The sequence below is a fragment of the Lycorma delicatula genome, chromosome 1 (genome assembly GCF_047948215.1).
Source record: "Lycorma delicatula isolate Av1 chromosome 1, ASM4794821v1, whole genome shotgun sequence".
NCBI classification, from domain to species: Eukaryota; Metazoa; Arthropoda; class Insecta; order Hemiptera; family Fulgoridae; genus Lycorma; species Lycorma delicatula.
In genome coordinates this window covers 294,321,647-294,574,512 of record NC_134455.1, presented here as the reverse complement: position 1 = coordinate 294,574,512, position 252,866 = coordinate 294,321,647, and the positions used below count along the sequence as shown (strand labels likewise).

The following is a 252,866-nucleotide window of genomic DNA, read 5'->3' as shown; positions in this document are numbered from 1 at the left end:
TTACTATAAAAGTTTCATATATACTTTCAATATTTTTTTAAAGTTAATATTTCTCCTTGTATAAGTTTTTTTTTATAGCTTGACAAACTTTAAATACTAATTTTATTATGTACATTTGATGTTTATTTTTAGAACTGAGGTAGAGTAAGTAAAAATAGATATAATATAAAAAAGAATTATTATAATGATCATTCATGTTTCTACACATATTTTAATGAGGATAATGTGATGAAGGGAAAGATAGATGAAAATACCAGATCCTTATTGGGAATCAAGCCTGAGACTAGCTGATCTAGAAGGCAGCATGTTATTAGGAAAGTTTTGTTATAAAAGAATAATGATTTAGGTTAGCTGAAAGGAGAAGAATTGAATGACAATATAACCAACACAAATACATTCTGAAGGCCAAACTTCTAAAAGAATATCTGATCAAGCAAATGTTGAAATATACAAGTAATACTTCACAATTCACATTATACTTCACGCTAAAAAAAATAATCAGTTAATGATAAACCTTCTTTAAAAAATAATTAAATATTTTATTGTGATTAGAACATCATAATATTGCATATATATAATACATATATATGATCATGTTAAAAATGGGTAGGTTCAGTATTCCACAGATAAATGAAACTGCCCCATCATTTACTTGGATGAATCAAGGGAAACCAAGATCAGAGGGATATCACAACATACATACTTAATTATAAAAAAGATCTAATGCGGACACCTCATGACTTCCTTGTATGCCTATTAAATTGCATATACACATTTTTTGCTGCACTTCATTTAAACTTATTTCATTTGAAACTGAGATACGATCCTCCAATTTTTTAATAAAGTGGAGTTACACAACTACTGAAATATTAGTTTTTATTAATATCAATTATTTATACTGTTATTAATTCAATAATCTTACATAAAATATTAGGATACAGTAAAATCCCTTTATTAGTCGTATTACTAGATCAGTATTATTCGTATCTTTGTGAGCTGCTGATTAACAAAAATTTCAGATTTCTGGTGTGTTGTATAAATAAAAGACAATAATAATTAAACTATTCTGCTTAGTGAACTCTTGTATACTGGTTACAAATGTTAATTTCGACCTCAAGGTGTAAAATATTCAGTTTTTATTATTGGATTATTTGGTGAATAATCAAAAATGAAAAAAAAATGACAAGAAGATGAATATGAAGAGAAAGAAAATGTTAAGAACAAGGAAAGAATTAAAAAAATTAAGAGGTAATAGATATAAAGAGAAAGAAAATTTTAAAACCAAAGAAAGAATAAATTAATAAATCAATATTTTTAAATTAAAAAAGAGATTAAAAAAAAATTTTTAAAAAAGGAGATGAATTCGGATTCAAACCGATGTGCCTTCCCTTGTAAGATTAAAATATTTTATTAATTAAAATTTTGTTTGGTATAACTCTGGAACCAATGAAAATAAGTACCATGTATGATATATCTTTCAATGAAAAGCTCTCAATGAGACCTTATTACTGCATTTAAGAAAAAGTCCAAAATAAAAATGTTTTGGGATTTTAGGCTTTTTTGGTTCATTCAATTGAAATCAAAGGGGATGGTGCACAACTAGATGTTACAACAGTCCTAAATCCATAAATTCAACATCCTATGACTAATTGTTTTTGAGTTATACGAGACATATACATACAGACATCACATCGAAATTAATCAAAATGGAATCGAGAATGGTCAAAACAGATATTTCTGCTGAAATCAGAAAACTGAATTTTTTCACGATTACAATACTTCCTTTAATTTGTACAAGGAAGTAAAAATAGGTGTGATTAAGGTCCATATTCATCATTTGAAATATAAACAAATGAAATAGTATCAAAGTAAATTCATCAAGATAATAAATATATAAAACAACTACAAAATAAATCACAATTCAGAAAACATTAAAGAAAATTAGTTGAACTATATTTAAAATAATTTACTGCAAAATTATTTGCAACATTATTTGTCTACATATTACTTACACACTGAATAAAGATGTAAAAAATTCAAGGTTTTTTATTTATTCTTTTTTCATATTTTTTTAAATATATGATAGTCTAAATAAATTTAAATTTAAGTATCAGTGTATCTTTCAATTATTTTATCAGTATCAAGGTGAGGAATCAGATTTAAAAAAAAAAGTTATATTTCATTTAATGATTTTAATACATTTAAGATAAGAATATTTATTAACAAAAATTGTCCTTTAAAAAAACTAAGCAATAACTTTTTATTTAGTCTAAAAAGTATTTACACATAGGAAATAGTAGTTGGTTAAATGTGTTTAATGATACTGGTTAGTTAATGACAAAAAACCATTAATTGAGTATGATTGTAAAAGCTACTGAAAGTATGACAAGTTCTAAAATATTGTCATTAAAACTTAATAATTTAAATTATCTTTATATGAAAAAAAAATAGAATATTGTCATGGTCTGATGAGTGTTTAAATTTTAACAACCCAAAAATTTTTGTAAATGAGTTCATTACTGCTTGATTATATACTTACACATCTTTTATATTCAGAAACTTTAGTATATAAATACAAATAGATCACTAGAAATAAGTTGATTTTCATTACATGTAGAAATAGAAAACAATATCAATTAATAATAAATAGAAGAAACTTATCAAAAATACCTGACATTTTAAAAATGGATAATTAAAGTAAACAAACATAATTTATCATGAAAAATACCTTAAAACTACAGGAGTAATTTGGAATATAACATTAACGTTTAAATGCTTGCTGACACTTGAAAAATAACTAAAATAATGAACCTATTTTATATGCAGTATACACAGAACAGATAAACATGACTAAATGGTTGTTGATGGTAGATCAATAGCACAAGTCTATACTTATAATAAATGGATTCAGTAGTCACATCTGGCCCTTACAATTTTAGTATTAACATTTGTATTTGAAATGAAAGAACTTATTTATTCAGTTCTTTCACTGTGCAAAGTATTAAGAAAACAATTAGAAATATTAATGTACATGTCATAAAGAAGAATTTACATACTTTAGAATTAATTTTATTTTTACATTACCACCGACATAAGCTTTGTTGAAATACAAATTAGTTATTTTCTTATTCTATATAACACAAACATTTCATTACGATTTAGACACTATCCAATGCTGCAAAATAAATTGATATTTGGATATTATGTACCCAATATTTACAGTTAATATATCTATAATATATAAGAATATCAATATTCATTATTTAAATATCTGATATTCAATAGAATATCAAAAAGAATTTTATAGATTAAATGAATTTAATCCTCATTAATTAAGGATTGATTAAAACAGATTATACTGCATTCAATCTATGTTAACTTAATGTAATTTATAGAATCAGACAGTTTCTTCAGATAATATTAAAAATAAAATATTTTTATGTTCACATAAATTGTAAAATAAATATTTCACTTGATTTTGTTTATTCTAATTTTTAATGTTGCCTATTTGGCTATACATGTTCAAAGACCTAAAGTATATTTATAATATGCCAGTTTTAACATTCTCCTACTGAGTGGAGACAGCAGAAAACGTCCTATTTTTAACAAAAAAGGATGTATTAATTTTTTTTATGTACTATCTTTCTCAATTCTTTTTATGTCTATGAGACATGTAAACAAGAAGTACATCTAAAAATTAGGTTTTCGTTTCATGGAATTAGACTAAGAAGTTCTTATATTAAATTCAAGAAAACAAGAACAAAGTGATGAGTCAAAAAAGTAAATTCCTCTTAGTACTGAAATATCATGACTGTATAAATTAATATAAATATACAAAGAAAATGTTTAAAATCTCAACATTTCATATAGTTAATTATTAAAAAAAAGACCACTTATTCACACCACTTGGGATACAAAATTTGTACAATAAGGTATGAACACAATAAAAAAATCAAAGTAAAATAACAGTAATTATAAAGCACAGTATAAAAAAATTCACCTAGGCTTAATGAATGACCCACCAAGCTAGTCTAGTGGTGAATGCGTCTTCCCAAATCAGGTGATTTGGAAGTCAAGAGTTCCAGTGTTCAGGTCCTAGTAAAGGCAGTTACTTTTATACGGATTTGAATACTAGATCGTGGATACTGGTGTTCTTTGGTGATCGGGTTTCAATTAAACACACATCTCAGAAATGGTCAAACTGAGACAAGACTAAACACACTTCATTTACACTCATACATATCATCCTCATTCATCCTCTGAAGTAATAGCTGAACAGTAATTCCTGGAGGCTGAACAGGAAAAAGAAAGAAAACACTTAATGAATGAGTTTGCAATAAGATACTGCAAAGCAATAGTCAGTTTATTTTTTATAGATTAATTATGGCTGTAATTGAACTGCCATTAGCAGATAAGTTCACTAAAGGTACTAATTTTCTGCTGAGTACTTGTAAACAAAACTATCTGATAGTTTAATTTTCCTTCAGGAATTAGAAGAATAATCACCATAACATTTTAAAGACATTCACTCATAATAAAAAACTTTACTCACATTAACTGAGTCCTTGGCAAACTACTATTAACAACAAACATGAACAGAAAAATGTAATGAAAGTATTTCTTCTGGTAAATTTATATTTAATTTTAAAAACTACATCTTCACATTAAACAAAAGTGTATACTCATGTAAGGTATAAATTATAATTATATTGTATGCACACATACATGATATTAAGAGCACACAAAAACTATGTGTTTGTATGTTAAAGATACAGATGAGATGTAACTAAAAACAATATATTATTCTAGACACAATCCTATTCTGTATCATTATTTATTTATAGTCGTATAGCTTGCACTAACTCATTTATAATCTAAATTGTTATTTATTTGTCTATTGCAGTAACACACACACACACACACAAATTAAATCTAAATTATTAACACAAAGAAACAATTTAATTAGCCTAAATAATTAATACTTGTATTTAAACACGTTACAGAAAACTGGATGTATTAACATTTAAAAAAAAAAAAAAATATTTATACAAAGATTATAATTTATTACCATGATACAGATATCAAGGAAAAAAATAAAATAATTAATGAGCAATAAAGTACATTGATTAACAACAATAGGCTCCACATACACACACGCACGCGCACATATATACACTCACATGTAGAGTGTGGGTGTATATAGTATAGAATACTTCTCTTGAGACTTAATATTGGAATAAAATTCTCTACCTTATAATTTATTTAATATCTGCTAGGGTTAAATTAACCTAAGGTCAAGGGTTTTAGGTCTAAGGTCCTGCTACAATAAAACAAACCTAACTTTCAAAGGTAATGAAAATAAAATATTTAATCCAATATTTTAAATAATTTTCTTTGAAAAGTTAAAATTTAATTTACAGACTACATAGTTCACATGTACCAAAATGGACCTTACCAACCCTCTTAATTCAGATAATTTTAATAAGCAATCTAATTCAAATAATTATAAGTACTCTTACTGATTTCCTTAACTCAAATAATTTCAATAAGTAACCACAGGATATCTACTGAAATAATTTAAGAAACTATTTTTAATGAATGAGAACTCAATAAAAACTAAATGCCTAAAGCATAATACTGATGTTTAAATCTTCTGTAGAATTTTGGGTTAATAGTATCAATATTTTTAAATAACTCAGTCCATCAATCAATATCTAAAGCAGTTTTATCGTCACCAGTTTTCAAAACAATTTTAATACTGCTCTTAACAGCTAGAACTAGTACCATGAAGTTATTTGTAACATTAGTATTTTTAATTAAATCAATTCTTTATTAATTGTAAAAAAATTAATTATCACAAATAACAAATGTAACTTACTTTTTCTTATGCTTATGACAAAAATCACATTTTTTTATTGTAATAGAACATGATAAACCTTTACACATTTCTTTAGTGAACACATAAGAACATTTTTTAATATTTATTTTAACTTGATATTCATTTTTGTAAATGCATCACTAAATTTTTTTTTAATATCAATATGGTTGTTTTGTCTTTTAAAGTTATTAATTTTACTAATTCTTCCCTCATATTTTTAGATTTATATCTGGCAAAAACAACAAGTTGTGCATAACCATTATGTCCATGCTTACACCTAAAGTAATAGAATATATACCAGCACATTTTAAATCACTATTAACTTCATAAGTGGTACTTTTTTCTAATCCTAATATTCTCTCTTTTACAGTGTTAAGACTATTTGGTATCTCATTTATACATCATTGTCAAAACTTTATCATTAAAATCAGCAAATAATGTTGCACTAGATTACAAAAGTGCTTCTTTTAAAAATTCATTCTCTGAAAGATGTTTTCCATGTAGAGAAATACAGTAAAACAGCTACATTAAAACTAGCAGATGTAATATTGTTCTTAGGTATAAGAAATTACTTAAATACACTAGCTTGCATATTATATTATTTGAGTTTTTGAGAATAATTCTTTTCTGTCTTCTTCTGTTAAAGAAACGAGATTCTTGTGTACTGCTTCAAAATATCTCTTTACATTGTAAAAGTGAGGTGTAACATTTTATTACAAAGTACGCAAAGTGTTTTATTTTTTACCTCAATTACTCCAAATTTGTCAAACCCATCTGAATGATAAGAATCTATTTTCTATTATGACTTGAATCTATTTTGTTCAGTTTATGTTTCTTAGCCACTGGTTCTGGCGAGCCTTTAAAAAAATGTTCAATTACAAGAAAAAAAAATTATTTAATAACAATTATAAAAAGAACTATGGAGTTGTGCCCCCTGGCTGCATTGTGGCCAGATCAAGTAGGTCTTGAGTTATTGCAATTTTTGTGTATTCAGCATTTTTCTTACCATTTTATAATATAGGGAGGATTTATTAAAAGGTATCAACTTAACATTCAACATAAAAACTAAATATTCAATTCTAAATTTTTCTGAAAATTCTTTAAAGATAACATGTGGGTAATTCATAATTGTTGTGTGGGTCACATAGGTTTGCCATCACTGCCTTATATCAACAGTTGCTCAATACAAAGTTAAGGCTTATGATTTTAAAAAACATGTAACTAACATTATCATTTCAAATGAATAAGTGAATATTAGTCAGACAACATCCACAATAAAGATTATAAACATGTCTCGTGGCAATAAAGGATCTAAAATGATCAATCTGAAAGACAATACTAGATCACAGTTCTAGACAATACTAAATAACACAGCTCTGTGTGATACATTTCAGATATACATACATTACAGGTATAACAATGATAACTGGGTTGTCTGCAAGCAATAGTAACTGCACTTGCTGATCATATGACTAACATACTGGACAGACAAATTTCAGCAATGAATCAAAAACAATTAAATATTGGAAGAAATATACAAGGTGAGTTAGCAAGAAAGTTGTGTAACAGATTTGGAGAATATAATGAAAAAGATTTTCACTCAAAATTATTGGAAAAGTTGAAAAATTGTTGGGTAAAGTTAACAAAAAACACAGCTCGTATTTGCCAAAAGAAATTGGACTTTAATGAGAAAGAACAAATGAACTTATGTTAAAAATCATAACCTTAAAACTAAAAAGAAAATTATTAAAATAACGTAATTTGATGATACATAAGAATATCAACTGAAATCAACATCTGAACAATGATGTTAAATGAAAAAAAAAAATACATGAATATACACTTTTAAATACAGATTTTGACAATATACATTTTTGACAAAGCCTGAAAAACAAGAGAACATGAAACACCTCAATTTTAATTGTAAATTTAGAAAAACATAATATCAATAGAAAAATGTAACTGGCAAAACAGTTGTACTACTGACATATACTATAATGTGACAAATAGCAATGAACGGATGTCGTTAACTTAGATAAACGAATTACAACAAATCTTAATTAGCACTGGCCTTTTTTTAATTAAGAACATCAACAAACTTAACGTTAAATACGTTAGGTAATTAATACATGTAATTCTAGTTTAGTGTAGAAAAAAGCCCACAATGATATTCTAGTACAAAAAGAGTTAATAACAATAATCAAATTGTGATAAGTAAACATAAAAATAAAGAGTTAATTACAATATAATCGCATTGAATATTGCGATTACAATATAATCGCTCTTAATTATCATTAAGAGCATTAATAAGCATTAAGAGTTAATTATCATAACTACAGAATTGAAATTAATAAAGCACGTGAAATGGTTGCAGCTGAACAATGACAACCTTATGTAAGTAACCTGTCGTGGCTGTACTTAAGTGAAATTGAAACTTGAAAGACATAGGTATGATGAACTGAATGTTCCACAAATTTTAATGATAACATAACGGTTTAACGTAATAAGTAATGAAAAAACTGAACTTGCCTGTAGCACACAAATATTTGTAAGAGAGGAACTCATGAATGAAGGTAAAACGAATACATACAGTAAATTCCTGGGCGTAGTCCGCCGTGATGTATCAGGAATACAGTGGTGAGAATGTGGCTTCGAGGTTGAGCAAGACGTGCTTCTGAAATGTGTAGCAACGAGTTTGAAGAAATTCTGCTTCGCTGAAATTGTAATAAGAAGCCGGAGAAAATTCGGCGTCGACAGAATTGAAAGCTTGAAGCACTTTCCAGAGAGAAGTAATGTAGAATTTGAAGAATAACTTAACGAAGAAACGAGGCTGGACGAACATAGAAAACTGTGAAATCACGAAAAACTGACGAGTAGAATTAGAAAATATTTTAACAGAGAGATACCGCAACGTTTATAAGTGCGAAGACGACGAAGGTATTAACATTAAGTGAAAGAAAGAAAGAAAACATCGAAGCCTGGCCCTCCAAGAGTACCAGGATCCGCAGAACGTGAAAGTCCGAACTAGAAAGAAGAAAGCTGGCGTGGTGAGAAGTAGGAGAAGCGAACAAAGCAATAGACAGAAGAGTGTGTGTGTTGACAACAAGAGTAGTGTCTTAGTGTTAGTATGAGAACGATTAGAGAAACGGTGTGGAATTCGGGAACGAAGACAACAAAAATAATTTAAGCGAGCAGTCCACTAAAGAATTACGTAAGATTGATAAAAATAATTTCTGAATACGCAAGTTGAAGAAATGACATCAGGGCAGACAAAGAGAAATAGACTTCTAGGAAATGGGAAAATTGGGAAAGGCTTTTGTGAAGGTTGTAAAAATGAAGATGAATTTGAAAAGCAGTTGGATAAAAAAATTATATTATTTTCTCATGCAATAGATTGTATGTATACTGAGAAATACTTGTTTTTTTCGATTATGAAGTCATTCAAGGTGCTAGTGTTCATGAGGCTAATCTCACAAAAGTATATGATTTTGTAGGAAACAAGTGGACCACTGAAAATGAAAGTTTCTGGAAATAGTTAATCCCAAAATAATACAAATATTACACTTATATAACAGCTGTGCTAAAGGACATGATTCACATTTATCTTGAGATATTGTGTAGAGAATACAACCAAACTATTTACCACATACAGGAACCAAACTAATGAATGGTGTTACAGATATCAAACATATTCATTAGAATCATAGACTATGGATTTTGCATCTTCTCCTCTATCTGCTTTGTCAAAGATGTTTGGTTTGAAAGAATTGAAGAAAGGCTATTTTCCTCATTTTTTTTTAACACATGTGAAATCAAAATTACGGCAGACCAATTCCAGATGTTAAATATTATGGTCCAGGTATTATGAAGCCTTATGCTCATAAAGCTTTTTTGAAATGGCATGCAGGAAGAGTGAAAGAAAATTATGTATTTGAGTTAAAAAAGGAGATGGAAGAATATTGTGATTCTTATGTGGATATATTGAGAAGGGAATGTTTAGAATAAAAAAAAACAGTTCTTGAAACTTGCTGATGTTGATTTGTTTTGTTATTTAACTATAAAAAGTGTTTGCATGACAAACATTTTCAAGAATAGAATAGTTGTACAAACAGTTCGCAAAGAAAAATACAGCAAACAGTCAATAATAGCTTGAAACATTGGTTTGAAGTTCATCATGCACTTAATGAGGAATAGCTATAATTTGCATTTCAAAAGCATATGGATGTTGTAAGAAAACTAATATAATACACCAATATTACGGATGCTTTTGACACGTTTGTTTTAAGTGTTATAACCATGATGCTGTTAATGTAATTACAATTATTATTTATATTTTCAATTACATTCTAAATACTTGACTTCCTTACACAAAATAACCACCAACAGTAACATTGCCTGATTCCTAGGTGAAAACATGAGTAAGTCACTGAAGATGGCTACAAAAGCAGGTGAAAGTATTTTTATGCGAGTTTTGAAAACACTATATTTAATAAAATTTGATTCTTTGTTGTTAAATACATGTATGGTTTTACATTATTTTCATTGACATCTCTCATGGACAAAAACAACAAAGGTTGCAACTAATTCAGCAGAAATTTAATAATAGTAGCCAATTTCACAAGACCACACTTACTACAACAGTTGCAACAAATACAAAATTTCCTTGTAGAATTCAAAAATCCAGTCACAAGGAACAAAGTTACATAGAGGAATTTATATAAATACTTTTTTTCTGTTTAGCCTCTGGGAATCACCATCAGGTATTATTTCAAAGGATAAATGAGGATAATATGTGTAAGTGAAGTGTAGTCTTGTACAGTCTCAGGTCGACCGTTCCAGAGATGTGTGGTTAATTGAAACCCAACCATCAAGGAACACCATTATCCATGATCTAGTATTCAAATCCATATGAAATTAACTGCCTGTACTAGGATTTGAACATTAGAACTCTCAACTTCAAAATCAGCTGATTTGCGAAGATGTGTTCACCACTAGACCAAGGTAGACTTGGTGGGTAATATATACCTAACATATACATTGCAGTTAATTAATTAATGTACATTACACCACATTTACTTGTAAATGAGGTGTAAATAAACCTCATAAATGAGGTGTAGTCTTGTACAGAATTAGGCTGACATTCCTGAGATGTGTGGTTAATTGAACCCCAACCACCAAAGTACTCTGGTATCCAATGTCTAATACTGAAATCCATACGAAAACAAATAACTTTTACTAGGATAACCTTTGACTTCAAAAATCAGCTGTTAAACAAGTGATGTATGACAACTTGTTTACCACTAGACCAGCCCAGTGGAATTAGAGGAATTTGAAGGTGAAAAAATTATTAACTTACTCCTTGACAGAAGTAACTTTTTTATTTTGCAATTCATTAAGTAAAAATGTTAAGTAAAAAAAAAAAATAATAGACACAAAGTAAAGGTTATTGGATTAATATAGAATCAGTAGCTAAAAGGTAGAAAGTTAGAGATAAGTATGAGATTATAAAAATTTTCAGTGCAGACAGGTAAATTCAGTGCAAACAGTATAAATTCCAAGAGGAAGTATAATTTACATGTCAGTGCTGCAATAAAGGTTATTGTCTGCAACATGAAGAATTCGATTATCAAAAATAGTTCAATCTGGATTATCATTACCACTAAAAGACTTTTAATCTTAGGCTTACCATACATCCGGGATGTAAAACAAAGGTGTAAAACAGTATAAATTCCAAGAGGAAGTATAATATACATGTCAGTACTGCAATAAAGGTTATTGTCTGCAACATGAAGAATTCGATTATCAAAAATAGTTCAATCTGGATTATCATTACCACTAAAAGACTTTTAATCTTAGGCTTACCATACATCCGGGATTAGCCTGGACAGTCCTGGTGTTTTAGTGCTGTCCAGAGTTGCAAAAATGTTCAGGGTTTGAGAATTTTATGACTGGCGCGGTTTTTTTTTTAATTTTAGACCTATATTATGTTCAACATCGCAATTTTAAACATTCTTTTACAGCCATGCATCACTCAGCCGACCTTGTAGCAAGCGCTGATGTCGATTTTGACGGAGACATGGCTACTGGTCTTTCCAAACTTTTTACTTAGTAATTTGGCATCACAACAAGGACAATGTGTTTGACCCACCGGGTTGGTCTAGTGGTGAATGCCTCTTCCCAAATCAGCTGATTGGAAGTCGAGAGTTCTAGCAATCAAGTCCTAGTAAAGTCAGTTATTTTTACACAGATTTGAATAGTAGATCATGGATACTGGTGTTCTTTGGTGGTTGGGTTACAATTAACCACACATTTCAGGAATGGTTGAAGTGAGACTGCACAAGACTACACTCCATCTACATTCATACATATCATCCTCATTCATCCTCTGAAGTATTATCTGAACAGTAATTACCAGATGCTAAACAGGAAAAAGAAAGAAAGGGCCAATATGTTTATGTTGTTTATGTGTGTGAAGTAACTCATCTACACATGTTTGATCATTTTATCTCTATTAGTTTTTTGTCCATCGTTTAGCAATGGGCAAAAGAAAATGTGTGTTTAATGTTAATCTGCAACAGGAATAAAAATTTTTGAAATTGTGTAAAATGACAGTAACAATGAACGTGTTTATTGCACACTATGTACTGGAGAATTTCTGTTGCACATAAAGGAAAGTGGGATATTGCTATTGCTTCAGCAATTTTTTTAAAGCCAAAGATGGGAATAACAATAACAGTGATCTGGAGTGTGCTGCTAAAGAAGCTACATTTTGATACCACACCGCTAGACACAAACTCAGTTTCGAAACATCAGACTGCTGCATCTAAACTGGTTAAAAATTTATATGACCCAAAATTTTCATCTGCTAGAACCAAAACTGAGGCAATTATTGTTAACATTATTTCACCATTTATTTTTTTTAAATAATGTATTGCGTTCTTTGGAAAATATTAATTATGTAACAGTAACAATGGATAGCTCAAACAGAAGTGGAATAAAACTTGTTCCGATTGTTGTAAGATATTTCAGTCTGGAGGAGGGAATTCAAATTAAACTTTTAAATTTTGATGAAGTGTCAGGTGAAACTGCTCAAATTTTGACTCTGTATGTTTGCAGTGTATGAAAAAAAATTGAAGAAAAGTTGGTTTGTTATACTGCTGATAACTCAAACATTTGGTGGTGTGAAGAGAAAGGCGAATGAAAACGTGTTCAGAAAGTGGTTGTTTTCACACATTTTAGAAACTGGTTGTTCAGCCCACATTGTACACAATTCAGTACAAACAGCATTTGATTATCCCTGGATATAGAAGTTATTGTTATAAAAATTTATAAATATTTTCACATATATACAGTAACAGTAATGCAACTTAAAGAGTTCTGTGAATTTTTGGAAACAGATTACAAAAAAGTAATATCTTATTGCAGACTTGGTCTGCAATAAGATAATACTAAAGAACCTTAGGTTCTTTAGTTTCTTACCTGCAATAGAAAGAATTCTTTCCATTTTTGATGGCCTAAAATCATACTTCTTATCTTGTGACAAATGACCAAAATTATTATTTGATTTTTTTTTAAATCTCGAAAATGAACTGTTTTTAAAATTTTTGTATGGTACTCTACAGTTATTTAATAATGTAGTTATGAAATTGGAAGCTAATTCCATCAAGGCAATAGAGGCATTTCAGACATATTCTGAAATAATTTGTCAACTTCAGGAAAGAAAAACCCAAAAATTTATACCATCTTCTGCCAAAGAGTTGCTATGCAGATATGCACTCCAAAAAAGAAAAAAATTATGTTCAGGAACAAAAATTCTTCTCAGGCATAGACAATTTTTATAATTCTAGTATCCAGTATTTAGAGTTGTGGAGAACCAGTTTTGATAAAGTTAGTAAGTTTCAGTGGATAAATTTATGAACTGAAATTGCCTGATCTGATTTAGAAGAGAGAGTGCACAAGTTGTTAATGAAGTTATAAAATATTCAATAAATATTGATGAACATACATACATTGTCGAATCAGGTAATTCAAAACCAAAGGGTAGGTTGTTGTTCAAGTTCTGAAGAAGTACCAGATACTATTGAAGAGAAGTGGAAAGCAATTTTTAAAGTGTTTCAAAAGATTGATATTTCATGTTGCAATATTTCTAAAATGGTTGAGTTTGCTATGTCGGCCTGGATATCTGCTCCAGTTGAGAGAGTTTTTTCAATTACGGGGAACATTTGGTCTGCAAAAAGGGGTAGACTTTCAGTATCTACTGTTAAACATCTGCTAAATGTTAAAATTAATTCAGTACTTTCTTGTTGTGAATTTGCTGATGTAATTAAAACAAACCATTTCTGAAAAAAGTCATGTCTAGTGAAAATGTAACTGAATAAATAATGTTTAATATTTCAGTAAACTGTTATAACTTTCAAATATATAGTCATTTTCAAAATATGTCCTGGGTTGGACCCAAAAAAAATATGGTAAGCCTATTTAATTTCAGTTCAAAAAAAATAAATAAAAATTTTACAATTTGAAATGAACAGTATGTATATATAAATGTAATATATTTATAATTTAAAATATTTTTATATTTATTTATATATAAAACAACTTCACGGAATGACTCAAAAAATATTTATGCAGAACTATTAATTTTTTATAAAAAGAAAACCAAATTTATTTTAAATCACTATAATTTATTTTTAAAATTCATGTATAATAATTTGGTCATTTTGTGGTTAAAAGTATAATAAAATGCTGAAAACTGCTGTAAAAGCAACTGAAAATGTAATAAGATGAGTTTTTAATAAGGTTTTAATTTCTATATCCAAGAAATACAGAAACAGTATGTTTTAAAAAACTGAAAACATTTTAAAAATAAACTACAGAACACTTTTTAAACAACAAAGTTAAAATTTTTTTTTAATATCTCCATAAGGCACAAAACTTAAAAAAAGACCAATTTTTATGCTTTTTTTAAAATCTACTTTGCCATTATTGCTGTAGCAGCATATATCACTATAGCTGGAAGAGTAAAATTATAGTTTTATCTGAGTTACTTTTTGCTGTATGTTTAGCTCCTTCAGAGGCTACCACTAGGGGGTTCCCCGTACATGTAGGGATCACCTGGGTGCGATGAAGTCATGGGGGACTCCGCTCCTGCATTCAATGGTGATTGAGGTACATATGCTATAGTGTTCAATTGTCTGTGAGGTGTTTGTTTATATGACTGGATGTGGCTGGCTTTGATGTGATGTATGGAATGTGCGGCTTGAGGTATGTTTTCTGAGTGTTGTTTGGATGTTGTGGAGTGTGTTGTGAGATTTAGTCTAATGTTTGGTATCTTGTGGGTGTGAGGTGTTCTGTTTTGTCTATTTTCATTGGTGATCATATTAATTAAAAATTTAAATCTTAGAAATGACAAACCACCCTAATTATATAATAAAATTTCTTATTAAACTTACTTGAAAATGGTTGGCCATCTTTGTAAACATTCTCAGTGTCAGGAACTATTATTTTCTTATTGGCAAAGTTAATTAGGCAGACATGTATTAAGAATGTGGTTGAAAAGTATATCTGATTTGAATTCTGCCTGTTCAATTAGTACATCACTTTCATGTATTAATATTTTGATATATTTCATAACATTCATTTGTCTTAAGATGTGTTCCTTTTTTGTGTATTTGTAGAATACTAAGTTATTGTTAATATTTTGTGATTTTTTGGATATTCATTTGTGCCCATAAGAAGGTTCTTTTTTCTTTTTCCTGTTTAGCCTCCGGTAACTACCGTTTAGATAATACTTCAGAGGATGAATGAGGATGATATGTATGAGTGTAAATGAAATGTAGTCTTGTACATTCTCAGTTCGACCATTCCTGAGATGTGTGGTTAATTGAAACCCAACCACCAAAGAACACCGGTATCCACGATCTAGTATTCAAATCCATGTAAAAATAACTGGCTTTACTAGGACTTGAACGCTGGAACTCTCGGCTTCCAAATCAGCTGATTTGGGAAGACGCGTTCACCACTAGACCAACCCGGTGGGTTGCCCATAAGAAGGTTAGCAAATATTAACTATTGTAGAGAGCTTTTAAGTGTTTATTGTGTCATTGTTTGAATCTACATCCTGTTACCAAAGACCAATGTATGATCAGTCGATTATACGTTGGTCTTTTTGAACATATTTTTATAACATGACTACCTTAAAACAAATATTAGCAGTAACATTAGCTAACAGTGTGAAAAGACCTTTTATTTTCCTGTTTAGCCTCCAGGAATCACCATCAGGTATTACTTCAAAGAATGAAAGAGGATGATATGTATGAGTGTAAGTGAAGTGTAGTTTGTACAGTCTCAGGTCAACCATTTCTGAGATGTGTGGTTAATTGAAACCCAACCACCAAAGAACACCAGTATCCACAATCTAGTATTCAAATCCGTATAAAACTGCCTTTACTAGGATTTGAAGAAACTCTCGACTTCAAAATCAGCTGATTTGTGAAGATGCGTTCATCTCTAGACTAACCCCTGGGTTAAAGTGTGAAAAGACCTGGGAACAGCAACAGTCACTGAAAATAGTTGCAAAAACAATTGAAAATGTTTTTAAGTTTTTTTTAAAAGCAATTTATTATTAATATCTTTTATGACAGCATAGGATCACTTTAGTCAGTCCATTATCCAAGTCTCTTCGATGGAACTGCTTGGGCCTTGTGATCCTTCCAGTACTTTCTCATACATTCAGATGTTTGTCCTCTTTCTAATGTTGAAAATGTTCATGTTGTGAGTTTTTTCTGGTGAATGTGAAGCGAGTGCTTTTATTCTTCATTTTCTTGTTTAATTTTATCTTATCTGTTGTGTCTTCCGGTGTAAGGCCAAATTCCTTCAGATCCTCTCTTATTTCTCTAATCTATCTGCATCCTGTCTTGGTGTTTTTCAAGTCACGATTGTACTGAACTAGCTGTTTCAGAAGTCTTGAATCTAGCGTCTCATGATATGTCCAAATAATCCTAGTGTCCTCTTACACATGGTATCAGTGATGAGTTCAAACATTTTGTACACAACTTTGTTGGGCACAATCCAACACTGCCTGTCTTTCTATTGCATTTTATTGATGCAGGTTCTTTCAATTTTCTGGAGTCTGTCTGTCTTTGATTGTTCATTCATGTGGAAGAGTGTTTCTGCTGCATAAGTGGTTTCTATTTTATAACTGTGTTCTAATATCTTATTTTTCCATTTATTGATAGGCATTTCTTATTGTAAGTGTACCAGGTTAATTTTTGAGCTTTAGCTAGTTTGTTTCTTCTTATTAGGATCAAGGTTTTTTTTTAGGTTGTTTGTTATTATTTCTTTGGGGTATTTAAACTGGGTTACTATTTTTATTTTTTTACAGTTTATGTTTACTTCTTTTAATCATGTTGGTTTTTGGGGCATAATTTCTGTCTTTTTGAATGAAAAATCAAAACTCTTCTTTATTTAATAGTTTGATGTTTTTTTGTTTCAAAGGGTTTTAACACTCAAATTGGTTTTAATTTTTTTGGATATTTGAGTAACATGTGTAATATGTAAAAATTGATTTTTCTGTATTTGTTAGTGAACATATATGTTTTTGTGAATTTTCTTTGCTTAAACCGTTTAGTATTTCCATTGTAAAGAAGCATTAAAATGAGAAGGAACCCAGTACTGCTCTGTGATGAGACCTAACATACAGCAAAAGCTAGCTCAGAAAAGAGTTAGAATTTTTCTCTTTGGAAAGTAACTCATCAGATTCTAAGCAGAATGGTTCTTTAAGAAGTTGATAGATTTCTTTAAAGTGTACCAATGTTTCCTTCCATTAATCAAACAAATCAGTTTACCTAATGTAAGAGACCCAATAATAAATTAATACATAAAAATGCTAATAAATTAATAAAATGCTTTAACTAAAGAAAATCGTTTTTAAATTGTATTGGTTAATGGTGAAAAAAAAATAAAATTGTTAACCTTTAAAAAATATCATTTATTTTTTCTAGTTAATAAACTAGGATCACAGTTAATATCACAATCTATTTTCAATCATTAACATACGAAATAATACTAATATACAACTAATAGGAATATTTATAAGGAACTTCTGATTGCTCCTAAAAATTCTAAAATGTAAATCAATGTAATTCAAGTTATACATTTTTAAAACAATAGAATATAAAATATAAAAAACTAAAAAAAAAAAAAAAAAACACATTATAACACTAATAAACAATAACAAATTTTTTGGGAACAATCAATACAAATTTTTTTGAGCAAATTGGATTTTTGCATTGAATGCAGCAATAATTGTCTTTCTGTTTTTAAAACTCTGGCAGACAAGTTTTTCTTTTCTCCAGCCAGTCATTTTGATGGATAGAGTTGGTTTAGGTAGGGAGTAGGTTTCTTCAATAATCACACGTACTTCGTGATGTAAATTGCGAACCTGTAACCGTTGTATTGCATGAGATTTAGCAAATTCTATCGCTAATAAATCAATGAATTGAAATCATTTGATCAATTGGTTTTTGCTAAAGCATAAATACATGATATGCATATTGATTGCACTTCATATATTTAGTAACATAAAAAAGATTGACACTGGCCACTTTGGAGTTCTATTAGCAAAGTAACATGCACATTTGAGTGATCTAATGCATCTACTCCACCTTTGTTTTTGTTATAAAAATTAATCATTACAGGCTTACCATTTTCTTCAGGAGTTGGGTGCATTATCGATACCAGTATGACTGCCTTTTTCTTCTTTGGAACATAGTTAAGAAGAGTTTTATTTCCAGCAAGTCCATAAAGAGAACTCCTAGCTTTCTTTCTTTATCTGCTTTAAATTCTTCTGGAATTTCTTGCTTATTTTTCCTCAGGGTACAAATGTATGTTAGCCCTCTTTTTTCAAGTTCAGTAAATAAAGGAATAGAGGAAAACCAATTCATGATGTTTTTATTTGATTTTTCAATGCATTTAGACAGTTTCAGAACAGCTTGTTCAGAAACATAGTTTTTTTCAATACTTGATAGTCCTTTTCCATCTGATCCTTTCCCTGAATATACAAGTATATAGCCATCATAGAAATACGAATTCCAGGCATCCATCAATGCCATGATTTTTATGCCATATTTTTCTGGCTTATTTGACATATAAACCTTGAATGGGCATTTGCCCCTAAACGGTATAAGGATCTTGTCGATGCAGCAGAATTCTCTGACAGTGAAAGGGAGTTTACAATTTCCAACAAACTTATTAAAAAATGTAAGTATTTATACCACTTTGTCTTGAGCTTTCCTTGAACCTTTGTCATTCATGACATCAAATCGTAAGCAGTACATTAAAATCTCGAATCCCTTCTGTAACATTATACTTCGAAAAATTCTTCTTCCTTTCACTCCAGTTGCAAACATCGACCTTCTTCATTTGAACTTCTGTAAATGCTTGCTTACAGATAACAGGTATGAATTTCTTTTATATTGGTACATCAGTAATTGTAATGGTGGTGTTCATCAACCTTTTCACGAACTGTGTTCAATTTTCTACTTGTGAAAATGACTGTTTCATTCTCCATATTGTTCGCAACAAGAAGCTTCCATATTCTTATTGGAGAAGATGGACCTAAAGATTTAGCAGGAGCTCTTAAACCTGGAAGTCCTATGACAGTATTACGTGTTGGAGTTTTTACTTAAGTATTATGTGTGTGGTTTGACCACTGAAATCCACTCTTAGCTATATATATATATATATATATATATATATATACTTATATATATCCTTATATAATTATTTTTACTGTCCCCTTGACTTGTAATGAGCAGAGGCTGTGATGGCATTTGAGGTAAACTCTCAAGGGCTTCAACATCATCATCGTTGTTATTATCATCGCTCTCAACCTCGCTAGAGTCCGAAAACGCGTGAGACTGTTCAATAATGAAATCTGCTTCTGCGTCTGAGCCGTCATCGAACTGAAAAAGTGAAGTAGAATCGTTAATACAGAGTGAGTTTTTAGTTCTGTTACCCAATTGTTAATGTCTGGTAATTTTTTTCTAAGAAAGGGAAATTTTGTTTGGTGACACCAAGTTAGTAACACTACTCAGCCGTATAGATACGGTAGTGTGAGTTGATTCTCTTTGAGCTGTGTAAATTTTTGTACCGTTTCCGGTCGTGTTACGAATAGAATGTCTTTTACCATAGAACAACGAGTTTTCATTCTTGAACAATATTTTGCTACGAAATCGTACGCGAGTGTAAATAATCATTTCAAATTAAATTTATTGGTGTTCCTCCGCCAGAAAAAATGACAATTTCTAGGCTAGCAAACCGATTTCAAGAGACAGGTAGTTTGCGACAGAAAACGTAGTGGTCAACCAACCCGCTTGACAGATGCGTTTTTAGAGAATGTGAAAACAAGATTGCTCAATTCTCCACGGAAAGGTTTACGAAAACTTTCCACGTAAGTTGGTTTGTCATATTCGAGTGATCAGAAACCTGCTAAAAAATTGAAGATGTATACGTATCGCTTACGATTAGTCCAAGAGCTTCAGCCTCCAGATTTAAACAAGCGATTGCAATATTGCCGTTGGTTTAGGTCTCTCGTAAATGATAACGGAATCGAATTTTTAAACACAGTGTTCTTTAGTGATGAAGCTTGGATCCATCTCGATGGTTATGTGAACAGTCAAAACTGTCGAATTTGGGCGGTTGAAAATCCTAACGCTTTACAAGACAAATCTTTGCATCCAAAAAAATTGCTGTGCGATATCTCGTCATCGTATAGTCGGACCCATATTCTTCGAACAGACAGTAAGTGGTGAAGTATTCAGGATATTATGCACCAATTTGTGTCCCTCCTGGAACCTCAAGAACGGTATTGTTGGTTTAAGCAAGACGGCGCCACATGCCACACGTCTCGAGAAATCATGGATTTTCTGTAAGAGTTCTTTGATGATCGAATAATAAGCAAGGACTTATGGCCTCCAAGGTCCCCAGACCTCACATCTCCTTACTACTTTTTGTGGGGCTATATTAAGTCCGAGGCCTTCAAAAACAATCCTCACACATTGATGTACTTAAAGTCAATATTACAGACTTAATCACGAATATTTCCAATGCAACTCTTAAAAAGGTTTCTGCTAATATGCTGAAAAGAGTCTGGTGCGTGTATAACCGCAAGGGGTGGGCATTTTGAGCATATTCTTTAACAATTATGTAAGTAATAGCTTTTTATTAAATCTCTTTTGTAACAAACACATTTTTTTATTTCCCTTTCTTAAATTACATTTAAAATTGGGTAACATGACTAAAAAATCACTCTGTACTATCTCGTCCCCCTCACGTAGAACATCACCAATAATTTCAGAGAAATTTGGATCATCTGTCCTGTATAATGGCATTATGGAGGGCCAAATAACTGGAAAAAATAAAATAAATAAGATTTAGCAGTTGGTTAAGGGTAGTATGGGTACTAGAGACAGCTACCTAATAACGCATTACGGGTAGTACCGGTCTCTCATAACAGTATACTTTTGAAAACCATCATCCCGGAAAGAAAGTATAAAAACAGTACGTTGCCAGTATTCACCTGAAGAAGAGCCAGGAGATACTGAGAGCCTTGCTCATCGACGCCACTCCACTATCGGGAAGGAACGGAATGAAAGGGTGAGGAATGGAATGCAAAGTTGGCAGGAGTCTATTACTCCCTACTCCATCGCAGAACCTGGACAGAGTCCCTTGCTGCTGGATCATTCTAATCGGACTTGTTTTTTTTTTTAAAGGGTTAATTTTAAATAGCGGGTCTAATTTTACAAGTTTTGTTTATTATTATTTAGTGTTTTAAGGACGGATTTAATTGCATTCCAATTCCGTTGTTAAACCAGCGTTATCGAACCCATTTTACGGGCCGACCGCGGAAGGCTAGGCTTATAAAGCCTGTCCTCCCGACGTAATTCCGTCCACTGAAGTCCTTTTGGTGCTAACTCTTTAATAGGCTAGCAGGAATACGCCACAACGGGGCACTACCTGTAAGGAGGGAGCAATGCGTCCCCTTTTCCGGAGGAGTCGCAATTGCTGGGTTATTTTATCTTATTGTAAGTTTTGAAAAGGAGAGGATGTTTAGAAGCTCTTCATCCGCTTCTGGTATGGCTGCCCTTCAGGACGCATCTTTGCTGGGCTCTGTTCCGGACTCCAGTCCGTGATGTTGAGACGAGTGGCTGGTCTTCCTTCTTCTTCATCTTCATCTTCTCCCTCTTCTTCTTCCGAAGACCTCTTCGTTCTTCTTTGGCCTGCACTTTCTAAGAATTGGTAGTAACCGAAGTTACATACCATTAACCTTGAAATTCCCGAGGCCCCGAAGGGCTGAACGGGGGAAAGTGCAGGTTTCTTCGTTCTTCTGTGCTGTCAGTGGCTGCTGGGCAGGTCGCTGCTGGGCAGGTGTCTGCTGGGCAGGTGGCTGCTGGGCTTGCGACTGCTGGGCTGATGGCTGCTGGGCTCGTTCCCTCTTTCTTCTTTCTTGAAAGGAAAGGAAGGTAATAGGGAACTTACAATGGTGACACCTATTTGCGATCGCGGTTTTGGGGCGGCGATTTTCTGGAAAGACGTAAACAGTAATAATTCACTCCACGTAATTAATAACCTTCAGACACACGTGTGTCTGAGAAGGGGTTGGGGGGACCGCGTGGCCGCAGTGAAGAAACCATTTGTTTTTGTGGTGGCTGTTGGTATCTGCAACAAAAGAAGCAGAACACACACACGAAAAAAAAAAAAAAAAAAAATTTAATTTTTACTTTTCTTTCGGCTGGCAGGATGAGACGGCACGACGAGTCGTTCCACATCCACGTTTCTCCCGTTTCTGAAACAAGAGAAACAGAACAAAACACACGCGGAAAAAAAAAAAAAACACCGCGTTTTTGTTTTATGCGCGACTTACCGTGTTTGGCGTCTTCAAACTATATAACTCGCGAAAACTATTCACTCGCGACCCCGGAAACGCGTCTGACGCACTATTCCGTTTATGGCTCATGCGATATGGAGGCCCCTAAGCCTGGTTTGTCGATTTTCGGTTACCGCACCGCACCATCACGGTGGCTCGTCCAGTACGGCGTGAGGCCGCTTCCTTACAACTGTCGGAGTTGGGTCCTCTCGGCAGATGTCCCGAAGATGACTGTGTTCGGACACAGCCGCTCTCCCGAACAGTCTGCGCGCCTGCGCCACCCCCACCACGGACACGGATTGAAATCTCGCATCAGATCGGAGAGTGGCGTTCCTGACGAACCACGGAGCTCCAAAGATCGTCCGCAACGCGATGTTTTGGACGGCCTCGATCTTCTTTTGAAGCGAGGACATTGCCCCCCATGCCGGGTAAGCATATGTTAGAATCGGCAGTACGTACAGCCGAAAAATGAGAAGCTTAGTTGCCAGTGGGTACGGGCTGGCACTGTTCAGCACTGGGTATAGCGAGGCTCTGGCGGCCTTAGCCCTCCGGGTCACATAATTTATATGTTCGCCGAAGGTAAGCCGCCTATCCAACACCACCCCCAGGTACTTAACCGTTTTCTCAAAAGGGATTTTCTCCCCTGAGATTTCCAGCTCTCTGGTCGGTTTTCGTGTCTTGCATGTGAAAATCACGGCCACCGATTTTTCACCGTTGACCCTGATTCTCCACATGTCGAGCCACGGTTCCACTAAGTCCAGCTGCCTTTGGAGCCTCCGGACCGCGTAATCCACATTTGCGGATTCGTAGAAATATGCCGTGTCGTCTGCGTAAAGGGCCGTTTTGACCCCTTCCGACAGCGGCATATCGTTCACGTACAAAGTGTACAAGAACGGGGAAAGTACTGCTCCTTGGGGAACCCCAGCGGCTATTTCTCTGGTGGAGGAAATCGTTTCCCCTACGCGCACGATAAAATGTCGGTCCAGCAGATATGACCGCATCAGTCTGACATAGCGGTAGGGGATCGCCGATCGCGCTAGCTTATAAAGCAGCCCGCTATGCCAAACTTTGTCAAAGGCCTTGGCCACATCCAGAAAAACGGCTGCAGTCACCCGTTTCCTGTTCAGGCCTCCGACAAGGTCGTCTATTATTTTTACCAGTTGGAGGGTAGTTGAGTGACCCTCCCTGAACCCAAATTGCTCGGGCCGCACTTCTCCCTCCATGTATCGCCTCAGTTTTTCGAGAAAAATCCTCTCGAACAACTTAGACAATACCGGTAACAGGGAGATTGGCCTATAATTCCGTGGGAAAAGGGTGAGAAGGTCTGAGAGACCTATATATAGTCCGTGTTACAGGTTAACCATTTTAACATACACTTCATTTTGATTAAGAACAACTTTATTTTAGGTTACTTTCATTTCTACCACACACTTTGGTCATGAATCAACTATTATGTCTAATACAGTAAAATAAAACTGATTTTTTCACCAAATCCTAGGGTTTGATGAACAACAATTATAGTCAGAGTGGTAAAATCTCAGCCACAAACAAGCATTACCTACAAGGAAAATATAATTTTGTAGTGATAGTGATACTGTTTCCAATTCTACATTTTTCAGAGGAGATGCTCTATATTCTATGCAGTAAAACTGTGAGAAAATCTAGATCACAATAAACTATCAGCAATAAGTAAAATACACTACAGTTCATATAAATAAATAAATAAAAATAATAATTTTATATAACAGTAACATAAAAATGAAAAAGTAATAAAATCAATTAATAAAATTTTTTAAATAAAATAATTGTGTAAAATATTTGAAGGCATGTTTAATGAAAATGCGGAAAATCAACTTTATTTTATTATTATTTTAAAAAACCCATCGACAGAATGATATTGGCCTATTTCTGTTACGTGTTAATAATAATGAATTTGTAAAACGAAATCGTATCATTTAATTTTTAAGTTATTTTATTAATGTAAAATTTTCCGAACAATGAAATGGTGATAACTTCAATTAGCGTAATTTATTTAATGTTTCTGTGCCTTATAAAAATCTTCATTTCTAAAAGGGCAGAGTTATTTTTAACGCATAGTTATTTCCTCACGTCCATTTGGGAAGCGAGGGTCTTTTTCCTGATTTATCATCCTCGGACTTACTGTGGCTTGGTCATGAAATATTTACGATGTATATACGTCTTGCTGTTACCTAACCTGTTAGTTACAATAACCTAATCATAGGGAAAAGAAAAGTAGTGTTGTGGGGTATTCGTACTTTGTTGTAGAATTTCGTGAAGCTCTGATTATTAAAATGTCCTGTAGTTATGCGGATGGCTTATCACCGTATGAAAATAAAGGAAAGCTAGGCTTGCAGGAGGTAATTCAGTCAATTTTCATAAAATAGTTTCTGGTATTCATTGTTTTTCTTAACAGTATTACATGATGTCTTAAGAATAACGTTAACTGCATAGCTTCTACTTTTTAAGATTGCAAAGAAAAAGTAATTCGTTGAAATAAATAACAATTTTGAAAAAAAAAAAGTAACGTTAATTATCACGATTTAATAAAATTAAACTATAAAGCATCATTTAAACTATTGGCATTAGGTTGTAAACAAAATTTAATTACTCGTGTAAGTTAGTAAATTATTAATTAAATTTGTAAATAGTTTTCCAATTCTCAGAAGAAAAAACAGTTATTAGTATTTATGTAATACTTGCATATCTGATATCCATATAAATTTGTGGAAACAAATATAATAGTTTTAAATGAATTTTCGACAAACCTCTTACAAAATACACTTGATAGTATATTTTGTAAAAACAGGGGCTTAGATCGTCAGTACTTAGATTCGTATCTGGCTGAATGCATTTACGATCTGTAGACAGTGGCAATATATTCAATGAGCTCCTCGGCAACATCAAGTTTTGGTATTGTTCAAGCACAAAAGTAGTCATTAAAATTTTGTGTGAAATAAAGGCCTGTACTGTGTGTACATGTTTTGAGTTTTTTTAAGAACATTCTTTCTTCTGAAAACAGGTGGCTTCCGTTTAATTAGAAAGTACCAAAGTTAAAACTATTCACAATCACAAAACAGTATTAATTACTGATTTAAAGGACCAACATCTGGAGAGGGATTGGGAAGTAAACTATAATCTTAATTTCAGTCTGATGAAACCCATGAGTTACTTAAAAATATTGCGTAGTTACATAATAATTATGAATGCATTCCATTCCAGTGTTATTAGATATAATCAATTAATGCCTACAAATTGATATATTTTACAAAATTTATCATTTGGATGAAAAACAAAATCACAAATTCATGCATATGCCTTTTTGGCCATACGTAATGCAATATTATGTTTAGTTATTATATTGTTTTCTTATGATTTTTATTTAACTTGAATTGTTTTAATTCAGAATTTTCTGAATCTGAGACCAACATTAATTTTGGTACTTATGTATTAATGCTACCGCAGCTACGGCTTTATTTAAAAACAAAGTAGTCAATCGGATTTCGGTGCAAAATGGGCCGATAGAGTTTAACATAGATTCAAAACAGTTTCTTTATTAATTTTAATAAATGGTTATTTATATTTATTTATTTTATAAATATAATTTTAACCTACGCTCGCTTTGCTCGCTAACCTTGACTAATTAACAGGAGTGTTTTGATTATTTAAATAATAAATAATTACTGAATTTATTAAATAAGTACTCAAAAAATTATGGTGTTAATTAGTCAAGGTAAGCGAGCGTAGGTTAAGTTTGGTTAAATTATATTTATAAAATAAATAAATATAAATAACCATTTATTAAAATTAATAAAGAGACTGTTCATTTTCCACCGAAATTCGATTGACTATTATGTTTTTAAATAAAGCTGTAGCTGCGGTGGTGTTAATATGTAAGTTCTATTATTATTAGATCTTCTTTTGAGTAACCTTAACTCATAAACTGTGAAAATAAATAATTGTATTTTTAACTAAACCACCTAGTTTAACAGTCATTATCTTCTATGCTCTTGACTGATTTTTATCAATTTCACCATTAATAAATTTTTAAAAGAAGTCTAGATTTTCCTCTTGGTACATAATAAAAATATTCAAGTTTCTGCATCTTAATGTATTGATCACATTTAGATACATATGTTTTGAATAAGGTTTATTTAACATTCTTCTTAATCATTTCTCAGAAGCCTCCAGTTTTGCGACCTTAACCCATTATTCCTAACCCACTGGGTTGGTCTAGTGGTGAACGCATCTTCCCAAATCAGCTGATTTGGAAGTCGAGAGTTTCAGCGTTCAAGTCCTAGTAAAGTCAGTTATTTTTACACGGATTTGAATACTAGATTGAGGATACCGGTGTTCTTTAGTGGTTGGGTTTCAGTTAACCACACATCTCAGAAATGGTCAAACTGAGACTGTACAAGACAGACTACATCTCATTTACACTCATACATATCATCCTCATTCATCCTCTGAAGTATTATCTGAATGGTAATTACCAGAGGCTAAACAGGAAAAAAAAGAACCCATTATTCCTAACCCACTAAACTAATGATACCTCAGCATACTAAATTGTAGTTAGATAATTTAATTTTTACACCAAAAGAAGGTTTTTATTTTAAAGAAAGCATTGCATACAATTTCAATTTTTGCTTTGATTTTTCCACAGCTTCTGGAAAAATGTTTCATATTGTTCTCATATTTCAACCTTCTCTATTACCTTATTTACAATAAGTTGTATACTTGACAGTTATGTTGTGATATCCTTAATTATTGTTGACTAATAAAACCATTTATTTAAACTTCCTCATCACCAGATTATAATGGTTCTGAGTGTGTCTTCAAGCAAGAAAAAATTCTCTTATCAAAATTTATTGTATTTTCCTAGAACTTCATTTATCCTTAATGATTAATTTTTCTTCCAAATTTACACTGGTTTATGTTTATAATATACATTGATAACACTGTTAAATGCTTGACAGTTTTCTGAATCTCATGTCTATCTAATAATAATAACAATTATGCACCAGGGTACAGCTTCCATGTTATAGACGATCTGCATGGAAGCGATCATTTCCCAGTGCAAATTGTAACTGATGTTACAAGAAAAACATACCCCATCTCTAAAAGATGGTTATTTGATAAGGCAGACTGGACGAGCTTCACAGCTAGAACGATACTCCCAGAAACAACTGGAGTTATCGGAGACGATGTCGACGCCATAACAAATGCAATAATTGAGTCGGCATCGAGATATATTCCCAAAACATCTGGGAAACTTACAAAGAAACCCGTTCCATGGTGGAACGATGAAATAAGAGAAGCTATAAAAAGAAAGAAAAGGGCGTATAACGCCTTTAAGAAGCGTCCTAGTATAGAAAATCTTGTTGCCTTTAAGAAATACAGGGCGTATGCAAAACGTCTTATGATAGATTCCAAAAAACGATCCTGGCAGCAATACGTGTCATCCATCGACAAAACTACTACTGCATCAGATGTTTGGAGGAAAGTGAAGGCGATTTGTGGGCGTAATGATTTTGCTTCCATAACTAGCCTTCAAGATGAAGATGAAATAAAAGATACTCCATATGAAATTGCAGAGCTGTTATCCAATCATTTCGAAAAGGCCAGCAAAACGGCCAACTACGAGGAAGGTTTTCGAACCAAAAAAGAACACGAAGGTCTACTAAATTTTAAAACTGAGTATAATTACTCATATAATGTACCATTTAAAATGGAAGAATTCGCGAAAGCGTTGGAAAAAGCAGGTAACACAGCTGCTGGTCCGGATGAAATCCACTATAATATGATCAGGCAGCTGAGTACCACTGCAAAGTGTAGATTATTAGAACTTTATAATAAAATATGGCGGGATGGAACGTACCCGCAGCAGTGGAAAAAAGCTCATGTTGTTCCAGTACCAAAGAAAAATAAAAATTTAACAGACCCCAATAGCTACCGTCCTATTTCTTTGACGTGTGCTATGGGGAAAATATTGGAAAAAATGATTAATAATCGACTCGTCTGGGTTTTGGAGAAAGAAAACCTGATATCACTGTATCAAGCAGGTTTTCGACAATACCATTCTACCACTGATCAAATGATCAGCTTAGAGGACATTATATATAACAGTTTTATTACAAGGAAACATTGTGTCGGAGTCTTCTTTGATCTTCAGAAGGCTTTCGATATGACCTGGCGTCATGGTATAATGCTCCAGTTACATGAATGGGGCATTCGTGGCAATCTGCCTATACTGCTCAGCAACTACATGAATGAGCAGGTACGCGTCATTGTTGACGCGTACCTTCCAAGTACGCGTCAACAATGAATATTCATGTGAAAGAATCTTGGAAAATGGCATACCGCAAGGTTCGCTGTTGAGCGGTACCTTGTTTACTATTGCCATTAATAAATTGATATTAGCCATTCCAGTAGAAATCAGCAAAAGCATCTATGTTGATGATCTGGCAATCGTATATGCCAGCAACAAGACTGCTATAGTGAGGTACAAATTGCAACGAGCTATCAATGCTCTAAATGAAGTTGCAAGGAATAACGGATTCCAATTCTCACCAGAAAAAACGTGCTGTGTACACTTTTGTAGGAAGAGAATTCCTCATCAAAGTCCAGCGTTGACAATTGATGATAATCCAATACAATATAAAGACAGCGTAAAGTATTTAGGACTAGTATTGGATAAATCCCTTACATGGGGATTACATATACAGGACTTGAGTGATAGATGCAAAAGAGCCCTAAACATTATAAAATGTTTATCGAACTTAAATTGGGGCTCAGAAAAAGAGACATTATTGAGATTGTATAAAGCATTGGTTCAATCTAAACTAGACTACGGATGTATCGTATATTCATCCGCTAGAAAGTCGCACTTAAGAAAGTTAGACGTAGTTCATAATAGCGGAATAAGATATGCAACAGGTGCTTTCCGCACAAGTCAGGCGGCTAGTCTGATGTCTGAAGCCGGAATAATGCCACTACATTATAGAAGACAGATCCTCTTGTTAAGATATGCAGCAAATATATGGGCTTTCCCTGCTCATATAAATAATAAATTGTTTACGATTCATCCCATGGCTGCATTAAACGAACGTCGTGCTACCTATTCCAGACCAGCCGGAATTAGGTACCACGAATTAAGAAGAAAATATGAAATTGCTATACCAGAGACTCTAGCAATTTCTACTAGAGAAATACCGCCATGGCTCTTGCCAGTGGTAAATACAAGTTTGGATCTCTCTCAAGGAGAAATAAAAAAGAAACCAGCAGTGATCATCCAGCGGGCATTTTTGGCAACCGTCAGTAATTACGAAGAACATATTAGAATTTATACTGACGGTTCTAAAACCGAACATGGTGTTGGATGCTCGATATATGTAACTGAAGAAGCCCACTTTTGGAGACTGCCAGATTTGGCCAGTGTCTACACGGCAGAACTTACTGCAATTCAGCAAGCTCTTTGCTACACTGAACACTGCGAAGAGAGAGTGCTAATATGTTGCGATTCATTAAGTGCAGTCGGTGCAATTCGGAACAAGAACATTAAGGATGTCCTAATTGCAAACATCCTGTCCATTTTATACGTACTAAAACAACGAGGACAGCGATGCGTATTTGTATGGACTCCGGGGCATGCTGGTATTACAGGTAATGAAATCGCAGACAAAGCTGCCAGAAAGGCAACAGTCTGTGATGATGTGGATGCATTTCCTGTAAGGTGGCAGATGTTAAAAACCGTCTAACAAACATAGTAAGAAACAAGTGGAACGCTGAATGGAGGAGTTTAAATACAAAATTAAACTCAGTTAAAACTTCTCCTTATAAATGGAAAAGCGACTTTAAGTTGACTCGCCGTGAACAAGTAGCGGTGACCAGACTTAGAATCGGTCACATGCGATTAACAAATTTATATTTGTTAACCGGCGAAGTGAGACCAATGTGCGGTGTTTGTAATAAAACACTGACAATCAAGCATCTAATAGAAGAGTGTACCATATATGAGGACCTCAGAAAGAGGTTCCGTCTTACAAATAATATTAGTGCTGATCTGGATAATGGAAATGAAGAAAATATAGTTGCATTTTTACACGCCAGTGGACTTCTTAAAAGTCTATAAAATGGAAGTTTAAAGCTGTGGTAAAAGATACTCTAAGTGGTAGTTTTATATATACATATAAGGGAGTCTCGAAGCGTGGCACGTATAGTGACGGGAGGTAGCCCTCTTGCCTAGGCCATTTTGGCTCACCTGCATTCAAGAGCAGTGAGTCGGGGTGTGTCCGATGATGGCATGGGGGACCCTCAAGGGTGGATTGAGGGCGCGAGGCTATGGGTGTACGCCGTGCATGCCTTTGGCCTGATATAAGAAGGATCCAACTGCCACGGCACCCTGGCACGACTGATATACTGCTCAACGGCGGTTCTGGTCGCCCCGAGGGTGCTTAAACAAACTATAAATGAGACTTCGTAGAAGAAAGAAAGAAAGATATGGTATTGATTAATTTAATTTTAAGTTCATGGTCTTTTGAGAACCTATCTCAAATTTTAATATTGGGGCCCTTTACACCCCGTAAGTGTTTGTGATTGTCCCTGTCTTTTATGTTTTAATGTTTATTGTGAAGTTTGTGTTTTTAAATAAAATGTAAGGGCCCTTTACACCCTTACATATGACGATCCTGATGGAGATAATAATTTATTTTAAAGAATGTGACGAGGGCTAATGACCTTAGCAGTCGATGCCCGTAAAAATTCAGTTAAAAAAAAAATAATAATAATAATACTACCACATAGACGCATGGTCATGAAATACTCACTGTCAACCTTTCATATAGGCTTGCCCTATTTTAGCTTTTGTTCATATTATAGTTTTTCACCTTCTGTTGTAGTAATAACATGGAATAATTAATAGATCTTGTAAAAAAGAAGTGAATTTTTGTATGATTCTACTCAGGACTACTAGCAGTTCTGATTGTATGAAAACTAACTGAATTACTTACTAGTTTGTGATATAGTCAAACATTGAGATTTTTTATCTTTAGGGAATCTCTTTTTAACCGCTTAAAAAATGGTAATAAAAATAATTTTTTTAAAGACCTGTTTAGTAGTAGTTTTGTTGAATTTCAGTCTTTTAGCCAATACCATGATAAAATAATTGGATAATATGACACTGACAAGTTAAATATGTTTCTACCACTTAAGGATTTTTTAAAGAGAGATCATACTTTATTACAGAATTTCATTGTTACTATATATGCCAAATGTTTTCTGTATTTTATGTTAGAAATATTCATATTGCATTTTATGTTAGAAGGAATCTGTGTTATTCTTTTTTACCCTTATGAATGATTAAAAGAGATGTCTTTATGAATCATGAGACATTGCCGATGGTGAGAGGGCTTGAGTGCTCAGTGATAAAGAGCAGCTGGACCAAAGGTGCAACCATATCAGAGAGATAACTGTTGACAGCCAGACTAAAGAATGAATCCTGAAAGAGGGCTTGCTGCCCTTTCAGTAGTTGTTAAGGGTGTAGGTCAAGAGGACTTAAACGACCACATCAACATCACTCAATCTTTTGAGTACTGCACAGCTAAAAGCAATGGAACACTACCGCTGTTTTTTTTTCCAAGAAAATGAACTCTGCATTTTCATGTAACAAAGATGGAGGCACCTTCCTTGGTGAAATATTCCAGAGGTAAACTAGTCCCCAGTTTGGATCTCCGGGTGGGGACTACTAAGGAATTGGTCACCAGAAAATTAAAAAATAATATTCTGCAAGTTGGAGCATGGAATGTTAGAAATCTAAGAGATGGTTGGTAGGTAAGAAAATTTAAAAAGGGAAATGGATAGGTTAAATTTAGATGTAGTAGGAATTAAATGTTGGGTAGTAGGAATTAGCAAGGTTCAGTGGGAAGAAGAAAACAGACTTTTGGTCAGATGTGTATAGAAAAATTAACTCAGCGTCAAATAAAGGGTAGGCAGGAGTAGGTTTCGTAATGAACAAGAATATAGGGAAGAGAGTAAAGTATTTCAAAAAGCATAGTGATAGAATCATTGTTATAAGGATAAAACCAAACCTACGCCGATAACGATTGTTAACGTCTATATGCCTTCAGGTGTTCATGATGATCAGATAGTGTGTACAAAGAAGAAATTGACAAAGCAATTAAACGCATAAAAGGGGATGAAAATTTAATAATTTTTGGAGATTGGAATGTAAGTAATGGAAAAGGCAAGGAAGGAAATATTTTGGGTGAATACGGGCTGGGCATAAGGAATGAAAGAGGCACTTATTGAGTTTTGAACGAAGTATAATTTAGTAATTGCCAACACCCAGTTTAAAAATTATAATCTACGTATCACGTAGATGATATCATAGTTAAACAAAGATTTAGAAATCAACTTGTCGACTGCAAAGCTTCCAGGAGCAGACATTGATAGCGACCATAATTTAGTGATAATGAAATGTAGATTGGGGTTTAAAAACCTGAAGAAAAGGTATCAAATGAATCGGTGGAATTTAGAGAAGCTTGAGGAAGAGGAGGTAAAGAAGATTTTTGAGGACATTGCAAGAATAAAAAAGGTAAGGTAGAAAATATAGAAACGAAATCAGAAAGAAATTAGAAACGAACTTAGGCAGAACAAAGAGAACCGATGGAAAAGCTTGGATATCAATGGGTATATTGGATATGATGGATGATCGTAGAAAGTATAAAAATGCTAGTAATGAAGAAGGTAAAAGGAACTATCGACAATTAAGAAATAAACAGGAAGTGCAAATTAGCGAAAGAAAAGTGTTCAGAAGTGGAAAGAAAAATGATCATTAGTAAAACAGACAGAGCATACAGGAAAGTTAAGGGGAATTTTGTGGTACATAAATTAAAATCTAATAATGTGTTAAACAAAGATGGTACACTGATGTATAACAGGAAAGTAAAGGTCAATAGGTGGGTGGGATATATTGAAGTGTTATACAGAGGAAATGAATTAGAAACTGGTGTTACAGAGGATGAAAAGGGGGTTACAATACTGAGACCTGAATTTAATAGAGCATTAAAAGATTTGAATAGCATGGCGTCTGGAATAGACGGGATACCTACAGAATTTTTTTTTTCTGTTTGGGGGTGAAAAACGCCTGTGCGTTATCATCGTCCAGAATTTTCTCTAATAAAAGGGTAGATTAATAAAACTAAATAAGGTTTAAAATTAATATAAATTATATAATAAAAAATTGATTAAAACAAAAGTTAAAAAAGTGAAATAAAACTGCAGAATTACTGCGCAGTGCAGGTGAGGAAGCGATAGATTATACAAACTGGTGTGCAATATTTACAAAAAGGGGAAGTTCTGTTATACTTCAAAAAGATTGTAATTAAGAGTGTACAAAGAAAGCAGGCAGATAAATGTGAAGAATTCAGAACAATTAGCTTAACTACTCGTGCATCAAAAATCCTAACTAGAATTTTGTACAGAAGAATTGAGATGAGAGTGGAAGAAGTGGTAGGAGCAGAGTAATTTGATTTCAGGAAAAGTATAGGGACAAGGGAAGCAATTTCAGCACTCAGATTGATAGTAGAAGGAAGATTAAAGAAAAGTAAACCAATATACATGGCATTTATAGACTTAGAAAATGCATTTGATGACATAGACTGGAATAAAATGTTCAGAATTTAAAAAATTAAGGTTCAAGTATAGATATCTCTATAAGTGGAAAGAACAATTTGTAACATTTACATGAACCAAACTGCAACAGTAATAATTGAATAATAAAAAAAGGAGTCCATCAAGGATGTTTGCTATCCCCGTTAATTTTTAACCTTTACATAGTAGAACTCATAGTTAATGATGTTAAAGAACAATTTAGATCCGGAGTAACAGTGCAAGATGAAAAGATAAAGATGCTAGGATTAGCCGATGATATAGTAATTCTAGCTGAGAATAAAAATCTGATGTAGACACCATATGACTTCCTTGTACGCCTATTAAATTACATATATACATTTTTTTTAAAAATTAAAAGTACATAAAATTTTATTTCATTATCAATTTCTGATATTTTTTTCATACTTTTTATTAATATTGAATTACTATTTATTGTAAAAGATTTTTTACAATCAGAGATTAATAATTATTAATAAATCAATGTATTTAAATTTAAAAAAAAAAAAGAAGGTGAAGTCTGATTGGAATCAGTGAGCCTTCTCCCTTTTAATATCTAAATATTTCATTAATTAGAATTTTGTTTGGCTATAACTCTGGAACCAATGAAAATAATTATCACTTATATATTGTTGAAAAGCTCTCAATGAGGGCTTTATTACTGCAGTTAAGAAAAGTACAAAATCTAGATTTTTTTTGGATTTTGGGCTTTTTTTTTGGACACTTATGATCCAGTCAATTGCAGTCAAAAGAGGAGGTGCACAACTAGACATTGCAGTCCTAAATCCAAAATTTCAACGGCTTACGACTAATCATTTTTTAATTATGCGAGATACATACGTATGTACAGACATCACATCAAAACTAGTCAAAATGAATATTTCTGTTGAAATCTGAAAACTGAAATTTTTTGCAATCACAATACTTCCTTTACTTCATACAAGGAAGTAAAAAAATTTAGAAGAAAGAATGAATGGCATGGATGAATAATGTAGATGGACCGCTGAATATAAAAATAGGAAGAGAAAGGTTTATAGAGGTAGAAGAATTTTGTTATTTGGGAAGTAGAATTACTAAAGATAGACGAAGCAGGAGTGATATAAAATGTCAAATAGCACAGGTGAAACATGCTTTCAGTCAGAAATATAATTTGCTTATATCAAAAATTAATTTGAACTTCAGGTAAATATTTTTGAAAGTATATGTTTGGAGCATAGCTTTATATGGAAGGGAAACTTGGACAATCAAAAGTACCTCAGAAGAAAAGATTAGAAACTTTTGAAATGTGAGCTATAGGAGAATGTTAAAAAGTGGATGAAGTGACAAATGAAGAGGTGTTGCAGTAAATTGATGAAGAAAGAAGCATTTGGAAAAATATAGTTAAAAGAAGAGAGACTTATAGGACACATCTTAAGGCACCCAGGATTAGTCGCTTTGATATTACAGGGAAATTTGTGCAGGCAGGCAATATTTGGAATATGTAAAACAATTTATTAGGGTTGTAGTATGTACAGGGGTAAACTGACATGAAACTACTGACATTAGATAAGGAATCCTGGCGATATAACCATTATATTACCATTTTTATAACCATTTATATTTATATATTTTATAAATATAATTTAACAAGACTTATGTTTTACTTAATTAGTCAAGCGAAGCGAGCGTAGGTTAAGTTTGGTTTGATTATATTAAATTTATATTATATTAATAATAATATATTAATATTAATATTATTACTGCAGTTAAGTAAAGTACAAAATCTAGATTTTTTTGGATTTTGGGCTCTTTTTTATAAATTAATATTGATATTATAATATGTTACTGATCCAATAACTTTGAAGTATTTTCAAAGTTGTTGGATCACTATGGTTATGTTTAACAGGTTGATATGTAAGTACTTAAAAAGTGGATGTTCTTGGCACCTACCTTTAATTTTACTGCTTAGAAGTTTAATAATTTTTGCTTACTTTTTCCAAAAAAACCCCTTAGGAGTAACTGTACCAAATTTCAGCTTTCTAACTATTTATCCCATTTGTAAATTTTGTAAAGTTTTTCATCCTTATAGAAAAAAGCTAATTCTTATTTAAGTGGTGGTAAGAAAGGGTTAGGGTCAACACTCACTATGCTACTCCTTAGTAAAAAATGTTATGTAATATGTTGTTATTTTGGTAGTTAATTATGTGGTAATCAGTATTCACAGACTCACTCCAACAAAACATCAATATGTTTAAATATATCCTGCTTCTCACAGGTTTTTCTGTCTTTGGTTAAATTATAGCTTTTTCTGTGTTATTTATTAATAATTTGTAACAGTAAGAAAATATTTCCTGAAAACAGTGTGAATATTTTTTTTACCTTTTTCATATACGTATTGTCAAGCTTCAACAAAATAATTCTCTAAAATACAGTTAATGTATGTTGAGTTATGGAATTTTTGTTTTACCTCATCAAAATTTAAGCCATTTGATTATTATCTGGGGATAGTAATTTTTTTTTAAATGTTACATCCTCCTTCATTTATCACAGAAATAATATTCTGATACTAGTTAAGTAGTTTAATAATAGAATTTAAAAATCTTATGTTGTAAAAATGTACAGGTAGTTGAAAAAAAATTAATCAGACATCAATTTTAAAGTTTTCAGTTTATGTTTTTATTTATTTAGCCTTCTCATAAAGACAACAGTCCTTCCCAATTTCGAAAATATGTATCGGTCTTTTTTTAAAGAGCATAATTCTACATAGCAAACATAAGAGTTATAATGTGTACGTTTGCATTACCATTTCAAAAAAATTATAGTTATACTTCTTTGTTATACCAAATAATTCTATAGGAAACTGTTGTATTTACTAAGTAAATTAACTTTTTTAAAAATACATTTAGTTAAAAAATCTGTTTTAGTTCTTGGTGTTGCACACCATACATATATTCATAGCTAAAAACAGTCTTAAATATTTCTATGAGCTATTTGATAAAATATTAATCTATTACATTTTTAAAATAAAAGTATTTATTGTTCATAATCAGATGGTTACGGGTTATTGCTTTAAGACTTAATATTTATATTATTAAGATGCAGCTTATGCAAACACTGCATGTGCTTTACTCATTTCCCTATTTAAGAAGTCTTTCAAACTTGAACAGAAATTTTAACTAATACCTTTTCAAGTATTTTCATTTATGTGATTCTAATTTAATTTTTCCCAATAGATGCTGAAAGTTGAAACAGGCTGATATACACATCTGCGCCTGCATCAGTATGTGCTCCAGTAGCTGATCCATCTGTTATATTTGAATCCATTCTGACTCAGGATAGCATTCAGTTATAGTGACCAATGCCACCGCCCTTTGTTCTTCCACAGAGTCAAGGATTTGTTCATTGGCATTATTAAGTCTAAAGCAGTTGTAAATGGACACATCCAAAAGTCATGTTTAGATAGATCTGGCAGAAGATCTCTAAATTCAAAGTTCAGGCCTAGGCTTGAGGTGATAGATTTTGTACATGACTAAATGTCACTTGTGTTTTTAGCCTCTGGGTTATATCCTTGTTGGCCCAGTAATCACTGCTGCTTCTAAGAATGCACTCATAAAGGAGGATGGCATTCCTTTCTGATCTGTCTTATAGGAACTCAAGTTTTGCCTGTAAGTGCATGGTTAATACTGAGTTGATTTTGCTGCACCGTAGTGATCCATAGTGCCTTATTTTGAACCAAATCAAGACACCTCAAGGCTGAGTCAGTAGCTGTCACCATAACTCCAGATTCATACTCCAGAACTGGTCTTACATATGACATATAAGCAGTTCTTAAAACCTCTGCGGTAGCTCCCCATTTTATGACTGTTATTTGTTTCATGTGTTGCAGCCTAGATTCACATTTCACTGCAGCATGTTCACTTTATTTAGTCCAGGTCAGTTTATTAACCAGCAGTAGTCCCAGATATTTCACTTTGTTAGTCCTACTTATGGGCTGATCGTTAAACTTTATTTGCTTCGTGGATAGCGTAAATAATTGAAAGACTCTCTTCTGTTGGTTGATTATCATTTCATTTTCTTCTGACCAGTTCTTTAGCACCTTTAACGTATCGTTACCCCACTTTTATCCCCCAGATTATCATGTCGTCAATATAAAGTAAGGTTTCTGTACCAGGCGATTTTTCCATCAGAGTAACAATAACATCATTAAGTGTAAAGTCCCTGAGTAGTGACCCATGGGGGAGTCCCTGTTAAACCTGTTTGAATCGTGAGGTGCTTATCCTATATTTCATAATTATATGATGTTGGGATAGGAATGATTTGATCTATCCCATTAATTTACCATCGATTTCCAGGGTAAATAGTTCATGCAATAGTTTATCGTTCCAAACTCTATCAAATGCTGATTTAAAATCAATGGACTTAGCTAGTGTACTGGAATCCTTTTATCGCCTAGGAAAGGCTTGATACCTGCTCTATCGTATCTCTGTGCTTCATAAATCCTGCTTGGTACTGCGATATGCCATTCTTGATATTATTTAAGGCAGTTTGTAGTCTTCTCATAACCATTTATTCGCAACTTTGCAGAAAGTATACTCGTCAGTGATATTGGTCAAAAGCGTTGTTGTTCAGCTTATCTTTCTTTTAAATTGGTATGACCTGAGTTTTTCTCCAAAGATCTTGGATATATCCATTTTCCCAGGTTAGGTTAATAAACTTCAAAATAACCATTTTTGCCTTCTCCCTGATGTGCTTGATGAATTCTGGGTATATGCCGCCTATGCCAGGTGCTTTTCCACCTTTAGTGTTCTCTAGTGCCAGTGTTAACTCCCCCATAGAGGATGTCTCATTTATCTGACTAGTAGCTTCCTTATTCCAGGGTACATGGAGTTTCTTTTTTTTTTGAGTTTAAAATTGCTAGTTTGAGCAAATATCTTGAAGAATTTATTGGCAATATCTGCTTGCCTTGTTAGTACCTTTGACCCTTCTATCATAGGTTTGTTGGCCTCGACATGGCTGTTGTTATTCTTGGATATGGACTTGTATGCTCTAATTCCATCTTTTCTAAAGTCCATGTTTGCAAGGAATCTTCTATAAGAACCTCTCTGAGGTTATAATGTGCCTTTTAAGGACATCGTTTTTTTGTCTCAGGGCTACACAATCCTTATGGGAGGCGCTTATTTGAGCTGTCCTCCGAGCTGCATCTCTTTCCACCTTAAGTTTTACAAGTTCTGCCCAGAAAGGGGTTTACCTTTTGATCTGACCTCTGTATGAATTTCACAGCACATTTGATAATAGTTTGGTCTTTTATTTCCTTATATACGAGGGCTATTCACAAAGTAAGGAACGTTTCCATCTGACGCCTCCAGGCGCACGCCAATCGCGTATATATTGGTGTGCTCGTGCTCGGCACCTCAGTCAGCGTCCAGCCGTGACAACGGGAATATCTCCGCACTGCCCGTTTTTTTATATACAAATTTGAAATGTGTGCTGCAATCGAAAATCCCGCCAGTTGTGAGGTGTGGTCTGTGATTCGTTTTTTGTTGGCAAAAAACTTAAAACCAATAGAAATTCATCGGGAACTGTGTGAAGTGTACGGTAACAACGTAATGAGTGAAAGTTCTGTCAGGAAGTGGTGCATTCAGTTTAAAAATGGCCGAACAAACGTTCACGATAAAGAGAAGAGTGGACATCCAAGCATTGTGACTGACGATCTGGTCTCCAAAATTGACGAAAAGATTCGTGAAAACTGCCGTTTCACAATAACTGAGCCTTCTCTATGTTTCCCACAAGTTTCACGGACTTTATTGTTTGAAATTGTTTCACAGAAGCTAGGCTACCACAAATTTTGTGCAAGATGGGTGCGTCACTGAGTGGTTGAGATCACAGGCTGCAGAATTCTATGACAGGAATTTCAAAGCTTGTCCACTGCTATGATAAGTGCCTGAATTTGTATGGTGATTATGTTGAAAAGTAGTATTTTAGTCCCTCTTTCACATGTATATAATAAAAAGTTTTTCTTGTACTTGTTTTTTTAAAATTCCAAAACGTTCCTTACTTTCTGAATAGCCCTCGTATGTGGTCTATACCACCTTTGAGTAATTTTTCAGTTATGCCCAAATCAGATTGTCATTCTTATTCCTCCATTTAGCTTATTTAAAATTTCATCTAGGGAGCTTGTCTCTTAACTTTTTATACTATTTCATTGTTTTAATCTCAAGTAAGAGTATGCTATGCCCAGTAGATACAGAAGCTTGGTGTAACGTAAGGCTTAATTTTCTTTCTAAGCTTGGATGACTAAGAATAAGATCCGGGTGCATTTGCTGCCCATTGTAAGCCAAAAATGTGGGTGCGCTATCATCATTCTCGATATATACCGCTGGTCCACTACCTATGAAATCATCCACAGTGCTACCTATTGGATCAGTGGTTTGGTATCTCCAACTAGGCAAGTGGGCATTGAAATTTCCTATCACCATTGTTTGATTGTCCCAGATATTTTCAGCCATACTAGATCACACTTGTTTGTTGGTGGGTTATAGATAAAATAAAATTTTAACTTTCTATTGTTGATTGTTACCTGTACTTGCATAGCTTCATGTTTATTGTTTACATTCATTTCATGCATTATACCTACTTTAGTTGTAAACTTAGCCTTTACTCCTATCACAATTCCAGATGATGCGATTTGTTGTGACCGCTTAATTGATGTAACTCTGTGTCCTGGTAGCTGGTAATGTTGTATGTCATCAGTTGATTTTCCTGCTTCCACTATGGCGAATATGTCAATGTCATTGTTGGTACTTTTAGATTTGTATATTTATTGTAGGTCTATCCTCCAACATTCCAAAACTGAGACTTGATTTTAATACCAAATTTGTCAGAGCCTTTAAAAAGGACATTTGTTGGCCTATTTGGCATTGGCTGTTGCATTGTGTCACCTTGTAAGTTTATGAGATGTTTGGCAACAACTGTTGATCTTTTGGATTATGCAGGCACCATGACCAGGCGATCCCCTCCTACTTCACCTCCCCTGTAATTTCCGATAATTCTGTAGTAATATTATCCATGTTCCTATTTATGCTTACATAATGAGAGTAATTCTTTGTAATATAATAAATAATTAAAAGACTCTCTTGTGTGGTCTTTGTTTTCTTCCAACCAGCTCTTTAACACCTTTAACGTATCATTAGCCCACTTTTCAAGAGCTGCGATCTTGCTGCTGGTCCCCCCAGATTATCATGTTGTCAACATAAAGTAAGGTATCTATATCAATTGATTTTTCCATCAGAGTATCAATAACATCATTAACCTTAACAATAAAGAGCATTGGACTGAGTACTAACCCATGTGGGGGAGTCCCTGTTTGAATCCTGAGGTGCTTGTCCTATATTTCACATTATATGATGTTGGGATAGGAATTAGTTGATCCATCCCATTAATTTACCATCAATTTCCAGGGAAAATAGTTTGTGCAATAGTTTATCCCTCCAAACTCTATTAAATGCTGATATAAAATCAATGAAGGTAGCTCGTGTACTTTGCTTTTTATGGAATCCTTCTTTCATCACCTGGTAAAGGCTTGCTACCTGCTTGATGGTATCTCTGTGCTTCATAAATCCTGCTTGATGCTGCAATATGCTATTCTTGTTATTATTTAAGGCAGATTGTAGTATTCTCATAACCATTTTTTCGCAACCGTGTAGAAAGTATTCATCAATGATATTGGTCAATAGCTGTCAAAAACGTTGTTCGGCTTGTCTTTTTTTAAAACTGGTAAGACCTGGGTTTTTCTCCAATGATCTTGGATATATCCATTTTTCCAGGTTAGGATAATACACTTCAAAATAACCATTTTTGCCCTCTCCCTGATGTGCTTGAGGAATTCTGGGTATATGCTGCCTATGCCAGGTGCTTTTCCACCTTTTGTGTTCTCTAGTGCTAGTCTTAAACTCTCCCATAGAGAATGACTCATTTATCTGACTAGTCGCTTCCTTATTCCAGGTTATGCTGGGTTTCTTTTGTTTGGGTTTAAAATTGCTAGTTTATAAAAATATATTTTTTTAATATACTTGAAGCTGGGTGAATCCCGCCGAAAATTGTTGACTACATATGAAATTATAATATTCATTCTTGAGTTGGACAAATATTTTTGGAAGCGAAAAAATTGTGATGTTTGGTTTTTCATAGTAATTAGTATGTTCTGGCTTCTAGAAAAAATACTGAAAACTGAACATTTTTTCCTGTTGAAAAGTAGTTCCATTAGGAATTTTAGTATTAAGTGGTAGTAGTAATTAGTTTTCAACAAATAATACTTAATGTAATTATGAAAACTTCTTGAAAAAATTGCAAAATTGCATTTTGCTTAATACTGTCTGGTATTTATTGATTAATGGTTCTTATGTTCTTCCTAAGTAGATAGGTAAGTACCTATATAGGCAAGTTAATGTGTTTGTAGAATTTTTACTATAATGTATGTAATATGTGACTACATTTCATTAATGTGCTGTATATAGCATTCATTGATCATTTTTATGGAAGTAACATTTCAACAGGGTAACTGTAAACTTCACAAGATTTTGAGCAATAATTATAGCTTACATAAGTTACTAGGTTGTTTATCAGTAACCAAGGTTTGATACTTTTGTATTTTAACTTCTCGTTGTTGTGTTTACCACTAGCATATATATATATTATACAGGTTGATATTTAAATATGGAAAAAGCTTTATACTGCATATCTGAGAGATATTTGAAGGCATAAAGAAATGGGGTTCTACATAGTTAAAAAAAATCTGCTTATGTCTTTTTAAGTTTTGTCTGCCTGATTGAATGAAACTTAATTTTTTTAAATAGGAAAGATGGACGTAGGATACATGATAACAATATATCATTTTATAAGAAAAACTATGGTGAAACTGTTTTTCTGTTAATACCTTCCTTATCGAGTTACTCGTATAAGCATTCAAAGTTGCAATGACGGAAAAAATAAAATGAGGTAAAACGCGCTGCAGGAACAATTTTATTGCATTTTACATTCATAATGCATACAATAAACTTTAAACAGTTTTGTAATATTGATAATAATAAACAATAACTAATAATTAACACAACAATAAATTAAATGGTTACATCAACTGATGTTATCTTCTAAATAAAAATTAACTTTTTGTTTATATCAGCTGTGATTTGTTACTTATCGTTAATGAAACAAATCAGCTGCTAATTTACAACAATGCAATTTGTATTGCATTGAAACAATGCAACTTATCAACTCCTCATTTCACCTTTTTACTTCAACATACTTGTAATGGTAAAATTTGATGGTAAAATTTGTTTTTTGGTGAAAGTTTTATTATTAGTTTCCTCATTCATTTATTTAGTTTTATTAAGATGTATATTATTTATTAGATGTATTGCAGACCTTTGTTGAAAACCCTCATTCATCGATTCGGAAAGCTCTTGTCCAACATGACATATCAGTTATTTTCCAGTTCAAAAAATTTATTAAACAAATAGATTTCACCCTTCTAAGCTACACTTGGTACAAGAACTTTCTAAAGATGATTTTGACTGGCGTGTTGAGTATTGTGATATTATAATGCAAAAATTAGACATAGATGCAAATTTTCCTAATTCAATAATATTTACTGATCAAGCGACTTTTATGTTAAATGGCCATGCGAATAAGCAAAACTGTTTATATTGGAGTGATGATTCCAGATGGATGTTGGAAGCTCATACACAGTACCCTCAAAGTGGATGTTAGTGTAGAAATTGTTGGTCATTGTATAGTGGGCCTTTTATTTTAAATGATAATCTTACAGGAGCTGCTTACTGCAACTTGTTAGCCAAAGGAATTTTACCAAATATCTGGGAAAATGTTGGACAAGAATTAAATAATTATGTGTGGTTTCAGCTAATCGGGGGGCACCACCTCATTATTTTCTAAGAGCACAGCAAACTTTAAATAAACAATTTCCAGATTGCTGGATAGATCATAGAGGAGCCACAGAATGACCTGTCAGGGTCCCCAGACCTGTCTCTTCTGGAATACTTTTTTGGAGTTACCCGAAACATAATGTTTATAAAACAAAATCTGCAGGCATTGATGAATTCAAAAGAAGAATAATTGACAAATCTGCTTGTTTACTATCAAACTATACAAATTATAAACTGATATTATTTGAGGTTAACATCCTGCAAAGCTGTAGAGGGGAAGCATTTTGAACATTTATTCAAATGTTCCTTTTTCAAGGAACATTTTTTTCACTAAATTATGCATTTTAAAAACACTGTGATATGTTTATGATTTTTATTTAAATAGCTTGTGGTAATTGTTAAGAAAGGGTACAGTCACTTCACAATGCCAGATGCTGTGGCATTGTGCTTGTCTGAATACCTGTTTCATTGTAAACAATAATAGTCTGAGTTGACTGTATTCTACTCTGATAGGAAGCCAAATTTGCCAATAGTTTTAATAGAAATTCTTGCATTCATAATTGTCTTTATATCTTGTCATTAATTAGAATATAGTATTTCTGTGAAGTAAACTTTTACTCTCATTCCTTTTTTGACATTGCTTTGAAGAGAATTGTGTAATAAATTTGTGTCTGTATGCACATGTGAATATTGTGTAAACCTTTACCAGTAGATTAAATAATTTATAGAACATGATTTGTTTCTAAAAATAAAAACTGTAATTGTTGTTATAAAGATGTATTACCAGGTAATTAATATGAATTCACTTGAAATAACTATTGGTGTTGAATTTTTATGTAAATTTTTGCATGAAATTAAAGATGCATCTACTTCAAAATTCAAATTCAATTTCATGTACTTTACTATATTATTTTCCCTATTTTGCAAAATTTAATTTCTAAATATCTTATTGTTTATAAATTCATTAAGTAAAAACAAGGTGATGCCTAATTTGCATTTGCAACTTTTTTTTTGAGCATGTGAAATTGTCATGCCGCAAAATAAATAAGTGAAAGGAGATTGTGCTATAGAATTAATTTATGTGAAGAAACAGATACCGTTTAAACTCTGGAACTTTTGTAAAAATTAAAGAAAGTACAGTCCAACTTTTTTCTTTCTTTTTCCTGTTTAGCCTCCGTTAACTACCGTTCAAATAATACTTCAGAGGATGAATGAGGATGATATGTATGAGTGTAAATGAAGTATAGGTCAGTTCGACCATTCCTGAGATGTGTGGTTAATTGAAACCCAACCACCAAAGAACACTGGTATCCACGATCTAGTATTCAAATCCGTGTAAAAATAACTGGCTTTGAACGCTGGAACTCTTGACTTCCAAAGTACATTCCAACTGGTTGGAAACTATCCAACTCATTTTTTTTTTACTCTGCTGAAAATGAAAGAAAGAAGTATTTGTTATATGTTATATTTGTTTTTAGAATTAAGGTTTACTCTCATAAATTTATATACTTTTTACAGCAACAGGCTGATGGTTTATAACATTTGCCGATGGATGATAATTTGTAATGTTGAAAAAATGCCTGGCTGATGACAGGACATGAACTCGGAATCTCTTAATGAAAAGCCAAGATGTTACCTCCCATCATGGAGATTGATGGAATTTTATATTATAAGAATATTTATCTGTTTTATTTTTGTTTGACTTAATTATAAGATTAATTTTTCAATGAGTAATTTGCCCCCTTTTTTTACCCCCTCCATGTGAATATATAGCATTTTTAGATACTATATATGCACATATATATATGTATAGTGCATATAAAATGTGGTCTTATGTAGTTATGTTATGTTTTTGTTTTTCAGAAATTTGATTCTTCACAAGAAATAACAGAAAAAGCAAAAATATTAGCAGAATGGATATCACATTCAAAACATGTTGTTATTCACACTGGAGCTGGCATAAGTACTTCAGCTGGGATTCCTGATTTCAGGTATTTTATTATTTTTGCAAATAAATTTTGTTCAAGAAATATTTTATTACAAAAATTCCTTCAAATTTATTGAGAAGTTTTTTTTTTTAGATATATTGGATAGTAACATTGTAGCACTCATCACAAAAAATAAGGTTGCCTTTAAGAGTTAAATTTTATTAAATTACAAGATTTAATTTTATGTCACATTAAATCTTGTTCTTTCTAATTTACATAAAAAATCCTGTCGGAATTTAGCAGATTATGCATGAAAAATATTCTGTACTTTTCATTTAATTTTTCTCTTATTTTTGGAGTAATGCAATTTTTAGATTAATAAATTATTTAACTGTTAGTGTGTAATATATTTACATACACCTTTTTATCTGCCATTTAAGATTTAAACAATTTTTTTCAGTGTCACTTTCATATGGTAGCCATTTTCTTTTTAATGCAATTTTAGTTCTTAGAATGGAAAGGAACATTTTTTTCACTAAATTATGCATTTTAAAAACACTGTGATATGTTTATGATTTCTATTAAAGCAGCTTATGGTAATTGTTAAGAAAGAGTACAGTCGCTTCACAATGCCAGATGCTGTGGCATTGTGCTTGTCTGAATACCTGTTTCATTGTAAACAATAGTAGTCTGAGGTGACTGTATTCTTCTCTGACAGGAAGCCAAATTTGCCAATAGTTTTAATAGAAATTCTTGCATTCATAATTGTCTTTATATCTTGTCATTAATTAGAATATTGAAATTGCTATAATAATAGTTAATCTAAAGAATTCATTACACCATTGGACTAATAAATCAAGGGTGATAATTTGAATCAAATATTATGAAACATATTTCATTTATTTAATTTCAGATAGAAGCTATTACAAATAAATTTTTATTTTGTTTTCACCTATTTTATAACATGCTATTGTAATATGACAGTATCCAGTACATTTTTAATACAGACAACATTTCGGGTGAATTTAGCTATAGAGGTAGAACTTTTACAGTTTTAAATTATTTTACGTACAATTTTTGCAATTATATTTCTCATGAAATATGTTGTAGACAACATGTCATTTGACGACCATTTATTGATGCATAAAGACATTTTAGGTAGTTGAGAAATCCTCTTTAGATCCCTTTACGGTTATTTAATCTGTACTGTTATCTTTTTTCTTAGATCTTGGGTATGTTAAACATGTTCTTTAACAAAGAAGGTGTAGTGGAACATTTTTTATAGAATTGTTTTTAATAAAATATATTATTTGTCAGAATGTAAAATTAATATGATTATACAATAGTTGTAAAAAGCTACCACTGTAGACTATCATAAATAAAAATAAATGTATGAGTTCATAGGTATGATTATACAAAGGCTATCCAGAAAGTATCCTACAAGTTGTATGTGATGTTTATGAGAAAGACATGTGAAGGTGCACTGAGTTATCTATCATGTTTAAAAATGTTCACAATGAAAAACAATGTGGCCAGACTAGTGTTCTGTCTGACCAACTGGTAGTGAAAGTTGATGAAAAGATTTGTGCTAATTAATGCTTTACCATTACAGAGCTTTCATTTCAATTTCTGGAAATTTCACGTGGGCTTTTGCAAGAAGTTGTGATGAAATCGTTGGGGTACCATAAGTTTTGTGCTCTGTCGGTTCCAAAATTCCTTTCAGAACAACAGTTTTTTGGAACAGAAAAGGAGTAATTTTTGTTGAATTTATGGAGCATGACGATACAATAAATGCAGAAGTGTATATGAAACCTTAGAAAAGCTACCCTAAAAATAAGCTATGTGGCACATTTACTAATGGGATTTTCTTCATTCATGACAATGAATGTCTGTATATGGCTTACCATACTCAAAAACCTTCGGAAAAGTCTGGATGGATTATCTTCCCTGTGTACAGCCCAGATCTGGTACCAAGTGATTACCAGTTTTTCTCGCATGAAAAATTGGCTAGCAACTGAGAGCGTTAATAATGATGACAAGAGGGTCCAGGAAGGTGTTAACCTTGAATGGCTGAAAAAACTAGAAAGCAGAAATTTTTGATGAAAGGATATAAAAATTCATCCACAGATGTGACGAGTGTCTTAATTTTATTTGAAATCTACTTAGAAAAATAATTTAAGGGTTTATTTTCAGACTGTTTTATATTAAACTTTTTTCCCAACAGCTGTGTTATTTTTTTTTATACCAAAATATAAGTTATTTTCTTGAGCCCTCAAATATAATTTGACTTTATTCTAACAATCTTGGTTAGCTAACAGCATTTATCCTATCAGTTAACAATTACTATAACAAGTAAACATGCTTTGTACAGTAATTAGTACTAATATTATCAGTAAATATCATTACTATTAATATTTTTTAACGTAATTTGTTTTTGCTTGGTGATTTCAAAATATTATTTTAAATATCAAAAATTCAGAGTACATTTATAAAATTAAAAAAAGGGTATTGAAGCATGATAGAATGTATAATTTAAATTGCACATTTAAATTGTTGTATTCAAAAAGTAAATTTATTTTGTAATTTTAGTTAATAAATAGTTGTGTTGTATTACAGGGGCCCAAATGGAGTTTGGACACTAGAAGCACGAGGAATGAAACCTGAAATGAATGTTTCATTTGATGATGCTATACCTACAAAGACGCATATGGCTTTAGTGAAATTAATACAAGAAGGTGTGCTTTTGTTTTAAAACTAATAATGTTTAAATAATATGTTTCTTCAGAAGATTTCAGCAGTCATGTTTGAAATGCTGCATCTACTATTGTATATTAAGAGTTGTATTCTTTGGATTAAATTGATAGATTTTTATGTTTGTGCTGCTATTTATACCCAGAGATCCTTAATTGTTGATCATTTTTGTTTTTAACTTAATTAGATGAAGTGTTTCTGGGATCTCTTAAGTCACATTTTAATCTTTGTTTTGAAAATATTATTCTGGCCTTGTAGTAAATAAAATTAAAACTTTGTAATAAATTTTTTTAACCTTAAAATCTCGACTAGTCAACTTTTTTATTTCATAAAGTAAAATCTTTCATAGAAGAATAATAAATACGTAATTAGGAATGTTTTAGTCATTATTTACATTTAATTATTTTTGAATGTTATTAGGATAGGAAAACTTTGACTATATTTAGGCTAAATAATTAACAAGGAAACCTTTCTTAACTTCTGAAATAGTTGTCTGTCTGTTTTGTAAGTTATGATTTATGTGTGAAGAGGGTCCAAGTTTTCAAAGATGCTAGTAGAGTAGAGACTGTAGCTTGATTCATTTCATGTTAAAGTTTATTAATGAGTATTCCTAATATTCCATACAATCTAAATTTTTGTTTTCAATAAATAACCATGATATCCACTAAGGTCTCATTTTAGTTCTTACTATATATACATGTAGTAATGTAGTAAGGTCTATTTTTAAATAAATACGGAATTGAAAAATATGAACAAACTTAATTACATTCACATATAAATTACAGGTTTACTGCTTTTCTGCATAGTGCCTTCAATTTCAACACATTTTTCATACTTTCACTTCAGAATCTTCATTCCCTTTCAAGAAATTCCGCCATCAGTGACATGAATCATTCAGTAATACTGTTTTTCAATTCATTGTCATTGTCAAACCTTTGTGATGCAAGCCACTGTTTAAGGTGAAGAAAAAGAAAGTAATTGCAGAGAGCTAATCAGAGCTATAATTGGATATCTGAAGATTTTCCAACAAAATTTTTTCCAGTTTACCTTACAATCTTATTTACCATGTGTGGCCGGACATTTCCTTGCAAAATCAAAATCTCTCAGGATAGCATCCCACGTCATTTGTTTTTTTATAGCCCTTCTAACACATATCAACATTCACTGTAGTTCCACAATCACTAAATTTGACAAGCAAGATATCATTTTTTTCTCAAAAAACAGTAGTCAACCTTTTTTACCAAATGTTCTTGTTTGAACTTCTTCAGCCTAGGAAATGTTGAATGCCATCATCACATTGACTGCTACTCTGTCTCGATGTTTGAATAAGATATGCATGTTTCATCTACGATTATAATGTGATCAAACAATTCATCACCTTTATTTTCGCCAAAATTCAAGTTCTGCAACAAGATGTTTTTACTCATGTGTGTCTGTTAATATCTTCAGCATCCTTTGGCACACAGTTTTTTATAGCCCAGTTTTTCAGTTAATACTCCATTAATCAGAGATTGTGAAACATCAGTTACAATTGTGATAAGGTGAAGAACTTGTTTTCTCAAATTTTTTTATCAGCTTATTCAATCAAATCATCCATTATCACAGATAGCCAGTCACCACATTCTTCATCATGAATATTTGTTTGGCCTTCTTGAAATGAACAACACCACCACCATCTTACTTTAGCATTACTCGTAATATTTGATCCATAAACTCAAATTTGCCTGTGAATTTCAGCTTCAGAACTGTTTTTTGCCCTCAAAAATTGGATTATTCTGCATTACACTTGCAGGATCACAATTTGTAGCATTCATTATAATGTTATCATAGTTGATAACACATAGTTGATTGATTGAAATAACTGAGTTATGCAAGAACCATCTGCTTACATTGCATAAATAAACAACAAATTAAAAAAACCTTATTTTAAAAATACGCTTGGCATGTTTTGTAAAATTACTGTACTTTAAATAGTTAATTTAAATTCTTTGTCTCTTGTTTGTTTTTATTGATTATTGTAATTGTAGCGTAATACATAAAATTATTTGCTAATATAAGATTTTTATTTAGAAACTCTGTTATAAGAGGGTTATTTTTTTTCAAGGTCTGATCGGTCACGAAATTAAAACCACAGTGAAAATAAAAATCTTTTTATTTGTAACAAGTACTTACATAGTTACGCTATTTCTCTACGTAGTCGCCACTCCGATTTAGACATTTGTTGTAGCGTGGTACCAATTTTCCAATACTCTCATCATAGAACGGAGCGGCCTGTGTTTTCAGCCATGTTTCTATACTGGTCTGCAGCTTGATGTCTGTACCAAAATGTTGTCCTTCTAGCCAGTGTTTCATGTGAGCAAAAAGGTGAAAATTGGATAGAGCCAAGTCCAGGCTGTATGGTGGGTGATGAAACACTTCCCAACGAAAATGCTGCAGCAGCTTCTTTGTTACAGCTGCAGTGTGCGACCGAGCATTGTCATGGAGAAAGACAATGCCTGATGACAACATTCCTCTCCGCTTATTCTGAACTGCCCTTCGTAGACGTTGAAGAGTCATGCAGTATGAGGCTGCAGTGATGGTCATGCCACGTTCCATGATTTCCACCAAGAGAACTCCATTCTGGTCCCAGAACACAGTAGCCATACACTTTCTGTTGGAGAAGGTTCGCTTGAACTTCTTTGGTTTACTGGGAGAATGAGAATGCATCCGCTCTTTGGATTGTTCTTTTGTTTCTTCAGTTTCAAAATGGACCCATGTCTCATCTCCTGTGACAATTTTGTTCAAAAAATCTTCTCCTTTATTGTGGTAGCGCTGGAAAAACATTAGGGAGGCGTCCATTCTCATTGTTTTGTGATGGTTGGACAGCATCTTGGGAACCCATCTCGCACACAGTTTGCGGTACTGAAGTCTCTCACTCATAATGGTGTAGAGAGCTGACCTTGAAATTTCAGGGAACGAATCGCTCAATACAGAAATTGTGAACCAACAATTTTCTCAAATTGCCTCATCCACTCGCTCAACGAGATCATCGGTTGACACTCACTTCCTTCTCTGACCGCCTGCATCATGAACATCTGTACGTCCTGCTTTAAAATTCCTGCACCATTGTCGCACTTTGCTGTCACTCATCGAAGTTTCACCGTACACATTACTTATTCGTCTATGAATTTCAGCTGCATTCCATCCCTCAGCCTGAAGAAATCAAATTACCACACACGGGTTTTTATTTCGCGACCGATCGGACCTTGAAAAAAATAACCTTCGTACATAGCATCTTGTATTGCTGATGTGGTTGCTCTTTCTCAGTACATATACTACTGGAATATAATTATAAATAGATTTTAATTTTATTTATTATTTTATTACTGTTTTCTTTTATACCATACTGTTGTATTCATAATAATAATAATACTTTATCTTACTAATTATTATGTTTTTCATGTATAGTGATTTAAAAGTATAAATATGTGCAAAAAGTAGAACGAACATCTGGGTAGAGGCAACAATTATCAAAGAGTGTCCTTTCAAGTTCTCCTTCAGTACTTCCCGCTTTAAGTAGAGGATTGAGGATTTTATGTAATCTTATGTTGCTGGCCACACTGAAGTAACTGTTAATTATTAAATCATAACAACACTTCTTTTGTCTCCTTGAATAAACATATAAACCATGACCATATAAAGCATGACCATCAGTGTGGTTAAAATGATTTATAAGATTTTTTCTGATGTTTCTTTTTTAAGTATGTTAGAATGAATAAGATGTTACTGTGATTTAGAATGATGAATATAAGAAGATTAAATTTATAAATCTGCTATTTCCTCCTCTTTACAGGTGAGAAGAAAGTGTTTTCAGAGCTTCTGTTTCTTCTTCCATTCTAATGAATTATGTAAGTTGGCATTCAATAAAAACTTGTGTTACTAAGTGTGATAATTGAAAACCAGTTTTATTTTTCATAATCATATCACCAACATTGATGTACTTAGCCCAGTGCTTTATCAGTGCTCCAAATCCTGTTGCATAAAGGTCTTTGGGTTGTTATCTCAGCTATATTTGCACCTAACTTCAACATTATGATTTACTCAAAAGATTTTCTGTTCAGGTTACTGGATCAAACTGGTAAGAACCAAATGGGGCTAAGTTGACAGTAAGACAAAAATTAAAGAATTTTCAGCGTAATTGAAAAGTTATCTACTGATTAATTGAACTGAATGTTGATTGAGGTCAGGCATTGTCATCATATCCTCTTTCAATAAACTTGGATGTTTACTTCAAATTGCAGCCTAAAGCATACTGAACTTTACAGTATAGTACAGCATTTACATTATTGCCTTGCTTCTGGAATCTGGTTTCGGCTGTCAGTACTCTTTGAGTCATAAAATATTTATTACCTTACTATTGAGGATATAAATTTGAATATCTTGTACAAAGATGAAGAAAAAGGTGTTTCCATTGCATTGAATTATACTGCGATTCTGATTAATTTGATATACTCGAGCTTTACCACCAATAACAATCCATTTAAGTACATCTTCATCTGCATATCAAGAAGTATGTTGCAAAAATAGGTGTATTCAATTGAATTTGTATTTGTTTGAGCATCCACCTTGAGCACTTTTTTGGAAATGATTATGCGTTGTGTTCTAGATTAAACACTAAGAACAGAGCTAGTTGAAGTTACACTCCCCTGTTCTGTTAACTCAAACTCTCTCCTCCACATACCACAGTATTAGTTCTGGCACAGTCTGAACAAGTTGACCAGGCTTTATTAATAACTTTTGAACTTCCCTGAAAGTTACATGCTATGCTTCTGCAAAAATATTTCTCTCTGTGAAAAAACATTTCATTATGGATATTTTTTGTGAAAAATGTTTCTGGTCACAGAAACACAAAACAGTAAGTTGCTACTTTTATTTGAGTACATGTGTTTTAATTATTAATTACAAGAGCGTGGGCTGTTTTTCTGTATACTTCTCAAGGACATCACCATTTTTAAACTGAGTTAGGCATGCATGTGCCTGCTACCTAGTGACTTATTAACCCATTTACTGCTGGACATAAAGATATGCAACATTTTTTTTTTAAACCCTGTATTTCATATATTATTATGTATGTGAAGCTAGAAACATTATCAGTCAATAAAAAAATGTGTGCACCTTTGGCAAAAAACAAGCAAAAAATGTCATTTTCTGAAAAATATAATAAACATGAACAATTACATGGGGAACAAAAAAAAAATTTTTGTCTGGAAGAAAAATATGTGATTCTGGTAGTATTTTTTCTCCTGAATTCAAATATGATATCGGTTTTTCCCCATCACACAAGATTTCTGAGAGACAGGCATTTATAATTTCAAACATTTTAATACTTTCTGCATTTAACTACACAGTATTCAAACATTTGACTCATCTAGAAAGAAAGAAATGATGATTTTCTGCTATATTTCACCTGTGGAGCATCCCTCTTGATGGTCCAGCAATAATCGACCAGCATATTAGGATTCCATTTGCCTTGATATCTCTTTTCCGTAGCTGAAATCTCCTGATGAAAGTTCCTTGTGCTTATCGCTCACTGCGCCAACCTTTTCCAGGAAGATATCTAGGTTAGAGTACAGGAAGTTGTACTTTTAAAGACATACTACAACCCAAGTTTTTATAAGATCATTGTCACAGTGATCACAGATTACTGTGATCAGTATCACAGTAATTTTCCGCCTTTTTATTTTCCCAAAAAACTCTGAGTAAAATTTTTGAATGCTTGCCAAGCTGCTTTATTCAGTGAATTCAATAGTTCCTCAAATTTTCATCGTGCATTGGTGATTGATCGTATTTGTGGACCCACAAATATTCCTTCTTTAATTTTTGCATCACTAATTATAGGAAACTTCAGTTTTAAGTACATGATACAAGGAGTATTGTCCATGGCCTTGACAAAATTCTTCATTAATCCTTAGTTTTATAGGTAACAGAGTTTTATAGTTAACAGTAGTTTTATAGGTAATACACATTTTTAGAATTACACAATGAGTCATCTTTCACAATTTTGTGTTCAGGAATGAGCAATTCGTGTTTAAGTCATTCTTTACTAATGAAATGGGGTTTTCTGTCCCCACTATCCCATTCACAGAAAAAACAACAGTACATTGTGTAACAAAGCTGCAGACCAAAAATAAGTCCAATAACCTTCAAATCACCACACATATTCCATTCATACACTGTATATTGAAGCTTTCCCAACAAAAATTTAAAGATATGTTTCTTTCATACTGGCAGAGTGAGCCACAGGTGCTGAAGGGAATTTATTGTCATTATGCAGAAGCACAGCTTTTAAACAAGCTTTAAAAGAATCTACAAGCGCCAGTCTGATGGGTTATGTTATTACAAAGTGCTTCCATAGTGAAGAAAGTCACTACAAAACAGTAAGCCATTTTCTTCAGAAAAATAGTCTTTAAATTCAGAATGATGATTACGATAAGTACATATCTGTATATTCTTTTAAACAAGATTCCATCCTTTTAGCCAGGAAGCAAGCATTCAGACTGTTTTTTGGATAACTGTAAATCTCGTATGAGATTAAGATTTTCTTGTCGGTAAATGAGGCTCGGATGAACTGCTTTGTTCAAAAGTTGTATCACCAGAATCTGTTTCTTTTTCTTCCTTACTTCCATCGGACTCTGGCTCTCTTCATCTAATATCACATGTTCTGGTGGCTTTGGTATGAGCAATTCTTTGCAGTGTGGAACTGGTCTCATTGTAGATTGAATGTTAGGGTACACCATTGTATGTTCTTATTTTGATGTAATCCCATTAATGTTTGTTAAGCAGAAATAACAGTCAAAAGAGTGATCTTTGGTTCCCTCCAAATCTTAGGGATAGCAGATGGCATGTGGCGTGTGCCACATCTGGGGCTCAGGCCCTTGTTTGGTTCCTGATTTTACACCCAAAATAAAGTTCATAACACGTTTTTACTAATGGAATAATTTCTCACCTCTGGGACTTGAGCGTCACTTCACCACATACATAAAAAAAATTGTTGGGATGATTTAAACAAATTCTTTGTAACTAATGTCTAATTTAAAGAAATCAAGTTGTAAATATGTAATACACAATAATTTAGATAAACAAAGCACTCACAGTGACGTGTTTACTGGTTCACTAATAATCTTACAATTGGATTGTTCTGAATGTGTGCTACACTAGATTATGTTTGTACATGTCAACTTGCACAACAGTAGCAATGCTACCCTTTGAGTTAGCTGATTTGGTTCCATCATATTTACAATGCTCTAGGAGCTTTTACTTGACAATAAACAAATGGACAAAAAAACATTTTAAAATATTTAAAAAAGTTAAAGTAACAAAAAAACTGTGGATTAAGGAGAAATTCTGAATACATATTTGAAAACAGGAAAAAACTGCATTAAGTACAGCTATTGGTACTCATAAGAAAAAAACCATGTTGATCAGTGTTATTAAAGTGAAAGTAACACATAAAATGTAACATTGAAAGTTAAAAATAAACTATTTTAATTTTATTTTTTTTGTAAAAAAATTTTTTAGTTTCCTTGCTGTGAATGAAATTCTTTAAAATATTTTGAATGTAGGTGCACTTTACATTTTATACAAAAAAAAATTGTATGGTTTTTGTACAACTTACATCTTCATCTAGCTTGTTTCACATGCTCTGAAATAACGTGTGCCCTATTTGATCTTGATGAACATCTGATGGCAAACTGATTTTGACAGACGACCCTTGGTTGCATTTGTGGTGAAGGAAAATTATCTTTACTTTCTTCATTATCTGCAATGCTTCTGGTATTATTACTTATTTACACTTTATCAGTGATAATACAAGAGAAGACCTACAATCAATTTTGACTGATTTTACTGTTATTTGCAAGTTTGTGTATTTCCGATGAATTTACAATAATAGAATCTACAGCATTTATAAACAATGACCACCACAATTTTTTTTCCACAAACTCAAATTCTATAATTTTCAAATACCATTGTCATAGGAATCAACACCATCCAAACGTTTAGTATATTCTGGTACCATTAATGGATGAGCAATCACGATGTCTTTTCTTACTTTTCAGCTTTATCTTTTCATATTTGATAATGGATATATGCCATTGTGGCTACTGGCAACTGTCATCACTGCACTATCATTCCATCTAGCAATTGCGAAGTTTATTTTTTCAGCGAGCAATTAGGAAACTTATTTTCTCTGACAGTTCTAGTAGCAAATTATAATTTTTTGTTTAGATCATATATAAAAAATAAATGTCAAAAAAAGTGTATGCTCATTGGGTTAGTACAACATTTAACAAATCTAGTACTGCTTGTGTCCAAAGACCATATTCAGATTTCCTTTATTTGCATCTTCACATGGAATAAATTGGCAAGTACCCATCTGAACTACACTAACACCAAAGCTTAAATCCAAATCTAAGTAATTGGTTTTCCCTTGATAAACATTTTTACTGAATGTCTCCTAAAATATGGTATCATTTCTTCATCAGTTTATAAAGTATGAGAAAAACACTAAATTGTAAATTTCATTGACAGATGTAGAAACAGAACATTTTATAAAATAACGACATCTGTAAAAATAATAAAATGATACACAAAACAAAAATCTAACAACTGAAACATAAAAATAGTACAACATGGGATTGTGAAGTTATGATTTGAAATGTAAGAATAACATGTTTCACAACTAGCGTGTGATTCATCACTCCATAAGCCAAAGGTGCGTAATTGCACTATTATTTTTAACAACCAATGTTCATTATAATTTTTCAAAATTAATAATTTTCATGAACTGATGAATAGAAGCAACACAAAAAACAAATAAAATAGAAATATTTTTAACAAGCATATTGCAATCATTATATTACCTTATATAGAAGGGGTTACACGATCTCGTAAACAGTAAGTTAATATGCAAATAAACTCTGTGATCAAAAACCTATTACCATATAATTTTTTTTTGTGATTGCAACAGCTAAGAAAATAAAGGCAAATTGTACAAAGTGCAAAAGATTTTGTAGAAATGAAAAAAAAATTTATGATAAGGTTTGTTACACACCATTGGCTGTTAATTGGTTAATATCATAAAGCTGGGCTATGTTGACATCTAATTTACCTTTAGAAACTGCTCATACTGTATTCAGCTAACCCACATCAGTTTGACCTTAAAATTGATTTCCCATATCTTTTTTAAAATATATATTAATCCATAATATACAAATGTAATAACATTGACAAAGGTCAGAAAACACATACACACACACACACACACACACACACACACATATATATATATTATAGCTAATTATATAATGTAAACTTATTGATTCAGCCACTCCACAAAGTACAGAATTAAAGAACACTCTTACCTTACTTTTTTTTTTTTCATTTTCAGAGCGCTTTTGGAACTAAGCCCATCTTCAGTAATTAAATTTTTTTTTTTTTTAAGTTTACATATTAAAACATATGATACATTAAATATTTTTACAAATTTTAATAACAAATATTTGTTTAGTCAATAAAAAAGTTTTTAAAAATGTTAAACATTTTTTTTTATTTTTTAAAAATATTAAAATATTAAAATATTTTAAATTTAAAAAAAAATGTATTGACTCAACAGATATTTGTTTTAAAACTTTTAATGTATCATGTATTTTAATATGTAAATGCCAAAAAAAAAATTAAAAATTACTGAAGGTGGGCTTAGACTCAAAAGCACTTTGAAAATGAAAAAAAATAAGATAGAGTATTCTTTAATTCTGTACTTTGTGGAGTGGCTGAATAAGTTATATTATTTAATTGACTAGAATTTACGTATAGAGGAAATATGGACTACAAAAAATTTAATTTAAATAAATTAATATGCATATATATATATATATATATATATATATATATATATATATATAAAATTCTTAAAAAGTTAACAGAGCTTTTGTAGAATGCTTACATAATTCTGAACATATGTATGTATAAAATTAGAAGATTCAGAATTTGTGAGACTTAAATTTATAGAATTGAAGATAAAGTAAAGACCTTTGAATGTGCATTCTTCTTGTAAAAAGTAAGATATTTGCATATTTTTAATGTACTCTTAAATTCATCATTTTAACATCAGTTACTTGTACATGTTTGTTTTCTCTTTTTTGCATTTTTCTACTTTATAAAATATTTATGTCATTTATAGGTGCTATAAACCTCTCCTCACACAGCTGTAGCCCAAAGATAACTTCAAACATTTATATTTGTAATGTGTCAGATCAAATTATTGCTCAGTGACATTTTAATATTTATTTTATTAACTGCAGCCTGAAACAACTCATTCAATGTTCCCATACTATTGCTGCAAATTCTTCAGCTGTGAAGGTCTCCGGCCCAGTATATTTGTGTATTAGTTATTAATTTATTTTTGTTAGTTATTGATTTTTTTTCTATTTTAGTGTATTATATAAAAAACAATACTTAAAACAATAATATTTTACGTTCCTTTTCATTTGAATAATTTGACTGTTAATAAACTTCTGTGGTCATTACATCTGATGTGTAAAGATTGCTATTATATTTTTCAGCAGCATTTAATATTATGACTTTTTCATTACCTGTTGATTAAAAGGTATTCTGTTAACCATAAATCTCTGTAAAATGAAATATATTTTTTTGTTAGGTAAGGTGCAGTATATTGTTAGTCAAAATATTGATGGACTTCATCTACGATCAGGTGTTCCAAGGACTCACCTTGCTGAATTGCATGGAAATATGTTCATTGAACAGTGTAGCCTGTGCTCAAGGTTTTAACCCATTTTTATTCATTATTAGTTTTTTAAATTGTTTCTTTTTTTTTATCATAAAGTAACTTTAGCAATAGGTTGCCCTTTTAATCTGCAGTGTTTTTTTTTTTTATACAGACTCCATTTAATAAGTTGGTTTATATAATAAATAATCTGTTTAAAAAAAAATATTTGATTGTAAGGCATTAAAGCAAAAATGTTCTGTTTCAGTTCCTACCTCATTTAAACTATGATCCTCATGACTAATTCAGTATTTTTCTATTCAAAATACTGTGTTCCAAAATGAATATTGTGGTTTTAAAGCTATGTAATATTTCAAAGTTTCACTACATTGATTAATTATACATGAAATGAAAGAGCAACTCAAAACAGTTTTAGCTATGTGCAAGTTGTAAAGAATACAGATTATGGTATGTGGCTAGCTTTGCAAATGAAGTGATGCACCATGGCAAAGAAGACTTTCTTTATCGTTTCGTATTCAATGACGAATCAACATTTCATGTTAATGGAAAAGTAAACACTAGTAATGTGCTTATCTGGGGATCAGAAAATCCTTATGAAATATTGCAGTTTGAATGATACTCTCCAAAACTGGATGGTTTTGTGCAGTAAACCAATAGCAAGTTTACAGGCCGATCTTTTTCGCAGAAGCAAGTCTGTCTGGAATGAACTATCTTGATATCCTACAACTATGGCTCTTTCCTCAACTACAATATAAACCACAGAACTTTATTTGCCCACAAGATGGTGTGCCCTCTCACTAGTATAATGATGTGTATGTGATTGGTTGAATGAAATTCTCCGACTGCTGGATTGATTGCCAGGGACCAGATGATAGGGCTTGTTTGCCGTGACCTCCACATTCACCTGATCTTAACCCACGCAATTTTTTCTTTGGGGTTTTATAAAGGATCAAGTGTACGTGCCATCACCAACTGACCTATCCAACTTGAGACAGGACTGAAGCAGCTGTCACATCAATTACTCCAGACTTGATTAAAGTGTAAGATGAACTCTCCTATTCGCTGGATGTGTGCCATGTGATGAATGGTGCTCTCGTTAAACACTTACAGGAAAAACTGTTTTGAGTTTTTCTTTCATTTCATGTATAATTTATCAATGTAAATAAAACTTAATAAATATTACATAACTTTGAAACCCCAATATTCATTTTGAAACTCCATGGTATTTCTTGAATTCTTGTTTTGTTATAATTTTCAATTAAGTTGTTGCATTTCTAATAATGTCCTCTTGTTTTTCACTTTACAACCCCTTAATTTTTAGCCTTTAGCTTATCAGTTATAAAAATTCATAGGGAAGCAAATTTGGAAATGAAATGCTATAAAATCTCTGAAATTGTGTGTTCAGTTAAAAGGTTGTGGATTGGATATAAGAAATATATGAGGGTAATGACATGATGGAATTTTCAATTTCCAGGCCTTCCACAGAAGGATTTTTGTTATAACATTTCTATAGTAGTAAAAGTAAAAAGAAAAAAGTGTCTCATCTCATTGACTTTGCTGTTCACTTGTCATGCTTTCTGTGGTTTAAGAGTTTGAGCTTTCCAATTCAATATCTGAGCCTGAACTTTGGTTGGTTTCTTGATAGTGCTCATGTAATCCAGCTTTAATTATCAATTACTATGATCATAAGAAATTCGGAAATGATTGAACATTAAAAGTTAAACACAATGGAATAACATTAGAAGCAAAGGAAAAAATAAAATATTTTTTAATATTAATGGAATAGTAAAATAATAGAAATTTTTTTAAGGAATTTATTGACCGGCATGACAAAACATGACAATATTTTGAAATGATTAAAAATGAAGTAACTTTCTTTCAAAATTCTTGAAATTTTTCTTGTTTGTAGGATTTTTGGGGATAATTACTAGGACCTTCTTTAATAAAATTAGCGATAGTGCTTTTGTTAATAGCACTCATTTGAAAAGGTTTAGGGCCCTTAAGTGTGGAAGTGAATAAATGTATTCAATCTATGTTTGTTTGTTTAATATGTTGTTTTGTCAAATTCTGCATTTATAAAATTTGAATTGTTCAAATATGTTAAGATGTTTGTTTTTATTTGCTATTTTATTCTAGTAAGTTAAGTGATTAGCAGTTACAAGCATTTTGAGATTTATTGCCTGTCTCCCTGTAATGGATTTTTTTTATATAATATAAATACAACCGCTTCAATGTGCTTTGTGTATATTTTAATGTTGAAGATGAGATGTTGACTGAATGAAATGATAGGTGAAAAAATTCTAGATCCTTCTAGTAATTGAGCCCAAGACCATGATCCAAAAGCTAGCATATTAATAACCATTTGGCCAGCCATTTATATGTAGATGACATGTACTCCAGAGATCGTATTGTCTGTAATATACAATCTGTTCCCTCTGAAATGACTCCACATAACACACTGTGAGCTTCTGCTGGATCCTTAGTCATATTGGAATTTCAGGCAAAGAGCGCACTGATCATGTGGTAAAAGAGGCCTGTTTGCAGCCCCTTTTCATTAATTATGTTGTTTTGAATGATCTTGTCTTTTTTCTGAAGAGGATGATTCATGATGAGTGACAAAGTGAATGGATTGCTACCGTCAACAATAAACTTCATCCAGTTAAGAACACTGTCACCGTAGGACTCTTAATGCAAGAATAACTGTTGTGAAGAGGTTATTATTTGCCATTCACGAATAAGGCACACAAGACTCGCTTATGGATATCTGATGACTAAGACTGATGCACGCGTTTGTGTTCACTGTAACTGCCAACTAATGTTGCACCACATCCTTCTGGACTGTGTCTGTTAAGCGGCATTGTGTCTAAAATTGAAAATAAGGCCTAACATACGAAATATCTTTGGTAACAACTTATAGATGTTATTTCATGTATTATAATTTCTAAAGGCTGTGCACCTGGATTCAAACATTTGTTTAAACTTTCATGTTTTTGCCTTTTGATGTTGGCAATTTTATTATTTCTTCCTAGATTTTTGATATTGTTTTTATTTTGAACTAGCAATCCACACAGGCATTCTCAATTGTTTTATTTTTAAATTAAATTTTAATTTTTAATAATTTACTTTGGTAATTTTGTGTCTGAGCACTGATGGCTCTTTGTTGTGTGCTCAAAGAAAAAAAAAATGTGGATGAATCCACATTTTTGCTCCAGTCTGTCCAATAGAGTATTTAGTGCACAAAATATCAGTATTATCAGTGGAGTGTAACTAATATATTCTTGGATAGCTGTGTTTATCTATTATGTTTTTTTTTAAATGATAGTAATTTTGCTTGACTGTTGGTCGATATATGGTATTATATTTTCTATCATTAGATGTGTTTTTTGATTTTGTTCAATGTTTTAAGTAACATGTTGTTTACAAGTGGGTGAATAGCTGTTTGGTTTATTGTGTCAAGTTCTTCAGTTTAGTTTTTAGGTAATCAGAGATGTTGGTATTAAATAATCTAACATGTGTTAGAAAGCTCTACATGTTTGAGCTGAGTGGATTAGTGAGATGTGTAGCACCTAAGTTTGTTACTTTTCTATGACCAAACATATGAGCAAAATTTTTGTGAATTTTTAAATGTGTCTTTAAATGGTTTTTTGTTTTCATATCTTGCAGTAAAACTTAAATCGAAGTGTATTTTTTAATGGTGAATACCCGACATTATTTTATGCTAACTTTATGTAATAGTATGTTGTCAGCAATATAGCAATGCCAATTTCCATAAAAAAAAACATTAATATAACATAATATAAAAAGCCCATTTCCATCAAGATAATGCTTCAGCTCACACTTCAATCATTGCAGTGGCAAAAATCAATGAATTATGGTTCAAATTCCTCCAACACCCTCCATATTCATCTGATCTAGCGCCCAGGGACTACACTTGTTTCCTAACATAAAAAAATGGCTTGACAGTAACAGATTTTCAACTAGTAATGAAGTTATTGCTATCATAGATGGTTATTTTAAAAAATTGGGTAAAGATTGATGAATCGAACTGGCATAAGCACTCTTGTGAAACACTGGGTTAAGTGTGTAGACCTTAATGGTGACTGTTAAAAAATAAATCAAATGTATCCAGAAAAATGTTTTCTTATCCAGGCCTGGAATGTTTCATCCTACTCTTATATTATGTAGAACTTTTTATTTTTTTATTTAACCGAAAGATACACAATAAATGGAAACAACTCATCTCAGCAGCATCCCTAGAAAATTGAAGAATTAAAAATTTGGATAAAATACCTGCAGCTAAAGCCAAGTTTAATAAATTTGTTCCCATTGATCACTTTACAAAATTTGGTATATTTCCTTTATATTAAATTTATCAAGAATTACTGTAGTAGTTGTTGCCTTTTTATAAAGCAGCTTTTTCTGAACTGTACATTAGTATTATTATTGTATATCTACTATGAGAAACACTTCTTTTTGACTCTACAGTAATTTGTTAATTTAGATTTAATCAATTTTTATGCTCCCTCAGATTTGGTCATGGTATGAATTAATTAAAATATTGAAGTGAAAAAATCTTATTTAACTTAATATTTTTTTTTTTTTTGTTACAGACAATTTATTAGAAATAGTGCTACTTCTTCGGTTGGACAGAAGTCTTTAAAAAAGTCGTGTCCTACATCAAAACATAATGGACGACCATGTCGTGGACAAATGCATGATGTAATTCTTGATTGGGAACATAATTTACCAGAACGTGATCTTGGGATGGCAGATTTTCATTCTTGGTTTGTGACTTTTCTTTTAATAGTAAAATAGTATACATAGAAAGTGAGATTTGAAATCTGTTAAATATAAATTGGTTATTTTTGGGGACAAAAATCCCTATTGTAAGACGTGAAAGTTTCTTTTAAAAAAAATCTATCTAGTGGATATATTTTAATTGAAAGATTTTAAAATAGATCAGTAAGATCGTTAACATAGGCAAAAATTCGCAGTAAAGCAGAAACTAGTAGTTCCAAAATTAATCATAAATGGTTAGCCACTTTAATCTCATAAACCCTAATTTATTTTTTTTTACTATAACTGAAACAATTTACAATTATTTTTAAAAAGAGAATAGATTTGTTGCTATTTTTTTTATAAACGAAAGAATAAATAGTCGCTACATTGAAATCAACATTATCCCCTATTTAAATTTTACTGATATTTTTACATGCAGGGAATTGGAAGCAAATTGTTGACAAAAGTTTTCAATACTACTAGTATAAAAAAAAATAATAATTTTCCATGTGTCAAGGAAACAAAAGTCAAATTCTTTATTAAAATTTTATATTCCTTATAAATTTTATTTGTAGACTCCATACTGCTATTACTTACAGAATTTGATTTCATCAGTGACTTTAGGTCCACTTATATAGAAATATAATTTGTGCAATATACAGAGTAATATTAAAGAAGGGATATTCCATTTTAATTCAACAAATGATCAGTGAATTGCTATTTTTGATTTTGATGATATTTGGTATATGATAACTACTCACCTTTTAGTGGCCAAAAAATATTTTTTTTATTTTTAAAAAATTTTTCTTGACTATTTTCTAACTCGCCAACAGGTAAAAACAATCATTTTTGTCACTTTTTCCGTGAGCTGTAGCATTCTTATTTTACATCGTACAGAGAGTCAGTAAGGTCTTTTTGGAAAGAGTAAAGATGGAACTTCATCTTAGTGTACTCAAAATTCATTTTGTTACATTACCAAATCTTGTAACGTTTACTGAAGTTACGTTTACAAATTGTTTTTTTTCCTTCAAATTTTGCGCCCAAAATATATAATGAAGGGCTTAGAGTAACTAGATACCTATAAAAAAAAAAAAATGGATTGTTGCAGAGTGCCCTTCACTAAGAAAAATGGCTGCCAGATCATACGATTTTGAAAATGTCCCATTTTTGGAGCCCAAAAACCACATGTGGGACAGGTGGCAAAAATCTTTAATCTTTACAGCAGCAAGTACTTTTTATGACCTTTAAAATCATATAAAATTTATTTTGTTACTCAAGGGGTTTGATGAGTATTGAAGCCAACAAAACTGCTAAAAACACTGTTCCTTCTAACTATAAACAAAGTTTCCAAAAATACTGATGTTATGTATTTTTTCAGATTATAAAAATTACAACTAAACTCATTAGAATGAGTAGATTGATAATTAATAAATATTCAGTTACAGAATGATAAATAATAATTACAAAATTATAAACAATTAAAGTACATTAACAAGTTGTTCAATTCACTTTTACCTTATTTTACGTTATTTACGCCAATGAAAGTTATGAATAAATGTTGCACATTTTGATAACAGACTTAACTAACATAACTAAGTGTTCCTGCCATTTTTATGGAGTAGAATTGATAAGTTCTTATTCATCTTTGGTGTAATGTTATGTCCTCTTACACTAGTTGATAGAAAAAGCTCTGAAGGCATGAGAATCTTTAAAATATTTTCCACATTAACCCATGTTTGATTATCCCTCTTGTATTTCTTGAATGAAGTACCAGGACCCTGTGAATGGAAAAAGTGTATTTGATATTCCTCTTTTTCATGTATTTTGACTTCAATGACGTCACCTAACCACCCCCTTGCCATCGTATACACAGCAGACATAATTTTTACATTTTGGCTGTGGTAAACATATAAAGCAATCAGAAACACTAATGTCCTTGTGTACCGATACGATTGGAAATGTTTCTGATTCAGAAGTCACCCAGACTTTCAGATTACATTTTTAATTTGTTGGAACACAACAGTGAAAGGTTCTTGTTTCTGGGAATGTTGTGATTACCTGATAATGAGAACTGAGGTATTCTTCAGTCTCTTGAACATCTTTATTAGAGCAGAAAATAAATGTTATATTTTTAATATTGTCTTTGAAATAATTGTTCATTTCAGAAGGTGTAACAATTTGAATGTTAACTGTCCTTTGAAGGCTTAATTTAGTTACAGTCCTTTTTGCAATTGAGTAAAATACCAATACTATCACATGTTCCTTTTCCATGGTGCAAGGCAAAGATATGCCATTCAGCTGCAATTTCAAAAACTTTTGATGGTAACACAAACTTATGAAATTTTTTTTGTTTTTATACTGGGCTGAGGAACCATCACAAAAATGAAAAAATTGTTTAACTTGTGGTAACAGTGTTTCTACTTTATTTATAACTTTCTATTGTGCTTCAAGTACTCACTAATCACACAGTAGCTTTGGCTTTGTAACTGTCCTTCTTTTTTTAAATATATGAGAAACAGATGTACTGTGGCATAAGATTTTGACCTGTGGGATGACTGAACTTCTGTATCACAAAAGGAAAATTTTGAGAGAAGTCTCTCATTACAATACATTTACCCTCCAACAAATTTTCCTTTTTAATGTTGAGGAAATTAGCTTGTTTCTTTGTAACAAAATGATGGCTTTTTAGACTATTTAAATTTTCAGTAAGTTTATCTAAGTACTCTTGAAATGGAAGAATTTGAGTAGTTAGTTCACAATGGTCAACAGAAATCCACTGTTTGAAGATAATTTCAGAATCAAAATCATCCCAGCTCTCTTGCAGTAATCTGAGCACTTTTCGCACTGTGACAGCATGCATGTTTCATTTTCTATATCATATTCCATGGTTGAAAGGAGAATTTTAAAATCAAATTTCATTTTTAGAGCAGATAACATGAGTTTTACATTTTGGTGGGTAACACACACACATACACAGAGTGAATACCTGACCCACCAGCCAGAACACAATATTTAGGTCTTAAATCAGCACATTCTGAAAAACCAATTTTTAAATTATGTTTTTCTTTGAAGGTTGTGTACAGACAAAGTTCTTTTAAGTTACATAAGCTAAGCCTTTTTGTGAATATAAATTTTCTTCAGTCAGCTTGTCTTACAGTGACACAATCCTTCTTGCCTGGCATCATTTGGTTCTGCTCATCATTCTGGTAAAAATCTTGGACACATTTAATTACATTTTCATCAATTACATGACTGGATTCCTTTTTGCCTGTTTGTGGCAAAATTCCACTTGTTTTAATTAATTGTTTGGATTGACAGGCTAAATACTGAATAACACTAAACTCATTTTGTATTTTTTGAATATCCAGCTGCTTGGTAATAAACTTGAAATATTAATTTTTTCCTGGGTTGATGTAACTGTTTTCATTTTATCCTTATTTTAATGATTAACTCTTCATATTCTGTATCTAAATCAGCATAATTTTGTGGTACTAAACTGGTTTCTTCTGTAGAAATATTTAAATCAAATTTTATTTGTAACTGACTCAGCTATTTTTATAACTTTATTTTTTTTAAATTGGTTCCTTTGTGCTGCTTGATAATTTTTGAACCTTAACAAGGGAAATGCCAAGTGCTGAACAAGCACTTATTCACCAGCTTGACTATAACACATTGAGGCTCAAATATATCTTGACATTCTGGTTCGCTTTCTGTATCATCTTTTGGTTTTTGTATTTTGTTTAAGCATTTTGTACATGGTGTTCTGCCTGGAATTAATTTTAAATTTGGATTGCTTGTTGAAAGTGTCAAAGATATTTCTCAAAGAGATTTGTTAACCAGTTAAATGGGTCAGAGCAACTTTTCCCATTAATATGAAAATATTTATCTAAAGATTTGGTTTTATGAAAAGTACAGATATTTTTTGTTTCAGTGCATCCACTTAAAGATATCAATGTTATTTGCTGGTCAGTAAACTCTAAAATATAGTACAATACTGAAGAAGATCTATTGTAAGTCAATTTGTGACATACTGTTTCAGTGTCAATGCCAATTGAACACTCCATAATCTGTTTTTATAAAATGCAAATTTCTTACAATAACAATACAGTTATTATAAGTTATAAAACTACCAATTGCACCTCATTTTGTCTTATCCCAGTTTCTCTACAGCTAAAATAAAAATGTCTCCAATTAATAAAATTAAAAATAAAAGATATCACATAAAAGATATATTCACTACTAATAAAACTATTTTATAAACAAGTGTAAATTACCTAACCACCGTATTAGCACTAGCAACAATACAACATATCACATTGAAATCAAAACAGTAACTGTACCTTCTACAATGTTTACATTCAGGATTACACGAACATGCATGTCTATTCATTTTCGTGTTTAAACATGAGTTTGTGTATGAGTGATACTTTAAGTAACAAACTGTCTAGAATATTTTGTATAGTAGACCTACATTATTTTCTGAAAAAATACATGCTGTGAACTTTTTAAATACATTGTTTGCAGTTAGAAGGAAAACAATGTTTTTAGCAGTTTGATGGCTTCATTACTCATCATCAACCCCTTTGAATAATAAAATACATTTTATGTGGTTTTAAAGTACATAAAAAGTACTTACTGCTGTAAACATTTCAGATTTTTGCCACCTGTCCCACATGTGTTTTCAGACCCCAAAAATGAAATATTTTCAAATCATAAGATTTGGTGGCCATTTTATTTTAATGAAGGACACTTGGTAACAGTCCAATTTTTTTTTATTAGTATTATTATTACTTACAAAGGTTAAAAGGTAAAAAACAGGCCTGTTACTCTAAGCCCTTCATTATATATTTTGGGCCCAAAATTAAAAAACAAATTTGTAAACGTAACTTCAGTAAATATTACAAGATTTGGTTATGTAATAAAATGAATTTTGAGTACACTAAGATGAAGTTTCATCTTTACTTTTTCCAAAAAGCCCTCTTTGACCCTCTGTATGATGTAAAATAAGAATGCTACAGCTCATGGAAAAAGTGACAAAAATGGCTGTTTTTACCTGTTGGCAAGTTACAAAATAGTGTATTACTCATGAAAAAAAAATTTTTAAATATAAAAAAACATTTTTGGGCACTATAAGATGGGTAGTTATCATATACCAAATATCATGAAAATTAAAAATGGTGATGCAATAAAACTTTTGTAATTTTGTTGAATTAAAATGGAATACCCCAGAAGTATTTTCATCTCCATATAAGTGTATGGAATGTAATGCACTGAAGGATTAAAGGATTTTCAGTGAGTGACTTTAAAGGATAAAATGGAAACAAAAAGTAAAAAGTAATTGAAAAAAGAAACAAACTTTTGAGGAATTGTGGACATTCCCCTGATTGCAAGCCCCTTAGACCTGTAAAGTGAGCCATGGCAACAGCCATCTGCTACCATTTACCTATTTTATTGTTATGATGTTCCACTGCTTTTTCTAAAAATTACAATTTTTGTAATTTTTTTAAACATATGTGTAACATAAATTTAATATTCTTTAATTCTCAATTTTAACTGTGGATTTTAGATTCTTGTTAAAATTATTTTGTATTATAGTATGCTTTTTTTTATTATGGGATTATAAATAATGATTTCATCATTAGCATATAGTGAAATATGCCCCATAGTAAAATGTGAAAAGTAAGACTTTTATTTATAAAATGATGCAGGTATATTTCTGACATTATAAAAGAAAGAAATGATCTAATAGATAGATCTGAGTTCTGATGTTATGTTAAAGAAGTGTTACAGGTAAAAAACATCATGACGCTGCACTTTTTAGGAAAAAATATTGGGTAAAAACTAGCAGTTTTCAATCAGCTATACTTTAAGCATGTGAATGCATTCTAAACAAAACAGAAAATTAAAAAAAGGAACTAAATTGTTACAAATTAAATACTACTAATTATTTCTGTAATAAATAATACAGATAACAAGAATGAAGAAACTAATAAAATAATAACAATTGTATATAAATAAACAGTACTTAAAAATTATTAGCCCATTCACAGAACATATAAAAACTAAAGTACCAACATCTGCACTATATTTAATACATGCTAATACTGAAAGAACAATTAATCCCTTTAAACAAAAGAGCATTGTAGTGCATCCTTCAGATCCCTTACATTCATGGCTAAAAAACAAAACCAAGAATTAGAATAATAAAATAAAAAAAATAAAAACATTTGATAAATATAGCATATATAAAATGTCATGCAATTACTGCAATCATATTTACATAAGTAGATAGAGCCAATAGGTTCTTTATTACCATATTTAAAGAGCGCTATAAAGCGATCATTATTTACAAAACTAAATTTTTGCAGCATAGCTAATTATTTGATATACACTTATATAGTATCAATAAAAACTTCAGTATTTTACGAGGGACATCTTTAAAATAAAGATCGCTGGGAAATCTCTCTCCTTAAGGTTCTTGAACCTGTGCCATTCATGGCCACGCTAGTAATTTACACACTGCATTATTGTTTATAACTTGTCACATTCTAGTATCTTTGATTACATGTGAATTATTATGTTATAAAAACTTAAAATGGAAAATCATTGTTGCTGCCGGCTATTAAATATGTGGAGTCGTATGTTTTTTAAACCATCAAAACATTAAGCTTGCTGAAATTTATAGGCAGTCAGTTGCTGTGTAAGGTGATAATGTAATGAATGAAAGAAACATCTGAAAATTGTGTGACTGGTTTTGAAATAACAGAATTAATGTGTATGATGAAGAACGTTCAGGGAGGCCTTTGATAATCACCAAGGACTTGTTGAAACACATCAATGATGAAATCAGAAAAGATTGTAGCTCAACGATTTCTGGCCTGGCCCTTCTTATTCCTGATGTTTCATGAACTGTTATTGGTCGCATTGTTCATGACCTTTTTGGCTTCAGTAAGGTTTGTTCACATTTTTAACAGAAATAGTTAAGATGTGTGGTTTCCACACATCTTAACAGAATGTCACAAAAAAATCTGAATGGGATTTGCTTTGGAATTTTTGATGCGCTACACAGAAAAAGATGTAAAGGTTCTTTAATTCAATTGTTACCGGTGATAAAACATGGATGCCAGAGAGAAAACAGCAGTCAAGTAAATGGCATCACCCTCAATCATCAACCAGATCTACAAAGGTCAAGCCACAGCCATTTGGATGCAAACTGATGGCCATAGTTATCTGGGATCGGTTTGGCACACTGCTGATTGATTTCATGCCATGTGGAACGATTATAAATGCAGAAGCCTACTGCAAAACTCTACATAAATTACAGTGTGCCATTCAAAAGTGGCAACATGGGTGGTTGACCAACAGTGTCATCCTGCTGCACAAATGCACATCCACATGTTTCTGGTCCGACACGTGATTTATGCGTGAGAAAATTTGAAACATTTGGATGGGAAATTTGCTCACCATATTCTCTGGACTTAGCACCTTCTGATTACCATTTGTTTGAGAAATGAAAGAATTTTTGAGCAGTAAGTATTCGCGGATGACGATGAACTTAAAAATGTTGTTAATCAATGGCTAAATAGACTGGCGGCAGAAGAAGAGGGTATATTGAAGCTGGTGTATCACTACGATAAATGTCTTAATTCATATGGCAATTATATAGAGAAGTATGTAGTTTAAGAGAAATAAAAAATATGTATAAAGTTTTCTGAATAAATTTTTTTATAATAAAATGGTCTTTACTTCAGAGATAACCTTTTGTAGAATTACAGAAATTAAAATCTGGAAACAATTCAATTATAAAAATATTATATTTCCTTATATTTAAAAAAACCACATTCTTAAGAACTTCCAAGAAGTATTTGAACATTATTATTTGAAACTGAAGCCAAAATTAATAACAAGACAACTGTACTATCTACCCTTTTTGTATTTACTTTTTCTACATTAGTTAATAATACAAAACAAAAAAAAATATTTCAGTCAGTTCAGTGTTACCTGTTAGAATGACATATTATTTTAATAATGTTCTCCTTGCAGTATTAATTTTATATTAATTTATCTATAATTTTTTTACATTCATCTAAAGGTATAATGAAAAGAGTTAAAAGTGCTTCTAGAGAAGATTCAAAGTTTTTTTTTAAACCAACTGGTGGTTATTTTAATTATCTTACAATTTATACCAATAGTGCATTGTATTAATAAAATTATAAAAAAAATTAAATTTAAAAATTACAATCAGTGCAGTCACAAATTCAAGGACTAGTTTGAAAGTAATAGTAAATTTTTGCAATGCAATGCAGAAGAATTTGTCTGATGAACTGATAATCACCGCAAGCATTAAGTAATAAAAATTGTATAAGCATTACTGTAAAATAAAGTTTAATTTGTTTGTAATTATTAATTAATTAAATCCTAATTAGAATCCATCCCTTGGTACATTGTCATCAGGTAAAATATGTATGGGTAATATTAATACTTTTAGTAAAAAAAATTACACTGATAGTAAAAATGATAACGTTATTTTATTGTTATAAAAAAACAGTCTGAATAGTTCCCATATTAGATTATGCGCATACACTGGAACAATTGAATTCATTTTGAAGGCTAGTACAAAATTGAAACATTTTAAAACAACTAATATTCTATTTTCACCAAGAAATTTAGTAGAAAATGAATTAAAACAATAAAGATAAAAATATATTCTCTGTTCCTTTGCTATTTCAGAGTCGCCTACACTGATTTTGCTGGTGTTACTAGGCAGTGTTGCATGCTTGTGCAATGTAAGATGGTCAAATGTGTCTGTAATTTTAGTCAGTTTTATATGTATTGAAGGGGTTCCGTGTGTTTACACAGATGTTGTGAGTTTTATGAACGTGTGTGATTTTTTTTATAGCATTTAACAAGAAAATAATTTTCTTTGACTGTGGGACATCTATTGCAATCTAATGGCTTCGATTATCCAAAAGGAAAATTGATTGTGACACACAATCAATAAATTGATTTGGAAGAAAAAGACTTGACATTATAGTGCAATCAACAGTGTTAAACTTACCAGATTTGATACTGACATTGACCTCTAGGAAACAGTGTTTCAATTCCATCACTGATCCTGCTGACTACTGTCCATGATTATACTGTGTTGGATGTCAAAATGTTTAAGTTTATCTATTTTCTAAAGATAAAATATTAATTTGAAAACTTCCAAAAAGTTTTAAAAATATATTACAAAAAATACGTAATTAGGTTTAACGTGAAAAATATGCTTAATTTTTTTTTGTTGTCTTTATTAATTTCTGATATTTGAAAATTTATGTTAATATCAGAACTAGAATATTTATTATTTATTAGATGGTCTGCCATTTTAGATAAACCTAATTTAATTTTTGTTATTTCTATAATGTTAAAGAAATCTACGTTTTATAAATAACACCACAATCATTACGTTTAATTTTATAAATTCCACACAGATTGTTTATTTTATTATAATTATTTTTTGTATTTTAAATATTTTATTATGTGATTATTAGGTTTGTATGTTTGTTTAAAGATTTCTTTATTGTAATGTTTTTACTTATTATTATGTTTAAATATATAAATACATTATGTATATTTTATATTGCCTTATTATATATTGATTGTAAGATAGTTATTTTGTTATTGTGTTTTATAAATATTATTAATTAAAGTAGTATCATACCCATTTTCAACTGCTATATGTTTTGTGATTTATTATTTCGTTATTTGACTTTTCTTTATTGTGTGTGTACTTGATTGCTCTATTAATCATATTTGTATAAATGATTGTTTTATGAGACCAAGGGCGATTTGTTTTTTTATAAATTATATTATTATTATTATTATTAGATGTAGGTTTTCTTTATACTAATGTTTCAGTTTTGCTGTCCATGTTTATTTCAATATTGACATCTAAATAATGTAACATTATATTATCTATTTCAAATGTAAATTTTAAATTTTCATTATGGAATTTAATTTGTTTAATATTATTAGATGTTCATGTTTATTACTGGGTTATGTATAATGAGAATATCATCATCAGCATACCACGGACCACATTAAAATTATGTTTGGGTAATGCCAATTTACTCTCAAAATACTGTAAATATATTTCTGACATAATTGCTGATAATGGAAATTCAAAATAGTTATGTTTACATTTATTTCTTATAATAGTAAAGATAACTAATAAATTTTGGATCTTCTTGATTACATTGTAATTTATTTTTTATTATCTTTATGGTATGGTCTGTAAGTATGCTGGGATACATATTAGTTATGTCATAACTAACCATTCTAGTGTCTATTTAAATTTAAACTTAGTAATTCATTTATTAATTTGTAACCACTTTTTACACATTAAATGTATAAATTCCTCTTTTCCCTGATTTTATCTATTATTTTGGATATACTATAACTGGGAACAGATTTAAAACTGATAAAAGGTCACATTGGGATATTTAATTTATGAATTTTTGGTAGTCCAGTTAACTTATGGGTAATTTGTTCAAAAGAATATAATCTAGAATAGAATGGTATTTTAAATTATTGTCGTTGTCGCCGTTGTCAATCTTTTTATTAACTTAATTAAATTTTTTGTCACTTTTAGAAATTTGTTAGTTGAGTCATTGATTTCCTCAGATTTATCGTCACAACATATTGTTTCATAAAGTTATTATATTTTTCAATAATCAATATAACTGATGTATTTTTTCATCTGAATCTACTATTAAAAGATTTTTCTATTTAATTTTTCTTTTAATTGGTAATTAATTTGTTTATTGATAAATGATTTATTAGTAAATTTTGTATGTTAATATGTTACATTATGATAATTATTAATTAAATATTTCAATCTTGATTAAAGATGCGGGACCCCCCAAAAATATTTTCATGATAAAATTAAGGTAAAATATTCTGTGTTCAATATTCTGTGTTCTGAGTGGTTTATATTAATAGAATTTTATATATAATTATAAAATTATACCTCCTTGTAAATCATTATCTCTTACCATCCATCTAAACGTTATCTGAAAATCTTTTCCACACAGAAGAGTATTTAAATTTTTTTAATCTATTTATTTTGTCAAAATTCTCTAAGCAGTTTATAGCAATTATAACATTTAGTCAGTGATTTGATGCAAATGATTTTGTATTGAATTTTCTTTTATTCTGTTGTGCCTGATTTACAGTGTTGCAGATTTAAGTATTTGCCTTGGAACAACTCTACAAATTGTACCAAGTGCTAATCTTCCTCTGCATACTAAAAAATATGGTAAAGAAGGGAAACTTGTTATTTGCAATCTTCAGCCAACGAAACATGTAAGATGAAACATTTTATTAGAATTATTGTTTGTAGAATTGTGTGCACTTGTATGTAGTAACATTAACATTTTCCTTGATCAAACTTAAAAATTCGATACAAAACAGGAAGAGATTTTCATTTTTTTATCAGCGTCTAGTTTTTCTAGACTATGGTGTTGGTATCAGACACTGGTATCTTTTGGTCTCATTATCAGAACTTAAATTGCATTTGTATCCATTTTTTCACAATTTGTTTAAAAGTTAGTAGTTTTAACAAATATATAGTTTTATTTTAGAAAACATAATTTTAATTTTTTCTACATTTCAGTAAATTTACAAGTAGCTTTTATTTATTATACTGTTATTAATAGGTTCAGTTCATTATAAATTGAATGTTGTCATAACAAGTAAATATATTTATATTACATATACACATTGTTTCATAAAAAAATAATAAGAATTTCAGGACATAATTTATAAGTGAAAATAGAGAAAAAGTTGATATAAATGAGGATTTGAAAGCACTTTGTTTTTGAGTTGTAGTATCAAAGCATTTCACCCTGATTTCTGCTCAAGTATAGAAAGAAGCCAACTGAAATTCTTGAAGCATAAATTTACAGGTAAATTTAATGGTTTCATATGGTTTTCTGACTGAAAAATTGAATAAAACAGGTCTCAAAATTGTATCTGTAGTCATTTTGGAATCATAAAGTATGATTTTTTAGGTGTAATGTACAATAACTTTGTTAAATTGCCACTAAATAAAAATAAATTTTTGTAAAACAAAACTAGAGAATTTAATTCAGGGCAAATCTTGACAAATAATGTCAACTGAATATGACAAAGAAATTAAGAAACTTGATTTTTATTAAAAATAAAGCATTGATATTTAGAATAAAATAACATTCATGAATATTTTTAGTAATGGCTTTAATACACAATATTTGAGTTGTTAAAAGTTCAAAGTTTGTCTCTTTCAATCACGTCAGAATTGGTGCACAGCAATTCTTTTACTTTTGTTCTCATGACTAAGAATACAAGACAAATCAAATGTAGAACTGGCAATTTATAGTTGCTTTTAGAATTCTAAACTGCTATGCATACAGTTTTTAATTTTTCAAATCTTGATGCAAAATCACTTTTTTTCAGTGTTGAGTGGTTTTGGATGTCATTTAAGATATCATCCATTAATTCTCTTTGATCAGTTTTGTATGTAGTTATGTATATGACCAGTATGTAGATATTTTTTCTGCTGTTATTAAATATAAGAGCATATATATATATATATGTATATATATACACATTATTATTGTTATTATTCTTTTACGGCCAACATGGGACCACTTAAGTCAATTTTAGTTGGATTTTTTCTGAGAAAAGCGTGTTATTTTACTCTTCTGAGCTGCCCAGTATTTCTTCATCCGTTCAGATCTTGGTTTCTTTTCTTCATCCGTAAACACCCTGTTTGTTGTATTTTGTCATTTGTCTGTCTTTTGTTTAAATCTAATACTTTTATCTTTTAACTTTGTAATTTTTCCAGTTTTATTCTGTAGGTCAGTCAGGGAAATTCCCAATTCTTTCATATCTTCTAATTTCTTTGATCCATCCTACTTCTAGCTTTTGGAACCAGAGCTTTTCAATGATATTTCTTGACAGTCTTGTTTCCGGTGTCCTTATGAGATGACTAAAGAAAGAGATTCTTTTTTCCGCATGGTATCAGTAACAGGCTCTATTTCTCGATACACCACCTCATTTGGCACAATCCACCATTGGCCTTCTTTTTGGTGTTTTTTATTGATGCACGTTCTGACAATTCTCCTCTCTATTTTCAGAATTTTATCAATTGGGTTTTTCTGAGTGATTTTGAAAAGAGTCGCTTCCGTAGGTGACTTCTGGCTGAACTACAGTTTTATAATGTTTAAGTTTTGTTTTAGCAGAAAGGCATTTTTTGTTATATGTTGACCAAGTTAATTTTTGGGATTTAATCATTTTATTTGTCCTGTTTTGCCATGTCTTTTTCATTTAAATTATAAGTTATTATTTCCCCTAGATATTTAAATTGTTTTACTATTTTAATTTTCTGTTTGTTTACCGTAATTTGCTCTATTACCAGAGGATCTATGGCCATTAGTTCAGTTTTTTCGAAAGAGATATGAAGCCCTATCTTTTGTGCTAGATTTTGAAGGCTCATGATTTGTGTTTTGGCTTCTTGAATATTATTTGCTAAAAGAGCGAGGTCATCTGCAAATCCTAGGCAATTTGGTGTGATGGAGTTTTTCTTAGTACCCATTTTTATATTTTTGGGATTTATTTCATACCATTTTCTCATGACAAATTCAAGGGTGCAGTTAAAAAGGAGTGGTGAGAGGCCGTCTCCTTGCCTCAATCTTAGTTTTTATGTAGAAGGGTTGAGAGAGTTCACCTCTGAATTTCACTCTGGACTGGGTATTGGTTAAAGTTAATTTTTTCATGTTTACGAGTTTAGGTAGAATGCCCAGGTTTCTCAGAATATTCAGCATGGATGGTCAGTGTATACAATCATAGGCCCTTTTAAAGTCGACAAAGGTGATTATTAGTTGTTTTTTCCGTCTTTTATGTAAGTCCATCATAAGTTTTAGGGATATTATTTGCTCCGGGCAACCTCTTCATGGCCTAAATCCCCCTTGGTATTCCCCAAGTTCCAGTTCAAGTTGGTCTTTGCATCGGTTGTATATGATTCTCGACAGGATTTTGTATGTGCAATCCAGGAGAGATATGCCTCTGTAGTTTTCCAGATTAGTTTTATCCCCTTTTTTATGTAATGGATGAATGAGGGCTGTGGTCCAGTCTTCTGGAAGTTTTTCTTTGTTCCATATTTTCATGAGGCATAGATGTAGGGAAGTTTTGACTGAATAAACTGTGTTTCCAGAGTTCTGCGAAAAGCTTGTCTTCTCCGCTTGCTTTGTAGTTTTTTATTTCATTTAAGGCTGCGAGAACTTCTTGAATTGTTGGCGGGTTGATGTTAACTGGTGAAGTTTTAATTGGAGTTTCAGTGTTAATCTCAAAAAGGTCTGGGGGTTGTCACAGTTGAGGAGTCTATTGAAAGTTTCTGCCAAAATTTCAGCATTTTCTTTATTGGTGTGGGCCATATTTCCTTTTTTTCCTGTCGGCATAAGGGTGCGTGGTTGATATCTTTGAAGAGCCTGACCAAAAATTTTATAATATTCTCGGGAGTTAGTTTTCTTGGAACTTTCTTCTATTTGCTGAATCAAGTTTTTTTGGGCTTGTCGTTTGGTTCCTCTTATAATTTTCTGAGTTATTTTCCTTTGTTTGGTGAATTCATGGTTAGATTCTTCAGTTTTCTGGGTTTGGTGGTTGATCCAAGCGTGGTGTCGGTCTTTGAATGCTTTGTCACATTCTTCATTCCACCATTGGTGTTTTTTTCTTGGGTTTATAGGGGCTAGTTCTTCAGCTAATTCTTTCAGTTGGGATGTCAGTTCTTTTAAATTATTAGTTAATTTGATTCTTTTTTTGTTTCTTCAAAGATGGCATTGTTTATTAATTTATGTGGATCATAAGCTCTTTTTTTTAGGTTGGGATTTTTTCTTTTTATGCGGGGTGAATTTTATTTTAACTTTAATTAAGTAATGGTCCGATCCAGTATCTGCTCCTCTCAAGACTTTTACATTATAAATCTCCTTGTGATAATTCCGGTCCATACAAACATGATCGAGTTGCCATTCCCTTTTTTCCAATCTGGGTGTTTCCAAGTCTTCAATTTGTTTGGTTTTCTCATAAAATAGGTGGATTTTGTGATCATATTATGGTTTCTGCAAAATTTGACAAGTCTTTGGCCGTTCTTGTTAGTTTTCTTCTGAGCAGGCCATTTTCCGATAATATCACGATATCTTCGTTCTTTACCAAGTTGGGCATTAAAGTCCCCTATTAAAATCTTGGTGTGGGTCTTATTTATGTTGTTTGCAGTTTGGTCAAGAAGTTCCCAGAATTTGTCCATCTCTTCTCTATCTTTTTTAAGATTGTTTTTGTCATTGGTGGGAGCATGGACATTTATTATGGTGTAGAATTTATTGGCTGATTTTAGGGTTAAGGTTGAAATCCTGGGGGAGTAAGACTTAAATTCTACGACTGAGTCAATTATTTTAAGATTGATTGCAAATCCTCTTCCGAACTGTGGGCATTTCTTCATCACACGTTTCCCGGGGATTCCTTTGTAAATTCTGTAACCCTGAGATTCAAACAGCTCTTGATCGGTGTTTCTCATTTCTTGAAGTCCTGCGATTAGGATTTTTTGTTTGTCCATTATGTCTGTTTTTAGTTTGCCGGGTTGAGTTAGAGAATTAATGTTGTGAGTGGCAATGTAGTTTATTTGCTTGTGTTTTATCCTCAATTTTGAAGTTGTGTTGTTTTTGGGTATTTCCAAACACTCCGATTCGTTGTTATCTTTTAAGCAGCTGCCCACCGGATCCGAGTGCAGCCTTCTCTGGTATTTACCAGACGGTGGATTTTTTCTTAAAAGACCTTCCATATTTGACTTTCAAAGGCAAGTCAGCCTTGGGGGGGAATAAATTCCCGAGTTACAACTCTGGATGTGATCCAGAGAGGTGATTCCGATTTAGTTCACCAGTAGAAATCTCCATGTTTCTAACTGGTTATCCAGATGAACCAACGTGGAGGCATGAACCGATTTTCTTAATTGAGACTTTTAAGTATGGAGAAAAATTTTAATTGGTTCCGGAATCATTTCGTCCATATATATATATATATATATATATATATATATATATATATATACTGTCTGATATTTCAGCCTTTATATAAATCACCTTTCACAAGTTGATTTTCCTTGTGAAAATTCACATACCTCTAAATAATGTTTGAGCAAGTCAAGACTGTATCCTTCTAAAACTTTTTTACTATTTCCAACATCTTCCAGCCAACAAATTACCTTTACAACAAAAGTTTCATTGTGTAATGTTAAACCTCAATAAGGTTTATTATTGCAAACTAGAAAAAGGTTTCTACTACTTAGTGAACATTTTCTCTAGTTGATTGCGTAAGCAGTACTGTCATTAAAAATTCAGTTCTAAAATTTTGGATCACATTATTTATTTCATATGATATGATATGTTAGTATCACCTGAATTTGCCACCATTATCTAAATTTTCAGAAATGAGATATAATAAATATGGTTTTACTATATCCCTACCAGTGTACACTAGAATCCATCCTTCAGATCTGATGTGATATTTATGCATGAAATGAAGGTTTCCTATACTTATGAATGTTCTACTCAAGATCTTGTATAAACTCACAAATTTTACCTGTTTGGATTTGCATAGTAATAAAAATAACATTTAAACTTATTTTACTATACTTACCTATTTCTGCCATTAAGTAAGTTAATGTCTGTAATTTGAGTTTTTTCAGTTAAATGTTGAAAGTGATAATCAAAATTATTGTAATACTTTATACGCTAGTAGGAGTGATAAGCAACTGAAATTTTCAAAATAAGTATTATTCTTTCCTAAGATGAATTGTAAATCTACAGAAACTTATTGTTTTGTCTATATAATCTTTATTCACAATAAATTTATTTGTGTAAAGTCTTTAAGATAACTTATAACAAAATCACCACTTGCATTAAATTGAATTTTCAGAATGTCAGTGTGCAAGCTATGTTGTGAAATGAATACCCATAAAGCCAACCTTAAATTTGTGAAGTGAAAATCACAGTACCCAGATTTGTTGAGTATAGAGAGTGTAGAATGGGTTTGAATTTAGGCCTTAAAAGAGCCTCCTTATCAGTAGCACAGAATGTGTGATTGATTCAGTCAATGATTCGACTACCTAATCCACTTTCTTCTTCACTTTCTATGTATTAGATAAGTTATATTTTTTGTTGCTAAATGTAAAAAAAAAATTGTTAATACATTATTTTCATTTTTTTTCTAAATTATCTTGTGATTCACCTCCTACCCCTGTTTATCACAACCCAAATTTTGACTACTGCAATAAAGGAAATAAGGATTTTTTTTAGGTCAGTATTCGATCTGGTTGCAGTTTGATTCTATACTTCTACAAATCATGCCTATAATATTGTGAATGTTGTTAAATTCAATTAATGACCTGACTACCTAACATTAGATTCCCTCCACTTTCTTCTTCTATGTTTTAGATCTACATGTTTACTTTCTACATTACCAACATTGAAGTCTGTTTAATGTTTAAAAAATTGCTTTATTTATCTGTTAGCTGATAAATACGTGTTAAATGTAGATTAAAATGTTTATATTTTTTAGGAAAAAATTTACATAATAGCCAAGCTGTTATTTAAGATCTGAAAATTTTTAATAAGAAATATGAATATTATTCAGATAAATAGATTTACGTATTATTTATTTAACTAATATTGGACAAAAACCGTTTTGTAATTCATTTTTTACATTTTGTTTTAGGACCGTAAAGCAGATCTTTTAATACACAGCTATATAGATGACATTATGTCGCAGGTAATGAATTTTCTTGGACTAGATATGCCAGAATATAATAAAGATAATGATCCTACTAATAAAAAGGAATTAATTGAATGGACTATATCAGAATCACAAGTTAGAAAAATGAGAAAACTTTATGAAGAAATATGCAGTAAACATAAACAACGTAATAAAATTGTAAAGGATGATAAAAGTTTGATAAATAATGTTAAAGTCAAAAGAGAATCAACATTAGAAATAAATTATGATGAAAACTGTGATAACATTAATGATAACAAGAAATTTAAATTGAAGCATGAAAACGATCTTGAAGAAATTGTTGATTCTATTGTACAAAACAATTCTGTTAGTGACACTTTATCCATTAAGAAAGAAGTTAAGGAATGAATGGCATTTGAATCTTTATCTATTAACAAATTATGAAATTAAACTTAATACTTATTAATCATGGTAGTCGATGGTTAATGCAAATGTATGTTTATCAATTGATTTTTAGAGTAAAGAAAGTGAAGTAGTAGGAAAGATGAGATTGAGATTTTGAAAGTTCTGAAATTTGAGAAGCTATCTCTAAAGTCATATAATACAGTCGTTGATCACAAAAGTTATGTTCTTTTCTACAAATACTGTATGAAGATTCTTAACTGAAACTTACTAAAAATTATATAAATATACATACTGGCAAATATATTAATTCCTTCCAGCTCCTTGTTTAAAGCAATAATATAGGAAGAGCTGATTCCCTTGCCCTATTGAGTTGTTTTGGATAAATATGAAAGTTCATAGAATTCAATTTATTATCAATATTTGGCAAATAAATTTGTAAACCCCCTGACACTGTTTACATCCCAGCTAAATTTCAGTCTTCTTACCAGTACATTTCGCACTATTTTATGTATGAAGCAATCTTAATAAGTAATTAACAAAAAACAGTTGCAATAAGAGAGATTAGTATTATTATTTATTATAACTTAAAATACAATATTTATTTTATATTAAAAATTATAAGATTACAATAAATTAGTGCGAATATTGGCAATTGGAGTACCAATGTTATACCACTGACGATCTACCTCATATTATCTATCTAGTGTGACAATGGCCTACACTTGTTTTGTTAAGAAATGATTTTAATTAAAGTACCAAGTAGGAATATATTACAAAGGATTCAGCGCTCACTGCAGTTAAAATTTCAGGCTACATTGTTTAGTTTTATTTCTTAAAAACACAGTTATGTTTTTGAATGTTTGGTTCCAGTTTTGATAATGCACATCTCAGATCACTTTCAATATCCAGCCATGCTTTGTATTTTGATTTGATGTAAGCCAGCGTAGAAAATTCAGACTCGCATAGACATTGATGAAAATTGTGCCAAACAACCTTACAGCTTCCTTAGCAACTTGTGGGTACACAGGAAAACAGCTTAACCAAAAATCTTCAACATTCATGTTTGGGAAGCCTGCTTTTGCTTGAGAATCACATTTTAGATCAATTGCCTGCTTGTAAAGAGAATTAGGAAACATGTTCACTTCAACGATTTTGAATGGATTTTGTATGGATTTTGTATCAACTGAAATTGCCAGCTATCTGTAAAGTAGCATTCAGTTTCAGTTTTCAAAGATGCCAAATGTTCTCAATTCAATTTCTTCAATTCAGTTTTCATATTTAACCTATTTCTTCCCAGAAGAACATTCCAAATTTTTTTTTTACTTTTTCATTTTATCTACATCTTTACAATCAAATTTACAAAATAAGACATGAAAGGGAAACTTGTATTTGTAGTTGGAAATTCCCCTCCAACTATATTCAAAGCTGGCTGTATTGTTTGGTTAATTTATGTATATTTTCATTGCTTACACTGAGAAAAAAGTTTAGTTAAATCAAGAAATTATTTTCTCAGTGTACAACACCTTCCCTGAAATTCTGTGCACTCCCCAGGTTAAGAACCCATGGTATATAGTATTTTGTTCTATGGAAGAGATCTAGCATTATTTGTAGTTAATATAGTCTTTCACAATATCTATTCTCCTTAGCCAGTAGTTTCAGCTAAATGTATCATGGCTCGTACGTCTCGACAAAAATTCATTTTCCTATAACATGTTCATATCTAGTAATCAGATAGGACCAGATCAACATTTCAAAAAACAAAAAAATCAACAAAACGATCAGCGACCTGTATTTTTTTATCAAGCATATATTGATTTTTGTGGATTCTATTTAAAAATTGCTTATTTATTTATGTACGTTATTCTTCTCTTTCATTTGAAAATATAAAGTTGACATATTGCCTCAGGTTATGCGTGGGATAAGTTAGTACATCTGTATTATATGTCTATTGAACTGAGTTCAGCTTTTGCCGCTGTTTCTAGTTTACTGTGTGAATTGTAAATTCTTCTTTTTGTACAAAGTGGAAGAAATAGGAGGTAAAGCTATCCTCAAGCTACCTGAAACAAGTTATTTGAGTCATCAACCATGTCCTGTCTTTAAAAAAAAAATGTAGATACTCCCAACCACTTAAATCTGATTTTAATATCAGTCATCTGATCTATCTATTAACTGGCATTAAAATACTCTACTACTTTTTAGTACTAATTGTATCCCTCTCAGATCACCTTTGGATGAAATTACAGCTACTGCAACTAGATTAGTAGTATTGGGTTAGTAGTACAGCTACTGCAATTTCTGTTGATAAGAAACCTTGCACTTCATCATGGCTGTCCTGAAAGTAGGGAGAAAAATTATCTTAAACATATAAGGTGATTCAGGAGGAAAGGGAAATAATTTGGGAACTGATTCTAGAGTTTGAAATAAGGAAAACATTAATATAACATATGTCTGAAAGCGCTTTGTTATTGAGTTACAGCTAGCGAAAAATTTCACCTGAATTCAGTTTCCCAGTGAAGTGAAGTTGAATTGAAATTTTAAGCCATTATATAAAGTGTAAACTTGGTTTCTTATGTTTTTTGATCTGAAAAATCAAATAAAATGGGTTCCGAAAATGTATGTGCTGTAATTTTCATTATATCTAATATAAAACAGAAAAATTCAGTGATGAAAAATACAGTTTTTTTAAGTTTGAAGTTCAATAACTTTGTTAAGTGACTGATAAATGTGAATATTTTATTATCAAAACTTGTACAGATAAGTTATGTAATAACTTATCTCAAGATTAATACTCACTGTGGTTTATACTACAATGTTCGAAAATTCCACCATTGACATCGATGCACTTTTCAACTTGATTCTTTACATTTTCTATTGCCAACCTAAAGATATCTTCATGTTCCTTGATAAGGGCAGCAGCATTGAGAATGTGAGCAATCAGTTCATTACATATGTCTACGTTTTGCTTGTATACCTCGCATTTTATCCATCCCCACAAACTAATCTAAGGAAGTAAGGTCCCGTGATCTAGGTGGCCAGTTCACCTACCCTCTAGTCCAGTCCATTTACCAGTAAAATTTTCACCTAAGAATTGCTTTACTTCATTTGTGAAATGTATTGGTGCTTGATGAAGTTTATATTACATTTCCATTAGTTTCACCAGTGAGAAATTTTCAAGAACTGTAAAAAATTCATTGTTTAAAAGTTCCAGATAATTTCTTCCTGTGACACATAGTTCTAATATGAAAGGGCCTATTAATTGGTCGATCATATACCAAATGTTCATTGAAAATCATTGCTGGAAATTTGATTGGTTTTCTTCAGACCACTGATGTGAATTCTGTGTGTTTATGACTTAGGTAAAAGTAGCATGATTGGAATTATCTGGTAATTATTGTTAATCAGCAAAACTGTAATCGTGCATGGTTACAACTTCTCACTGGTCAAGCTGGAAATGTTGAACTTTCTGAACATGATAAGGACACAGTCTGTGTGAGCATGTAATGTTCTTCATACTGTACTTTGTGGACTGCTAAATCATGTAGAGATTCTTTGTGTGCTAGTTGTAGGACTAAGGTGTACCACCTGAAGAATGTTTCCCTTTCATCACCATGTACCAGTTGATGTACATATGAAACATGAGTGCTGGGAAGTTACCAATCTCTTAAGGATTATTAAAAATTCTACAGAATACTTGAGAAGTCTACATTTATTATACTAAAAACAGCTGTTTTCAATTTTTTTAAATTAACATTTTTATGTTAAATTTTGTTTTTAATAAAAATTGATTTTATTTTTTGGTTTTTCATAAACTTTGTTACATCAATCTTCTCAAAATTAAATTCTCTACAAGCTTTGATAATAAAATTTATACATTTATTAGTCATTTAAGAGTTATTGCACTTCAAATCTAAAAAAAAAGAAGTGTTTTTGTAACCAAATTTTTCTGTTTTACATTGGATATCATGAAAACTATGGGAGATACAGATCAGGGATCTGTTTTATTCAATTTTCAAGTTAAAAAAATAAGAAACAAGCAAATGCCTTAACCTCGTTTCACCAGGAGAATTGAAATCTGGACGAAATTTTTCTCTAACCATATCTATAACAAAGCATTTTCAGACTAATTAGTATGAACTTTTTCTTTATTTCAAGCCCTAGAATCAATTCCAAGGTTATTTTCCTTTCCTCCTGAATCATTGTTTAGATAAACATCCATTTTGATTTAAATTTTTATTAATCTATCAGCTAATGCAATACACTATGAATTCTAAGTAATTAAAATTTTTAAAAACATTTCCTCCTAGTGCATCATTCATATCCCTTGTTTAAAACCCGGGTTATATAACCAGCACAACTAAAAATAAAATGAAATTACATCTACTTCTAGTGAAACATCTTAGCTATTTAAACTTCTGGTGACTAATAAGTTACCGCTTCTAACCATAAGTATGAATTACTACCTATATTACTAAATTTATTATTCAGAAAAATTCAGAGTAAAAGTGTCTATACACTGGGAAAGTGAATTTTTTTTATTTTGAAAGAAAAAACACGCCTTCAATAAAATGTCATAAGATAAATTTAAAATAAAGAACAAAGATACAATGAAGATGATAAATTATTTAAAAAACTAAATTATTAAGATTTTAGTTTATTTTACAAAAAAAGAAATAAAATTGCAGTTGGTTTTAGAAGTGAATTTATATCATTTTAAAGTATAAAGTATATTTATAAATTAATTATACAAAAGTAGCCTTAAATATAATAAAAAAAAAATAAATAACTTACAAAAAATGTTTGATACAACATTGAGTACAATATATCTTCAAGTTTCATTTATAAATGTTCAATATGTAACACGGCAGATGTCCCATTTCTAATCGGTTTCTTGCCAAATCCTATGAAGCATGACTTGATCTATGGTGGTAGCTGTTTGTGTTATCCATTGCCACAGCTTGTCAATATTTCCTGTAAGTGGAGGAACAGACTGTCTATCTTTAATATAATCCCATAAGGAAATTGTTCCACCACGTCCAATTCAAGTCAGCACTTTGCTATTGAGATACAAGACAACTGTATAATGATGTGGTGGTGCACCATCTTGCTGGAAAATGAATTCTGTGCCCATATCCTGTTATAATTGTGGCATTAGGTAATAGTGTTCAAGCATGTCCAGGTTTGATATGCCTATTACAGTTGACTTGGCAAAAGAGAAAAGATCATAAATTTTGTGATAACTTACAGCCCAAAAAGCATTTACCTTAGGCAAGTCATACTTGTTTGATGTGGATACCGCTCATCACATATCCAAAAATTATGTCAGTTCACTCTACCACTGGTATGAAAGATTGCTTTGTCACTGAACACAATTTTATTAAGATAATTATCTTTACTCTCAGTTTTGTAACATGTTTACACAAACTCAATTCATTTTTCTTTATCACTTTCACTCAAAGCTTGTATTAGTTGTGAGGTTTAAATGACAGTTTATTATGTAATACCCTCCATATTGTAACCTTAGCAATATTTAATTCTAAGCTGGCATATCCCGTTGATTTGCCTGGACCACAAATGAATGTCTTCCACACCTGTTCGACAGTCTGTTCACTTGCCTCTTCATAAACTGAAGGTGTACTCTGTCCTGGTGTCCTTTGTGATACGCAACCTGTTTCAATGAAATAATTGTACCATGCAATAACAGACAATTTATGAGGTGGTTGCTTGTGATATTTAGACTTGAATTGTCTCTGAACAGTAGTAATTGATTTGGATTCATGAAACCATAAACAACACTGAGCATGCTCTGCACCAGTTTACAACTCCATGATGACTGATGGAATTCCCCATTTGCACATGCCACCTAATGATAACATCAGGAACTAACTGTGTTAGGCGGGAATAAAAGATATACTGTATTCAGTGATTCACTGATATACAGTATTCAAACAAATCTGTAAGTTATTTACTTTTTTTCATTATTAAAGATTACTTTTGTATAACTAATTTAGAATATTCTGTGCATATATTTATTTAATTTTTACTTGATTTCACCACATAAGCTGTGCTTCAGAGGTGGAAATGGAATTTTGTAGCATATGAAAAATGTCATACCAGACTGGGATTTGAACCCGGGACCTCCAGATGAAAGGCCAAGTTGCTACCACTCCACCACTATAATACATATTACTTTATATAAATATATAATCATATAATAGATGTTAATAAATAAGTAGGGTCAATAAACACATTTTTTAAAGAACTACAACCTCACCAGATCAAATAATAAATTCATTAGAACCAGGATAAAGATGGTAGGCCACCATCCTAACTTTATCATGTTCAGCAGCCACCAGAAATAAAAATTTCATCGCAGATTTATATTGCTTTGTCAAGTATGCTTGACTATTAAGGTTTTTGTTTAGCTTATCAGTAGCCTCAAAACAATATTAAATGTATTGTAGGTTATTTAGTTAATTTTATTAATAATTTTTTTCTTAAATTCATTTACATATATCATCGATTATATCAAATTGTTTTAAAACCTCTTTTATTGCACTAAAGGAATTATCTTCTTTTTTTTGTTATTATATAGAAAAGACAACCAAATTATACAGATATTTTATTATTCAGATGATGTTTGGCCTTTGTTCAGATATTTGGATTTCTAAATTCTGTAATTAATGTTTAAGGAATGGTTGTTTGTTTTGCTTAGTTATCTTTTGGTTGCATAGTCATTGTTTAATTAATAGTTAATTAGAAGGATGAAGATTTATTTCCTTGTTCAGTGAACAAAATGTGAAGGGTAAACAAATGAGGCATTCAGAAGCCAATGTGATTAACTACAATCTCATTAAAACTGAGGAATTTAGGGTTAAATTTGGATTCATACAGAAAATTCATATAGCCTTAAAAATGTCTTAAAATATATACTTGGTTAAAAACTGCTGAAATGTACACTTTGGTGACAATATCTAATAAAGTAGTAGTGGTAACTAAAAAAAAAATAAAAAGCGACATTTTGTGGAGTTAAACTGCCAATTGAAAAATAATAACAAAAAATCATTAAAATAATGTTTTAAGGTATATTCCAAAAATCACTGTTACTGTAGCTATCATCATCAGAATCACAGTTATTCTGAGTTTCACCTCTTAGAATTGTTGTGACCTTGAAATATGTATATAGGTTTAGAGGAGGAATGTATTAAGTAAATCCATGTTATGTTTTTTAGCTTTGGTTGTAGGTCTTTTATAGGTTATAGTATGTCTTTGAGCAGTGTTTTGCAGCTTTACCAGACTTCCAACTTTTTTTTTCTATATTAATGATCTGTAATGGTATATCTTCAGACATTGTAGTTTTAAATTTTATCTTGAATGAGTCATTTTTTCCATCCCTCTCATTTTCAGCCAGTTTACCAATTCTCTGTGTTCTGTCTTTTTTCTGTTCACGGTCTTCAAATGTTTTAGTTGAAAAATTGTGTCGCTTTAAACAAGCTGAAATTTCTTGCGATTCGTATGAGCCTTCAGTTTCAGGCCAAACATACATAAAAGCTTCATCACTTATAAATGCATGGCAGCCAAAATTATACACATATAAATTTCTCTTGTAATATGCAGTTGAAGTAGATAATTTTAGGAATTCTTATGCTTTTTGTAAGTCAAAAGTAAACGCATAAATAATCATCAGAGGAAATTATTTTATCTTCAGCCATAGACTCAAGATTTCTCAGGTGCAGTTCTTTATCGTATCTAATAATTTCCTTTTCATCTAAATCTGCTTGCAAAAGTCTAGTTTGTAAACTATCATAAAGTTGGCATGTCTCTTTGCATGGTGGTTTAAGATGTAAATTAAATTTTGTTGAAAAACCTTGATAATACATAGTTTCTTTCTTTAACAGCAACATCATTATTTTTCTGCACCATATTACGTACATGTCTTACATTTTCTTTATCAAATCAGAATTTAAATATTTACTATCGGGGTTATGAAGTCTTGTGTAATTACTCATATAAGCCGTAAATGATTTTATATGATTTACTTATATCTACTTTATTACCAGGAGTAAAATAACACTCCTGCCATATCACAAGACTAACATCATCTTTTACACAACAGTAGATTCGACCATCACTTGAAATGTTTCTCGGAAATATTTTTTACACACCTGAACATCCTGATTAGGCACTCATATGAAAAAAAAAACCTGTGACTTCTAGGAGCTTTTGATGCATCAGTTGGGCCATGCCTTTTTGATACTACTTAATTTTATTTGTCCACAAGGGAATAAATTTTGCTGCGACTGATCTTTAAGACTAACAAATGATGTATATGTAGCCTTCCTATCATCTACAGAATTTTTTTGGTTGCAACCTGTAACACATTTACACAATGTCATAAAAATTCTTAGCACTGCCAAACTGCGTTTTCAACCTCTTTTAGTTTCGCTCTCTGGTAGCGTTGGGAATGAGGAAGAGCTTCCAGCCGAATTTGGGACGGCATGTTGTACATCTGTACCATTAATGGTTGGTTGGTTTGTTATACAAGGTTGGTCTGTCAGATTTACATTTTGTTACAAATTGTCAGTTTTTTCTTGATGACAGTACACAGTCAGTCTAAATCATATCATTAATAACAGGAACTGAATTCACTGTTACTATTAGGATTACTAATTCTGCCTTTTTTATAGAAAATAATGAAGTACAAAAATAGTATATTGTAGATTATTATATTAGTTTATAATAAAAAACACACAAAATACAAATACTCAAAATAAACTTATACTATACAAACAAAATATTTAAAGACAAAACATAACCTCATTTGTTCAGAAATAGAGTTAACATGGCCACTGAAACATTTTCTGAAATGATCAGCTGGAAAGTATGTCCCTAGCTACCATTTTTTGAAACTAAGGATTTAATAATTTTAACCTCTAAAAACTAAAACTTTATATTTTTGTATCCTAAACATTAGAAAAGTCCAAATTAAAAAAAAAATGTAGTTAATCACATTAGCTTCTGAATGCCTCAAATATGGGTATCATGGTTTAAATATAGGATGTAAAAGATGCTAAAGATGTATGGCCAAAAATTTTAAATATGTTGAAAAACAAAATCAGTTAAGTAAAGGTAAATACAGAAACCATAAAAACCATTGTTCAAAATTACAAAAAAAAAGGTCCTGAGTTATATTTTTATGTTGATGTCTACTGATTCATACAGAAGTATTTTATATTATGGAATCGTAACTATGTATAATTCATTAACATTAATACTTGCTGTGCAAACTAAACAAAAGTTATTTATTTAGAATAAAATAAAAGATTAATCACATTAGCTTCTGTTATAATTATAATTAATCTGTTATAATAATATATCTGTTATAATTATATATAATCTGTTATAATTATTTAGAAAAAAATATAAAAGAAAGCTCTTATATCAGGGGAATTTTGTTCAACAATTTTATTCTCAGCTAAAAGAATTGGAAGAATTAAACTTCACTTGAAGAATAAAGAGTTGTTTAGATTTGATGAGCTGTAAATTAAGTGTATATTGAATGGAAACCTATGATTTTGTAATGCATCATCTTTTATTGTTAACTAAGGTAAATATAGTAATTGTGTGTTTAATTTTTTTTTTTTTAAACAGTACATGATGTAATCATATTTAAGAAAATAGATGGTATATTATTATATTAAATAAATGGAACTGTATAACCAAAAAAGGATTTTATTTATTTATAATTTTTTTAAATATTTTTTTGGAGTTTAATTTATTATTTTTATTATAAATTATGCATAGTTGAGCCATGGGAACCTGACAGTTTTTAAAACGAAAACATAGATATAACATTTTTTTGTAAATTATTTATTTCTTATGTAATTACAGCAAATATCATGCATGACATATGATAGTACAACTTCATATTTTAAATATAATTTCTGTCAAATGTCTGACATTTGTTAGACTTTTCAATTGTTAAAATTTGTTAGATTTCGCAACATTGTTGTATCAATATTACCAATGAAAAAAATAAAAATTTTTTTCAACAAACAAATTCTCACAGAATATTGTTCAGTTCCTTTATCATGCTCGCCTAGCTCTTCCATCACTAAGATTTTTTGTGGATAGAAGTTCAAATCATTGTGCAGAATCTTCTCACTCTGCTTTGCCATAAACCAAGGGCTGCAGCATGCTTTCTGGTTAAGCACAGAGTAGTGTTATTATTCAGTGTCTTGACTGAATGTTTAGAGGATCTTAATGTAAACCAGACCTGCTGATTTGTTTTTTCTTGCAGAATCAGTATATCAGAAATGATTTATTCACAACTTTATTGCATTTTGGCTAGGATAGCATTATGACATTGAAATGTTAATAGAATAAATCATTCTATAATTAAAACCAAACTGCCATTTTTAAAATTTGTTTCCACAACAAACATAGCACAGCAGATCACTGCTCCATTGTTACTAAAATGGCATCTGGTATGCAAGTCACAGTCAGTCCAGTTCCCTCCTAGTCAGGATTACCAATCTACTTCGATTTAAGGATTGCCAGGTTCCTATGGCTAATCTTGTCATCCTATTTATGCTGTATATCAAAATATAATATAAATAAACTGTAATACTGTGTTTATACAGTAATTTTATATTGTTATTAATTCTTAACTTTACTTTTTGTAAATAAAATGTCTTGCATACAATGCAAATTATTTATATAATTTGAGAATTTTTTAATTTTGATTTAAATGTATGAATAATTCTCTCTCCTTCCCCGTTCCATCACGTAATATGTGAAGTTGATAATTTTGATTACTTCATGTGATAATCATCCCACAACCAGTAACTTATGTAAGTCGCATGATATTTTAATGATTAAAACAGTTAAAAAAGATTACCAATTGTTGTTCTTCATTTGATATTAAAACATGTGGAGGCTTTACAATTCTTGCACTTGGATTATATGAGGCCAAATTAATATACTTCAGCAAACGTGAAGTGCCTGTGAATATTATATTTTTAGCATAATTCAATGCTTACCGAAATGCATATTATTGAGTTTTATAAAAAGATTTGGTTACTGAAAAGTCCTGTATCTTGAAGGAGGCTCCCATCCTATTTACATCAATGTCAATAAAGATGGTCTTCACAGATTATTTCATCTTGCTGCAAATACCTCTGCATAGAATCTTTTGTCAGTTTCATCCTTTCTGACTATATATGATAGAATTATTTACTCTATAAATAATCAAGGGGTAATGAACACTACTGATGGAGGAAATTTTTAAAATCAATTCAATAAAGGGTTTTTAAACAAGATATAATATCTAAATATAACTATCAATAGTAATGTTTATTGTTTATGAACAATGGCTTTTTAATTCAATAGTTTCTATTATAATAAATTTGTTTAATAGTAGTTTATGTGAATTTCTATACTCTTATTAGCCTGATTAGGTGGCAGAGAGCAGTATATTTATTTTATTAATTGTAATTAAAAGATTTACATTACATGATTTTGGCTTTCTCTTAAGAACTGTAAGATTTGTTTGAGATCACAGTTTAGTAAATCAGCTTTGTTGTCGTGCTTTTGCATCTATATCAACATCCTTTCCAACATAATGAAAACAAAAAATTATATTTTATCCTCCAAGGGTATAGAGAAATTTTTTCCTTTTGCACATTTATCTGTTTGATTTCTAAATAAATATTGCCATACCAGTTTAGGTTGGGATACTACTTGATTAATAATAATATGTTTGACATCATACTGTTTTTATAAGATTATAGGTAACCACTTTCTTATAAACTAATATGAATAAATGATTATGCAATTATGTAAACGCATAATTAATGAAACAAGTTTTATTGTTTACGTAATTAACGATATAGCAAGTTAATTACAAGCACAATATTACAATTTAGTTTCACAATGTGTATTATAAATTAAAATTGTTGGGTTAATATTTGATCATCTGTTCAGAACAAATAGACTAAATAAATGCTAATACATCATAAACACAACACTCAGGAATTTATAATTTTTTTTGTAATGATTGCTTTCAGCTTTTATACTGGATATATGATTAGACAAACCAACACGCCTTTTAAAGAACACATTTAAAGTACTTGTATAAACAAACTATGCTACTATTCAGAATATCCTATATATATTTATATAAAGTTGGAGAAAAATTATGAGATTTTATATGCAATACATAAAAAAAGTTAAAATAATTTCAAATATATAATACTTACCTATTATATAACATTCTAAACAATAAAATTTAATTCATAAGTACTCTAAATTTATGATAGAATTCTAAGTTTTAAAGATTCCTTCCTGTAATAGTAATTAATACACTCCTTTAGCTCCATATTTAAAGAAATCTGTTTCTTTATTGAAAAAAAAGTTTAAGTGTAATACAGAGTTTAATATACTAAACTGTTCCATCAATTAGCCAAGAGAACCCTCTTTCCCTTTGCTTCAATAAAGAATCCTAATTGGTCCTCTAGCCCTGCATACATAATTAGCCTTCTTTTATTATTATTATTGATGTCTAGTAGCAGGCATATGTGTGTGTTGTAGATAAGGGCAACTTGCTTGAGTATTTTTTATTGGTTTTTCTTCCCATCTATTATTCCAATCTCTATGTAAAAATCTTATTCATACATGAGTCAAAACTTGTTCCCAGTATCAGTTAACAAACAAAATGATAATCTGCAACTTGAGAAGTAGTAGACTGTGTTGTCAATGCCAAAACCCATAAAAATTTTGTTAATATTCATCTATTCCTAAAGAAGAGGATACAAGACCTGCTTGAACAGAAGATCCTGGTATGAATTCATACAAAAGAGTGTACCTCTAAATTCAAGTAAGGTTATCTTGCGTAAAATCCTTGACTTATCATTGTTTGCCCATTATTTAACTATTTACGGAAAGAACCTACTTCCTTGGACCAACCGGTTGCTGTTAAATAAAATTTGTTAATTAACATCATTGATAAAATCTTATTCATTATTAGCTTTACCTTGCCCACCTGTATTTAATGCATCCAGACTGATCATTTAAACAAAAGGGTTTAACGTTATATTGATACTCTGAGGTGAAATTATACAAATTAAATGTTTTCGTATTTTGTCGTCTTTGCCCAAACTGTTTGTGTAAAATCAGTTTGAAAGTTTTTTTTGATCAGCTGAGTTGGTTTGTAACAGAACTGTTTCAACTAGCTCATACAGTTAGTATCAATACTATTTATGTTTTCAGATCAAACATCATCCCCAGATTTTATAGAAAGTTTTGCAGGAACAAAATCAAGGAAACTTATAAAAATAATTTGGAAAAAGCTTTTGGTGATGTTCATTCAGGGAAACCAACTTACTTAGATGCATCTGAAAAATATGGACTCAATAAAATGAAAATATTTCAAAAATATAAGAATATTCACCAGGAAAGATCTGAAGGACAAACCACTTTAACTATGATGTAGAAAAAGTATTTCTAACAGGTAGGCTACACAGACAGCTTTTTAATAATAAAGAGAGCTTCCAGTGTGCAGTATCAGTACCAGACAAAGTTTTATCTTAATAAATGTTATTTTTTGATTATGTAATACCATTACCTATTATTAATGAATAAAAAAACTTAAATTTTTGTTTTCATATAAATTGTCATAGTTGGGATTTCCACAAAACTATGTGGATCTTCAACTTGTCATTAAAAGATACTTGCATATAGAGGAATGAAATGTAAGAAAATTTAAAAAGAACCTACCAAGTGAGGATTGAACTTGCCAGTGACACAGTTTATGTCATTTTAAAAAGACATAAAGAGCAACTGAACATAAGTATACTCGTGCTGCTTTATCAGCAGACAATAGCAGTAAATCATTTATCAGCAGTAAATAGTTACTTTGGTAACTTAAAGATTACTCTTACTGGAGTGCTCCCATGTAGTATTGTAAACTACGACAAAACGAACCTGATAGATGATTTACTTGTCAAAGAGAACAAAAATCCCCAGAGAAGGTAATAACTTCACCAGATCTGCTGTCTATCATGTTTACTTGTAGCAAGATGGCCAATTGCTCTTATATATGTTGTCTATAAAGCAGAAAATTTGTACAACTCTTGGTGTACAGGAGATCCAAAGGGGCCCATTATAGTTTCAGAAAGTGAATGGTTCGACCAAAACATTTTGAAGATGTCAACCTTATCTTCAAAAATGACATGACCAAGAGTTTTAATTGGTGATAACCTGGCAAGCAACTTTTCAGAAGCTGTTGTACCAGCTTGCATTGAAAACAACATTTTTTTTACTATGTTGCCTAAGCATTCTACCCACCTAGTTCACCCTCTTGATGTGTTTTTTTTTGACATCTCAAATGTAAATGGCAGTTTCTCTTACAAAAATGAAGGAATCAAGGTAAGTTACATTGAGCAAAATTTATTTTCCTACCATGATAAAAACCTTCTTGAGGCAATCATTAGTAAAGCCGAAAGTAACATTAAAAGTGGTTTTAAAGAAAAACTGAAAAGGGAAAACCAAGGTCAAGAACCACTAGAAAAAACAAGATTCAAATCAAGCCAGGGAGAGTTGTACAAAATGTTATCAGAGTTAACTGATGAGAGTGACCGAACCATTGATGACGAAGAAGATATGGATCCTGACAAAGACTGGAGGATGAATTAAGAGGGGAACTCTGCAGTTGATAATGAGTAATTAGAAGAAGTTTTAGTTGTTAAGTTGAAAGATTAAATGCAAAAAATGATAAGTGCTATGTAGCAAAAGTGTCACCCGTATTTCAAGGTTCCAGTGGTACTTATAGGGTTGTAGAAGCAAAATCTTTTAAGTATCCTAGAATAAGATATTTTTTTTTAATTTCAAACTGCACTTTTTTAAAAATTGTTTAACACCTGAGTTTTTAATTTAGGTTGCTGAAAGCAGGATATCTTAGTAGTTTTACTTTGTCTAGTCCATTCATTAAATATTCCATTTAGTCTTTGTACCAATTTCATTAAATATTTTTTAAAAACATCAGCTTTATCTTAGTCATCCCACCAATTCTTTAGAATTATATTCAATAAAAACTATATGGTGATTAATTCAACCCCACCTCCGTCCCGGGGTTATTTGATAGTTAATTTTTAAAAAAAATTTGTAAAGTGAATGAAAAAAATACAATTGCATGATTTGAAAAAGCGAAGAATGATAAGTATTTAAAAATAATAATAAAATATGTTTTAAGTGATATTGAACTAAATTTTGAAACTATCAAATAACCCCGTTTTACGGTACACCAAAAAGTGTACACTGGCATTAAATGAGAGGAACGTCTGTATTAACTCGAGACTAATTTTTTCTAGGTTTCACACGGTCAGTCAGAGTAATTTTTGTTGTGATATGAATGAAATTGTGATTCTTTGGCTCATTTTGCTGTTTAAATTTATTAACTTAAATTTAAATTTCAAACATCATTAAGTTATTGTTACCGGATGAATAAAATAAAATTTTCAAATCTATGAGTCAGTCTAGACGGTGGCTGAGTATTAGCGATCAACTTTAAAAAAAAATATTTATTGTGTTTAGTAACTTCAGAATGTTGGCAATTCTGAAAACCCTGAATTCGTTCGTAATGTAGTTTATCGTTAAACAGTAGTATACTAAGTTTCTTTTTGGTACTGTTATGATTTAGTATTCCTTTTATTTATTAATTTGTGCTTTTAAATAATTGAGTTCAAGTGATCTGTGCTTTCACTGTCAGTTGCCGTTTTGCGTAGTATGAATTGTTAAAATTATATAGGTTAGATTGCGTGTTTATTGTCATCTAAAGTGATAACTTTTTATCATTTTTACAACTTAAAACCTTGTAGGTAGGGGCATGATGTAATTCAGTTTGAGTATGCGTTTTATTCAAGGAAGCTGTAATTGAATCAGTTTTGTAAATTGTTATGCGTACTGTCCAGATTTATTATTTTGTACTATTTAAAATTAATATAACGCTGAGCTGATTGCGTTATTTTAATTTCGGTGCGTCATGTCCACAATCATAAAATATATTTATGTGTTATCTATCAGATTCTTTAGTAGTGATTTATTAATTGGCAGACCATAATTTTATGTTTAATTTTGTCATTTATCTTAATTATGGCCGGAGAAGAGGATTTGGGTAATTTCTTTCCAGAGGATGGAGGAAATAATCGGTTAAAAGATAAAGATTTATGCAAAAGGACCTTTCCTCTTGCTTGTTCTACATCTTGTGATAAATCAAACCTAAATGATGTTACATTCTGTGCTCAGAACTTCGTAAGAGATTTTATGACTGTGAGTATAGTAATATTTTTTTTGCATGTATGCTTACTTTATTTTAGTTGCAAGATTGTGTTGTTAATTACCTTCAAAGAAACTGTTTGATCATAACTATGTATTAACATGGTGAATATTATAATTTTTTTTCTATTTTTATTTTGTTAGTGAAATTCGTGTTGTGTATTTATATAAAGCAACACCAAATAATGATTTATATCATTGTGAATGGACTGAAACATAATAAAGAAAACTAGGTATTCATTATTTGTACTCCTGTTCTTTATTTTATATACATGTAGTCCACTTATAATACAAAATTTATTATCTGTTCCCTAAATTTAGTAACTTATTGATGTTCAAGTTACATATTGTGTTTAGTTGCACATGTCATTTTTTAGAAAATGCTTCTACTTGACTTTTAATTAATAGTTTTTACTAGCAATTTAACACTTCATAATTAGGACGTTATTTTAATGACAGCTGGGGTAAATATTTTATTATTTTTAGTTTGAGCTTTGTAATAATTATAAGTTGGACTGCTTATATAGATTGTTAACAACCTTGGCTAAATTTTCAGAAATATGTAGTAAACATAGCCGCTTTAAATAAACATGTTTTGTTATTAAGTGCAGTAATCTGATCTTTCTTTCTTTGTAAAAGAGACTGAAGCAGGTGTTTGTATTTAATAAAAAAAATCTATGATGAAAATTACAAAAAAATGACTGATGAATTCTTATGTTTACATGTTTCTTAATCATTCAAAATTGCTGTTTTGAGCATTCAGATACTGAAAACTACTGCTTCAAAGGAAAATTCCCTAGTAAGAACGGTTTTTACTTTTTTCCAGGTTCTATACATGACCATTATTTAAATAACAAATGTTTTCAATTACTTTAATAATATTAGTTGCAGTTACACTACTAGTGTACCAGTAAATATAAATAATATACTGATAACAATTTTTCTTATATGAAGATAAAAATAATAATTTCACATGGTATTAGACGGTATTTATATTGTAAATTTTTGTGTTGTTCTTGATGATTAGTTGTAAAAATCTTAAAATAAATTTTTATAAAAACTATTTTTATTCCTTAAAACATACCTTATCTTTTTCTATATCATAGCAGTTACCAGAACTATTAAGAATTGTTATTTTTATTTAATTACTGACTAAAATTTAATTAAAAAATTTTAATATTAATTAAATACACATTAAATATTCCAATATATTTAAAATAAAAAATACAATTATTTTATTTAAAATTTAATAATTTTAATTCAAATATTTAATTTAATTAAATTTTTATTTAATTGCTTTTCCAACAATTTATTTAAAATAAAATAAAGACTTTTTTGTTTATAGATTCAATATTTCTTCATTTTTAAATAATACAAATTATAAAAATCTGCAACTTTGTGCATTTTTATTTAATACATCCAAATACTCATCTATGTGTTTAAATCATTAACATTAATACTTTAAAATTGTTATTTTTTGTAATTATTTTCGTTATTTAGCTTACATATTTAATAGCCTAGCCTATTATGGACTTCTTTTTATTAACTTTGTATTTTATGATGTTACACCAACCAAGGTTTTACTTAATAAAATATCTGTAAATAAGACGTTCTGTTCATGTGTCCATCTTCAGTTAGGAATTCATAACTAGGGTACATTAAAACAGTATATTAAACTTGAATTGTTTTTTTCATTTAGTATTTCATTGTGTATCTGTATCTTTATACATTTCATGATGTTGAAGTATTTGAGATGTGTGGTCCTTTTTTGTTTGTTTTGTGTAGGTTGTATTTAATGTTTGTGTTGAGTGGTATATTGTTTATAAAAGTTGTTTTTTCAAGTGGTAGTTGTGTACGGTGCCTACATTTAAACATTATGAAATATGTAAATACATAAGAATGATACTTGCCGATCTCCATGGCAGAGTGGTAGCATTGTGGCATTTCATCCGGAGGTCTCAGGTTAACATCCCTATCAAGCATGGCATTTTTCTTATGTAACAAAATTCCATTTTCATATCTCACGTACAAGCTTTAAGATTATTTGGTGATATCATCAAGCAAATAGAAAAAAATGAATACCTGAGTGTACCCTTGCATGCTTTTCCTGCATAACAACAGAATAGTGTAGAGAACAATGAATCAGACGTACCCTACATGAATTTACCGAATTGTGTATTCTGCTTGCTAAGCTTTGATTATAACATGCTGTCTGCCATGGAGTATGATTACTCATACCATCTTTTAGTAAGTACCAAACCTGACAAGTACTGTAACTTTTTTAGGTAACCATCTCTCCTCCTGCTAGTTCACCTACCAATGTTTAATTCCTATTTCAAAATTCATTGCACAGTTGATTGCTCTCTCAATGGACACTCAAACATGCATTCTGTGTAGCTTTGCCAAGACAACTAAAATTTTGTTGGGGAAAGCTGATTCAGGGCTTATCGTAGATTTTTATTATGACCAATCTTACCTTGTTGTGGCCTTCATTTATTTAAAACCAAAATAGATGCTCCATTAATGAGCAACCAATTACATGGACTAGTAACTTCTTCTTTTCTCAGATTCTGTTGTAGGCTTGGCATGGAATGCTTATTATTCTTGATGATGAGTATTATTTTTGGGAGTGACTTTCATCTTGAGTTAGGCCACTTACAACCTTTCAACTAAGGCTTTCAAACATGCACAAATATTTAATTATTCTCAACCAGCTACTTGCTTGTTATCTCATATATTTTTCATATGTAAAATATGTGTAAAGTAAATTGAATAATTAAATTTAAAAAAAATCTACATTTTTTTTTGAGTGTGAAAATCAAAATTTTCTTATATTGACGAGTTTGCAGGTTGATACTTTGGGTTATTATTGTTTACTACTTTTTAGCATTAATCTTTTCCTATTGAAGTATGTTATTTATTGGCTGCAAACTATGAGTTAACCATCAAAATGTTTTAGAAAAGTAAAGTAGTAATTGAGATAATAATATACATTTGTTATAATTATTACAGTTCACATATACTATAGGGGAAACCATCAAATAAACAGTGTTGTAGTGTATTCATACTGTGTTGTTGAATTTTGTGAAGCTCTGATTAACAAAATGTCCTGTAGTTATGCGGATGGCTTATCACCGTATGAAAATAAAGGAAAGCTAGGCTTGCAGGAGGTAATTCAGTCAATTCTCATTAAATAGCTTCTGGTATTTGTTGTTTTTCTTAACCATATTATATGATGTCTTAAGAATATCGTTAACTGCATACATTCTACTTTTTAAGATTGCAAAGAAAAAGTAATTCGTTGAAATAAATAACAAATTTTTAATAAAAAAAAAAGTAATGTTAATTAACACTATTTAATAAAATTAAACTATCAAGTATTATTCAAACTATTGGTATTAGGTTGTAAATAAAATTTAATTACTCGTGTAAGTTGGTAAATTATTATTTAAATTTATAAATAGTTATCTAGTTCTCAGAAGAAAAAAACCGTTATTAATATTTATGTAATACTTGCATATCTGATATCCATATAAATTTGTGGAAACAAATTTAATAGTTTTAAATGAATTTTTGATAAACCTCTTACAAAATACACTTGATAGTTCTACTACTTTTTAACGTAGTTAATTAATCCCAACAGAAATCACATTATTTACAAGCTATTGCTAAATACATTAAGCCACGTAAGAAAATAACAAAAAGTGAAAAATGTTTTTCACTATTAAAAAGTAGCAGTGGTATCTGCTACTTTTGGATAGATTTATCCAAAATGTAATTTTCTGTGTTAAAAAATACCAATTTATTGGTATGGATAAGTTATGGTACTTCCTGATTAAACAGAGGCCACTTCCCTTTTCAGAAGCAAGAATAATGTTTTGAAAAAAAAACTCAACATTTGGTTAGATTACATTAATCTAACCAAATTTAACCCACACTTGCTAGTCAAGGTTAGCGAGCAAAGTGAGCATAGGTTAAGTTTGGTTAGGTTATATTTATTTATTATAAATAAATAAAAAACATAGCACAGCTCGCCACTATTTAGATTTGTATTATCTGGTTGAATACAAAAGTAGTTAGTAAGATTTCAAAAATTTTGTATGGTATAAATAAAGGCCTGTACTTGTGTACATGTTTGAGTATTTTTTTAAAAACATCATTCTTCCTTCTGAAAACTGGTGGCTTCTGTTTAATCAGAAAGTACCAAGTTAAAACTTTTGTTCACACTCACAAAACAGTATTAATTACTGATTTAAAGAACTGACATGTGTAGAGGGATTGGGAAGTAAACTATAATTTTCATTTCAGTCTGATGAAACCCATGAAGTACTTAAAAATATTGCATTGTTACATAATAATTATGAATGTATACCAATCCAGTGTTATCAGTTCACATATACTTCAATTGATGTGAAATCTGATATTAATTCCATTTGGACTTCTAACCTGGAAAGCTTGTTTCTACAACAAAAATTGCTATTAAGAGTGATTTGCCATGCAGATAGACTGTCATCCATGGCTAATTTTAGACACTTTTCATGAATAGTTAAAGAATCATATTACAAAAAATTCCCATTATTTTTTATTATAATTGTTACCAGACTAATAAAGATTATTTTAGGACTCTACTCTTTAGTTGATTTATGGGAAAAAAGAGTAAATAAAACGGTTTCAAAATTACCATAACAGATGGGTAAATTTGAAATATTTTTATTAAATCTATGGTAATGGCTAACTTTTGACTACACCATAAGGAAGTTAATTTATTGTAATACTTATGTCTTAAAGATAGGAGTGTGCAAAGTTATTTAAGGTGTAGCATAAATTTGGACAGTATATTTAAATGCGCTTGTCTAGTATTGAAAACAGTCTGGGATAATTTTGGACATAAGTAAAATTCAACATTTGTGTGTACAAAATACTTTAAAAATCTTAAATGGAGCTATTTTTTATCAATTAAATTAGGAAGATAATGTTTTTAGCGACAAATAGTATTTTTACAAGAAAAAAAGAACTAAAGGAAAAATGTTTCTAGTGTTCAACATTGGACACATGTACTTTCATTCAGTACAGGCAAAAATTATCATTAGTTAAAAATTGATTACTACCTATAGATTAAGAAGTATTATTAATTGATAAAAAAATAAATAAAAAATAGACTAACCTAACAAAATTTACATGCAAAGTAATGATGACTTTCTTAAATGAAGCAGAAACTTAAACCACTTAATGAGGAAGGTCTTTGATTCTTAACAATACCCTTTTTTTAAGTCTGATGACAGTCCTAGAAGAAAACCATCAAAACTTATTGGAAAGACAAGAAATCCATCTTGTGTATTTTTAATAACTGCTTTTGGTTCTGGAAGGATTTTAACAATTTCCTTTACAAATATGTCATCCACATCTTCATTAGTAATTCTTTTCATTTGTATGGGGTCAGCAAAACTGGAACTATTGGCGTTGTACTGAAGGACTGTTACTTTCTACATGTGTTACCTTATTTTCTATAGTTTGACTCACAAAGTACTTAACCACGTTCTTTATAGCATATCTCCTGAGAACTTGGGCATTACCTCTTCTTCCACATGCCACATGGGATATTTCTGCCCCCCATGCAGAAATATGTAGTAGACTTGTGTCAGATTCTTAATTGTGTATTGAGTAATCTAAATCATCCGATAACTTGAATCATTAATAGTAGTCAGTCACCCAGTTCTTTTTTCCTTGTTTCTGTACTCTTTTTTTTCTTCTAAGTTTTTGTTAATTTTGTGTCTCTCTGGGCTTATGTCTTTTTTTACATTTTTTCCTTTCATTAGGAGTCCTTAAGTTTCTAACATCTTTAGTTGTAACATTGCACCAGGTTCAGTGTTTATTCTTTTCATCCATTTTTATCATTACATATGCTGGTATCATCAAGACCATGCCGAAGAATTATAACTAAGCCTCCGAACAGAAATTTCCATGTCCTCTTGTTCATTGTTGACACCAGGGGTACTGGATTTGTGGGCGCTGTTGAAGCTTTTTTAAAAGTGATGGAAATTCTTGTTTAAGAGGAAATTTTTTCCCTGCTTTAAACTTTCAATCTATTTCTTACCAATATCTCTTTAGTGGCGCATAAAAAGTGACATCTAGTGTTGAAAAGGTTTGTTGTATTGATTGGTATATGAACAAACTTATTTCATAGGTTTAGAACTTTAAAGACATGGGCCCATGGAATAACAACTAAATACCACTCCTTAAAACACAGCCTGTCAAACCATCTACTTTTAATACAGTTACACCTAACATTAGGTGGCCAACCACTGTCCAATGTGGATACATCTTAGCACTTTTATACATAAGCCATTTCTTCTTTGAGTTAAGTTATTAAAGTTTCCTTATATCTGAAAACATTTCAAATTTGGCTGATATGCCAATGTGAAATGACTGCTCAAAAAATATGATACATCCTTAAAATAAATTAATCCCCATTTTAAGGTCTCAAAATATGGTAAGGTAAATTATAAAAAAATATATTTGTAATTACATATGGATGATTTAAAATGATTTGATACTAAATGTAAGAATTGATAGTTGATAATTTGTTAATAATTATTAAAAATGTCTTTAGTGATTAATGTTATTTTTAATGAATTTCATCACAGTTTTTTAATTTTGGTGTTTTTATTAATTTAGCATTACATTTCAGTATTAATTAACTTTTAAGTGTTATCTCATTTCAATGTCATACATCTATATTTCTTTTTAATAAGTTACTAATTTATATCTGTCCATATATTTCAGATGATGTCAATGATGAGGAACCATCAGATGTTGACTGATGTCACATTACAAGTAGGTTCTGAATTATTTCATGCTCACAAGGTTGTATTAGCTGCTGCTAGTCCTTACTTCAAGGTATTTGGCTACATTTTGGTTACTTAAGATTTATTTAATAGCAGAGTCATTTAAAAAATGTTACTCGTTATACATCAGATTGTAAAATATGAAGTAATTTTATTTTTCAGTAGAATTGTTATTGTAATCTATAATGGAAGAAATAGTACATTTAAAAAATGCAAGTAATCTCTGTGACTCACATTTTATATTTTTGTGTGGTTGATGTTTCAGAATTATAGTACATTTCCTTCTTCAGCATGTTAATAAGCCATTAAATAGTCATATACAGGTTGATACCATTAGAATAGTTATAAACATGTGATCAAAGATTATGTATAATATTTTTTGTGTTTAGTAATTTAATATTTTGCTTTTATTGGTTAGTTTCATGGTAACCCATTCTGTAGATATTTAGAACTTTTTCATTAATTTATAGTTAATATCCTGTAAACATTGTTACATGTTTTGTTTTACCATAAACGCCTATGTTCCACAGGGTGGATCAATCAGTTTATATATTTATTAATTTGGTATATTTGTATAATAACAATTTACCATCTGTTATTGAATGGTGATGGTAAATTTCATTAAACACTTCATTTAACTAAAACTCTCCTTGTTTAATTCTTTGTTTAAATAATTTCCATTCAGAATCGAATTATTCACAATTTTAAAGAGATCATACTGTTGTAGGTTAATAAAATAATCAAATAATTTTTGCTTTTGTGAGTTCAGTTTTTTTTTTTTTGTCTAAAGTCATTTGACTGGTTTGATACAGCTCTCCAAGATTCCCTATCTAGTGCTAGTCATTTCATTTCAGTATACCCCCTACATCCTACATCCCTAACAATTTGTTTTACATATTCCAAATGTTGCCTTCCTGTACAGTTTTCTCCTTCTACCAGTTTCTCCAATATTAAAGTGACCATTCCAGGACGCTTTAATATGTGCCTATAAGTCTGTCTCTTCTTTTAATAATATTTTTCCAAATGCTTCTTTCATCATCAGTCTGCCGCAACACCTCTTCATTCGTCACTTTATCCACCCATCTGATTTTTAACATTCTCCTGTAGCACCACATTTCAAAAGCTTCTAATCTTCTCTTCTCAGATACTCCGATCGTCCAAGTTTCACTTCCATATAAAGCTATGTTCCTAACATATACTTTCAAAAATCTTTTCCTGACATTTAAATTAATTTTTGATGTAAACAAATTATATTTCTGACTGAAGGCTCGTTTCGCTTGTGCTCTTTGGCATTTTATATCGCTCCTGCTTCTTCGTTCATCTTAGTAATTCTACTTCCCAAATAACAAAATTCTTCTACCTCCATAATCTTTTCTCTTCCTATTTTTATATTCAGTGGCCCATCTTTGTTATTTCTATTACATTTCATTACTTTCGTTTTTTCTTGTTTATTTTTATGCAGTAGTTCTTGCGTAGGACTTCATCCATGCCGTTCATTGTTTCTTCTAAATCTTTTTTACTCTCAGTTAGAATTACTATATCATCAGCAAATCGTAGTATCTTTATCTTTTCACCTTGTACTGTTACTCTGAATCTAAATTGTTCTTTAACATCATTAACTGCTAGTTCTATGTAAAGATTAAAAAACGGGGATAGGGAACATCCTTGTCAGACTCCCTTTTTTATTATGGCTTCTTTTGTATGTTCTTTCTTTAGTAAGTACCAAATCTGACACATAAAAAAACATAATCCCTTGGTTTTTAACTTTATTAATGAGGCCTTCTTATCTTTGGTCACTTGAATGAAATTACAGATTATAAATGGTAATTAATAATTTTTTTTTGTGATAAAAAATATTATTTCAGACTTAACCAATATGTATTGATGCTCAAATTCTACTTCTCTTCTTTCATAGCAGTCATTTAATCTCCTATAGACATTTGCTATAAATAAAGTAGACTGCTGATACTATCAATGATTGTTTTCACTGGTAGGTAAACAAAAACTAATAATGTATAATTTTCAATAATCCTTCTGTTGGAAGGATTTTTACAGTATGTTTAATTTATATTACTTATGTTACTGTGAGTTAGTTGTTGATGTGAGATTATATGTTACAGAAGAAAAATCTTTTTCTAACATGATACTTAATTTATTTTGGTCTTTCTTTAGATTCATTTAATTAAGTTGTTCAAGCATTTTGTTATTTCTCCTAGTTAGTTTGTTCAGTAATCTGCTAATGCTTGTTGCATTTATCTTTTTATCAAAATTTGATTGTTTACTTTTTGTTGTTGGGTTTTTCATTTTAAACAATATCTGGTAAAATAATTTGTAAACCATATTCTTCATATTATTGTTTTGTACCATTAATTTGTTTGCCTTTAATAATTATTAGATTTGTTGTACTTAGTAAATATAAATTTATGTTTTTATCTTTCAAATGTATATTTTTAGCTTTAATCAGGCAAGAATATAAATACAAGGATGAGCAAAACGTATCTTCACTTTCGCTATAACATATCTTCAAGGTTGTCATACTGCCTTCTGCATGTGTGTGCTTAGAGTAGGTTCAACTGCAATCACATATGCAAAATTTGATACTGATTGCATCATTTGCCTTCTGGCTGTTACAATGTAAACATGACCACTGCACTAGCAGTTTGTACCAAGCACAAACAACAAGCAGTGATCTGATTTCTCTGGTCGCAGAGTGTAAAAGGGAATGAAATTCATTGTAGACGATTTTCACAATACAGAGATTGAGCGATGAGATAGCATCTTTGTTAACATCAGCCATGGTTCTGCCCATCAAATCATTCACAACTAGCTCAGCTTCCATAAAATGTGTGTATGATGGGTACCAAGACAGTTTACTGCAGAACAAGTTCAAACATGTTATATCTGCCAACACTTACTAATTTTTTTCAACAAGGAAGGCGACACATTTTCTTTTTGAGCAGAATAGACACCGGTAATAAAAATGGGTTCTTCACTATGAGCTTGAATTGAAACACCAGAGTATGGAGTGGAAACATCCAGGATGTTCGACTAAGAAAAAATTCAAACCAGCCTTTGGCGAGAAAAGTTATACTAACCATTTTTTGAAATGCAAAAGTGCCTATGCTGGAAGACTTAATGGAAAAGGGAACTATGATCAACATGTGAATGTTCAGCTTGTTACAGGATAACAAGCTGAAGCCAGCAATTTGTAACAAATGCCAAGGTTTATTGTCGGAGAAGGCTTTGTTGTACATGATGCATGACATCTGCCCACACATGGCTCATCACACCATTCAAGGCATCTACAAGTTGAATTTTGAGGTACTGTAACACTCTCCCTACAGTGTAGATCTTGCTAACTTTCATCTGAGCCGCTGAAGGATGCTTTGCGAAGTCATCGATTTTCCTCAGACTTAGATGTGTAGGAAGCAGTGCAAAAGTGGCTTTGTGACCATCCTTCTTCTAGGAAGGAATACGCAAGCTTGTGGATCACTGGACCAAGTGCATCGTCAGGAAGGTGACTGTAGAAAAATTATGTACATATTGAACCCCTACCTTTGTGAAAATAAATTGTAAAACAAAAAATGTAGATAATTTTTGATTTGTTCTTGTATATATACTAAGATGTTATATGAATAATGGAGAACAATAATAAGTTAAAGGAATATTTTATAGAAGTTGATTAGTGACAAATAGTTCAGTGACAAACATTAAAAGAGCCTATAATTTATCAGCTGGTCAGATTTTATATGAATGATTGAATGTTTAATGTGCTGAAACCTATGACAGGGACAGTGTTTTGGATGTAAGAAAAGGCAAGGCAGAGTAGTAGTTTTAAACTGATTTTGACATTTCTGAAGCATCTGGTGAAAATAACTTATACAGAATGTATTACAAAGATCTCACAGGACTTTCATAACCTATTCTACTCATGAAAATAATGGAAAAAGTTCATATAAATATATGTCCTAAAATGCTTCATTTGCAAGTTACGACTAGTGAAAAACGTCGCTCGGATTTCAGCTACCCTGATGAAATGAGGTCATACTGAAATTTTTACGATGTTAATGAATGGGCAGAATTAATGATTTCTTATGGTTTTTAACATGAAAAATCAAATAAAATAGGTCCCAGAACCACATCTGCAGTAGTTTTTGAGAAATCTGGGATCTATTTTGTTTGATTTTTCATATCAAAGACCATAAATCATTAATTTTGCACCTTAATTAACGCCCAAAAAATTTCAGTATGACCTCATTGAAATGCGGTTGTACTGAAATTTCAATGGGGTAGTTGAAATCTTTCACTAGCCATAACTTGCAAACTAAGCATTTTAGGACATATGTTTATGTCAACTTTTTCCATTATTTTCAAGAGTAGAATAGGTTATGAATGTTCCAGTAGAACTTCATGATTCACTCTTTGAAGTAAAAGCTAGTTGGGATTCAAGTAAAGTTCTGATAACTTTCACTTTATGTTGTATTGTAGTGATTTAAGTTTACAATATTTTTTGACATGGAACATCATTGATATTAGAATTCAAATTTGTTGTATGTTATTTAATAATTATAATGATTTAATAATTCATGAATTGCCTCTTTATACTTTAGAGCAGTGTTTCTCAACCTGGGGGTCACAAAATTAGCATACAACTTTACACATAAACAAAATGAAATCATTTATTATAAACATTTTACATATGTTTATAAGTACACATGTAAAGAAAATAAATTAATGAGATGGTAGTGTTTGTTTCCATTTAAAAGTTTCTCCATACATGGGTGTATGATAGATACAAAAACCAATTGTTTTCAAGTGATAAAAGATGATTCCTATGTTTAGTTTTTAGCGAAGCCATAGATGAATAATCTTTTTCACAGAGGTAAGACGTGGAGAAAAAGAGATTAATGTTTTCAATGCTTCTGTGACCAAATTTTCATATTCATCTCAATAAGCAAGCATTTTTTTTAAAAAAAATGTAAATAAAACTTCAGATGTCAATTAATTGTTGTAATGTTTTATTGACAGACATTTCATTGAGCTGATTGTGAATCTCAACTGGTAACTTAGCAGCTGCAATGTTTTCACTAGATGGATCCAGTACCCAGCTCTTCGAGAAATCATTTCTATTGTTTGGGAAATATTCCGCCAACTCAATTTTTTGTTCATCCAAGTGCATCTTCATGCTATCAAACTGTAGGGAATAATACAAATTCTTCCAAAATTCATCCAAATTTTTTTCTTTAATTGGAAGTAAGTGGAAACATATCAGAATTTTTGTTTTGAAAGCAAATAATCCAGATATTAAGCTTCTTAATGAAAGCATGAACTTTGTCTATCATTAACAAAATGTTTTTATCACATCCTTGTAAATTTACATTCAAGTTGTTTTAATGCAAAAATACATTAGCTACTTTAGCCAACAGCAACATATAATCATTATTCTGTAAAATCATTGAGAATGACGCTTTTGTATCTTGGAAAGATATTAATAATTTATCTTGCAGTTTCAGTAACTGGGTTAACACTTTCTCCTGTGATTAACATCTTTTTTTCTTTTCTAAACAGAAGTCAAACAGAAAAAAAAGAGATTTTTCGGCATATTTTTTGTGAAAGAGCATGTCTGTGCAGGAAGCAGTGTATCCATTCTACTGTTGTTATAAGACAATTTTTAAATTTTTTTCAGAAATCCACTGTTTTTCCTGATATTACCTTTGTGCCTTCACTACATATTGCAACACATTTTGTTCAACCTATGTTATAATTTTTAGTAGCTTCATAAAAAACATCAAAAGACATTGTCCTGTTGCTTGACCAGGTATTGATTTGCAAAACTATATATTTTCTTTGATTTACCTGTCCCTATTGGATTAATATCAAATCTCACAAAACATAAGTACTCAGAAATGTTTGCTACATCTGTTCATTCATCTTGAAAAATTCATATGAACTCACTTGCTGAATTATCTGATTGTGAACATTGGCAACTGTGTCATTTATTTGCCTTGCTACTGAATTGTTGGAAAGCAGAATTTTTAAAAAAATTTTTGCTTCTTCCATACTTATTAAAACACTAACCATATCAATTGCAGCAGGCAGTATGAGGTTTTCTGTGATTATATGGGGGCATTTGTATATCAAAGCTACTCTTAATGCTATGAGATAAGATGCTTCAAGAGTACTTTTATAGCGTGGCTTGATTTACGAACAGAAGCTTGTTGATTTCTCAAATTATGTAACTTTCTTTCAAAAAATTCTAAGGGTTTGTTTTTATGATCCAGATTTTTAGTTTTCAAGTTAATTAATTTTGATGGTTTCATGCTTTCATCAGAGAGGACTTGAAAGCAAACAGCGCACTGTGGCTTTCCATCCATTGAGGTAAAATCATAATTTAAATAACTATCATTGTACAGTCTTGTCATTTTACCAATCAGTTCATTGGTTGTAGATGGCTCACTTCGTTTTTTAACAAATTATCCATTTTGCATAAGAATCTAATTGAAAAAAAAAGGTACACTGTATGACCGCACACTAAAAAACTGAAACCTCAGTTATTATTATTTTTAATGAAATTACACTTTAAAAGCTTAAATAAAGACACCAGACACACACGCTTCGCATTTGAAACTAAACTGATGTCCTGCAGTCTCGTACGCTTCGTTTATACTGCTGTGTACACGACGAGTACAAATGTACCATATGCATGTTCAAACATGATGCTTACAGGAAATATTATGCATGTAGACCAAATTACAAGGAACACGTACACATGAAGTTGGAACCTGTAAATTGTACATGTTTGTACATCTCATACATGCATGTTCGTACCTGTCACTATCAACACACCTAAATAGTTTTAACTAGGTTTCATTTGGTTGGGATTGGGTATCGTGAAATATTCATTATATAATTTTTTTGTTTTTTGGGGATTGTGGAGCTAAAAAGGATGAGAATCACTGCTTTAAAGTGTTATATATTGTAGCCACCTCTTTAAATGTATATATTTTTTTTTAATTTCAGACAAAAATTTAAATAAGTGTACAGTTTGGTATTTTTATAATGCAAAATCATAATTTTAGTTTTAATAGCAAGAAATATCAAATGTAATTTGTTACAGAGGATTTCTTATTTTGTAAGAGAGTCATGTATATCCATAAAGTGATAAAGTTTTGCATTAACTCTTAACCTATCCATTACCTGATCTTATCACTCACTCCTCCCCCCCCCCCCTTATGACTAGTTTAATCAATTTACAAAACATATGAAGCCATAAGCCATATTTAATGGCCATTCCAGCATTTTTTCTATATTTATATTTTAGCATTTTAGATTCTGAAAAGCATGAGATCTAAAAATAAACGTCAAAAAATCTTTAAATTTAAAATAGATTTGTAGTACTGCCTTGTATATTTGGCTGCAGTGAGAATTATTGTTTTCAAGTTATGGACTGAGAGTCCTTCACTGAGAATTCTTCTACAGTTGGATTTTTATACACACCTTGTAGTTCTAGGGTTGGGAAGAGTCTTTAGGGAAACCTGAACCTATTTTTGGGGTGCTCCTGGAGCATCCCAAAAATAAGGAAGGAAAAATACTTTATTCCAACATATATAGAGTTATGCTGGTCTAAAATAACATCATTAATCAGTAATGAGATGCTTCCATCTTAGGTAAAGATGTGTATCTCGTTTTCTATAAACAAGACACTGTAATTGTCTTTTCCTTAATAGCTTTCCTTTACAATGTCCCTTATTTCTTTTTCCTGATGATATGTTGTGTGTTTTGAATTAGTGTCCACTAATAAACACTTCTTATATAATTTGTTTTGATGGTAACAGACCTTTCAAGAGTCTGTCCTTAAGGGTAAGTTACCATGAAATCCTGTTATCCATTTAATAATCATGCCTGATGTTATTTGACTTAGTTCATTTGCTAATTATGTCCATTTTCTCTTAAAGAAATGTTTTTGTTAGAGCTAATATTCTTAAAACTACTGAAAAATAATGTATAGCATTTAAGATAATTCACTTAATGTGCATTGTTTATGTTAGGTGCAAATGCATGGGATGTTCATAAAAAAGGTAAATAAAAACTTTTTTTGCAATTCCCAAGAACTCAAGAATTATTAATAATTTGTCAATCCTGTTACCAAACTTAACTGATTAAGAATTAACCCTAGTTCCAACCATGTTTAACTATTAATATGTACTTAATGAATAATTAATATTTTATTTTAGCCTGTCTGTAATTTATTTGTGGGGATTCGATTTAAATAGTAGGCTAACAGTCAGATTATAGCCTTTATGTTAAACAAGCTGGTGTCAAAAATCATTCCAAGTACAGCTGGTGTGCATTTTTATACTATTTACTATTAAATGCTGAAACCATTCTTGTAAAACTATATTTTTCATAAACCCTCAAAAGTGTATTTTCTTTTGTTCAGATTTCAATGCACATAGTATCTAGAATTCCACCCTGTTTGTATTTTTAATCTTAAGATGTTACAGTTCTCCCACCATTGCTATTTATTACTTGGTATCACCTTAACTGGTTTGTACTATTTACTTTCCTTCCTTTTTTCTTGTTCATTTACTCCAGTCCCACTTCTGTAAATGAATAAATGTTTCTTGTTTACATTCACTTTATTCTTTTATTTTGTGCTATTATTTAAACAACATAACAAATAACATTGGATTTTTTTTATGTGATCTATTTGAATTACGCTGTTCACCATACCGTGTGATCAGTCAAATTAATTACTAATTTGTGTGTGTTTGTGGGGTGGAGGGAGGGGGATACACATATGTGTATGATCTCTCTGCCAGTTTTTCTATTTTTATAAAGTTTTTTCATAGGTAATTGCTGTACATGTCAAGTCGTCTAAGCAGTACTCAAATGTTTGGTCATGGAATTTGACTTTACTATATTTTTAATGTAGGATTTTCAGTAATTAATAATCACATGTATAGTAATATAACAGTGCTATCACACATCTTTCAGATATTTTAAATTGAGTTCATCACAAGGCTTCCTAAACTAATAAATGTAGTTTAATTATATTTATTGTAAATTGCAACTTTTAGTTTGGTCCCATGTATTCTTATCATTAAATGTACTTTAAGTAGAGTGATGAGTCTGCCTGTATTATCAGACCATAGAATAGAATTGTTTTCATGTAATTCAACACAGTACTTCAGCTTACGAGAAAGGGTTTCATTTGCTGCCATTTTTAATAAATTAAAAAAAATTATTACTAAATGGTCTTTAATAACACCATTTGAAAAAATGTTCCACCAATTTTTTAATTACAATTAAAAGATTTTGTTTTACAGGAACACTAGTTCTCTGTTGATGGAATTTTTAAATAATATTAATTATAAAAAAATTCATCCTTTTATGTACCCATTAAATCTAATGAGTATGTAAATATGTGCTCAAAATAATTCTTAATAGTGGCTTTTGAATTAGGAGTTATTTTGTAGTAATTTTTTATATTTAATGTATTATTCTGACATCTATTTTTTATGTTTTATAATATATCTTATTATGATGTGATCTATGAACATAGTATATTATTATGTACCTTTCAGAATAAAAGATTTATTTTACTTCAACAGGTCTTTGCATTTTGTCAGTATAACAATTTCATTACAGTACTTTATATTACAGTGTGAAATAATTTATCGTAATTCATTATGTAATTTATTATATTATGCAAAATCTGTAATTAAGGTTGATCACACTTCTCCATTCAGTTTTATGTTAAGAATATTACAATAAATTATAAGGTATCAGTATATCAATTAATAAAATTTTAATTTATTTTATTGTTTATCCCTTGAGTTTTTTTAATTTAAAAAATAAAAATAACAGTGCAATAATCTATATTGCGACACAGAAAAATGTTTCTACACAAAATCTTAAGAGACTTTACAGAAGGAACGGAAGTATACAAAAAAAAAAAAAAAAACCATTTAATTTACAGTTTTAGTATTGAGTTTACAAAGTTTTACAAATACTTTCAGCATTACTAGCCAAGTTCTGTTAAGAAAGAAAGTGATTGTTTGATTAGAATGCATTATTTGGTAATTATTTCTTTAATAATCTTTCATAAGATTACTGTGTTCAGCTAAATCTTCAAATAGACACACACCAACTTATGTGTGTTCACTCTCCTCATTTGTGCTTGTCCGTTATTTATGGTTACTCACTAACAAATTTAGGAAAATATTTATAAAAACAATTATGCTATATTTATATCTATCTCGTTTAGGTGATTGATTAATTTTCTTTGTGGTTGATTGTATCATGTTTAATGCAGATTGTTACAGTTGAAACGTTTGATTTTTGTATCCTTGAGTAATTATGTTTATTTTCGATTGTGCGTTGTTTATTGTTTGTGAATTTCTTTTATAAAAATGTTGATAGTTATGTTGTAATGGGTGGTTGATAATGTGTTAATGTGGTTCACGTAGTTGTCTGGTTGTGTTTATTGTTTTGTGAGTCTGGTCATTGTGTTGGTAGGTATGAATTTATATACATGGATTTTTTTTTTTTTACTAAGTTCTTCACTTTAAGTTTTACTGGAAATGAATAGAACAATATGCATTACAGCCATCATATATATGTAAAAAACAGATATCAATATTGTCTTGGGTTGTTATGTGTACTTTCTATTGGTATGTTAGCTGTAAGAAATCAGTTTTTTCGATCACTTTTTATTTCAAAAGTTTTGTTATTTTGGTTTGTAATTAATGCCAAGATCATCAAATCTTTTTAATAATCTTTTTCTTTCATATTCCGCATTAGAACTGCAGATTTAGAGAATATCTATTTTAGACATTATAATTGGTGTATCCTAAGACAAAAACAACAGCATGAACATACACTGTAGTTTGCATTATAATTTACTGTTTCACATTGTTGATAGAATTTTTTGGTGAAAAGTCATAAAATAATTTCCCAACTCAGTACCTGTTGAATTGTACAAAAGCATTAAATGTTTTGAAAAGATTCATACTACAGTATTTTTCAACACCTCAGAACTGTCATTTTTATTTTTGTTTTGGTGCACTTGTTGAGGTGGAAAACCATAAATTAAAACAGCAGATAAAGAGAATTTGTTGATGTGATCATATTCACACTTGACGTAAACATTCTAGTATCACTTTTGAGGAAATTGATCTTTCATTGCTGGAATTATTCTCTTATGTAATATAAATTTCCAAACTAAAGTTGCTGTATTTTTATTTAAAAAAAATTCTTCATTGGCTTTTATAAATATTAAGAAACATTAACTTGAAAACTTCCAGTGTAACAAATTGTGCTTACATCTGCTAGGTTAAAAAATTGTTCTCCTTTTAGATTGCCTATTTGCGGTAACAGTTTATACTGAAATAAGTTCATTGTAAAAATTCTTGTTTAAATTTTTTGGTGTTCTGATCACTGTATCTTTAAGTTTATATATATAGGTTTTGACATGGTTTCCATGTGAAAAAACTTCTGATTATCCACAATTTTTTTTTTTTATTATGTTGTCTTAATCAGTGATTTTGATGTATAAGATACAGTTTTGGTAAAATACATTCTTGTGTAAAATCAAAACAGAGGGCTTAAAACAAAAATATTATTCTTTTTTTGTATTATCATATTAATTAGCTATGTATTAATGCTTTTCAATAGTTTGTTTTATTCTTTTTTTGTGTAGTTCCAACATTACTTCACTTAATGTAATTTTTGTCTGTAAATATTTGTTTCTTAAATAATTTTTCAAACTTAAATTTCAAGGTTTCTATTTTTTTAACAGTCTAACTGTCAATACTGTTATTCAGATTTTAAAAAAAATTTCTTTAATCAATTTCACTTCAGATTATGTATATAATTATTTGGTTTTTAGGCAATGTTTACTAGTGGACTGAAAGAAAGTGAGATGAAGAAGGTTGTGCTTCAAGGAGTTTGCCCGACTGCGATGTCACTATTAATAACATTTATGTATACTGGGCAGATTAGAGTGACTGAAAGGACTGTTTGTCAACTACTGCCAGCTGCTACAATGTTTCAGGTATTTTGTTTTTTACTCTGCTGAATTTAACATGAACTACTCTTTTTATTCGTTTAATAAGTTTCATACAAGTAACTAATTTTTAGGGCCACAGTTATGTGTAATTAAATTTTTCTAATACCATTATATCATTTGATATAAAATTGATTTTCAGTTCAACTGCCTGTTAGTCTTTCAGTCGCTGACTAAATGTATTGGAATTCATTTTGTTTGAGTACTGGATTTAGTTTTATTGGAACTATTATAGATGCGTTAGAATCTGATAGAAAATGTAACATGAAAAACTCATTTTTAATTGAAGATTTTTTAAATTTTATTTGATCTGTAGGCTCAACTGTTTGTCCTGGAAAAAATTAAGACTAAATTTGTAAAAAATGTACTTGATAACATATAAAAAAAATTGATTTTGTTTTTTATCAAGATTTAAATATAACAGCAGTATTTTAGTTATATTATTTATAGGAAGGTTTGAGGTAAGTGTTCCTCAATGTCTTTGAAACCATTGAATCATTTACTTAAAACTGAAACTAGAATGTGCCATTTATTTAGAGTGGTTTGAATGTAGTAATATTTACACTTTTTATTCACTGTACATGTCAGTGCTAGATCACACTAATTTGCATGATAGATCCATTTTTTGTTCGTGTGATCTAGTAAGTAGTAAAGTTCTTGATCTTGCTCTACGTTAATATTAAGACTATTTTACAATATTCAATGCATAGTGTAATGTAATGTGCCGGCCTCCATGGCACGAGTGGTAGCGTCTCAGCCTTTCACCCGGAGGTCTTGGGTTCAAATCCTAGTCAGGCATGGCATTTTTCACACATGCTACAAAACATTCATCTCATCCTCTGCAGAAAAAAATGCTTAACTGTGGAACCAGAGGTTAAAAAAATATATATAATGTAATGTAAAGTGTTATATAACATAGTATTCATAGTAATATATGAATATTCCATTTTAATTGTCTCAGGCAATTTTCTTATAAACTACGCACAGAAAAAAAAAAAAAATGACCTAAACAAAAGTTATTCAGATTGGATGGGGTCACCTCATGGTGACCTTGACTTTATTTCAAGGTTAACTTGATTTTTTTCATATGGAATGACCCATTTTGACGCCATCAATGAAAAAAGCAAAAAATTTTACAATGAAATATGTGGTCACACATATAGCCTTGAAGCTTTTTTGAAGGTCATACGGCTAATCATCAGAGATAGTGTTAGTGTTATATGGGTGCTGAATTTGATGCATTGCTAGTTAAGCTAATTGTTCTGTATTCTTCACATTTATCTGTTCCTGGTTTCTTTGATATCATGACTATAACATTCTTTTTGAAGTCTGCCGGAACTTCCCCTTTTTCATAAATATTACACACCAGTTTGTATAATCTATCAATCGCTTCCTCACCTGCACTGCGCAGTATTTCTACAGGTATTCCGTCTATTCCAGGAGCTTTTCTGCCATTCAAATCTTTTAATGCTCTCTTAAATTCAGATCTCAGTATTGTTTCTCCCCTTTCATCCTCTTTAACTTCCTCTTCTTCCTCTATAATAACATTTTCTCTGTATAACTCTTCAATATATTCCACCCAACTATTGACTTTGCCTTTCGTATTATATATCGGTGTACCATCTTTAACACATTATTAGGTTTTAATTTATATACCCCTAAATTTTCCTTAACTTTCCTGTATGCTCCGTTAACAATGTTCATTTCTCTACATCTACACATCTACATTTATTCTATCCATTTCCCTCTTTAAATTTTCTAAGCTACCAGCCTTCTTTAGACTTCTAACATTCCACTCTCTGACTCATAGAATGTTATTTTTTTAATTTTCTGGTGACCCTTTCCTTAATAGTCCCCACCCGGAGAGCCGTACGCGGGACTAGTTTATCTCAGGAATAAAGTTTTACCAAGGAAGGCACCTCCTCCATCATTTTATATGAAAATGCAGAGAGCTACATTTTCTTGGGAAAAAAGCAGCTGTAGTTTTCCATTGCTTTCAGCTGCATAGTACTTAAAGGATTGAGTGATGTTGATATGGCCATTTGAGTTGTCCTGACCTACGCCCTTAACAACTACTGAAAGAGCTGCTGCCCTCTTTCAGGATCATTCCTTAGTCTAGCTCTCGAATATGGTTGCACCTTCAGCCCAGCTATTCTGTATCACTGAGCACTCAAGCCCCCTCACTAACAGCAAAGTCTCATGATTCATAGAGGGAGATGAATCAAATATGATTAGATTATAAGCAAATATTATTGAATGGAATTTGATTTTAATTTCTGATGTATACCCATGTTAGTATTTATTTTTTCTTTTGTTGATAAAATTTCTTGTCACATGTTAGAGTTATTGCTGAACATTATTATATCCTTTAATAAGTATATTTACTATCTCAAATATGTTTGATACCATATAAATTGGTGGTTTTAGGTAACCTAACTCCAAGATACAGGTCTTGGTATCAATTCCAATTATCCCATACTAGAATTATTTGGGAGTTTTACGAATGAAGGGATTTCCTATTGCCTCAATCAAATATCTATTGCATATCAACATGCCAAGCTTCTACAGATGCAGAAAATATTCCATTTTGCAAGTGATACTTTTATTCTGTTAACTTAAGATGCCTCAAAGTCAGTTCTATTACTTCAAGAGGAAGCAACTGGTTAGTGCCACTTGCATCCAAGTCTACTCTTTTCTGTGGGAAATACTGCATTATTTACACTATCTCTGCTCAGTAGGTTAGAGAACACTCAAGCCCACTTATAGATATAATTTTTTTTTTTTTTAATAAATTTTCCTTAACTTCATAAATATGCAGCTGTTCAACTCTGAATAAGACAGGAGATCCTAATTTGATTGATTACCGTATCATTCTGTAATTGTTATCTTTGTTTAAAGTCCTTGAAAGAATTGTTTTCAGTTGATGACAATACTTAACTTGCAGCTAGTTATTGAAGAACCAACATGTAGATTTAGTGTATTATTTTGTAACTAAAATCAGTTGTGCACAGACTATTTCATAAATCATAGTTTGTGTTTAATTATATGTATGAGCATACTAAAGAACTCTGTGAATTACAACTGCTTATTTTGAAAACTTAAATCTTTTGTGGTTTTTTTATGTGTCTTAACAGCACCATTGTGTTAAATTAAATAATTACATATGTACTCTTTATCTAAAGAAAAATGAATAAATGGAAAATCACTTTTCTTAATGTTTTAACTTCCATAGCTTTTAATTACTCATAATTGCCTCAAAATGCACTACCTTAAAAAAATTGTTACAAATTATTTTTTCTTTAAAATGTTGACGTAATTCTATCAATTAAAAACTTATGTAGTGTTCCATAAAGAATGCAACTTTTGAGTGAAAAATACCATACAAATTTATTGATGAAATTAAGTAATTTTTACATATTACATATTTTTGCAGTGTATGCTATCTGTGATAATGGAATATGATATTACTCAAAGTCCTCCATGACTCTGCAGGCACACTCTCGTTCTTTAGATGAAATTACTCAAGGGTTTTCTGAGCTCCAAACTAGTTTTGAGTTTTATCTTACCTTCTTGACTCTTGTTTTAATAAATTTTTATTGTATGATCAATATTAATTTTACACCTTATGAGTTTTATTATTTTGGAGTTATTTTACCCTTTTATTAATTAAATTCCGGGCGATGATAATGCCCAGGCGTTTTTCACTCTCAAACACAAAAAAAAAATTCTGCAATTTCAATTGTTCAACAGAACAATTGTTTCAGCCGTTCAACAGAAATTGCGCCTCATGACTGAACATTACTTTCTTGATGAAATTGTTGTCCACTCTTTGTTTCGCAAGCACCCAATCAACAAATGTCTACTGCTTTTTGTGATTGTTTGGTTTCAGTTTTTGTCAGTTAGATTTTATAGACCCAAAGGTGCAGATCTTCCAAAATTCATTGTATGCTGGTTCTGGAAATATTCAATTGTTGTGAATGTTGGTCAATAGATTTCATCAGAATTACAGCAAAATTATCACTCACGATGGTGATGTTTTCCGCAGAACGACTAACACGAGGACGCCCTGAGGATTTAATGTTAACAACCAAACCGGTTTTCTCAAATTAAGCCATCAGTCTCATCACAGTCAACTTATTTGGTGCATTATATTGACCAAACATTCGGTGTTTGCGAACAGTCTCTGCACAACTTTCACCACATTTGTAATAAGTTTTCACTATGTCAATATGCTGTTCTGTCAGGAAGCACTCCATTCCTACCCGTACAGAAAATAGATGATGATCATATGCTATTTGGCGCTCCATGATTACTAACCACAAAGAAAACAGATGAAAATCGTGTAACGTTCAGTGCTGTCAACTTACTAGAATAGAAATGGCAGGCATTTCAAAAGTTGTGTTTTTTGTGAAACACTCTTTAGATTTTTTTGTTGTTTGATTAATTCAGCATATGGATGATTATATTAATTTGTTATATGTTTAATTCACCATATAAGCTGAAAGCTTGTACATTGGTATATGAAATTGAAATTTTATAGCTCATGAAAAATGCTGTGCCTGACCAGGATTCGAACCTGGGACCTGCAGATAAAAGGCCATTACGCTACACTCTGCCGTGGAGATCAGATTGGCAAATTCATCAAATATGTTCTTTAAAGAAATAAAGAAGTAACAAACAATGTTTTTCTCTTTTTACTATGATAATTACTGATCTAGATAGCAGAATGTGATGAAATATTATTTAGATATTCATGATAATGTAAGAAGGCTAATAGAATTATTAAATAAGGATTTTCACATTTCTTTTACAATATTTTGAGTGTTCAAGACTAATGCCAAAAATTTATACTGGGAGAAATTGTTTTGCTTCAAATAATTTCTATGAACCTGGTGTAATAAGTGTAAAAAAGTTGAATTTTTACCTTTTAAAAGAATAGTTATATATGGCTATTTGTTTCCAGAAATCAATATTTTAAATTAGAATAAACAAATTGTATCAGTTAAATGATGAGCTAAGACCATGCTATATATATCTTTCATCTGTTAGGGATTTCTTCATATTACATAGATTTTATAAAAAAGCTACCTGCTATAATGGGTACTATGGTTTGACTTCCAGAAAATTTTGACATATCTTCACATTTCACATCCCCGAGACCTCAAAACCACAGTCAGCTCAAAAGTTTATATATATATTTCACTTTCTTGTGGACATGATAACTGCTGTAATTTTGCACCAATTGCTTTCAAATTGTTCCCTAAAAATAACTTGACCCAAATTCTTGGTCGAGTTTGTTAATGGCTAAAATTGGACCAATGGGTCCAATGTGGCCAAGGTGGCTTTTAAAAAAAAAAAAAAAAAACGCTATAACTTTCTTATTAAGTAAAGTATCAAATTTGTTTAAAGTTCCTACTATTCTTTGGATAAGGGCTAAAACTTATATAAGTAAAGTTTTTTGATATCACCAAACATTGCCCCAGGAGCTGGAAAAAATAGGGTTTTGAAGACAAAAAAAATCATACATCACTTAGTAGGCTCAGTATTAAATTGGTTTAAAGTGGTCATTAGTCCTCTAAACATTACCTAAAACTTTTGTCTGTAACAATTTTTGATATGCCAAACCCTTACGGTAAGGGATAACCAAAATGTTGCTGAAATTGTGAGATGGGGCTTGTTGTATGCTAAACATGTGAAACTTTTTTTCACATGCAACCATTGTCATATTGAGTAAATTTGAAGTTTTTCTTAACTTTAAGGTGGAATTTTTTTTTATCCCCTTAGCACTGGTGAAATCTAGCTGTGCCTTCCAGTGTGCAAAATGGATTTTTTTTGTAATGTGAAGGGTATGAAATGAAAAATAAAATTATTTACTGTTGAGGTTTCATTTAAATTTGAAGATTATTTCAGTGCTGACTGTTGCCCAAAAAATTAATTTTCTCATTTTGGTATACAATCTCACATGTACTTTTGCATATATTTTATAAGGAAAGTAAGATTCCCCTCTACTGAATCTCCTATCCTCCTTTTAACGCTTCCATTAAAATCCCCTAATATTACAATATCTACCTTTCAAATCCTCCAGTACCGAACCTAAACAATAAAAAAAAAAATCATCTTTCAGCTGTCCATTATTAATTTCATTTGGAGCATAGATGCCTACTATCACAACCTTCCTCCTAGCATGCGTCATATCAAGTGTTGTTAACCTTTCATAATTCAGTATTTAATAACTTTCCCTGCATACCTCTTATGAACTACCAACACACCAGCCTTAGTTTGTTAAGGCTGGTGTATTTGCCAGCCTTAATGCTTATCAATGCCACTGTAAAAATGGGCATAACTCTCCTTAACTTCAGTTCCAAATTTATTGCTTCCAATAATATGATTACATCATCTTAAATTTATTCAATTCAACAAACACTCCTTATCTTTCGTAGACAACTCTTAAACGTTCCAGCATCCAAAATTCATGAAATGTTTTTGACACCTTTTCCATTTATTGTTAAAACCTGTACTATTCCGACGCTCATTTGTAAGTTTTTTGTAATCTGAGATTTTACAAGGAGGGCAGGAAAAAGTTTTTCCAGGTTTTTCTTGTAGCCTTTAACTAACCAAAGCAGATCTCTGTGACAGAGTGGTAGTATATCAGCCTTTCATCCGGAGGTCCCAGGTTCAAATCACAGCCAGGCATGGCACTTTTCATATGCTTCAAAATTCTTATTTCATATTCCTGTGCACAAGCTTTGAAGCTTACATGGTGAATTAATCATCTTAAAAAAAAGTCCAAACTACTAAGGCAGCAGCCACCAGTTTTGGTCTACCATGGATATTTCATTTCCCTGGTACCCACCATATCTGATGAGCATTCGCTTACCTGCCACCTGGGGAGGTGCCCAACAGGAAACCAATAACTCCACCCGGGCAGTGGACAGAGATTGATTGAGTTGTGTGTACAGTTTTCTTTGAAAATAATGAATGGTTTTTTCTGCACAAAGATATACATAAATACACATAGTATTACAATTCATAAAAAGTTTAGAGATCTATATCCCTGCCCAAATATGAAAATATTTTGGCTCAAAAACAGCTTACTCTTATGTATTTCCTCTGCTGAATGAAAAAATCACGATAAAAATGACCAATTAGCTTTTTCTTTGGAGATATAATGACATGGAATTTTTTATTATATCTACATTTTTAGTTTGGGGATAATTCTGTTTTTGGAGTTATCACACCTCTTAAATGACAAAACAATGTTTTCCAGCTGTGTTTGTAGATTATAAACATTATTACTGTTGCTGTGATTGTGAGTTTCATATTGTTCGTGTTGTAATTAGTGCAGAATTTCTGGTTTTCAAGTGCTTTTGAAGTGAAAAATTTGTTAAATCAAAATGCCATGAAAATGTGTAAATTCAGTGAATAATTTTTGTTACATTTGTGGTGAAATAAAATTTTCGTCACAGAAACCCAATCTGATGCCTCTTGTGAAGACTGCCAATCAACATTATTTTGGTATGAAGGTAGGGGAACAGGATAAATCATGGGCTCCACATATATGTTGCAACTCTTGTTCAGTTATACTACGAGAATGGCTGAAGAATAAAAAACGATCTATGGCTTTTGCTGTGCCCATGGTTTGGCAGGAGCCTACAATCTGTACAGATAACTGCTATTTCTGTTTGACTCCACCTATAAAGACAGGATTGTCAATGTAGAAAAGATGAACAGTTCAGTACTCTAATCTTACATCTGCTATTCGATCTATTCCACATTCAGATAGTTTATCAGTTCCTACTCAATCCCAAAATTATGAGGTTGAAGTAGAAAATGAAGGCAGTGTGGTGGAAGAAGAAGAACCCAACAAACCTTCCACATTCCATGAGTTTGATTTTGATGAAAAAGATGATTAACTGTACAGACTGAGTCAAGCGGAATTGATTGATCTCATTAAAGACCTTGATTTGTCGAAGGAGAAGGTAGAATTTGTAGAGTCAAGACTACAGCAATGGAATCTTCTCCAACATGATGTTAGGGTCTCACAGTGCAGATATTGTCATAGGGATCTGCTTTCTTTTTTTGGGAAGAAAAACAATCTTGTTGTTTGTTGCGATTTTAATAACTTAATGAAATGTTTGAATTTGAATCATGATTCAACTGATTGGAAGCTATTCATAGATTTCTCCAAGCGTAGATTGAAAGTTGTATTACTTCACAACGGTCATGCAGTTTACATGAAGGAGACTTATACAAACATGGCAATCCTCCTAGACTCAATCAAGTATGCTGAGCACAAGGGGGAAATCTGTGGTAATCTAAAAGTCATCACTGTGCTCTTAGGAATGCAACTGGGGTATACAAATACTGCTACATTTTATGTATGTGGGACAGTAGGAATAGGAAATCACATGATATTCAAGCAGACTGGCCTGTAAGGAATCTTAACTCTTGTGAGAAAAATATTGTTTTCCGAGCCTCTCGTGGACCCAAAAGATGTTCTTCCACCCCTTCATATAAAGCTGGGTTTGATGAAAAATTTTGTTAAAAGTATGAACCGAAAAGGACAGGCCTTTAAGTACTTAAGAGATAGATTTCCTACATTAAGTGATGTAAAAGTTAAGGAAGGTATTTTTGTTAAGCCACAAATTCGGCAACTTGTAAAGGATCTTGCGTGTGACCAAATTTTGGAGGGGAAAGAAAAGGAAGCTTGGGAAGTCTTAAAGGGAGTCATTCATGGATTTTTAGGCAATAAAAGAGATGAAAACTACAGTCAGTTGGTGACAGTACTTCTGCTAATATACCATCAACTCTGACGCAACAAGGCCCTTAAAATCAATTTTGTCCACTCACACCTGGACATTTCCCTCCTAGCTGTGGAGTTGTCAGTGATGAAACCAGACAAAGATTCTATCAGGATATTTCTGTAATGGAACAAAGATGTCAGGGCCATTGGAATGAAGCAGTGCTTGCAGATTACTGCTGGTTTGTGTGTAGGAATGCTCCGGAACTCGCAAGAGAAAAGCCAAAAGACAACAATCTCATGAAGTCACCACATGATTCTCTTCAGACCCAACCAACTTCCAGGTATTCTTCCATCAATTAAGACTTAGAATATAACTGTCATAAAAAAAAATGGACTTTTTATGTTGTTGATATATGTAATTAAAATGTATCGTTTTCTCTTATTCTATTAAAATTAAATACTTCCACCTATTGTATATCACAAAAACTAGAGCTAATAAAAATGTTCCTTTGTCATATTTATTTTTCTTAACCCAAAATTAGTAAGATTTGACTCATAAAGTAAAGAAGCATTAAAAAAAAAATTGTTGGGCATTGTAATCAAATACATGCTTTTAAGAATGGGATCTTGTTTAAAAGTGTATGATGATTGTGTGCTGAGGAGAGCAGTGTGTGGCTCTGATTATTTTTTGGTGAGGTCAGAGGTGTTGATTGTCCCATGGTTGAAGGGAAGGAATGATGGTACTAATGATACCCTTACTAAGATTAATATACCTTGTTGTAATTTGAAAGGTTTTAAAATGGTTTTACCACATTCCTGTGTAAGTTGAGAGTAAGAGTCCCTATGGAAGGTAAGGTCAGAACAAAGTATAATTTAAATGTATAATACTTGCATGAAGGTGTTTTAGGCATTGGCAGAAGCTCTGGGTACTGCTGAAAGGTAGCAAAGGAAAAAAAAGAAACTTACTGGTGAAATGAGGAATTAAGGCCATTAATAGAGGAGAAGAGGTGTCTTTACCAATGAACTAGCAAAACAATTATGAGATTATTATTATTATTATATGATTATTTCATGAGTTATCTAACCATGATTTGGATGGTAGGCAGGAAATTTACAATGTAATTGTCTGGTAAAAAAGTGATGAGGACAAAGAATTGGTTTAGGGAGCAAAGTGCAGGAAAATCGATAGTTTACTTGGGAGTTCAAGATCTTATGAGCATGGAAGATTGTTAACAGGTTACTATCTGATATTAATGAATGTAAGAATTGTCTGTAATTGGTTTCGATTAATGAAGAAAATGTTATCAGGATATGTTGACTGAAACCAGACAGGTGTTTGGAGAGGTAAATTATACTAGGGTGAAGGTCGATGTCCTACCTGAAATTTCAGTGGATGAAGCAAGAATTAAGGAAAATAAAAATTAACACATCACCAGGCCCTCTGGAGGTGTTCCTGTTGAATTACTTGTATGCTCCATGCCTGATGATGTTCAATAAATGCATTTTAAGTGCAGATGTTCCAAGAGAATAGAAAGAGACTTGGCTATCTTCTATTCACAAAAAAGATAATAGACATGAGTATGGAAATAGAGGTGTAAATGTTTTGACATCAGTGGGGAGGCTAAATGGGCAGATTTTCAAAAAAAAGATTGGTAAAAGAGGGTGGTTGTGAAGGAGCAATGTGGATTTAGGTTTGGTCAGTCATTCATTGATAATTTGTTTTGTATTAAACAACTGATGGAGAAGTAAATAACAATGGGAAAAGAGTTGCACATGTCGTTTGTGGATTTAAAGAAAACTTTATGATAATGTTTAAGTGAATATGATATGGGTGGCTATTAAATGGGTAGGTGTGAATGTTTGTCTCAATTGCCATTAAAGTACTATATGAGGATAGTAGTAATAGAATAAGAATAGAGAGTGAACTATCAGATGGCTTTGTAGTGAGTAAAGGTATACATCAGGGTTGTACAATTTCTCCAACTTTAGTCTATAGTGCATTTAAATAATGGAGTCGGAAATGCAGGTCTGTGGGTATGAAAATAGGAGGTATACACACATTATTATTCATTGATGATCAAGTATTGTTGTCTAAGGATGAGGAAGATATGACTTATATGGTAAGAAAGTTGGTGGATGCTTATGAGAACTGGGGATTGGAGATAACTAAGGAAACGTTTTAGTATTTGGTGTGATCGGATCAGATTTGAATGCTGATTAACATGTTATTTAGAATTTTTGTGAGAATAAATACGTGGGAGCTATCAGATGATGAAAAGGATGAATATGATGTTTCCACTAAAATAGAGGAAGGATTTTGACTAGGAAACTACATTCCCTTCTTTTGGAATAAAGAGATTTTGAATAAAGTTAAGCAACAGATTTATGAATCTATTGTGAAGAGTTGTGCAACCCTACTGGGTAGAGGTACTGACATTAAATGATGGAATCAAAAGGAAACCGATATAGACGGAAATGAATCTTTGGTGGCACTGTTTTCAGTTGACATTAAAGCATAGAATAAGAAATAAAGATGTATAGAAAAAATGATTGAACAAACGTTGCTGGATGCCATTGAAAGGAAGTAGTTGCAGTGGTATGGGCATCTAAGGAGAATGTTTTCAGATCGGTTACCTCTGTGAACATATGAATGAGTTCCAGATGAGAGAAGAAATCATGGACGACCGAGAAAGTAACGGTACAAGGGTGTATATGAGGCTGTGGACAGGAGAGGCGTGGACGAGGAGGACCTTTGGGTAGAACGAGAAAGATGGGCTATAGAGTGCGGAAGATGGCTGTTGGTGGCTGCAAAACTGCCTATAAGGTAAATAAAATTGATGAAATGATTGGTAAAAGAAACTAAATCTATCCAGGAATCAAACCCACCATCATTTTATGTAGAAGCTAGCATGCTAACAAGTATTCCAATTTTGTAGAGCCATTCTGAAGTTATATAGCCAAGTGTGTTAAGAAATTACATTTAATGATAAGCTGTTTCTGAAACAGAATATAGTTTATTTTTTCCAATAAATGAGAGAAGTGACTTTTACTTTTTGGAAAAAAGGTTTTTTTTAGATATTGAAATAATCTCATTTTTCATAATACAGTAAGTAAATTGCATTTTGTAGTTGCAACTGTAGTCATTTCTGGTAATGAGAGTTTTATCATCAGAAATCATGTAATTTTACATCTTAGAATTAATTTTTTTGAGGCTTGATGAAAATTTTAAGGATCTTAATTTAAATTTATAAAGGGTAAGATTACAAAACTCATAACTTAAAACAGAGCATCCTGGAGGAAGAATTTTGAAATCTTTATCAGTACTTTGGTAACTGAGATTTCACTTGACGAGAAGTGATAATTTCATAGAACTGCTGTCAAAAATATGTAAATACCATATCCTTCTCAGATAAATACCACATTTGTGGGTATTCAGTTATTTTATAAGTAGAATCAAAACCATTTTGATTCTACTTTTGCTTTTGAAAGAAAAAGCAAAAGTTCCTCTTGTTTGAAGAATCTCTGTTTATAAATGTGTTATATTATTTGTTGTTGGAGTAAAAAATAAATTGTTAAAGGCATGTGTTAATTAGTTTTTGTATGTTAACAGATACTGTTTATTCCATATTTTTTTTTTTTAGGTGCTTCATGTAATTAATGCATGTTGTACGTTCCTAGAACATCAGCTTGATCCGTCAAATGCTATTGGTATTGCTGATTTTGCTGAGCAGCATAATTGTACCAATCTGCGGCAGAAGGCAAACCAGTTTATTGTTCAACATTTCTCACAGGTTGTTTATTAAGCAACAGTATAATTTTTTTAAAATTAATTTTGTTTTTTTAATGTGTGATTCTTCAATGAAAAGAAATTATTTATAATTATTGTACAAGGTTTGTTCAAAACATTAACCAAACATTTTTAATTACGCGCCAACAGAGATATTTAGTGACATGCGATTGGCAGTATTGTGTTCTGCATAACCTCTGTAACCACATGTTCTTGAAGAATTGTTGGTATCTCATATAGTTTTTGTGTTATTGATGTTTGAGTACAACATGTAGGCGAGTAAGTGTTAGTGGCGATTTTTGTAATGTGCGATTTTTTGATGATTGAACTTTTATCTCAGTGTCTTAGCCATAAACCCAGCGTGTGTCTCCTGTTATGATCCTTTGCATGAATGTTTCATCATCGGCTTGTTCAAGGAGTTGCTAGCAATTTTCCACTCGATGTTCTTTCTGCTGTCATCAAATGTTCTTTCTGCAGTTATCAAACGAGGAACAAACTTTGCTGCTACTCTATTCATGTTCAGTTTTTCAGTCAAAATGTCATGGCATGATCAATTAGAGATGCTAAATCTTTCTGCAAGTTCTGTGACAATCAATCCACCAATTTGTGTACACTGGAGTATTGATTTTCTGAACGTGTATGCCACAGTTGAAATTAAAGGCCTTCCTGGTCAAGGGTCATTTTCAGTTGACTGATGATCACTTTTAAATTGTGAAAACCATTCGCAGCATTGCATATAACCCAGAGCATCATCTCCATAATCTTGTTTCAAAACTTGAAAAGTTTCTGTGAACATTTTCCCCAGTTTCATGTAAAATCTTATGTTGCTCCTGAAAAACGCACATTACAAAAATCCCCGCTACTAACACTTAAACACATTGCACTCAAATAACAATAACATGAAAACTAAATGAGATATCAAGAATCCAAGAACATGTTGTTACAGAGGAGGTTATGCGGAACACAATACTGCCAATCGCATGTCACTAAATATCTGTTGGCATATAATTAAAAACGTTTGGTTATTTTTTGAACAGACCTCGTATAATGTACTATCCTGTTTATTACATGTAATATTGTTTTGCCTTATGAATTGTTTACATACTATATTTTTGCATTAATAAGATTATAATTGGGTCTTAAATTGATGATTGCTTTTACATATATATATGATTGCATAAGGTTTTATTAAAACTACAAAATATTTGTTTGGAGGTTAACATGTAAATTTGGAAACATTTTCTCTTGATAACTGATGCATAGACTTAGAGACAGAATTTTTATTTCATTTTGTTTACCATCATTATTGCTAAGCTCTAATTTGAAACAGAATATCTACTTACAGAGAAAAATGTTTAACCAAAAAAATAATTAAAGCAAAATTTACGGTAATTTTATTTTTTTGTCTTCAGTCATTTGACTGGTTTGATGCAGCTCTCCAAGATTCCCTATCTAGTGCTAGTTGTTTCATTTCAGTATACCCTCTACATCTTACATCCCTAACAATTTGTTTTACATATTCCAAATGTGGCCTGCCTACACAATTTTTCCCTTCTACCTGTCCTTCCAATATTAAAGCGACTATTCCAGGATGCCTTAGTATGTGGCCTATAAGTCTGTCTCTTCTTTTAACCATATTTTTCCAAATGCTTCTTTCTTCATCTATTTGCCGCAATACCTCTTCATTTGTCACTTTATCCATCCATCTGATTTTTAACATTCTCCTATAGCACCACATTTCAAAAGCTTCTAATCTTTTCTTCTCAGATACTCCGATTGTCTAAGTTTCACTTCCATATAAAGCGACACTCCAAACATACACTTTTAAAAATCTTTTCCTGACATTTAAATTAATTTTTGATGTAAACAAATTATATTTCTTACTGAAGGCTCGTTTAGCTTGTGCTATTCGGCATTTTATATCGCTCCTGCTAATTCGTTCATCTTAGTAATTCTACTTCCCAAATAACAAAATTCTTCTACCTCCATAATATTTTCTCCTCCTATTTTCACATTCAGTGATCCATCTTTGTTATTTCTACTACATTTCATTACTTTTGTTTTGTTCTTGTTTATTTTCATGCGATAGTTCTTGCGTAGGACTTCATCTATGCCGTTCATTGTTTCTTCTAAATCCTTTTTGCTCTCGGCTAGAATTACTATATCATTAGCAAATCGTAGCATCTTTATCTTTTCACCTTGTACTGTTAATCCGAATCTAAATTGTTCTTTAATATCATTAACTGCTAGTTCCATGTATAGATTAAAAAGTAACGGAGATAGGGAACATCATTGTCGGACTCCCTTTCTTATTACGGCTTCTTTCTTATGTTCTTCAATTGTTACTGTTGCTGTTTGGTTCCTGTACATGTTAGCAATTGTTCTTCTATTTCTGTATTTTAACCCTAATTTTTTTAAAATGCTGAACATTTTATTCCAGTCTACGTTATCGAATGCCTTTTCTAGGTCTATAAACGCCAAGTATGTTGGTTTGTTTTTCTTTAATCTTCCTTCTACTATTAATCTGAGGCCTAAAATTGCTTCCCTTGTCCCTATACTTTTCCTGAAACCAAATTGGTCTTCTCCTAACACTTCCTCCACTCTCCTCTCAATTCTTCTGTATAGAATTCTAGTAAAGATTTTTAATGCATGACTAGTTAAACTAATTGTTCTGTATTCTTCACATTTATCTGCCCTCTGCTTTCTTTGGTATCATGACTATAACACTTTTTTTGAAGTCTGACGGAAATTCCCCTTTTTCATAAATATTACACACCAGTTTGTATAATCTATCAATCGCTTCCTCACCTCCACTGCGCAGTAATTCTACAGGTATTCCGTCTATTCCAGGAGTCTTTCTGCCATTTAAATCGTTTAATGCTCTCTTAAATTCAGATCTCAGTATTGTTTCTCCCATTTCATCCTCCTCAACTTCCTCTTCTTCCTCTATAACACCATTTTCTAATTCATTTCCTCCGTATAACTCTTCAATATATTCCACCCATCTATCGACTTTACCTTTCGTATTATATATTGGTGTACCATCTTTGTTTAACACATTATTAGATTTTAATTTATGTACCCCAAAATTTTCCTTAACTTTCCTGTATGCTCCGTCTATTTTACCAATGTTCATTTCTCTCTCCACTTCTGAACACTTTTCTTTAATCCACTCTTCTTTCGCCAGTTTGCACTTCCTGTTTATAGCATTTCTTAATTGCCGATAGTTCCTTTTACTTTCTTCATCACTACCATTCTTATATTTTCTACGTTCATCCATCAGCTGCAATATATCGTCTGAAACCCAAGGTTTTCTACCAGTTCTCTTTATTCCGCCTAAGTTTGCTTCTGCTGATTTAAGAATTTCCTTTTTAACATTCTCCCATTCTTCTTCTACATTTTCTAACTTATATTTTTTACTCAGACCTCTTGCGATGTCCTCCTCAAAAATCTTCTTTACCTCCTCTTCCTCAAGCTTCTCTAAATTCCACCGATTCATCTGACACCTTTTCTTCAGGTTTTTAAACCCCAATCTACATTTCATTATCACCAAATTATGGTCGCTATCAATGTCTGCTGCAGGTTTCCAATCTCCAACTATTATTAAATTTTCATCTCCTTTTATGTGTTTAATTGCTTCATCAATCTCTTCGTATACACACTCTACCTCATCATCATCATGGGCGCTTGTAGGCATATAGACGTTAACAATCGTTGTCAGTTTAGGTTTTGATTTTATCCTTATTACAATGATTCTATCGCTATGTGTTTTGAAATACTCTACTCTCTTCCCTATCTTCTTGTTCATCATGAAACCTACTCCTGCCTGCCCATTATTTGAAGCTGAGTTAATTACTCTAAAAATCACTTGACCAAAAGTTGCCTTCCTCTTCCCACCGAACCTCACTAATTCCTACTACATCCACATTTATCCTATCCATTTCCCTTTTTAAATTTTCTAGCCTACCAACCTTTTTTAAGCTTCTAACATTCCACGCTCCGACTCGTAGAATGTTATTTTTTAATTTTCTGATGACCCCTTCGTTAGTAGTCCCCACCCGGAGATCCAAACGGGGGACTAGTTTACCTATTTAAAGTAAAAAATTCTGAAAAAGTTTTGGAAGACTAGACTTAACCTTTGTGTTAATTGTGTGAAGGTCTGTTGCTGCTTGATGATATATCTGCAGGCTATTTGAGCAGAATTAGAAAACCTTTGCCTGATCCATCCAGTAGAATGTCTAGACAAACTGGAAATGTAGGTTTTGAGCACACATTTTCCTGTGAAAGGAAAGAGAAAAACAAGGGGGTTAAGGGTGTGTTATAAATGGAATAGATTTTTAACAAATTTTTTTACTGTATATAACATTAGTTTGTAATAATAACGCTGTGGAACAGCATGGTCCACTAGGTTCTTAGCTGATGTTTTAAAAATATATAACATTATTTTGTAATAATGCTGCAGATCAGCTAGGAGCCACTACTTTGAAATAAACAAAGCTACTGAAGCAAAAGCCTTTTACCTTAATTTTTTTTCATAACATGAAGCAAAGAAAATGTGAAAATAGAGTTTGTCTTTATGGTTTACAGAGAAACTTTAATTTTGCAAAAATACAAAGAAAGCACTAGTGACAAAAAAAAGCTGGCAGCACAATTGTAGGACTTTCCCATCGTGCGGCATTTTTCTGATGCATGGTTTACACACTTGTACACATACAACTTATTATAAAATATTTATAATTTTATTTAAATATAATATTTTTTATACAGTTTATGTCATTGCTACACTGGTGCTCCATGTGGTGATGGGCAGTACTATTTAAGCAGTATAATACCCACTTAGCCACTAGATTTAGAGCATTTTTTGGGGTGGGGTGTGATTCTGAAAAACATTTCTTTTTTAAATATTATTTTTTTTTAATAAAAATGTGCCTAAGAAAAATAAGACCTTAATTAGGTGAAATCTCGAAATACTGAGGATGACCTTGCTGTACAGCTCACCCCCTTGACCTTTTAAGTTGAAGATTTAATGGCATCAGTGCCCCAAATATAGAAGAAATCTGACCAAGTTTGGTCAAAATTGTTCTGGGGATTTAAGGTGCTAGACACTGAACACAAACACATCACATGTACAAATGAATATTTGGAAAATTCCATCCAGTTTTTTGGGTTCTTTTTAAGTATCAAAACGTCAAGATGTTGTTAAACTGCATATGCCCAAATCAAACCGATTACAATACTTTCCCTTCTACAGCAATAGCTCTACTGTAATACTGGACAGGAAAGTAAAATTATGCTTGCTGCTTTCATAAAAATCTTGTTATAATAAAACTGTTAAACTACTAATATATTGAGAATAGTTAATTTGATCTTCATAGGTGAAACATCACAAATAAAATCTAGTCTTTTCTAAATTTTTATCAAGATAACAAACAAACAGTGACATACTAGTAACCGTATCAGTAACAAGCTGTTCCATAGAGAACATCAGTTTGTTTGAAACCTAAAATTTTACTACCAAAAAAGTGATATAAAATGTGAAGTACTGTGTCTAAGCTTTAATGATACCTCATTATTGGAATTAACTGGCTAAATTTATTCCTAAAAGCACTTTCTAATTTCAATAACAACATGGGAAAAAAATTCAAATTGGCTTAATGGTTCTTGAGTTTTAAGTGAGCATCATTAAAAACGAACACACACACATATGTATATGTATATATTTATTTATTCTGTACTGTGGTTGATCTAATAAATAATTATATTTAGTACAGAGGAGTATGATTCTTAAAATAATTGATTTAAAAAAAAAGTATATATATATATATATATATATATATATGATTTGATTTTATATATATATGTATGTATGATACATACATACATACATACATACATGTATGTATTTATCAGAAAATTTGACATATTATTTCAGATTTCTTAACATTTCAGTTTCAGGTCAGTATCAATATATTAAGTAAAAAAAATTGCAGTGTCCATTGTGTGTCTTTACACATGTGGTTCACTTTTATTAGAAACTACTAAAGAATTCTTGCCAAATTTGATATGCATGCTTCAACCATTGAATCAAGATTGCCGTTCATTTTATACTTAACCCTCTTGGGCACTTAAGTCCGCTTTAATTCTCTTAAAAGTTCAGCATTTCAAAAAGCTTTCTTAGCAAGTACTAAGAAAATATTGTTTTTTAAGATCGGTTGTTCTGGAATATATAATAATGAATCTGTGGTTATTTGAATGAAATTACTCTTTTGTGAGTACGTTTTATCTTAACACTGCTTAAAGTAGGAAATTAATTATTTAGTTAGACTTTTAAGTTAAGATGAATGTATCCATTGTAATATATTGAACCAAGAACAATCAACTTCGTCAGCAGCAAGAAGACTCAGTTTGCAATACAGCTCTTCCAAGTATGTGCATTGCCATGTAGTTTGTGAATCATACTGGTAGTTTGTATTAAAAAAGAAGTATGATAGGGCTACTTCAGCAATCAGTTAATAATCGAGAAATTGATCGTTTATTTGTAAAATTCAGTGCTATTCTGTAAACTGTTACAGAACACAATCGGGATGAAATTGCTGTTTGTAAGGAATAAAGTGTTACACTTCTAGTTTACTTTTATTAATTTTGATAGCATTGATAACGGATTTATCAATTAAGAACAGTGTTTAATCATGGAGCTCCTCATGCAGAAATAACTGTTGGGAGAGGTTATTATATGCCATTTGCAAATGGGACACACTAGAGCCTAGTGTGCCCCATGTGTGAGCCACACATGGATGTCTGATGACTCAAACAGATGCACCAGTTTGTGCTTGCTGTGACTGCCAACTAACAGTTCACCACATCCTTGTGGATTGTATCTGTTATGCGGCATTACATCACAAATTTAAACTATGGGCTAACATGCAAACTATTCTAGGGGATAATGAAACAAAGTTATCTTATGTTTTACGATTCCGTAGGGCCGTCCATTTGTATTCAGATATTTAAATTACTGTGTTTCAGTTTATGCCTTTTGCGATAAAGCAGATTGTAATTTTATTACTTAATCAGATATATAGCATGATATATATATCACTGGTTTTATTTTGGTTTTAGCATATGCTATAAGTTTTTTATTTTAAGATACATTTTAATTGGTTTTAAATATGTTTTTATTTTTAAAACTTTTAATCCTGAATTTTTAAAATTTAGTTTTTTAATACACGTATCTTGCGTTTGGACGATAATAATGTTGAAGATTTTTCACCCAGAAACAACAAAAAAAAAGAATGAAGTTTTCATATTTTGAATAATATTAAACCATGCTGTTATTGCCTTTTTTGCCTTTATGCTAAATTGCATTTTGTAAACAGTTCTAGGACAGAAATTAATTACGTTATTAATTACGAGTTAGTAACATTGCATATAATTAAATTTTTTATCAAATATACAAATTTGTTATGTTAAAATGGGAAGATAGATATGAGTGATATGATATAAATAATAAATATGAGTGCTTTGTTTATGAAATCAATCTTTCAATGGTAGTGTTTATATATAATTATTTTTCCAGTTTTTTTTTCCAGGTTAGTCAAGAGGAAGAATTCTTGCAGTTATCTTCAATACAACTAGTTGAATTGATTCGTAAAGATGAACTTAATGTTCAAGATGAACATGAAGTCTATTCTGCTGTGATAAGATGGGTCAAGTAAGTAAAGATTTAGTAAATATAATACAGAAGTTAAAATATAAATTCATTCAGTATCGAACAAGTGTTTGTGTTTAGTTGGTTCAAAAATTATAATTTTTTTGTTGCATTATTTCATGAACCATGTTTTGTACAATATACTTTGTTTAATTTTCAATTTCATTGTGACCACTTTTAATGAAATCAAATTCATTATTATAATTCAACATGGTGTAGTTTACTCTCATTAACTTATAAGTAAAATAATTTGGTTTTGCTAACTGACAGTTTGTTATATTCAGTATACTTATTATTGTATCAATATGTATTATAGACCTCTGATTTACAATAACTTCTTGTAATGACCAAGTTATAATGATCCCTGTAATTTACCAAAAATAAGTGATTGAGTACATTAGGAAAATGGATAACTGCTGTCAATTTTTATGTCTTGCATTAGTACTATTTGTTTTTATTATCTTCATTGACAGAAAACTTTTCCTTTTGATTTAATTTACCATTCAACTGGTTTTACCAATTTACTTCAATTGTATTTTTACTATAATGCAGTATTTTTAAACACAAGCACTGTAAGCACTTAAAAAACTTAAAGAAAACACCATATTTTATGCTCTCTGAAACCTTTTTAGCTTTGTGAAACCTTTTTTGAATATTTATCTCAACATTTTAGTTAGAAGATTTCTATTATTAATTTGTGTTGTGAAGTGTGTTAATTTTACAGCTTTGTGATACTTTATATCTGTCATAATTATTAACTTTTGTGAGTAAATTACTGGCGTAATTAGGATAGTTAATATATTTTCTTAAATGTGTAAACATTCAGTATTGTAATTGTAGAAAAAAGAAAATAAGCATTCTGTTTTAAAATTTAAGGAATACAGATACTTCTGAAAATTGATACAATTTTGAACGTAAGATAATCGGGTATAAAAATAAATAAATGACCTTTAAGTTTAAAGTTTCACATTCAGCTGTAATACAAAAAACAAGGACAAATATTTATCAGGAGAAATGTTGCACTGTTGATAACATTGAAGAAAGTATAAAGTTGTGAAATTTTCTTATTGGAAGTAAATACTAATTTTAATGGGATGGCTTAACTACCAAAAATGAAATTACCTTAGCTCATATGTTTCTTATTCAGGCAACTAGTTCTACAAAACATTGCCAATATTTCAAACATTACAGCAGCAGTGAGGTAAAACTAAAGAATGTTCTGTGTTTTATCTCAGTTTACAAGAGGAATTGGATTATAAAACATTGAAATACTAGATGAAGCTGATATTTCAAATAGTGTAGATATTTCAAATTCATTGAAGACTATCCTAGTATTAGTTAAATTATAGTGACAGGCAAATGCCTGAAAATGCAAGCCACTTCTGGAGATGTTGCTGTCTTGGACACATACAGTCAAAAAAGAAAAACAAAAGCCTGCTTTCATTGTTGTGTGTGTTTTTACATTCTATAGAGCAAAATAGAAAAATATTGTTTAGTTTAAGCATTGTTATTTTAGTTCAACAAATATAAATTTACCAGATGCCTGTTTACAACTAATCAAGTCTTTCATTACTTATGACATGGAACTTGCTTTTAAGTGTACTTCATCAAGGAAAGGTGAATGGATGAGATGATAGGTTAAAAAAATTGGAATAGTGATCTACTTTGGATTTGAATCCAAGATCATCTAATCTGTCAGTGGCAATATGGCTGTGAATTGCTAAGGAATCTGTTTATAACTATCTCTAGGGACCAATTAGGTCCCTAATTGGGATTAATCAGTACATCATGTACAACAGGGATCTACTGTACATAGTGGTTACAGAAGTCATCCAGAATTAAAATAAGATATAACTTGCACATTGCACTCGCATAGGAGTGAATGGTATGCCAAACATTTGACTCCCATTAATTCAAGACATCTAATTTTTTGTTGAATCTGTGAGAACTAAATTTTATGACAGTATAAGTTTATTGTTTTTGATTAATTAAATTAATTGTAAAGATTTTCATTTTATTTAAGGTATGATTTTGTTTTTAAATTTAAAAAAAAAGTTCACTCATTAAAAATCCATAGGCAAGGTATTGAAGAAATCAAATAAGAATGTGCGGTGTTTTATGTTTAATGAGAAAAATTAAATATTCATAAAAAAGACCAGTCTGTTTTCTCTTGTAATCTATGAACTGAACCAAACTAATTCAAAATTTTATGGAGAATAGATAATTCAGTTTTGATGAACTATGTTGTCATTCTCTCAGATCAAGTATTCTTCAAATGATTACATGCAACTATGTCAAATATTTATGGCTGGTGGATCCTCAAAAACTGAATTGAAATCATAAAAATATTATTTTTTTAATACTCTTTAAAGAAGTGAGCATGTCCTTTTCATATGTATTAATATATTTCTGCAGTGGTGTTTAAAAACACTGGCATTTGAATTAATTAATGAAAAATCGCTCTATACTATTGTATGATAAGGAAGAGGTTTTTTTTTGTTCAAGATAAACAAAAAACTATCCCATCTGTCACTACTAAATTTTTATCCATGTTTCTTGGCATGTATGTGGCAGCAATATACATATATATATATATATATATATATATATATATATATATATATATATATATATATATATATATATATGTAGTAGTGGAGGTTAGCCTGTTGAAGCAAAAACTTTTAATGAATTGAATTAATGAACTGTAAACAGGGTTTGAATTGAATGATTCAAAACAATCAAAAGAGAATAATATTACATAATAATAGAATTAAATTTACATTAAATAAAGTAATGTATCTATACTATTATATAAAGAGGAAGAGGGTTTTTTTGTTCAGGATAAATAAAAAACTACCCAATCTATTTCTACTAAATTTTTACCCATGTTTCTTGGCATAAACGAGAATGATTTCTAATATATTTCATCTTGAAAAATCTCTAAATAATATATATATATATAATATAAATGTAGTAGTCGTGTATATAACATGTATATCAGGCACACCATCCATTACTATACTTCATCAACTCGTGGTTGAAATCAACCTTGAAAGGGAGTGACGAAAGGTAAAAAGTTTTCAACAATGATTGAAAATTTTCCCAATCCTGACTATAGTAAACAAGATATTCAGTAAATATGGGCTTGCAAATACTCTTCAGATAAATATGTAAAAATCATTTTTGGGTTTTTTTTTTAATTCTGATTTTTCTAAGGGAGTGTGAAGGTATGGTATTTGGTGCTGTGGCTCAACCATCACAGTCGCTGTCACCATTACTGTATGTGTGACTGACTGGCTGCACCTGAACTTACTTGGCTAATAAACATAAAATAAAAAACTGACTACTATGGGATATACAAGTAACCACCTAGTGCAGGTGAAGCTGCGATGGGGAGCTAGTTAATTAATAAAGAACATTTGCAACATGAGAAGTGGAGAACACTATTTTTTTTTTTTTTTAGGTACAATGAAGAAGCTAGAAGACCTAAAATGGCTGCAATACTCCAAGCTGTACGTTGCCAATTTCTGACTCCAAATTTTCTTAGTGATCAAATGAATAATTGTGATGTATTACAAAAATCACCAAATTGTAAAGAATACCTTTCTCAAATTTTTAAAGTAAGCAAAATAAATATTTTATTGTAACTAATTATTTGTAAATATTGTTATGGTATTGATTATAATTAAATAATAGTTGTGTTCATAATGATAATTGAATGGTTTTGATTTGTTCATGGTTACCTGTCTTATAAGGTGTTGAAATTTCTACTTTAGAATTGTTTTACATACTTAACATACGTATGTGTGTATGCTAAGTTTTATAATCTTAATGCTTATAGGTGACCTCTGACAAGAGTCACAAGTCACAGGTCACTTAAGAATGACCATCCTTAAGAGTAACAAGCCCCATATAAACTTGCATCCTTAGAGGATGTCATTCTTTAAGGAGTTAAATGGTTTCCTGTTGCCTTCTTCACCAAGACAAGTGTAGTTACTTATTACAAACATGGAAATATTATAAACAGTCAAGAGTGTTAAAAAAAACATCTATTAAACCTGAATGTTTCATTCCACATCGATTATCTAAGTAGTTACATCCTGAAATAAAAAAGTATATATAAAGTCAGTATCTTTAGCAATAGCTAAATTTAATATACTGCTTCTGCACACTTCAGTTTAGCAATGCTGGATGTAATTTCTCATTGTACAGGAGTGTACGTACATATTGTTTGCAAGAATTAACAAACATCTGTAGCAATCTATATCATTAAAAGAGTATAAGAGAGGAATTTTATTTTAAATATTGAAACTTCTCTTAAAATTAAGAGAACCTGTTTAAACCTTGCTAGTATTCAGAATTTTATTTTAATTATGTTAGTCTTTTAGGAATTTTTACTATTTACATTTATTTATGTATAATCTATACCGGCTTGCAGAAAGTTCCAAAGCAGCGACTTTTACAAAATAATTTAGGTTAAAAATGATTAAAATTTTATGAAGCAAAAGAAAAAGAAAATCAGTTTGCATGATCCATCACTACATGTCTTGTGAGCACATTACAACAATCATTTATGCATTTTGAGTAACTGTTTACAAATTGGTTTAAGTTCTCATTTATTTCATTAAATATGTCCATAAAAAGAGAAATATTAAAATTCACCTTTCTGGGAATATAAAATAACAAGATAATACAAAATATGCTATAAGAAACTTGAAATTTTATTAGATTATTGTGGCAGAAATGTTAATCCTATTATTACAAATTTTATTAATTATCATCCAGTAGAAAACCTTCTGCCTAATAATAATGTATTCCGCAAGTAATCATTTGAATAGTTCAAAGGACAGATTGCACTAAATTTTTTGCAGTATAGACATGTTAAAATTTTATGTTGAATAATCTCAGTTTCATGAATATATTTCTATTGATAAGGGCTCTATAATTGCCCTTTAGAATCAGAAGTGTACTTCTGATTAGTTCATTGGGTAATTTTATTATGACATCATTATGGAAAAATTTTTGTTATTCTTCAAAGAACCAAGATTTTCATTGGCTTTAGTTATTACTTGATAAATATATTTCTTGTTAGACTGGTATCAATAGTACTCAGAGGTCTTTTATTCCTGAAACTGCTTCAAAATGTTTATTACTTATAATATACCTGTCATTTTTATTGTATGGTTTGCATAATAAACTAATACCTTTCATTTACTTATATTTAATTCTAAATGATTAATTATACATTTCATGCAGTGATATTATTATCAATTTGAAACAACCTACAATCCTCATAACAGTTTATCTACTTATAAATTTTCACATCAGCAGACAATGTATGTTTAGATTTATTAGAACATTAAAATTTTATAATATTATATTGGTAAAATGAAATAAATCATTAATAAATATCAGATGAAATAGAAGGACCAATTTGGTCCCCTGTGACAATTCTGAATGCTATGGTCTAGACACTTCTTTTTTGAAGAAGACATACAAGCTACAGCCCTTCAAATAGTTTTCGAAGAAATTTGTCAGTTTGAAAACCCTAATGATTGTAACTTATTAGCAGGACTATAATTCATCCTGTCAAATACATTTCTAAAATCAAAAAAGACAACATCTGTATAAGAATTACTTTTAACTCACATGACATATCTTAATGCTATGAAAAATCTTTCTGTAAATTACATGTATGAATTCTTTTGTTGAAAAATAAAATAAATAGGTTGTAGTTAGAAATCTCTTTTGAGTTATTTGACCTAGGTGCTGGGATTACCCTCAAATTTTTCGATTTTGAAAAGGAAATATTTTTATTCAGTAATAAATTAAATAAATATAGAACTGGACCAACAAGAATTCTTTGCATCCTTTAGTAATGTACAGCAGATTTTATCAGTTTTGTAGATCTGTTAGACTTAAAGGACCTAATAACACTAGTTAAATGTTTATGCTGAAATTGAATCTGCTAGTGAACATAGATTTTTGTTTGCACTATTACAATCATAATTTTCATTGAACAGAATTACATGTGGAAAAATAATAATCAGCAGATGTTTGGAGAACATCAATGCTAGGAATCATTTACCATTCATCAAAAAGACAAATTAGTCATTCTAGGAATATTTTTGTAGTTAATGAGATTCCAACACTTTTTACATTACTATGAATAGCCTGCTGCAAATCATGTATATACTATACTATTTTTATTTAGTGCAATATCCCACTTAATACTGCTTCTAAAATCTTAAATTTGTTCAAAGTAATACCGAGATTGTTGCTTATTTCAAGCAGCCTTTTTTCTGCTTAATTTTTTGTAAAATTGCTTTATTAAACGAAGGAGAATACTTGGGTTTAATTTACTCTTATTAGGTAACGAGTGCACAGCCGTACAGTTCTCAGCACATCAATATTTAATAGTGGGATTTAATGCAATAATATCCAATCCTCTAAATACATTACATTCTGCTTATATAGGAAATATTGTTTTACATGTTTTCTTTGTTGACATCTCACGTTAAAAATATTAACTGCCTACTGTAAAAACCACTTAACTTTCTTCTAATAATGATCTTAAATTATTTTTCTTTCCTGGATACTGTTGACATAAGTAAATCAATGAACTGCCTTGTTGGGACAGTTCTCTCCTTGTTATTTTTCAAGGTAACTTTAATTTTTACCTGATATCTTCAATTATTATCAAGTATTTTCTTTTTCTTTTCAAGTAGCCCAATAAAATTAAGATTGAGTAAGATAATTCTGTAAATTGTTGTTGGAATGGTTCACAATTGGCAAATAGATATATTCCCTAAAATACAGGCAGAAAGTATTTGGGCTTATATCTCACTCCCAAAGACTTACTTATTTTTAGTTTATTATGATAGAAAATTAACAAAAATAAAATTCCTTCTTTAAGAAAGCAAGCTTTTTACTGCGTTAAAAAGTTGCAAAAGTCACCATTTTGCATCTCTATTTTCATTGTTCACTGCCACTTTTAACTGCAGATTATTGTTGAATTTGATTCATCTCCATTCTTGACTGAACTATTGATGGGATAATTTTGAACAAAAAATTTCTTGATTATTATATTAATCAATTTAGAAATTATGATAGTAACAGCTAGATGGTTATTGGATATGTACAGATTCTACGAGGGTAAGTCAATTATTATCCGCAATGTAGTTATAAATTTTATTGCAATACAAATAGGAAACTTACATGTACATCATTTTTCAGTATAGTCCCCTTGCACTTCAACGCACTTGGTCTATCATTTTACAAGCTTCCTGATGCCCTCATAAAACAAGGTTTTCGGTTGAGCTGCGAGCCAGGAATGCACCGCTTCTTCCACTGCTTCGTCTCAGGTAAATCGATTGCCCCTTAATGTCTCATTGAGTGGACCAAACAAGTGTTAGTCAGAAGGGGCAAGATCAGGACTGTACGGAGGAAAAGCCAGTACTTCAAAGTTGAGTTTCTGGAGCGTTTCAGCAGTGTGGGCAGCAGTATGTGGATGGATATTGTCGTGCAACAACACAACACCTTTCGACAGCAGTCCTCAGTGTTTTCTTCGAATTGCAGGCAGTAAGCATCTCACTGTAATGCGCACTATTTATTGTCGTGCCCCTTTCCTCATAATTTTCCAGTACTGTGCCTTGTGAGTCCCAAAAAATCGTAAGCATCAGTTTTCGTGCAGATGGGTCTTGAACTTTTTTTTGCAGGGTGAATTTGGATGTTTCCATTCCATACTCTGCCGTTTACTCTCCGGCTCGTAATGATGGATCCATGTTTCGTCACCAGTGATGATTCTGTCTAAGAAGTTCGTTACCATAGCGATCCAAATGTTTTTGTCAGATATCCAAGCGCATTTGTTTATGCAACTGTGTGAGTTGTTTTGGGACCCATCTTGCACAGACTTTATGAAACCCAAGTCTGTTGTGGATGATTTCGTAGGCAGAATCATGACTAATTTGCAGAAGATGTGCCACTTCATCAATAGTTACTCGTCTGTCTAAGAAAACCATGTCACATGCACGCTCAATGTTTTCCGCATTTGTGGCGGTAAACGGTCGTTTGGCTCCTTCGTTGTGCGTAACACTTGTGCAACCATTTTTGAATTTTTCAATCCATTCGTAGACACTCTGTTGCGGCAACACACTGTTCCCGTACTGTACTGAAAGTCTTTAATGAATTTCGGCCCCTGATACACCTTCCGACCACAAAAAACAGATCACTGAACGTTGCTCTTCTTTGGTGCAAACAGATAGTGGAGCAGCCATTGTTAAGTGCAGGGCAGGGATAATGGAACTACCCTAACAGCATCAAACCTGCACAGACATAACAACAATTAAACCACGCATGCATCATCTACACAACAACAGTACTACCAACATAAAAAAAAATATAACTAAATTGTGGATAATAATTGACTTACCCTCATATAGTATACTCACCTTTTTATAAGTACATAGAATATATATATACCTAAACCACTATTTCAGGAAAAAGATATATTATTAATTTCTGTTATGACGTAAGTAAAATTAATAGGAAATGCATGGAGTTACAGAAAAATTACTTAAAAGAATATACTGTTTGAATTTTAACATTAAATATAAATGATTTTACTCTATCATTTTGCTATTAAATTGAAATGTGTGCCAATAATAAAAATTTATCAGTTGATTACTGTTCTTAACACATTTGGAATCAAACAAATAATTTTTTTATAATTATAGGAAAATAATTGGTATAACAGCAATGCTATTTTTTTATTAAATCATTCAATAGTTATTTTAGATTTTTACAAATAACAATGCTATGCTTAATGATCTAAAGTAATTAGATCAATAATCTAATTAGTTTTTGGGACCAACATTCAGCAGAATTTGTAAATGTTTATGTAAACTAAAACATTTTAAAAGATCACAAAGATTTATTATCTTAGAAATGCAGTTTTTTAACTTAAAAAGCATTAGCGTGGTGGAATTGAAACATTAAGATATCATGACTGCTGCTTGAAATAAGGGTGTTGAGTATTTTTTTACAAAATACTTTTTTAAATTAAAAAAATATCTGCAGTCTTTACAATACCCATGTGTGTCCATTGTTTATGTAGAATTCATGTTTATTTAATGGTCATGTGGTATAACTATTGTACTTATTTTAGTTATAAATATATTTTCTTTAATGAAAAATGATTTCCTTTGTCATATAAGATAATCAAATTGGAATTAGTGTCAAGTAACCTGAGTTATAGTTTTACAATTTCCTTGTGTGTTCAGAAAAGGAAGCCTACTCTTTCATTCATATCTTAAATAAAATATTACATAAATTTTGAGGCTGAATGTCTTGCTGATTTGCCAACGATGATGTACATCTTTTTATACATTAGTAAAAGATATTTTCACCATTTGAAAATGCTTAGTTAATTTTATTTTTGGTATCTCCCTTAACCAGAACCACATTTCTAAAACCCAGGTTAATTGTAAAAGGATTAATGGTGAAAGATAAATTTTTTATTATTAAATAAAATACAAAATAAGTCCTTTGTAAAAAAAATAATAAAAAAAAAAATGTTACTTTAATTTGTTTTTAATGTTCTAATTTAAGTTTTCTTAGAGGTAATAAATGTTATTTTATAAAGTCAGTACAGGCCAGATGTTTGCAAAAACAAAGTCTATCTTATTTATTTGTGTTATTTTTTATTACTCGCATATCTGATAGTTTTTATGCTATTATAACAGCAGTTTTTTAATTCTTAGTTTGGAATAAATCAGTCTGTTTATATAGTCAAAAAATGAAAGCAATATCATCATCATCATCAATCATCAATTATTGTAATTAATGTAAATATTGAGGCTGTTGGACAACAGATAACTGAAAGCTTTTGAAAAATGTTGTAGGTGATAAATGTTAAGACTTTAACTGTTTCAAATTTGTTGAAATTTTTAGAGTAATTCTTTATATTATAAAAACTTAAAATCACCCAATATCCAAATGAAAACAATGGAAATTGACTGAATATTAACAATTTACTGAAGCATCCTTACTTTAGTTCTTCCAACAAAGTGAAAATGGAACTCCACTTTCAGGACCAATTTTACTAATCATTGCCACGTTCTTATTTTTTTTTTTTTAACTAATCAAACTGATGTTTTACTGATTGAACATAGGAGTATTATTGAAACTGAAGAAAATTTACAACTTTTTTTTAAAAACGATTATTAATATTACTGTACTGCATTTTTTCAACATACCCATTTTTTGAATAATGATATATTAATTGTTTGTATAGTCTTGGTAATTTTTAATACAGACTGTATTATGTATTTACCTAACAAGAAAATCATTTTCAATTTATTTTTAGAATATAAATATCTCGCTTACCTGAAAACAGATCAACATACATTACTCTGATTAAATAAGGAAGTTCTGCCATATGCGTTAATGGATTTAAAAAAAAAAATCATATCTATGATTATGATAAAGGATCTTTCTTTAAGAAAAATATATGTACATACAACATATTATTATTATTTTTTTTATAGGATTTAGTTTTGCATAAAAAAGTGAGAGTAAAAGAAAGAACTCCAAATACTCCCCGTATTATATATGTTGTTGGAGGTTATTATAAAGTATCTTTAACATCATTAATAGCGTTTAATGTTGACACTGAAGAATGGACCACACTGGCTAAACTGAACATTGCTAGATCTGGACTTGGAGGAATGTTTATAAAAGTAAGTGAAAGATTACTTTTAATAGGCGTATCCTTTTTTATGATTAATATTGTAATTAATTGTTTTTATAGTTTGTAATACAATTCATTTCAATTTTGTATTGTAGTAGTTCTAAGGTCAAAACATATAATTGAACTCTTAAATCTTAAATTTGCTGTTCTTTTAGTTCTTTGAGAGGCAGTTAGTAACAGTTTTCTTAGATTTAGTTCCCATGTACAGTGCTGTTTATATTGCAGGTCACAATAAACTAGTATCTACCTATTTCTTGTTTTTTCCTCTTATATTTATCTTTAAACATTTGGGTAAAACATGTTTTAAAATCTGTTTTAAATAATCAAATATATAAGTTTTAAAAGAAAAACTTAACCAGTTAGATCTTGAAAAACATTGAAAAATGGATGTACTATTTTGTTTTCATTTATTGCAAATGTCACTGTCTTATATCCCTTTGTACACCTGTATTTTTTCTGGCAACAGTTGCATAACGTACTTCTTCAATCTAAAACTAAGTTCATTTCAAACATCAGTTAGTCAAAAAAAAAGAGTTTGGAGAGCATTCTGAAAACTAGTTTTATTCATTAGTTTAGTTAATTAAGAAATAAAATTGTTAGATTTTATTTTTACCAAAATAATTTATTTAAATAAAATTGATAAAGTGAAATACAGTTTTTGTTAGTTTTGTAAAAGATTACATTAAATAATTTTGTTGTATGATTAATCTTTCTCCTCAAATTTTTACCAAAAGATTAGCTTTGTGTCAGTTAATCATGTATCAGCTCTGTAATGCCGATATAAAACAAATGATTTTCTTTTCACACTAATTTGATTGTGATATTTTGCGGTATTTTTTTAATTTTTTTTTTATTTAAGTAAAGGCTGTTTTGATACAAAAATAAAAGTGAGTGACGATTAAAATAAATGTACATGTATGTATTACTATTTCTCCATGTAGTCACCAATCACTGATACACATTTTTTGTATCATTTTACTAGCTTTATTATTCTCTCTTTAAAGATTTTTTGCTAATGATTCAAACAGATTAATTTTAAATAGAGAAAAAATGATAAGAATAGCTAGGGGTGAGGTTGGGGCTGGGTTATTTTTTAACTGTTTTGATCCAGTTCACGTCAAATTCTCCTGAACAGCTTCCCAATTTTTTATTTTTTATTAGCATGTCAAAGTTTTCTAAGATTTAAAAAAAAATGTAGTTCAGTAATTTTATTGTAATAATACCTAATGTAATATTTACAGAAAAAAGTAAAACTAGTATGACAGACAATATTACTGTATCGTATAAATTAATAGTGAATTAATAGCTTTAACTGAATCAAGAAATATTATTTTTCATTAAACAAAAATATTAAACACTTTTTCTTTAGTTCTTAATTTTTCACAGGGTCTGTTATATGTAGTTGGTGGTAGACATAACTCACCTGGTAGTAACTATGATTCAGATTGGGTTGACCGGTATGATCCTGTTAGAGATCACTGGAGATCATGTAATCCAATGTCAGTTCCAAGAAATCGCGTTGGTGTGTGCACATTAGATGGATATATCTATGCCTGTGGCGGCGCTTCTAGTGCAGCAACTCATAACAGTGTGGAAAAGTAAGTTTGCTTATGTTGTTCACATATATTTAAATAATATAGCATGAAATCCTATGTAAATCAAATACTGTACTAAATTTGTACCTTTTTAAAATTAATAACAAACTTTGATCAAAGAACTAAAATTATCTTTTTCACAAATAATTTAATAAATATATTAATAATTATTATTACAAAAAAGAAGGTACATTCACTTTAAGCAATAGTAAGAAAAAATAATAGTAGTGCAAAATATATTAATGTTGATCCCTAAATATTTTAAGGAGGAGTTGCATTATCACATCAAAAATTTAAAACATAGTTCTGTTTGGTCAGTATAGAATCTTTAGAAATATACAGGATGAAAACATCCATTACTCCAAAAGACTTAACAATAACCTGAAGTTACAAAATTTTCCACAGACTTCCTGTCAGACCGAAGCTGTCAGCTCCAGTTTTCTATCTTTTTCTTTAAAAAAATGGGAGTTGCTTCATTAAAATTTTAAAATTTGTTTGTAAGATTTGAATATTAATACTGAGAGACAGAAAAATCTGTTTAGTAAATTATTTTGTTTAATTTAATTTGATGTGTCATGCTTCTGAGATTTTTTTATTTGTGAATGTATATTGCAACAGTCTTTCTATGAAAAAACTACTAAACACTGAGATCCTTTTTCTATTAAAAAGTTCATCAGATAGGAACGTAGTTTTTTTTGTTAAAACAGTTTTTTGTTAATGCAGTTTTATTAAAACAACTTGTAAGTGATATAAATGCTTCTTAGTACTCTTCAGCTTTTACCCCAAGCAGAAATGTATTATTATTAAAATTGATTGTACATGTATGTATTGTGTCATGTATATTCTAAAAATATTTAGCATACATAGAATCTGCTAGACAAATTTTTTGATTTTATTATTTATATAAGAAATTTGTTCATCAATTTCAGCTGGTTGTCTAGTTTTTTTTTTTGTCTTCAGTCATTTGACTGGTTTGATGCAGCTCTCCAAGATTCCCTATCTAGTGCTAGTCGTTTCATTTCAGTATACCCTCTACATCCTACATCCCCAACAATTTGTTTTACATACTCCAAACGTGGCCTGCCTACACAATTTTTCCCTTCTACCTGTCCTTCCAATATTAAAGCGACTATTCCAGGATGCCTTAGTATGTGGCCTATAAGTCTGTCTCTTCTTTTAACTATATTTTTCCAAATGCTTCTATCTTCATCTATTTGCCGCAACACCTCTTCATTTGACACTTTATCCACCCATCTGATTTTTAACATTCTCCTATAGCACCATATTTCAAAAGCTTCTAATCTTTTCTTCTCAGGTACTCCAATTGTCCCAGTTTCACTTCCATATAAAGCGACACTCCAAACATACACTTTCAAAAATATTTTCCTGACATTTAAATTAATTTTTGATGTAAACAAATTATATTTCTTACTGAAGGCTCGTTTAGCTTGTGCTATTCGGCATTTTATATCGCTCCTGCTTCGTCCATCTTTAGTAATTTTACTTCCCAAATAACAAAATTCTTCTACCTCCATAATCTTTTCTCCTATTTTCACATTCAGTGGTCCATCTTTGTTATTTCTACTACATTTCATTACTTTTGTTTTGTTCTTGTTTATTTTCATGCGATAGTTTTTGCGTAGGACTTCATCTATGCCGTTCATTGTTTCTTCTAAATCCTTTTTACTCTCGGCTAGAATTACTATATCATCAGCAAATCGTAGCATCTTTATCTTTTCACCTTGTACTGTTACTCCGAATCTAAATTGTTCTTTAACATCATTAACTGCTAGTTCCATGTATAGATTAAAAAGTAACGGAGATAGGGAACATCCTTGTCGGATTCCCTTTCTTATTAGGGCTTCTTTCTTATGTTCTTCAATTGTTATTGTTGCTGTTTGGTTCCTGTACATGTTAGCAATTGTTCTTCTATCTCTGTATTTGAACCCTAACTTTTTTAAAATGCTGAACATTTTATTCCAGTCTACGTTATCGAAAGCCTTTTCTAGGTCTATAAACGCCAAGTATGTTGGTTTGTTTTAATTTAATCTTCCTTCTACTATTAATGTGAGGCCTAAAATTGCTTCCCATGTCCCTATACTTTTCCTGAAACCAAATTGGTCTTCTCCTAACACTTCTTCCACTCTCCTCTTAATTCTTCTGTATAAAATTCTAGTTAAGATTTTTGATGCATGACTAGTTAAACTAATTGTTCTGTATTCTTCACATTTATCTGCCCCTGCTTTCTTTGGTATCATAACTATAACACTTTTTTTGAAGTCTGATGGAAATTCCCCATTTTCATAAATATTACACACCAGTTTGTATAATCTATCAATCGCTTCCTCACCTGCACTGCGCAGTAATTCTACAGGTATTCCGTCTATTCCAGGAGCCTTTCTGCCATTTAAATCTTTTAATGCTCTCTTAAATTCAGATCTCAGTATTGTTTCTCCCATTTCATCCTCCTCAACTTCCTCTTCTTCCTCTATAACACCATTTTCTAATTCATTTCCTCCGTATAACTCTTCAGTATATTCCACCCATCTATCGACTTTACCTTTCGTATTATATATTGATGTACCATCTTTGTTTAACACATTATTACATTTTAATTTATGTACCCCAAAATTTTCCTTAACTTTCCTGTATGCTCCGTCTATTTTACCAATGTTCATTTCTCTTTCCACTTCTGAACACTTTTCTTTAATCCACTCTTCTTTCACCAGTTTGCACTTCCTGTTTATAGCATTTCTTAATTGCCGATAGTTCTTTTTACTTTCTTCATCACTAGCATTCTTTATTTTCTACGTTCATCCATCAGCTGCAATATATCGTCTGAAACCCAAGGTTTTCTACCAGTTCTCTTTATTCCGCCTAAGTTTGCTTCTGCTGATTTAAGAATTTCCTTTTTAACATTCTCCCATTCTTCTTCTACATTTTCTACCTTATCTTTTTTACTCAGACCTCTTGCAATGTCCTCCTCAAAAATCTTCTTTACCTCCTCTTCCTCAAGCTTCTCTAAATTCCACCGATTCATCTGACACCTTTTCTTCAGGTTTTTAAACCCCAATCTACATTTCATTATCACCAAATTATGGTCGCTATCAATGTCTGCTCCAGGGTAAGTTTTGCAGTCAACGAGTTGATTTCTAAATCTTTGCTTAACCATGATATAATCTATCTGATACCTTGCAGTATTGCCTGGCTTTTTCCAAGTGTATATTCTTCTATTATGATTTTTAAATTGGGTGTTGGCAATTACTAAATTATACTTCGTGCAAAACTCTATAAGTCGGTCCCCTCTTTCATTCCTTTTGCCCAGCCCGTATTCACCCACTATATTTCCTTCCTTGCCTTCTCCAATGCTTGCATTCCAATCTCCAACTATTATTAAATTTTCATGTCCTTTTACGTGTTTAATTGCTTCATCAATCTCTTCGTATACACACTCTACCTCATCATCATCATGGGCGCTTGTAGGCATATAGACGTTAACAATCGTTGTCGGTTTAGGTTTTGATTTTATCCTTATTACAATGATTCTATCGCTATGCGTTTTGAAATACTCCACTCTCCTCCCTATCTTCTTGTTCATCACGAAACCTACTCCTGCCTGCCCATTATTTGACGCTGAGTTAATTACTCTAAAATCATCTAACCAAAAGTCGCCTTCCTCTTCCCACCGAACCTCACTAATTCCTACTATATCCACATTTGTCCTACCCATTTCCCTTTTTACATTTTCTAGCCTACCAACCTTTTTTAAGCTTCTAACATTCCACGCTCCGACTCGTAGAATGTTAGTTTTTAATTTTCTGGTGACCCCTTCCTTAGTAGTCCCCACCCGGAGATCCGAACGGGGGACTATTTTACCTCCGGAATATTTTACCAAGGAAGGCGCCTCCATTATTGCTATGTGAAAATGCAGAGAGCCACATTTTCTTGGAAAAAAAGCAGCTGTAGTTTTCCATTGCTTTCAGCTGCGCAGTACTCAGAGAACTGAGTGATGTTGATACGGCCGTTTAAGTTGTCCTGACTCACGCCCCTAACAACTACTGAAAGAGCTGCTGCCCTCTTTCAGGAATCATTCCTTAGTCTGGCTCTCAACAGATACCTCTCCGATATGGTTGCACCTTCGGTCCAGCTACTCTGTATCCCTGAGCACTCAAGCCCCCTCACCAACGGCAAGGTCTCATGATTCATAGAGGAGGGGTTTTCTAGTACAAATTCTAAATATTTATATTGATCAATTTGTTTGATTTTGTCAGTGGCTAGCATTTTTTGGACCACTAAAACACTAGGTGCAAACCTTAGTGTAAGTTCTATGTATTAGATCATAACTTTTTTGAATTGTTGGAATGCATCCAATGATGCATGAATTCTTTTTATGAAATTTAGTTTATAACATTTTTATAATATTATCTTTTAAATATATATTTAATTTATGAAATTATCTTTATATTATTTCTTTTATGAATTTGAGTTTAACTTGATGGGTTGATACTATTGCTATGAATTTTTTTTTTATAAGAGTTATAGAGCAGTTTTAATAATACAATCTATAAATATTCATTTACAGAAATCCTAACAGAATTAAATTTAACAATGAAATAAACCTAATTATAATAATTGCTATTAAAAGTGGATATAATAATTAACTTTGTACACAAACTACATAGTAAATATACTATACACACTTTCATATTAATGTATACAAACATATGTATTTTCAGCAAATATCTACTTACCAAAGTTATGAAATAAAAAAATATAATGTACAAAACATGTTTAATGTTTATTATATGCTCCTTTGGCCTTTATAACCAAATCTGTTAGGTACTGATTCATTTTTTTTTTTTTTTTATGTAAAATAATCATGAAACAAAACTTGAATAACGTCTAAAATAAGTTTTTCTTTTGCAGTTGTCTCATTTTCAATCCTTGTTGATTATCCAAAGGATTTTTAATGAGGTTCATGTCAGACAATTATCTACCGAGTATGAAAGATTAAATACTATGTCCTTTCATAGATATCATCACTTTGGAAATGTGATGTAAACAAGATCTTTCTTTGAATCGTCAAAACTACATAGATCATGTTTTTTTTAGCTCTGGAACAACATTTCTTAAAATAATATATTTCTCATTGTTCATTATGCCATTTTGTAGGGACACAGGTTTCTATTCTTCGGCCTGAAACGACACTTATGGGATCATTTTACAAAACTGATTAACATGTTTTGGTGAAATTTTTCATCAGCTGGTTTTCACCACAACATGTTAATGAGTTTCACCAGAGAACATAACATTTTCCTCAATTGGCCAATGTGTATTTTTTCTGTCTCATTGAAGTTTTTTTCATTCTTTTGAAAATTGATTTTAATTTTTCTTGAACTGTGGCTAACTTTTAACATTTTGTGTCCAACATATTTTTCATATATACTACATCAGCTCAGTGCTAAGCAAGACTTGTAAGTTCATAACTATTATTAGAAAAATTTATTACTTAACAAAGAAAGCACCATCTCTGGAGTTTGTCTTCTTCTGACTATCATAACAAAGTGAAATTAGAACTAGTTTTATTTTTAAATTTTCTTAATGACAACCCATTTATTTACTTAAATGAGGGTTATTTTTTATGTTAGGTCTGAGTGGCTATGTAAATTTTGTGCGACTGTTGAAATGCACATTTGTCACAGCTCCTGGCATGCCTTGCACAAATGCAGACACTATTTGCAGCCATAGTCACTGTGTACAGTTTATATTGTGAAATTTAAATGTTTCAAATAATTGAGTAGCCTGCCAATTCAGAAAATGGTCTGTGATTCAATTTTTGACCGCAAGGAACGTGTCAGCAGCAGACATTCATTGCCAGATATTTGAGGTTTACAGGCTTAGTTCAATGTGTGACAGCAAAGTAAGTAAATGGGTAAGACTGTTCAAGGACGGGGGGGACAATGTCCATGATGAACCGTGATCAGGCCGACTTTCTGTAATCACAGACGATATGGTGTGTGAAGTTTACGCAAAAATTTGTGAAGATTGGTGATTCATAATTTCCATTTTATCACTGATATTTTCACAAGTTTCAAGGTCAGTGCTATACAAAATCATTACTGAAATCTTGCAGTTCAAAAAACTGTGCTCGTAATGGGTTCCAAAGCTGCTTTCTGAAGAACGATAAAAAAACAGAATGGCTAGTATATTTAACATTTTTGACTCAGTTCAGTGACGAAGGAGATGAACTTTTAGACCACATCATCACAGAGGACAAGACATGGGTTTCTTATATCACTCCAGCATCAAAGTTGCAGTCAGTTGACTGGGGACATACATCTTTAGTCAAAATGAAAGCCAAACAGACAATATCAACATGGAAGACTATGGCAGCTGTTTTTTGTGATAGACATGATGTCCTGTTAGTTGATTTTGTGCCCAAAGGGACAGCTAAACTCAGCTGCATATTGTGAGACTGACAAGTCTTCTGCATGCCATACAGAGTAAGCAATGTGGCCTACTGTCATCTGGAGTTTTGTTGCTGCATTATGACAAACAAGCAACAAAACCACATCTTCATTGGACAAACAACAGAAAGTTCATGGTGCTGCTAAAATTCTAGGGTTAAATCTGATCTTTTGGATTGGAGCCAATGGACGACCCACTGAACAGCCTGGAGCAGTGGTAAGCAATTACCACTTTTTCCATTGCTGGAAGGAGTTTCTTGGTGGTCAGTGGTTTGACACCAATGACAAAGTGAAATCAATGGTTGAGGACTGGTTGTATTCAAAAGCGGCTGATTTCTATCACCAGGGCATAAACAATTTAGTAAAATGCTATGATAAATGTTTAAACAAATAAGGTAACTATGTAGAAAAGTAGCGTAAAATGTAAACAGTAAAATAAAAAAAAGTTTTTGACAATATCTTAACTAGTTTTTTCTGTTAAAAAACAGACCTTACTTAAAAAATAGCTCATGAACATTCATAAAGCAATAAAAGGCTGTGTCTAATAATACTTTATAGGATGGATGATAATGAAATTAGCATGAGAAAAGCGCTATTTTTCACAAACCTGATGGAGCTTAAACTTGGAAACCTTTGAACTGACACACCCCAAACCCAGAACTTATACTTTACATTCTTGTAGTAATTTCTTGTAAGACACATGTTTTCATGAAAAGTAATGATTTTATTTTGGATGTCAAATCCATTTTTAACAGTTTTCAAAAACTCTTTTGAGTGTGTTAATTTAAACTATATTAACTTACTCATTGAAGATCCCTGTAATAGTGCATCTAAGTAAGCAACAATTATAACTTCTGAAAAACCGCAAGAAAGAAAGAAGGAAATATTGAATATATTGCAAACTTAAAGAAAATTGTAATTTTTTCCTTCATTCTCATTTATTTATGCAAAGATGCATAAAAATAAAAAAATACAGTAACTATGTATCATTTATGTATATCCAAAAAATACTTTTATTGAAATAATAGACATATCTTTTATAAAAATTACACTATATTTTACAGTGATTTTTAGAACACTTTAAAAGTGATAATTCAAAAAGTGATAATATTCGTTAACAATTTTAAAAGTGATAATATTCGTTAACAATTTTAAAAGTGATAATATTCGTTAACAATTTTAAAAGTGATAATATTCGTGTTATGTTTTCTAGTGTTTCATGGCATATGATAAAAAGCAAACACTCAATGACTTACAATGAGGATAATCTTATAATCTTAGAAATTTATTAAAAAAATGATAAAGATATTTTAATTTTAGAAAAATATGTAAGTAGAAAAAATATATTAGTAAAGGCTGAATTTAATAATAATTTAAGTTGTCAGAACTGTATTACAATGTATCTTTGTTGTCAATATGTATTTACTCCTACCAGGTTGTGACTGTTGTGTTAGATTTTATAAATTTTGACAGAATATACAAATGTATTTTTAATTATGTGAATTTATATTATTTTTATATTGCATGAATTTATTGTAGCTGAGGATTTGGTAATATCATAAATGTCCTCCATTATTGGTAAGTTCTCTCTCTGTGTATTAAATCTACTTGATGGCAACAATTTTTTTTTTTGTTTCATTAAATAGATTGACGAATAAACATGATTGAGACAAATTGATTGAATCTTTTGTGGATCGTTATTTTAATGCAAGGGTTTACTATAAGTACTTATTATCATTTAATATGTTAACATATCAGTTTATTGAACATATTTTAATTTTTTAGATATAGTCCAGAAGAAGATCAATGGTCACCAGTACCAGCAATGAAAACTAAACGTCTAGGATTTGGAATTGCTGTTGTCAATCGTATAATATACGTGGTAGGTGGATTTGATGGTGAAAATAGGTTGAAGAGCTGTGAATGTTACCATCCTGAAAGGAATGAATGGACAGATATACCTGATATGCAGGATATGCGTAGTGGTGCTGGTAAGAAATAATAGTTACCGTTATCAGTTTACTGTCAGCCATTCTATATATCCGTAATGCAGGAGTAAAGTTTGACTTTCTTATATAATCCTTACATTATGTGATAATTATTGTAATGAAAGTCTCTTTTGGAACAGAATCTGACATCATAGAAAAGAAAAAAGTTCTTTGAAAACACTTTTAGAAGTTAAAGAATATCTACTAGTATGATCATTTTATTAATCTACATTCAAACCTCTGTTATCTAGATACTTGTCATCAATTAAATATTGTCCACATATGGATGTTTTTACAAAATGAATGTACCTGGTTAAAGAAATAGACACTTAGTAACATTAAATGCAACCCAAGTAAAAATAACACAAAAATTTGATCAACATAAATAAAATTTATGTTATTTTAAATAAAATATAAAATAAATGTTTGTATGTGCAAAACTGTTTTAATGAATTTATTTTATTATTTATTTAAAAATATAGTAATTTCAATACATCCACGTTTAAATTGTTAGTTACAATTAATATAACTTTTAAAAACATTCTACTTAGATTATTAACTTTTTTTTTTGTCTTCAGTCATTTGACTGGTTTGATGCAGCTCTCCAAGATTCCTTATCTAGTACCAGTCGTTTCATTTCGGTATACCCCCTTACATCCTACATCCCTAACAATTTGTTTTACATATTCCAAGTGTTGTCTGCTTGCACAATTTTTCCCATCTATCTGTCCCTCCAATGTCAAAGTGACTATTCCAGGATGCCTCCTTAACATGTAGCCTATGTCTATCTCTTCTTTTAACCATATTTTTCCAAATGCTTCTTTCTTCATCATTGCTGCAACACTTCATTTGTCACTTTATCCACCTGTCTGATTTTTAACATTCTCCTGTAGCACCACATTTCAAAAGTTTCTAATCTTATCTTCTCAGGTACTCTGATCATCCAAGTTTCACTTCATATAAAGCTATGCTGCAAACATATACTTTCAAAAATGTTTTCCTGAAGTTAAAATTGATTTTTGATGTAAGCAAATTATATTTATGACTGAAAGCTCATTTCGCCTGTGCTATTTGGAATTTAATATCGCTCCTGCTTTGTCTATCTTTAGTAAGTCTACTTCCCAGATAACAAATTCTTCTACCTCCATAACCTTTTCTCTTTCTATTTTCATATTCGGTGATCCATCTACATTATTTCTACTACATTTCATTACTTTTGTTTAGTTCTTGTTTATTTTCATGTGGTAGTTCTTGTGTAGAACTTTATCCTTGCCATTTGTTGTTTCTTCTAAATCTTTTTTACTCTCAGCTAGAATTACTATATCATCAGCAAATCATAGTATCTTTTCACCTTGTACTGTTACTTCGAATCTAAATTGTTCTTTAACATCATTAACTGCTAGTTCTATGTAAAGATTAAGTACCAAACCTGACATCCTACACATAAAAAAACAAAATCCCTTGGTTTTTAACTTTATTAATGAGGTCTTCTTATCTTTGCTCTTGCTTTTTTATGCTCTTCGATTATTACTGTTGCAGTTTGGTTCCTGTAAATGTTACCAGTTGTTCTTCTATCTCTATACATGAACCGGAAATTTTTTTTATGTTGAACAGTTTATTCCAGTCTACATTATCAAATGCCTTTTTTAAGCCTATAAATGCCATGTATGTTAGTTTGGTTTTTTTAATCTTTCTTCTACTATAAATGTGAACACTAAAGTGGCTTCCCTTGTCCTTATACTTTTCCTGAAACCAAGTTGCTCTTCTCCTAACACTTCTTCCACTCTCTGCTCAATTCTTCTGTACAGAATTTTAGTTAAGATTTTTGATGCATGGTTAGTTAAACTAATTGTTCCGTATTCTTCACATTTATTTGCTCCTGCTTTCTTTGATATCAAGACAATAATACACTTTTTGAAGTCTGATGAAACTTCCTCTTTTTATAAATATTGCACACTACTTTGTTTAATCTATCTATTGCTTCCTCATCTGCACTGCACAGTAATTCTCCATTCTATCCTAGGTGTCTTTCTGCTATTTAAATCCTTTAATGCTCTACAAAATTCAGATCTCTGTATTGTATCTTCCTTTTCATCCTCTTCGACTTCCTCTATAACATCAGTTTCTAATTCATTTCCTCCATATAACTCTTCAATATATTCCACCCACCTATCGACCTTTTCTTTTGTATTAAAAATTGGTGTACCGTCTTTATTTAATACATTATTAGATTTTAATTTATGTACCACAGAATTCGCCTTAACTTTCCTGTATCCTCCATCTGTTTTACCAATCATCATTTCTTTTTCTACTTCTGAACACTTTTTTTTAATCCACTATTCTTTCGCTAATTTGTACTTCCTGTTTATAGTATTTCTTAATTATCAATAGTTCCTTTTACCTTCTTCATCACTAGCATTCTTATACTTTATATGTTCATCCATCAGCTGCAATATATCATCTGAAATCCAAGGTTTCCTACCATATCTCTTCTTCTGCTGATTTAAGAATTTCCTTTTTAACAATCTCCCATTCTTCTATATTTTCTACCTTATCTTTTTGCTCAGATCTCTTGCGATGTCCTCAAAAATATTCTTTACCTCCTCTTCCTCAAGCTTCTCTTAATTCCACCGATTCATCTGACACCTTTTCTTCAGATTTTTAAACCCCAATCTACATTTCATTATCTGTAAATTATGATCACTATCAGTGTCTGCTCCTGGATATGCTTTGCAATCAATGAGTTGATTTCTAAATCTTTGTTTAACCATGATATAATCTATCTGATACCTTGCAGTATCTCCAGGCTTTTTCCATATGCATATACTTCTATTATGATTTTTAAACTGGGTGTTGGCTATTACTAAATTATCCTTCGTGCAAAACTCAATAAGTTGATCGATCCTTTCTTTCATTCCTTTTGCCCAGTCCATATTCACCCTCAATATTTCCTTCCTTGCATTTTCCGATGCTTGCATTTCAATCTCCAACTGTAAATTTACATCCACTTTTATGTGTTTAATTCCTTTGATAATTTCTTCATATACATACTACCGCATCATCATACATACATACTACCTCACTTGTAGACATATACTTGCACTTGTTAACAATCATTGTCGGCTTAGGTTTTGATTTTATTCTTGTTGCAATGATTCTATTGCTAAACTTTTTGAAATACTGTACTCTCTTCCTTATTTTCTTTTTCATTACAAAACCTACTCCTGCCTGCCCTTTATTTGACTGACGCTGAGTTAATTCTAAAATCACCTGACCAAAAGTCGTCCCCTCACCATCAGCAAGGTCTTGTGATTCATAGTGGGATAATATTAACTAAATTAAAAGTAATATTTTGGTGAAGCTATTAGTGGAATATTAAAAAATATTGTTACCATAAAGTTGATCTATAATTTCTTAATTGATCTCATCATCTTCTGGTACTTTGCTGGACGGCATGTTCCTTACAACACTGCTGTCTCCATTCATTTCTATCCCAAGCCTTCTCTTGTGTCCCCTTGTAGTTTCCAATCTTCACCTCATCTATTAACTTATCCTTCTTCTTTCTCCGCTAGCTTTCTTCTTTTGCTGATCCTTCAAATGCTGTTAGGATTTCACTTCCTTCAACCACATATCTCAACCAGTACCCTTTTTTTGTTTTATATACTTCCCACATAAGTGCTCTTTCTTCTTTAACTTTGTTTATTACTTCTTCATTCCTCACTTTAATCATTCATCTCCATTTCTCCATACCCACATTTCAAAAGCCTCAATTTGTTCCTTTCTTCCTCATTGTCCATGCGTCACTTCCATACAAGACAACTCCACACATAGCTTTGGCTTACATCTTCCTTAACTCCTTAGTCTAAACTATTAATATTTTCTCCCGTTTTACTAAATGCTCCTTTGCCATTGCTATCCTTCATTTCATTTCTTTGTGCTCTTTCAGTCATCTGTCACCATAGTCTTCCCTCAGAATATCTTAATTTTTTACTTTTTCTATTCTTCCTTCATTTGTCCTTACTACCAAATCATCTTTGTTGTTTACTTCTATTACTTTAATTTTTCCTATATATATTTTCATTCTATACTCTTTCATTCCTTCCTCGAGGATCGTTAACAATCTTTGAAGCTTGTTTGTGCTATCAGCTGGAATTACCCTTCATCAGCAAACCTTTTACATCTTATTTTTCAACCTCCTATACTTATTTCTTTTTCTGTTAGAATACATTCCTTATTATATTATCTATGTAAATATTGAACAGTGATTGTGAAAGGCAGCATCATTGCCTAACACCTTGACCTAAACCCGCCTGGTCACTCATATTTTTATTAACTTTTCTTTTTGCTGTTTGTCTTGTTTATAATTCTTTAATTAACCTTCTATCTTTCTGTTCTACTTTTTTATTTTTTAAAATCTTTAGCCATTTTCTCCCATTTGACTCTTATCAAAAGCCTTCTCTAAATCTATGAAATGGACTCTGTAACAAAGTTTTGACATTCCAAGTAGGAACTTGGAATGTCAAATTGCATACAGGAGTATGCAATTGGTCCTTTAACTTTTGTTGTTTCTCTTTGAGATTCGAATGAGAAGCTGTTTTAATTTCAGAATATTTAACAGAGGAATATAACATAACCATCATAGCATAAGCCATAATCATTATTGTTAGGATCGTAAATATAGTCGTTTTCTGCTGCCTTCTATATTTTAATATCATTGACTTCTTGAAGAAGTTTGTTGGTTTTTGTGGGGCAGTTTCCCACCTTCAGGCAATAGAGTGCTTATCTGTCCTCTCAGAAGACCGTTGGCACTTGTTAATGGAGGAGAATTTTTTGTACCGAGAGTAACTCGGTCCCTTCATTTGTTAGCCAGTTGTATGCAACTGGCTAACAATACATACTATATATGTATAGTAGCAGTTCTCAATATGTGGTATGTTAGGACAGTTAGGTTTAACATTTTATAAAAATTGAATTATGGATTTTATTAATAAAACTTATGTGGCATAATACATAAGTGTACAATATCTTCCTTCTTATCCGCCATTCAGTTTCAAGCATTTGGTCAGCCGGGATATCAGCTTTGGTATTCCTGTGTCACATGTCCCTGCCACAATCTCCTATGAGCATTCTCCATCTCTTTGTCAGTTGGAAAGTGTTTTCTGCCCGTATGGTCCTTTTTTAAAAGGGTGAAAAGAAAAAAGTTACTTGGTGCCAGGTCAGGACTATGGGTAGGATGGTTCTAAAATATCACAACTAAAGCTGTTGAGATCAACCATTTTTCATGCATTGTGGGATCAGGTGTTATCATGCAACAGATACTCCCGTTGTCATGTGCCTTCTTTTGTTTTGAATGGCCCAACAAAGCTTTTTGAGGGTTTCACAGTATCTGTTGACATTTATTGATTGATCTGGGGTTAAAATTATGATTAAGCAAAATTTAGTTACTTTGTAATATTACATACTAGTTGCGATTCTCTTGAGCATTACACATAGTTATCTTATGAAGCTCCATTTTTATAAACATAATGCCTGTGGTTAAAAAACTGATTTTTTTTAAATTGAAAATTTAGATTAATTAAAGATTCTATTGGTTGCAAAATAAGTGTTTTATTTTTGAAAAAAAAAAAATTTGTTTCACTCAAACAATTTATACATGTAAAATTCTGTATACTTAAAAATCGTAATCTTCTATTAAGATTTTTTGCTGCATAAAAGGTGTTTTATTGAATAAAAAAAAGTGTCTATGTGGTTTATGTTTGGTAAAGTTGCCCCTCTTAGAAAGTAGCTGAAAAATCACAACTCTTTTCTCTCTTGATTAGTAAGAATTAAACTGAGAATGAAAAAAGTGACTTAATGTGTTTTATTCAGAAATAACTAAAAAAAACAAAAAAAAAAAAAACATTTTTGTTAATATCAAATTGTCAGAAACAAATTATGACAATTTTTTCAGTTTTACCATGATTACAAAAAGAATTTTAAAAATCAAGATAGATGCAATAGTTGTAATACAAACATCACCATCTTCAGTGGTATACACTATATAAAAAATGTATAGCTGTGGTGACTACTGCATAAAAATAGCCTTCTTATTCCTCTTATTTTCTCAATCTAAATATCTATGTAAACCTGGATGTAACTATTATTTGGCTGAATAACTGCTAACTATTGGCATTTTTTAGAAGACAATTTTAAAAACTGATGGTTAAAAAACAACACTATAACTGTTGTAAAAATGTTTTAATTGTTAATTTTTATTCAGTTCAGTGCAGAATATCAAATTGGTTCTTTTATTTGTCAGGTGTAGCAGCTCTTAATCAATTTATATATGTTGCTGGTGGTTATGATGGTAGAAATCAGTTAAAATCAGTAGAGAGATATGATACTGAATCAAATAAATGGGAATATGTAGCAAGTATAAGTGTAGCTAGAAGTGCGTTAACATTATGCATGCTCACCGGTCAACTTTATGCAATTGGAGGATTTGATGGTGAATCATTTTTATCTATAGTTGAAGTTTATAATCCAGAGACTGATGTATGGACTGAAGGAGTTTCATTACCTTCAAGTAGATCAGGACATGCTTGTGCAGTCTCATATCATCAGTGCACTATACATTGTGAACCAAATAATCATGTAAATACGTAGCTTACTGTGATATTTATTCTTAAAATAATAAAAGTTAGTGAATATTTTTTTTTTTACTTTGTTTCAATAATTCCCTTTCCCAATCCTTTACACCATTTTTTTTTAATACTTTGGTTTACCACTTGAGAGCCTGGATGATTTTTTTACATTTTCATTGCCTTCATGAGAGCTTTTAGTGTATTTTGCAAATTAATTTATTGATAAATGTTATCGATTTTTATATCCTTTATATATTATTGTTTCCCTACTGAGTGTAGGTATATATTAATTTATTTGTACTGGAATACATTTTACAGGTCAAAATAAAGAAGCATGTTGTATAAACTTAGGTCCTTTGATTATTATTTGTGAGAAACTTTTAAAAGGTAGTTAAAGAAATGAAACTTTATTCAAGGGAAGAATTAATTAATTGAATTTTGAATGCAAAACTACACAATCAGTAGAATTTTTTTTAATATTCTATGTTACATTAACAAAACATTTTGAACAGTATCTCTAACATATGATAAATTAAATAAATAATTTTGAATCTCTGCCAATAATTATGATTTTTTAGTTCATAATAACAATTTTTACACCCCTTTATTCAATTTTCATTTAAAATATAATAGATTTTTTAAAGCATTTGTTTTAAACATTTAACTTATCAATTTAACATTTAACTTATTAAACCAGACACAACAAATTTGCATATCAGACACCCTGAGTGTGGGTAGTTTAGTAAAATGTTGAGTTCCCCAGGGTTCAGGGTTATCCATGGAGCTTTTCTTAACATTTATTAATGACCTGCGAGAGGGATCATTAAATGGGAAATTTACAGTTTTTCCAAATGATACCGTGTGAAGTTATGCTGCTAACAATAGGGATCTATTCATTGGTCTAATATGCAGTGAATTGCTGAGCATAGGGAAAACCAAATTAATTTGTTATGAGATAAAAACAAATACTGATCAGCCACTAGCTGTAAAAATGCACATTGTGGACTGGTCAATTGTGTCATGTAGTTAACAATAAATTCATGTTTGAGTTGGTGTTAGTGTATTGCAAATTTAAGAAGGTTGATAATACATCATAAATTATATTTTGTGTATACCTTCTGCCCAAGCTATGTAATGAATAAGCTATTATGAATTGGTGTAAAGTAGACTACAATATAGAATTGAGATATGGGCAGGAGCATACCTCACAGAAATCAGACCAGTGATGATAAGCCAGAAATTTATAATTTGACCAATGGCACATAAACCTCATGCCCATCGTTCACTCCTTTTGTTCGAAGAACGGAATAATATCTTTCCACTGAGGAATTCTACAGCTTTACAAAACTTAAGAAATGATTTTTGTATTAAAAGTGGCCATCAATCTACAGATAGATTGAATTCCTTGGGTGCAACACTTCCCCCAAGACCCAACAAAGAAGTGAGTAGTAAATTTTATCTTTATGTTGCCCCCCCCCCCCCCGTATATTCAGAGCACTACCTGCAAATATGAAATTTGGTAGCAAGATTGTTAAATTTAGAAAAAATGCAACTCTTTTTTAAAAAAGATAACGCAGACCTATTTTCTAGTTGTCTCTGATATTTTAAAAGAAAATAAGATTTCAACTACAGACTAAATATCAATATGATATAGTCTTTATCTCAACTAAAAAGCTCATAGACTAATTGTTTAACGGTCCAATGGAAAACAATATCTTAGTACATACAAACACAAAGAAAATATAAATTATTAATTATTTGTTTTTTTTTTTTTTTTATAATTGTAAGTTTAGTAACTCCCATATAGACAAACCTCAGGAGTACCCAATTTATCTTCTTTTTTTTTGTTTCTTCTAAACAAACATTTGGGAGTATTTTTTTTTTAATGTGTTCTGTTCAGTTTAACTATGTAAGAAAGAAAATTGTACTCAATGACTACTGTTGAACAATTTTGTATATAAGTAAATAAGTTTTATTCATCAAATGTATACTCACTCAGTTTAACCTTTTGAGATCATGTAGCCTTGGAACTGGCTATGTACGGCGTCAGTTTTAAAACGCTGTTACAAAATCATTTTATATAGCATCTAAGTTGGTTATTTTGTTTTATATTCACAAAGGAATCAGTTTTATTACACAATTTGAACAACGTTTATACGATGTAAAATGTTTTATTTAGACTAGAAAGAATATAACCATTTTTTTCTCAGAAATTTGCTTGTGTGTGTGTGACTTGTGTATTATAATTGCTATGAGGGTTACGGATTTATTTATTATTTACAAAAATAGCTTATCTTACTAACAACATATTGGTGTATTGAAACACATAATAAATTATGATATACGGCACAGAAAAAAAAAGAAGAAGGAATTTGTGGTCATAAATACGTCACTTTTACTTGAGGTCTATAAATATTTTTTCTGACAAATGATATTGGTAAACATGTAATACATATCGATTCGTAATGAATAAGAGTATACAGTAAAAATGGTTTTTTGTCAATCTGAATAGCCTTTTGAGTGGTGGGAATTTTTATAAAACTACGTTTTATCCTTATCCAGGTATTCGATAACGTAGACTGGAATAAAATGCTCAGCATTTTAAAAAAATTAGGGTTCAAATACAGAGATAGAAGAACAATTGCTAACATGTACAGGAACCAAACAGCAACAGTAACAATTGAAGAACATAAGAAAGAAGCCGTAATAAGAAAGGGAGTCCGACAAGGATGTTCCCTATCTCCGTTACTTTTTAATCTATACATGGAACTAGCAGTTAATGATGTTAAAGAACAATTTAGATTCGGAGTAACAGTACAAGGTGAAAAGATAAATATGCTACGATTTGCTGATGATATAGTAATTCTAGCCGAGAGTAAAAAGGATTTAGAAGAAACAATAAACGGCATAGATGAGGTCCTACGCAAGAACTATCGCATGAAAATAAACAATAACAAAACAAAAGTAATGAAATGTAGTAGAAATAAAAAGATGGACCACTGAATGTGAAAATAGGAGGAGAAAAGATTATGGAGGTAGAAGAATTTTGTTATTTGGGAAGTAGAATTACTAAAGATGGACGAAGCAGGAGCGATATAAAATGCCGAATAGCACAAGCTAAACGAGCCTTCAGTAAGAAATATAATTTGTTTACATCAAAAATTAATTTAAATGTCAGGAAAATATTTTTGAAGTATATTTTTGGAGTGTCGCTTTATATGGAAGTGAAACTTGGACAATCTGAGTATCTGAGAAGAAAAGATTAGAAGCTTTTGAAATGTGGTGCTATAGGAGAATGTTAAAAATCAGATGGGTGGATAAAGTGACAAATGAAGAGGTATTGCGGCAAATAGATGAAGAAAGAAGCATTTGGAAAAATATAGTTAAAAGAGAGACAGACTTATAGGCCACATACTAAGGCATCCTGGAATAGTCGCTTTAATATTGGAAGGACAGGTAGAAGGGAAAAATTGTGTAGGCAGGCCACGTTTGGAATATGTAAAACAAATTGTTAGGGATGTTGGATGTAGAGGGTATACTGAAATGAAATGACTAGCACTAGATAGGGAATCTTGGAGAGCTGCATCAAACCAGTCAAATGACTGAAGACAAAAAAAAAAGTTTTCTGATTCTACTTTCACTTATACTAACATATGTTACTAATCTGTGATTTATGACATGGGTTTTTCATCATATTTTGCCCAATTTTCAACCGATTTGCTTGAAAGTATTATTTTTAAAATCAGCAAACTATGTTTCATAAACACAAAGCAAAAAAAAAATATTGCTAATAAAAAACGCAGTAGAAATGCGGAAAAAAATTCTGTTGTTACAGGCATAAAAAATATCCAATCGTAACGGTTTTATTTGTCAAAATCTGTTAAATCTCTTTAATTTTGAAAATTTATTCACAACAGGGTAGCATAAGACTATGAAGGGAGGCAATCAGATACCAACATATTTTCGCGGAGTGCTAATCAACCGCGGATCATTATGATGGGAAAAGGTTAAAAGAAATAATTGTATTACAATATTATTACTTGCTAGATTCATAATACATGTATATTTTACACAATAAATCTATATACGAATGAAAACATTGTATTAAATGACCTGTTTTATATATATATTCAGTTTTATTAAAAACTGAATACAAAAATATGTATAATCCAACTTGATCCACCTAAGTACAGAAATTATATATAATTTTAATAATTAAATTATACCTAAATATAAAACAGATTTAATTTTGTCAGATGAGTATTAACTTTTTATGAGAAATAAGTTATTAGATTCTGTGCAGATCTGACACTCTCAAGCATGGTGTTATGGTGTTGAGTCCCCAATTCTCTTGATCCATGGTTGATGATTTACATGGAAGTGACCACGTTCCTATCATTATTTCAATTTCCTACAGATCCTTTTTTTTTCAAAGAGGACATGGTGTTATGATCAGACTGACCTATATATTTTCACTAGAAACGTTCTTCCACCTCCAACAGGAGACATGGTTTAATAACATCAGCAGTCTCTTTTAGACAAGTATTTACATGTTACTGAAATATCAGTGTACCTATCCCAAGTTCCTAAGCGATGCATCTTTTAACTTTTTCATCACACAATAAATTAACAGATCAAGAGAAAATCCATTCATTTAATTGAATGAAATTAGTATTATATACATGATTTCTGCTAGTAGAATGTAATAAGTAAAGAGTAAATCAAACTACTGACATTTTTATTTTACTCTATGTTTATTCAACATAATAATATTTTTCTTGTTATTGAGATAAGCTTTTTTCATCAGTCTTCCACGGAATAAAAATGATTTTTAAATAAACAATAAAACATGAATGAAGCTATAATTACAATTTTAAACAGAAGTTATGAAAAATAGATATTACAATTAATTACATTTTAAATTACAATTTAAACAGAAGTAATGAATTATTATTATTTATACTTAAATTACAAGTTTTAGAATAAAATTTGGAGTAATGCATATAATACTGACAAGAATATAATACAATAGATACAGACGCCATTTCTGGGTCAATAATTTTTATTTTTTTTACTATCTTATTGTTAGTTTTATTTTTAATACTGCTCTATAATATACAATACATAGCTTACTCTGCAGATTATTTTCAAACATTGATTGAAAACCTGTGATCAAAAAACAAGTTATATATAACTTATTTTTACAGTTTTTTTAACTTGTTTTTTTTTCAGTTATAAATAATTGAAACATTACATTTAACTAAAATTCAGTAACTAACTTCATAAGAATACAAAACAAGCCATTCAGAATATTAACATGGCTTAAATCTCTATGAAATGTAACAAGAACGATAAACTGAAGGGAATAACATCACCATTTCAAATAAAAGTAAATTTCTAAAATATAACATCTCACAAGAAAATTTATTCATATTACATTGTAGAAAATTGATTTACCATAAACTGTACAATGAGTATATATACATAGGGAAAAAAGTTATATTAAAAAATACAGTCAAAAATGTATTTTAAACATAATAAGGTGGTTTACGAACAGTAATACCATATTCTGCTAAAGCTGGAGCAAGATCTTCCATTGTTAATATATAACGTCTATCTTTTCCTTTAGTTTTTGAAGTTTGATTTGAACTTCGCACTTTACAGTGTTGTAATGCATCATTTGCTATATCTGAAATGAACTTCTGTGCAGCCAGTGATATTAATCGAACTCTGGAAAAAGACGCAAAATAATCAATTTACAAGCCTAAATTTCATTACAATTATATATCCAAATAATAAAAATACTGAATAAATTTTTATTATTCTAACTAGCACTGATGTTATCGTAATCAGCAACTAAAGTATATTACAACTGCATGCAGAAAAACTATATCCAATGTCATTTAACTTCAATCATCTACGAGAACTGGATAAAAAATGAGTATGTACCGTTAAACCTGGTTAGTAAAGTATAACTAATAAGTAATGTTTTTAATTGTTAAATATTAATAAATGCCATGTAAAATATGTAATATTTCATGTTTTGCCCATACCTAAACAAACAGAACTGCAATTGATAGTATCAAATAACTTGTTCTTTATAAATATCAAGCTGGCCACCATGTTATTAAGCTTTTCAAAATAGATTTTGTCTACTCTTAATAAGAAAAGACTGAAAAATTTTATTCTCAAATCATTAACTCATTCTACAAATAAACCAAATAATAATATGTAATGTGCACAATTACAATAAAATTTGTAATTGATCATGAAAAGTTTCAATACTTTTCCATGTGACTTGAGAAGTAAATCATTAAGTCACAATTCAGCTGATCACCAGAGGACAATGTGCAGCATGTCTGAGAAGTCCCTGAGTGTAGCCTTGACAAATATTTTTTCTGGCTTAGTATAAATTTTGAACATTTATGTAGATCTGTACTTACAAATTATTTATCCATGATTCTGTGGGTGGACTATCATGCTGAACAAACAGTTATGAACCTCCATATCCTCTTTGGCATGTTATGGATTGAAAGGATTCCTTCACATTGTTATAAATTCCTCATTTATTGTGCATTGACTTCAAGATACATAGGCCTTGATTATTCTCCATGATCCAATATGGATGCAACAAGGTTGGACCATTTGATGGCCCACTGCAATGGGGCTGGTGCTGCTAGTGAATCACATCCAATCCAGTGGCTTGGAAATTGGTCATTTAGGAAATCATGCGGTCAGAGTGAAACGAGCTGCAGCTTCAGCTTGCTGTATCCAGACACATTCCATGATATCCAGCTAGAAGTTGAGATGTTAACCACCCTTTCAAGATTTGTAAATAAGGACCACCATTCATTTATTCCTAAAAAAAATATGGACTGAACAAATGTCATGTCTTCTAAGGCCTTGTATGTATTTAGTTCCTCTTCAATTCGTGTTCAAAATTCCACTTTAGCCCTGAAAACCATATTCCTGGATCATGAATTGTAATAAATTGCACATTCACCAGAAAACAACATGTTTGTGTGGAACACTGCATTTGGAAATCATGTTAATAAAGCACAGCAGGCATGCTTGTTCCATGTCTCCATCCAAAAAGTTCCATTCACAAAAACTGGTCAAAATGGTTTCATATTCAAATCTTTTTTAATATGATCATGCATTGTTGACTGCTATATAAGATCAGCCACTCATTTATGAACAGATTTAATCTGTGACTGTTCAACTGAATCAATGGTGGTGATACATCTTTGCACTTGCATCCTGCCCCAGTCTTTAATATTGCCAGAAGCAAATTGATGTTTTACAAGGTGATTCTTTGTTAAAGCACTCATTATTTATGAAGTTGTTTGCCCATGCATCATCAACCGCTCTTCAATACTGTAACTGTGTTTGTTCATATCATGGTTTTGCAACACAACAAGAAGACGAGTGAATGACAGCAGGGATACTAGCTGTAATAAAATAATTTCTTAGGGACTGAATATTGCGCCAGTTTCAAAACAGTAGCACACCCTTGTAGGGAGGGGTATGGGAACTTCTATGTAAATTGTTCGGATTCAATGGAAACACTTTTATTAGAAAAAAAAAATTTGTCTCTTAGGGAAACTTCTTATTAAACTCATGATATTATTCTGTTCTATTTATTAGTCTTTAAATAACATTAACTGGATGAACCTAAATTTTCAGCATACCATTTAATTTATGAATATATAAAATGAAATATTTTGTATTATTTTTTTAAAATTTCACCCACCGACTGAAAATAATGTATTCCTACAGAAAATGGCAAATTAATTTATAACTTTACACGATCTGCCTTTAACAGATGTGATGTATGCAAAGCATACACTTGTAAACAAAATTTTGTTCCAGAGCAAGTAGTATTGTTTCTTTATGTATTTTCCCCCCTAAATTCATAAATGTTAACAAAAATCTTTCTATCACCCTCAGTTCTTAAGTTATGCCCTGTTCAGTGTTATATACGTTATAGAAATTGTTCAATGTTATAATATTATGCATTTACAATCCATAAATGAAAAAAAAAAATGAATTGATTAAGCATTCAAAAATGATTAGTTTGTTATTAAAAGTCTGCAATGGCATAGAAAAATGCAATTCGTCATAACTATTGGATAATGCAATTCTAAAATGAGTCAGAAGATGGATTTCTTACAGACTTAGTCATCATTATTTGTCAAAAGTGATGTCACAAACACACATCTGTTTTGATTATAATGTCTTGAGTTACTGGTTCAAGCAATGGCCAGTCTGTATTCAGTGTTTACTCTGTTGACATCTGTACATCTTTTAAGTGTACAAGGTCTGCTCAGAAAATAACCATTTTTAATCATGAGATATTTGGTGGCATGCAGTTGGTAGTACTGTGTTCCACATAACCTACTCTGGAACATCTTTAAGTGTTAGTAGCAATTTTTGTAATGTGCTATTTTCAGGACTAACGATACAACATAAAATTTTACGTAAAACTGGGAAAAACTTTTAGAGAACCATTTCAACTTTTAAACAAGCTTATGGAGATGATGCTCTGGGTTGAACGCAATGTTAAGAATGGTTTTCACAATTTAAAAGTGGTCGTCAGTAAATTGAAGAAGACCCTCGACCAGGAAGGCCTTCAACTTCAATTGATGATATCCACATTCAGAAAATCAATGATCTGGTGTTTGCCGATTGACTGTCAGAGAAATTACAGAAGAGGTTAGCATCTCAAATGGATCATGCCATGACATTTTGACTGAAAAACTGAACACGCATCAAGTTGCAGCAAAGTTTGTTCCTTGTTTGATGACTGAACAGCAGAAAGAACATTGAGTAGACATTTGTTGGCAGCAACCTCTTAAACAAGTTAATGACAATGAAACATTTATGCAAAGGTTCTAAACAGGAGGTGAAAGCTGGGTTTATGGCTATGACATTGAGACAAAAGTTAAATCATCAAAAAATCACACATTACAAAAATCACTACCAACACTTCAAGTTGCACTTAAATAACATGAAAACTAAATGAGATATCAACAATCCAAGAACACGAGGTTACAGAGGATGTTATGTTGAACACAATGCTGCCAACGCACACCAATAAATATCTCTGTTGGCATGTGCTTAAAAATGTTTGCTTATTTTCTGAACAGACCTCGTATGTGCCAATATAATATAGTTAAGTGTAAACATTTCTCAGTTACAACGTATTCTAAATTAACATTTCAACTTTTGAATTCAAGACGTATAGTGAATATTTTTTGTAGTTTGTACACTGTGTGAATTTGCATGCTTAGAAATTGCGTGAACCCCACCTGCACAGCTTTTGCTACATTTGTGATGAGGTAACATTTAAATTTCAGAAACGTAGTTTTACTCCTCTCAAAAAAAATATTATGAGCTTTATTTTGGCTGCAAAGTTGGTGATGAAGACAAACATTCAGCCCCTCACATTTTTTGTGCTTGTGAGACTCCTTACAAGCTGGTCAAAGGGTCTCGATACACAAACTTTGCTGTTCCAATAATTTGTTGGAAACCAAAAGCCCATGCCACCAATTACTTGGGCATTAGTTCAAAATCAAAGCACACTATTTCATACTCTGCACATTGCCATGCTTCTGCACATTGATAATGAGTTTCCATCACTGCCACTAACTTATGCTACAGATCTGAAAGAAACTTACGTGAACATGAAATTTCTCCTAGATAAAATAAAGTATGAAGAATTTCAGTGGAATCTGTGGTGACCTGAAAGTAATTGCTCTGTTGCTAGATCTTCAACTTGGTTCCACCAAATACTATTGTTTTCTTTACAAGTGGGAGAGCAGAGACCGAAAAAAATCAATTATGTACAGAAAGAGTGGCTAAACCAAACAGCATTAACTCCAAGAAAGAATAATGTTGTTAATTCAAAGATTCAAAGATGTTGTTAATTCTCTTGCTGATTCAAAGAAAGTTTATTTACCGCCACTCCATATAAAGCTGGGGCTTATGAGAAACTCTGTGAAAAGTAATGGATTGAAGTGGGATTGGATTCGCTTTGTTAAAAAATAAGTTTCCAAGTTAAAAACTAAGTAAGTAAATTTAAATTTTAAGTTAGTTTACTTAACTTTGAATTCAAAGAAGTAATCATTGTAGAACTTAAAACTGGACATTTACTTAAAGATTAAGACCTCGATAGAACAATAAATATGGTGGAGAAAGCTGCATGGAAGTCTTTTAAGAGCATTTGACAGAACTTCTTAGGAAACCATATATCTGAAAATTATAAAGAAATAGTGGATGATCTTTTAAAATCACACCAGTGATGAAAATGGAGAACGGTTCCATCAGGATATTTCAGATATGGAAAAGTGGCACCAGGGCAAGTGGGCTCCGAGCATGCTAGATGACTATTGTTAGACGCTAAACAGAGATGTTCATGATACAAAATATGATAGAAAATCAAAGATTACTACTTTTTTGGTAAGATTATATTATACTAAGAATGCATTTTAAATTTGTAATGTAAAATTAAAATATTTGTCTCTAATGATCCTTATGTGACTAATTTTGAACCAGATTTGAATTCAGCATGAAAAATGCTATTAGATTTACCTATTTTCACTTCTGGGGCAAAAAATAAATCAAATTTTATATACCAGAGTTTACTATGCAGCCAGTCTGATGTGGTGAACTGAGCGAATATGCCTTCTACAGGACTAAATATCACATGCAAAATCAGGTAACTAACAAATGAGGAGCTTGGTAAAGCCAGACCTTCTATTTCTCACAAAAATCTAATGTGATGAATGGAAAAAATCTAACTGATAATGAATCACATCCTAGTGGCATTAAAAAACTGAATTTCGGGCAGTAAAGCAATAGGTAGAGTATAATTTACAAAGCACATAAAAGAATTAGGCCAACTTTTTCTATATAAGAAGTATGAACTTGCGATATGACTATCACTGTATACTCAATGAATAAAGAAGTCAATTTCATCACAAAATTTACAGTTATAAATACTAAAGAGTTTTATGCTACCAAGCCAAAAGTAATCCAAGATGTAAAGAAAAACATTATGATTGTTTTAACTAATTTTATTTTATTAATTTAATGTCAAAATTCAAAAACCTACTAGTATTAAAACTCACAATTAATTTATATTTGAACAGCAATCTGGAATTGTTTATACATGTCAATTTTATGATTACTAGTGGAATAGACAGACATTTAAAATGCTTGTTTGTTGAACTACATTGCATACTAAGACTGATTTATATATTTAGTGTTCTATTGTGTTAAAATATGCTTTTACTCCTATATACAATATTTGACTGTTGTTACATTTGCATGTGTTTTATTGTTAAAAGGTATTCAACAAAGTTCATACACTGCACTATTGTACATGTTTTACTTTGCTTACTTTAATAAGTTTTTTGCTTACTTTTATGACCAGTTTTTTACATACAATATAATAAACTCATTAAATACACGACCTAATTTTGTGAAGCAATTTATAATACCAACACGGAAAAGATAAATTCAAACACAAGAATAAAAATGAGTTCTGTTAATACTCATGGTAACATTTTTACAATTATAATACAGTACAGCACAATAAAATGAAATAGAATAAATGCAACGGGTAAAAGGGAAACTTTCTAAAAAAAATGTAAAAAGAAACAAATAAAAAAAAATTAATTTATGAAAAAATGATTTACAATACCTTTGTATAAGCTTATTAACAAAATAACTACTAAAATCAAATAATTTGAAGTAAGGAAAATAAAAACATAATGTAAACATTATACTTACATTCTAGGATCTGATGCATGAAAACCGGCAGTATTAAGATATGCAGCAGTTGCAGCATCTGGAATCTAAAATATTGCATGTACACATTAATTTATAAGTTCAAAATATTTTGTAATAAAGTTGAAAATTAGGTAATGTTTACAGTAAAGGCCAAAGAATGAAAATAAGCAAAAAGAATTACTTCTTTTTGCAAACATTTAAGAAATACTAAATTGATAGGATATACATATGGTATCCAAAGTTAATTTAGTTAAACAGAGATGCAGAAGGTAAAATGAATAGGACAAGAAAACTGTTACATTGTATATGTTAAATAAATAATGGAAGATATCAGAAACAATAAATATTTGAAATTTGTTTAGTACAGAATAGAATGAAACAGGGAAGTGACTAATAGCCACCACTTTCAGAGAACTACTTTTTTTCAAATAACTGATTAAAAAAGATTGAAAAATACCAGAAAGATACAAATAGTATCATGCATAATATGCCCTTTGAATATCTTATATTCTTGTTAACTTGAGGTATGTTAAAAAATACTTTACTTTCCATGTCTGAAAATAAAAAAAACACCATCACATTCTTCACTTCCAATGCTTAACAGCTCTGACTGCCTTATCACTTGGTACCAGTTTCTCCCACATTTAGGGACAGGAACGGATATTGTATTGTCTGGATCTCCCCACAATCACACCTATTATTCTTTGCACACCCCACCTCACCTTATTACCTTGACTTCTAAGTAGATTTAGCACATACAAAATATTATATGGCAACTGATATTCTCAAGGGAGCTCCTCTTTGGATATGAGACCATTTTTTTTGATTTGGTAATGTCTCCCTCCACATCTGTTTATACCAGATCTCAGTTGTTCTCCAGATAAAACTTTCCAGATTTAAGCTGAAGATTGACAGCCACATGACTGTACAAAGGGTGTTTTAATTACCTGTTTTTTCCTTTCCATTTATTCCGCCTCTTCCATCTTATGCTAAGAGCAGCTATACCAGCTAACATGTAAATCCTGTGAACTGGTGTTGGTTTCAGACAGCCAGTTACAATGTACTATGTATCATTCACAGCTACACTGTCATTCCTAGTGTGTGCAGCTACTTTCCATACTGGAGCTGTGTACTCTTCTGCCCCAAAACAGAGCCATTCCCATGGTCTGAAGGTACTACTGGTTGTGTTCCCCATGTCAAATCTATCAGTTTGAAAATAATATTGTATATCATGGAAATTTTTCCTTTTAACTCCAGGCAGCACTGTTTAAAGACAATCTATGGTCAAGCCTGATGTCTAAATATCTTGGATTGCTGCAATTTTCCAATTAAGATCCTCTCCACTCTATATATGTTCCCTTTTCACTTCTTTATTTTGAAAAGGAAAAGCACAAACCTTTATCTTACTGGAGTTTGGTCTCAAATGATTTTCATCATAGTAATCTGCTACGGCTTCTGTTACTTTCCTTCGACTTCTTTGAAAGTACTACTCTGAACAGCAGCAATATATCATTCAAAATCTAAATAAAAAACTGTTAACTGAAAATTATCAAGACTGACATCTGGAAAATTCCTGAAATGCTTTTACTCTACAACTTCCAAACTTCTAAATAAGACTCCTATCAACGAATACTACAGAATTTATTTTCACAACTTTTCATTAAGAGATTCTTTTTAATCAGGAATTGAAGAGAACAAATAAAGCATAAAATATCAGTTTATGAATCCAAACCAAACCAGTGCCACTTTTCAGACCTAAAAAAATTCCTTATAGAACTCTTAGGCCTACAATATGTACTGCCTTGTGGATGACAGTAAGGCAGACTAACAACAAAATGACCATTATGGGGTTATAACACATCATGTGTTTCTTAGACAGATAGAATAACACAATTGGCTACTTCTTTTAAATTGAGATACAGCAAACATGATATACTGAAAGAATATGTTTACAAATTTAAAATTTCATAGTTATTAGGCTGTTATTGTAGTAGAAAATATACAAGGGTCATTCAAATAAAAAGCAAAATTTTTTTACATAGTTTTATTGATAATAGATAAAATTACAAATAAATTACCTTATTTTTAAAAATAGTTTCCTTCTAAAGAAAACATTTTCTCAATCGGGTAGGCAGCTTCCTGATCCCCTCATAAAAGAAACAAGATGGCTGCCCCCAACAACCAATTGTGCATGTAATGCATGACTGCTGCTTATCTTCAAATCTTTCGTCTCCTAAAACTTCTTTCAGCACACCAAACATAAGGAAATCACACGGTAACAAGTATGGAATGTATGGTGGGTGTACAAGAGGTGTCCAATGAATTTTAGTGAGTTTATTATGAGTTTGAGTTGCTGTATATGGTCGTATGTTGTCATGGAGAAGGATGTTGCAAATCCAGTTGCCAGCATTGTTTGTTGCAAGAAGCAGCCCCGACATCATCCAACAACTATTAGTAATATGTTGATGAAAAAGTAGTAGTACCTACTTTTCCACCACTCCATATTTGTTCTCTTATTTTCTGAAGTGTAGTGGTGTACCCATGTTTCATTGCAAGTCACAATATGGTCCAAAAATGTCTCTCTTTCTTCCTCAAACTGATTCAGAAGCACTGACAGGTGTCTTCTTTCTGGTCATTTTTCTGTGCCGTGGAATCCACCTCGCCGACACTTTGTTGTACTCAAGAGTGTTTGACAACACTGTATGCACACTACCACACTTATGCAAATCTCTAAAGCAATTCAGCAATGGTTATGCAGCAGCAACCTTCCACAAGGTCATGAACGGCCTGAATGGTTTTCATCATAGACACTGGTCTGCGGATGATGTTCATGACTTTTGTTCTCTAGTGGATCACAGCCACTTTAAAATTTTTGGCCCAAACATTTCAGTTTTTGACAGGGTAGCATCTTCAAACTGTGCCTGGAGTTTTGAGTCAAGATTTCCGAAGATTTGACATCTTCGTTGATGAAAAATTGGATTATAATTTGTTGCGCAATGGAAAATAGTACCTCCTGCTCATGTTCTGCTACTGTTCTACTACATGGGAAACGTGACTTACAGGCATGACTGGCTGGTTGCTCCCTTACACATACCCCCAACTTACTACCCACAGCATTCTAACACATTCACAGCTCTTCATCTGTCCACCAAAAATTACGATTTATAATTGAATCAATCTTGTAGATCACATTTTATTCTGTTTTCCCACTACACAGAGCTTTTGGACTTATGATACTTGATGAGTATTCTATATATATATATATTTATATATATATAAACATTTATTCAATCTCAAATCAAAAAAAAATTACTCAATGTACCTAGTAATAACTACAGTTAAAACAAATTAATTAGCTCCGTAAGAAAATTTTCATTTCATTCATTAATTACAAAAACTCTTACGACAAGTGTGAAAGATGGTGGGAAGTTTGTTATCATAAATTCTCCTTTACAAAACGTAATTGAATATGCTTTTAAAAAACTAGAGGTTGTATCTAATTTACTGCACAATTTTGAAAAATTGCTAAACAACTTTTCACTGAACAGATTTGACGGCATGTGGCACTTACTAACCTTATGGTAGCCCTGAAAAGGGCCGTTTTTGTCATCGATTGGCTTCGACAGCTCATAATTCATAACCTTGTGGTGGTCCTGAAAAGGACAGTTTTTTGTGTTAGCTCTGAGAAGAGCTGTTGGGTCTGGAAGCTGGCCTCTGGTAAAGTTGGGGAGTTGCGGCTCAACTCCTCATCCTCCTCAGTGTGGCAGTCAGGTCCCTACTACAGTGTGGCAGTGGTGGCCGCCAGAGCCCCGCAGTGTTAGATTGGTGTCAATCATCCTTTGCCGGCACAGCCGAGGTAGTTCTCCCTGAGCAACCCTACACTGGGCCTACTGCTGTTGAGTCTGCCAACCAGGGTGATTGAAGCCTAGTGAGCTGGAGCAGGAAGGTAGCATTTGTGTCCAGTGGCTCCCTTGGCGGGATGGCCGGTCTGCTCTTCCAGCGGGAATGTTGGCATCCGCTGGGAGGTCCCACGTTGAGCCAGCCAGGGAACTTATTCTTCTTCTTAATGTTCTGCAGGTGGTGGTCGACGATGAATTGAAAATTCATTCTCATGCATGCTCTTTTATTGGAGCCTGAGAGTGGTGGGGCTGCAGCGCCGCTATGGTGGGAGAACTGTATGACAGTAATGATGCTTGTATCAGTGTGTCCGTATACTGTGCACCAGCTCACATCATTGCTACCGTTATCACCTGCCGATATTAAATTAGGCATATATGAGGTAACAAACTAAAGATCAATAACCTCACATTACACAGACAACTTATGGCAAGCAGTGTAGCCATAGCATAGAATAAACAAAAGATTCTCTGAGTTTCGAATAATTTGCATGCTACTGTCCTTTATAGGAATCATCATAGTGAGTAAAACTACAACGTTAAACAAAAAATTCAATGACCCTTCTACATTCCTTTTATATACTTTTTTCAGTCCGGTTTTACTAGAATAATTGCTAAATTGTTTTGAAAATAGCTTATAATATAATTAACAATTTCAGGATATACTAGAAATTGAATTATTAACTTACAGTAGGTGAGTAGTCTTCCAACTGTTGTAAGAAATCTGCTAAAGGCTGTCCAGCTAACTGTCTACCTTCAATTTCCATATCAGTTGCTTCATTGATATTCATCTGCAAAGTTATTAAAGCAAAAATAAGTTAACTCACAATATTTACAATATCATTATGTATTATAAAGGTAATTACAACCATATACACTAACCCTGTACATGAGCATGACATGTTAGTATATAGAAACTACTAAATACTAACGGGTTTAAAAAAAAAACCCTTTGTTTGACAATGTGAATTTATCACAAAAACATTGATGGTAAAAAAATACTTATACAAAAATATTCAAATTACCTTTAATAAATTTACATTAAATGTCCAAAATGATTTCCTGTAATTCCAAAGCAGGTTCGTACATGTTTCATAACATTTGCAGCCATTTTTCATAATGTTTGAAATTTCACTTTCAATGTTAGTCTTCAATTCGTCAAATGTATGAGAATTGTTTTAAAAAACTATTTTTTAAATACTCCCAAAGGAAAATGTCTGCTGGTGTAAGATCTGTGGATCTTGAAGGCCACAACTCTTCTGACATCAAACAAAGGCCAAAAAGTTCCCATAACATATCCAGTGTTTCATTAGCAGTTTGGTACATTGCATTATCCTGCTGGAACTAACATTCTTGTTCATGTAAATCTAATATGGCAATAAAATGTTTAAGCTGTGATAAACCACACCATTTACAGAATTGTCAAAAAATCAAGGCCCTGTTACACAACACCGGGATATCGCACACCAAACATAAATTTTACATGCTTGTTCATGATACATTTAAGATTTTTTAGCGCTCCACATTTGGCAGTTTTGGTTGTTAATGTAGCTATCCAAGTGAAACCATGCCATCGCTGAAATAAACACAATCCAAAATTTCAATACCGTTTTCATCAACAAGAGAACGAAACCAATGACAATACTGTAAACATTTTCTGTAGTCTACTTCTTTCAGTTCTTGAACAACACCTATGCAATAAGCATGCAATTGTAATTTTTTAGTAGATCTGAAAGCTGTAGATAGTGAAAGCCCAGCCTGTGAAGATAACCTTCTGGGTGAGTGTGTCAAATGTTCTACCACATCCTCCAGAACTTCTAATGTTAGCAGTGACGGTCGACCTGTGCTTTTCCTATTATATACACTCTCAGTCTCACAAAATGTATTAATCAAACATGATATTGTCGACTTAATAGGAACTGAGGAATTGGGAAATTCTATTTAAAACTTGTTTTTCACTCGTTCATAAGATTTATACATGCAATAAGTCTCAATAATAAACAAATGTTTGTCCTTGGAAAACGACATAGTTAAGACAGTAGAGACGAATTTATACTGGTATAGCACTAGTGCATAAGAAGGACATTCCAACTGTTACAAGCCTTGTACCTTGAGTACAGTAGGTGAAAGAATTTTACGTACAAGAGGATTTTACATTTCTCTTGTAGGGAGAAATAAATTTTACCTGTGCATGACTTCTACTTCTTAATTTTAGGGTCCTTTTTGAAACACCCATTAAAATCGAATAATGTAGAGATCAATTTAGATTTCAATGACACAAAAGTAAATTTATATGTAAATAAAGCGCCATAATTACAATGTAATAACAACTGCTTTGAGCAATGTAGGGCTGTTAGGTACAATGAAATTTCACTGTTGAAGGAAGGGGATGAATTGGCTCAGAATCCAATAGTGGTAAAAGCTTCCAAATTTATCTTGCAATCTATTACTCTATTTCAATAAACATCTAGAATTCAGGTTCACAAGATTTTATAATTTTTTTTATTACTAATCATGAGAAAATATTTTATATGAAACTATACATGAGATAAGCGACTTATAAAATATTTAAAGTAGAAGATTTCATAAACAATTTAATAATGAATCACTATTTATTATTAACTTATAAAAATATCTTATTTTTGATTAGAAAAGTAGGGAGGATATACCTCATATTTTTAAGGCTATAAGAAAAATTCAATTTTTTTTATTATGATAATTTCAGGATTACAAATATTGTAACCCTAAATGCTTCACTCTTTTGCAATATTAATTAAAAAATTATTTTTTTTATATTTAGTAAAGTTGATTAAAAATATACTAATAAAGTGACACAATCACAAAAAAGTACATAAAAAATATCTACATAAACCATGTTTTTTCGTGTTATGATCCATTGCTGAAAAAACTAACTTGTTAAATTTTAAGAGAATATTTTCTTAACACAGGCAAGTCAAAGTATATTAAATAACTGCTAGGTAAATATGACTTTTCAAGAAGTAAATACAGCAAAACAAAAACAAACACAGGCTGATTACCATAATGCTATCGAATTTATCAAATGCTAAAATAATGCTTTATAACAGAAAATTTTAATAACTTCAATTTTATAATTTTGTTTATATTTAAAAAATAAATTTATACAGTATTAAGTGGGAAAGAAGAAAAATCTATGTATGAATTTACTTCAAACATAAAAGAAAATGTTATTAACATCCATAATAATTGATATTTTTTCATTTCCATTACTGATTTATTTATATAAAAGAAGTTTAATCTGTTATTGACCATTCTATGTTATTCTCACTATTACAGACAATTCACTATTGCATTTATTTCATTTGTTTTAATGAAAAAATTGTATGTACAAATTTTTATGTATTAGGTGTTAAAAAGACTAAAAATAAGAAAAATAAAATAAAAATATTAATGAAGATGAATAGGTTTTATAAATCATGTAGAATATGTTTTAAGAAATGAAAAAAATCTTAATAATAAACAATAATTGGTATTTCTGTTTATATAAACAACAGACTCAGGATCTGAACCACGATACACCTTACAACATGTGTCAAACTGTAATTACTCCTAAATTAATGGAGGATCAATAATTATTTGAAACCACCTGAAGTAAGCCATTTGCTGAAAAAGAATGTTGTCTCAAACTTTATCCTGGTTGTTTACATACAATTGATATAATTTACACGTCATTTTAATAAATCTTTTGCACTATTACGTACTATAAGTTGCTGCAACACTGTGATTGTAGAGAATTTTTACTGAATATATTGCTTTGCAATAAAATATCTTATACTGTCAAAATAATTCAATAAATGAATCATATTACATTAATAATGATTGCATCTGTCACCACAACACATAAATCAAGATGTTCAATATTATCAATACAATATAAACATTAAATAAACTTATGTGGTATTACTGGTTCTTTATTAGAAGAGACATTTCTTTATGATGCTAAGCATTCTCTATGTACTTTTGTATTTAAGGGCTAAAGTTTAAAGAACTTAAAATGAAAAGCTGTAGTGCTACCATATTATATACAATAAAAAAAAAAAATAAAAAAGAGCCAATTTTTAAACTTATTTCTATCATGAAAATAAGATTTACAATTTGAATTTTAGAAAATTATTAAACTGTAAGTGACCTTGTGTTTTGTATATTCTGAACTCAGTTTTAATCTTTTATGTGTATTTAATAATTTAAATTTTGTGTTCTTATGGTATCCTGTTATTATGTGTCACATAGTTTTAAAGTGAATTAATATGAACAAATTGCTTTTACGTATTCTATGAAATAATCTACCATTTTTCTCAGTAAAAAAGCTAGGGCATTCATTACCAGTGATTTATTAATCTTCTTGTGACATAGTGTTTTATTTCTTTTTAATTTTTGAAAATAAAAATTAATCCTTTTATGATTGTTTTTGTTTATACGGAGGTGCTCCCTCCATACTGGTTATTTTTATTGATGCAATTAATCACCAACAATTACATGTTTCTCATACCATTAATTTTTATTTAAAAAATTTTAAATAAATATTTTAGAGTAGTAAAGGTTTTATCATGTTTCAAATAATATTGAGATGAATAGGTTTTCTCCCAACAATTGATATCAGAAATTGTTTTTGTATATGTTCCATTTTTTATGCAACTATTACTTTTTGGTAAAATATTTTTAAATAGTATAACATATATGTACATACTTAAATAAAGGTTTTACTGAATGAGGTGAAATTTTTGTAAGTTTTTTGACTAAGTTGACCAAATGTTATGTACGGGTTTTATTTTCATGTTGCACTGACAGCTAAGACCATCATCTACTTTTCACAATAAATCAATCATAAAGGATAAAATGTACTTCTATTAGTCAATTACTCATATAAATACAGTCATTAAAATTAATTTCAAATGTTAAAAGCATCACCCAGTATAGCACTTAAAGAATTATGTCAACAGATAAAGTTTAAAAACACAACTAGGGAAGGTGTAAATGCTCTTATTTAGCACAAAACTGAAAGCAAATGAATAAATTTAAAAAGGGACATACAAAGGCCAGATTAGTACAAATTATCAAATCATGCTGTGAAAAAATAAAGTAAATGTTGTTAAAAAAAAACAAAATGATGTAAGAGAAAGTTTTTTAATGACAATGCTTTTTTTTTCTTCCTAAATTTATAAATACATCACCTCTACAGATCAGTTGATTGATCATTTAAGATTTCATTCTCAGTTTTTAAGATGTTCAATGCCGCTTCAAAATGTTCGGTTCTACTTATTTTTTTTCAAAATGGCCTTAGGGCATTATTTCTTCAGGTGAAACAGTTGATAATGATGCAGCAAGAAATCATATACTGAAAGGAAAATCAGAAATACTCTAAATTTTATTTCAGATTGTTTTTTTCTCTTTTATATTTATTCACCTTGCTAATGTCCAGTATTTCTAGGCAACTGATAGGATGTATGTTATGATCCCCACTTGATGATGATGCTCACCCAAATGTTTACATTTGGTTAATGTTACATAGGTCATTCAAATATAAAGTGAAATTTGTTTACATAGCTTTACTGACATTAGATAAAGTTACAAATAAATTACCTTATTTTTCTACATAAGAAATTCTTTAAGAAATACATTTTCTCCATTGGACAGACAGCCTCCTAATCTGCTCATCAAAAAAACAAGAAGATTGCCCCAACAACCACTTGCACACATAATGCTCAACTGCAGCATTGTCTTCAAATCTTTCTCTCCTAAAACTTCTTTCAGCATACCAAACATGTGGAAATCACAAGGTGACAAGTTTGGACTGTATGGTGGGTGTCCAAATTAATTTTAGTGAGTTTATTGTGAGTCTGAGCTGCTGTGTATGGCCATGTGTTGTTTTGGAGGATGTTGCAAATTAGTTGCTAGAATTGTTTGGTGCAATAAGCAGGTTCGACATCATCCAACAACTATTAGTATTATGCTGCATTTAATGTCCTTCGTTCATTCAGAAGCACACATATGAGTCCCAAAACACAGTTGTCAAAACTTTTCCAGCCGACAAGCATTTCTTGGCCTTGTTGGGGTGCCCCTTTCTACTTTTCCACCACTCCACTCTTGTTCTCCTGCTTTCCACAGTGTAGTAATGGACCCATGTTTTTCATCACAAGTTACAGTATGATCTAAAAATACCTCTCCTTTCTCAAAGCTATTCAGTAGCCGCTGACAGATGTCTTTCTGAATATTTCTCTGTGCCTCAGTGAGAAGATGTGGAACCCACCTTGCCGACAATGCTTTATTCAGGAGTATTTGAAAACACTGTACACACACTCCCAACACTTATGCCCATCTCTGATGCAATTTCAGCATCGATTACCTTTCACAATGTCACAAACAGCCTGAATGTTATCACTGATGCTGATCTGCGAACAACATTTGTGATTTTTGTTCTCCACTGCATCACAGCCATTTCAAATTTTTTTGGACCAATCAAACAATTGAGTTTATGACAGGGCAAAATCTCTGAATTGTGCCCAGAACAGAGTCAAAATTTCAGAGGATTTGACATTTTTATTGGCAAGAAATCAGATTATGATTCATTGCACAATGTATGATGGTACCTTCTGCTACTGACTTGGGAACATGATCTCCATACATGGCTGGCTAGTAGCTCCCCTCCACAGATACCCAACTAACTACCTACAGCACCCAACCACATTCACTGCTCTTCTTTAGTCTACATGGTAAAAGTTCAGTTTATATTTGAATGACCCTCTCATATACCCAAGTTGTGTTCAGGTGCAAATTGTTTTTGGTTATACGCTATAAATATCTACTTTTTTAGACAATAGAAAAAACTACATTAAAATTCATCAGTAGAGGACTGGAACCATTTTGAGGAAAAGATACCTCATGGTGAAGAGTTCATCACTGAAATAATTTTCAATGAATGACAGATAACACAATAAGATACTAAATGAGAAGAGTTATTGTGGTGATTTTTTTTGGCGAATTATGAAAGAACAATTTGTGTGAAAAAAATTCTAACATCATGTTTTTCCTATGTTTATTTGTGACTAATTTAAGGTAATAGTTTAGTATATTAATTGATCCTGATCCAGTTTCTAGCAAAAATGCACTTTGAGATATGGTAAAGGGCTCCTCTATAGTTGCCATTTATTTCCACTGAATTGAATGATGTATTTAAAGCAGTGTTATGGATTACTAACGTTGGTTCTAGTGTAAAATTCTGTAGTGTAGAATGTGTTAATGTTTTATTTGAATATTTAGGACTGTATATACATATATTTTGATAAGAACTATTTTGATAAATAGGCTTTGTTCTTGTATATAATGTTTGTTAAATGTGAAATAGTTATAAAATATTCTGTGAGAATATAAGCGTGACAAAGTAATTTTTTAAATTTTGGGTGTGTAGGACATGGAATTTAAAAAAAAATATGTAAAAGATAACTAGCAGTTTATTACTAAATACAAAGAGTATTCATTAATTTATATGCAGAGCAAATACATTTAGTTCAAGCAAATAAATATACAAAGATTTTAAGATTTCTATACAAATAAAAGAAAATAAATTTTCAATTCTGCTGAAATATTTCCAAATAAAAACCTTTAACAAAATTTTATTTCATTTAACTGATTTAATACAATCATTTTTATTAATTCAAAAAGCGTTGACAAAGACATTGTTCATAAAGAAAGTAGATTCTGTTTCAAACTGGAAATTGAATAAACTTCTTTACATTAACAAATTAAATTAATATTATAAATTCAACACAAACAAATGGTAACATTGTTATAATGGTAACTTTATTGCATTAAATAATGCAATAAAGGAAAAAATAAAAATGACTAGTAGATGACATTCTGTAAAACAAAATGACTAGTAATACAAGACTAGAATGAATAATATCATTCAACAATGAAAACAAAATAACACAGTAAACAGAAAATCAGTTTGTAAATATATATATATATATATATATATATTAATTATCTAGTTCAAAATTGATGAAGCACAGTCACCAAACAGGAAACTAATTCAAAAAGAATCTTTAGAAATAATCTATTTAACATTTTATGCCACAGAAAAAAATTCTGTATTTGATAATAGAAACATTATATATAACTGTATTTAGTAGAAAAAAATGTTAAATTAAATGCATAAACTTATCATATTTAATATAAAAATGATATAAATTTTCAAGATGAATATTTTTATCTATAAATACCACAAAACAGTTTTTAAATAGAGTTTAAGTATAGGTAGTGTTAATTAAGGTAAATGTTCATCAAGAAAAACCTTTACTACATTCTAACCTGACTTTAACTTTACTTTGACAGTCTTCAATGGCTGCCATTGGGATCACTGAATGTTTTCATACAGTTAAATTCGACACTTGTACTTGAGTAATATTTTAAAAGTTCTTACTTGTTAGTGACGTATTATTCATAAATATGTGAGATTTAAACTGTGTTCATTCAATTAGAAAACAGTTCTTGTATGCAATTTTTTCTTTTTTTTTTTTACTAAAAACAACATATAAAAACTTAAATATATGTATGTATGATTCAATGTAATCCACCCAAGTACAGAAAATAAATAAACTAAAATGACATTCACCTTATTTTTTCATGTTTACTACAAAAGTACTTTCATGTTAACTTTTATTATCATCATAAATATTGTTGAAAATATAACTAAAGTTTATGATGATAATAAATTTAAACCTGCATATAAAACTAACAACCACATAATAAAATATTTAAAAAGCAATAATAAATAATAATAATAATAAATAATAACTGATTCATATAATTTATGTGGGGGTTTATAAGATAAAGTGTAATGATTGTGAGGAAATTTATATAGGTAAAACCAATAGATCTTTTGCAGCCAAATTTTTTTAATATTTTAGGCATTATAAAAATAAAAAATTGAGTTTCTCTAATGTTGCTGATCACCTCATTAATAATAAACATTCTATTTCAGATATTAATACTAATTTAGAAATTAAGAGAAGAGGTAAAAAGTAACAAGAACAAAAATCTAGATATTTTGGAAAAGTATTATATATATAAATATAGGCAGGTATTCAACTTGATCAACTTACAAACAGAATTTGAGAAGAGCACAACCCATCCCACCCACCTTGTGCAAGGTGGGTGCATCAGTAAAATACAAATCAAATTTTGCCTTCACGTAGGCCTCAAACAGACATCTTCACATCTAACTTAACACGATTCCCTCAAACTAACTGACCAAAACTGCAGAAGTGCAAACCCCACGCCTAGTCCAGATTTGACAGCACCGTTTGTGACTGTGAATGCCTCAGAAAACGACACCCACCTTGTGATGTTACTGGTTGCCACACCAGCCCCTCTGTACCGAGCCCTGAGGGGCTTTATCAGAAGTTGTCTTTAAACCCTCTAACCAATTAAATCTCATAATCGTCAGCCAGGCCTCGATCGGGATGCTACAGATGTGTAAATGCCTTCCCATCCCAACACCCACCTTGTGACGTTACTGGTCGCCACACCACCCGCTCTGTTCCGGAGGTCATCTTTAGACCCTCTAACCGATTACATCTCACAATCATCAGCCAGGCCTCGATCGGTATGCTACAGATGTAACTGGCTTGGCAAGCATTTGCATCAGTAAAATACAATCAAATTTTGCCTTCACATCCAACCTAACATGATTCCCTCAAACTAACTGACCAAAACTGCAGAAGCGCAAACCCCGCGCCTAGTCCAGATTTGACAGCATCGTTTGTGACTGTGAATGCCTCAGAAAACGAACGAGTTGAAAGTTAAATCAGTGCTACACTCATAGCAATCAAAATTATATTTTACACAACATAGAAACTCTGACCTACACCCAAATAAGTCAACCAATTTAGGTCACCAAACAAGGGGAACGTAACCTCATTCCGCTCCATGCAGGAGCCAGGAACAAACCCCGCAACCCCATCCGGTCCCATCGTGGTGTCTCACATGGTTTCCATGTGAGACTCCATGTGTGGGGGGCATTACCAAGTCACAATCTGGACTGCCACTGGCAGAATGAAACCACGTTCCCGCACACCGCAAGGGTGCACTTATAAAAGCTGCAATAGATAGCAGCACTTTTACAGATATTACAAAACATTCTATTTAATAGTACAGTACTACGGCTGGCCATATACATCTTTTTTATTTTTTTAATCTCCGGATTTGCAATTATGAATTTTTTCTGCAGAGGATGAGATGAACGTTTTGTAGCGTGTGTGAAAAATGCCATGCCTGACCGGGATTTGAACCCAGGACCTCCAGGTGAAAGGCTGAGATGCTACCACTCACACCATGGAGACCAGCAGCCATATACATCTAGTATGTTTTTAAATTTATTTTTTTTTTTTTTTAGTATGTTTTATTTTACCTTTGACGTATATTTTATATGTAATTTTAATTTTTTTAACTTTTCATTTTAATTTTTATGTTTAATATGTAAATCAATACAAAGTATAAAAAAAAAACACAATATGTAAAAGTGAAGATGCAGGTTACTTTTCTACAATTGAAGATGCGAAAATACTTTTATAGTAATCATATGAAAAAATAGGGTGTCATTTTTTTAATATTTATTTTCTGTACTTGGGTGGATCATATTGAATCATACATATTTGAATTAGTACAAGGGTGAAATGGGTCTTGAAAGGATCGATTTTAGAAAATATATATATATATATATATATATACACGAGTATATACATATATACAACATACGATAAAAAATGCTGATCAAAAAGTTAATGCTAATATGTACTTAAAGATTCTAAGTGTATCTAATTTTTATTCTTTATTATTATTTACACATTAATATTTTCATGTTAATGTTTTAATTGTTTGTACAAGTGTGACTTAAATTCAATGAAAATGGATTTAGAAGTTTTATATATTCTTTGTATTACTGTAAAAAGTTGACATACAGAGTGTAGCCTACAGTCAGTAACTCATAAGAAGTTATTATAATTTTTACTTTAAATACTAAAAATTGTAATCGGTTTAAAAATTGCTTTATGTAAATTTTAATTCTGACCCCAGAAGAAGTCAAATTAATTATAGGCAACTCACACTGTCCTAGCTACAATTTATAAAATCAGAATCACTGTTTAGTGTCACTCTAATCAGAGCCATAACAGATATACTACCTGTAAAATTAAAGTCATACCTTTATTGTAACTAATCACTATCTAAAATGACATATGAATAAAAACATATAACCCTTAATAATAATGAAATGAGTAAATATTTAAAAAAAAAAAATTCACAACTTTTTATAAAATAATCTAAGTAAATAATACATAACAATGTACAATTATTTATTCAGCCAATTATATTAAGACTCCTGAAGTGTTAATCTTATTCACACTTTTCTAATATATTCATTGGCTTAACGTTTCTTTATGAAAATATTACTAATATTAATTATACTTAAAAGAACTCCTTGGTTCCAAAAATTGTAATGAAATAAGTTAAAAGTATCCAGTTTCCATATTTACTCTCATTATATTATTAAGTGTTTCATCACAAATATTCATCGCAGTTAGTACCACTTAGTAACCTTCACTGTGTATCCAGTCAGCAGTCTAGCTCTTAGTCATGCCATTACCGCAGCAGAAAATTCAGTTTGTGATTTGGTTTATCAAAAAAGACTGGTTATCACAGTGTAATTATAAACATGAATATGACGGTGTTGGACCTATGAATAAAACAACACTCAAGTGGTTTAATCAGTTTTAAGAGGCGGGATGTGTCTTAAAGGAGAAGTCACCATTCAGGCCATCTGTATCTGAACAGAATGTAAAATGTATCTGAGCATCTCATACACATAGCCCAAAAAAGTCATTAGCAAAGTGCAGTTTAGAGTTAGGTGAAATCAAACCAGATGACAGAGTGAAAAGATTGGAGTTTGCAGCTTTAATGCTTAACAAAATTGATGAAAATGAGGACTATCTGATAATGTAGTTTTCAGATGCGTTAATATTCAACATTAGTGGGTCAGTAAATCAACACAATTGCAAGATTTGGGGATCACAGCCACCGCCTGAAATTATCGAATATCAGCATGACTACCAAGGTCATGTTTGGTGTAGACTGATAAATAATCACATTGTGGGCCCATTCATTTTCCTAGAAACCACAATTAATACGGATATTTTCTGCGATATGCTCAAACTTTATGTCTTTCCACAGATTGATGATATTCAAAACAGATGGATTGCAAAAGGAGGGCTGACAACATGACCACCTAGGAGCCTAGACAAGATCCCCACTAGATTTCTTTTTTGTGGGGGTATGCAAAAAATGGTGTTTATTCGGAAAATATTTATGATATCAATCACCTACAGGAGAGGATTGTTGTGGCAGTAGCATCATTACACCCGACATTCTAACAGAAACGTGGGAAGAGCTGGATTACCATCTGAACATGTGCAGGGCAACAAATGGTGTACATACTGAAATGTATTAAACACCAAAAAAAGCTTCAGAATTTACCCATGAATATATACTCATATAAATAAAACTTTAAATATAATTTTATTTAAATAATACTTGAAACCGAAGAGTTCTTTTATAAAAATTCAAGCACCTACACACACAGGGAAAATCAAAAGTTAGCTGCAATGCTAATATTTTTTTTCTACAAGAATTTTAATGAAAGTGTTGTTGGTAACATAGGTTATACTTCCATTTGCTTGTTTGCGGTAAAACTATGCACATGGTAGTTAGCCTTAAACTGGTCACATTAGTAGCAAGTAGTGCCCAAATTAGAAGTCTGTGCAGTGAAGACTTTTCTATAGAAAAAGAGGTGTAATCCAATTGAAATTCATCAGTTATTTGAATTGTAAAGTGACAAAGCATTTTCATGCTAAGTGATCAATGACACAATTGACAGATCACAATGGGAAACATTTTCAAATTTTAGCTCTTGCATTTTTTATCATTATGAGAAGGATGATGAAATGAATGTTGGGTCTATTGTTTGTCACCTGAAACAAAATGGAGTTCAGTTGAATAGAGATAACCTGTTATTCTCACCTATAAAAAAACTATCAAAAATTTACATCTGCCAGAAAGACACTGACCATCTTCAATAAACAAACTAATGGGGTGTTAAGCAGGATGAATTATACAATTAATATAGAATCATATCGTGAAAACTTGAAGAGGATGAGAAAGGCAAAACTTTACACTTTCCAGGTGCACTTTTCCAAGTTCTCTAACAGTTTTCAGGTGGTATAAAGATCAAACACCCGGAAAGCTTATAAAAGGCAACATCATATTCAGTACATGGCGAGAACTTCCTAAAAAACTTTAAGTAGGAGATCTAGGAACATTTTCCTTACAGCCTGATCTTGCCCTGTGATTTCCATTCATTCAGTTTTGTGAATTAGAGGCCCTTGCTAACTGACAATATCGCTTTAATGAGTCCAAAATGTGACACACATGGTTATTACAAGGGGCAAAGGAATTTTTTAATAAATTACGGAAAACTTATATCATGCTATGATAAATGTTTAAATAAACTTTGTGATTATACAGAAAACTAGATTTTTAATTATATTTTCAAGTAAATAAAATAAAATTTATAGTATTCCACATTAATTTCTGTTAGTGGAAAACTAACTTTTATTTTTTTTTTTAGTTCATTAACTTTTTGTCTGTCCCTTATATATATATATATATATATATATATATATATATATATATATATATATTTAAATTCTATTAAATAAACCACCTAATACAGAATATTGAAATAAGGCACATCTTAGCTTAATCTTTCATGAAAGTGCTTTCATAGGATTCCATGTCTTCAGTCATGATTGAAATAATTCCATTATTACATAATAAGAACTAAAAAATAAAAATAATGAAAACTGCATATTAATTTACATGAGTGTTGCTAACTGTTGCAGTTTTTATAAGAACGTCTCCTTCAGTCACTGTCTGATGGTTTATTAAATTGAAATTTTTTTTATTTATATATGTAATATTTTTTTAATATATTTAACTTTATGTCATCTTTATTAATCTCTAATATTTCTAAATTTGTGTTAATATCAAAAATAAAATGTTTATTGTTTATTAGATGGTGTGCCATATTAGATAAAACTAATTTATTATTTTATGAATTTCTACGATGTTCAAAAAATCTAGTCTTAAAACATATATTTGTTTTTCCTATATAAATACTACCACAATCATTCATTAAATTTTATAAATTCCATACAGACTGTTTATTTAATAATGTGGTTAATAGGTTTGTATACTGATTTAGATATTTCTTTATTGTGCAAGTTTTAGTAGTGTTTTTATATTAATAGTGTATAAATACTTTATGTATATTTTTCACTCTTTTCTGTCTTACTATGTATTGGCGGTAAGGTAGTTGGTTATTGGGTCATTCTGTATTAAATGAACAAGGCCCACAACCTAACCAACTTGGATTTTCATGAAATTTGGTATGAATTAACTGTTGATAGAGTTATGAGAAAATACTGAATTTCAGATCTCTATTGTAAAGAGTTTAGTTTTGAGACCTACAAATTTGCTGGAAAATGGCAAATTTTGAGTAGTGTTATCTCAAAATAACTTTGTTATTTATTAAGGTAGAGTGATAAACTTGTTCTCATTTTAAAGCTTATTTGATGCTTTTTCATATGATATACAAGTCTATGTTTACAAAAATGTTGATTTCAAGGTCACCACCTTTGACCTTGAATTTCAGAAAAAACAGGTCTTCAATTTTTTAATAGAAATATATGTTAGTGGTCATTATACTATGAAGCAGTTGAGAAAATTTGAAACTGGGACTGCTTTGGGATCAGCAGATAAAAAATAAAATGTGTATCTATGTCTAGGTCTGAATATTAATGTTTATTATTAATTAAATCAAAATGAGGTTGAAAATTATTACACTTTATGCTTAAAAGTGAAATTAAGTTAATAATTTTAAGTAAAACAATAAATCTCATAGATTTTTAAATGATCTATAAAACTCAAGTGTAAAACATAATTGTATAAAATATAATTCTTAAGAATCACTCCTCCTAATACAAGAAGCTACAATAATATAAATAATAATTGTACAACTAATAATTAAAATATAATAATGCATGTCTTTAAATAATTACAGTTATGGAATTTATGATTTGGACATTTTAAAAATCTTATACAATATACTAAAGTAAGGCACATCAACAAAAATTTCAAATTAAAGTTTTACACATTCTTAAATTAACTGTTTCATTCCAATAGCTGTTATTTTAAATAAATATTTTAATTTGTATTAATTTTAACAATAGTTTGATAAAATACATCAACAACACTTATGACCCGATTAATGTTAATGTACTGATTAATTTTTTCAAAGCAATATTTCTCAATAAAAATAATTCTGTATAATAATGATTTAATAAATGCAATCTGATATTTTCATTGGCTTTCAATTATTCCTACTTAAAAATTACACCAATAACATTAGTGTATTAAGTTAAATTTTAAAAGTGTGTTTATGTGCTTATTTGAAATACCAGATTATTTCACTGTCAGTTTTTCATTTGCCTGAGTAGTTTCCTTTTCAGATAATTTACATGTATGTCCAGTAGCAGTTTATAGATTAACTTTCATTAGTACTTCCTGTTGAGGTAATATTAGATTATAGCTGCATGCTGGCAAAACATAAGGAAATATGCGTAGAGTGTGAGAAAATTTATTTCCATTTCTGTCGATTCATTTGTAGATAATACACAAGTCAACTACCAAGCACCATTATAAATGTACATGACAAAATTTTTTATATCAGAAATTTCAGGCAAATCAACTTTTGTTTCATGCAAAATTCAATGTTGTTCATATCTTCATTTTCAGAAATAATTTTTGTTTTAGGATATCATTTCCGATTACTGGTAACAAAGCATGCAACTTTTGAATATCTGGGATCGCCTCCACTACTGCTAAATGAGGTGTTAAAATACTTTTTTTCTTTGTGATATTTGAAACAAGTATGAAATTCATATTTTTAATATTTGATCAGGCCCAATCATAAAGTTGAATGACTATTGTAATTTGATCTTAGTATGGGCATTGTAAACTTGTTTTTGATGCTAATCTTTTACAAGTACCACCAACACTAACATATGCACTCTTGCCGCATGATGTGGGAAAGAAGTGTCATTCCGCTTCAGTACCGAAGTCATCCTTATGATACATTAAATTCACAAAATTTTTAAGATTTTTATACTGTACTGCTGAGCATCAAAGAGGAAAATTAGTTTATTCACAAATTATATTTAAAAATCGAATTAGTTTTTTTCTGAAAAAGGTGAAGTAATACTGACATGTTTAAGGCAGTTAGTTATACTTAACAAGTAAATTATCATTTAAAGTGTCTGCAAATTCTTGGCTTTTAAAATAAATAGCAAAAGGATGAATTGTAGCCTGTTGATTGTTCCAGTGAAACCCTTGGGCTTTATCTTCTAGCACAAATGAATAATTTTAAGCCAAGTCACAATGTGATAAAGATTCCAGGTTCAATTACAGTTTTTAAATTTTTTAAGAAATTTGACTGCTGAAAATCAACGAATAAATGATGAACTAGAAATGATAATTTTTCAATAAATGTCTCAATAAAATCTTCTATGTTCTCTACTGTTTCTAAACTTGAACAATCAGTTGATATCCACTGCTTAAAAGTTATTTTGTCCACAGCATTTTCAACAAATATTGAATCTAAAATGTTTTTAAAATTGTCAGAATCTGGACAATTTTTACACTCACCAAGATAATAAATTTCATGAGGTGGATTACAAAAATTTGTCCCATGCAGTGTTAATAAGAAGTGAAATGATTGCTGCACGTTTTTGTTAAATAATCTAATTTACATCCTTCAAACATTTATTTCACATTCTGATGGGTAACACACATACACACAAATACTATGAGTTCCACTGCCACCTGCTAAAACACAATTTTTAGGACATAAAGTAGCAAAGGTAGAATACCAAATTTTAATACCAGTATGAATTTCTTTAACTGTTGATGTCTTTTTCAGATTAGCCAGTACTAGTATTTTTTAGACTTGAATTTTTCTACAAGGAGATTTGATTGTGACACAGTCTTTTTTGCCTGGCACTAAACAACTTACATCATCTAATTTATAAAACGCCTGAATAAATCCAACTATGTTTTGATCAAGACAATTTCCATGTTTAGGGTTCGGTGATGACAGTAACAACACTCGTTCTTTAATTAGTTGTTTTGCCTGTCATATCATGTAATTGGTATTACCTGGGAATTCATCTTGCACTTTTTTGATGCTCCAACTTCATGGAAGAAGAGTGAAAATTGCTATTTTAAGACTTCTATCTGTTGTACAATTAAATTTTTCTTTCAACTGTATCAATATTTCACTATCATGCTCAACTTGAGATGAAGTCTCAGAGTTTTTTGTAGCTAAATGTTTTTTCCCTCATTAATGACTCAATTTTTGCAGTCTTTTTGGCAGGTTATGTTTTCTCCTACAATCTTTTAGATTTTACAGGTGACTCTCATTGAGTCAATCTAATGCATAATTCATTTCATCACAAAAGCAACTTGACCATCATCTGCTCTTTCTTCTTCTTCTGCAGATTTATTACTAATTGAGGCAAGTTTTTTCTGACACTTATCACAAATCTTCCAGTCACTTTCTAAACTTGAATTTTTTTTCTGTCACCCATGGTAACACTTTTCTTAAATTCTTAGCAACATTATTATGACCTACTTCTTGAAATAGATTACAAAATTTATTACTGTAAAAAGTTGCCATACTTCAAAATACAATGAAATTAAAAAAAAACTGTAAATAGCCAACCAACACTTAGCAATCAATAAACAAACATTGAATATTTTGACTTCAGGGCAGGCATATTTATACAGTACTCATGCTTTCTTGCATCATGTTATTCCATAAACAAATCAATCATTTTAGGTCATATTTAATATTGCTTACACTAAAACAATGGATAAAGATTATGACTTAACTGATGATATAGTAAGCTTCAATACATTTTGTCTTTCAATTTGTATTAATTACACCGAATCATCACATTACATCATCATTGGTCATTTGATTGAGTTGAGATATACTACTTCTTATTACTACATAAAATAAATGAGCAACATATTATCACATTACTTTTACGTTTTTTTTGCAACTTCAGCGAACAAAAATTATTAAGTATTTACCACCTCAAAGCCCCCACAAAAAAGATTTTTTTTGTTAAAACATTGATACACATTTTATTTTATTTCTCTTGACTCCAAGGCAGTCCCAGTATTAAGTTTGCACAGTTATTTTACAATATAATGATGAATAAAAAACTTTTTTCATAGAAAAAGCTGAAGAACTGTTTGTTAGTGAAATTCAAGGTCAAAAGTCAAAGGTGGTGACCTTGAAATAAATATTTATGTAAACACAGGCTTGTTATATGAAAGAGCATCAAATAAGCTTTAAAATAAATCTCAGTTTATCATTCTACCTTAATAAATAACAGAGTTATGTTGACCTAACACTATTGCCGCCAGCAAATTTGAAAAGCTCTAAAACAAAACAACTAATGATAGAAAATGTGAAATTCAGTATTTTCTCATAACTGTATCAACAATTAATTAATACCAAATTTCATGAAAATCCCAGTCAGTCGGGTTGTGAATGGCTATCCACCTTTTTGATTTGACACGGAATGACCCTATTACGTTATTGTGTCTTGAAAATTTTTTTATAAATATTATTAATTACAGTAATAGCATATCCATTTTCAACTGCTATACTATTTATGATGTTTACTTCATTATTTAACTTTTCTTTGTTTGCGATTGCTTTATTCATATTTGTGTTCTATAGACTGATGTTTCCATTTGGTTGTCCTTGTTTATTTCGATATTAACATCTAAAAAATGTAACATTCTATTATCATCTATTTCAAATGTGAATTTAAAATTTTCATTATAAGAATTTAATTTGTTTATTATTATTATTAGATGTTCATTGTTTATTACTGGGTTTTATATAATGAGAATATCAACAACACAACATGTCCATATTAAAACTTTATGTACATGAGTGATATCATAAACTAATTTACTCTCAAAATCCTGTAAAAAATTTCAGACAATTTATTTTTTATTATTTTTATGGTAAAAAAATATACATAACAATTTACACACTAATATAAATAATATCATTGAAAATATTACTAAAATTTACAACAAAATATATCTAAACCACCATACAAACTTAATAACCACATAACAAAATATTTAAAAAACAAAAATAATAATAAAATAAACAATCTGTATGGAATTTATAAAATTAAATGTAATGATTGCGGTGATATTTATATAGGAAAAAAATATATCTTTTAAAACTAGATTTTCTGATCATTGTAGATATTACAGAAATAATAAATTAGGTTTATCTAATACGGTACACCATCTATTAAACAATAAACATATTATTTCTGAAATCAACACAAATTTAGAAATATTAGAGATTAATAAAGATGACATAAAATTAAAGAAAAAAACATTAGAAAAATATTATAGATATATATACAACAGAATTTCAATTTGAAATTCTGTTTGTATATAGTCAGTGAGGGAGACGTTATAAAAACAGCAACAGATAGCAACACTTGTAAAAATTAATATGCAATTTCATTATTTTTATTTTTTAATTCTTATTATGCAACAACGGAATTATATCAATCATGAATGAGTATGCAAGATCTCGTGAAAGTACTTTCATGAAAAATTAAAGTAAGATATGTCTTATCTCAATATTCTGTACTAGGTGGTTTATTTAATAGAATTTAAACATAATTAAACAGAAAAAAGGAACAATATGAATCTTAAAAATTAATTTCAATAGAATAATATATATATATATATATATAATAAACAATCCTAAAAAGTTATTAATCAATGTTAATTTTTTTTGCAATAGCAGGTACAGAAAATGAGTATGATGGAGATTTTGAAAGCAACTGTCGAGCCTGAGTCTGAAGAGGTGAGTTTATAGATTCCATCCAATGTACAAGAACTTCTGAATCTGGTGGACAACACCTAACAAACGAAGGTTCCATATAGGCTGAGTGAAGATACTTCCATACATTTCCTAAATTAATAGGAATTTCATAACCTAAAAAAAAAACAAAACATAATTCCAGTAAATGAACTATAATAGAAATAAATATAAATTATCATAATTTTTTACTGAAACACTATTAATATTATTTAGTGAAATATTACAACTATAAGAAAATTTATTGAATATAGATGTTTACATTCTAAGCTCAAAAATGAAATACAACATTAATAATTAATCAGCATTAATCATAAAAAAACATACAAATATGAAAAAATAAAATAAGCAGTTCAATAAGCTGCTAAGAAAGTGGAAAAAGTTGTCTGTAAATAAACTGTTTATAATTAAAAAAGTCAATATTTAATAATCTAAATGAAGTAAAAACAAAACTCTTATAAAAACTATTTCAATACATAAATTAAATAAAAATATTTATCATAAAAACACAACTAACACACGCACACACCCAGCCACCTCAGATGAAAAATTCTTGGGGATTGCTCTAAAACGATGAGCCAACCAACCTCACAACTTCTCCATCTTTCCATGTGGTTGCATCATACCTTTCCTGGATATCAGACATATCTCTTACGTAAGGATACTAGATTTATAAATCAGCTAACTGGTACTTACTTTCAGCACACAATCTCTTTATGGTTAAAGTCATGGAAAAAAATCTTTCTTCCAGAAGACCGTTTCATCTCTAAATTCTGGCAATAAATCTCCAACATATTAACCAGTATAACCATTATAAGAAAATCAGGATCAAATATTACGTAATCTTTTAAATCAATGTTTGAACTCATGGAATTTTGCTTTTTATCAACAAACAGAAAATAAGTCACAAATATATCAGTGCTTCTAATATTCAAATTAGCATAAAAAAATTCTTTGAATTCAATCAACAAAATTTTAATTAATTAGCTTTCTTTTTAACAGTAACATTTACATGGTTGTGGAGAAGATTCTTTTTTCCAGCTTATATTACAATATTTTTACTTATACCAATCACCAACCTTAATTTCAATATATGTTTATAATAAATTCAGTGTTTTTTCACTAATCTGAAACAGATTTTATTTATGTTTACTGTTCTTTGAATCAGGAATTCTAAAAATAAATGAATATTGCCATGGACCCAAAACATGCTCAACTCACACACAGTTCATAATCCAAATCTGTAGCAATGTTTGGGGGTACCACAATGACTTTTTCAAAATTATACTCAATTGCATGTAGTCATATCACAAACCTAATAATTGAAGGTGATGTATCACAGTCATTCCAGAAAACACTACATTACATACGTTTTTTTAAATTAAAATGAAGTTATGAATAAGTATAAGAAAAAATTAATTATTCTACCTTTTATCCCTGAAGCTGCCACCCTTAATTGATGTAATTTTGGTAACAGTTCACAGTCTAGCAATGATGGGTGACTTCCACAGAGAAACAACTTCTCATCATTAGCATTAAGAGAATTAGATTCAACTACAGTAGTCAAATAGGAATTAAGATTGTATAGTGCTTGTTCCAGTTGAGAACTATCTTTTGATACTCCTCTTATAAAATAACAGAATTTAGAAAATATATCACTGTAAAAAGAAAGTAACATAAAAATAAAAAAAGGGTTAAACATTACATTAACATAATAAAAATAGAATCATACCTGTTTTTACACGTTTAATTTCAATTAAATTATTCAAAAGGTATATTACCTTTATGGGTATATTACTTATGCTATAATTGCAAAATGTATTAAATGTTTTAAGTTTTTAGTTATTACAATAAGATAATTCAATTTAATTATAATTTGAATACACTACTTTTCTTAAATAGTTTATATCTGTATAAATTTTAAATCAAGAAAATACCAAAATATTATATGGTAGAAGATCAATAATATCTAAATCAATATTATCTAAAACCAAATGTAATACTAAAATTTAAACAAACTGCACTTAAAATAACTTATACTCCTTTGTGTTGCCATTATTATTATTCTCTTCTGAATGACAACTCTTTTGCCAACAATAATTCAATTTCTTTACAAAGTGACCTCTAATAAGTAGGAGAATTTGCTGTTATCAAAAGGCCTCAATTATCAATTACAGATAACTATTAATTTTAATCCCAAGACAGAAGCAGTTAAAGTAGAATTTAAACTAATTATTCTGTCTACAAAATTAGTTTTTCATCCGTGATTACTTAAGATAAAAATTTATTTATTTGAGAAAAAAATATTTTAAAGAAAAGTTTATTTTTTTGGTCAGCGATCACAACAAATTTTATGTAAATCTAATAAATGAATTTGATGAAAACTATTACTAATAAAGTATAACCCTATTTATATGGATCCCATACATGTGGACATTTGACTGGCTGAACCAACATAGCGATTTTTTTAAATACATACATTATTTAAATTTTTTATGAAACATCGGAAATCTTGGTCCAATTTTTTAATTTCAAGTTGATACTATATTATGAAATATCACAGAAGAATGAATTCAATTTATTGTTTTTTTTATAAAGATGTTCATATATATATATCAATATCAAACTAAAGACCATAAATTGTTAACCCATCAGTTAAATTCAAGTGTAGTATAAGGGCAAGCTATTCTATCCCTAACATATTGAATTCATCTGTAATGACTACATGTCAGCTTTCTTCAAAATTTATCTAATATACATTTTGAGATACTACATATTTTTAGATCTCCTCCCTATAATTATAATATAGTTCCTATAATATACTTCTTCCTCCTCTATGAATCATGAGACCTTGCCGTTGGTGAGGGGGCTTGAGTACTCAGTGATACAGAGTAGCTGGAGCTGGACCGAAGGTGCAACCATATCGGATGAATATCTGTTATATCTGACGTATCTGTTGAGAACCAGACTAAGGAATGATTCCTGAAAGAGGGCAGCAGCTCTTTCAGTAGTTGTTAGGGGCGTGAGTCAGGACGACTTAAACGGCCATATCAACATCACTCAGTCCTCTGAGTACTGTGCAGCTGAATGCAATGGAAAACTACAGCTGCTTTTTTTCCAAGAAAATGTGGCTCTCTGCATTTTCATATAGCAATGATTTACCTTTCTTGGTAAAATATTCCGGAGGTAAACTAGTCCCCTGTTGGGATCTCCGGGTGGGGACTACTAAGGAGGGGGTCACCAGAAAATTAAAAAATAACATTCTACGAGTCGGAGCGTAGCATGTTAGAAGTTTAAAAAAGGTTTGTAGGCTGGAAAATTTAAAAAGAGAAATGGATAGGATAAATGTGGATGTAGTAGGAATTAGTGAGGTTCAGTGGGAAGAGGAAGGCGACTTAGCTTCAAATAATGGGCAGGCAGGAATAGGTTTCATAATGAACAAGAAGATAGGGAAGAGAGTAGAATATTTCAAAACGCATAGTGATAGAATCATTGTAATAAGGATAAAATCAAAACCTAAACCGACAACGATTGTTAATGTCTATATGCCTACAAGCGCCCATGATGATGATGAGGTAGAGTGTGTATACGAAGAGATTGATGAAGCAATTAAACACGTAAAAGGAGATGAAAATTTAATAATAGTTGGAGATTGGAATGCTAGCATTGGAAAAGGCAAGGAAGAAAATATAGTAGGTGAATACGGACTGGGCAAAAGGAATGAAAGAGGGGACAGACTTATAGTTTTGCACAAAATATAATTTAGTAATTGCCAACACCCAATTTAAAAATCATAATAGAAGAATATACACTTGGAAAAAGCCAGGCGATACTGCAAGGTATCAGATAGATTATATCATGGTTAAGTAAAGATTTAGGAATCAACTCGTTGACTGCAAAACTTACCCTGGAGCAGACATTGACAGCGACCATAATTTGGTGATAATGAAATGTAGATTGGGGTTTAAAAACCTGAAGAAAAGGTGGAATTTAGAGAAGCTTGAGGAAGAGGAGGTAAAGAAGATTTTTGAGGAGAACATCGCAAGAGGTCTGAGTAAAAAAGATAAGGTAGAAAATCTAGAAGAAGAATGGGAGAATGTTAAAAAGGAAATTATTAAATCAGCAGAAGTGAACTTAGGGGGAACAAAGAGAACTGGTGGAAAACCTTGGGTTTCAGACAATATACTGCAGCTGATGGATGAACGTAGAAAATATAAGAATGCTAGTGATGAAGAAAGTAAAAGGAACTATCGACAATTAAGAAATGCTATAAACAGGAAGTGCAAACTAGCGAAAGAAGAGTGGATTAAAGAAAAGTGTTCAGAAGTGGAAAGAGAAATGAACATTGGTAAAATAGACGGAGCATACAGGAAAGTTAAAGAAAATTTTGGGGTACATAAATTAAAATCTAATAATGTGTTAAACAAAGATGGTACACCAATATATAATATGAAAGGTAGAGTCGATAGATGGGTGGAATATATTGAAGATTTATACGGAGGAAATTAATTAGAAAATGGTGTTATAGAAGAAGAAGAGGAAGTTGAGGAGGATGAAATGGGAGAAACAATACTAAGATCTGAATTTAAGAGAGCATTAAAAGATTTAAATGGCAGAAAGGCTCCTGGAATAGACGGAATACCTGTAGAATTGTGCAGTGCAGGTGAGGAAGCAATTGATAGATTATACAAACTGGTGTGTAATATTTATGAAAAAGGGGAATTTCCGTCAGACTTCAAAAAAAGTGTTATAGTCATGATACCAAAGAAAGCAGGGGCAGATAAATGTGAAGAATACAGAACAATTAGTTTAACTAGTCATGCATCAAAAATCTTAACTAGAATTCTATACAGAATAATTGAGAGGACAGTGGAAGAAGTGTTAGGAGAAGACCAATTTGGTTTCAGGAAAAGTATAGGGACAAGGGAAGCAATTTTAGGCTTCAGATTAATAGTAGAAGGAAGATTAAGACAAATCAACATACTTGGCGTTTATAGACCTAGAATGGGCATTCGATAACATAGACTGGAATAAAATGTTCAGCATTTTAAAAAAAATTAGGGTTCAAATACAGAGATAGAAGAACAATTGCTAACATGTACAGGAACCAAACAGCAACAGTAATAATTGAAGAACATAAGAAAGAAGGCGTAATAAGAAAGGGAGTCCGACAAGGATGTTCCCTATCCCCGTTACTTTTTAATCTTTACATGGAACTAGCAGTTAAGAACGCAAGAACTATGGCATGAAAATAAAGAAGTATAAAACAAAAGTAATGAAATGTATAGAAATAACAAAGATGGACCAATGAATGTGAAAATAGGAGGAGAAAAGATTATGGAGGTAGAAGAATTTTGTTATTTGGGAAGTAGAATTACTAAAGATGGACGAAGCAGGAGCGATATAAAATGCCGAATAGCACAAGCTAAACGAGCCTTCAGTAAGAAATATAATTTGTTTACATCAAAACCTCCTCTATGAATCATGAGACCTTGCCGTTGGTGAGGGGGCTTGAGTGCTCAGGGATACAGAGTAGCTGGACCGAAGGTGCAACCATATCGGAGAGGTATCTGTTGAGAGCCAGACTAAGGAATGATTCCTGAAAGAGGGCAGCAGCTCTTTCAGTAGTTGTTAGGGGCGTGAGTCACAATGACTTAAACGGCCGTATCAACATCACTCAGTCTTCTGAGTACTGCGCAGCTGAAAGCAATGGAAAACTACAGCTGCTTTTTTTCCAAGAAAATGTGGCTCTCTGCATTTTCACATAGCAACAATGGAGGCGCCTTCCTTGGTAAAATATTCCGGAGGTAAAATAGTCCCCCGTTCGGATCTCCGGGTGGGGACTACTAAGGAAGAGGTCACCAGAAAATTAAAAAATAACATTCTACGAGTCGGAGCGTGGAATGTTAGAAGCTTAAAAAAGGTTGGTAGGCTAGAAAATTTAAAAAGGGAAATGGATAGGGTGAATGTGGATATAGTAGGAATTAGTGAGGTTCGGTGGGAAGAGGAAGGCGACTTTTGGTCAGGTGATTTTAGAGTAATTAACTCAGCGTCAAATAATGGGCAGGCAGGAGTAGGTTTCGTGATGAACAAGAAGATAGGGAGGAGAGTGGAGTATTTCAAAACGCATAGCGATAGAATCATTGTAATAAGGATAAAATCAAAACCTAAACCGACAACGATTGTTAACGTTTATATGCCTACAAGCGCCCATGATGATGATGAGGTAGAGTGTGTATACGAAGAGATTGATGAAGCAATTAAACACGTAAAGGGAGATGAAAATTTAATAATAGTTGGAGATTGGAATGCAAGCATTGGAAAAGGCAAGGAAGGAAATATAGTGGGTGAATACGGGCTGGGCAAAAGGAATGAAAGAGGGGACCGACTTATAGAGTTTTGCACGAAGTATAATTTAGTAATTGCCAACACCCAATTTAAAAATCATAATAGAAGAATATACACTTGGAAAAAGCCAGGCGATACTGGAAGGTATCAGATAGATTATATCATGGTTAAGCAAAGATTTAGAAATCAACTCGTTGACTGCAAAACTTACCCTGGAGCAGACATTGATAGCGACCATAATTTGGTGATAATGAAATGTAGATTGGGGTTTAAAAACCTGAAGAAAAGTTGTCAGATGAATCGGTGGAATTTAGAGAAGCTTGAGGAAGAGGAGGTAAAGAAGATTTTTGAGGAGGACATCGCAAGAGGTCTGAGTAAAAAAGATATGGTAGAAAATGTAGAAGAAGAATGGGAGAATGTTAAAAAGGAAATTCTTAAATCAGCTGAAGCAAACTTAGGCGGAATAAAGAGAACTGGTAGAAAACCTTGGTTTTCAGACGATATATTGCAGCTGATGGATGAACGTAGAAAATATATGAATGCTAATGATGAAGAAAGTAAAAGGAACTATCGGCAATTAAGAAATGCTATAAATAGGAAATGCAAACTGGCGAAAGAAGAGTGGATTAAAGAAAAGTGTTCAGAAGTGGAAAGAGAAATGAACATTGGTAAAATTGACGGAGCATACAGGAAAGTTAAGGAAAATTTTGGGGTACATAAATTAAAATCTAATAATGTGTTAAACAAAGATGGTACACCAATATATAATACGAAAGGTAAAGTCGATAGATGGGTGGAATATATTGAAGAGTTATACGGAGGAAATGAATTAGAAAATGGTGTTATAGAGGAAGAAGAGGAAGTTGAGGAGGATGAAATGGGAGAAACAATACTGAGATCTGAATTTAAGAGAGCATTAAAAGATTTAAATGGCAGAAAGGCTCCTGGAATAGACGGAATACCTGTAGAATTACTGCGCAGTGCAGGTGAGGAAGCGATTGATAGATTATACAAACTGGTGTGTAATATTTATGAAAAAGGGGAATTTCCGTCAGACTTCAAAAAAAGTGTTATAGTTATGATACCAAAGAAAGCAGGGGCAGATAAATGTGAAGAATACAGAACAATTAGTTTAACTAGTCATGCATCAAAAATCTTAACTAGAATTTTATACAGAAGAATTGAGAGGAGAGTGGAAGAAGTGTTAGGAGAAGACCAATTTGGTTTCAGGAAAAGTATAGGGACAAGGGAAGCAATTTTAGGCCTCAGATTAATAGTAGAAGGAAGATTAAAGAAAAACAAACCAACATACTTGGCGTTTATGGACCTAGAAAAGGCTTTCGATAACGTAGATTGGAATAAAATGTTCAGCATTTAAAAAAAATTAGGGTTCAAATACAGAGATAGAAGAACAATTGCTAACATGTACAGGAACCAAACAGCAACAATAACAATTGAAGAACATAAGAAAGAAGCCCTAATAAGAAAGGGAGTCCGACAAGGATGTTCCCTATCTCCGTTACTTTTTAATCTTTACATGGAACTAGCAGTTAATGATGTTAAAGAACAATTTAGATTCGGAGTAACAGTACAAGGTGAAAAGATAAAGATGCTACGATTTGCTGATGATATAGTAATTCTAGCCGAGAGTAAAAAGGATTTAGAAGAAACAATGAACGGCATAGATGAAGTCCTACGCAAGAACTATCGCATGAAAATAAACAAGAACAAAACAAAAGTAATGAAATGTAGTAGAAATAACAAAGATGGACCACTGAATGTGAAAATAGGAGGAGAAAAGATTATGGAGGTAGAAGAATTATGTTATTTGGGAAGTAAAATTACTAAAGATGGACGAAGCAGGAGCGATATAAAATGCCGAATAGCACAAGCTAAACGAGCCTTCAGTAAGAAATATAATTTGTTTACATCAAAAATTAATTTAAATGTCAGGAAAAGATTTTTGAAAGTGTATGTTTGGAGTGTCGCTTTATATGGAAGTGAAACTTGGACAATCGGAGTATCTGAGAAGAAAAGATTAGAAGCTTTTGAAATGTGGTGCTATAGCAGAATGTTAAAAATCAGATGGGTGGATAAAGTGACAAATGAAGAGGTATTGCGGCAAATAGATGAAGAAAGAAGCATTTGGAAGAATATAGTTAAAAGAAGAGACAGACTTATAGGCCACATACTAAGGCATCCTGGAATAGTCGCTTTAATATTGGAAGGACAGGTAGAAGGGAAAAATTGTGTAGGCAGGCCACGTTTGGAGTATGTAAAACAAATTGTTGGGGATGTAGGATGTAGAGGGTATACTGAAATGAAACGACTAGCACTAGATAGGGAATCTTGGAGAGCTGCATCAAACCAGTCAAATGACTGAAGACAAAAAAAAAAAAAAAAAACATCAAAAATTAATTTAAATGTCAGGAAAATATTTTTGAAAGTATATGTTTGGAGTGTCGCTTTATATGGAAGTGAAGCTTGGACAATCGGAGTATCTAAGAAGAAAAGATTAGAAGCTTTTGAAATGTGGAGCTATAGGAGAATGTTAAAAATCAGATGGGTGGATAAAGTGACAAATGAAGAGACAGACTTATAGGCCACATACTAAGGCATCCTGGAATAGTCGCTTTAATATTGGAAGGACAGGTAGAAGGAAAAAATTGTGTAGGCAGGCCACGTTTGGAATATGTAAAACAAATTGTTAGGGATGTAGGATGTACGAGGTATACTGAAATGAAACGACTAGAACTAGATAGGGAATATTGGAGAGCTGCATCAAACCAGTCAAATGACTGAAGACAAAAAAAAAATATATACTTCTTATAATATATTAACTACACCTTATCAAAAGGCCTATTGTACCTTAGGTTTTTTTTACACCTTTAGGTATATTAACTACCTTATCAAAAGGCCTCAATTATTAAATACAGAACACTATTAATTCTAATCCCAAGACAGAAGCATCTGCAAAGTAGAATCTAAACTAATTATTCAGCCTACAGCCTGTGATACCCACACTTGATGACAGCAGTACCAATACTGATGTTACATATAATTGGAGTGCTGGATTGGAAGACATTGATGATTCTCATATTTATTTATCTCCAAAACTTGGCATTGTTGTTTTTGCTAGTGAATTTGATGGTTGGGGATTTCACGTTCAGGATTTTGCTAGATACAAATTAATGAGCATTTTAAGTAAATTGCTCATGTACATACGTAAGCGATTCATATAAAATGTTAAATTTCACAACCCCCATGGGCTCATGACCTCCAGGTTGAGAAACACTGCTCTAAATGGTTGATGTTTAAATAAAGAGGAATAATAAACAGATTATTGGAACTCCATATATGTTATTTAGGTACTTTTCAGGAAGATGCCCACAGAAGAAAGGCGATCTGTAGTTAGTCAGTTTGTAATTAGAAGGTGTCACTAAGAGTAGAAAATAAATTAAAATTATAATCTAACTTCATATAATAAATAATTACAATTATAAATATAATCTAACCAAACTTAACATACACTCGCTAACCTTGACTAGCGAGCGTACATTAAGTTTGGTTAGATTATATTTATACTTTTAGGTTTATTTATTATATATATATATTATATTAAAAAAATAATAAATATATTATTTTAGTTACTTATGTAAATTTATTTATTATATAAAGTTAGATTATAGTTTTTATTTATTTATTCTCTTCTTTCAGTGGTTCCATCCAACAACTGACTAATTACAGCGACTAACTAATTACAGATCCCCTGCGGACATCTTGAAAGTACCGTTATGACTTTCAGCAATAACAGAGACTGCATTTATGAAGGTAGTAGCAAAGTGTTGGAGATGAAAAAAGAAATCCAATGTGGTGCCCTTATTAATAAATAACTTTTGTAACATTTTTAGACAAGATAATATTCATATAAGACACAATTACTGAAATTTTTAACATAAATATTAAAATAAAATTGCTAATTCTTAACAATATTTAGTTCTAAATTCTTACCTTGCTACTGAATCTGCTTCTCCCTCTTTTTCAGTATGTAGAACTCCGCCAGGAAAAACATTTTCTAAAGTTGATATTATTTCATCAGCAACATCAATTGGTTCACTATCAGCTGTAGTCTCTAAAAACAAGGCTGGGACCCGTAACCGTAAACCTAACTTTCGAAAACTTTCCGGGGGGCGGGATGTATTAACCGGTATGCTCATAAACTTTGGCATAGCACCGTGTAACACTTTCAATTCCGCAAGCATTAATACACGCTGACTCTGATGACAAGCTCCAAAACACTTATCATCATATCCTGCCTTATAAAAAATTGTAATTCTACTGCAACCATCGATATTCATATTAAATATTTAAAAAAATATATACTAAAAATTAAATGACTCCTGTAAAAATTATGATTAACAACAGAAAAAATTGCCAATTTTGAAGTCGTCCTGTTAGACGTCGAAGACTTTGAAATAAGTCCAATCATCTCCTCTGAAACACCACTGAACTCGAAAAAGATTTTCAACAAAATTCTAATAATAGAACTGCTCTAAAAGTAGAAATGTTACGATTACTAAAAGTTAATTTTAGTCAATCGCTAACCTAAACATAACCTAAAACCGAAAGAAATTAGTTCTTCATTACACGAACTGCAAAAATTAGGATATTGTTTACTTTCATGCAACGTACAAACACCATCTGACAAACGAGCATGCATAAGGATAATAAAACTCACCTTTGCAAATGAGAGTACGATAATGAATAAGAATTACGAAACAACAAAATGAAAATTTGAGCACAACACAACCTCAGTTTGTCTACCACTAATCAGTGCGCCAACAGTAACGGTAAGTTTTAGATATTGTAAAAAGATATTGATAATTTTGTTTGCAAAACAACTTTTTTATAGACTAAAATTCTTTTTTTTAAATAATACCAACATAGAGTGTAATTTGCAAAAGTTAAAATTAATATAATTGAACCAATCCTTTGAGAATTTCATCCTCTATGTTAACTGAAGTCAAAATAGGGAAGTGTTCAGACTAGAAATCAGTAGTGTATAGGTTAGAAGTTATCGTTATAAGTTTGGTGCTGTTAATAGGAAATTTGACGTTCTTAAATATTAGTACTGTGAATTAATTTTGTAGTCTACGAGATTGTGTATGTAAGTTTTTGATTTGGAAAAAGCAGTTGTTGGAATTGCATTGACTAGTTTTAAAACTAAATAGTGCTTAAGAAAGGTAGGCTCTTCTCAGATTGTTTTATTTATTATCAAAAAATGAGGCTTGCTAACAGTCAGATGTTGCTCGATTTGCAAAAAAAGCCCGAAAATATTCGAAATATTTGTATTATGGCTCATGTAGATCATGGAAAAACTACATTAGCAGATTCCTTGGTAGCAAGTAATGGTATTATTTCTGCTCGAATGGCTGGTAAACTAAGGTATATGGATAGTCGGAAAGATGAACAAGAAAGAGGAATTACTATGAAAAGCAGCTGCATTGCTTTGCATTTTAATAAAGATAATACAGACTATCTTATTAACCTGATAGACTCTCCTGGACATGTAGATTTTTCTTCTGAGGTATCAACTGCTGTTCGTCTTTGTGATGGGGCAATTGTGTTAGTTGATGCTATAGAAGGTGTTTGTCCTCAAACTCAAGTCGCATTGAGACAAGTTTGGTTAGAAAATATAAAACCAGTCCTTGTTATCAATAAGATAGATCGTTTAATATTAGAAATGAAAATGTCTCCATTGGATGCTTATGTGCATATAGTACAATTACTGGAACAGCTTAATGCAATAATGGGTGATTTATTTAAGAGTGATGTCTTAAGAAAGGGTGATGAATGTGAAGCAAAACAGCTCACAGTTGATAGCAGTTCCAATACTGATGTTACATATAATTGGAGTGCTGGATTGGAAGACGTTGATGATTCTCATATTTATTTCTCTCCAGAACTTGGCAATGTTGTTTTCGCAAGTGCATTTGATGGTTGGGGATTTCGCGTTCAGGATTTTGCTAGATTATACTCAGAAAAGCTTGGTATTAATGCACATACATTACAACAGACTTTGTGGGGAGATTATTATTTAAATAGTAAAACAAAACGTATCATGCGTGGAGCTCAAGAAAAAGCAAAAAAACCATTATTTGTACAGTTAGTTCTGGATAATATATGGGCTGTTTATGACACAGTTATGATTAGAAAAGAAAAAGAGAAACTCCTTAAGATTGTTGAAAGCTTAAACATAAAAATGACTTCTCGTGATTTAAGACATACTGATGCCAGAGTTCAAATTCAAGCATTGTGCAGCCAGTGGCTTCCACTTTCCACAGCTGTTCTAGATATGGTGTGTGAAAAACTTCCATCACCTAAAGATTTGTCAGAGGAAAAAGTAGAACATCTTATGTGTTCTACAATGCAGAGTATTGAGTCATTGCCTCCTGAAACACGATCATTAAAGGAAGCATTCCTTAAATGTTCGAGTGATCCTGATGCTCCGATCATTGTTTTTATATCAAAAATGTTTCCGGTAGAACGAAAGATTCTTCCACAAAACCGTCCAAAAGCTCTTACATCTGAAGAAATTGCCTTACGTAGGGAGCAAGCTCGAATACGACATGCAGCTTTGGTGGAACAGGCTAATACAGAAAAATCTGAAAATACGTGTACAACTGACAATAGTAATAGAAGTCATAATGTATCAGAACTAATACCAGCACCTACAGAAGATGATGATGCTTTCATAGCATTTGCTCGTGTTTACAGTGGTGTTTTGAGAAGAGGACAGAAAGTATATGTACTTGGTCCAAAACATGATCCGTCCACTGCTATTGACATGTTGAAGCAAGGCCATGAAATAAATCCTGAAATGACCCTGAAGGATTTAAAAATAGGGTTTCATATTACTGTGACAGAAATTAGTGATTTGTATTTATTAATGGGTCGTGAATTAGAATTGTTAGAAGAGGTTCCAGCTGGTAATGTTGTGGGAATCGGTGGATTAGAAGAACATGTACTGAAGAGTGCTACATTATCATCAGATATTGCTTGCCCACCTTTCAGTGAACTTCAGTTAATGGCTGTTCCCATTTTAAGAGTAGCCATAGAACCTGCACGCCCGACTGACATACCTGCTCTTGTAAGAGGATTGAAACTTCTAAACCAGGCTGATGCTTGTGTACAAGTGATTATTCAAGAAAGTGGTGAACATGTCTTGGTTACAGCTGGTGAAGTTCATTTAGAACGTTGTTTGGATGATCTTCAAGAAAGATATGCTAAAGTGCCTTTAAATGTTTCTGAACCAATAGTTCCATTTAAGGAAACAATTGTACCACCACCTACTACAGATATGGTTAATGAAGCTATACAAAATCAAAATATACCTGTAAAAAAAGAAAGTAGTAGTAGTAATATTAATAAAAATCAGGGTTTAATTATTGCAAGTACCCCGAGTAAACAATCTACAGTTAATATAAGAGCTGTACCATTACCGAATGAAGTAACTCGTATTTTGGATAAGAATTCAGAACTAATAAAAACACTGCACCATGTTACTGATAAAAATGACAAAAATAAGAAATCTGATGATGTGATGAGTGATAATCTTGATTTGTCAGTAAGTCAATTGAAATTGAATGATGAACCAATTACACATAAAACTGTAGTTATAGCAGATAAAACTGTTAAAGCTGTACAGTTATTTCAAAATGAATTGCAAGAAGCATTTAAACAAGCACCAGGGGATGAGTTCGAAGAAAAGTCTGTTGAACAAATTTGGAGTTTTGGCCCACGACATTGTGGTCCAAATATCTTAATTAATCGTATAAAAGATCACACTGGTGTTAGTATTTGGTCTAGCATACAGGATAAAGAATGTTCAGTTAAGTCATCTTTGTTAGAATATGATAATAGTTTTGTAAATGGTTTCCAGTTAGCAACTTTAGCAGGACCGTTGTGTGAAGAGCCTTTAATGGGTGTTGCTTTTATTGTAGAAGATTGGGTTGTTGATACACAAGTTGAATCTTCTCAGTCAAGTGCACCATATGGTCCTCTTTCTGGTCAAATCATGTCAGTGGTGAAGGATGCGTGTCGTAAAGCATTTCAAGCACAGCCACAACGTTTAATGGCAGCTATGTATAGTTGTTCAATTCAAGTCAATGCTGAAGTCTTAGGTAAATTATATGCTTTGCTTGGAAAGAGACAAGGTCGAGTTCTTCATGGGGATATGAGCCAAGGTTCAGCTGCAACTTTCAGTGTGCAAGCAGTATTACCAGTCATTGAAAGTTTTAACTTTGCATCAGAATTACGTAAGCAGACATCTGGATTAGCCAGCCCTCAGCTTTTATTTAGCCATTGGGAAGTCATTGAATTAGATCCATTTTGGGAACCCAGTACAGAAGAAGAATATTTACATTTCGGTGAGAAAGCTGATAATGAAAATAGAGCTAGAAAATATATGAATGCAGTGAGAAGAAGGAAAGGATTACATGTTGATGAAAAGATTGTACAGTTTGCTGAGAAGCAAAGAACATTATCTAAAAACAAATAATATATCATTTATACAAATAGAATAATTTTATTGTCGGTAACATCTACTTGTTATTATTTATATTTTTTAATTATTTCCCAAATTTTTATTTATATTGACATATCATGTAAAAGAGAATAATTTAATCAGAATGATAAAAAGTGAAATTTCTTAAAAAAATAAATTTAAAAACAACTCACAATTTCTAAACACAGAATTGTGTGTTTTCAGATCTTTTTAATGCTACTTTATCAGTTAAATTATGTAAGTTTTTTAATGATGTCACCTGTGAAGTGATTAGGAACTCGTTTAACTTGTGGTAAACTAGTATGTTATTTTATCTGTATCTCATTTGGTATTTGTTGATTAGTATGTTTTTTTTTAAATTTATTTGTAAATTTCATAGAATTGAAATGTATTGAATTCGTGGTTTCTGTGCACTTTTGGAATTGCAAAATTTGCATGTTGTGATATATATGTTTGGAAGTATGCCTTTATATTTGAGGTGATAAACAAAATTTCATTCTGTTATATGTATCCCTTTTTATTCAATCTGAACAATTTAGTACCTAATGATGCGCTGCAGTTTAATTTACATATTTCTTGGTTTTTGTAATTATTAGTACGTATTTGTTAATTTTTCATTTAATTTTGGGTTTTTGTAGTTTTGAAATCAAGCAGTAACTTTCTTCCCAAAAGTTTTGGCAATTTTGTGTGAATTTTCATTTGTGTGCTTATATGCATACATCAACGTACAATTAAATGTACCTATTTTCAGGTCAGACAGTTCAACAAAGTTATATTATATCAAATTAACGTTTTCTTACTTCATCACTTAGCAAATAACATTAAAATTAGTTGAGGTGCCATGGGAAAAGGTTATTTCTTCCATTTATCCATTATGTGTTTTTAACATATCCTAAATATAGTAACTTTTTCCCTTATAAATGAAGTCAAATTTTTTTTACAAATCAGCAGTAGTTGCTCATCATTACTTGATCCAGCACCCTTGGTCCTATTGTCTTAGTGAATCTCTTTCCTTGTTCATCACTGCTTCAATATTTCTCTGAAAGAAATTGTTATGCAAAAGTAGACAAGCACTTTTATTGGCATTTGTTATTTCATAGCATGGTAGGACTTAATAATCTCTTACATCAAGGTGTTTTCTTCCTCTTTTGCTTAAAAATACTTTTGTCTCCTTCACAAATGATTTTTTAATTTTTTTTCCTTCAGGATTAGTCATGAATCACTTTTCTAATATCAGGTCCAATAAATAGACTATATTTAATTCTGGCTTCACTTAAATGTGGAAAAAGTTCTTTAAAATGTTTGATGCCTTCAATTCTTTATCTTACCAAATTTTTCATTGATCCTAAATTGATGTGAAGGAAAAAGAATGTTCTCAGGTTCAACAACAGGGGTGTATGAAACATTTTGACCATCTGGTTCTAAATAAATTCTCTTAGGCCAGTCTTTTTTTATTTACAAAATGGAGCTGTCCTGTTCTGCTATCCCATAAACATAAAAAACAGCAATATCTTGTGAATTCACCCTGAACACTCATTAATGCAGTTGGCTTTGATCTTCAAAAACCCGCAAACTTCCCAATTAAACTATTTATTCTTAATTGCATTCAGAATGGTACCATGTTATTGTATTTTTCTTTCACCAAAACTAATTTTGTTTTTTGATATCAACTTTAAACAACTGTTTTAGATTGCCTTTTTGTTTCCATTGGAGTACAACTGCTTTTAGGCTATATTTTGATGAATCAATAAAAAAGTACCACTTGGTACTTTCATGGTCTATTCCTAATTTAGTCATTAATCCATCAATGTCAAAACATAAAAAAAAACTCTCATTTCCTAAAAAAAACAATAAAGCAGCATTTCTTTTTCTAAAGGTTGTAATACTTATTCCATCTGTTACTCTTAGAAGTTCAGCTTCCTATTTTGGTAGATCTGAGTCATACACCAAATCATTTAATTCATTTCACCCTGTTTTTCCCCATTTTTCTGGGAAAGGTAGGGTTCACTGGACTATAAGTGGAACCACAAGAGTTTTCTCAGCAAGGGCTGCACTTTCATTGGTTTTTGTATCATCACTGTCACTAAGTCCTGAATTGTTAATATCACCCCATTTCAATGGGAGTTGGTATCAGTAAGCCTTTTCCAAGAGGAACTGAACTTAAAGCAAATGGCACATTTGAATGTTCAGTTTTTTAAAAATATCTTTTTGTGTTTGCAAGACAAAGATATCGGTTATTAAAATGATTTATAGGCTCATGCCACACCACAGGAACAGAAAATGGCATAAGTTCTGTTGCCTTGCATTTTCTGTACTATAGTCGCATTATACCTTACACAATTAACATCAGGAGCCCAGTTTTTATCTATATCACCAGTTTTACAATAGAAATACAAAAAAAATAGAATTTTTCACTTTTGTTATAGATCTATCTTGTAACTTTAATATAAAACACCCGTAAACATAATAAAATTTATAGTGAATATCTGTGATGAAAACTTGACATTTTGAAAGTAAATTGTACTTAAAGAAAACACAATCTTACTAAACAAAGGCATCTCTACTGGGAGAAAATACGAACGTAGGCAACATTCCAGTACCCCCACTGCGGTATTCCCTTAAAGGGTAGTCCCTTTATTACTCGTATTACTAGATCAGTATTATTCTTAACTTCATGAGTTGCTGATTAACAAAAGTTTCAGATTTGTGGTGTGTCATGTAAATAAAAGTTAATAATAATTAAATTATTCCGTTAAGTGAACTCCTGTATACTGGATACAAATGTTAATTTCGACCTTATGGTGCAAAATATTTAGTTTTTGTTATTGGACTCTGGTGACTAATCAAAAATGATTAAAAAATGACAAGAAGATGAATATGAAGAGCAAGAAAACATTAAGAACAAGGGAAGAATAAAAAAAAATAAGAGAAGATGATAAATATAAAGTGGAAGAAAATGTTAAAAACAAATAATGAGTAAAAAGGAGAAAATGTTGCAAACCAAAAAAAATTAACAGGTAGAAAATGTTGCAAACAAAGAAAGAATAAAAATCATTAAGAGAAAATGATAAATTTTAATAGGAAGAAAACGTCAAGACCAAGGAAAAAATAAAAAGATTAAGAGAGGGAAAATTTGAAAACTAGAGAACGTGTACACAAATTAAGATCAGAAGAATTATATCAAAGCAAAGAGTGATTAAATGATTGGCAACAAAATATAAATAAATGAAATGATCAACTCTGACTTAGGGAGATTATTGTCTGACAATATCAGAGGAGTAATAAACTAAAAGATAAGAATTTTTTGCAATTTATTAAAGATCGGGCATGTAAGCTTCAGTGTATACATTGTTCTTGTGAGGGTCTATTTTTCAGTCACTCTGTAATTAACTTTAATGTAGATAAAATTAAACAGAAATTCCACAATTAAATAAAATTTGACAGAAGTTAAACTAGAAAATTCAAAAATAATACAATTCTAAATTATAATTTTCAATTAATATTAAATAATCAGATGTTTCACCAAATCTATTACATAATACACTTATGTAATAATGCCTATTAAATTACATATACATATGTTTAAAAGTACATAAAATTTTATTTCACTAATAACTTATGATTTTTTTCATATATTCTTTTTATTGTTATTATTGAATAAGTATTTATTGTAAAATTTTTTTACAATCATGGGTTAATAATTATTAATAAATCAATTTATCTAAATTAAAAAAAAAGTAGACTAAGTCTGATTTGAACCGATGTTCCTTCCCCTTATAGAACCAAATATTTCATTAATTAATCGTTGAAAGCTCTCAATGAGGGCTTATTACTACAGTTTAGAAAATGTCCAAAATCCATTTTTTTTTTTTTTGGATTTTGGGCATTCTGGACACTTGGTTCAGTCGATTGCAATCAAAAGGGGGGTGTACAAATTATATGTTACAACAGCCCTGAATCCAAATTTTCAACATACTACGACTAATTGTTTTTGAGTTATGGAAGATATGTACGTACAGATGTCACACCGAAACTAGTCAGAATGGATATTTCCATTGAAATCTGAAATTTTTTGCAGTCACAATAATAACTTTACTTCGTACAAAGAAGTAATAAGCAAGGGTTTGCATAATTGTACATTATACATAAAAATAACAAAGAAACAGAATAAGTGATTAAGCTATTAAAAAAAATGTTATTTGATTCTAAAAATAGATTATTAAATTTAGAATATACATAAGAAAGGTGAGTAGAGATGTTATTATCTGGGTATAATTTCCCACAGAAAAGAGTGTTTACTTGTTTTATACTTTGTTACAGCATTTTATGGTTATCACACTCATATACCCATCTGAATTGCAAATATTACTAATCAGTTATTTTCTCTAAGAATAATGTTTTTCATTATACAGCCAGTGCTTGTGGTGAACTTAATGAATACATCACTTGTTTGGCTGAATTTTACTTGCATTAATGTAATATTATGTAGCTTGCATGCTGAGCCATTTGATTATGCTAACATACAACAGGAAATTAATGGGTCAGATGAATTAATATGTTTCATTAAATTTTTAAGAGATCATTTATCACATGACCTTGAACAAATAATTTTATGTACTACAGTAATAAGAAGAATACAAATATTTTACTTTGCAGTTTGTTAATTTTATTTTCACATAACATTGTATGTATCTTCTTAAAACCAATGAAATAAAAATGCTGTACGATCACCAATTCAGTGAGTCGAAAAATGTTAGGACTTGATTGAACAAATGAAAGATACAAAATTAATACAATTTTCTAAAGAATATGTTGAATTTTTGGTCAAAATAGTTCATAACAATCATCAGTAGCAGACTATCTTTCTTCTACTACACTTGGTTAAAGTCATACCTTAATTAATGAAAGTAGATCATTGAAACTTATTTTTTTGATAAGAATACCTTTGTAAAACCATGTCTGCACTTCCTAGATGTAGATCAAGGGTAATATCTTTGATCCCTTACTTTTATTATTGTTTATCCCCATGTATATCATTATACATATACATTACAAGTACATATATGATTACACTAAGCATACATAATTTCTTGAGGCTCTCTCAAAATGTCAGGATGAATCTTGAAGGTATAAAAACAGGTTGTAAGATCTTTGTTTAGTGTTCTTAAATATAAACCATGTAGACTGCTATTTAGTAAATTAAAAATTTAAATTAGCCATGGTTGTATAATGTGCAATCTTTGCTGAAAAGAGTATAATTTATTCCTAAAAATCAACAACCTCCATCAAACCAGAGAATAAAACTGTTTTGATGCCACTCCAACAATACTTATGAGAAAGGGCCATAAGGAAGATAAAGGCTTATGAGAAATTATGCTTACTTTGCCATTTTTAAAAAATTACTGAACCGTTTAAAAGGTATTGCCATCATTTTATTCCTAAAAAAACATACTCTGTGGATGAGTTTTAAATAATGCTGATTAAAAGATTTTTAAAAAAATGAATTTTCTATGTTTCCATATACAGGGGCGAACAAATTAATCTGAACACAGTATCTTTAACAGACCATTTTATTTTCAAAAGAAAAAATGTTTAACAGTCAAACGTACTAAAATTTAATAGTTTATGTGTCCTCCTTTGCTTTTAATTATCTCAGTAATCCTCATTGGCATTGACTCCATTAAGGTAGAAAAATGATTTTTGATTTCATCTTGAGACCAAACCTGTATCATTGAACTAATAAGGTCAGTTTTTGTGCTAAAATTCATTTTCTGAAGTCTTTTTGGTTTGGCCCATAAATTTTCAATGGGATCAGGTCAAGGAAGTTCCCTGTCTATGAGAGCACTCAAATTGTTTGGTTTTTGAAAACTCTTGCTTTCCTTGACATGTGATATGGTCCTGTTGGAAAATGAGTTCTGGGTTCTTCTGTATAAGTGGAACAATTTTTTTTTTGTATATGTTAATGTATTGGTCCGATTTCATCATCCCATACACAGGCATAAGTGCTATTGGCCTTTTATGTGTAAAACATCGTTTTGGCTAGGCGTTTGGGAGCTTGTTGCAGGTGTGCTGGCGTAGTGTTCTCATCTGCTGCTTACAAATGTAGGTTACTCTTTCCCTTTGGACAGAGAAATGATATTCATCTGAAAAAATAACTTTTTCCCACATGTCAATAGTCCATTCTTATGTTCTTTTGCCCATTGAAGTCTTTTTGTCTTCATAACCTGCGACAGTAACTGCTTCTTTTTAGGTTTCCAAGCAATCCTTTCCACTGCCAACAATCTTCTATGAATTGTCATATCAGAAACATTAGTCCTACTGGCTCTCAAGTCCCTATTAAGGTTAACAGCTGACAATCGTGGATTAATTTTGCTTTTTGTTATTAGTAATCGATCCTATGTAGACATAGTTTTCTTTTGCTATCCACATTTTCCTTTTCTCTTTGGAGAAATGGTACCAGATTCTCTATACCTTTTCACAATTTCATTTACAGTACCTAACCCCACACTACACTCACTGGCATTCTGTCTTTGAGTCATTTGTGAGTGTTGGGATAGAGCAACAATTTTTGACTGCTTTCATGGGTTATATCCATTGTACTAACTAGAAACGAATAACAAACTTATAACAGAGTCTCACAAGGTCGGTCATCTACAACCAATTGACAAGTGAATTAATTATAAAACCACTAATTCTGTTTGTATAATAACCTGGAACACCAAACAGTCTGCGAAAGAATGAAAATTCCCTACAACAGAACTAAAATTTCCTTTGTTTGGATTAATTTGTTCGCTACTGTAACAATTACATAATCAAATAATTTTTACTAAACCCTTCTGAACTGTGATTTACTTGGTTTTAGTTTACATATTATCTTCATATAATTACTTTAATATTATTTCATATGTTTATTTTTTAAATTAATATTTACTTTATTTCATATGTATTTTTTATTTGATAATTATGTATTGTGTGGTGCACAAGCTTTCACCAAAGTTCCTCTTGATTCATTCAGGTAATGCTGGAGTGTTTTTTTTTCTTCCAGGAGTAATATACCTACCCATTTGTGATAGGAGAATCTATGTATTATTATTTACCAATTTGAATAAAATATTTATTTACCAAAAATATTTTGTATATATTTTAACATAAAAAAAGATTGGCAATGAAGTAATCACTTTGAAACTAGCTGCTGTTTAAATAAATAAGATTAAAAAAATTATTTTTAAAATAAGATAAACATCATCTTATTTATAATTAAATAACAATATGGTTTCAATACTATTAAAAATAAATCACTGATCACAAAAACTAAAGATGCCTTAGAAACAAAACTTGCTTCTAAACAAAACTTTCCCATTTTTTGTTATATGTTATTAGAGATTACATAGGTCGATTAGAAGAATGAAGCCATGGTTCTTTATCCTATTCTAAGGAATACACATACAATGTCAGAAACTATATTTTCAGTTGAAGAAATAGTAGAGATTAATAATAAATATAATGAAGCAGCAGCCAATTTCAGTGACCTCATTAGGATGTTTTAATGAATGATGAAAACAATTAAAACATTCACGTTTTTTTATTAACATTGATTATAACATAGCGACTACTAAAACACTATACAGACAAAATGAACTGTCAAATGAACAATTATAAAATAAACAAAAACTAAATAAAGGCACTTATTACAAGAGATAAAAAAACCGCAGTTATTTTAGATATTGGAAAATATTCATATATTTTTTAAATTCCTATAAATAAAATTATGAGAAGGTAAGGTATTGAACTATTTCATTTAAGCATAAAAATAGTATTAAAAAAAATTACTGGTAAAATAAGTTTTACTAAAAATACACAATAGCTTGACAAGGCAGTAAACTGATTAGTGATCAAACATTTTTATGCAAAACTGTAAACTTTCTTAAAGACAAACCAAACCAAACTTAATAAATATTTTCAAAATTTAAGTCAACACTTTCAGTCGGTCTTTGGACATTTTCAAATACTGCTGTTTCTGTTTTCATCCCGGCATCAACTCAAGTCACTGATGTCTGTAAAAGTGACAGAAAATGATAATTCTACATTTTAAACATTTGGTTGGGTTTGTTATGTAAAATGTTTATAGTTTAAAATAATTTTAATTGTCGATTGTCAAGGTAAAACAGCATTTTTTTTTTTTAAATATAAAATTTTATCTAATAAAATCTTAATTAAGTTAATGGTATCACAATAACAATTGCAGAGATGCTTTCACCTACTACATAAAAGATGCAGTAAGTGAAGTGAATCCCTTCAAGCAACTTGCTAAGAGAACAGCAAACAAATTCACTGTCACTAATAGGAATATCATTACAGGGATATGGAAGATATGTACATGTAAAGGTATTTCATTTGATATGTAAAAAGGATAAACCAGGTGGTACCCATCTTTAACCAGACCAGAAGAAAATAACTAAAAAAAATAAATAAGATTAAGATGAAAAGATCCAGAAATTTGAAAAGTAAAAATTTAAATGAGTCCTGAGATTAAAATTACATATAAAAGAGAGAAAGCATTCTATAAAATTATCATTGAATGAAACCATCAATGTTCTGTTAAAAAAACTCTGTATATTAAAGTGTCAATAACTTTTAACTTTCTTATTTCAAATGCATACTTTTACAATCCTCCTAAAAAAACTTTACCAAATTAACAATGATATAATGGTTACATTAATATGCAAATACGTGATTTTTCTATATGGACCAGCTACTAGATCTAAAATTGCACATTTCAGGAGTAAAATTCTGTAATCATTCACTTCATGCTGAAGCAGTGATTATGCTAGTGAATAAAATAACAGTCACTAAGGAGAGAGCAGAGTACTCTCTGCTGAAGTTATGTAAATAATGAAACCTACTAAAGTAGGTTTCATTATTTACATGAATTTAGACATCAAAAAATTCTCAGCAAAATTTTTCAACATGCGATCGAATTCTTTAATAAGTCATTATGAACAGGTTTCAGCAGGATTCTTAGTAATATTTTAACTATCGCTGAAATTAGGATCTTAAAACCTTAAAATATTAACACAGAGGTTTCTAGGATATATGAAGTTCAAGAGAAAATTGTTTTTGTAGCATAATTTTTTATTTATACTAATCTTCATTTTCAGGAAGCTGATAATCACTGGAAGTTAAATTAGGGCTGTATGGAGGATGGTTAAACAACTCCCATTTGAAACTGTTTTGGCATTGAGAGCATACTGCAATATGCGGACGATCGTTTGTTTTGTATGGCACTTTTCAATTTCTTCAACATCTTGCAGCAATTATCACCTTTTCCTGAAAATGAAGAAATGGTTAATGCAGCGATTAGAGAATGATGAGGAGTTGAAAAACAATGCTACTACCCGATTTAATTTACAGGCGGCAGAGTTTTATGTTGAAGGTATTCAAAAACTTGTTTACCAATATGAAAAGTGCTTTAATTTGGACAGCAATCATGTAGAAAAGTAGCTGTAAGATGTATATAATAAATTGTTTTTTACCAATTGGCTTTTTTTATTAATAAATCTGAATATACTTCAAACAGCTTTTTACAAGGGTAAAAGTAAGTAACATACGTTTGTGCCTAGCATAAAGATGAGTGGGGATAGAGCCGCCATCTTGGCATCAAAATATTTCTATACGCAGTACGCATCAAGCGCACTGAGTATACAAATATTTTTCTACCCTGTTGTAGCGTGTGGACTGTGATTTTTCTACTTTGTTGTGAACTATTGAAATGTGTGCTTCAGTAGAAAATCCCACGAGTTGTGTGGTGCATTCAATGATTAGGTTTTTACTGGCAAAAAAAGTCAAGCCAATTGAAATTCATTGGCAACTTTGTGAGGTGTACGGAGATGGAATAATGAGTGAAGGTGGAATGAGGCAGTGGTGCATTCAATTTAAAAATGTCTGCACCAATGTTAATGATAAGGACCACAGTGGTCGGCCTAGCTTTAACTGATAAACTGATGATGAAAATCAACAATAAAATTCATGAAAATCGCTGCATTATGATTACAGAACTCTCACCTCATTTCCCCCAGATTTCACGAAGTTTACTGCTTGAAATTGTATTGAGGAAGCTTGGTTATCACAAGTTTTGTGCAAGATGGGTGCCAAAAATCTTAGGCGGCAGATTTCTATAGAGAAGGAATTGAAAAGCTTGTGCAATGTTATGATAAGTGCCTCAATTTAAATGGTGATTATGTAGAAAAATAGTTAATGTAGTAAAAAGTCATACATTATCAATGGCAGCAAACACATGTTTGTAATGATTTGATTTAGCCGACAAAAATACATGGTCGACAATATTAATTAAATCCTCATTATATTATTATTGTAAGATTAGAAAAAAAAATTAAACTTTAAGACGATGTAATTACACGATTATATCATAAAAGTAGTGCACAGAAAAGAATTTGAATACATGTAAGAACTTTCATCAAAACTGACTAAGATATATTTTAGAAAATGTTTTTTTGGAAAATTACTATAACTGTTAGGAACAAAATTTTCAGAGAATTAAAATAAATGTGTTCAGAGGTGGACATCCCTTTTTATATACACAATTTGAATGCCATTATAACTATAAGTAGCTTCTATGAGAAGGCCAACTTCTATATACAAAAACAAAGAAATTGAAATTTAAAAAAAAATGTTTTCTGCATTTGCAGACTCCCAAAAATGATTATATCATGGTTTTGTTAATCTCATTACTTTCTATTATATTATTTATCAATAAATCCTTTATTCGATTAGAATGCCAATTTAGCAAACAAAAAAGAAAGAAAATGCAGATAACTGCTTGCTCTTTTTTCATTAACAATATTTTCCATTATCATTATTGTGTAGATCACATTAAATAGCTGAAAAAAATATTTTGTTTCATCACTAGAAAGATAATTTTTATGTAGCCATCTTTGGTATATAACGAAATGTACTCAGCAGATGCCAACAGAAGCAACTCATCACCAAATGTATTCCTGAACTACATTAATAACTGGACATTCTAATTTATTTCTACCATGGAAGCAATGCTATTGGTAAGTTAAAACAAATAATTGGTAATTATTACAACAAATAATGCAATTATTTGTTTTAATAATCACAAAACAGTAAGAATTGATAAAATATTGTATAAATTTTATAAGAAATAATTTGTTTCAATTAAAAATCGGTAATTACAATTAAAAAAAAACTGGTATTTAATTGGTGGTGTACAATACCTCACCTTAAAAAAACAAATAATTAAAAATATATCACAAAAATTAAGTAACAAAATATATTTTATAAAATAATCCAAATTATTACATTTTTACTGTAAAGAGTAAACACTTTTACAAAGAGAATTGGTAAGTAGTATACATGTGATATTATTAGCGAACAAAGTAAATGATGTAGAGAGTGATAAGCATCAAAAGTTTTTAGATAGTGATAATGTGGTCATGATGGCAGTGACACTGTTAAATTATAAACAATAAAAATTAATAATATGCTCACATTAATTAATAAACATCAGATGTGAAATTGTAATATGAGTATTATAAATACATAATAGATAAATATATAAGGCAAGATTACAATCATTAGGCATTTATAATTATATTTATGACTTATGTACTAAAGTTAATTACTAATTATTAAAATGTAAAGTACAGTAAATGTATATAAAAATTTAGTGAGATTTTATGGAATAATACAAAAACAGTATAAGTATATAGCTATTATTAACATGACAAGAATTTTTGTTAAAATTAATACAGTACATGTTTTACATAAAAATGAAATGAATTTTAATTTTTAAATCATAACATAACAATGTACTTAATAAAACAACTGAATATCTAGATAATTCTAGTATTATGGTTAAAAACAATCCTGCAAGTATCACTTTAAATTAAATTTATATTAAATAGTACAACAGTTATATTTTCAAATGAAAACTTTTCAAAACAATTCTTCTATAATTGCTATATATTATTCTTAAAATAATACACTACTAAACCTGCATTTTATTGTTTAAATGCTGCAACCACAGTTTTACCCGTATGGTAATTAGTGTTCTAATAATCTTGCTTTCATAGAATCTGAGTTACATTAGAATAAAAAAAGAAATATATTTCTTATTATACAGAAAAATAATCCATGATAATGACAATAATAATTTAACTGTCTCATTATAGTAACTGTAAAGTTTTTATTTTCAAGACTAACTTGAAAAATCAGTTTCTAGAGAGAAAGAACATTTAAATTAACAACATATAAGATGTTCACATCTAAAATACAGACAGCAAATCCTCAATGTAATGGACAATTGTCAAAAAACATAAAATAGATTTAGGGATAAATTGTAAATATTTAATACAAAGTATTACACAAATTACAGAATATCTGAAATTACAATTAAGTTTTATTTTACAAAGACCGCTATTTCCTCCAATGATTAATAACAATTAAGGAACCAGATTTGTTCCTTAAGGAACAACTCTAGTTCAGTACAACTGTTTAGTTGGGCTAATGAATGGAATAATGTTAAAAAATCAAAGCTTGTCAGTCAGTGCTAAACAGTGCTCTGTAATGATGAAGCACAACTAATTTGGAGCATGCTGCTCCAAATTTACAAGAGGTAATGGTTGGAGAAACCAAAGACGACAGTGAACACATTAGAAGCAGGAAATGGAAATCTTGAAAAGAAATAGTGAAAGGATTTTCACTATGAAAGGAATGCTCCATCTCTAATGCAAAAACCTTCTGAAGCTTAGATTATGGAAATAAATTTTATTAGCAGCACTGCAGACAAAGACTTATGTTAAATTATCACCACATTAGAAATCTAAATTAAGCTATTATCAGAGGCAATATACAGAAGTAATCTTTATTCAAAATGAACCAGTTTCTTCACACAAGAATAAATACATGTCTTTTAACAAATGATAATGTGACATGTTTACAATCCTAGTAGTTGATGGTGATTGGACTAAAATTAAAATACAACCTCATATGAGCACATATGCTTCCAAGTACTCAAATTTCTGACCATAATTCTATGATCACTAGTACCTGAGATGTTTGCATGAATTCACCATTAATCAAAATAATATGAGACTGGCACAAAAACATTGTGCTAAACAAATTTTTTAAATTATTTTTCTGAGCTTCTGTAGACCTATTTACCAAATTAAGCTAAACATTTATTATTAACAGCACTATCAATATCTTTTTTTTTTTACCAATATTTATTTAACTTTTAACATTAATAAAATGAACTTTTCTTTAAAATATAACATTCAAAAGATTTTAATAAGAGGAAGTTCTCTATAAAAAAAATTGTCATAAATCTAAAAAAAAGCTTACATTACCAATGAGATATTGTCACATCACTTGTCTGATACTATTAGCTCTGCTCACACTAGGACTAGCAACAAGAATATAAACACAACCACAGTTGCTATCTATTAGAGAATATAGCGAGAAATCTTGCTTTCTAAAGAAATTCAATGGGCTGGATAGAAGAAACAGTAAATTATTTAAACTCTAACAGAATAAAAATGTGATTCTCTCAAAATGTAATAAATTATTTACTTATATGAATACAGCCAATCACATTTAATGTAACAAAATGTTAATAATGTATAAATGAGACATGTTAACATGTAAAGTTTAGTATACAAAGTAACATAATGATAGCATCAGAATATAGAGTAACATACATAAAAAATTTGTTATTAATATGAATTTTCTAAAAAACTGCTTTTTTAAACAAAATATTGTAAAATAATTACATTACATATCTATTAAATAATGATATGCAGTAATTAATTTTTTCCCAGTACAATAAATCAAAGTACATTGTATGTTTAAAACATAAAATTATTACCAATAACTTTTTTTATATATTTAAATGACATACATAACCTTTGCAGACAGAATTTTAAAATACACTAAGCAAAAAATTATATTTAATAAAAAAAGAAAAACATACACAACCTTTTATCACATTTTTTTTATTTGCTTTATAGCCAAAATCCTTTTTGATACTTTTGATAGAAATTTTAGCAAACATATTTAACAACTTAAAATGCTGCAGGTTGCTTATACAGTTGCTTAAATTTTAAATTTGAGCAAAAATTTACAAACTGAATATTTCATAAGTTATTCTACATAAATATCTTTAAATATTTTAATTTTATTAACTGTTACTCTTTACTACTTACCTTTATTTTATTACTTTTATAATTAAAACTAATTGGAATTATACATAAAGAAATTATTTACTATTTTTATACATCAGTATTCTTAAACAGAGTTGTGTCTATTGTCAGTTTTTAAGAAAAAAAAAAATTATGATGCATAAATGAAATTCGCATCTTTACTGCATATTTTTAGTTACCGAATTTTGTTAAGATATTAGAAAATTCACTTATAAACTTGTGCAAATGTTCAAAGTACAATTTTTTTCTGGGATGTTAATGTTATCTACCTGATCTATTATTTCATATAAATAGTTTGTTTATAGTCACAATTCTGTAAAAGATAGAGTATTTTACATACTTACTAGCATTTCTATTACATTTAAAAAATTCCAAATCAATCTCGCCAATATTAGAAGTAATTTTAATTCCACTGCTGGTGAAAATAGAAATATTTAATATGCAAGGAATTGCCATCAGTTAAAACTACACAGTTAATTTTAATTATGCTAAAATCTGAGACATAATATATGAAATAAAAATTTCCTATTGCTAATTAAAGTGAGTAAAAATTATATGTAACATTTTTCAAATTATATCATAGATGCAAAACATGTCAAAAGAAGTTTAAATTTAAAATCATAAAAAATAATTCACTTTAACCACTTGAAAAAATTTTTTTTTTTTATTCTTACTGTAACTTCTGATAATGATCTGCATCAACATTGCATCTGCTATAGATACATGAATATTTTTATATTCATGTATCTTAGTATCTATATCATGTTACTATTATAATTACTTATAATAGTAACAATAATAATTGTTACTATTATAAGTAATTAGAAAAAACTAAAAAAAAAATAATAATTTTATAACATTATACAAAAAAGAAAAACAGTACTATAGAATCAGAATGAATATCAGTCATTTTTTATTTCAAAGTACATATTTACACATCATACAAAAGAATTTAGAAATAAACAGGAAATAAAATAATTCAATGGTTTGTTAAGTTATACAATATAAATTAAAGGCCTAACTTAGTTTTAAAATGCTGGAGCTAAATTTATATTTATAACAGAAAATACTCTGTAATTCTCAAAACTCAACAGAGTAAATCTCATGAAGTTTTGTTTTGAGCATATTCATAGATAAATAACACACACACACATATTAGTCATACTATACAGCTTTGCTGAGGAGTTTGAAGCTAACTTCTTCATATGGTAAAAAAAGATTGAGGGTGTTTAATTGTATTGGTACTTATTTAAGGCGAGGATTTAAAACACTAGTGGTCATATCTTGCACTCTGCAAACAACTTTTCCTGGTTTATGCCTCATCTTTCTACTGCAAGACCCACTTGCTGCTTCCACTGAACTCACACGTCTACCTCTTCTTTTATGTTCTGGCGCCCTATTCTCTGTCATTAGCAGGTGTCAAACCACAGTATAATTGCTTCATCTCCACCATAATTATATCCAGATCCACCCATACTTTTAATATTTCATTTCTTATCTACCTAGATGTCTGGGACTTCATCACACATCACTAGTATGAATTTCAATTTCAATTTTCTTTTAATTTCCTCTCTTGCTTTTTAACTACAGGACCATATTCACACAGCTTTCAGATTCACACTTATTTAATAATTAACCTCTTTGTTCAATCAAGATTATATTATTCTACAAAAGAGGATACAGCCTTCATTTGAATGTCCAATCTTTATTTACCTGGTGCTTCATGTGAATTATTTCAAACATCACAAGCCAAAAATGACTCCTAAATATTTTGCTTTCTATACTATTTTAATTAGTTACTATGTTTGTTACAAAATTTCTTCAGGAGCTCTAACTGCCACATACTGACCTTTCTATACTTATAGTAGGACTTCCACTTTATACCGGTCCAGTAATACTTTCACCATGCATGTTATATCCTTCTCATCTTCTAATAACAAAATTTGATTATTGCAAAGAACACTGCTTAAAAGAATCTTCATCGGACTTCAATCCCATATATTTTCACTTCTTTGCCTGATCCTTCAAAATCTCAATCAAATAAACATTAAAAAAGTGAGGGAAATACATACTTGATGCCACTGGAAAGAACAGATACAACTCTTTTTCCACCAGCTGTTAAATAAGAAACATTTAATATAAGAACGGCCAGTTGAAAAGTCATAATTGTACTGTTAAGTTATGCAATTTAGTTTCACTATTAAAATTTTTCTCTAAAAAAATTAAAGCTCTGGACTTTCTGCTAAATTCATACTTGATAGGAAATTTTGAAGGCAAAATAATGTGCTTTTCTGTCTTTTTAAAACTAACTTAATTTTACACCCACGAGTAACTTATAAAGATAAATTCTAAAAATATGCACTATTAATACTTAATAACTAATCACTTTTCATTGTTCTTGCCCAATTTAGGTGTTTTAAACAATAGTTTCTCAGCTATTGACCTTGCTTCAAGCAACAGCTGTTTCAAAAATGGTTATTTAAAAATCAAAATCTGATAATCCCCTCCTTCATTTTTAAATTTTGTTATGAAGAGAGTTAAATTTCCAACTTATTGGCAAAGATATAACATGACTAGCATAAATTATATCTATTATAAAGCTATTACTTTTTTAAGTTATACTGATAACAGATTTACTCTATTTTAAGTGGTGACATATCTATCCATTATCTACTTTTAAACTCAAAGGCTAGTATAATAATTTCTTTCTAACTACTGATAAATAGTGATGGGCAGCACTGGATTTAACCACAAAATATTACTCATTTCCTGATAATACAGTAAAACCTCAATTAATAACCACTTCCCAATTCCAGACCATTCTAAACAGTGAACAGTTTTGCAGTCCCCAGTCCCTGTTACATGCTTTCTTACAGAAATTAATTAAATTCCAGCATACAAACTTAGTAGGTGTCTCTTAACTCTGGATTTTTATCAATCATACTTTTTAGTTTTCTTAACTAGTTTCTTGGGTAGTGCTACCTCCTGAGAGGCAACAAGCATCATTCACTACTATCAATTCATCTACTGCTATATGCAACAATAGATGATGGCTATCAGCTGGAGGCCATTAACCAAGAGAAGATTAACAAACTTCAGCTCTGGACCTTCTGCTAAATTCATACTTGATAGGAAATTTTGAAGGCAAAGTAATGTAAATATTTTTACCTAGCTAAAATAAAACAGGTCTATTTAGTAAAGTGTTACCCAATAAAATTATTCATTAGAAAGGAGAAAATTACAGTTAAAAGGAAATACTTATTTGAGTAGAGTAATTAAGCACAGTAGTTATTTTTATTTATCATACTCCATCATCTTAACTGTGGTCTAACAGTGGATATTTTATACGGTCACAACACTTAACACTGTTTTGAGGTTTTACTGTATTTTTAAATATGTATAGGTTAAAATATTATTATACATCTGTAAATTTCTATAAAAATTTACACCTTATCAATATTCTAAATGTAAATATTTACTGTGAAATATTCATATAAAAATTTAATTACTTTAAAATATTCTTTCTATTCAGTTATAAAATCTACAGTACAATATTCAAGGTCAATCTGCAACAATTATATCTGCACTATTATTTAGCCAGGAATAATCTTATAACATTATTTTTAAGTTTCAATAAACAATTGAACATGAAACCATAATTATTAGAATTTTCCTAATCTATAGAAGTCTGCAAAAAATTTATTTAATTTCAAAAACAAAACAAATGAAGCAGAAATGAATCCAACAGTAGCAGTTGATGAAATAATGTAAATACTACAGTATCTACATTACTAGAAGAACTTTTACATTAGTCTAAAAACTCAAAATATCATTATTTTTTTTTATTTAAAAATATCACTTAAAAGTATTACAAATATAAGAAAATCAATAACTTTAAAAAATATAAAAATATAAATTACTGTAAAATAAACCAAGAAAATCATAAAAGTTACAATTGGTAACCAGTAAAATAACATTAACAAAAATTCTAAATATTGTTGCTAATTTTCATGAATTAATTTTACCAACAAGCACTGTAGCAACTGGGTATTGAAAGGGTAGGAAATTAAATGCTTATTATTGTTAGCAGACTTAACATTTTTTTGTACAATACATAGAATACTATAGTACTATTAAAATAAAATTTGAAATATGAACTGTGAAAACAGTACAAGTAATATATCACTTTTTAAAAAATAATTTTTAATAATATTCATTGTATATCTTCTATAGTATCCACGCATCTAAAAGTGAAAATTTCCCATTAGTGGTCAAATTAGTAGGCTCTACTAATTTTAGTATGTCTAGTTAACATAAAAGTTGGTTAAAAAATATATATAGTATATAGACAATCTCTTATATTAAAATTAGGACTACACAAGGTTCAAGAATATACCTGGAATATTTTTATTCCTCAGAAAAAAGTGACATTTTCTATGAAATTGTAAAGGAACAAATGGAAAAATTTCAAACTATACAAAGATTATTCTAGGAGGTGCTAATACCAAGATAGGGAGGTAGAAAACAAGGAAAACTGAGGAGAAAATATTTCACCCATTTCCCTCAATGAGAAAGGAAAGTCAGAATGGAGAAGACTACGGCAGACGTAGCAGCATCATGTGAGATTGGATCTCATTTGGTTTGGTGAAGCCAAAAGATCCTTGGGTAAAAATGGTCACAAAAGTATAATTCTTTAATTATACTTTGCACTGATATCAATTATTAGATAAACATCAGCAGTAGATTAAATTGGTAACAAGAAACCAAGAAAAAAAAATGTTATAACAAAAACTCCTTTTAGGAAAAAAGTGGAGTTGAAGAATAGTCATGAACACTAGTCTAGCAGAGAGACTACTACAAGTTAACTTTTTAATTTCAACTTAAACTATTTAAGTTTGTTATGTTCTATAAATACAGATTTTTTGTATTGTTTTGGAGTATTTTTTCTTCCTGAATACATTATTTGTAATGATAATTGCTTAAAATCAAAATGTGCACTTATAGGTTAACACTCTTTTAAAGAGTTCTTGAACATCCTCTCCACTAGTTAAATTTGATATAACCATCCAACTTAGCTCATATTTTGTACTCTATGTTGACTTTTGCCCACTTTTTGTACATGATACATTAGTCAAATATGTTATTATAACATTTGTAGTGCATCTATCAGGAGAATATTAATCTAATGACATATTTTTTTAGACATATGAAAAAATTTAGCAAGAAACACAAACCTAATCTACAAAAGATAATATCTATACTATTCTATCTTAATATCAGATACTATCTTCTCAATCTACAGATGAGATTTATACACTTTAACTTTTGTATGATATTAAAACAGTTTCATAAAAAATCTTATTGATTAGTATTTACAAATAAAATAATAAGTTGCATGTTTAGAATTCCCTGTCTTTGGATTTCTCATTTTAGTATTTGTAACTGTAATTGTATCTAATCTTTAAAATTAAAGAAAAATCATAATATTAGTTCACATAAGAGAATATACAACTACAAGAAAACTTTGTTTGTTGTTGTAGTTTTGCAGATTGACCTGAACAATAAATACATTATAACATTAACACTGATATTATCATTTCAGCTACTGAACGTTTCAAAGATATGAATAAATACAGTCTATTTTAATAATACATGTGCAGTATTATAAAAAAATAATTCTAATTTACAGTATTTACTTAACACTTAGCAATTTTTATAATATAGATATACATTTATGAACATCTTATATTTTTTTAAATTTTACTAATAATACAATTTATACTTTACATATTAATAATTTATATTATATCAAATAATAAAAATTGTGGTCATCAGTTTTTATCTTTATGTAATATTGATTCTCATGTAAGTGAAAAAATATTATCAAAATGAAAAATATTATAAAAATTACACAACTATTTCTCTTAAAATATACTAATTAATAAAAACTACTATCGTGTTTGTTGCTGTATTTTATAATTATAAAAAATTTGTTAATTTTTTTTTTAAGAAGCAAATATTCATATTATTAAACAATATAATTTTTGATTAAATAAAATTAATTGCTTTTAATCTAATTGAACTAATATGTTAATATTAAAAACTATTTCTATGTAATATAATAACAACAAATAAAACTCATTAATCAAAATTAATAATTATTATTAAGATATCACTTAAAAAATTTGTACCAAGAAGTAATGAATATCATTTATACAGTATTATTATTAATATTAAAAATAACAAGACTTATCACTAATTTTTAGGAAAAGACAGGAGAAGCTAGAAGAGAGGGGTTATAAATGATCATGTGAAATATTATTACACATTTAACTTACTGAACAAGGTTATGGTAGCACTCTTAAAAGTTGTTAGTATTCATACACAAGCTAGTAATTTACTAAAATATATTACAATATCAGAAAATACCAAAGCAGACAAGGAACAGTACCATTAATGTTCTTAAAATAACAATGGCAAGAATTACTGCATATAAAAATTAAAAAAAAAAAATGTTAAAAGTATTCAATAAGTTCTCAGAATAATGTATAAGTTTAAATAGTTAAACTAAAGTTATGGAACTATATTGACAGAATACAATTTTGTGTAATAAAATCATGTGATATATCATATCATTTATATACCTAATTGATTATGTAACACAAGTACCTAACTTTTCACTGAAATGTTGATAACTTATTAAAAGTCTACAGAAGATCCACACCTTTTTGGAAAAAAATAATCAGTATCATTCAGAGCTGCACATTCATGATACTTCTTGTGTTGCAATACATTATTTCAAGCCCTCTGTAAAGGGTACATTGTAAGTTTAAAAGGTAGGCTGTGAGCAAAAACAGCTTTTTCCAACAATGTGTTTATTCCCTATCTAAAGAATTAGACTGTCATTTAAAAAAATTACTATCACAGAACACTATGATCATAGTGAATGCAAAAATAAAAAAAATATTTTTAAAAGCATTGATTACTTTGTCTTTTCAATGATTAGAAACATCAAGAAAAGTACAGTTGTGCACACATGTAGATGTACTTTAAAGATGATTTATAACTGAATATTTTTCACAAAGCATGTTTTTTCTGGGAACTTATACAGAATAAGGAACATTTTTCCTTATCAGTTTTGTAAAAACTATGATAAAACAAATTTAATTACTGGAAAAAACAATGTACAAAATTATCGAATAAATACATTTTTTAATTAAAATCAATAACTCAATACAGTTTGTTATTAAATATTATGAATCACCAAAACCCACAAATGTAATCATTATTTTGGTACAAATCTTAATAATTTACTTACCTAATGCTACTTATACAAAAACCAATAATTTATAAGTTATTATTTTCTAAATAGTAATTAAATCTATTATTATGTGGTTCCTAACTTTTTAAAGTAGAAAAACCTAACTAGATATTTGCATTTGGTTTTTTGTTAAACTAAATAATTATTGTTGGAAATTAAGATTAGTGGATACTAAATAAATAACAAAGGAATCTTAAAATCAATTAAATATATAAAAAAAAAGTTCAATGAAAAATTATTTATTCTAAACTATCTGTTAAAAACAAAATCAGTTTCAGTCAGCAAGCTAGCTGGAATAATTTAAGGAGTTGAATGCTTAATTTTTAAGAATTTAACTTTTTCACATTTCTTAAAACTTTGTCAACTCTATCATTCTGATAAATAAGAACTATATTTCTAAAAAAAATTGTCAGTGCTTAACAAAAAAAACCTGTAGTGGTAAAGTATTTTTTAATTTTGAGAGACATTTTTATTCTTTATAATGAAATTTATAATAAAAAAAAGGTTGGCAAAGAAGCTTTGTAAATAAAGATATAATAGATATTAGTGCTGCATTCAATGGACATGGCAAAAGTAGAGGTTCAAATTAAGTAATAGTTATGTTTCCACTATTAGTATAGACAACAGAAAGGTCTGATGTTAAGATGCTTTCTAAACATTGTAAAGGATGTCACTAAGGAAACTGTAAAAGAGAAAGCAGCACATAAAAATAAATATAAAAAAAATAATGAAGGAAGAAATGGTGGCATGGAGTCTACATTACTACATAAATAGATCACACATAATAGATCTACATAAATCTTTCATTATTTGTTGAATGACAGGTAGGTCCTACAAATAATTAATTAAGGTGTAGGGACTACAGCATTTTATGCAGTGAGGGTAAGTAAACCTGGAAGGTTGTTTTTTTTTTTTTGTTTAACCTCTGAGACCACTATTAGGTATTGCTTCAGAGGATGAGATAAACGATTTGTAGCATGTGAAAATGCCATACCTGACCGCAATTCAAACCTAGGACCTCCACATGAAAGGCCAAGACAGTTGTGGTAAGGGGCTGAGAGAAAGTTGCAGACAGTACACCCAGATTCACTATCAGAGTTGTTTTTTGCTGCAGCAAGACTGAGACCAGCAAAAGCCCCAGGACCAGACAGTATAGCAGCAGAGGTGATGAAAATGATAATAGAAGTGGTGCCACTATGCAGGCTATGAATAGGATGTTGTCTGAGGAATGGAAGTCTGCTTGGTTGGTGCTGTTTAAAAAAGAAGGAAGAATTCAGGTTATAGGTCAATATGTCTCATCAATGCTTTTGGGAAGTTGTTTGTGATTATGATAGCAAGGAGGCTAAACTGGAACTGAAGTGCAGTGGTGGACTTTCAGAGCACCAGTTCACATTCAGAAAAGGGAGGTCCACTGTAGATAGATGCTATCAATAAATTAATGAATATCGTTGACATGGCTGCTAGAGGAACTAGGCACATGTGAATGCTTCCCACAGCGATACTCTTGGACATCAAGAATACATTTAAGTGTCCTGGCTTGTCACCATGGAGAAGCTCAAAAAGAATAGGAATAGTCTCTAAGGAGACTACAAGAATATTTTAAAGGGCGGCTTTTGGCAGCTGCTGAGGGCAAAGAGGTTGTCATAACCATGGAATATGGGGTCCCACAGGTTCTATCTTGGGATCCATACTTTGGAACTGATTTACAACAGCGTGTTGAGATTACATTTTCTAGAGAGAGTGAAGTCCATTGCCTTTGCCAAAGGCCTTGCACTGGTTGTGTAAGCAAGAAGCCCAAGGGATATAGTGAAGAAGGTGAATGCACCTGTGGAAATGATCAGGGTATGGCTCCTAGGTAAAGGATTGCTGTTGGCAGCGGAGAAAACTGAGGTAATTAAGGTAACCGGAAGGAGAAGAATCCAACAATTTAGTATCAGGGTTGATGACTTGGAGTTTCAGCTTTCTTCTCCAGGAAAGTACCTTGAATTATGGTTGGACAAGAACAGAAAGATTACGGAGCATGTAGAAGAAATAGTAAAGAAAGCAGGAAGGGTGACTTGTGTAATAACTAGGTTAACAGCTAATGTGGGAGGGCCTAGAACTTCAAAGAGGAAACTGATTGCCTCAGTTATCAATTCAATGGTTTTATATGCTGCGCCAAAGTGACAAAGAGCAATTGATTTACAACACTGCCGACAGAAATTAAAGACCTGTACAGAAGAGTGGGACTGAGGGTGGTCAGATGGTCAGAGCACATTGCACAGTCTCTAAAGAGGCTGTGTGATGTGGATATGGGTCATTCAATGATTACCTCTTTAATAGAAGAAGAAGACTCAACAGCAGAATGTAAATACTGCAGGAGTGACAACATGGTCAGGCACACCTTTTTTTAGTGTCTGAGGTGGGAGGCAGACAGACCAAGTGGCAATGAGTACTCCAGAGGCAGTAATGCATCTGATGTTAAACAGTGAGACAGGATGGGGGCCATGTGCCAACTGGTTTAAGAAAGTAATACAAACAAAGGCATATGAAGAACAGTGCACAAAGAACTTTCTTTAGAGTATATGCAGCTGCTTGGGTAGGGGACAGCCTATACAGAGAAATAGTTGGGGGGTCCCTAGGTGTCGTACTGTTGATAAGGTGCGCAGGACTTCCTGGACCATTCTGAGGAAGCCCAATGCAAGCACAGCATGGCCTGAGTAATGCTGATTAGGCGGATATCGAGGCATATTGTGATAAGGGAGAGGGGTTTTAGTCAGTGAGGGCTTGACATTACCATATGTATGGGCATATGGTTGACTGGTAAAACTTTCCTCTCCACCAATGAAAAAATTATAAGCAGAAATTATAATAATGCAGAAATAAACAAATTTTAATTTGCATGGGATACGTATAGAAATGAATGGGAATAAGGGTTAGGAAATTAAAAGAAAAAAATGCATTAAGTACACTGATAGAATATGGGAAACCAGTAGAAAGACAAAATAAACTTGAAGGTAAAAAAAATTAATGATAAATTAAGAGTATTACGGGAATGCTAATAGAGAATAGTAATGATCTTAATTTCACAAGGAAAACTGTTTGGGCGACATACTTTCATAGACATCCACAAATGAACTACAAAAATACAATTTATGTTCGATTAATTAGCGCTTTTATTATTTTCAAGCTGAAGATAAAACCAAATTAGATATATGTAAACATAAAAATACTACCAGTATGTCTTTGTGCTGAAAATGTTTAATGAGTATTACAAAGGAAGATTAAAAATATAGGAACATGTGGGTATTAAGGATGTCAGAAGCAACTGCATTAAAGCCCTAAGAAGACTGAATGATGAAAATCTGAGGAAAGCTGAAACTACCCCTTAAAATTTTACAAAGCATCCAGGAGGAAGAAAGGCACTGTGTTGAAAAAAAGGATAGTGGTAGTTATTGTGAGACAGGGGATGATTAACCCACCAGGTTGGTCTAGTGGTCAACGAACGCATCTTTCCAAATCAGCTAATTTGGAAGTCGAGAGTTCCAGTGTTCAAATCCTAATAAAGCCAGTTAGTTACTTTTATATGATTTGAATACTAGATCGTGGATACCGGTGTTCTTTGGAGGTTGGGTTTCAATTAACCACAAATCTCAGGAATGGTCAAACTGAGACTGTATAAGACTACACTTCATTTATACTTATACATATCATCTTCATTCATCCTCTGAAGTAATACCTGAACAGTAATTCCCAAAGGCTAAACAGGAAAACAGAGATATTTTTAAGGGGATTATTGCAAACAAAGATAAATAATAAAATCATTTTTTAATTTACTAACTTTTCTCCCGCAATAATGTTTTTTGTACATTTGATCAATTTTCTCAACCATTGGGATTACAGAGCACAGATTAACACCAGTGTTAAATAACACTGGTGTTAATTACAAAATGTATCGATGTAGAATAGTGATGCTAAGTTGAATATTTTTAAATGATTTTCTTTGAAAACCTGTTACAAAACGTAAGAATTTAATTTTTTTGTAGTGCTGGAAGGTTTATGAATCTAGCTCAATAAAATTACAAAGATTAGAATTATATCTTGATAGAGCTGACTCCATTCATCAGTAATTGTTGATTTAATGGGTCGTTAAAGTAGGAAGGAATTTTAACACAGATAAGATTACTCAGCTCCTTAATAATTAAATTTTTAAATTCATAAAACTTATAAAAGTGTTTTAAAAACCTGATCTTAATTTTGTAAAATATTTGGTTAATTTTAGATAACAATAACTAATAATTTCATAAAATTTATGTATTTATCACAAGTATTCACTTAAGCTATCAGGAGGCATGCCTTCAAGTTTTACTTGTGAAAACGTACTTGCTGCATTAAAAGTCATAGAACTGTATGATGTATTTTCTAAAAAATTTTTAAAAACTGAATGATTTAGAAAAAAAATAATCACTGGTTATTGCCCTCTTATTCTGTGGATCATTATTCACCCAAAATAACAATAGGCCTGCAGCAACCTAGTCTCAATCCTTTTTTAAGTGCAGTTTGTCTTTTACTCTTCCTATACCAAATTAATACTCTCTTCTTACAAATTATAACCATTATAATTCTTTATATTAAAATCCTACTTTTTTCTTCATTCAATTTAACCTCATTCTACATCATCATAAGCTTAATCAGGATCTCCAAATAAGGCTAAAACTTCTTGCATATCGCTCATTTTTCTGAAACAGACTCAAAATTGAAACTCTGTTGTTACAACCCCTCCTAACATCAGTTTTTCAATGCAGGTGAAGATAGTATGGAAAAGTAACTACTGTTCAGACTGTACATCATGACAAATAATTACATTTCTTCTTTTCTTAGGGTATTAATTTACTAATATTAATTAATATAATTTATTTTATTCTTATTTTGAAGTAATAGGATCTCACAACAAATAGATGAGAATCAATGTTAAAGACTACTTTTTATGAAACAAAAACCTAGATTAGGCACAATGAGTATAGAATGTTTACTGAAGTACATTAAACAATAAATGGTGGCATAAAATAATAAGTGAAAAAGGAGAATACAAAACTGTACAATAAAGAAATTAGCCATAACTGAACTGGAAAAACGCATGCTTGCTTACCTGCTGTATAATGTGCTGCCTTGTAACGGGCTATACATCCAATTACAGTTTGATGGTTGGTCTTGGCCATTTTCAGACTGTCCATTTTTGGAGCAATGCCATTAATTTAAGCCAAATAACAAATACAAATTGCTACACATAAAACTTCTAAGTTATAAATAGGTAATATGAGTATCATATGATCTCATTGACAAATCAGTGTTATATTCATTTTATAAAATTTTAATCCTGTTATTAAGACTAAGAATTCCATAGCCTTAATTCTATGTGACAGTTATGCTGCACAATAATTTTGAAAAAACTAACAATACACTAAACTATGCTTGCTAGCAGAAGATAATTATTATCGTAATATACCAATAGCAAACTTTACACATCTTTCTCAATTCATAAAATTTTACATAATTTGTAAAGTCAAAGATATTCAATAGAGTCTGACCCAAAACTGACAGTTTATATTAAAGATCTTTTTCCACTGACTGTGTACATCAGGAAGATATATGAGGCAAGACCTATGGCAATAAAATGTCAGGAAAATATAAACAAACATCTCAAAGAGATCTCATAAAACAGTAATGTAGTATTATCTAAAAAAAGATTTAATTGATATATTCTATTGAGATACTTTGGTTGATTTAATATTTTTACTCAAACTAAAATACCTTTTTAAAAGCAAGCTTTTTGAGAAAATTTCTAAAAACATAATCTGATCATACAAATGTGTATAAAACATAAATAATAAAAAAAAACTTTCCTTGAAAATAATTTAAACAACCAGCACCTCTTTCTAAGCTATCCAGTTTATTTAATCCAGAAATAACAGCATGATCTCTAATTACTGTTGCATAATGTTTGATGATGTTATGGAGACAAAACTTACTTAGATCCTTTAAAACTTATACAATGTTTAATTTAATTTATATTTTTTAAATTATTTATATAAAATTTACATAAAATGTAAATTTTAAGATTATTTTTATAAACGATAAATATTATTAATAATATTTACAAAATTAAGAACAGATAATACAATTCTATAAAGTATTCACACTTTCCCCATCACTACATGTCACAGCAGTCACTGTCATGTCATGGCAAAATTTTTGTTAATAGTATACAAAGAACTCATGTGGACACTGAATGATTATAGGCACACATTTCTGACTATTCACTCTAGTTAACAAAAAAGGATGCCTAAAACCCTAGACTGCCTGATAATATCTTTAATCTAATTTTATTCTCATTATAATTAGTTAGAGAGCATGAAGCAATTACTATAATGCACAACATGTAATAATGTCTGACATAATTTGAGATTCTGATATGTCATGAGATTCATTGCTACAAACATTAATAAATAAATAGATATTTAACAAACTGTTAGAACAACCTATATAAATTTAAAAATACAATCATAATCTACATTACATTAATATTAAAAATATAAATTCTTTGATGAAATCATAATCATTATTAATTTTTAATTAAATTATACAATTTAATAATAATTTACTATGGTATACTCTATTCCAATGATTTAATTTAATATTGAAAATACATGAATTAACCTAATATAAAGCTAAAAAAGAGTAGTAAAAAAACCAGTATAATTAAACTTCCTTTGCGATTACTTTCACTGTTATCATAAAAACATAATTAATTCATAAACAACTATGCTTTTAAACACTTTTGGCTCTAAATAAAAATAAATATAACCACATTATACAATATTCACAACTTTTTTTAAAAATATACATGAGGAAAATGTTTAAACAATGAAACCACCCATATTATTTATAACTTATATTACATTATCACAAAAGAAAATTCAATTTAAAAAATAACATAATCAATAAATAAAAATGAATATCTTTTGTGACAGTCACTGAAAGAGTTTCCTTTTTCCATCAATTAGAAAGTTTGTTAAAGAAAAGATTTTTCTTTTTCTCTCTAAAATTCAATTTAATAAAGTAAATGAAATAATTATTTAACATCTTAAATATACAAATTGTTAAAAATAATACTTGAAAGTGTAAAGATGAGTTGTTCTATTATAGAGAGCATACTTTCAATAAACTCCAAAAAATAATTTCACTCCAAAAAATAATTTACAAAAAATAAAAATAATTTTATAGTGAAACTTATTTAAGAGTCAAAAAAACTTGTTTTGGAAACAATATAAACCAAAATTGTTAATATTACTTTGAGAGGCTATGCAGTTATCAAATTATTTTAATATCAGATCTAAAATCTATAAAAGCAATTTATTAATCAATAAAACATCATAATAATGTGTTGCCAATTTTACATACAGGGTTGTGATGTAGGCTATGAAGTAGATCAGGGAGTAACCAGGAAATAAGAAACGACTAACCAGTATGTGGTTTATTAATAAAATTTTCAATGAAAAGCCATAAAGGATATGTGACACAAGAGGCTATATACTATTTTTTTTTTGTGGCTGGAGACATGGATTCTGTGGCAAGAGCCATGAGATGAGCTGAAACTACTGATGTGAGTTTTTGGGTATCTGTAAAATGTTGCAGTTTAAAAGCTTGACAATATAATACAAAAAGGGCTGGGAAAGAAGAGAAAATAATTTTTTAAGTACAAAAAAGTTGAAAGTATACCAAAAGAATGCTTGATCAACGAGTTGCAAGAAGTTTAACAAGATCAAGAAAGACGTGGAAGGAAACTGGAACAGGTTGACTGACCAACCTATAATGAAAGAAAAATATGGCGCATCAGAACAAAATATTATTCTCTTTCATATAATTCAGTACAGATAAGTTTTATGGCAATTTTTAAAGATAATTGTTTACTTCAACTTCAAAGTTGATACAGTTGAACTATCAGAACTATCATATTCCTCACATTTAATAAAGATGGGGCCACAGACTTAATTAAGGTTTTATATATATAAACGGTATTATATATATATATATATATATATATAAAATACAATGGTTATCAGGTGATCTGACATGAGACAAATCACTAAAAAATCTAGCATAGCCGTTTGCAAAGAGTAAAAAGTGTCCAGTAAGTAAATTCCAGTTTTACCAGGCAAAGTGAGGAATGAAGTGATGAATATTGAACTGAATATTACTAGTGCATATCATGGTAAACTCTTAAAACTGTAAAACTGGAAGTGACAATCAATCCAACAAAAACTTAATTGTAGCCATTTCTGAAGAAACCTACAATCCTTCTTGATGAGTTCAGCAGTTAATTTATGAATAAACAAATAATACAGCTAAAACTATGAATCCCTTATTTTTGAAAATATTTCTCGTAACCTCACTAGAATCAGTGTTCTGTACACTATGGAGTATTTATTGTTTGCCAGAGCATAAAATTATTTTATATGACATAAATCACAAAAGAGAATATTTAGAGTAAGGAAAATTTACTACTTTTTTACAGCTAACCTTAAACCAGTATGTGCACAATTCTCTGCACAAACAACTAAAAAAGTATTATAATTTTGTGTGTGTGTATATATATATATATATATACACAAACTTTTTTGTTTTTCATGGCAAAACAAAATTTATATTTAAAAAAATTTTATATCATTAACATTAAACTGAAAAGAAATAATTGTAATTTGAATATAAAAACTTTTTTCTTATTCTTTAGATATACAGATTCAGACATATTAAAATATAGAAATAATACTAGTTCTTAGTATATATATATATTTTTTATGAACAACATTGTAGACATTGATTTTATAAATATTAATTCTTAACAACAATTAAAAATAAAGATACACAAATAATTTACAGGAACACTAAAATCTGCGTATATCACAAATCATTACAAGTATAAAAGATGTTTGATATAATATATATATATATATATAATGGCAAGAATATGAAAGGCAAGAATAATATAGAAAAGTAAATGAAAATACAGAACAAATTTTTAAAAAAATAAACAATTAAAATTTCACAATAATAAAAGATATATAAATTACAACACACAAAAATTAAAAAAAAAAAAAAATAATAATGAATAAATATAAATAAATGATAATCAAAATATTTGTGCACTGATATGTTACTCACTTTAGCTTCTTAAAGTGCAGTAGTACATAACTACATAATGTACATTTACTATACAAAATAACATTACAACAATATTAAATCACAATAGTATAAAAATAAAAGGAATCATGGTAGTGTAAAAAAATTTAGTGATAATGAAGTACTGCACTGGATACACTGCAATGTGATATAATAAAAATTTGATCCATGTTATTCAGTACACATTTACAGTTTTGTGTTATTGTCAACTTAATGATAAATACTTATTCTGTATTTACTCATAATCAATATTATTAAAATCCACAGTTTGGGCAGATACATTCAATAGACATAATATAAAATCATCATGAAGGATTACTCAGTACAATAATTTTTTTTTTCGCTTTTTACAACTATAACTTTTCAATATTACTAACAGGGGAAGCAAATCTATTTTTATAAATTTTACATTTTAGTTGCTTCCAACTCACAAGTTTCTACCTTCACAACTGAATACCTTAATAATTCTGTTAAAATATTGTGACTTGTTCTATAGTGATGTTACATCATAGCACCTACAGTAAGTGGTTTTTATCAGTTTGCTTACACGACTTATTTATTTTTAATATAAATTAATTGATGTGAGTCTTAATTGATAATATCAATTTACAACTAAACATGTTTAGCATGTTAAAGGTTATCCATTAACACTCTATTTTAATTAATATATGCCAATTAGGAGTTTTCAAGTGAACTTTAGCTAAAATAAAAATTTAAGCTTTAATGTGGGCAGTTGGCCTCTGTATTTTAACTTGGCCATTGCATTCCTGAAAAAAGACACAAAATTCTTCCTTCTACATGTAATTATAGAAACAACTATGAAATTAGATTGCACCTTCATGAAAGAACAGAGCAATGCTGTAAGCCATAATCTTATCATACCAAAATAAACACCCAAGTAAGGGATAGGTATGAAAATTCATGCAATCTGTTTCTTACAGCAGTTCATCTCATTTATGGCAGGAACAAAAAGATAACATCAATTAAATGTATGAATGACATCTGGAATTAATTGTACATTCTGTCAGGGAGTACAACTACAAGAGTAATTATGCAAGTGTGCATATCAGCATTACAGCAATAATCTTCTAAAAAGAAATCGGTGGCAATGGTTTTATAATGGAAGATGACAGAAGCATGTTAAGAAGAGGAAAAATAATCCCAGACAAATGCTCCTACAATAGTAAATATTCTTCCGAATTTGCTCACACAAAACTTCCTTCCTGCAAATTATTCCTGACAGATTCTTCCACACAAATGAATGCCATTAAAACCAACATTAAAGAATAATCTATTACTTACATTCATTATGACTTATTTACCTCTCCTCCCCTTAAAATGGCTTGGTTCCGACATTTAAAAGTCAATCACAGATATTAAGTTTGTGTATTTGGGAGCACTAAAATACAGCTAAGCACAAATCAGATGTATTTAGAAAAGTTCTTATGGTACCAACACATAGACAACTTTTACACAGATCCTATGTGCCATTAAAGACTTCTCATCACCATCAATTACACGTTATGTTGGCTTATTTATGTTATAAATAAGCCAACAAAAAATTTGTTACACATACAACTAGTTGAAGTAATAATGCGATATACTTTAAGACAAAAATGAGTGGTCATCTTCACTTCCCATTAATGCACAGATACAAATTTATCTTAAGTTTATACACTATTTATACTTTTGAGTAAATACAAGAATGTGTACATGTGGGTTGTACTGCATTATCAATGTGCACAAGAATAATATAATAGAGTTTACTTTTATACATGTGTACATGTATCTAACACAAAATTTTACATTCCACCTTCATCAAGAGCTCGATTCAAATCACCAACAAATCTTGATAATAATGTAAAATATTCTGAATTCTTTTTAAAGACTGTATCAAGGAATGTTGGGTTTGAAAAAAAGTTAAAAACATGATCGATGCGCAATAATGATTTTTCAGTAAGATGACGCTGAACAAGTACCTTAAGCATTGCATGTAACTCGCGCAATGCAGATAAGAGATATGCTCGATCATAACTGAAATCAACTTCATAAAAACTTATCATTGCCATTGCAACTGAGCGGAATTTTTTTTTGAACTGAACCACCCTTAAAGATTCTTCATTATCAAACTGACCATTTCTGTAAAGGATTCCGACCTTAATAACAATCTTAATTATATTTTTAATTAAGCTCTCAGCTTCTTTCTTGCTCTCACTCTGAAATGAAAAATGCTAAGTACAGTATTGCTCCTCATGATTTAAATATAAAAAATATACATCTTCTTGAGAATAAATATCAACCCATACATTTCAATTAAAAAGTGAAATTTACAAATAAGGCTGTAACAACATATGCATTACAAATTATTAAATAAATATAATAAAATATTATATGTTAAAAGAACAAAATAAAATAACAAATACTTGATAAAACATTTTAATGATATCAATAGATATCAAAATTACCTACCCGTATCCAAACAACATATAACTAAGTATACAAAACTTCATTAACACGGGCAACATTATTTAAGTATGGTAAAGGCAATACGTTTTTAAACATTACTTTAGTCATAGCCATTTCTCAGTACATATTTTTTAGTCTATAATTTCTCCAAACCCACTTATCATAAAACCACTTAACTTTCAGTAAACACTACAAAGCCAGGGTCCCAATAAATTTACTTCTCAATCAACAGTTTAAACATGAGCTTATATTATATTTTACTTTTTTTGTCCACAACAGTTATTAATAATGATTCATACCTAAATTTTGAACAAAGTTTAATCAACAATATTTAAAAGTTAATGATACTGAAAATACAGGGTGATTTAAAGAAACGAGAAATTTTGAAAGTTGTGTTGGTAGCAATGGGTGATTGGTACCACTTGATAAGTGGCGCCAGCCTCTCTAACCTAACCTGCCATTTAGTTGTCATGGATCCTTGGAGTGGTCTGCAACGTGCATTTGCTATCAAAGCGTTTTATAAAAACAATGACAGTGTGGAGGGAACGCATAGAGAATTTCGCCGGCATTTTAATCTGGGACGGCACGACCGTATTCCATCAGCACATGCAATTAAAACATGGATATCTAATTTTGAGGAAACTGGTTCGGCAATGAAAAAGAAACCTCCAGCCGTGAGCGAACCGTTCGTACACCACAGAATGTTCAAGCTTTACAAGATGCTGTCACACGAAGTCCACATCGGTCAATCCGTCGTCTCTCAGCATCTTTACAATTGCACAGTTGAAGTGTTCGAAGAATGTTAGTGAAGGACTTGCAATACCATTCATACAAGTTGCAGATCGTCCAGGAACTGAAACCGAATGATGCAGTTGTGCGAGCACAATTCTGTAATGTAATAATTCAGAAGATAAATGATAACGAAGAGTTTGTTCACGAAGTGTGGATGTCAGACGAAGCGCATTTCACTGCGCTTCTGTATGCCATCTGAATGTCAGATGCTGTATGCATTTCACTGCGTAATGTTGACATTTTATTCATTAATGACCATAGCAGTCAATACCACTTGAAAAAACGTTTTTTAAATAGAACTGTAAACAAATATAAAAATAGAAATTATAACTGTAAGATCTTAAGACACTACCAGCAATTTACATCAAAACATAAAAACAGGATAAAAATAATTACACCTACACAAAGCAGGCACAAAGTTAAAAACTCATTCAAAATTTACATTTACTATAAGGTGATTAGTGCTTTGCAGCATAACAAGTAAATATGAAAATTCAGTTAGGTGACACCCAGAAAACAAATAATAATGAATTGAAGTGTGACTAATACGCTCTTTATATTATTTATATTGCATAAAAGAAGTATAGGAATGCAACCAATGTATCATGACATCAATGCAAACAATTTGTTATTTAAATGATGTTAAGCATATACCATAACCAAAAACAAACATGAAACTGTTGAAGAGTTAAGGGTAATGAATAGTTAATATTGAATGATTATAAAATATCAAGGCAACGTAAAATAACTAGGCAGATCAGATTCTATGAGGTTTTATGGAAAGTAAATTCCTTCTAAGAATACATCTCAAGAATCTTGACAGGTGAAAGTGTAAAGTGACTTCTTTATTCACTGACAAGCCAAAAAAAATGCCATTGCATAGATATCTGTTTAAGTTTAAGGTTGCTATTTAAGATTAATTCAATTACCCTAATAATTGTAAACTCAGATCTGTAATTTGTTTTCTGAATGTTACAAATATGCAGTGTAATGAAATTCAGGAAGAAATGTATGACGTAAATGGTGAAAATGTAATGATGAGAGCATGGATAAAAATTTTTTCCAGAAATGTTTAACCAAGAACAACAGGGCATGCATGAAGTCTGAAGTGATATCTTTGGTGGGTACCTTTTTATAACTAGATGGATATGGCCGATAAAAATTTTCACATAGGCCGCTACAATTTAAAATTTTCTGCTGTTCTCAGTGTTTAGCTAAAAATGCAGACAGATATGCAAAATCTCATCACATAATTCAAATGGAAACAATTAGATCATCCTTTTTTAGCCCTGGCTTAGCGCCTAGCAATTTCAACCTTTCCCTACAATTATACATGTTTCTCAATGGTTAGCATTTTGATGATAAACCCTGTAATGAAATTATAAAATGACTAATAACAAAAGTGAATGATTTCTAACATTTTAATAAAATTTCATGGTGCATTTTAAGATCCTCAATGATAGAGAAAAAACAATTAAAAATATTATTTGTTTTTTCCAACATAATTTACTTATATGACAATTCTCTTATAAAGGGGAAATGAAGATAAGCTGACAGGTAGAATAATGGTGAAAATCGATTTCTTAATGGACATAGAAATAAAACGGACAGAAAATAACTAGGTAAAAGAAGAGAATTCAGATTGTACCAAAAATCAGCAGAAAATTAGTAACTATGATAATATAAAAAAGGAATAAAGATGACAGTAATGCAAAAGTGTAAATAAATAAAAAGAATGAATCCATATATGAAAACATAATATATACTTACAAACATCTTTATCATATGATAAAGTGAATCCAACAAGCTGGCTGTGGTATCATCAATAAATATTTTTGCAACATTTTTACTTGACATTCGGCTCAGAATCTTCTTCTGGGCTCGAAGGCCAAATTCACGAGCCTTAAATCCATCAGACATAACTGTAATAAAATCAAGTAAGTAATAATTTTATTAAAATTATAAAAAAGTAATTTTTATTTTTAAGAAATAAAAATCATACAACTTGAACAGATATTTCAAACCATCAAAATACTATGTACTATCAACATTTACCTGTTAAACAAAATTGCAGTCTGCATGTAACAACTGATTGCTGTCACTGGAAGTTTTTTAAAAAATATCATTACATTTAATTGAATTTTATTTCTTAATCAAATATTCAATAAAGAAATTAGTATAATTAATGATATGTGAAGTAAATAATTATAATTATAACACATCAATGTTCCTGAGGATAGATTACTAATTCGAAAGCGCTCGAACATACTACTAAAGATTGTTGGTAAGTGGAAACTATTATATAAATAAATTAAATAT

General features: G+C 30.7%; 6 protein-coding genes across 12 annotated transcripts in view; 3 read left to right on the top strand and 3 right to left on the bottom strand.

Moving 5' to 3' along the window:
• Positions 1-24,918: 24,918 nt before the first annotated feature.
• On the top strand, positions 24,919-93,680 carry Sirt6 (sirtuin 6). Its single transcript, XM_075379737.1, has 7 exons — positions 24,919-25,183; positions 46,271-46,398; positions 48,952-49,070; positions 59,783-59,906; positions 64,480-64,653; positions 75,865-75,994; positions 82,433-93,680. Exons 1-7 carry the CDS (start codon positions 25,118-25,120, stop codon positions 82,856-82,858), a joined length of 1,167 nt encoding a protein of 388 aa, XP_075235852.1. The 5' UTR covers positions 24,919-25,117; the 3' UTR covers positions 82,859-93,680.
• Positions 93,681-98,450: 4,770 nt separating this feature from the next.
• Positions 98,451-165,835, top strand: Keap1 (kelch like ECH associated protein 1). 5 transcript variants are annotated; one of them, XM_075379725.1, is made up of 10 exons: positions 98,451-99,178; positions 105,968-106,081; positions 117,923-118,087; positions 130,484-130,633; positions 138,216-138,337; positions 141,801-141,957; positions 148,885-149,076; positions 150,474-150,685; positions 158,935-159,031; positions 165,436-165,573. In XM_075379725.1, exons 1-10 carry the CDS (start codon positions 99,002-99,004, stop codon positions 165,439-165,441), a joined length of 1,392 nt encoding a protein of 463 aa, XP_075235840.1. In that variant the 5' UTR covers positions 98,451-99,001; the 3' UTR covers positions 165,442-165,573. The 5 variants fall into 5 exon arrangements, with proteins under 5 accessions (XP_075235840.1, XP_075235822.1, XP_075235805.1 ...); XM_075379690.1 differs by having other exon boundaries at positions 98,452-99,178; positions 158,935-159,140; positions 165,436-165,835; XM_075379707.1 differs by lacking the exon at positions 148,885-149,076 and having other exon boundaries at positions 158,935-159,140; positions 165,436-165,835.
• Positions 165,836-170,495: 4,660 nt separating this feature from the next.
• Positions 170,496-212,801, bottom strand: LOC142332952 (transcription initiation factor TFIID subunit 10-like). Of its 2 annotated transcripts, XM_075379681.1 has the most exons (5): positions 212,679-212,778; positions 186,663-186,826; positions 182,142-182,243; positions 177,557-177,621; positions 170,496-171,490 (listed from the first exon to the last, which is right to left on the bottom strand). In XM_075379681.1, exons 3-5 carry the CDS (start codon positions 182,241-182,243, stop codon positions 171,289-171,291), a joined length of 369 nt encoding a protein of 122 aa, XP_075235796.1. In that variant the 5' UTR covers positions 186,663-186,826; positions 212,679-212,778; the 3' UTR covers positions 170,496-171,288. The 2 variants fall into 2 exon arrangements, with proteins under 2 accessions (XP_075235796.1, XP_075235788.1); XM_075379673.1 differs by lacking the exon at positions 186,663-186,826 and having other exon boundaries at positions 212,679-212,801.
• Positions 200,663-212,447, bottom strand: LOC142332931 (chloride intracellular channel exl-1-like). Its single transcript, XM_075379645.1, has 3 exons — positions 211,952-212,447; positions 203,021-203,250; positions 200,663-201,709 (listed from the first exon to the last, which is right to left on the bottom strand). The coding sequence occupies exons 1-3, from the start codon at positions 212,296-212,298 to the stop codon at positions 201,486-201,488; spliced, it is 801 nt and encodes a 266-aa protein (XP_075235760.1). The 5' UTR covers positions 212,299-212,447; the 3' UTR covers positions 200,663-201,485.
• Positions 212,802-213,103: 302 nt separating the features above from the next.
• Positions 213,104-216,540, top strand: LOC142332926 (elongation factor-like GTPase 1). The gene has a single exon (XM_075379634.1). The coding sequence runs from the start codon at positions 213,222-213,224 to the stop codon at positions 216,498-216,500; it is 3,279 nt and encodes a 1,092-aa protein (XP_075235749.1). The 5' UTR covers positions 213,104-213,221; the 3' UTR covers positions 216,501-216,540.
• A 30,451-nt stretch (positions 216,541-246,991) lies between these two features.
• The window catches only part of sigmar (Tumor necrosis factor alpha-induced protein 8-like protein sigmar), a 23,930-nt gene continuing 18,055 nt past the window's right edge, over positions 246,992-252,866 (bottom strand). For both annotated transcript variants that reach the window (XM_075379654.1, XM_075379663.1), the window contains 2 exons: positions 252,318-252,469; positions 246,992-249,505 (listed from right to left, as the gene is read on the bottom strand). In XM_075379654.1, coding sequence (XP_075235769.1) covers positions 249,092-249,505; positions 252,318-252,469 — 566 coding nt within the window. In that variant the 3' untranslated portion in view covers positions 246,992-249,091. The remainder of the gene's footprint in view (positions 249,506-252,317; positions 252,470-252,866) is intronic.

Coding starts and splice junctions, on each gene's coding strand:
- Sirt6 (XM_075379737.1), top strand. CDS start 25,118: ATGTCCTGTAGTTATGCGGATGGCTTATCACCGTATGAAAATAAAGGA. Junction 49,071..59,782: donor AGTGAAATTAATACAAGAAG/GTGTGCTTTTGT, acceptor TTTTTTTGTTAG/GTAAGGTGCAGTATATTGTT. Junction 75,995..82,432: donor ATCTTCAGCCAACGAAACAT/GTAAGATGAAAC, acceptor ATTTTGTTTTAG/GACCGTAAAGCAGATCTTTT.
- Keap1 (XM_075379690.1), top strand. CDS start 99,002: ATGGCCGGAGAAGAGGATTTGGGTAATTTCTTTCCAGAGGATGGAGGA. Junction 130,634..138,215: donor TTGTTCAACATTTCTCACAG/GTTGTTTATTAA, acceptor TTTTTTTTCCAG/GTTAGTCAAGAGGAAGAATT. Junction 138,338..141,800: donor GCTGTGATAAGATGGGTCAA/GTAAGTAAAGAT, acceptor TTTTTTTTTTAG/GTACAATGAAGAAGCTAGAA.
- LOC142332952 (XM_075379673.1), bottom strand. CDS start 182,243: ATGAATATCAATGAAGCAACTGATATGGAAATTGAAGGTAGACAGTTA. Junction 177,622..182,141: donor TGGAAGACTACTCACCTACT/GTAAGTTAATAA, acceptor GCAATATTTTAG/ATTCCAGATGCTGCAACTGC. Junction 171,491..177,556: donor CATGCATCAGATCCTAGAAT/GTAAGTATAATG, acceptor GTCTTTTTCCAG/AGTTCGATTAATATCACTGG.
- LOC142332931 (XM_075379645.1), bottom strand. CDS start 212,298: ATGAATATCGATGGTTGCAGTAGAATTACAATTTTTTATAAGGCAGGA. Junction 203,251..211,951: donor GAAGCAGATTCAGTAGCAAG/GTAAGAATTTAG, acceptor TTCTTTTTACAG/TGATATATTTTCTAAATTCT. Junction 201,710..203,020: donor GGCAGCTTCAGGGATAAAAG/GTAGAATAATTA, acceptor TTTTTTTTTTAG/GTTATGAAATTCCTATTAAT.
- LOC142332926 (XM_075379634.1), top strand. CDS start 213,222: ATGAGGCTTGCTAACAGTCAGATGTTGCTCGATTTGCAAAAAAAGCCC.